We start from the raw sequence: 283863 nt of genomic DNA, 5'->3' as shown, positions 1-283863 counted from the left end.
CCACTAAAAGAGAGATAAACCGAGTCTAGAACCCAAAGTCGGATACATATTTAGGCCAGCATTGCTTGAAATTGTGGACGTTTTTCCTGATTCCAGCTTGATCAAAAGGTTCAATCAACTAACAAACTTTAGTTCCGATGGGTACCGCCCCTTGCCAACTTGGGCAAGAGGGAGGGATTCGATTCCATAGGTATCGAACCTCCCTTTTTTCTTAAGTTTGCTCATGTAATAATCAAGCAAGCTCTTGTGAAGCACAACACAAAGGCAAACCCAAGCTACTCGCTGACAGTCATTTATAGATGTCACATATGAGATGGTTAATGGTGTTGGGGGAAAAACCCCAAGTCATACATCCACGGAGGCGCTCAGCCAAAGAGCGCCGACCGGAAAGCTGCTCGGTCAGAGAGTGCCGACCAGAGAGCTGCTCGGCCGAAGAGCGCCAGCCGGAAAGTTGCTCGGCCAAAGAGTGCCGAACGGAGAGCTGCTCGGCCAAAGATCGCCGACCAGAAAGCTGCTCGGCCAAAGGATGCCGACCAGGAAGGCGCTCGACTAGAAGGCGCCGACCAGAGTGCGCGCCAAGAGGTGCCTAACCAAAATAAGCTGCTCGGTTAGAAAGTGCCGACCAAAGACAGCGCCGAGGCGCTCTGCTAGAAGGTGCTCGCCTAAAGGGCGCCGACCAGGAGTACTCAAAGCAGCCCCGCCACAGGGCGCCCCATTGGGCGATCAGCTCGGCTCGGCACCCTTGTCGAGCCGATGCCTTAACCAAATGTTCAACCTCCGCCTAAAGTCCAAGGGACTTGACAACTCCTACGGCTTGCGACCTGCCACTATCTCCAAGCCATCAAGGCATAAGATCTCCTCAGGCGTTCGGCACGACCTGCCATTAATGCATGAGACTCCCTCAAGTCTCCGATGCACTCAGGCATTTAATGAACACGGCCCAAGACGATCTCCGGATCACTGAACCATCAGAACGTATGGCTCTCCCTGACCGCCGGTTCATTCGGTAATAAATGCACTTACCATCCACGGACCCCAGGCCCACCGCAGCCGGCGGTTCAACCACTCCAACAGGTCCGATCGACCGTGACAACTCCCTGATTCCGGTCTGATCCGGTCCCGTTCTCCATTACGCCATTAATGGGCCACATGGTGCCCAATTATTACAAAACAGGACAAACCTCCTGTCACCTCCCAGGTAACAAAAATCCTCCCATAAAAGGAAACCTGGAGGGAAAAGGGGGAGAGGACCAAAAACCAGAGAAAAAACCCGGAGCTGGAGTGAACCCTCCTAGACCGGGGGAAAAAGGAAGAAAACAGCACAGACACAATTGAACACAGGATTCTCTTTGTCTTCTCCACATACTCTCTCCCCTGCTCTCTCCACATACTTGCCCCCTCTGACTTAGGCATCGGAGGGCCGGCGCCGGGGAGCCCGGCCACCGGTTTTCTTTGCAGGACTCGCACACCCCCCCGCAGCGGAGGACGCAGCCAGCCGGCGCACCGCCGTCCGCCCCCTGCAGCAGCGGAGCTCCTCCTTCCCCGGCTTCACGGTGGCCCCCGGGTCCAATTTCCAGCAACAGTTGGCGCTAGAGGAAGGGCCCGAGTTCGCTACCATGAAGCTAAGAAGCAAAGGGGCTTCCAACGCCTCTCGACGTCCTCCACCAAGCCCAGAATGTTCCGTTCGGAACTCACCACCCCCGGTTGAGCCAGCACCTCAAGTTCAACCGGAACAATTTGATGCCCTGGTGCAGCAAGTGCAGGCGTTGGCTACCGCCGTCCAAAGTTTGCAACCCAGGGGTATCCCAGCAGCACCGCCTCCCCCGGCTCCAGTTCAACCGGAGCCCCCTACAAGCGGGCTTCCTCTTCGAGGTCAGGACTTTCAAGTCCAGGCCTCCCTCTGGAGAGAGCACCCAGTCAGAAATCACAGAGGCTGGCCACAGCCTTCAGAAGCTGAGTCGGTTCCAGGGCAACCTGCACCCGGAGGAACCGCTGTAGCGATCCTCCAGAATGATGAACTCGACAAGAAGGTCGAAAGGCTGGAGCGCCAAATCCAGGCACTCCACGGGAGAAAATCGGGACGTAACGGCGACTTCGAGTTCAATACGAAGTCGCCCTTCTCCCAGGAGATTGAAGATGAACCGGTTCCCCTCCGGTTCAAGATGCCCCAGGTGGAGCCTTACAACGGCAAGGCAGATCCCTTTGACCACCTGGAGAGTTACCGGGTCTTAATGGCCCTACAAGGAGCCTCGGAAGCCATGATGTGCAAGGCTTTCCCGGCGACACTCCGAGGACCAGCCCGGCTTTGGTTTACCGGGCTGAAGCCGAGTACTGTCTCTTCCTTTGAGCAGCTCGGCAGACAATTTGCTGGCAACTTTGCCGCCAGCCAGCCCCAGCGGCGGACATCTGACTCCCTCCTTGACATCAAACAAAAGGAGGGAGAATCCTTCAAGGAGTACTTGGACCGGTTCACCGCCGCAACATGGGAAGTCCGGGAGCTTGACCAGTCAATCGCCATGTCGGCGCTGAAGACTGGAGCCCGGTCCTACAGATTCCTCTTCTCGATTGAGAAGAATTTCCCAGCGGACCTTACAGAAATGTTCGCTCGAGCCCGGAAGTATGCCAAGGCTGAGGAAGCCGTGGCCGTCAGGCGGGGCGGGACCGAGCAGAACCCCAAGAAGAGGCGCCGTGAGGAACGCAGCCGACCCAGAAGCCCGTCTCCACGACGAGCTAAGAATCCGCCCCGCCCGAAAAGTCCACCCCGGTTGAGAGGACCGCCGCAGCAGAGGTCACTCCGCCCGAGGTTCCCACTGCAGGCCCGTGCACCTGAAGGGAGGTATGAAGAGTATACTCCCCTCAATGCTCCTCGGGCTGAAATCCTCATGGAGATTGAGAGTCGGGATTGCATCCGGCTCCCCCCTCCAAAGCTAGACACCAGAATCCGGCGTGATCTCCGGAAGTATTGCCGTTTTCACCGGGATCACGGCCATGATACCGAGGATTGTTATCAGCTCCGAAATGAGATCGAAGCACTCATTCGCCGAGGGGTGCTCGATCGGTTTGTACAAGGCCGGCGTGAAGGGAAGAAGCCAGCCGAAGGAGCAGCACAGCCTGAAGGTTCTAATGCCAACAGGCCCATCGCCGGCGTCATCAACACTATCCGAGGAGGGACCTCGGCTGGGGAAGCCTCATGGGAAGGAGCCTCCTCGAAGCGCCCGCGCACCTCTGAAGTCATCTCCTTCTCAGATGACGATCTAGAGGGAGTCGAAACTCCCCATGATGATGCCATGGTCATCTCCATGATCATAAATAAATTTGATGTAAAACGCATCCTGGTTGATAATGGAAGCTCGGCGAATGTTTTGTATTTTGATGTTTATTGTAAAATGGGGATGACAAAAGAACAGCTACGGAGGATGAATGCTCCGCTAGTTGGATTCACTGGGGATTCAGTCCCAGTAGAGGGCGAGATCGACCTTCTGGTCACAGCCGGGCTCGCCCCTCGTGAAAGTACCGTGGGTATGAGCTTCCTTGTGATACGCCTGCCCTCGGTTTACAACGCCATCCTTGGAAGGCCAGGACTCAACGCCCTCCGAGCAGCGGTCTCAACTCACCACCTGCTGATGCGATTCCCCACCAGCCAGGGAGTCGGTGAAGTCCGAGGGGACCAAATGGTGGCAAGGCGATGCTACCTAGCGACCCACGAGGCAAGACGACCAGCCGAGGTGCCCGCCCCAACGATTGACCAGCCCTCAACTGAAGTTATGGAGGCACGGGTCAACCCCCAGAAATAGCGGGTAGAGCCTGGTGAGTTGTTAATTCAAGTTCCCTTACGAGAGAACTTTTCCGAGCTAACCGTGCAGATCGGCTCTGGCCTTGGCGAAAACGAGAGGAGTCGCCTCGTCGACTTCCTACGGGACAATATGGACGTCTTCGCCTGGTCGCCTGTAGATATGCCGGGGATAGACCCGGAGGTCATGGTCCACCGACTTCAGGTGAAGCCGACCTGCAAGCCCGTGCGGCAAAAGAAGTGAGGCGCCGCCCCTGAACGACAACGAGCAGCAGCCGAGGAGGTCGGCAAGCTCCTTGAAGCCGGTTTCATCCGAGAGATATCCTACCCGGAATGGCTCGCCAATGTGGTCCTCGTCAAAAAAGCTAGCGGAAAGTGGCGTATGTGCGTGGACTACACCGACCTGAATAAAGCCTGCCCGAAGGACAGCTTTCCACTTCCCAGCATTGACCAGCTCGTGGACTCCACCTCGGGTCACGAGCTGCTGGCATTCATGGACGCCTTTTCCGGATATAACCAGATCCGCATGGCGCCAGAAGACGAGGAAAAGACAGCCTTCATCACCGACGGGGGAACCTACTGCTACAAAGTGATGCCATTCGGTCTAAAAAATGCCGGGGCGACTTATCAAAGGCTGGTCAGCCGGATCTTCAAAGACCAAATAGGCCGAAACATGGAGGTCTACGTGGATGGTATGCTGGTGAAAAGCAAGGCGGCGCAAGACCACATAGCCGACCTCAATGAAGCATTCTCCACACTCCGAAAGTACCAGATGAAGCTCAACCCAGCTAAATGTGTATTCGGGGTCACCTCCGGCAAATTCCTCGGCTTCATCATTACACAACGAGGAATCGAGGCCAATCCAGAGAAGATCCGAGCCCTCCAAAGGATGACGCCTCCCAGGACGGTCAAGGAGGTACAGCGGCTCACGGGCCGAGTGGCAGCCCTCGGGAGGTTTATCTCCCGCTCAGCCGAGCGCTGCCTTCCATTTTTTGCAGCCCTCAAGAAGCCGAAGAACTTTTTGTGGTCGGACGAGTGCCAGCAATCTTTTGAAGAGCTCAAGCACTTGCTGGCTTCCCCTCCCCTACTCACGAAGCCTCAACAGTGTGAGCTCCTCTACTTGTATTTAGCTGTCTCCCCTGTAGCAGTAAGCTCGGTCCTGGTCCGAGAGGAGGGGAAACTTCAGAAACCGGTGTATTACACCAGCCGGGTCTTAAGGGATGCTGAGACCCGATACTCCAAGCTTGAGAAGACCGCCTACGCTTTGGTCATCTCAGCTCGGAGGCTCCGACCCTACTTCCAAGCTCACACAGTGGCTGTGCTGACTGATCAGCCGATCAAGCAGATCCTGCAGAGATCAGATCGTGCGGGTCGGATCACTAAATGGGCCATTGAGCTCGGGGAATTCGACATTGAGTACCGGCCCAGACCGGCGATCAAAGCACAAGCACTCGCAGACTTCATAGCCGAGTGCACCATACCAGATGAGGTCGAGCCTGAACCTGAGCCACCGTTGGAACAGACCCCAAGTTTGACATGGACTCTACATGTCGATGGCTCTTCAAACTCGGGGGGTAGTGGAGCAGGATTTATTCTCACCAGCCCGGAGGGGGTGGTCGCCGAGCAGGCCCTGCGCCTCGAGTTTCCTGCTTCCAATAATATGGCGGAGTATGAAGCGCTCGTCGCCGGGCTTAAGCTAGCCAAAGAGCTAGGAGTGACGGACTTGAAGGCCTTCAGTGATTCTCAGCTCGTCGTCAACCAAATTGTGGGCGACTTCGAAGCTAGAGACCCGACCATGCAGAAGTATCTCCAGAAGGTACGGGATCTCGCCTCGACCTTGGACTCTTTCCACATTCAACATATTACCAGGTCGGAGAATCTCAGGGCCGACCAGCTATCAAAGCTGGCGTCCTCTCGCATGAGCGAGCTTCCCAAAGAGGCAGTCCTGGAATATCTCCAAAAGCCCAGCACAGACGAGCCCGAGCAGACCCTCTGCACCGAGCTCGAGCCAAGCTGGATGGATGAACTCATCAGCTATCTGCAAGACGAAACCCTCCCTGCTGATGTACGAGAGGCTCGCCGAATCAAGCGCCTCGCCACCCGATACATACTATACGAGGGAAAGCTCTATCGGAAATCCTTCACCTCTCCCCTTCTCAGATGCCTTCGCCCAACGGAAGCTAATTATGCCCTGCGCGAAGTCCACGAAGGAATTTGTGGAAACCATCTGGGAGGACGAGCCTTGGCCCATAAAATTCTGCGCCAAGGATATTATTGGCCGACACTCCAGAAGGATGCTATGGATTTCGTCCAAAGATGCGACCGGTGCCAAAGGAACGCCAATGTTCAGCGCCGGCCCTCGGCTCCTTTGACTTCTATCAGCTCCCCTTGGCCTTTTGCCCAGTGGGGAATTGACATCCTCGGGCCATTTCCTCTGGCCACCGGGCAAAGGAAGTTCCTGGTCGTCTCCATCGACTACTTCACTAAGTGGGTGGAAGCTGAGCCCCTCGCCCGGATCACCGAGCAGAAGATGCGGGATTTCGTTTGGAAATCCATCATTTGCAGATTTGGGCTCCCCCGCATCCTTATCTCTGACAACGGTCGCCAGTTCGACAACATCCATTTCAGAGAGTTCTGCTCCGAGCTTGGCATTGACCACCGCTTCACCTCGGTCGCGCATCCTCAGACGAACGGAGAAACCGAGGTAACAAATCGTACTATTTTGCAGGGTCTCAAAACCAGGCTCGACAAATCCAAAGGACAATGGGTCGAAGACCTATACAATGTCCTGTGGGCTTACCGGACTACGTTCCGCGTCCCCACCGGCGAGACTCCCTTCAACCTGACATATGGGACGGAGGCCGTCATTCCACTAGAGATTGGGCTCCCCTCTCCAAGAGTCGAGCACCACGATGCTAGCTCCAACTCTTCGCAGCTCAGAGGCAACCTCGACCTGATCGAGGAAACCAGGGAGGTCGCCCGAGTGCGTATGGCGAGGTACCAATAAAAGACAGCTCAGTACTACAACGCCAGGGTCAAAGTCAAATCTTTCAGACCAGAGGACCTTGTCCTAAGAAGAGTTGAAACCTCCCGACCAACTGAGCGAGGGAAGCTGGCCCCGAATTGGGAGGGACCATACCGAGTCACGCGCATTCGCCGACCCGGAACCTATCAATTGGAGTCTCTAAATGGGACTCCCATTCCGCGGAGCTGGAGCTCTGAAAATCTCCGCGTGTACCACCAGTAGAACCCTAAGGGGTCCCTCATTATTCAACCATTAAATTCCATTCTATGAATTTCACTCTATGAATTTCATTTCACGATAAACTGATGGTTTGCGGACTTATTCCAAGCTCACCAATTTTCTTGATTATCCCATGGCATCAGGTTTATTCTTCTTCCCTAACCACGGTTGGGATGCCCTGATACCTCGGGATGATGGAGTACCTGCGTGGACTCCCTGAAGATGTCCATGAGTTTATGGTGCGCTCTCCATCAGCGAGCTCGGCTCGTTCTCCTACCCTGGCCACGGTCAGGATGCCCCGAGACGTCGGGACGCCCCGGTTACCGGGAAGCTCGAGGCGTCGAGACATGAGTAGCGGTCCTCTCTGACCGGACGAGCTCGGCTCGTGCTCCATCGACTATTGAGTAGCGGTCCTCTCTGACCGGACGAGCTCGGCTCGTGCTCCATCGATTATTGAGTAGCGGTCCTCTCTGACCGGACGAGTTCGGCTCGTGCTCCATCGACTATTGAGTAGCGGTCCTCTCTGACCGGACGAGCTCGGCTCGTGCTCCATCGATTATTGAGTAGCGGTCCTCTCTGACCGGACGAGCTCGGCTCGTGCTCCATCGATTATTGAGTAGCGGTCCTCTCTGACCGGACGAGCTCGGCTCGTGCTCCATCGACTATTGAGTAGCGGTCCTCTCTGACCGGACGAGCTCGGCTCGTGCTCCATTAATTGAGTAGCGGTCCTCTCTGACCGGACGAGCTCGGCTCGTGCTCCATCGACTATTGAGTAGCGGTCCTCTCTGACCGGACGAGCTCGGCTCGTGCTCCATTAATTGAGTAGCGGTCCTCTCTGACCGGACGAGCTCGGCTCGTGCTCCATCGATTGTTGAATAGCGGTCCTCTGACCGAACGAGCTCGGCTCGTGCTCCTACCCCGACCCCGGCCGGGATGCCTCGAGACGTCGAGACGCCCCGGTTCATCGGGATGCCCCGATACGTTGGGATGTTGTCTTTATTGGCCAAACGAGCTCGGCTCATTCTTTACCAGCTTCAACCAACGAGCTCGGCTCGTTCCTTCATCGATGGATTTCTGTCGACGCCCTCCAAAAACGGAGTCCGAGCAGAGAAGCGTCTTCAGTCGCCTCGGCGCAAGGACGCATACGGTACCAGGTACCCATTTATTTAATGTTTTTACATTACCCATTATTGGATTTCTCTGCCGACGTCCTCGAAGAACGGAGTCCGAGCAGAGAAGCGTCTTCAGTCGCCTCGGCGCAAGGACGCATACGGTACAAGGTACCCATTTATTTAATATTTTTACATTACCCATTATTGGATTTCTCTGCCGACGTCCTCGAAGAACGGAGTCCGAGCAGAGAAGCGTCTTCAGTCGCCTCGGCGCAAGGACGCATACGGTACCAGGTACCCATTTATTTAATGTTTTTACATTACCCATTATTGGATTTCTCTGCCGACGTCCTCGAAGAACGGAGTCCAAGCAGAGAAGCGTCTTCAGTCGCCTCGGCGCAAGGACGCATACGGTACAAGGTACCCATTTATTTAATGTTTTTACATTACCCATTATTGGATTTCTCTGCCGACGTCCTCCAAAAACGGAGTCCGAGCAGAGAAGCGTCTTCAGTCGCCTCGGCGCAAGGACGCATACGGTACCAGGTACCCATTTATTTAATGTTTTTACATTACCCATTATTGGATTTCTCTGCCGACGTCCTCGAAGAACGGAGTCCGAGCAGAGAAGCGTCTTCAGTCGCCTCGGCGCAAGGACGCATACGGTACAAGGTACCCATTTATTTAATATTTTTACATTACCCATTATTGGATTTCTCTGCCGACGTCCTCCAAAAACGGAGTCCGAGCAGAGAAGCGTCTTCAGTCGTCTCGGCGCAAGGACGCATACGGTACCAGGTACCCATTTATTTAATGTTTTTACATTACCCATTATTGGATTTCTCTGCCGACGTCCTCGAAGAACGGAGTCCGAGCAGAGAAGCGTCTTCAGTCGCCTCGGCGCAAGGACGCATACGGTACAAGGTACCCATTTATTTAATATTTTTACATTACCCATTATTGGATTTCTCTGCCGACGTCCTCGAAGAACGGAGTCCGAGCAGAGAAGCGTCTTCAGTCGCCTCGGCGCAAGGACGCATACGGTACTAGGTACCCATTTATTTAATATTTTTACATTACCCATTATTGGATTTCTCTGCCGACGTCCTCGAAGAACGGAGTCCGAGCAGAGAAGCGTCTTCAGTCGCCTCGGCGCAAGGACGCATACGGTACAAGGTACCCATTTATTTAATGTTTTTACATTACCCATTATTGGATTTCTCTGCCGACGTCCTCGAAGAACGGAGTCCGAGCAGAGAAGCGTCTTCAGTCGCCTCGGCGCAAGGACGCATACGGTACCAGGTACCCATTTATTTAATGTTTTTACATTACCCATTATTGGATTTCTCTGCCGACGACCTCGAAGAACGGAGTCCGAGCAGAGAAGCGTCTTCAGTCGCCTCGGCGCAAGGACGCATACGGTACAAGGTACCCATTTATTTAATGTTTTTACATTACCCATTATTGGATTTCTCTGCCGACGTCCTCGAAGAACGGAGTCCGAGCAGAGAAGCGTCTTCAGTCGCCTCGGCGCAAGGACGCATACGGTACAAGGTACCCATTTATTTAATGTTTTTACATTACCCATTATTGGATTTCTCTGCCGACGTCCTCGAAGAACGGAGTCCGAGCAGAGAAGCGTCTTCAGTCGCCTCGGCGCAAGGACGCATACGGTACAAGGTACCCATTTATTTAATGTTTTTACATTACCCATTATTGGATTTCTCTGCCGACGTCCTCTAAGAACGGAGTCCGAGCAGAGAAGCGTCTTCAGTCGCCTCGGCGCAAGGACGCATACGGTACAAGGTACCCATTTATTTAATGTTTTTACATTACCCATTATTGGATTTCTCTGCCGACGTCCTCGAAGAACGGAGTCCGAGCAGAGAAGCGTCTTCAGTCGTCTCGGCGCAAGGACGCATACGGTACAAGGTACCCATTTATTTAATATTTTTACATTACCCATTATTGGATTTCTCTGCCGACGTCCTCGAAGAACGGAGTCCGAGCAGAGAAGCGTCTTCAGTCGCCTCGGCGCAAGGACGCATACGGTACAAGGTACCTATTTATTTAATGTTTTTACATTACCCATTATTGGATTTCTCGGCCGACGTCCTCGAAGAACGGAGTCCGAGCAGAGAAGCGTCTTCAGTCGCCTCGGCGCAAGGACGCATACGGTACAAGGTACCCATTTATTTAATGTTTTTACATTACCCATTATTGGATTTCTCTGCCGACGTCCTCGAAGAACGGAGTCCGAGCAGAGAAGCGTCTTCAGTCGCCTCGGCGCAAGGACGCATACGGTATAAGGTACCCATTTATTTAATGTTTTTACATTACCCATTATTGGATTTCTCTGCCGACGTCCTCGAAGAACGGAGTCCGAGCAGAGAAGCGTCTTCAGTCGCCTCGGCGCAAGGACGCATACGGTACAAGGTACCCATTTATTTAATGTTTTTACATTACCCATTATTGGATTTCTCTGCCGACGTCCTCGAAGAACGGAGTCCGAGCAGAGAAGCATCTTCAGTCGCCTCGGTGCAAGGACGCATACGGTACAAAGTACCTATTTATTTAATGTTTTTACATTACCCATTATTGGATTTCTCTGCCGACGTCCTCGAAGAACGGAGTCCGAGCAGAGAAGCGTCTTCAGTCGCCTCGGCGCAAGGACGCATACGGTACAAGGTACCCATTTATTTAATGTTTTTACATTACCCATTATTGGATTTCTCTGCCGACGTCCTCGAAGAACGGAGTCCGAGCAGAGAAGCGTCTTCAGTCGCCTCGGCGCAAGGACGCATACGGTACAAGGTACCTATTTATTTAATATTTTTACATTACCCATTATTGGATTTCCCTGCCGACGTCCTCGAAGAACGGAGTCCGAGCAGAGAAGCGTCTTCAGTCGCCTCGGCGCAAGGACGCATACGGTACAAGGTACCTATTTATTTAATGTTTTTACATTACCCATTATTGGATTTCTCTGCCGACGTCCTCGAAGAACGGAGTCCGAGCAGAGAAGCGTCTTCAGTCGCCTCGGCGCAAGGACGCATACGGTACAAGGTACCCATTTATTTAATGTTTTTACATTACCCATTATTGGATTTCTCTGCCGACGTCCTCGAAGAACGAAGTCCGAGCAGAGAAGCGTCTTCAGTCGCCTCGGCGCAAGGACGCATACGGTACCAGGTACCCATTTATTTAATGTTTTTACATTACCCATTATTGGATTTCTCTGCCGACGTCCTCGAAGAACGGAGTCCGAGCAGAGAAGCGTCTTCAGTCGCCTCGGCGCAAGGACGCATACGGTACAAGGTACCCATTTATTTAATGTTTTTACATTACCCATTATTGGATTTCTCTGCCGACGTCCTCCAAAAACGGAGTCCGAGCAGAGAAGCGTCTTCAGTCGCCTCGGCGCAAGGACGCATACGGTACCAGGTACCCATTTATTTAATGTTTTTACATTACCCATTATTGGATTTCTCTACCGACGTCCTCGAAGAACGGAGTCCGAGCAGAGAAGCGTCTTCAGTCGCCTCGGCGCAAGGACGCATACGGTACAAGGTACCCATTTATTTAATGTTTTTACATTACCCATTATTGGATTTCTCTGCCGACGTCCTCCAAAAATGGAGTCCGAGCAGAGAAGCGTCTTCAGTCGCCTCGGCGCAAGGACGCATACGGTACCAGGTACCCATTTATTTAATGTTTTTACATTACCCATTATTGGATTTCTCTGCCGACGTCCTCGAAGAACGGAGTCCGAGCAGAGAAGCGTCTTCAGTCGCCTCGGCGCAAGGACGCATACGGTACAAGGTACCCATTTATTTAATGTTTTTACATTACCCATTATTGGATTTCTCTGCCGACGTCCTCGAAGAACGGAGTCCGAGCAGAGAAGCGTCTTCAGTCGCCTCGGCGCAAGGACGCATACGGTACCAGGTACCCATTTATTTAATGTTTTTACATTACCCATTATTGGATTTCTCTGCCGACGTCCTCGAAGAACGGAGTCCGAGCAGAGAAGCGTCTTCAGTCGCCTCGGCGCAAGGACGCATACGGTACAAGGTACCCATTTATTTAATGTTTTTACATTACCCATTATTGGATTTCTCTGCCGACGTCCTCGAAGAACGGAGTCCGAGCAGAGAAGCGTCTTCAGTCGCCTCGGCGCAAGGACGCATACGGTACCAGGTACCCATTTATTTAATGTTTTTACATTACCCATTATTGGATTTCTCTGCCGACGTCCTCGAAGAACGGAGTCCGAGCAGAGAAGCGTCTTCAGTCGCCTCGGCGCAAGGACGCATACGGTACAAGGTACCCATTTATTTAATGTTTTTACATTACCCATTATTGGATTTCTCTGCCGACGTCCTCGAAGAACGGAGTCCGAGCAGAGAAGCGTCTTCAGTCGCCTCGGCGCAAGGACGCATACGGTACAAGGTACCCATTTATTTAATGTTTTTACATTACCCATTATTGGATTTCTCTGCCGACGTCCTCGAAGTACGGAGTCCGAGCAGAGAAGCGTCTTCAGTCGCCTCGGCGCAAGGACGCATACGGTACAAGGTACCCATTTATTTAATATTTTTACATTACCCATTATTGGATTTCTCTGCCGACGTCCTCGAAGAACGGAGTCCGAGCAGAGAAGCGTCTTCGGTCGCCTCGGCGCAAGGACGCATACGGTACAAGGTACCCATTTATTTAATGTTTTTACATTACCCATTATTGGATTTCTCTGCCGACGTCCTCGAAGAACGGAGTCCGAGCAGAGAAGCGTCTTCAGTCGTCTCGGCGCAAGGATGCATACGGTACAAGGTACCCATTTATTTAATATTTTTACATTACCCATTATTGGATTTCTCTACCGACGTCCTCGAAGAACGGAGTCCGAGCAGAGAAGCGTCTTCAGTCGCCTCGGCGCAAGGACGCATACGGTACAAGGTACCTATTTATTTAATGTTTTTACATTACCCATTATTGGATTTCTCTGCCGACGTCCTCGAAGAACGGAGTCCGAGCAGAGAAGCGTCTTCAGTCGCCTCGGCGCAAGGACGCATACGGTACAAGGTACCCATTTATTTAATGTTTTTACATTACCCATTATTGGATTTCTCTACCGACGTCCTCGAAGAACGGAGTCCGAGCAGAGAAGCGTCTTCAGTCGCCTCGGCGCAAGGACGCATACGGTACAAGGTACCCATTTATTTAATGTTTTTACATTACCCATTATTGGATTTCTCTGCCGACGTCCTCGAAGAACGGAGTCCGAGCAGAGAAGCGTCTTCAGTCGCCTCGGCGCAAGGACGCATACGGTACAAGGTACCCATTTATTTAATATTTTTACATTACCCATTATTGGATTTCTCTGCCGACGTCCTCGAAGAACGGAGTCCGAGCAGAGAAGCGTCTTCAGTCGCCTCGGCGCAAGGACGCATACGATACAAAGTACCTATTTATTTAATGTTTTTACATTACCCATTATTGGATTTCTCTGCCGACGTCCTCGAAGAACGGAGTCCGAGCAGAGAAGCGTCTTCGGTCGCCTCGGCGCAAGGACGCATACGGTACAAGGTACCCATTTATTTAATGTGTTTACATTACCCATTATTGGATTTCTCTGCCGACGTCCTCGAAGAACGGAGTCCGAGCAGAGAAGCGTCTTCAGTCGCCTCGGCGCAAGGACGCATACGGTACAAGGTACCTATTTATTTAATATTTTTACATTACCCATTATTGGATTTCTCTGCCGACGTCCTCGAAGAACGGAGTCCGAGCAGAGAAGCGTCTTCAGTCGCCTCGGCGCAAGGACGCATACGGTACAAGGTACCTATTTATTTAATGTTTTTACATTACCCATTATTGGATTTCTCTGCCGACGTCCTCGAAGAACGGAGTCCGAGCAGAGAAGCGTCTTCAGTCGCCTCGGCGCAAGGACGCATACGGTACAAGGTACCCATTTATTTAATGTTTTTACATTACCCATTATTGGATGCTCATGACACCGACACATTGTTGCAAGTCCGGTGAATCCCCGTCAAGGGCTGACGGGTATGCAGTCCATTTGTAAGAAAAGAATCCGGTTCGCCCCGGCAACCCGAGGCTCGGATTCGGAATTCGCCGCATTAAGAAGTCCCAAGTCCTAACGACCGCCCTAGGGCTTAGTCGAATTCTGGACTAGGCTCGGAAAAACGTTCCGAGCCCAAACCCTTGGTATAAGCACAAGCGTTGCTACACCATTAGTCGAAGAACCGAGCAATGGAGCTCGGCAAGCCAAACTCTAACTCAAAACCCTGTGGCGGGAAAAGCTCAGGCCCTAGAGCCCATATCCTCGGAACCTAAAACAGATCCGAGCAGAGAAACTTAAACTACAATAGACAAGTTTCCACACAAATGAATATTCATTTCAAAAAGCCCGGAGGCCTAGTACAAGAGCTCGGACCCGGCCTTAACAAAGTATAGAGGCCGCTCCGGCTTACAAAAAAGAAAAAGAAGATAGGAAAATGGGGAAAACTACACCAAGGGCTCAGGCCCGGCGACTTCAGGAACAGTTGGCTTTTCTGCGGCCGAGGCCCCCACGGTGGCTTTGGGAGCTGCCTCGGTGACCTCGAGAGCGATCTCGCCTTCTTCAGCTTGACCCTCCTGGTCGGTCCCGCCAGAGGTTGGAACCTCTACCTCCGCCTCCGCTTCTGGGTTTTCGACCCCAGCGCCTGGTTGAAGCAGGCTAAGGTCGAAATCTGGGAGAAGTCGCCGCAACTGATTGCGGAAGTCCTTGAAGCCCTGGATGAGACCATTGACGCCTTCCTCTTCCATCAAGTCGCGAAACTCTTCCGATTCGCGGAAGAGCTTGACGGCATCCTGGGCCTGCTCCCGGGCCTCCTTCTCTCGAGCCTCGTGGTAGGCGGCCTTCCGCTCCAAAATCTTTATTTTTCTTTCGCGATCCGCGAGCAGAGATTGCACGTCAAGTAGACGGATCTCGAGATCTCGGACCTTTATTCGAGCCTCCCCCACCTCCTGCTCGCGTATAGCGAGCGACGATTCGGCCTCCGTCCGGCGGGCCTCCGCGGCGCGCATAGTCAAAGAGTGCGCGCCCTTCTCCTCTTCAAGTTCGGCGACCAGAGTCCGAACCTCGTCTTCGGCCGCCCCTAGCTTCGCTTGAAGCACTTTCTGCTCGGCCTCAGACGCGAGGAACTTTGTTTCGGCCTCCTCGCGCCCCCTTTGATGCCTTCGGGCCCGGTCCCGATAGTCCTGGATGATGTGAATCATCGTCTCGGTCTCGTGGAGGCGCTGCAAGAGGGACATGTAAGAAACAGTTTTAAGCCGAAACACAAATTTGCACAGAGATAAAAGCTGACTTACTCGGATGGAAGAGCAAATAGCAGAGTCCATGAACTCGCCGTAGTTCATGGACCGAATTTTGGCCTGGTCGGCCGGGAGCAGCGCGACCCGAAGAACTTCGCGCGCCACTTGTGCATTATCGAGGGCCGAGTCGCCCTCGAAAACAGCCCATCCAGGAGCGTAAGGCACCCGCTCCTGAGGACCCGAAGAACCCGCCAGACCGGCCTCAGCTGGCCTGGGTGCGGCCGACCCCGTTGCTTCTTGGCTATTCCCCGGCTCAGAGCTGGGGAATTGGGGTCGAGTAGACGGCTGACCGGACCGCTGCGTGGTAGAGGTGGGGCGTGCGAGCGCCAGATCTGTTGAGATCCTCCCTCCCTGGTCGGAATTTGGAGCTTCCCGCCGACCAGTGACTTGCGAAATCGGCACCGGACACGGAAGTGCCATCGTGGCTCCGCCAGAGCCCACGCCCTCTCCCCGACCAGCCTCAGGGCGCACGGGGCGAGAAGCGCGCGCCTCAACTGTTGTGGTCGTCGAGGTCTTCGCCGAGGTCTTTGCTTTCTTCCTCGGCTCGGTCGGTTCTCCTGAGAGTTCGGCCGCCCTCTTCTGGAAGCGGGCGTAAAGGACTTCGCTCTTGGTCACCATTTTTGCGATGTCTGCAAAGATGAGCAAAATTAGAACATTAGAACAATAAGGAAATAAGAAGTTGCTGTAACTATCCTTACCCTGAGGACGTGCCGAGCTCAAGCCCACGTTCACCAGGGCGTCCTCGCTAATGAGGCCGTTCAGCAAAATCCCGTCCCTAAGGCTGCGGATGGTATCGAAGATCTCCTGCTCACGCGGAGAAAGCTGGGGGGGCCTGTTGATGGATTTAAGTTGGGCCGGCCTCCACCTGGGGTCAAACCCCCAGGACCGTTCAGAACCCAGGAAGAAGAATTTCTCCTTCCAACCATGAATGGATGAGGGGGCACCATGAAAAAGTGGCCGACCCACCCGGAGGGCGATGTAGAGCCACTCCCCGTCTCCCGGGTTCGACTTGAAAATAAAAAGTCGCCGGAAGACGTTGACAGAGGTAGGAATCCCCTGTAGTAAACACAGTGACAGGAAACCCATCACTGTCCTCCAAGCGTTTGGAGTGAGTTGCGCCGGAACCAACTGGCATACCGCCAGCAACTCATTCACAAAGCCGTGAAGAGGAAATCGGAGGCCGGCCCAGAGTGACTCCGAGTGCACTCCGATCCAGCCTACCGGAGGATCGGTTACCCGATCCCTTTGCCTGGCGGGTTCCAAACGGAACCCGTGAAGAGGGAAAAACCACTCTTCGGTCATCTCGACCTCCAGGACACTCATGGTGGACACTACTTCACTAGGCAAAGAACCCATTGCAAGAGAGGGAAGTCAAAAAGAAGGGGGACCTGGGGAAGATGCCGGAGAAAAAGGACTTCGGTCTGAGAAAAACTGGAAGAATAGGAAGCTGGAAGCAGAAAGCAATAGAAAGAGGACAGGGGGCCGGGGGAGAGTTTATATAGACCTCTTCAACGGCCCGGATCAGCGAAGAAAATGCTGCGTCCCGGTTAGATGATAACACGTGTCGGTCTAAAAGACAGAACGATGCATTTAATTAGGGCTAGTGCTTCGAACATCGAAGCGCCCCATCGGATCGTGCGGAAAGGCGTCCGCAATCGAAGATCGTGCGGCCCCATCATGAGCCCACGACGCGAGGACGCTTCGCAAAAAGTGTCCCAATAATGAGGCTTTTCGGGAAGGAAGAGACGCCGTCTATTAAAGGCACCTTGAAGCTTCCGATAATTCAAAACGCGCAGTAAATCGAAATTTTCGGAATTCGTAATGACCCAACTAAAGCTACTTCCCGCGCTCCAGCTGGTAGCCAACTGGAACTCGGAAGTCGGGGGGTAGTGTTGGGGGAAAAACCCCAAGTAATACATCCACGGAGGCGCTCAGCCAAAGAGCGCCGACCGGAAAGCTGCTCGGTCAGAGAGTGCCGACCAGAGAGCTGCTCGGCCGAAGAGCGCCAGCCGGAAAGCTGCTCGGCCAAAGAGCGCCGAACGGAGAGCTGCTCGGCCAAAGATCGCCGACCAGAAAGCTGCTCGGCCAAAGGATGCCGACCAGGAAGGCGCTCGACTAGAAGGCGCCGACCAGAGTGCGCGCCAAGAGGTGCCCAACCAAAATAAGCTGCTCGGTTAGAAAGTGCCGACCAAAGACAGCGCCGAGGCGCTCTGCTAGAAGGTGCTCGCCTAAAGGGCGCCGACCAGGAGTACTCAAAGCAGCCCCGCCACAGGGCGCCCCATTGGGCGATCAGCTCGGCTCGGCACCCTTGCCGAGCCGATGCCTTAACCAAATGTTCAACCTCCGCCTAAAGTCCAAGGGACTTGACAACTCCTACGGCTTGCGACCTGCCACTATCTCCAAGCCATCAAGACATAAGATCTCCTCAGGCGTTCGGCACGACCTGCCATTAATGCATGAGACTCCCTCAAGTCTCCGATGCACTCAGGCATTTAATGAACACGGCCCAAGACGATCTCCGGATCACTGAACCATCAGAACGTATGGCTCTCCCTGACCGCCGGTTCATTCGGTAATAAATGCACTTACCATCCACGGACCCCAGGCCCACCGCAGCCGGCGGTTCAACCACTCCAACAGGTCCGATCGACCGTGACAACTCCCTGATTCCGGTCTGATCCGGTCCCGTTCTCCATTACGCCATTAATGGGCCACATGGTGCCCAATTATTACAAAACAGGACAAACCTCCTGTCACCTCCCAGGTAACAAAAATCCTCCCATAAAAGGAAACCTGGAGGGAAAAGGGGGAGAGGACCAAAAACCAGAGAAAAAACCCGGAGCTGGAGTGAACCCTCCTAGACCGGGGGAAAAAGGAAGAAAACAGCACAGACACAATTGAACACAGGATTCTCTTTGTCTTCTCCACATACTCTCTCCCCTGCTCTCTCCACATACTTGCCCCCTCTGACTTAGGCATCGGAGGGCCGGCGCCGGGGAGCCCGGCCACCGGTTTTCTTTGCAGGACTCGCACACCCCCCCGCAGCGGAGGACGCAGCCAGCCGGCGCACCGCCGTCCGCCCCCTGCAGCAGCGGAGCTCCTCCTTCTCCGGCTTCACGGTGGCCCCCGGGTCCAATTTCCAGCAACAAATGGTGTTCTCTAAGAGCCACATTTAAGATAAGCACTGCTAACGGCCAGTCCCTTCCCAGCTTAGTTCCCTGTCCTACATGGACTGCTGTAATATGCTGTGGGTAAATATCTCCATGGTGCCATATAAGGTTATGGATGCCACATTGAAAGGAGAAATTATACTCTTACACCAGGTGCACCACAGGAGGATGGCAATCCGAGATGAGTGCATGACGAATGAGGCCTACAGGAATGAGATGAGGTGATTGGCATGGTGCACGTGGCGTAGGATATAATATTTCGAAGTGGCAAAAAATTTGAAACATCTTCTTGGTGACGTGGCTAGCAGGGCCTGGTTATTCTGGGCTGCAATTTATAACCCGCGTCCGAACAACAACTCGAACACTGCTATCTTAGCTCAGCCCATAAGCTTCATTCCCGTCCAAATCAATATTGTGATGCAACATCAACCGGGTTGCTTATGTATCCATCAGTGTCACACATAGTAATGATGACTTAATAGTGGTATTATTTTTTATTATGATTACTGAAACCATATGATAAATATGATCAATGTTTCTTGGGGTAACTTTACCAACTTTTAATTTTCCATGCCAAAGAGTCAAGCAGTTGTTATTGCATTTGTAGTTTTCAATTACACATAACTAATCAAGATCCCTTTCTCCAATTGCAATTCCAAATACAAGCAATTGAATTGCGTATGCTTGAATTATAGGCAGCCAAATGCTATCAAGCAGTAGTAAAGCTATTTTCAGTAGTAGTGAGTAAAGGGACTAGGACAATGATTGGCTGAGTGCAAGGACAACTAACATCAAAGAAATTATATTCTATACCACACACACCATATAGTTATACACCATGCAAAGTACCATATCTTCTTTCCATGGACATGGACTCATCTTGGTGATTGGCATGATGCACTATCATATTGGTGCATATGGTGTAAAGTATAATTTCTTCTAACATCACCAACTCTACTGCATTTGGCACCAATCTCCAACAGGTAAATCTTATCAGTTATAGGTCAACAAGTGGAATCATTTAGCTCTTTAGGAGTTAAAAATCATGTTAGGCAAATCCTTTGAGTGGGCTAAACCAACCATGTGATGTAATTTTAAGCTTTGCCCCCCCCCTTTTTTTTTTCGACGTCCTTGCGATGCTCGCTTGGACTGGTAGTGAGCTTGCCGGTAAAGCAGCTTTTGGGACCACGGAATACTTTTGCACTCGCCAAAGGCCAAGGTTCCCAGCTACTCGTTATTTATCACCACGTTTTTCACGTGTCACAAACATTTGTTTGGTTTGAAGTTTGGGACGTGATGCGAAACACCACGTTTTCCTTGTGGAGCTACCAAACAGTTGCGAATAATAATAAAACCGACAAAGCGCCCTCCAGCTTGCAAGCGAGATTTAAGAGTTACGTCATCTAGCTGGGCTTGGTTTGATCTACATCACACCAGCTCTGATCCTCCTCTGCACCATAGAATATTGCACAGCCCTCGATAGCTGTTATATCTGTTGCTGGAAATTGGACCCGGGGGCGGCCGCAAACCGAGGAGGAGGAGGAGCTCCGGCGGACACTGGCGGACGGCGATCCGTCGGCGAGCGGCGTCCTCCGGGAGACCTGCAAGAAGCCGGTGGCCGGGCTTTTCCGGCGCCGACCCTCCGATGCCTAAGTCAGAGGGGGGCTTAATTTTGGAGAAGAGAGAGGGACTGTATGTGAAGTCCGAAAAAAATCCCCTTGGAAGGAAGAAGCCTCCAGCCCCCTTTTTAGAGGGAGAAGCTCCCCTTTTATAGGGAGAGTGGCAGGGTTACCTGTGATGTGACTGGGCGAATTAATGGGTTACCGTCACGATTGGACGTGGGCGTGGAAGTAATGAGTTGCCGTGGATGGCCCGTTCCCATCATGGGAGGAGATGGCGTGCAGCCAGAGCTTGCTTGAGGCGCACAGTGCAGTACATTCTTGGGAATGATGAGACGTTGACAGTCGTAGCAGAGTATGGTTCCTGATTAATATGTCGTGGCGTGGCCGGCAAGTAAAACATGGTGCGGTAAGGCTGCTGCAGGGCATGGCCGCAGCATATAGATGACGAGGCCGGCCTTCTGAGGTCAGCTCGGCCTTCTGGTCTCGTCCTGCTGGTCTTAGCCTTCTGTGCTCGGCCTGCTGTGCTCGGCCTTCTGGTCTCGGCCTGCTGAGCTCGGCCTTCTGAGCTCGGCAGCCTTCTGGTCTCGGCCTGCTGAGCTCGGCCTTCCGAGCTCGGCAGTCTTCTGCTTTCGGCCTTCTGAGCTCGGCCTTCTGTGCTCGGTAGCATGGATGAGCTCGGCAGCCTTCTGAGCTCGGCTTGCATGAGCTCGGCTCGGCTTTCTGAGCTCGGCCTGCATGATGAGCTCGGCAGCCTTCTGAGCTCGGCTTGCATGAGCTCGGCTCGGCTTTGCTTTCTGAGCTCGGCCTGCATGATGAGCTCGGCCTGCATGGTGAGCTCGATCTTGCTGACGGATTTGGGTGCTATAATTGCATTTGTGGGGTGGTCCATTTTTCCCCCAACAATATCATATCCGATTATGAAGAGAGACGGCAATCAAACAGGGCACAACCTTACATGCCATGTGTTGCATGCGATACACAACACATCATTTTTTTTTATCGCTACTGGTCTCTATGATTGAATGATGTGGCAGCCATCGAGGGCTATTTGCAGCGCAATACATGTACTATAGAGGATTCTAACTCGGGCTTGAGCATGCAAATTGAACCTTGATCTAGTCAACATCAAAACGTGCATTTCTATATAGGTTATGCATCATTGTAACTATAAAACCTCATAATCAGCTTAGATAACTTATGTTTTAGCAATAAGTTATCAAAAATTAATTATATAAATTATTATAATTGTCTATAAGGGAAGATAACGTGTAAATTTACTTTCACATTTTGGCAAAGAGGATTTATTTGGAAGTGGCAAAAAAAAAAAAAAAAAGTGGGTTGGAGCTCCCTAATCTTGATTCAGACTATTTGAAGTTGATTGGGTTAGGAGAAGCCAAACCCAATGTCTAGGTCAACCGAATTAGGATTAAAAATATGTATGCTGACTAAAATTTAAAAATCTAGATATAAATGTAAAAGCTACCATGTGCCAAGCCTGCAATAGCATGCTGCTGTCGCTTTGAAGTCTTCAGAGAGAGATAGACACGGTCTTGTTCATTTTGACAGATATTCACTATCGGATACTATTGGATGGAGAAGATACAAGGACAAGTAAATTTAGAATTGCCAAGGAGATGCACCGATTGACAAACCCAGTTCCAACGTGCGGCTCTTGTCTTAAAAACTATAGCCTTACCAGCGACAGGGAAAAGAACAGGAAGGTGAGGTGTAGGACATGGTTCAGTTAGGGGGTGGGGGCTGATCTATATAGCATTCTAATCAGGGGGCAGCAGCTAGAAAGGTGAGGTACTAATTAAAAAAACTATACATAATTCGATTATCAATATAAAAAGTATTTTTTTTAAAAAAAAAAACGGCGAGTACGGATACATTCAATAAAGTTAGAAAACAAAAAATCACGAAGTGTCCGAGGCAGCTCCTTTCTCTGGCAAAAGTGTTGGTTTATCTTGGAGATATGGAAGAGAGATATCAGCTACATCTTGGAGATATGCTAAATTGTATTATACTTGAATTAGCAAGATAGTGAGTCATATGTTATGCTCTTTTGATGTAATGCTACACTTTAACACTCATATTAGGCATGTGGGACACGCTTGAGAAAAAATATGGGAGGCTATGACATATCCATTCTATTGAAAATTTAATTGATTATTTGTCGCTTGACAATTGCACTTTTGCATTATGGTGCCAACTAATTAAAGAAAAGAACACTAGAATGTTCCTCAACAAAAGCTTGATGGAAAAGGAAGAGGTATTGAAAAAAAATGTATTTTGGAGTTGCTGTGCTCTTCAAAAGATGACACAGTCACACAATCCTTTCTTTTTGTTTCTGGCTTATACATGTCTAACAAATTGCTATCTTCTTTGCTTTTTTATAAGTTTGTTTAGTTACAACTGACACATGCAGTTTTGATCTGACAGACTCTTTACAACTCATCCTTTTTATAATTACCAATTTTTTTAATAAAGTCTTGGGTGGTTTTTGCCTCCCTAAGTATCAAAAAAAAAAGAAGAAAAAAGAAAAAAGAAAAAGTCATTGGGTGTTGGAAGTGGGCACAATCCTACCCTCGCGACAATTCCAATCGGGCTTCCACTTATCCTAATTAAAATAACACACACACTCATGCCAGGAGGATGCAATTATTAAAAGATGAAAGTATTTTTAGAGATTATTTGAATCATTGGAGGTATGCTTGGTGCTTACTCAGGATTAATATGTTTTCTTTTACCATTTTAGAAAAGCTATAGCCCAGGGAGTAAAGGCAAATGGAAGAATGAAATGACTTCAAGATTAGTGATTGTGCCCTATGTTATAATAGTAGAAAAGAATATACTATTTGTATGTATGTATGTATGTATGTATGTATATTATTTGTATCAATTAGTAAGTATACCCTTTTGCTGATGCATCCTTTGACAATAGGAACCCAATCACACGGGCTTATTTGACAAAAGGTAAGAGTAAATGCTTCATTCCGATGCACTCAAGACGCGCGCAAGATGTATATTTCTTCTTCTTTTTAGAATGACGCTAGCGATCGCACATGCGCAATGCATACTTGAGGGAAGGAAAGAGAGAGAGGGATGGAGCAAGTGATAAAGTCTCTAATTTATTTAGGAGTTGAATAGTTTATTCTGTTTCGGAGTTGAGTCAGAGAAAAAGAGTCCAATTTATTTGCAGTAAGAGAGAGTCTAATTTGTGTGTTAGTTTTATATATGAGGCCTCTGAAAAGAAGGGATGGTACATTTTGGAGTCAACCACTGAAAGCTAGTGAGATATTTAAAAAAAATAAATAAATAAGAGAAGCAATCCCGGTATAAAAATGGATAGATGGATTCAAGAGAGAATATTTTTTGATTTTAAAATTATCTTTTTGATACATAATAAGATAATCTTGAACAACAAATTCAATTTGAACCAGTCTCTTTAATTTGTTTTATATAAGTTTTTTTTAAAAAAAAATTGAGGTTGATTTTGGTTTGAAAAAAATTTTTATTCGGCTTTAATTTAAGTTTTCAAAAAATCGATTTAAACTGATCGACCAACCTCTCTCTCTTTTTCTCTCTCTATATATATACAAACATTTGTTTTTAAAATGATTGGAGCTGACCCAACTCGACCCGATCCATATATATATATATATATATATATATATATATATATATATGTATACATATGTATATATATATATATGTATACATATGTATATATATATATATGTATACATATGTATATATATATGTATACATATGTATATATATATGTATACATATGTATATGTATGTATACATACATATATGTATACATATATATATATATGTATACATACATATATGTATACATATATATATATGTATACATACATATATGTATACATATATATATGTATACATACATATATGTATATATATATGTATATATATGTGTGTATATATGTATTATTTTAGTTTTTTTTGTGTTTTTATTTATATATAATAAAATTTTATATTTAGATTTAGTCTAACACATTGAACATCATCTGATAAACCAAACCGAATCAAATTTTTGAGATCAGTTTCAAGTAGTTTGGAATATATAATTGAGTTGATCCAGAATTGACCCGTTTTCAAAGAAGCATCACCTAAAGCTATATATTCCTATTGGGTTCCAGTGGGTTGATTGGTGGAGGCTAGATTTTTGCCACCCTTACCAATACCATAATGTGAAATCTAAAATATGACTCATTTGGCAGGCTTTGATCTAGCTTGAACTAACAAGATAGCAAGGCCTATGATATGCCTTTTATGCAAAGACTAAAGATGGGTTAGCATCCGGCATGTTTGATGCACTCAAGAAAAAAATACATGAAGGCTATGATATATTCATTTGATTAAAAATTTAATTCATAATTATCCATGTGACTGATAATATTACTCCTACCTTGAGGGTTCAATTGATTGAGTCGGGAAAAGTCACTAGATGTAGGAAGGCGGTTTGATCCCGCTTCCTCCTTAAGTTTGGTCAGGGTTCTATTTGTCTAGTTCAAACCCTAAAGAGTGCTGTAATAGGGCAAATTAAAAGAAGAATATCGGATGGTTGTAATGTTCTAATACAAAAATTCTATATGCTATTTATATAACTCTCCTAAATATTGAATTTTGCATGCATATCCTTCTAAAATTAATATTCGCATATATACCCTCGTAAAACACTTGTTTTTGTTATTTTACCTTTTTTTTATCCTTATTTTTTCACATATACCCACGCCATCTAACAGTTTCAAATTAAAATAACTAAAATATTCTTAATAAGTAGATGTGCAAAAAGAAACATTTATAAGGCGATCGCGATGAAAAACAAAAAAGTAATTTTAAATTTTTATTTTATTTTAAATTAAATTAAATATAGTTTTTATTAATGATATTAGAAAAACCATTATATTAAGGACATTTGTGCAAAAAATAATATTTTACAAGAGTACAAAAATAAATATAAATTTTAAAAAGATATTCAAGTAAATCGAAATTTTTAGAAAGATATCCATTGAAAAAAAACCCTATTAATGCATTTTTATTGGTCCATCTCTTAACGTTAACAACCCAATCCCGTGGGTATATTTGTCAAGAAGTTGAAAATAGTATACAGTGAAACACATACAATCGATTCTTTCCAGAAAGCTAATTGGTGGAGACTGGAGAATGAAGGCTGATGAGGTGCGGGTTTGAAGACTGTTGGCGTCACCCTATTGATTTTAAGGCGTAAAGCGTAAAGCCTATTGGCTGCATCCACCGGAGTTAATAGTAGGAAGGAAAGAAAGCAAAAATGACAGACATGTTCATCTAGTCTTTTTTTTTTTTTAACATTATTTCTATAGCTTGATGAGCATACGTTTTTTTTTTGATTTTTTTTTTTTTTGCATGAATATCCTCAAATTTTACATAAATACCTCCTCAAAATTGATATTTACATGTGTATCCTTATAAAATATTTGTTTTGCTATTCTATCATTTTTTATCCTTATTTTTTAATATGTACCTATATCATCTAATGCTGTTAAAACATTAACGTTTTCAAATTAAAATAATTAAAATATTCTTAATGAATAAATGTGCAAAAAAAAAAAATTGATCGCAATGAAGGTCAAAAAAATAATTTTAAAATTTTATTTTATTTTTAATAAAAATAAATATAGTTTTTATTAACCGTGTTAGAAGTAGACATTTGTGTAAAAATAGTATTTTATAAAGATAAAAAATAAATATAAATTTTAAGAAGAAATTTATACAAATTTGAATTTTTAGATGAATATTCGTGCAAAAAAAAAACTTTTTTTTTTTTAGCCGATGCATTTTTATTATTTTTTTAAAATGAGAGCATTCCCATAAAATATTTTTAAGTCTCAGGGCTTACTTGAGATATGCTCAAGAAGGAAAGCCGCCGAAAATGGACAGCTGCAGTGCGACCACTCTATCCAAAATTAATTCTATTATATACATAATTTGACAAATACGCTCCCGCATTTAGTAAGAGTGACAGTGGATAAGCACTCATTCTTTAATTAAGACAAACAAACATAGCAGAATGCCTCAGATTAATAAACCCCCCCGCCCCCGCTCCAAAAAAAGAACCGTTCCGTTACCAGTTATGCATAAATCCCAACCGCAAACCATATCATATCCAACGATCCACGGTTATTATGAATTCCTGTTACAATCGCCCGTTTTTTCTTTTTTTTAACGCCTTTAACCACCAGTAGTCCGTTACACGTACCGCACCCACACGTGTCCGGTTGCCAGCTGTATCTATCGAAGCAAACCGCGTCGGCCCACACAGCGGCGGCGTTCCCCTTTGCATCCCCATTTTTTTAATCGCCCCCCTGTTTGACCCCCGAAGAAACCATCAGTCCCCGTCTTTATATACCGCATTCTGACCCCTGGTTTGTTTTCAAGACTCGAATAGTATCGATCAAGAATTGGAGAGAGTGAGGAGGGGTTTGGTGGACTTACAGGCGGCGGCGATGGTGGAGGAGAGGATAAAGGGGCCGTGGGGACCGGAGGAGGACGAGGCGCTGCGGCGGCTGGTCGAGATTCACGGTCCACGGAACTGGTCGGCGATAAGCAAGGGGGTGCCGGGGCGGTCGGGGAAGTCGTGCCGTCTGCGGTGGTGCAACCAGCTGTCGCCGGAGGTGGAGCACCGCCCCTTCACGGCGGAGGAGGACGAGATCATCGTCAGGGCCCACCGCCGCTTCGGCAGCAAATGGGCCACCATCGCCCGCCTCCTCGCCGGCCGCACCGACAACGCGGTCAAGAACCACTGGAACGCCACCCTCAAGCGCCGCCTAGCCTCCCTCTCACCCGCCTCCAACGATGACGACGATCGGAATAAGCGATGCCGCAGCACGCCCTCCGGATCCGACGTCAGCGATTTCTCCGTCTCCCCCTCCCCGCCGCCGCCGCCGCCGCCGCCGCCCAGCGGGGACGACGATCCGATGACCGTGCTGTCGCTGGCATTGCCGGGACGTGGATCGGATTCCGGCGAGCAGCAGGCGGCGGGGCTAGGGGGGATTCGTCTGCCGGCGGAGATGGAGGGGGCGATGAGGGAGATGGTGAGGAGGGAGGTGAGGGGTTACATGGAGGGGAGGGGTTGTGGTGTGCCTGAGGGAACCGGAGTAATGGATCGGTTGATCTGTGAGGAGGTGAGGAGTTTCATGGCGGAGATGGGGAAGAGGCGGTATGATGTGCCCGTGGGTTGGCATCTCTGAGCTCAAGGAAGGTAGGTGTTGTTTCTCTCATTTTGCTATCACCGAGGGAAGTTTTCTGTGAATCAGGAATGGGCAAACCAAAAAAAGGAGCATAGTATAAGAGTAGGAACAGTGTTCTGTTTAATATTTTATGATTTCATATTACATTCAGAGTTCAATTAGTTCTTCTTTTTTTTTCTCATGTTCTGTTATTATTTTGCGTATGATGTGTGGAAAAAGAAATTTTGAATTTGGATAGAGTAAAAATATTGCCGTTTTATTGTGTCCGAATCGGTGTGGAGAGAAGGGCAAGGATTGGGTGATGATGGTAAAATATTTCTTGGGAAGTCCTGCAGGTTATATTCGGCCATGATTTATACCAAGAAATTGATTTGATGACACATGTATCTAGCGGACGTGGGCTATGATTTATTTGTCCCAACACCTGATCGAGGTCAGAAAATCATCAGAAAAAATAAGACGTAGAAATGGTTAATATAATCGAGCTTGTCTCGTGCTGATGAGCAGGCTGATGTCGATGTGTGTGGTTCTGACCTGAATATTATGCAGGTGACGTAATGGGTCGCGGCGAGCGAGAGTGAGAAAGAAAAACAAAAGAAAAAAAAAATCGAATTGGAATCCTGATCCAAATCAGTTTATTCGGTTTAATCTATGTTGGTTTTTTCTAAATTTTGTTTCATATCAGTTTAAGAAAGTTTTGAACAGAAAAGAAAATTCAGTTTATGATTTCTGTTTGAGTTTTTAGAAAACTAATTCAAATATAGAGTGAGGAAAAGTGGTTTAGTTTTTCTTATATATAAAATAAAATTTTATATTTAGATTTAATTCAGCCTATTAGCTTGATATAATACCAATCTGGCAAACCAAAGCAAATATTTTGTAATGATTTCAAGCAGTTTTTATAAATAGTCATTAGAAAACGATCGAAATAAAACCGACCCAGAAGCACTTCTAGACTAAGAAGTCAGATTTGTCTACGATGACTTGCTAGTAATAAAGTTTTATTCAGACTACCCAAGATCTTATAGATTATTTTCTTATTTTATATACAAAATTACATTTTATATCATCATGCAAGTTAGTTGGAATTTTTGATTTTTCCTTTTATGTTGACATGAAATTATAGACTTAGGCATCCTTTAATAGACTTAAATGGCCAGATTGTGCTGAAATCACATTAGAGTTGTGCCAAACCATCCTTTAATAGTGCCACAAACACACTAAACATTATCGAACCACTCTAAGTAGCAAGGATGGTGCCATGTCACTTAGTCATGGATGACAGAGCAGCACTAGAGTTGTATACAAAGACCTCAGAAATTTCAAGGTAGGTTAGATTGTATCTGTAGTTAAAAGAAGTATTCATACGGGTGAATTGAGCCATCCACACCTTGAATTTTTATTATGCCTTTATATTTGATATTCATGTCCTTGTGCATTTTTTTCATTATTATAATTGGTGTTGTTCTTGTTTTTTATTTTCTTTTTTTAATAGAAAGAGAAAATCCCCATCTTTTCTATTCTATAACCATCTATTTTTAAAAGCCGACTTTAATCGAAATCAAACACCGCCCCTCTGTCTAAGTGGATAGAAGGGGATACCATCCGTGCAATTGTTTTGTGACCTCAAGTTCCAAAACTATACTTGTACGCAAAAATTATGTACTTATGTAGGCTTTAAAAGCATATCTTCTTCTTTTGTAACTTGATATTTGATGGGTATACAAGCCATTAATTAGAAGATTCCCAATACCAACAACCAACACTGAAAAATCTACTAATTAGTCGCAACACTTTAAAGACCTTCTGCAGCACCACATATATTCATTACATTCAAGATTTAAAAATATGGTTATTATTTAGCTATCATTCTACTGTATGATAATTACATAGCATAAATAATGGCTGTTATTTTATGATTCTATTGCTTATTAAAATGAATACTCCAATTGTGCATTCCAGTTTGTAACCAAAAAGGTTCATTTCAGTAGGAAGAAATAACATTAATTCAACGAATAATAATTTAAGAAAAAAATTCATCATTTTTATCTTATTATTTGCTATTCAATACCTATTATCTCCAGTACAACAAAAAGGATTTTTTGCTGATTCATCCCCAAAATCTTGTATTCGTGTTATCAATTTTTACTTTTTTCAGCATTTGTATTTTAATGTCTGAAACCCTGTAATTTATTGCTTATAATGCATCCTTAGGTTAAGTAGATGGTAACAAAATATTCTAACAAACGGCGTTACGGTCACATTCTATAGATATTTTTGTCCCCAACCCTCATACTTTACTAATCCCTGAATCTTTATCTCTCTACCATTAGTCCTCTTGCGACCAAGTTTAAGCGAACAAGAAAAGGGTCAATCAAGCAAGAATTGGCTTGAGCCCACTTATTGCCTATATGTACATGTTCGAATGCAATCCATCCGTTCATTCTGCATCGGTCCATCTGATTTGAATTTTCTAGTGTAATTTTTGATCCAGTAATTATTGCCATTAATGTTAAATAGACGATAAGTGGTAACTCCATGATGAGCTTTAAAATCCAAGAAAAACAATAAATGGATAAAGAAAGGAAGAAAGAATCTGACTACATAACATATCTCCTTTCGTGTTCAATCTCAAAAGAATTAAAGAAAATGGGCCTGTGCAGTGGTGGAGGGGGGCACCCTTGCTTCGAGATATTTGGGTAATGGTGAGAGATGGATTGGCTTTTTAGGCCAAGCATATGTATAGAGAGGTCAATAGGATCGCAGACTGGATGGCTGCTTATGTGGCCTGCCACTTCGGGGGCATCCTGTAGATCGAAGAGGGAGAGTTGCCCCGGACACTTCGTGATTTGTAATATATCCGTACTCGTAATGTATGAAATCCCCGTTTTAGAAAAAAATAAAAAAAAAAGAAGCATACATAGAGAGATAGAGAGAGTGAGGAAACTTTGAAAGTCCAACTAGCAGCGAGAAAAAGACTGTCATTTCCCTTTTTAGACGGTTTTAGTAATTTTATGATAAAACTATCTTCGATCAATTTTCTTAGTTTAGTTTGATTTTATTTTCCTATGTGGGTTAGGGTCATAGCTAGACTTCACTTGAAGTTAAGAAAAGAACAAAATCTAATCGCGTTCTTAGAATTATAACAATATATTGTTTTCCTAGAATATCTTCAAATCAAGATCCACTAAAATCTATAGCAAAGGTAAAAAAATGAAACAAGATTTCCTATAATATGTTAGCATGTTATAATTGTTTATATTTTGTTGTCTTGCTGTTGTACGTCGTTTAGTTCATTAACTTAATGGATGGGTGGAGGGGTGAAATGAAGCCCAGGCCTGAATGAGTGGTTACATCAAATTTGGCACTTGGCTCAAATAAATTTCTAAAACTCAAGCTCCTTGCTAATGGCTCTATTACAAGAGTAAATGGTAGTTTGCAATTGTTGAAGGGGCTTTACAGTAGTTCTAAGATAACGATGGTTGTTTTACTCTGCTATAAATTTTACATTTAAATAGCCAACATGGTTGTTCATCCAATAGATAAATATTCGTATTTTATAGACAAATAGGTATAATAGTACAATTTGATCAGGCATGGTTGATCATAGTTGATCATGGGCTGGGCATCGGACCTAGACTATATTCATTTTTAGTCGGGCAGCAAGATGAGCCTGTTTTTCGTGCCTAAGCTTAGTCTGTGCGTAGCCCTAATGACCGAGCTATTACTGAACCTTGGTTTGGATGGTACAAGTCTTTACCGCTTTAGAGAAGGAGCGGGGGTTTGATTCCAAAATGCATCAAAAATCTCACTACAACCCCCAGTTATACGAAATATTGGTTCTGCCAGCAATAGCTCGGTTTGTCCAGGACCTGGGTTCCAGTCTAGATGGGGTGGTGGGCCCTCCTAGTCTAAAATTATTCAACGTTAGGCATTACATAAACAGGCATGTTTGTGAAGGAAGGAATTGGATTTTGAGCCCAAGTTACTTGCTAGTCGAGCAAGACCTTGCATGCAAAATACAAATTGCTTTGCATATGGCTTTATCAAATCATCCCGGCATATGATGTTTTAATTTGATGCTGTAAGAATCCGTGTGGGCTCTTAATTATTCACCGAGAAGATCTTGAATATTTGTACAAGACTAAAAAACCTAAATAATATCCTCCGATTAACTTTTTTTAAAGTGAGCTCTTAGGTTATACATGTACATAGTCATTTCTTTTTATTATTAATTTTTTATACAAAATCAAATAAAATGATTGAGTACTCTGTGTTTTCCTTTTTTTTTGAACGCCGATAACATCGTTTGGCCTTTGAGTTACTTGCTCCATGAAAATTTGGGTACTTGAATATGCCCCTACTCCAATGGATGATTCTTATGCCACATTGGATAATTTTAGAATAGGAGCATGGATAAGAAATGCATAACACAACCCCATTTGAACATAAGAAAAGAACAGGAGGAGGTTTCTGCAATCGCAACATACTCAAGAATAGTAGCATTCACAAAAAATTACAGGGTAGCTTCTAATTCTTATTGACCATTTCATGACCACTCGCAAGGGAAGAATAAATACAACTTAATGAAACTTGCCACCAAGTTCTTAGCTGAAAGAGATTTAGACCCTTCTATTGGTTTCTTCTGGGACCGTTTTGAGGATTATGTTCAGAGTTTGCTGCGAGCCACATCCACAACAAACCTATACCTGACATCGTTTCGCTCGAGCCTCTCTATTGCTTGGTTCACAGATTCCATCTTCACCATCTCAATCATGGATGTCAGCCCCTTCTCCTTACAAAACTCCAACATCTCCTGTGCCTCCTCCATACTCCCAATGAAAGTCCCAATGATAGATTTCCTTCCTGTCAAAATTAAGTCCCACCAAATTATTAGTTTAGTGCGAACTAAAACAACTAATGGAAGTTTACAAATTTTCTCAATTTGTTGAAAACTTCTCTCTCCTGCAAGATTACAAGGAAATGAAATGGTAGGCAAGGGAGAAAGAATGAGGATGACTTCTACCAAACTCATGAAATATTTGTAGTGTTCTATCTTTGCACTCCTAACTTCGTACTACTAGTACCTTCTCCCCTAGCTTCTGCATGGGGCTCGAAATGGCCGAGACTTTTTTGTAGGTGAGAGGTCGGAGATTGGATGCTCTCATAAGTTTTTTGGGGAGAAAATAGAAATCTTTGTTTTTATTTTTGTTCTATGAACACTTTTCAATGGTGAACGGTACCTTCATGATTTGACCTTTTGGGCCACAAAATTAAAGAGGAGGCAGGTTGATTTGTTAGCAACCAAAAACAGTGACTGGCCACCAGCAGCAGATGCCGTCAAGCTTGCCTTAATATATGTGCTGAATAACCTTTGAGATTGGCACACATAGCTAAATGAAATAGATACCAAAAGATGCTCGGCATGCATCTAGTGACAAGTTTGATGACATCCATGATAAAAAACAACTCACTTTTGCGGCCTGCTGACCCAGCATAATGCAGCTTGGATGATGTATGTTAAAATATTTGCAGAATAATAATAATAATAATAATAATAATAATAATAATATAGGTTGATATATAATCATGCTAACAAACAAAGTATTATAAGTGATACAGATTGTTATGTAATTTCTAAAATCACTCTAACAAGATCATGTTAACAATGAAAAATAATATAGGTTGTTATAAAATCACGTTAATAAAAAAAATATTATAGGTGATGCTGGTTGTTACGTGATCTCTAAAATTATGCTAACAATATATAAGCATAATGTAGTTGCACCAAAGCAGAAAAAATAGTCATTGCCCGGAGAAAATGGGGATACTGACCTAGCATGATCATAGGAGTCACAAACTGCATCGGCTGGTTGATGACTCCCATCATGATCAACTTGCCATCAACCTTGAGGAGAGGGAGGTAGGGTTCCAAAGGGTGGAACACCGGGATCGTGTCGATGATGTAGTCGAGAGTATCCACGGCGGCTGCCATCTGATCGGCGTCGGAGCTCACGAGGTAAGCGTCGGCGCCGAGGTGCTCCATGGCCTCCTCCCTCTTCTTGTCGGAGGAGCTGATGACGGTGACATGGTGGCCCATGGCCTTGGCAATCTTGACTCCCATGTGACCTACTCCTCCAAGGCCGAGGATCCCTCCCTTCAACCCTTCCTTCATTAAACCAAAACTCTTCAGGGGACTGTACACAGTCAAGCCTGCACACAGGAGTGGTGCTGCTTGTTCTGGTGCTAAACCGTCCGGTATTTTCACCACAAATCTGTTGTTCACCATAAAAGTCACCAATGATCTAAATCCAGGTCCTAGTTTCAACTTTTGACTGCAAAATATACATACATACATACATACATATATATATATATATATATATATATATATATATATAGAGAGAGAGAGAGAGAGAGAGAGAGAGAGAGAGAGAGATGACGTGGACACCCACTTTGGCTCACATCAGTCTCCACAGCTGGATTCTTTCGGTACGTGCCCTTCCAAGACTTTAATTTTGTGTGTACTCAAAAGCATTGTTCCAGTTATATTTGACGAAGTCAAGTCTTTGATTGTTGTTTTCAAAAAAATAGAATATTAGCTATTAACAGTAAAATAACGATTGATGTCATGATAATTTGTTATAGTCGGCTGCGTCAGCGTCCATATAATATAAAAAGCTTATTTGTCTAATTCTATTATAGCCATCAAAATGGCTTGAATGACATAACAAAGGCTAAACCCAATATTAGTTAACAAAGCAAAGAATGACATGACATTCAACTCAAATATGTGAATGAGAGAAAAGCTGATAGATGGAATTGGGATGGCATTTCGATACTCATTTGTTGTTTTCTTTTCAAATATATATTCACATATACATGCATATATGTACGTGTGTGTGTGTGTGTGTGTGTCAAGGTACATGCAAGTTTATAGAGTTTGCATTTGTAGAAGGCAGTAACATAATACCGGGGAGAAGGAGCATCTCTTGGACATAAGTTTCTTTTTAGTAAACAATTACTTACTTCTGATCAACAACCATGGCAGGAGCAAAGCCACCTTGGGTGGGCTTTCCATCAGTGTAGACGTCGTTGTATGACCAAATCCTCTTATTGCAGTACTGCTCTATGTTGGCCTTGCAAGGACCGCATGCTCGACAGCAGCCAACCACCACCCCGACCCCAACCGTGTCACCAACTCTAAACTTGCTCACCTTAGATCCCACCTCAGCCACTTCCCCAGCAACTTCATGTCTATTAAATTTTTCGAATAAACATAGATTAAAACATAAAGCAGGTAATCGCACAACAAACCATGCACGAAGGCAGCTGCAAACGTTTCATAAAAATAGATAGAACTTGGAAACAAATATGAAAAGATTCATGAAGCATCACGGTTGGAAGCTGTTTAGAGTGGTGTCAAGGTTGTGGTTCCTCGTAAGCAAAAGCTTTGGGGCACTAACCTTCGATTCTTAGGATTATTTTGATTGTTTTCATGTTGGTTTAGCATTAGCTGCTCGATATATAGAAAGAAGATTTTGGAGGAAAGAGATAGAAATAGATACCCAGGGACCATTGGATAATTGGACATGCCCAAGTGGTTCTTTGCTTGGTGGATATCAGTGTGGCAGATCCCACAGTACAACACCTTGATGAGCACATCCTCCGGGCCGGTTTCCCTGTTTTTGAGCCAATAACCAAAAAAATGAGGAGTTGCTATAGGATTTGGAAAGAATAGGGAGGCTGGAGAATGAATGAATTGTTGTTACCTTAGTGTATAGGTGTAAGGAGTCAAGACTCCTGAGGCATCTCTTGCTGCCCACCCTGTGATAACTCTGTTGTTGGACCCGGCACTTGCCATTTCCTGGAAAGAAGAAGAAGAAGAAGAAGAAGAAGAATAGAACAAAGGATGGGGTGGTGATTGTTCTGGGTTGCTCCTTCCTTTGCCTTGACGACGATGTCATTTATGTTGAGATGGAAAAAATGAAGCTAGAGGATAGAGGTGCTCACCAAAAACTTAAAAATTATAAGGCAAGTATGTCGGGTTGGTGGTGTTTGGTAGGTAGGGACGAAGTCAGAATGTATGCTGTTCCATATATTTCCCCATCTTTGTATGATTGTATCACCTTCTACATCATGTACATCGTGCCATGCATTAGTATGAATAGAGCAATGGCCAATTTGTAGAAATGGAGCACTTTACAAGGATTTTTATGTACATATAAAGAGGATGGGGAATAGTATATATGCAAGTATGAAAAATATTAGGAGCTAAACTGCACAAAAATTAATCTATAAATCAATAAAAATATAACATAAGGAAATGGCTTAATGATGGTCAAGCCAGATAAATTGGTGAAGATGATGGGGACTTGGTCAGCAATCAAGAATCCCATATGCTTTAGGTGCTTAAGTGATGTCATGACCCTCATATGAAAGAAAACTTGAGAGTAATTTGGTTCTGTTAAGAGCAAGTGGAAAAAGGAAATAGAGTTGGTGGCTAGTAAGACCTGATCAAAGAAAGCTATTGGTTCCATTAGACTAAATTATCTTAAGAGCTTGTCTTATTTTTTTCACTTCTACAATGTTTAGTGGTAAGAGAGAGTCTCAACTACCATATATTTGACTCACTCGATAATAATTTTAAAATGCTTGGAGTTTTATGCATCCAAACCATTCATAAAAAATAAAAAGATGAAGATAGGAACTGACCCCACAAATCCGGTGCGACTTCCCATCTTATATAGGTTCTAAAAGCAACTACAGATAAATTGCCTGCATCAAGTAAATCTATAAGAAATTTTAAAGGAGTGCATGCACTTTGTTTTGCATCTAATGATCCGCATGCCATCTGCACCAACTTACACCATATCTACTAGCTCTCCAAATTTTTTTGGCCCTAGCTTGATGTCTAGAAAATTGAGATTTACAAGCATGATCATCAATTGTTTTTAAATAGATTGTGTAATAAAAGGAAGAAAAGAGAAAATTGAAATAAATATAATCTGCACTAATTCAACATCTATATGTACAGCACAAGGAGTCTTTGCTATAGATTTTTTTTCATCTAATCTTTAGCTATGGTGGCCTGACTAGAGCCACCAACTGCTATATATTAATTGTATGATAACAGATCAACAACTCTTCCACAACAACTCCCTTTGGGAAAGTTTAGAAGTTTTGGATCATGCGACTTCCCAACAACCTTATAATAACGTCTTGCTCCCAAAAAATTTTGGCGCTTACCAAGTCAAATGACAAATTCCCATCAAAGAAGTCTTTCTGATATGGGACGCCTAAACTAAGCAGCTATTTAACTTTGGGTGCAAGCTTACAAGTCAGCAAGATTTATCATTTGCATGTAACATCAAATGTCTTACGAGTGACACGTACGTTTTCCTTTATTAAATCAAAGAATGGAATTATTTTTGTGATTCTTTTCAAATAATACAGATATATTAATGTTTTTCTTATTTTTCTAATCCGCAAGGCTGCAATTATACGTATTACAGCAGACAAAATTCCAATAATACGGATATCCCCTCAGTAACGAACATCTCACCCAACACTGTTATTTCTTTATTATAATGACAATGGTGGAAATTATTGGCCCAATTCAGTCTCGTTTCAGTTTTATTTTGCTAAACGTCAGGAGTCAGTAGTGGCTGCTCAAGCAGGTTGTATCCAAGTTGAGGAAAGCCTAACCTAATGCAATCAGTTCTCTATATTTCCCATGCTAAGACCATCTTTAGCTAAATTTAGATTTTAGTATAGTTGGGTTAGATATTGTGAATCGTGTAACATTGGGTTGGATAAGAATCCTAATGTAGTGGAAATGTTTGGGATATATTTATTGGATAGTATAATGTTGGGTTGAGGTATCAAGATATTCATTTTTCGGCTTCCCAATTTTCCATGCCATAGAACTGTAAATAAGGGATACGCTTATCCTTTTATTTCCAAATTCGATTACTGAGTTAGTAACTCCTAATGCTGCGGCTTCTACTAGTTTTTGTTATTGTTATTTCAGTGGTGAGCCCTAATTTTTGAAGAGCTAGCGACCGGGAAGAGGCAGGGACGCAAATGAGCTGAAACAAGCTGAGAAGCAGGCTCTTCAGGTTTTTTCTGTGTGTATGAATTTGAGGTTGTCTCAAGACCTCCCTCTCCCACCGCGGCAATGGCACAGCTCGCTAGTAAACTTCTGTGCTTGTTGCACTCTCTCCATGACGTGTTAGTTCTCTGCCGAGATTTCTTAAAACTTAATGCAAACACATTTCCCCGAAACGAAATCTTTTTCTACCAAATACGCCCTTGTAGTTAGCAAGCAATCATCTACAAATCTCATGGAAATGAAGTCCAAAAGGAATGAAACTACTCAAAAGCCAAAGATTTATTTTTTTAGGAAAAGCCGTAAATTTGACTAAATTAGTTTATGGTGCTTCGATCCTTTATACTTTTAGGCGGAAGACCGAGTAAGCCCCTCCGCAAAAATCGTGCGGCTTTGACACTCCGAATAGAAATTCTAACTTAACAAAGACTTGTATAACCGCTCCACCCACCTAAAAACAAATATATATACATATATATATATGTGTACATATATGTGTACGTGTACATATGTGTACATATATGTGTACGTGTACATATGTGTACATATGTGTACAGATACATATGTGTACATATATATATATATATATATATATATATATATATATATATATATATTATATGTATGCATAGAAGATGATGTCCATCTCCTATGTTTGAAAACCAATCAACTTTTTTGTTTAAGAAATATGTTCATCTTAACCAAAAAGTTTGTTACAAGTATGGGAAGTTTTTTTTGGCAAACTCTTGTTCTTTATAATATTTTGCGTGGCCCTTTCTCACGTTTATGCCATAAAATTGCACAACTCGAAACTTTTTTTTTCCTATTAAATAAAAGAAGCAGATTTGAGTTTCACCAGGAAATATTACCTCACAGATATCTATGAAACAAAATAAAAATGAAGATAAACAACTGTCTTGTATCAAGCAATATTATGTGGAACATACTTAACATAATCATAAAAGAATAATTATATGACAAACAGAACAGGAACAATTGGCACTCTATAAACGCATTAGCCTCTGCATCCGCCGAAAGACAAAAAGAAAAAAAGGAAAAAAAAAAAAAAAAACTCAATAGCCACTAATTTATTTACATGAGAAGTAACAGTCCAGGCGCCTGCAGGATCGGCCTCCCTATGTGACGAATCCTCATCAGAGTGGAGATTAGTGATGGGTATTTCTCAAGTTTCATGTCATCCTAACATTTATCCGCCAAATGTCAAAATTTCCAGCATATCGCTCACTTTTAACACTATCAGAGATAATGGGGGAAAACACAAGCAATTGTAACATTCTGCATGACTCACTTCTCCCAGCTACAGCTGTTAGACTGGTATATACTTGTGGAACAACATAGGCTGATGTACCATTAGCTTAAAGCTTCAATATTCCTCCATAATTCTCACTCACAGAAGCCTGATATTAGAAGTAACATCAGATGAAGTTAAATTTATCAAATTTGCTAAATGGAGCATCCACATGCCAAAAATCAGTTCAATAGAAAGGAAAAAAGGGGCAATATTTAGGAAATGCATTCAGCAACCACTAGACAAAATGTTGCAGAGTCTGTATTAAGCTAGATATCAAATTAAAACCAAAATAATGTCTAATAATGAACTGAAAAAGGCACGTAAAAACTAACGTTGCACAATAATGTTTATATATCACATAAGTTTTCCTGATTAGAAAAAAAAATCTCATTGAAAGTTTAAAATTTATGGCTTAATAATTTTCGCTAGCTCATATCAAATGTCTTTAAAAGAGATGATTCTATAGCCAGGAGCAGTAGGATATCAAGGAGGGTTTTAGGTCTATTTTCAGGAAAAAAATTCCCAATGATTACCACTGATTGGCTGAATCAGTTATTTGTTCAAGAGAATTTTAACTGAGGAAGGTTATACACTGAGATTAACAAAGTGCTCTGTCAACCAAAATGATACTCATCCAGATAGATTCTCTACATTGTATCCAGTTTGCTGGGATGCTAAACATTACTTCTGTCAAGATACTATAAGCATTTTGAGGGCTGGCAAGATTATCCAAGGAAATCAATTAGGTTTTTCTAGCTATGACATAAACCGCCTTAATTAAAAAATTGAGGACAATTACAGCACCACAGAACTATAAGATCAATGCTAAGGTGCTTGAAAATGGAATTCTGTAGATGCTATCAAAGTTATTACTGGGTATTGGACTGCAATATTGCAAGCAGAGGTATACGAACAATGTCTTTTTTGTCCATTAAGTGTACCAATTTGAGAGCTCCAAATGGCCATTCGAAAGACTGCTATATCTAGGCCCTCTCTCCAACACCCCTCCCCCTCCCCGCCGGCCCCAACACACACACAGACACACACACAAAAAAAAAATTGTGATTACAGAAGGAGAAGAAAGAAAAACGTACGTCCGAAAATTTTAACAAGTACTTGCAGAAAGTTGATCAGGTACCTGATACCAATTTTAATGTGCTCAGTTTCATCTCAAACATAGATTTCCTTTCCTCTTATTTCTTCTTTATTTTGCATGAGCTTGCAACAAGAAAAAAATTAAAAAAAGGAGATTATTGCTGCTATAATCTATCATGTGAGATGGTCATGATAGACTAAGAGGGAGAAGCACTTGATAGTTGGCTGAAAAAATCCAGAATAGATACAGGTGCTTGATCAAGATGAGGAACAGCTCCATTTACCATTTGACTTAGGAGATAACCTGTCAGCACAGAAGAGAACCCAAATCCGTTCAAGATTAGGGACAAGCATTTATATTACTTGGAACTCGGCTTGGTCAAAAATCAACATGAACAAAACTCAGTTTTCTGCTAGGTGTCATAAGTCCTGCTACCTGGGGATCACCTCTCTCTCTCTCTCTCTCTCTCTCTCTCTCTCTCTCTCTCTCTCTCTCTCTGTGTGTGTGTGTAGGTTGTTTTTCTAGGAAGTAACTGGTTCTACCATAGGGCCCTCCAAAATGTAGTCCACATTGCATCTCCAAAAGGCAGAGAGAAGAATATAGATACATCTAATAGCCAAGAGGTTTGCATCTACACAGTTTACGTCTTTTCCTATCTACTGGATAATTAATTTTATAGTGCTTGGTGGTCTTTTAAAACATCTAGGAAATTACTACAAAATCCATAAGCTGGGGCATAATTTGCAGACAAAAGTAACACAGCGAGTGAAACAAGGGTGCAACATTTCCTGACTGCAGATTTGAAACATGTCTCAGTAGGATAATTGGGCTAAAACTAGTATTGCACAGCACAAACATGTTGGTACAATTCTGATACATGTCCAAGAACCGTACCATATTATAAAGAAATTAAGTTTTTGGTGATTACAATATACTACCAATCAAATATAAAATTTTCTGGAATGTTTAAGAATTTCAAATGGAGGAAATACGACTTCATTAACTACAGTCTTCTTCATGGCAATAACTTACAAGGATTATACATGCTTTAGAAGTTCATTGTCCTTGTCCAATATGATTTCATTAATTTAAAATATACAGAGCTTTTATATTAATAAGCACCTGAAGCACTGACGTGATTCAAGGGCATGCATTGGCTAGTGGATGAGAACCAAGGGATCACTAAGAGAAACATAAATATCACAGAAATAGGAGACATGGGTGTAGTACAAAAAGGTACTGATTTCCACATTTCAAGGAGCATATGAATCTCATGGAGATTTCTGCAACAAGCATATGCAAACAGCTGGAGCTGCCAGGCAGTTTCTATTCTTGATAAAGATACAATACTTGGCAGCTTGAATCTTAGCTGGATTGTGAGCGGGTACAGGACCGTATCCATTTCATGACAGCACTAATGACTTGAATAAACCAAAAGTGATATCCATGTTGATCTCATAGGAACAAAATGAAAAGAAGAATGAAGCAATCAGGTAAAAACAACAAACAAAAATTTGATAGGAACAGGAACAATAGAGGCATGAAATATTATAGAAAGATGAGCATTGGCGCTCAGATGCTATGGATGCTATGTACCGATTTAAACGCACATGATAGCACCAGATCTGTCTGTAAAATCTAACCAATAAACAAACAATAACAAACCTTTAATTGATGACTAACTAAAGTAAAATAAAGAGGATATAGAATATAAATGCAGAAGGAAACGAGAAGTAATACACAGTAAGAGGAAAAGAAAAAAGGGAACTGAAAGACGAAGCAGGGATGGAGATGATGTAGGGACAGAGTCACCATAGCAGACTGTGCAGTCCCTTCTACCTATATAATGAACTTGGTTTTATTACTCTCATCAAGGCCAAGTGATATGTCAAAGGCTGTTATACCATAATGTCACATACAGGCTCCAAGAAAGGCCAAAAATGATATGCCAAGCAACAGATAGATGCAAAGAAGTGAAAAAGAGGCCTAATAGCATAGCAAACTAAAAACACCGTCATGAATACATCTAGAATCTTAACACCATTTGATAAAGTGTACTTAAACTCACTTTATACTACAATCATAGAAAGTTGAAACTTCTGAACAATACCTGAAGCAGAGGAAGTACATTACTGTATACTTCTAACAACAAATTCGACATTGAAGAACACCTGCATCAACCAATAACGTCTAATCAGAAGAGAGGGAAAACTTGATAGCTTTTTTAATATTAATAGGCATCAAATCAGGATGGGTTGGTTTGAACCAAGACAGCCCTGTCCCACTGGATTTAAAAGCTTAGTTTCAACCAGCCATATGAAAACAAGAAAAAGATGTTGACATAGGAAACTTAAAAAATTATATGAAGACAAGCAAAGGGAAACAGCTGATCATAGCTCCTGCCGGAGAAGATAGTTCAATAAAGAAAATCCAAGCATTGTAAATGATTCATACTCAGAGAAGTAATGATCACCGTGAATATACCTTTTCAGAAAACAAAAGCAATTGTAGAGCTCCTCAATATCTGATTCAATCTTTAAATTGACATATTGTGTAAGAAGTTCACACAAGCTGGAAAGTGTTTCATCCCACTCCTCACTGCACGATTCAGATGTTAAAGGAAGGAAAGAAAACATGGACTGGAAAGTGGAAGATAGAAGGCCATTTGCCCTGGATTTGGTATACAGTTCAGCAATAATGTTCAAAATCAAACAATTGCTAGTCTGGAACATCACAACCCATTTTGGAGGACTTTCTAACCAAAGATGGGTCTTCGGATATTCTAAATTCTGAACTCCTACATTGTTCGGGAATGCACGAACAAAACCAATAGGATCATTTCCCACAGAATTTACTGCTCTGTGTGCAGGAAGTGACTCAATAATATCAGCCTTCAAATCTTCAGGTAACTGTTCTAGAACCGAAGCATCTGCCTGAGTTAAAGAATTAGGCATCAAATCTATCAGATTTGTCGTTCTCATCTGTAAATCATCAGATCTTGAGCATGAAGCATGTGCTGACTGAACTTTGCAAGGTGTCCTTGTCATACTCTTCTAGAAATAGCCAATTCAATAATGTGTCATATATATGTATAATGAAAATATAGAAATTCTAAAACAGAAGAGACATACCCCTGCGGTAAATTCATTCGCTTCTGGATTTAAAACCTGGTGAAATTAAACAAAAGCAGAGATTATGATGGAATAAAGTATCACGTGATGGTAACCCATTAATAAGTTATGACCACCGATACAGCATACTGTGTACATTTTAATACATGCATTTTCAAACAAAACTAATGTACATTGTCTCTATCATCGTAAAAAATAACAAGTAGTTTCTGAAGATTGAATAACCAGCCAAAAATGCCTCTGTGGTGGCAGACACTAGTGACTAAATGCACAAAACGAAAAAGCAGAAATCCAGATCAAGATAGTTTCTTTGTAAAAAGAACATGCTAAATAAGTATCAAGATTTTACGAAAGTAAAATCCAGAAATTCCATAAAAATGAAAGTAGGTTCCAGCTAGAAACATATTAGGCAAAGTTTAAAGAAGACATGTTAAGAATTTTCTAACATTAAAACCCCACAAGAATTCTAGTCTAGAAAAAATTTTCATAGTGTGGCTTAATCACGTAACTTACAGAAATAGAATTAAGATTTAGCATAAATTCTGAAACTTAAAAAACACAATATAAAAGTTGAACAGATTCTAAATAGCTTCTATTGAGAGGTATCAATCATGATTACATCAAACAAAAAGTGATTATATGTACAATTATTAAATAATGTAAAATCCAAATAAAAAAATAAAGCAAAGTTGGAGTGAAACGAAGCTGGCAAAATACTTGAAGAGCTTTCAAATCTCAAATGGTTTAATCAGAAGAGATTTACAAATTCAATTGTCAGTAACCTAGATCAAGGACACAAGTTGCTACGCATGAACCAGGAAAAATAATTTGCCCTTCTTTCTCCGTAAAAAATGAGAGAGTTTTGATGCTAGATATATCATCCGGGATAAGCAACAAAGTGAGTACAGACCGCTGGAAACTGATCCAACATTGTTACAAAAAGCGGATAAGATAGGTGACATATTTGCAGAGTGAAATTAAATCCAATAATGTTTTTTTTAAAATGATATAAGGGGAAAAATTAAAGATAAAACAAAAATTTTACCTATATTAACAAACTATGCAATTCCATTAGGCCAAAGGACTGACCTTACTTTCAAATGCAAGATTAGACATGGAAACAGCAGGATAACATAATGGCTGTTTGCCTTCATTTCTTGCACTTGAATTCAGTTTTACAGGGTCAATATGTCCAACAGTCATGTCTCTGCTGGTATCACAATTTACTCTTTGATAACTTGCTGCCGAAATGGTATCATTTTCTTCTGCTGTGGATTTGGTAGACAAATGGGCATTTCCTCTGCCGTCCTCTTCATGTTTCTCCAAAAAAGCACATAACTCTCCCTTGTACATATCATTCATTTCTGAAATTATTTCCTGAGGGAGACTCTTTACAACATCTATATCAAGATAACATAATGGTGGCAATGTTGAAGTTCTATTTTCATGAGATCTAGAACTGCCAAGATTTATTTCTGATGGACAAGAACCTGTCCCATTAGTATAAATTGACTTCGAATGCTCATAATTTCTGCACTTTGATTGGCATTCCGCATCAGCCACCAATACCTCTGTGACAAAACAAAAATAATTTATCAACTGCCCTAGATCAGGAAGAAAAACCACACACATATAGTCGGCCTCGTGTACCGGCTCGAACCAGGCAATGTAGGGTATACCATACCGTACCAGTTCGGTATCTGCACCTAGTATGGGTGGTGTACTGACACTCAGTACGCCGAAAAAATTTCGTACCGTATCATACCATACTGACACAGTGCTAGTGTAGCACCATTACAGGATCCGATACCAAGACGACAAATCTTGGTCAGCTTACTCTCCCTTCGGAAGGATTGAGGCCTCAAACCTACCAACTCATTATCAACAATGTACATTCTAAATAGCGAATCATAAAAACTATCAATGGACCAAAAACCACGTCTTTTGGAAACCTCCTACCCATACATCAAATAAGCACAATCATCAATAGTTGTGATAGTGTATGTGTGGCAAACTATATCATAAGTCATGCAAATCAAAAAATCAACACCCTTGATCATGGTCTACATATCATAAAACATGTATGTACCAAAATTCAAAAGTTCCGGATGCTTCCTAACTATCAATCATGCAAAACATCATATCGAGCCATTAAAACAGTATATTTTTAGACCACTTGATGCATAGGCAAATGATCTCCAAAATAGATGATTTTTTGTTTCAAAATAGTTTTTTCTGATGTATGTAATAATCAATGTCCTCCTATATGAAGTGTCCATCAATGATTTTGGATGGTAGGATTGAGACCAAAGATAGCAGATGAACTCTATACACACATATAGGAAAACTCCAAATAAAAGAAGATGAAAAAGACAACAAAAATGACTGTAAAATTTTGAGCATATACTCGTATTAACATAAACAAAATCATTTATGTGAAATGACATGCTCCATGAGTTAAGTGACTGCCATTTACCTCCAGTGTCCTGTTTGACTGAAGAGGGGATTCTTTTGCATTGTGTTTTGATCTTTTCAGATGAAGATGTGAGCCATGATTCAAGTGTATTCTCCTCGTGCCCTTCAAAGGCAGTGAATCAGCAGTAACAAGAAGAGCAATTATTGACAAAATCAGCATAACAACCCACCCCCCAAAGAATAAAATAAAATAAAATAAATAATGTGTGCTTATTTGGACCAACTTTTTTTTCAATAAAAAGCAGGAAAATAAAAAAGGCACAGAACTAGCTCAAACCAATAGAATATGATGCGAAGTTTGAGCTTATTGATTTCTTGAACAAACAGCACCCAAGGCAAAACTAGACCAAATTAGCATGTGTGGCTTTTAATTTTCATGAGTAGTCTGCCCTCAATTTGCAGCACCTAAGAAATTGTTAGACCATAAAAGGCATAGTTTGGATTTCAATGTCAAAACCTGCACAGACCGAAAACTTATTTTAAGTACTCGAATTGGACATTGGATGAAGGAATTATCATTTTCATGAGAAGCTGCCATAGTTATTACATGTTATGATACTGCCATTGACACAGGACTTGAGTCTGAACTCTGAAGTCACAATATATACAGACATACATGCAAACATAAATACTTTGGAATTAAAGTCAGTCATAGAGGTTGCGTCCAGATATTAGGATTCTAAGGCTTCCTGGAGTCCAGAATCAATTGTTTATGACACTAGAGATGTTATAAAGCACCTTCTATCCAGGACAAATGAATCAAATATTATGATAGATTCCAACTGTTTTAGCAGAGGGCCAAACATCAATCAGCATTAATGGACTAGTAATATTTTTTTGTTTACCTAAAAAGGGCCAGAAAATTTCTCCAAGGGTTTACTCAAAACACCAAAACCAAAAGTTTCAGTTTCAGATTTTGGTTCCAACCAAAAAAATATTGGTTTTGAAGTTTTGGATAGAATGTGTTGTGGGGCCAAAATACATGCACATAAGCATATATGCATACAAGTTTGCATGCGCTCATGCATGTGTGTACACTCCAAACCAAAGTTTCAGTTTCAGCTTTAAGCCCCAACCTAGTACTGGTTCAGTTTTAGAGTTTTTAATGGAATGAGTTATGGGGCCAAAATGCGCACGTGCAAACACGAATGTGCATATACATATACACATACATGGATGGATTGATGGAATGAAGTTTGTAGCAGTTTCAGAGTTTTGGCTGGAATAAGTTATGGGATCAAAATGGGCACATTCACACGCGCATGTGCATATACATATACACATGGATGATGGATGAATGGATCCCACTATTACAGCTCTACCGAACTCTCAAACTAAGATCTAGCGCCAATGTTTATAACAAGAAAAGCAGATCGCATGCATACATGTGTGTGGACGTCTGTAGATGAATGTACGTAATGTGTCTGTGTGCAAGTGTGTTTGTTTTGGGAAGGAAGAGAGAGGGGGGGGAGGGGGGGGGGGGCGGTGTTTAACTAAACCCCATCCAAAACTGGCCCAAAATGTAGGGTTTGCATCTGAAAAATAGATTCAATAAGCTATCGGGTTAGGTTTGGGTCCTGAAATCAGATCTCTGCTCTCTCTGCTCTTACCGGCTCAGATTTGGATTCAGAACACACATACAAAAAAACAGTACCCAACCTTGTTCCACCAAATGCCAACTCGTGTCATATGCATTATGGTTAATAGATGTTGCTAAAAACTACACCTTTACAATATATTTGTCATGACTTAATAGTTCCATTGCTGTTGAGATTTTTCCCTTTTTTATGTCTTTTCATTGCGATGTTGCATGGATGCCTAGATAATAGAAGTAGCAGCTGAACGTACCCTCTTTTGAATGGAATATTTTAGCACTTCTCTAAATCATAATATTTTTTTGTCGTGATTTATAGTTTATAAGGTAATACCTGAGTGCATCATATAATTTGGAAAAATAGCTCACAGAGCAATCAAAAGACAATATGTTACATATGCCCACCGGCCCGTACCGGCCAGTTCAGCACGTACCGTACCGGTTCGGCCTCTGACCGGTACGGTACGGTATGCACGCCCACGAGCACTAGGAACCACGCGACTATAGGCAACAGACCGGTTAGGAACCGGTTCGAACTGGTACCAGTACGGCATACCTTGCATATGCCATTACTACCTTATGCTTGAAATAATAACCCCCACCCTTTTTAGGTCCAATATTAGGTACCTTATAGTGCTTTCAAACTAAAAAACTCAAGAAGTGTAACTAAAAAAACTAAAAGATATAAGTACTTGCGAGCTTGCAATTGGCATGAAACTTTAGCAAATGAAAGGAATCATTTGCGGAAGTTTACCACTAGTAAAACAAAAGATTTCTTCATACCAAACAACTTGTCCTTTTTACCCAAGGAACTTACAAGTCACTATATAGTAGGAAAGGTATATTGAAGAATCATAATGCTAAAACAAATAAATGATCAATTGTGAATGATTATTGATTTAGAATAACTGTTGGAGCCTGATCAATAAGCTAAAGGCTATTTTCCCTTTGTGTAATGATTCAAAGAAAAAGATGGAGAAGGCTTGGTTACAAAATAGTTGAATATCATGAAAACAGCAATAGCTTTTAAGAAGTAACTAAGAAGAAAAGATGCTTGACATTTGCGGGCTAATAACAAGTTTTATCAAACTTCTAGGTTAGAGAACTGAACCAATATTGCAAGTTGGAACTGGAAATTCTGGATTCTCGACAATAATCACAAATTTTGATTCCCTGTTTAAGACAGGACAATCTCTATTCTTACTGTTATGATGTCCAAAGAATAGGGGCTAGCTTCATCGATACTGCTCTTGATAAATGTTTTCTATTTCTTATAGGATGCAATTACAACGGAGCTGAATAGACCATGAAACTCCAAAGAACATGCTGCGTCAATAATATCTCTTACCAGTCAATGTATATTGCCAAAAGAGGTCTTTAAAAGCAAATTTAAGCTTAATAAAATCTCAAAAGTTCTGTCATTCTGCTGAAAATTTGAAGTTGACAAATTTCTAGGCTTCTGAAAAGGTTAGACAAGAAGGACGGTCAATCGAACTCAATCCGGTCCAATCAGGACAAGGTCCAATGCTTCTTTTTTTATTATTCCAGTTCAAACTTTACGTACTGCTTCAATTTCATTCATTTTCTCATTTATTGGCCGGTGAGGCTATCGACTATTAATTGGGATCAACTAAAGGCAAAGGTGCATGTCCCCCTTTGTTGACCCACATTTTTCTTATCTATAAATGACAAAATAACAGGTGATAAGGTTCTGAGATTGCCTATAGTATCAAAAAGGAAAAGAATCGTTGAGACAGCTCCCTTGAGCTTATATTTCAGATTAAAACATAGCTACAGGATATGATATTAGAATGATTAGTCTAGAAGCTGCAAATATAGCAGATAGGCTTCCAAATATCCTCCTTTTCTGAAACTGTAAAAACACGATTATATCAAGAATTTGCAATAATATTTTGTAAACATATGATAAGATCAAAAAGCATTATACTTGCACAATACCTTGTCTTGATATGTCTACACTCTCAAGCTTTGATATTTGCAAGCCAATGCCACGAATTTCCTTGACATCTGAATGAGAAAATACTTAAGCAGTGCATATAAAACAGAAACAAAAAGCATAAGCCAACTACTTATATATGCATCATATTTTTCTCTTCAGCACATCAATGATCTGAAATAAATATATAATCATAGAGAGAAAGCAAGAAAGCCAAAGACAAGATACCAGCTCAAGCTAACAATGCTTTTGAAAGGAAAACTACAAATTAACTACAAGATAAAGAAAAACTCAAAGGTAGCAAATTCTGGTAGGTAATAGTTGAAACAAAAGAATTAAAAAAAGGAAGCTTAGGCATATGCTATAAAAGATGCCAAAGTAAGGCTAGCAAAGTGTATTATTATCATTCAAATTTATGTTCAGAGGTCACATTTAAAGTAGCCCAAAAAAACAAATTAGATTGCATACTTTGCAATAAAGCCATCACTCTTGCTTCAAAAAGTAGCCTGCGCAACTAACCCATGTAGTAATATTGAGCCATATTTTACAAGTATATGCTATACAATGCATTGACATGCTTTGGCCTACATATGCAAACATTTATTGAACATTTTTTCCTTGGAAAAATGCCACTTAGAATAGTGATAAATTATTATTATTACTAATAATGCTTTCTTATAATTTTAAATGAAAAGACTAGGTAGGTGAAATTTGATCAAGCATACTCGCAGTCAAAGATTGAGGAGCAAGCACCGGTGCCCACGGGCATGTGCACATGCTGATGCTAGGCATGTGGCTAGACCAGCCCTAACCAAGCTGTATTGTGCCGACCCAGCCAGGAACCAGCACAAAATGCGATCTAGTTCTGTGGCAGAACTAGACTGGTAACGACTGACACCAGCCGGCTCTCCTGCATCCTGTCAGATGTATGAGACAAACAGTCTCCCGACCATTTTTATCCTTTGTTCCCTCCTTGACTTCGGAGGGAGAGAGATTTGAGGGACAGAGTTAGCTAGTAAGGGGATCCCCCACCACTACATCCTGTTTCAAGCCACAAACAGATCTCCACTCTTCAACTACTTATCGTTTTTCATGCAGAAAGTGGCCCAAAATTAAAAAAAGAGGAAATTGTGCCAAAATTTTGTGGTTTGGCATGTTTCTTTATACATTGTATATCTTACCATGATCTATGCATTGGTGAAGAAAGCTTTTTTACCACTTATTGTTTCATTAAAAAATGTATTTTTGGGTAAAATGAAATTAAAAATAATTAGGATAGTCGAGAACAAAAAATAGCAGCATGCTGGGGGGGAGATGCATGCACTTGTTGTCTTTTTTAGCAGTTTTTACTTATATTTTGGGTGTGTTTAAGGCCACCAGAACCTAAGTGCTCATTTGATACTGCTCTGTGTTTTCAATTTTTTTCCAAAAATCAAGGAAGAAACTAGACTGAACAAATACATATGATGAAGATAAACCCTTTCTTTGTAAAGCCTTTAGAGCTTGTAGCGGCAGATACTTATTTCTTTCAAAAAAGTGAAAATAGAAGCAAACTTCAGTGCAAATGCTATCTCCAACAACAAGCTCAATGTGGTATTTCACTTAGTTCTAGGGAAACAAAAACACAAAAACAATAAACAATTCCAAACATGCCCTAGAAAATCATAAAAAATAATAAAATTATAAAATAAAAATTTGAATATGGGTGTAACAGTCACTGACTGACACAAACCAATATACTATGTGTCCGTAACATACCAACTCGGTACTTTGCTAGTACAGTGCCTGGTACTAATACTAACCTTGGTCAGCACACACCTAGCATGGCATGGCTGTTGTAGACCAACATGCTGCAGCACCTGCCAGGCCTCGTCAATCAAAACGGCTGTGACACCTTGGCCCAAGGACCATAAAACCGGTATTGGGAACCGTATTGGTACATTAACAATTTGGAACAGTTTGGTTGGCACAGCATAGTATGCACCCCATACCAACACAAACTTCCAATACTTGTTTTCTAAATCCCAACCATTGTAATGACCAAAACCAGGTGGTATGAGTCAGTATTGGATGGTATGGGCAGTTCCGTTCTTTCCAAATCTAAATGGACTGGTTTGGCTTATAGACTAAACCAAACCGCGATACCATAACGGTGCCTCACCAGTACAAGGTGGTATGAGCCAGTACGTAGACCTTGCCTTGGTCCTTGCTTACAGTAAATAAATTCCCTTCATATGTAGTATGAATAGCAGAATTTATTTTGCTAAACCCATAACTACACCTATTTCAATTGTCTGGGCTTCTATTTTATGGTTTCCAATCTAAAACCTATATCCTTCTTAAAGAAATTGCATCCGCTTCCAACTTCACCAAAGTCATGCATTAATTTTGAGACCTCGTATACCTCCAATCCAACCATGATAATGACCAAAACCAGGTGGTATGAGTCAGTATTGGATGGTATGGGCAGTTCCGTTCTTTCCAAATCTATATGGACTGGTTTGGCTTATAGACTAAACCAAACCGCGATACCATAATGGTGCCTCACCAGTACAAGGTGGTACGAGCCAGTATGTAGACCTTGCCTTGGTCCTTGCTTATAGTAAATAAATTCCCTTCATATGTAGTATGAATAGCAGAATTTATTTTGCTAAACCCATAACTACACCTATTTCAATTGTTTGGGCTTCTATTTTATGGTTTCCAATCAAAAACCTATATCCTTCTTAAAGAAATTGTATCCGCTTCCAACTTCACCAAAGTCATGCATTAATTTTGAGACCACATATACCTCCAATCCTCTATATAGTAGGGACATCCATGAAATTCAATATCATCAGTAAACCATCTTAATCAGCTCTTAAATTTGATTGCTTACTGTACTCAAGCTTGGATTCAACATTCATCACTTTCATTTTTCTAGTTTCACCGTATATAGAAGAAATATTTTCATTTTGCATCTCAGACTGGCAAGCCAATACAATATGAAGTTTTTAAACTACTTGTTTCATCTTTAAAGAAAACGGTGGATCATATCAAACATCAACCAGTGCGGAACTTGCTAGGATCTCTTAAATGTAACATGGAAACTAGATGCAATTCCACTATACATGGTCAACATATGCATCTATAGAACTACCCTTCTAATAGCCATTAATGCTTTTGCTAAAAAAAAGGCAATAATAAATACAACACAAGTTGGAAGATCTATAGAAAGATAAGATAGAGGAATCAAGCGAAATTTAGATTTAGGATCGCTCTGATTCTCTTCTGTAAAAAAAGGTTAATGTTTGAATCTGATAATGTTGTGAGAACCGATATTGATTTCAGAGCTGAATTTAAAAAAATTCCATGCAGGAATGCATCCACATCCCACGTCACATGAATCCTTCTTCTGGAGGCAAGTACTCATCAATTAGTGAAAATTCATAATCAACGGATAGTGGGGATGAGAAAAAAAGAACCCTAATTTTCATTGCAAAACATAGGGATGGCCCACTACCTGTGTGTACAGGTCATACTTAGCAAAACCCAGAAGCTCCATTTTAACTGTGGAAATACTTTGACTCGTTAAGCGGAATAAAAAATAATTTGGTGCAAAAAGAGATAAATTGGGAATTGAACTGTTCTACCATTTTATGAGAGCACATTTCCCAAGTTAAGAGGAAGAAGGGAGTAGCATTTTTTAAAATCCCCCTTTTGCCCCTCTGATCAACTTCTTTTTGGTACTCCACAGATGTTTGAAATAAACAAACAACCTATGGTACTCTGAATTCCTTCAAGCAGACAAAACTATAGACTCAAAACAATTTTTTCTTTGGGTTAAGGAGGAATAAGTACCTAAAAATTGCTTTTCAGATTTTCTGAAATACCAAAAATACCCCTCCCTCGTTCTGCCTCATTATGGTGCCAAAAAAGTTGTTCGGCAGAACAAATGTGGATAAGTGGACCTTATTCAAGCTTATACCAGATTATTCAGGAATGAAACAAAGCCTTAGTCTAGAGCAAAAAATAATTGTTTGGACTTTGGCGGGTAATGTAGAATAGACCAAAAAATAAAGGGCTTATTATGGTTTATGGTGTTTACTCTATTTGATGCAAGGACTATGCCAACACTCATAGCATAGGCTACTTGGCAAATAGGGTAGTTACCCAAAAGGTAAGACAGGTTCTTCCATGATTGCATAAGTTTATGTAAACAATAAGCAAGGTTTCCAAGCCTTACCTACCAAAAGTAGGTAGAGGTACAAGTGTGGGTGCAGACTCGGGTGTGAGTGCGGATGTGGGAAAGCACGTGCAGAACGAGTTTCCAAGGAGATTCTGAAGTCGTTGCAACACCCTATGCAGAAGATTTGTGTTACTAAGGTCCATGCCACCTAGCATGCACTAGCCTAGACCAGCACGAGGTATACATTTGCCAAGGTACCTGCAAAGAATAAAATGGGAATGGTGTCTAAACATAAAGCCCCACATTGAACTGCAATCTAGATGACTTGAACCAACACAAAAAAATTTAAAATGCTTCCTTGATATTTTAAGAATTTTATTGCTTTAAAGATAGACTAGGAGACTGTTTTGATGGCTATAGAAAGTTAAGAGGTGTCTCATATTTCATGTTATAACATAGTTATGGATATGAGATAGCTATAATATTATACCATAGTATGGTAGAAGTGATGTAGTTGCACCAAAGCTACACTATAGTTCTAATACTATAGTTTTAATACAGTTTTTATTATACTATAGTTTTTATATGGTTATATTAGTCATTACAAAATTACACAATAGTTAATACTATAGTTACTTTTCAGTCATAGATAAGCTATTATAATTCTATAGTTATAAAATATAAAGTGTCTGAAACTTGGCTTGAATATCAAACCATTTTGGTGTCCAGGTCGCAGATCAGCAAGTCAACCCCCAGTCAACCATGGGCCAACACATTCACCCATAAATTAATAAAACCTTCCCACTCCCCCTCTCTGAATTCGTTTGTTCTTTTTCTCACTTTTTTCCCAATCCCGAACCCTAACCAAGCCCTCTCCATCCACCATCCGTCCTTCCTTTGATCCATCCACCACCAATCCCTCCTTTGATCCAACCACCAATCCCTCCATTGCTCACCCAGTGATGACCCATCACGACCTCGGTAGCACTCAACCTCAAAAGTGGTGGCAACTTCAAACTCCCACATGGAGGGCAGTAGACTCTAAACCTACCTTCATAACATCCTCTCTCCCCCTCCACCAGAACAACCTCCTTTCCCCACCATCAACATTAGCAAGATCCGGATCAAGAATTAGCTAGTGAAGCAGACCCTCTAGCCAACATCCATCCCATTCCCTCATTGTTGGAGTCCTCCTGCTCGGTCATCGAATCGAGTGATTTAGCGAGGAGGCATTTCGAGTACTGACCAATTGATGAAAGGGAGGGAGGACTCCAAGTCGAGGGCAGACTTGATGGAGACCTAGGGAGGGAGGGAGGACTTGGGAGATTGGACTGGTATAATGTGGGCTGGCCAACCGATTTTAACGGCCAGAGTTCTACATCGCTACAGATTGGAGAGGAGACTAGAGAATGTGCCCTAAAAAAGCCCTTCTTTCGATATCTTAGAGTCGAGACTCGGAGAGGTTAAGAATCACGTCAAAACAACAAGTTGACCGAGTCAATAACCTGGGTTGGTGACTCACCTGAGCTTGAGGTTAAACCGACCCATGAAGACTTACAGGTTGTAGTTGCAGGTCGGGTGGGTCAATCCGGTAGACCTACCTAGTCTTAAAACATTGACTTTTGCTATAATTATATTATAGTTACCATAATTGGGATGTCATATTAGCTTAAACAACATGCTACACAGTATTTAACATGCATACATACTTTCATTATTGATTGTAGGACAATATATAGCTTCAAATTATCATGTAATGCACAAAACAATCTTAAAAAAAATAGAAATAAGTTTAAATAGCCAATTTAAGAAGGTAAAAATAAAAATGCTAATGCTCACGCATACCAAATCGTGACATTGCAACTAGCCTATGAATCGCAACATTCTGAGCCATTCTACGTGTTGACACAAGCTAAGCCAACCCCTAGCCAACCTTGGCATCACATATGATACCTAAATTCTTGGTTCCATGCACTCCCTCCCTTGCTTGAAGTTCCCATGCTAAAACTTGGATATCCATGTAGAAAGATTTGTCGCAAAATTGAGAGACAATCAGCATAAAGTCTCAAAACCAGCGTATGCCGAACCGGCCCGTACCGGAAGTTCCCATGCTAAAACTTGGATATCCATGTAGAAAGATTTGTCGCAAAATTGAGAGACAATCAGCATAAAGTCTCAAAACCAGCGTATGCCGAACCGGCCCGTACCGGCCGGTACGGGCCGGTACAAACCGGTCCGGCCAGCTACCGGTACGGCGGAGCCGTGGAAACCGGTACAGGCCAGTTTCTTGCCGGAGACGAAGAAGACGAGGAGAAAAAGAGAGCGCGGGGAAGAGAGGGAGGGAGCCCACCTTCGGCTGCCATCGGAGAGCCGCGGAGGGGCGTGGGAGGCCGGTGGGGGGCGGCGGAGCCCGACGGGGGACGGGGGAGCCCGCGGGGGCGCTGCGGAGGCCGCGGCCGCGTCCACTGTTTCGAAAGAAACAGGGGATGCGGCCGCGTTTTTTAATTTGGAGATTTTAAGTGAAGTCGGCAACCGATTTGCCTCCACGGGCTCCGCCGCCCCCCGCCGGCCTCCGCCGCCCCCCACCGGCCTCCGACGCTCCTCCGCGGCTCTCCGATGGCGGCCGAAGGTGGGCTCTCTCCCTCTCTTCCCCGCGCTCTCTCTGGTTCTCTTCTTCTTCCCCGGTTCCGGCGGAGAAGAGCTTCCCGATTCGTACCGCCCGGAGCACGGTACGAACCGGCCCGTACCGGTCCGGTAGGCAACCGGTACGCCTACCGGACCCGGTACGGCGGACCTTGCTCAAAACGTTGACATATCTTCTAATATTAAAGCCGGTCTCATACAAATTTTAAAAAAAAAGGCAAGGTTTGATAACTGGATGCAAGGATATATCACTAATTTGATATAATATGGATATTCGCCTTACTTAAAGCAAATGAAAAATCACAATTCTGAAAAAAAAATCCTCAGTGCTAGACATACCAATATGAAACGATGCAAAAATTTGTTTGGTTATCCTCTGAAGCGAAACCACATTATCAGTGGGAACAGGAATCTGCAAAAAAAGAGTAATGAGTCTAACAAGAATAAATAGCTTCTTTCCAAAAGAAAGCTCCATTGTGGTATAAATGTGTTCATAAGTGTGAAGTGTGCCGGTACATGCACAAAGACAAACTAATATGTTGTATTTACTAATATATAACAAATAAATTCATGCATATGATAGATTGCAAATGCGCTAAATCGCAACTCTTCTTGCTTTCTCTCTTCTCCCGAATTTCTGACACACTATATCAAATATAGCACACAAACAACATGCACGTACACAGTTGCACAAGTACACATGCATGAACAAAAAAAGAAGCAATAAAAAAGGGACAATTCCTTCATCAGTATTAACAATTACCGTCATGGACCGACTCATAGTTTCACAGTCCCCGCATCCCATGAACTTTATTGGTTCTTCAGCCCCTTTCTTCCGCTTTCTCACCTAAAGAAATGCATCAAAAAATATTTCGTGTTGACATGTATCATCTATCAGAAGTTAGAAATCCCTGAGCCTTTCTTGAGCACATCTATTTTGGTATAAAAATGCGAAAAAGTGATAGACAAAATTTGAAAGGAAGAATAATTTTGGCAAATACCTTCACAGTGATGGCGCGTCCTTGCACTCCACATCCCTGCAACCGCAGTGAGACCTCCTTGCAAAGATTCATAAGAAAATTTTCACACTGAAATAGCCAAAAGAAAAATTATAAAATGCAGAATATTAGTAAATATAAAAGAAATAAACTTAATATATATAGAAAAAATAATCTTTGGCTTCTGCAGAACACTCACATCTGTAAAGCCGTCGAACCTAACTCCCCAGTTTACTTCAGCACCAATAGACTTTGTTTCCTGTAAATGGCATGTATATGCATGAAAAGACAAGAAGCTGGTAAAAATAAATAAATATTATCAGACTGAAAAACGGCCACAAAAACAGAGAAGGAATGAAAGCACTATATCAATCAAAAATTTTCAGTAATAAATGAACTTCATACTTTTTAAGTAACTGGCAGCTATCAAAAAAAATGCAATGAGCCAAACATAGACCACGTAGAGCAACATTTGGACAATGTCCATTCATCACTGCTACACCAAGAGGGATAAAGGTTGATATATGTTAAAAGCTACAGATTTTTCAGACTAAATTTAGGACATAGCAAGCGATGAAGGCAATCCTAAAAGGATTAGGAGCAGGGAAAGAGTCAAGAATGCTCCATCAGATTTCTTTTTTTCTCCTTTTCATTTGAGGGGGAGTGGGGAAGAGAGAGAGGGGCAATGAAAACTTTCAGTTAATAAATATATAATTCACTAAATAAATTATAATAAATCCTAAAATATCATCTTGACAGCTAAGCAATTATCTTTAAATGTTCTTGTAAGATGCCCTTGTTGCTCGTGCTTAAAATAATAACTAGAAAGCCTTAAAATGGTAGCTTTCTTGAAATAGGATATATTTCTTATTGTGACACAAAAACAAAGAGTGAATGAGTGTATCTTAGAAGGGCCAGGTGATAAATGCATGGTTCTGAAATTTAGAAGGAATAATGAGAGATATACAGGCATTTCCCACCTGACCCACTTGAACGATGTTTGGGCAGGCTTAGGTTTAGATTTTTGACCTATTGGATCAGGCCAGGCTTAAAATCTCAGTCCTAAACAGGATTAAGTACCTGTATCCCTATATGGATATCATATTGACGTGTGTAATACCCTTACTTTTGACGTGCTGGCACATAGAATCATCCTGTACCAACATTGATACTTTAAACCTTGTTCCTAAATATAATAGTGTTTCGAGATGAACCTATGCTGAGAAAAAGATATACATGCTATATAACTCAATTTTAAAAAAAAAAACTTCATTAAAGTGATGTCTAGCATATTTTATCTACTCATCATGAAACCCTAAACCTGACATAACCCTGACCCCAAATGGCCTACCTCTAATTGATCTCTTCCCCTTTAACCCTCCTCCCAGATTCTTGCACTCTCCCTCTCTCACTCTTCTATTTCTTGTGCCTCCCATTGCCTCCATTCCTATTTTCTAGTACACATACATGTTGGCAACCAAGGGTGCAAATTACAACTCTCCTTGTCTCTTTCTATGCTCCAAGTGTGCTGAACTTGCATGCCTTATTACCCATCACTACTGTGTATCTTGTGGTCGCCACCTTCAGCTGCCATGTTGCCACACTGATTTTCCTTTTTTTTGGGGGGGGGATCACTATGAGATGACTAGTTGGGCCCAACCCCTAACAAAGATCTAACCCTCCCTTTGCCACTGGCCCAACCCTTTGCTCTCCCCCCTATCTTTGGTGTTCAACATAAATACCATGAAATCCCAAGTTTCTGTCTAGATTTGCTGAGATTCTTTGAGTCTGATATATTCTCATCAATTTATGCTTAGATTTCAAAAGTTAGCACAGCATTGGGTCAAGCTGGACTTCCGCCACATCTACTTCCTCAATACGGGTCCATAACTTGGCCTAAGACCAGCTCAACTTGATAGATGTTAAGTCTAAATTACAAAATTGTTGAAATCAATAAAATTTAGGTGTAACATGAAATGGGGCCGTAAGACCATCCCACCCGATCTGAGCACCTTTGATGGTTGATTGATAATGTAGATAAAGAGAAAGAGGAGAGAGGTGTACTAATATTAACATGGATGAGATAAGAAAAAGAGGAAGAGGTTGTAATGACATGGCCTCATCACCCCGAGAAAATTAGACTATTTAAAATCTTCAATATTGGAAGAGCTATTTAATCGATACAACCTCAATAAAAGACATCCATGACCATAATCTCACTAATATTTGGTGCTCCTACATCAAGGATGGACTGTAGAGCTGAGTGTTTCAACGGTTCACTAAGTATTCAAATTTGGAGATAACAGATTGAGATCAAAAATAGAAGAGATCTGAATTCATCAAATACACTGAGGGCCTCTTGTTATTGGACTCTTTGGGAACTTGTGAGGGGAGCAGCCAGTTTTAAACTTTGAAGGAGTTGGGCTGTGAAGGAATGGGAGTAAAGGAAGTTAAACCCACCCCTGATCTCTACTTGGCTCTGCAGTCTGCACCCAATCAGGAGTTTGGATGGAGAAGAAACGTGCTTAAAAGGTCTGCATAATCATAGCATGCATTTGAGACTTCAAAAACTAATAAAAATATACATGTAATATAGGTGAAGTTGTATAGATTATCATGCTAAGCAATCATAAAGATGCAATGTATGTGCATTTGTACATTGCCTAAATTCGAATGTCCAAATTAGTGTCAGGTAAAACTAGGTAACATAAGAGTAAAAAGTTAAGTGTTGAATTAGAAAGTCGCAACTAAATAACTTAAGTGATAAGAAATAGAGGCATATATAATGAAGCCAATAGGGCCAATTAGGAAGAGGGCTCAGGTTTTTACCGAAGGATCAGTAAAAATGAGAGCATGACCCCATTCATGCCAAGAAGTAAAAATGTGAAAGAAAAAGAAGGAGCAAAAAACCTAAGTTAAACAATGTATGGACTGTAAAGAATCTTGATCAGAACTGACAACGATAAATATCATAAATCAGACCACACAAAAGAAGCAACATTAATTTTAGATTATGGTTAACATTACAACCATGGTTCCCCGTACCAGTGCATATCATCTTGTATCGAGTGTACTATATCATACGAGCACCAAACCAAGTACCAGCATGGTACTGGCACAAGATCCGGCATCAAAATGGCGAACCTCAATTACAACAATCAGACTTAAATGATTGAGGGTGCTTTACAAAAGCATTCATCACTTTGACACATACTGCATTTGCACAAGGGTTGTTGCAGTTTTCTACAAACAGGCAGCAAGAATTATAAATAAACAAGTGAATAAAGAGACTGTAAACAACAAACTAATGCAAGACAACTATTTTGAAATAAGAACCTTCAACTTTTAGAAGCATCTTAATGATATAGTTGTTTTATTAGACACATAATATCAACGTAATGATATAAAGATACATATTTCATCTGATATAGCAATCAACTCAACTTCAAAAACTGTAGAAACTACTATTCTACAAGAAGAGAGATACCATCAGACTACTGGACAAAAATTTTCAACAGAGAAACCAAATTAAAGTATATAGAAGCGAATGAATTTCCATCAAAGATAAAAGTAAAGCATGCTGACTGGTAAAACAGAATACTTCACTATGCATATTCATCTAGTAGCACAGATGGTGCCACACAAAACATATAATGAGATCCTTCCAACAAACCTGAACAACTTCAACCATTCGGTTATCAATTCCTCGACAGTAATTCCACAGCATATCACCAATTTTTGTACCAAAGTCCTTGTGAAGGGCTTCCTACAAAAGATGAAATGTAGACAACTTATTTCTTTTAGAAAGAACACATATAGATGCAGACTCCAGATATAAGGAATTAAAAATTATACATATATAGTTGTGTGCAGAAAAGAAAAGAACAGTTAGAGAAAAAAAAAACTTTATTATCACAGTAACAACGATAGGCCATGTTTTTCGTTGGTTCATCAAATTAGATTCATATGGATTGAGATGAATGAAAGAATAAACGGCTTGTGCTCTTTTCTCCTTGAGCATATTGTATCTCCAAATTTGATGCCAGCTTAAATCTTTGAGTTTTAGGAATCACTCCTACCTTCGGCTATCAGCTCGATCAGAATCCTCTCCACATGGTATTCCGTACCATACCGAACCAGACGGTATCGGACGTACCGTACCATACCAGTTCGGTACCGATACCGGTACGGATAGCATACCGACCCTCGGTACGCCAAAAAAATCCGTACCGTACCGTACCAACACTATGCTAGTGTGGCACCGGTACGGGATTCGATACAGCGAACCATAGCGTACCGACCCTATGCCAGTGTGGTTCCACATCTACTTCTTAGATCTAGATGAAATCGATTCAAACCTCCCGACATTCGATCATCCAGAGCAAATAAGATTAATTGGCATCAAAATATCGATTTGAGATCATTATTTATCTCCACTGCTTAGTACTAAATGTAAATCATTAAAAAAACCTAACAAAATGAATAACAACTAGGATTTTTGAGCAATATATTAGTGAGTTTGAAATATAACTCCCCATGTCAAATTGGAGGTATGAAAACTCTAATAGGTAGATGAAAACTTTGAAGAGCTTACTGGTTTGACTAAGCAAAAGAAACACTTGCTCCTCCCATGGTCCGCCTCGCGGCAAAAGTCACATGTGTAGTGAAGGGTATCATTTTAAGCAAGGAGGTGAAGGATGCACTCTGAGTGAATAGAGTCAATGAAACTGAACATTAATCATTTAAAAGTCGAGAATCCTATAATCAAAGTCCAATCTATCGAAGATCTTGCCATTAACTTGAAAATGGAATATTTCATTTTAAATGAACGAATGAAGATCACGGAGAATCACCACTGAAAGAAGAATCCACGTTTATTAGATGATTGTAATAAAATGTTGGCAATATGATGATTTGTTCCTAACTTAAATCATTTGTTCACATAATCCGACAATTGATTAGCAATGACACAGGCTATTGTCATAAAAAACTACAGAAGCAATTCAATGGCCCAATTATGCAATGGTCCATGACTTGTCACCAAAGTTTGACTGGTCGGTGCAGACTGTGTAGTATGTACCCATTGTAATGTAATGTCAACCCCTGAGCTGTACAAGTAAAAATCAGTTTAGGGGCAGATCAAGGTCAATTCAGATCAAAACTGAGTTGAACTGGTCCAAAACTGAGCAATTACATCTGATACCACTTGGGATGGCTAAAACAACCCCTTTGAAAATGTTTTCCATTTGAAGGTGGGAACAACACGAGGTGGAAAAGAAAGACTGTCTAATGAATGATATTGAACTGCAGGCTTGAAGCTTGTTTTTTGATTTTGGGGCAAGAAAATCATTCTATGTAAATCCTTTCCCTCCTTTTTTTCCTTACTTTTTAAAAAAAATTGAGTTGAATTTTGTGCTTAGTTGAAAAATCAAGTGAAAATTTCTCCAAATGAGGATTAAATATTGTCTGATCATTGGATTCATGCATTAAGAGTATGAATCCGGGATCGAAATCAATGATTTCTGCAACCCTAAACCTACACCCAGAAATTCTGTAAGTTTGAAAATAACCCAAAAGAGGCCACATCAAGGGTGTGCTGGCCATATTTATAAACACCATCTATACCCCCTGTCGGCATGATCCTCAGCATAATGTGGACCATACCCACCCTAGTTGGAACGCCCTTGCACCCTTGATATTTCGAGCCTTGCTCATCAGCAACATAAGGTTGTAATGATATAAATGATGGAAAACAAAGCTAGATCTTACAAAGATGATGCAGTGACGAAATCTATGCAAAGCAAGCAATCTGCCTTAGAATAAGATATGCTGATAATTTAAGTACTTTCCTTTTAAATTTTTTTTTTTGATATTTTCTGCAGAGAATTGATGGCCAAGTCATAAAACATTCATGATTACTTGTGTATGGTAGATGGATAAAGTAAAAGATAAAGAGTGATATGGAAGGAGATAAACAAGAACCCATTTCTCCTAACCATGCATATGGTGTCACACAATGATGGATCTCTGAGAAGACTTCTTTTGGAGTAAGAAGAGAATACAGTTTTTAATTGACACAACAAACAGGCTAACATCTTCAGAAAACCAGATTAGATCTCATGATCCCACCAAGGACAGCTGCAAGTTTGCAACTAGATCACTCAGCAGTTCTTAAAGAGCAGAAACTTGAATAATATCTCAAAAATATATTGAATCATCCTGCTCATCTATAATCCACCTGGTTAGATGAGAAAGATGGTTTGCTACAAAGATGACTATTTTGATTGTAAAAGGTTTAATTTCTTTTACTAGTTAACAGCCGAATTGTGCATCAACTGGAGACATCCTTTCTTAACCAAACTGAAATTTAGGTGTACCAATCGCTAATTATAGCCACTAAGCCCAAAATTTTAATAATAATAATAACTGTTATCTTTAGTTCTTCACGTTAATTTTTCAAATTCAATTTTCAGCAATTTGCAATGTTAACAAATATCTAACGAGAAAGAGGACAAGAAAGAACTATCACTGGACAAAAAATAACACAGGGAAAGGGGGTCGAAAGGGCAGATGATCAACTACATACTATGATCAGATGAAGCACGAGACAAAATTGTGTATAAAAATCCATAAGAAAGTTTACAAAAAATAGGTGAAAAATAAACGGCAAACATGGCAAAGAAAGATCATGCATGTGTACTCATATGATCGATTAACTTCTGGATTTTCTCTAATCCTTATGACATCATGCAGTTGTAACATAGGAATCAAGTCGAACCAGAAGCCCAACAGCATTTCAATTAGAACATCCATCCATCCTAGTAGTTTAAGAACCACTCCACTTTTGAAAACATTCTTAATACTTATAGAATCTAGTGAAAGACTGGATATCATATGATTTGCAATCAATAAGTCAGCATTTCATGTCAAATAATAGATGACCAAAAATGTAATATAACAATTACGAAAATATTTCTCACACATGTAAGGAATTGCTTAAGAAATAACCCTCAAATGCAAAAAGATCATTGTTAGATAATGTAAAGAACCTTCGAAACCATGCGCAGCTGGCCACAAGTCTGAACTTGCCTGCTTTTCAGCTTCTCTTCTAGAGCATGCCCAATGCCTGGAAGTGCCTTGACAGGAAGACCGTTTAAATAGTCATCAACCTAAATCCAAGCAGTATGACCACATCATGTGAGAAAAGAGTCCACTGACCAAAGCGGATGTTATCTCACCTTGAAATAGTCAATACAAAATGGTAATCTATAATATGGCAACAAGCAGCAACCGGTGACACAAAACTAGAAATTAGATTAAACATTAACCATGGTCGCATAAGAACACTTAGATAAAAAAATTACATAAACATTGAAGGTAAGATAGAAAAAGGCTACTGCCAATTTAATCTTCAGATGCACAGATTGATGATGACAAAATATATGATGATTGTCGCACTATTAAAAAGTTCATCACAGCAATTCAAAAATTGACTGATTAGTTTTATTTACGTTAGCATAAAAATAAAACTAACACTTCAAATCCATGAACCATAATGACTATCGAATATACTAAAATTCAGTTTCCAAATGTTGGTAATATTGGCAGAGTTCATGGAGTTATGATTTAAGATAATTAGCACATGCAGAACTTGATTTATAGAGTCAAATACAATCATGTCCAAATAACATTAGTGAAAGAAGACATGGACCTGCAGCCTCCACGGATAACCACAACAGCTTTAGGATTAGAAATTCTGCCTCATCATCCATGGGATCAAGCCAATTTTGTCCCTTATGATATGCCAAGACTAGTTTGCCTAGGTTTTTGGTGTTCACCTACCATCAGATCACTCAAGCACCAGTGCTACAGAACATTTTACAACTTACTGAATTCTTGTAAGTAGAACAATTGCATAAAGTTCACTTTTTTCAATCTCATTGAGTTCTGAAGACCATGACATGTTCTTATTTGTCTTGCATAATTCCAAAGTTCTTCTGGTACTACTGGCTCAGGAGATACTCTTATTTATACCATTATACCCAAGGGCATTAAGAGGATAAGAAAACTGAAAACTATTTTCTCATTCTCAAAGCTATCTTCTCTAGTTTCCAAAAAAATGGAAACTATTTATTATTAAATAATGTGTTTGTCTGTAGAACATTGCAGGATACCAAAACATGATTGTTCACTAAGTGAACCAAATAAGCAAGAACAAGCCCCAGAAAAAACCGCCCAAGTTGGTTCTCACAATGAAAACATTAAGGACATAAGCATGCACAATCCTTATAACTTTATCATCTGAGAAATGGTTATTAAATTAAGAATACAAAAATTTCTGAAAAATTATGTGGCAAGATGACCATTCAAGTGATACACTTCAAATGCAAATGTCTGTGAGAAGTTTCAAAAGGCCAGGCAGATACCATAATATCAATATTCAAAGAGAAAATATGAATATATCAAACAAAAGGTTGAGTGCATTTATCAACACACATATAACAGAGCTGATGAATGGCAATCATATACCAAATATCCTTTCCTTGCAAATCATGCACCATCATATACTCCTTCATCTTGAATTAGCCGTATGCATTGCATGCACTGTGTTATATTTCCATGTTCGATGAATAACAGTTGTCAATCAAATAGTCTTTCCTTTTGAACCAACAATATCTACCACGCATGCTCTATGACGTTATATCATTCTATTGGATCATTTTATTGGACCTTTGAGAACTTAATTTTTAAATCAGTTTTGGCTAAGTCAAATGAGTTTCATTTTGGCAGTCTTGGTATTTTTTAATTATGGTTTCAGCATTATGTGCCAAAAAATAAAAAATGAACACAAGGACAAGTATAGAAAGTAGAGAAAAATAAACCAGGTATTTTGCATGTAACTTTGAAGTATGTTGTAAAGTTTTAAATCTTTGATAATGTTTCTACATTTTCATGCATTTTGTTTAGAAAACTGCAAGAAATTTTTTAAATATCAAATGCAAAAAACTGTCAAACTACACTATATATAAACCAATAATTTCTGTCCAGAAGCAATCTGGACCTTTGATCCTTATTGAGTTAATCTTAGATGTTCAAACTGCACTACCAAATTACATTCCTAACCCCCGGATTTAGTGTTTTAAGAACATGCCCATCCAGCTCCCCGGAAAATCTGAGCCTATGGAAAAAACTTGAAGATTCGGATTTGGATTGGCCGACCTTCAGATTGGCAACAATTCTAATCCTAGTGAGATAGGCATCAAGATCGCTAATTTTAGAATTGGTTATGCACTCAAACATTGGATCCTTCTACTCAAGACAATTGGATGAATTAAAATTTTGACCTGACAGTCTGATTCATAGTTAGAAACAAATAGTCCCATAACACAGACTTCTCAGGATCTGCAGTTTACTGAATTCAAACAGGCAATGCATAGGACAGTCCCTGGTTTGAGTTTCTAATTTGGATGGTTAAACTGAAAACCAATGAGTCAATTCACACCTCTACTTTTCCTTTTCTTTCTTTCCTCTCTCATTCTTCTTTTCAAGAAGCAACAAAGAACCAGCCCTCTTAACATCAGCATTTGTAGATCAAGAACCAAGGCGACCAACTATCTTTGATACATCATGTATTTAATTTTTTTCCCCTAGAACATTCTGTAACTTCAATTTTAAGAATGGGAAACATGTAATAGCTGCAATACGATAGAAGGTTGACTGAAAATTCTGGCTTTTTTAGAGATCTTTGACAAAAATTCTTTATTATATTTAGTTCATAAGCAATTTGTTATGTATGAAAGCATGGATTTCTGTTTTTTTCCTAATAAACAAATCGATAAGTTAAGTTTTCATTTTACGATAACTTTTTAACATAATAGCGAGGCTGAGGATCTTAGAAAATGAAAATTTATAATTGACTATAAAATATTTGAATTTGTTTGAAGATTATTTTATGATTCATTGATGATTATTATATAAAGCATTTCGATTTTAAGAATATAATTCGTTTTATTATCCTAACGATGTGGATCACTTTTAAAATTTATGAATCAATAGTTAATTTATCATGCAGGCAAAATCGTACCTTCTCAGATGGGATGAAACATTGACCATTTGGTTTAGCTGATCTGGTAGCCAGACGAGCCAGGAGTAAGTTTTCAGCAATCCCCGCACTTGCTGTACACCTTGTTGTCCCAGCAATCTCCATCCTAATCATTGATGCTATTTGCTCAGGATTATTATTTCCACATTCTGTAACATCTAGAAACGCTTCATCACAGCTTAGTGCCTGCATTTTTCCAGCAGATTACCAGCAAAAAAGCCAAAAATAATAATGAAAAATACTTACTTACATCTTAGCTTGCATATACAGAAGCAAAGCAACAGTGCTGGTCTAAAGCTTTGATAGAAAAGGTGGGATCGATGTTATGGTGACAGCTAGTTGGTAAGAAACATGTCAGACTACGAGATGGATATTCATAATGCTAAATAGGAATGGTTGCTGCATGAGGGTCCATAAAAACAACCCAAAGATATCTGGGATAAGGCTAGGTAGCCATGGTTATGGTTTATCTTAGCTTTCAAACACCTACATGTGATATCATGATTATTAAGACAACGCTTATAAGCCTTAGATGAGTAAATTAATTTGGAGTGGCATCACAAACCTGAACTTTGTTGCAATGCTTATGCAATATGCTATAAAACTGGTCAGCCACCTGCAGCAAATCAAAATAAGAGCATTAAAGCAAGCATAACAAAAAATATCTGATGATAATGCGGCTTCAATATAATGAAGAATATGTATTAGATGATGACAGCATCAAAATTGTTAAATCATTACCTCCTCATAGGCCTCAAAGTCGTAAGGAACAATGACAAGGTGAGGACAGCGAGCCTTGGCATCTCTCACAAACATCCCAGCTCTCACACCTGAAAGCCAACACATACATTACATGGGCATCATAATCCATGATGGTTGAAGTCATATCTCTAGCAAGTAATTTGGCAACAAATTAGGCACCATAGTCTCGCGCAGGATAATTTGCAGAGGATATTTCTGCTGTTCCTTTGGGATTGTCTGAATGGCATACCGCTACAGGCTTGTCAATCAACTCAGGATAGTTTCTAATGATCACCGACACAAAGAAACAGTCCTATAAAAAAAGGAAGGGGATGTTTCAGGATAAAAGCGAAATAGCTCAAGACATCACTAGGCACAATAACATCAGAGGTAAGAATCCAAAACAAATTTCAAAAACCTAATATTAGTCAATATACAAGTTATGTATGAAATGTCCCAAAAGTGATAAAAAGCAGATTACCATGTCTATATGGATAATAGCATGTTTCTGCATGTCAGAGTTAATATTAGCTTTGCCGCCTTTAACTTCACTCAGCATATTGGAAAAGCGTTTGCGATACCGATTCCTCCAGGTTCCCATAAAATGCAGCCTAGAGTTCTGCAGCACCAAATGCTTAAGCTGAAACTACTCAACAATCGCTGCAGTTATATGACAAAATTCAGAGATTAATTGCAAACACATTACGCATGCAAACAGTGTCATGCATTCACAAACCCATGCATACATACGCACAGGCATACACTCGCATGCATGCATGCATGCACAGGCACATGCAGATACACAAGGTAGATCTATAATGCAAAAAGAATAGAAAAGGAAACTTTTACACCCAATGTTGAATTCGGAGTGGCAGATATAAAATGAAACCATTGAATATGATCTATTAAAATGTCTCCGAACAAAGCATTATAAGTTTTAGAAACTACTTGCCCATATGCATGCCTGCATGCATGAGTGTTTGCTTGTGCCTCAATGACAAGCCTTAAATAACCATATAATTATCAGCTAAAATTGTAAAACCAACAAGCTTCAACCCATCTCCCATAAGTTGACTTAAGAGATCAAAGTATGGTCCAAAAGGTTTAAGATATTTTACAATTAAATCTAAACTTGACCTCAACCCACAAAATGGATGCCAAATTCCAAACCAAGACAATTTTGGGAAAGACAAGAACCTGTCACAAAACCTAGAAAGCTAATTAGCGAGTAAAGAACTATCCTATCGGTCACCAACATAGTCTAAGCTCATAAAACTGGGTATGAAGCCAGCAAGATTTTGCTAGCCCCAGAAAGCATCTAGACAAAGAGGGGAACAAGCAGGTATAACATAGGGAATTGCATTTATATTTTGAGGATCAAAGTGCAAAAGGGATAAATCAAAACACAATTCCTAGTCAAAATTGTCAAATGTTCAAGGCACACTAAGATGCCAAGCCTAGCCACAAGGCACACATCTTGGTATAAAGAGGTGCAAAAATATAAACAAAAATAATAACGAATACATAATATTAAACATATTTAATATTATCAATTAATCAAGACAAATGAATACAGTTCAGATTTATGCATATACGAAGGGATATGGTCTGTCAAGGAGAAGGCAATGGGATGATCAGTTCTGTCCCCTATTTCTGACAGACAGAAACATAGCAGCAGCAGCAGCAACTGCAGAAGTTGTCAAGGCACATTGCCACGATACAAGGCATGAAGTGGCGCCTTGGGCATGCCTTTGACAACATTGCCCAATCAGTATTATCAGCTAAATGTAAAGAAAGCCCTGAGCTTTGCTATTGAGTTGTTGAACTCTGAAAGCACTGGATTAGTTCATTATAACCAAAATAAGAACTTCTAAAGCTATAGGACATTTATGACATCAAATACCTAAGGAACAGAGGCGAACACATGGAATTGCAACTAATCCGCCGAGAAAGTAATTGTTCCATGCTGTTTTCTGAACAAATCATGGAAATGTGATCACAACTCGGTCGTTGGAGGAGAGCATGTAAGGCCTGAATCTAAGCTTGCTTACACAGAAACTGCCACAATTTCTACGCCCTAGATTCTGAAGCTTTAAACATTTTTGACAAGCAATTGACATGCTTATCAAAGAATGGTTAAAGGATACACATGTACAGGCAGTTATATTCTGAGGACAAGTCTCAAAAATTGAAATAATCATCTTGGCATGGATGCATCTTATTAAGGCACACAAGTGATACGGAGAAAAAGATGAAATGTTTTAAAATCAAACATATTGTTGATTGGCTAGCTCATCTAGCTAGTAATAATTTAAAGCTTGTTTGGCAAGAGTTTATTGGGATCACTGCTTCCTTGAGATCTCCCCTCAAGGGAACTCCTCTCTCTAATGTTTCGAACTTTGAATAATGGAGAATTGGAAAAGAAAAAGGAACGAAAAACAAAGATGAAAGTACTCTTTTTAGAGGAATAAAAATTAAGTACTTGAGAAATAGAGAACCCTTAGAAAGACACTGCAAGTCCTATATAGTTGTCATATTCCATTCAATCCCTAACCATCCATCAACAGATTTTATAATATGCACTAAGCATAAACTAACATTTTGTTAAAAGGCTAGAACGAGCATACATAAGTTATTGAATTCTAAGGACAAAGGAATTGATCAGCAATTGGATGGACCGTTTAAAGCTAACCTAATCTTAGATCCACAAAAATGATCAACATCTCAAACTATACAATATATTGGCAGTTTCTTCCACATCTTGACTCAATCTCAACTGATCAGTATCTAAAACTATACAAAATATTGGCAGTTTCTTCCACATCTTACCTCAATCTTAACCGATCAACATCTCAAACTATACAAAATATTGACAGTTTTTTCCATATCTTATTATATGGTAAGACATGGTCAGTGGTAAATTGTTGGGTTGAAAATTTTCCTAAATAATCAATTTCTTTTGCTACTTAGATCGAATCAAAAGCAATAAGCCAATAATTCAGCAGTGGGCAGGTGGAACTTCTGCCTACTGCTGTAACTGTTTACCATATATTAGCCAACCTCAACTTTTATCATGCATAAGAGCATTTAGATCATGGCCTTCCAAATTTTTCAGTATATTAAGTTAAAAAATATTAATGAGTCAAGGAACAAATTCAAAAGATCCTGGTAATGCTAGACTACAATTCTATCTTGTATGCACCACAAACAGAAATTAGTGTCTCTCATATAGACACTGGAAAACATATCTTTACATGTCTGAGTACGTTGATCACATCAGTAAACAAAAAACTCATTTTACGAGGTTAAAAAGATGATATTCAAAAGTTTAACCTAGCTCAGACAGTCAGACTGCAGCCCTAGTGCATGCCTTCTTACTCATAACTTCTTCATATATAACTGCAGGACCAGCTTTATCAATGCATTGCTAACATATTTCAAAATTAAGCAGAATTTATTGGAAAGATTGAAGTAAATGTTAAAGTAGTATTCAATGTCCAGACAAGTATAGCCTGATCTACAATATGAAAAATAATGCAACCTCCTACTTCTAGGAATCTGGAATTTGACATAAACAAATATCATTCACCTCTCTGCAAAATATTGAGCAGCTTACAGATATCTACTCAACATTGGTTAGCACGAATATTTCATCATTAAAATTCAGTTCTCAGGAAAAATGACTGCACCTCTCTATTAGATTTTAATTAATATTTGTACCACATGGCCAGTAAGAACTGATTTGTCATTCACATGCCACAAGATTCGCAGAGCAGCTACCACACTATAAGGTGAAGCTCTGGATATTTCTCAAAGGCCCCTCTTTTACAGTTCAAGATGTCTCTGATTATGATGAGCAAATTAATTAAGTTATCCGAGATGACAGATTTGAAATTAGATAAGTCTGATACACAGCAGAGGCAGGGAAGTAGTAGAAAATATCAGGAAAGTTCAACACTACTTTAACAGAGGATTGCCAAACCATATAGACGCATATGTCACCACCTAGAACATATGAATGAATGTCCCATCAATGCAATCCATGTTGAAATTAGGACTATGAGTCTATGAAAGCATTGACGAAGAAACAGAGGCATCTCTATTATGAGAGCGAATTATCAAAAATAATATCTAGGAAAAGCAGAAATAAAAAGACAATAATCATATAAGAAGAAATATTACTTTTATCATATTACCCTGAAATAATTCTCAACAAAATTTGGATCTGTGAGAGTTGAGTGTGATTGATTGGAAGCTCTTGCACATTTTATATCTGAAGCTTCCTTACAATTTTTGCTATACATGCAACTGCTACTATCCATGTACGAAGGTCTATGCACACTTGTATCAGATGCTTGGACAACACTGTGCTCATCTTCCAGATCAGTAAATTTTGCCTCTGTACTTATCTCTTCACAGCTTTTGTCATGCACATTGCTACCTAGCGTTCTACATTCGGAAACTTGGTCCTCTGCAGATAATACTGTGTCCTTAGGTCCCTCGTCCTTCGATAATGAGCCTTCAGCATCAAATTTCACATTCTGATTTACAGGAGTTTCAGCATTTTTCAAACTCAGGATGCCTTTGTGAGAAAAGAAAGAAGAAAGCTTCTGTTGTTTAGAGGTTTTATTCACAAGCTCCTCTAGTTGGTAAGGAACCCCTTAAAAGAAGAGAGAAAAGTCATTAGCCAAAACATAGTGAAACTAATTTTGAATCATCTCAGGGTGAGACATGGTATTTTAAATCGTATGGCAAAAAGATCTAATAGCACATGTACTCCAGCTTAACGTCCTTACTCATGCACTAACACATCCACACGCCCAACAAAATTGCATTGTCTGCATAATAGATGCAGCGGGTTCTGGATACATACACCAAACTCATATGTACTAAACCTAATCATATGCAATGGTAATAACCATTTTCAGGTTGCTAACATGCTTGAACCACATATCCACATAAACATAATAATGCAACACCGACAGCATTATGTAATATGGATCTCAAAAAGAACATATACCATCATAAGCAAGATTATAGACATGACCATGGGCTGGTGGTATCAATTCAATCTTAGTATCATGTTCCCCGGACCGAGCATATAAATATTCAGGTCCTTCCTATTTCTATCCATGAAGAAAATGGAAAAAATTGGAAGCCACTAAAGGCAAGTGACTACCCTCGTCACAAGATTTGGAAAAAGAAAAAAAAAATACTAGAACTCATGACCATGAACATACACTGCAAAATGCCAAAAACAAATACAAAACGATGACCTCAACATGTCTTAGAAAAAAATGAATAGCCCCAATCTTTTCGCTTAAATGATCTCAGAGATAGATATAGAGAGAGAATCAAATGTAGAGCTGCATGGCAAGAGATACTTAAGAGATGGATGCATTTTAAAGAGGATTAAAAAATATTTACAACTCAAAAGTTTATTAGCTGCCACACAATCCATCACCCATGCAGGTTTCACAACAGGGAGACCTCGGCTAAATGCCCTGAAATTAAAAAATTATAAGTTAAGCATCAAGAAAGGAAATGAACAACATGAAGCAGATTTAACCATCAGAGTTCTTAATACCTGAAGTTCCTCATTTTACTATCAGGAAGGTGACTGCAAATGATATGAGTCACTGTATGCGTTGAGAAGTAATTCTCAAACCGCCCACCATGGTTCAGCATATATGCCTTTAGTTCCTGACAACCAGTAACCCCAATCAAAGTCAGTGCCCGGTCTCCAAATAGTGCCGAACAAACTATTACGTGCATTTATTAGAAATTACTAGAATTACAAACCCCACCCCACCCACCCCCCAGCCCCACCCAAAAAAAAAGAAGAAGAAGATTTGACGGGTCAGTGGTGGTGAGTCAAGGAGTGTTGTGGTTTTAAGTGGACAAAATGTGATATTATTTACGTATAATTATAAGTGGTCACTGCAGATCTGCAATTGTTGTACAAATGATAGCCATTGCTGGAGGCCATATAGGCATGCTACCTGCTACGAATGAAAGGAGGCTTTGTTTCTGGGTATTCTTCATTATCTGAAGAGCTAGAAGGTTATGATTCACCTTGAATCGAATAAAAATTGAGATTACTTTATCCTCGCATGGGATCAAATTAAACTGCACGTTTAAAGAAAACGGAAAGGGGAGAAGGAAAGACCTGACTGGAGGGAACAGTGAATCCATCGACGAAAATAGAAACCCCATGGAAGATGCCCTTCTTCCCATCACCGGAATCTTGAAGGGATGAAGTGGAGGCCGCCGAATCGAATTGTTCTCGCAGCTTCTTATTCTTCTCCACCATATAACTGTCGCAAAAATCATCCACAACGGAAAGATGACGACGGAGAAAAAGAAAGAGAGATTGTACCAAAAAAAAACAGAAAGAGAGAGAGAGAGACCATGGAAGTTTGGAACAAGAGAGAGGGATTAGGAGAAGGGAAGGCACCTTCCGAAATCGGCGAAGGGGGAATTTTTGGGGCGGAGAGAGTTCCGAGGGTTTCTGACTCGGGGAAAAGGGCCGGAGGAGTCGGACATGGTTTTCCTCTTTTTGGCGTTGCCGGAGGCCGACGAGGAGGAGGAGGCGGCGGTGTGAGAGGGAGATTCGAAGGCCATGGTGAGAATTTGGGGGCGGGGGAGAGGCCGAGAGGGGAACGGGATCGCCTTCCCGAAGAAGGAACAAGAAGGACAAGAAAAAAGAGCGGGCAAAAGCATCGAAGAGGATTTTGGAAAGTTTTCGTTCCCGTACCCAATACTTAATAAACCGACCTACCGACTTCGCTTACCCGGCTTGTCCAGAACATTTTTCGTTCCCGTACCAATTTAAGGCTGCAAATGGGTCGGGTCGACCCGAGACCCGATCCGGCCCGACCCATGTGGACCCGACCCGATCCGAATTTTAGGACCCGTGGGTCCGGGTCGGGTCCTAAAATTAGACCCGAATTATTTTATGGGTCGGGTCTGGGTTTACCGAACGGACCCGACCCGACCCGAATAGACCCGAAGAGAAAAAGAGAGGGGAAAAAAAAGCAAAAGAGAGTTTTTTTTTTCTTTTTTTTTTGTATGGGTCGTGGTATTATTGATCCGTCTGGATCCTCTCTCGATCTATTATATTGTTGATACCTCAGGTGTCTCGGTAGCTTGCTTTTTTTTTTCCTTCTATTTTTTTGTTTCTGTTTTTTTTTAACTTTTGCAGGGGTGAAGTGTGGGAACACTCAACTGAATATGGGTCATGTGCCAGTTTTCTGCAATGGAATTGGATTTTGGAAGAAGGTCTGGGATTTTTTTAGTCTTCGTGAGAGGGGAGCTGGGAGACACCAAGTTCCGTCCAATCAGTCATATGGACAAAAAATAGTGCGATATGAAATTTGGCTTGTAGACCGACTTACTTAGTAAGTCCGGGGCCATTATTCTGGCTGGAGGTCAATTGCAAGTCTTTCAAGTCATGGGTCACCCAGCACCTCATAATTATGATGTGACTAAATTAGATTTGTCCAAATTATTTCCTAAAAGCATAAAAAAATTGGACCCGCTTCGGACCCGAACCCGACCCGACTCGGACCCGGACCCGATCCGGACCCGACACGGACCCGACCCGACCCGACCCGATCTTCAACCGGGTCGGGTCTGGGTCCAAAATTAGGACCCGAACAAAAAATCGGGTCGGATCGGGGTCACCCAGGACCCGACCCGACCCATTTGCACCCCTACGTACCATAGAAACTATTTATTTATATATATTTTTTACATGTATATCTCCTAAATATACCAAATTATATACATATTTTCATAAAATTATTATTTATACTTATATTATATATATATATATATATATATACTTATATCATTTAATATCGTTAAAAAATAAACGGCTTAAAATTAAAATGACTGAAATATCTTTATGGGTAGATATGCAACAAAAAAAAGTTGTAAGGGTATACATGTAAATAGCAACTTTACACGGATATTCATACAATTTCTCATATTTAGAAGGATATATATTCAAAAAATCTATTAAAAAATTAAAACTCGGTTGAAATTTATCAAGTCTTTTATGGTTCACTTGAATCGATAAGTTAAAAAAAAATCGAGTCACATTATCAATCTTTTTTAAGAGCTTGGCTTAGCCAAGTTGAAATATTAGGTGATCATTTTGGTAGTGCTATTCTCAATTTAAATCGGTCCATGGCTCAAGTTGATTACATCTATGGAGCCAAGGTGGTCTTAACCTTAAACATCGGTCCATGGCTCAGATTAAATCGATAGTACACATAATATAGTCCGATCTGGGTTCTAAGCGGGTTGCGCTAATATGACCATGCGCAGGTATCTCTCATGTGCTTTTTAGGGAATTGCTCATTTTTCATGATTGCGGCCTCACGACTGCACATATAGATGAGTCTTAATAAAGAAGCTAGCAAGGAAGCTTATGCCTCTTGGGTTTGAACTCATTAAGAGTTATACAAACAAACTCATCCTACCGCTTGCTTTTATGAGCACTAGCGCCATAGGGATAAGGAAAACATAAAAGAGTACTTCTCTTAGTCACATTCTGATTTGTTCCTACCCATTGAACCTTTTAAGGTTGGGTTCCCACCTTGTTGATCTATCTTTATGGGCTAAGCCCCATCCCCCTCGATGACTCTAGAACTACTGTTCTAGACAAACCTTTTGTAAGCTGATCAGCCAAATTATTTTCTGATTTTACAAAATTTAAAGCAATAACGTTATTTTTCAATTTATATCTTAATGATTTATGACGCACTTTTAAGTGCTTGTTCATTTTTACATTGGCATTTTCTTGGTTGCACTTATCTATTTCATATTTATAGTCACAATGTAAGAAAATATGTGGTAAAGGTAACTCATCTACAGAAAGGTCTATATGTAGATCTCTGAGCTACTTAGCCTCCGTGCTAGTGGTGTCTAAAGCTATCAGTTCAGACTCCATTGTACTCCTAGATATCAAGGTTTGTTTGGTTGATTTCCAAGACACAGCAGCACCTCCTAGGAGAAAGATATATCCTGTGATGGATTTAACATCTAAGGTATTACTGATCCAGTTGGCATCACTATAGTCTTCTAGAACAGTAAGAAATCCACTAAAGTGCAAACTATATGATTTGGTACCCTTAAGATACCTAAGAATCCTCTCTAATGTTGTCCAATGATCTCTATTTGGATTAGTAGTATATCAACTAAATCTATATACAGCATATACTATGTCTAGCTTGGTGTAGTTTGCAAGAAATCCTAGTGAGCCTATGATTTGAGCACATAGGCTTTGAAGGATAGGAATTCCTAAGTTCTTCTTGAGGTATGTAGAGGGATCAAAGGGAGTTGAGACAGGCTGACAATCGGAATAATTAAATTTATTGAGAATCTTGTCTACATAATGACTTTGAGATAACTCAATTTTATTTGCACTTCTAATTATTTTGGTATTTAAAATTAAGTCAGCTTGTCCCAAGTCTTTCATATCAAACTTATGTCTTAAGAATTACTTTACTTCATCAACTATCTGAAGATCTGTCCCAAAGATCAGTATGTCGTCTACATAAAGGCACAAGATCACAAATTTATTTCCAACTCTCTTATGGTATACACCTTCGTCTGTACTATTGATTTCAAATCCAAATGTTAGTATGATTTCATCAAATTTCAAGTGTCATTGCTTGGGTGCTTGTTTAAGACCATAGAGAGATCTGACTAGTCTGCAAACTTTATTTTCTTAGCCTGAGATTATAAATCTCTCTAGCCGATCCATATAGATTTCTTCATTTAAGTCTCCATTTGGAAAAGCTGTTTTAACATCCATCTGATGAGTTACTAATCTATGGATGGAGGCTTATGCTATAAAGACCCTAATAGTCGTAATCCTAGCTACAGGTGCATAGACATCAAAGAATCTACCTCAGGTCTCTGAGTAAAACTCTTGGCAACTAATCTAGTCTTAAATTTATCTACAGAGTCATCAGGCCTAAGTTTCTTCTTAAAGATCCATTTGCACCCTATAGTTTTACAGCCAGAAGGAAGATCAGTCAATACCCATGTATTATTTTGAATAATTGACTGCATCTCATTATCTACAGCTTCTCTCCAAGCAGGTGAATCTAAGGATTTTATTGCATCCTCAAAAGTAATTAGAGAGTTCTCTATAAAAAAGGGATAGAAGTCATCTCCAAATGTTTTCTCTACTCTGCATCTCTTACTCCTCCTAGGTTCTGCTTCTGCGTCTATTTTTCTTGTCCTTATTCTACTAGAGCTACTAGCTATACCACTATCTACTCTAGTTCTAAGTGAAAAAATGTCTTCAAAATATGTTGCATCTCTAGTTTCTATGATAGTATTGTTACTAATATCACTTTTTTCTGAATTAATCACCAGAAATCTATTGGCATTACTATTGGCTGCATATCCTATGAATATGGCATCCATTATTTTAGGCCCTATTTTCTTTCTCTTAAAATTAGGTATTTTCACTTTTGTCAAGCACCCCCACACTTTCAAATAGCTAAGATTGGGTTTTTTATGTTTCCTAATTTCATATGGGGTTAGATCATTATTTGTGGAGAAAATCCTATTGAGGATATAACAAGCTGAAACTAGAACTTCGCCCCACAAATTCTATGGTACTCCTGAGTTTATAAGCATGAAGTTAACCATATCTATTAAAGTCTTATTCTTTCTTTCCGCTACTCCATTTGATTGGGGAGAATAGGAAGCCGTCACTTCATGAATGATTTCATGATCTTCACAAAATTGAGTTATATCATTAGATGTATATTCACCTCCCCGATCTGATCTAAGGATTTTAATTTTCTTTTTCTTTTGGTTCTCAGCTACGATCTTAAAAATCTTAAATTTGCTGAGCACCTCATCTTTGGTTTTAATTAGGTAGATGTAACAGAACTTGGATAGGTCATCTATAAAGGTCACAAAGTATCTGTTACCTACCCTAGAAGTTCTACCAAAGTCACAAACATCACTAATCTATGAATGCAATGATAGTCTATCTTAACAGGTGTCCTAGAGGGTGTACTGGTGGCGGCAGAAGGTTTAGTGTGGGAGGAGGATGAATTCCAGTTTGGGTTTTGGCGAGTATTATATCGTGAAGTAGTTAGGTTGGACTCGTTATCAACTTCACTGGTGCTCTCACCTATGGCTGTGATCAACCCTAATGTGGTGAGCCAGAACCGCATTTGGTTCTGCCACCTCGTAAAATTATGCTCATCAAATTTTTTAGGTTTAGCACTAAGATGGTCACTAATGTTTGAGGCCATAGGTTCAAGGTTATAGAAAAGAGTCAGAAACCTAATTGTAGCCAAAAAGTTTATGTCAATAGATTGCACTAATATTTATATTGAACTTTGGATGTCTAATTGATATATCCAAAAACTAATAGCCAGATCGGTTCCAAATTGGTGGTGGAGCACTAGGCTCACTTAAGTACCAGCCTTTCTTAGGCACGTATGCTTTTTTGACAAGCTTTTCTTTAACACTATTAGTTAGTGGATATAGTCACTAGAAATCACACAAATTCAATTTTTAGAAAAGCCTAAGTGCAAACTGAAATTTGTTATTATGGATTAACCAATTTTCAGATTTTTCATTTGAATTTTCCGAGTCAGTAATAATTGATTACTAATTTAGTGCTAGCAAAACAATTATTGTAATTGAGATCTAATATAACAATTCAATGAATTATAAGATTTATTACCTTATTAGAATAATTGATTACTAATTTTGTGCTAGAAAATCAATTATTGTAATTGAGATTTAATTTGTCAATTCAATGAATTATATATTAGAATGATTTATTACCTTATTAGAATAATTGATTACAAATTTTGTGCCAGCAAATCAATTATTATAATTGAGATTTAAAATGTCAATTCAATAAATTATAATATTTATTATCTTATTAGAATCATTGATTACTAATTTTGTGATAGCAAATCAATTATTATAATTGAGATCTAAAATATCAATTCAATGAATTATAAAATTTATTACCTTATTAGAATAATTAATTACTAATTTTGTGGTAGCAAATCAATTATTTTAATTGAGATCTAAAATGTCAATTCAATGAATTATAAAATTTATTATCTTAGTAGAATAATTGATTATTAATTTTGTGGTAGCAAATCAATTATTGTAATTGAGATTTAATTTATCAATTCAATGAATTATATATTAGAATGATTTATTACCTTATTAGAATAATTGATTGAGATCTAATAAGTCAATTCAATGAATTAATTATTACGTATTAACCAATTTCGAAATTTTCCATTTGAATAGGATCTGAAAATTACTCCTTGAGGAGTCCAAATGGAGGTATGATAAACCTCTTGGAGGTTAAACAAATTATTATCTTTTTAGAATGATTTACTGAATTATATATTACTAACAAAAAAAATAAAAATAAACCAAGCACTTCTTTGGATTGTTAGCAATATATCATCTAACTAAGCAAATAAATCTATAATTACAATTAACAGAAATTCTTAAAAGAAATAATATATATATATATATATTATTCGGTTTCAAAATAAATCTATTTGATCACAAAAGAAATCTATTCTAGCATAAAATAAATCTATTCATTAAATAAATTTAAATCACAAAACTGCGAATCCAACAGATCTACTAATATTAAATTTAAAATAAAAGTTAGAAGAAATAGCCTTATTGAAGGCAGGTCGAAGCGCGTAGACACTGTCCCAAAGATGTGTTTGCCCCCACGTACGGGTATCCCGGCAATCCTCCTCAGAGATACGACGACCCTAAGCTTCTTCTTCGGTACGTCTTGGAAGAAGCTAAATCGAATCCGATCGGACTTGCAAATCCAACGAAGAATGAAACAACAAAAAATAAAATAAACTAAAAATTATTGCAAAAATAAAAATCAGAAGTGGCTAAGAGAAAGAACTTTTCTTCAGAATTTTTTTGATATTTTTTTCTAATTTTTCGTGTCCCGAATAGGATGAAATTGTGGGGTATATATAGGGTTTTAATGCAGAGACATATGAGTCCTTTTGCAGACGCGTTTGCGCCTTCCGCGGATGCGTCGAGGGTAATTAAACGGGCGTTGGCTCACGTAATTCCCAGCAGCAAACACACACGCAGCCCAAAAAGCTGCATACACATTTAATTTTTTCAACAACATAGCTATAGAGGATGGCAGAGAAGAAGGACGAGGACATATCCTATGCGAGGCGGGTGCTCGGTGCTGAGCGGGTGCACCTCGAGGGGGATTCATCTATAATGCTCGATTGGATCCGAGGTGCGGACATGTATGTAGATGGTCATCCTCTTATTCGTTTGAGACTCGCAGGTTGGTTATGGAGATGGATGAGTTCGGGGCAGCACATGTCTTCTGAGAGGTGAACAGGGCAGCAGACTGGGTCACCTCTTATATTGCACGGCATTCCGGAGAGCTACTTTGGACATCCATAGTAGAGCTTTTGTCCTTATTGTACTTTTTACTTTCTTCTAACTTGGCAGAATGTATTTACGCTAGAGCTATATGAATTGCTGTTTTCAAAAAAAAAAAGGACGAAAACAAAAAGGTATTAGAAGACGTGTAAGATTAGTAAATGCGACCTAGTCTAAGGAAAGATATGTAAAGATATTACTAGAATTTTTTAGTCTTGCACGAGTATGTAAGATCTATCTAGTATCTGATATGGGACTAAACACATACTAATACGAGTTCTAACACATCTCTATCTAACTTTTTGATAGTTTCATCGAGCTAAAAATCTAAATTCATTTAAATATATTTATAAATAACACGATTGGCTCATGATGGGCTAAAAATAGATATCCTTCGTTCCACATGAATTCATCCTAGACCGGGTCTGCCCAAAGCCCAACCCATTGGGCTGCAAAGATTGAGACATTGGCCAAGAGGGCCACCAAGGTGGTAGCATAGATGAAACAAGGCTTTGTTTTCACCGGTGTGGTCCAGATTCGAAACGCGCGGGAGTTGATTAAATATAAGAACCGGATGCTCCCCGCTTAGACGCACACAGTGGAAGCGCTTCTAGTGAAACCCCCCAGGGGCGGAAGCGGGTAGAGGCCGAGCTCAAGGAGGCACCCCAGAAGGAGGATATCATCAAGGCAATGGACCCGCAGATCGCCGCCCTCAGCAACGAAATCGTCGAGAAAGTTCCTCCCACTGCATGACAAGCTGCTGGTTTAACTCCTCTCTCATCCTGCTTATTTATTAGCTGTTCTTCTTTTTCCCTGTCCGGTCGGTCTTGTGCATTTTGTACACCCTCTTGCTGTGTTCAATTCGAAGTCAATTGTAATGAGATTTTGAAGAAAGGGAAGCAAGAAAGAACAACCAATTCGAGTCATATTACTAATACTCAATAAGCAAGCCTTAATCCCACACTAGTGGGGCCGTCATGGCCGGAGATTAAAGATCAAAATGATTTCCGCTCTGACAAGATTAAAGATTAAAGTTATGTAAATAGTGAAAACTGGAAAAAAGAAAGGAAGAAAAACTTTGACAAGATTAAAGATCAAAATGATTCTGCTTCAAGCCTTCAAATGACATGGATCACTTCCCAAACAATGAGATGGAAAGAATATATTTGTGCAAATGGCTGGCATCGGCAACTTTTAAACAAAAGTTGTCCGACAGTCGGGCCCAAAACAATATGAAGTGATGCCCGAAATCCAGCACATCATTTGCATCAATGTCAAAAGAGAGAGACCTCTAAACCTTTTGGATTTTGTTGTTGGGAAATCGAAGTCTTGGCCAACATACTCACATACAATGATACAACTCCTTCACCTTGCTACGATAATTGGTTGGATCAAGAGGTAGGCCAAAGGTCAGTGCGCACCTTTCTGTACAATATATTTGGAGTCTGGTGAGATGGAGCATCTCCTTTGCTGCGAGGTATATCGATCATAGAGTTAATAAGGCTGCAGACTGAGTAGCATCCTTCATGCTCACTACTTGGATTATATGCTTTGAACCAACTTGACATTTGCTCTAGGAGTCTTCTAGGATACAATATTTTTTTTATTTTATTTTTTTGATGAATTTATACTAGAAGCCTAGAATAGTGTAAATTTTTCATCTTAGCCAAAAAAAAAAAAAAATCACCTTCACCTTGACGTGGCGGCTGGGCCAGCACAAACACACAACGCATCCATAAGCAGGGTCAAAACACTTGTTCGACCTACTTGATAGCAACTACTCAACTGCTCCCGCTAGTATTCTTTGCATCATATCTTTTTATGTTTGAACTTAGAAAATTCTTATGCTTCCAATATCTTAAAAATTTAGTAAAACTTAACCGGCAGTTCCCATGTTGGCCATACTTCAATTATTCATTAGTTGTTGAAATCACCATTTTTTCTAAAAGTTTAAGCTGATAGAATGAGATAGATTTATTTATATATTTTATGATACTATATTGAAATCACTACTTTTATACTTGAAATTTCTCCTGATGATTGAGTTCTCGGGTCTCATGTAGATCAATAGATGAGAGAGCTAAATATTTGGAGTATGCATGCTTCAAACCAAAAGAAAAATCTATCTAATGAAAAGAAAAGACAATTGATTTGTTGAGTGCACCAAAAGAAAAATCTCAAACCACCTAATTTTATCTCGGTTGGATGGTGAGCACCTGCATCCCCAACCGAGCGCTTGCACTTGTGGGAGGTCCTTGTCCTCACCCTAAGACTGAATTCTTTATACTATGTTTTTTTCAGGAAGTTCATATTATCGAATGGATATTATTTCGAAGAAAACTTTTAGATATGTTTTTATATCAGAAAAACATCAAATATGAATTGAAAGATTACCCGAATGTTACTCGATGAATACAAAACAATATCAATATGGATGCTGGGATACCAAAATCTAATATGCTGATGCATATTGATCATATTAGTGCATATGGATGGCATGTGAGGACTCATGCATGCATATTTTTAGTTCCAGAAAGATTGTTTCCTGGGAAGCTCTTCATTATCCATACCAAGTAAAAAAATTCAAATAATATCTTCTGACTAAGCCTTTTCTGGATAAGATCCTAGATTATTATAAAAGATATCAGAGCAAATCTGTCCATGATCTTTGTAGACTGAAAGATGATGCAGTATGAAATCATAAGCCAATTATGATATTTGTGATTAAATTTTAGGATTTGATGGAGTTAGACGGTTAACTTAGCGAGGATATTAGAACTCAAATGAGAAAAGTATGTGAGAACTTGTCTAGGGTATATTTAGTACCAGATTAATTATGTACTTAAAAGATCTTGGATATTTGTATAAGGCCAAAAAATTCAAATAATATTATAAATTAAGCAAGATTTTAGGTCATTATAAATTACTAAATTCTCTATTTTGATGAGTATACTTTCAATAAAAAATGATGTGAATTTTGTTACTGGTATTTAAAGCAAATCCCCCCCCTCCCCCTTTTTCCTTTTCTCCTTCTGTTTCACTAGTCTTAACAAGTCTGACCCACATATGGGAGGATGATCATGTGCTCAATAAATAAAGCTGGGCCATGAAACCAATTGGTATGGAGAGACGCTGTATTCTTGTAGCCTGGAACAAAAAAAGATTCAGAAAATTTTACAAGCACTTATTTCTCAAAAAAAAACAACAGAGAGAGAGAAAGAAACGCAAACAATTGCTTTTGGACCCGGCACCTACTTAAACCTAAACGTGATCTCAGATGCTGATTGGTGTGCCTAACATGATGAAGTCAAGCGAGACACAGTAACATCACATGCATGCATCCATGATCATACATCTATCACTAGCAGAATCTCAAGCATGTACCATAGCTATATACGTGCTAGTGTGAACTTGAAATTAAAGGTGACAAATTGCCTTTGGCCCCCTATAATTAAAATAGTTCCCTCATGGGGTCCAGCCTAAGTCTCTTTGAAAATGTTGGGTCTTGAGTAAACTAAAGCAAACCGTCAACATTGTAAGTTTCCTCTCAAGTTGGTGGTGTCACGAGGAAATACATTGTTATTCCATGGGACTAAGGTGGCGTTTATCTCTCTAATATTTCAAGTAGTAGGATTCCAGCGTTGCATGCACGGTACGCAGAGCGCTTGCGGGCCACATGTGAATCAATCACTTGGCAATTGTTTTGGATTTGAGTACACTAAAATAATTGTCTTGCGAGCAATATTGTTGCATCTATTTATAAGGGTGACTGGCTTTAATTGAATCAAATTTGACCTAGGTCGGCCAATTCAATCAAAATTGGTTATGTGTTCGTGCGTTCTTAAACCAAATCTCATCCAAAAACTAACCATCTAAGTCATGGATTTGATTGGGCTGAACTATGTATCGTTGATTGAAGGGGATCAAATAGTGAACTACATTTTCAATCTCCCTCTATTTTATAGCTTAACTACTCAAGGAAGAAGAGAAAAAATGGCCAAAATTTGGTGAAGCTAGGACTGGAAAATACATCATTAATAACAAGTCCCAAAGACTTTCTCCGCCACACTAACTACCAGTCAGAGATGGATACATTCAGACTCTATCATTGGATCACCTATCATACCGATCTAAAACCATTTCGGACTCCATCATTCATCCATCTATACAAATCTTAGGGTGATCGGTGATGATTCATCGTAAAACATGATCGATATTTTTTGGATTAATTTGTAAATAGTGATAGAAAGAAAAAAAAACTATATATCATTTCGACAAAAATATTAGATGTGATTTGTAAAATTTCTTATTATAGTGTTGGAAGATTCTTTATGAGTATTAGATAATCAACTCAGGCTATTAGCATCTGCTTCCTAATATTTTACCACCACTGGGTGATAACCCTTGTCGGTTTGTTTTGAACTGGAAACTCCTTGGGGGCTTAAATGGTGCTGTGGGTCCACATTCTAGAACCCCGGTCGTGCGAACCTAACCTTTCCACGTGCGCCTGTAATATGGATGGCTGTGATTATTGTCGTCCTGCACTCCTCTCCTACTCCTCACGTTCCGAGCTGCGTTTTTTTTTCCTAAAATAGATATGTAAGACAGTATGAGTACGAATACATTCAATAAAATTAAAAAATAATAAATTTTAAAGTACGTAAAATAACTCTTTCTCCACAGCCTACACAGTGCTTTCAAAGTAATTGGCCACAGTGGTGACCGCGGAGCTTCGGGCGGCCTGGGAGGGTGTCTCCTATGCGAGGCGGGTTCTAGATGCGGGTCGCATCCTTCTCGAGGGAGACTCGACCACGGTGATCCGGTGAATCCGGAAAGGAGGGTGCTCAGTTGAGGACCGACCACTGCTCCACGATATCCGCAGAGCTTTGGGGGAAGTTGTCTCCTACCAAGTCTCGCACGTATATCGGGAGGCGAACGGTGCGGCAGATTGGGTTGCTTCCTTCGCGGCTCATCACTCGGAATGCTTTTTTTGGATAGACCACGCGGCTGTGCCTACGCCTCTGCGCAGCATTTTGTTTTCTGATTTTGTTGGCCATCTTCACACTCGTCATGTGTGAGTCGCTGATGTACCCAAAAAAAAAAAAAAAAAAAAAAATTGACCACATAAGCAGCAACCGAGTCTACGGCTCTGTTGGCTTTTCCAGCCGCTTCTTTGAGCCATGGTCGAGAGCGTCGCATTCCGAGTTAGCACCGACAACTTGGTGACCAATGTTGCGTGAGGGACAGCAGCCCGTGTTGTGTTGTGCCTTGGAGCCAACATTTTTTTTTTTTTTTTCTAATGGAGGAAGTGACGTTTCCTTGGTGCCAAATGAGTGCAAATTTTGGTGGTCAAGAGTGAGTGCAATTTAATCCTTCAAGCTCCAACCCCAGGATAACAAATGGATAAAAAATATATGGTTTATTTAGATAGGAATTTCTGCACAAGCTAGGGATCCAACGTTGATGGTTTGACTTATGATCATCATCATGATGCAGCTTGTCTCTTCATGTATGGTGTCATGGATGCAATGGGTTGGTCAATGTTTATTAATAGGAGATCCACAATATGTTTAGAAATTTTTTAAGGGTAGCTGGATATGCGCAAGTCTTCAAATTATCAATTGAAGCAAAGAAATAGTCGAAAATTATTGCCAATTTATCTAGACAAGTTTTTTTTTTGAAGCAGCATAGGTTTGTAAGAAAGCCAACATTGCTTGATTGGGTCTACCAGGGATATATTGTACTCTAATTTTTATAGATGTATCTATATAAGAATTATATAATACATCAAAGTTATAAAAAAAAAGAAAAAGAAAAAGAAAAAGAGATGTATCTTTAATTTTAGGGGACACCTAAAATCTAGATCACGGATTGAAGAAGGGCTGGTGCTGCCAGTCCCAAATTGAGACAAATATTTTCACATGTTTCAGTAAATGCATTTGATCATTTCTTTCTTTGCTTACAATTCTGGGCTGAAACTGGGCAGCCTTTTAGTTGTGAGTTGGACGATTCATTTTTTCTCCTATCAGAAAATATGAGTGCTAGTGTTTGAAAATTTTTGAATGGAGATACGTGGCACTAATTGCATTTGATTCCCAGTAGTGATAGCTTTTTTCTAATATCTCAGGGATGTGGCCTAATAGGAACATAAGCTGAAGATTTAAAAGGACTAAATTTGGAACTAGACATACATCTACAAAAAAAAAGAATCCCTACATGCATCATAAGAAAGAATACAGATATTATCGCAACAAAAAAAAAAAACAAATACAAATTCAGGTGATCTTATATCCTCTTTTTTTGGCACCCTATGATGGAAAATCCAATTATAGAAGAAAAATGGGTGGCAGATGCAATGTCACTCATGACTCAAGATATACTACTAAAAGCTTGTTTGTCCAATATCCTGGACAGCTGTCATTAATCCTTCTTTGTATCCGTTACCTAGCACAATAAATAGGATTGATATCCATATCAGGATGTGGCTATCTAAACCCATATTATTGTTAAGTTATAATGCATACCTAAAAATACGACCTAATAATTAGAATACTCCTCCCTGGTCATCACTCCAAAGAAGTATTAGGATAACATTTCAGCTCATATTGTGAACTCATATTAGTCGAACTGCAATTTAAAAAAATAAAATAAAATAAATCACAAAAGTTCTTCATAGGTGAATTATATTTATATTCAATATTTTTTAAAAAATTATAATTACTTTTTTAACATTTATTTTGATTTTATATTTATTTAAATCTATTTGTTCAGCTTTCTAAAGAGAGAAACACCCACAATTGAGCTTGAAACCATGTATCCACCATCTTTCTACATCTCTTGGAATCCGAAAAAGTTAGGAAGGCGTGTGCGGTAGCCTTCGTTTAATTTATAATTTAACATAATGTTGTCAAATTATTAATTTTAATTGAGATTTAAATGCTATATCAGATTTTTTTAAAAATAATTAAATAATTTTAAGTGATATACTCACCATTACCCCGAAAATGCATGTATTCTCTCTTCTTTTTTAAATATAAATATAATAAAAATAAAATTTAGTGAATTTTTTATGATTTGCTTAATAAAATTATGGTCTAATAATTTTGTACGTATGTCTCCCCCGCCCAATCTTCCACTTGCCTTTGGTAACCGCCACATGATTGCATCTTTATCTGGGCCCCACGGAGATAAAAAGTGGTCTCCTGTTTTCCGTGCACCAGGTCCCTGTCCCACCTTTATTTAAAAAAAAGGAAAAGAGCCATTTAGAAAGCCAAGAAAACAAGCCTCAAAAGATCCAACTCAAAAGGCCAGGTGTATGTGAGAGAGAGAGAGGAATTCAAAACAGAAAAAACCAAAGCGATTTAAACTGGGCTGTTGCTATGTTTCATCATTTGGATTCCCTCCGCACTTTGGTCTCTTGATATCCTCAACTGGTTTTGGAGATTTCCTAAATTTTCTTGCTGTCTTTTTTATCGGCGGGGGGCGGAGACATGAAGAGGCCACCATCACCTCTTCTACTTCCATGCATTCTGGTCTGCTCCTCCTTGCTCTTCCCAGCTGTAACCCATGGCAGAGGCTCCCCCATGCTCTCTCCCTTCATCTCTCCCCTTCACTCTCCTCAAATCCAACCCATTTCTGTACCTCCTTCATCTCTGGCACCATCTCCTATAGGGAATAATCTAGCAGGTGCTCGCTGATCTCTCTGTTTTTTCGCTGTTTTCTTTTGGGGGATTCAAAATTTCTAAGCTTTCCACACTATCACATCTTGTGAATCTTTGCCTGTTTTTAGTGTATTTTTTTTAAAAATTTCTTGAAGTTTTGGCATCATTTTGAACATGTCTTTTTGGGTAGCATGTTTGGCTGGTTTAGGGGAGAAAGGCCGCTCCTTTTTATTTTAATCCTGTGGAGCGTTGCAAAGATGGCTTTTTGATTCCATGGCTGCTCCACGAGCAACTTCTCTTTTAAGGCTAAAGAATGCCAGCAAGTTTAAGGGAAAAAAAGGCTGCTTGTTTTTTCTCTAAATCCAGTGTTTTTAGATCGTACTATTTCAAAGATCGCAGCTTTTTGGAAGCCATCAGGAAGGAACAGTTTTTCCCCCTTTGATCATCTTCTTAACTGTTTTTTTTTTTTTTTTTTTTTCATAATGACTTGTTTTGCATTTTGTTTTGATTTTCTTTTTCTTTGAAGCTCTATATTTTCTCGAGTGATCCAAGATTTGTTTTTTTAAAGATGAAAATAGAATAATCACATACTTCGGAAACAACAGCACTTTTTTTCCTTCTTTCTCGGAGCATTGCTGAAGTCCATCTATCATGTGATCTTCTGAATGCAGGGATGCAGATCATAGTACGTCACAACCATTTGCACAAAGAATTGATTATTGCAATCGTTCTGGCCTCTGTTGCCGTGGCTGCGATCATTGTATCAACATGTTGGGCCTGTCTCTTTTGGCGAAGAAATCGCCAAACTCTCGATTCAAAGAATATTCAAAGTTCAGGTTTATTCTCTTCTTGCCTTTCATTTGGATCTGCCGTCATGATTCTCCAAATTGTGCTTTTATGTTTCATTCGAACTTAACATGTCAAAAATATTAAACATTGTAGATGGTGCTAGAGGGCTCACACTAGGTCCAATCTTGAGCAAGTTTAATTCGTTGAAGATGACTGGCAAGAAAGGATTGTGGGCTATGGTTGAGTATTCATTGCTAGAATCGTCAACTAATAAATTCAGTGAGAGCAATATCTTGGGAGAAGGAGGATTTGGCTGTGTATATAAAGCTTGCTTTGATGGGGGACTTCTTGCTGCAGTGAAGAAATTGGATGGTGGTGGCCAGGATTGTGAAAGAGAGTTTGAGGTGAGATCTGTAGATCCAAGTCATGCTTGTTTCTGTCTTCCCTGTGATTAATGTCATCGCGTTCAAGTTTTCCCTTTTCTTATGATCAGAATGAGCTGGATTTGCTCGGAAGAATCCGGCATCCAAATATAGTTTCCCTTTTGGGTTACTGTATTCATGGAGAAACAAGGCTTCTTGTTTATGACTTGATGCAAAATGGATCTCTGGAAACACAGTTGCATGGTATTCTTGTACTTATCTTTCCCTTCTAGCGAAATGAAGCAAGAAAGCTTGAATTTTGGCTTATTTTCTCTTTTTACTACTTTTGTAGGGCCATCTCATGGGTCAGCTTTAACTTGGCACATTCGCATGAAAATTGCACTTGATACAGCAAGGTTTATATGTTAAATGACTTTCACTTGTCCGGTTATGGTTTTTAGTTTTTAGTTTTAACAGTTATTTAGCTACTACAGTTGCCTCTTTTGCTGTTATAACTTTGATGCAACACAGAGGGTTGGAATATCTCCACGAGCACTGCAATCCACCTGTGATTCATAGAGATCTAAAATCATCCAATATACTTCTAGATTCAGAGTTTAATGCCAAGGTATCTGCAAATATTTTTTGTCTTTTTATCGTTTTCAAATCAATGTTCTCCTCTTCCTTGGTTAGAAAGTCAAGTTCTCATTCTCTTTTCTTGAATTGCCTTTGGGTCCAGATTTCAGATTTTGGCCTTGCTGTGACTGGTGGAAACCATAACAAAGGCAGTGTCAAGCTTTCGGGCACTCTGGGTTATGTGGCTCCCGAGTACTTATTAGATGGTATACTAGATCCCTCTTATCCTGTTTCTCTCTCTCTCCTCCGACCAATCTGAATTTAAATTGTTATATATATATATGCAGCGCAGCTGGTTTTCTTTGGATTAAAGTCACATGTTTTATGCATTGCTGAATTTTCAGGCAAGCTTACTGAGAAAAGTGATGTTTATGCATTTGGAGTAGTTCTGCTAGAGCTTCTGATGGGAAGGAAACCGGTTGAAAAAATGGCACCATCTCAATGCCAATCTATTGTCACATGGGTATTGGGTTTAATGTTGCCTATCCCCAATTTTCAATTGGACCATTAAGTGTATCCGATCTCAAATATGAACGTAGCAATTTTTTGACATAGATTTTCTTGTCTGTAGGCCATGCCCCAGCTCACGGACAGAACAAAGCTTCCAAACATAGTGGACCCGGTGATTAGGAATACAATGGATTTGAAACACTTATACCAGGTTTGTTATCTGAACCTAGTCTTATTTATCTATGTAAGTACAAACTTCGGTCCTTGCCAACCAGAACGATCACGTCATTGTGCAGGTTGCTGCCGTTGCCGTGCTGTGTGTCCAGCCAGAACCAAGTTATAGGCCATTGATAACTGATGTACTTCACTCGCTCGTTCCTCTGGTGCCCACAGAACTTGGAGGGACATTGAGAATTGCAGAGCCATCTCCTCGTGCAAGCCATAAGTCTTCTTCTCACTAAGCATACACGTGGGTGACATACTTGATGAGTGTTGCAAGCCTGCAAGGAGTACCGAGGTCTACAATTATTGACGCGTAGGTTAATTTACTCATATCTGCCCCATTTCTTGCCTACAATATGGCCCTAGTCATTTGCAGCCACTTCTTCCATTTTCCATTTTGGTTCACTAAATGGGGGCTGGTTCACTTGAAGGAAAAATCTCATTCCCTCCATCACTGTTGTAAAGATCAACTCAGGTTGCTTTTTTGCACTTGGGAAGAAAATTTGCTTGTACAGATATGAGTTAGTCTGACATCATTTTGCAGATAATTTTGAAGAAACTTAACTTCTTCACTTGGAGTTCTTAATTCTGAAGTTCATGAGAAATAATTTTCAATTAAAACATGTGAAACTCCTGGTATTAATGGACAACCACTCAGTGAGCTTTTTGACCTAAGTGCTGTCCAAAAAAATTCACCTGAACTCTACTTCCTGTGCTCCTGTGTTTAGTCTAATCTTTGTTTTGTTCGATTTTATATTAGCAGAATCTCTTGATATCATAATAAGTAATCAGCTTTTTGTTTTTTGGATCTATATGGCTGCACTCCTGTGAAATAAAGAATGAGTTCAATCTGCTTGGTTAGTGACAGACATTGTGAAATGAATGACACTGCTAGGTGTTAGTTCTGAACTCCACCAGCCGCTACTCATTGACTCACCCTCAAAACCTGGAAACTGAAGTATCACAACAGCTTTGTTAAAAAATTGCTGGTTTTTTATAAACGGATGCTTTCCTGGTGGATAGACAGAATTGGACTTTTGTAGCGTATTCCAAAACCATTCTAAGGTTCCATATTTCTAGATTGTTCTGAGACTCATCATGCCTAGGCACCAGCATGACTTATCAGTTTTGAACTGAATTAATTTGATACTCGTGATCTATCAAATTTGTAATTGACTTGTAAAATATGAAGCAAAGGAAGTTTGAAAGATATTGTTCTTCCAGTATAAAAAACGAAATGTAAGTGTATTCTCAGATGTTATGCTAGTTCTATACCTTTTAACCTCAATAGCGTGCTTTAGCAAGAAGTACCTGCTGCTGCAAATTTGCAGCAACTAAGTGACCTCACTAGGTCATTGCTTAGGTACTGCATGCTATCAGAAGTTATTTTACAAAATTAACTGGATATCTAGAAGTCCTGAATTTTGAAAAGAGATTTTGATGGCTATGAGAGGAATTATGGACTTCATCTTATTGGTCGGCATACAAGTCTTTGGGAGGCAAGGTTTTGAATCTCCGTAGGATGGGGGTGTCCCGGCTGTCCCATCCTGTTCCTATGAGAAAACAGGAGCGGGACAGGGTCGAGACTTGAAACCTATCCATGCAGGAAGAGAAAAAGAAAGAGGAAAGAAAGACAAGAAGGAAATATGAAGAAAAGGGAGAAGTGAAAGAAGAAGAAAAAGGGAAGAAAGAAAGGGAGAAGAAAAAGAAAGAAAGAAAGGGAAGAAGGAAGAAAGGAAGGAGAAAGAAGAAGAAAAAGGAAAAAAGAAATAGAGGAAGGGATAAGAAAAAGAAAGAAAAAGGAGAGGAAAGAAAGGTAGGTAGAAGAAAAAAGAATGGAAGGAAGGAAAGAAAGAAAAGAAGAAGGGAGGAGGGATAGAGGATATTTATCGGGATGCATGACCACGATTACCACCGATGGGGCGAGACAGTAGGGCGCCCTGTTCATAGAGAAACCGGGATACCCCTATCCCACAGGATTTAAAACTTTGCGGGGGCAACCTCAAAGAGGCCTGCTTGAACTTGATGCTGAATTTCTAGCTATGGCAACTTGGCCAGGAGAAGGCCTGCTTGACATTCAGTAGAATTTTAGTGGCTAGTTAGGTTTTCTGTTAACCTAGACTGGCTTCTGGAAATATAATAAACTCATCTGGTAGCAACAGCAGATCTAAGCTCATTTTTGGCTTATCAATAGTTTTACCATGTATGGTCAAACATGTCTATGCGGTAATTGGAAAGTAAGTCTGTTGCTCCCATGGCTGTGATTTCTTGGCATACTCTTCAAGGTATCTGGGGAAGATTGTGGACATGAATCACGAACTCACAATGTTATACAGATTTCATTCTGTAAAAGGATTTCTGTAGAAGATGAAAGGAAGAGGTCCTCAAATGTTGACAAACTGCAGGATAGCTTTTGATTTCTTCTGAAGTTTCGAGGTTTCTACCTCAATCACATCCGTTCTTGCATATGTTGAATTATGTCACTTGATAAATATCATTACATTCTGTGCTAGATGTCCCTAATGTGCAGTGCCATTATAGTAAAATAGGTAAGGAGGATCTTCTCAAGGCCCTGAATTGAGAGCATACTTCTTGTTTTAGTTCACATTTTTTCAAAATTTACGTTCTTGGAGTTGTCTTTATATTACTCAGATCTCACACTATGCGCCAGAATTTTACATATCTCTTAAAGAACGTCAGGTGTACTTATGATGATCATAATAAAGAGTTGTCCACTGCTTCATTGACAATAAATTAAAGTGAAAATGATAATGTTTTGTCTGTTTTTTTTTGTGATGATAGTGTTTTATGTCAAAGTGAATTATGTGCAGAATGAGAACTGGAATAGATTCTGTTGTTGGTTCAAATTCCAATGCCAGCTTACATGTGCACAGTCATATTTCAAGAACTCAGTTAGTATTCTAGAATGCACTTATTTTAGATGTTTGAATAAATTCAGAGAGTTCATCTGAAATGCATTCTTTCGGGGCGATTATCTGTGAACTGATGTGACAATTGATAAATCAGAGGAGGGATGAATATATGAGTCTCTTAGTTGTAGAGAATGTCTGGAGACTATTCCAACAAATATTATCGAATGCACTTTTACTGGGAATACCATATGAAGTGAGAGATCCTGTTTAAGTTTTCCAGCCAATTTTTTCGGTTCAAGGAGGCAGAGCTTCAGACAAGAACAGAAAAAGAAAATTATAAAGCACAAAGAAAATTCTCTTGTGATGGTGCCAGTGACACTAAAAAATAATGATGATGACAACAGATGTAGCAATATTGCCTTCATCTTAAAGTTGAGCTATACAGGGTTTGTAGTTTATCAGTGAAAGTGGCAACATGGAACCAATTAACGTGGTATGTTTATAGAAGTTTTAATTAGGAGAGACTTTTGAAAGGCGTGGATGGAAGTCGGAGGATGCATGAGGAAAAACTTATTTTCGCTGTGCTACAGTCGTTGATGGCATTGGATGCAGAAGAAAGATTCATGGACTGAATCAGATGGGATATGGCTTTCTTGATATGTGTCTTTAATGGTGGCTATGTAGCTGATGCCCTAAAGTTAAGCACATATGTGTTTCGAGGAGTTACTAAATAGTCAGATTCTTAACTGTGGAAGCAATGTTTTTGGAGGACAGATGTTTGGTGCTAAAGACTAGCTCTATGGAACTCTTAGTAATTTCTCTCTGCAGCATGAATGTTTTGACTTGTTGATAAAAAGATGCTACTCTTTGGTTATTTTTGGATGCATTTTAATCCTTACATAAGAAGCTGAATGTTCTGCAATTTCACATAGCCTTTGGTAACATAGGTTGGGAGCTAAAATGATAGCTTAGAATAACTGGTCATTTCAGAACTTTCAATCAAAAGTCACCTCACAAATGGAGCAAAGGCAACATAATTTTTTTAAATGTTTCCTAGTTTATGATTAATTCTTTCTGCTTACATTTGGATGAGATATCTAGGTTTCCATCTCACCACCAGCAACTTCCCAACTTAGGTGGGTCCAAGGATACTACGTTGATACGTCCTTTTCTTCCGGATATCCAGCCATCAGTCATTTTGCTGTTAGGGCAGGTGCCAAGTTGGTGAGATGTGTAGAACAAGGCAACCCTAGACAGTAGAGAAAATGACACGCTTGATGGCTATGAATCATATGGTGGGTGGACTCAAATAAATACAATCACGGGAACGAAAGTAACTGTTTGATAAGGATGGTGTGTTGCATGCATGCATGAGGCCATGCGCTGTAGTATTTATTTATTTCATACGTTACCATATTGTGGGTAGTTGGTATATTTAATTTGATAGGAGGAAAATATAGCAGTAGAAGTAGCTTTCTCAGTGACTCAGCCACTGTGATTAGTTTGGTCCAAAAAGGCTTGAGCGGAGAGGGAGAGGTACATCCCTTACTTCGAGATATTTGGGATACGGTGAGTGATGGAGTGGTCTTTCAGGCTAGAGAGACCAACGGGGTAGCGGACTGGGTGGCGGCGTATTTGGCGTGCCACTCAGAAGACACCCTATGGGCAGGGAAGGGCGAATTTTCTAGAGCGTTGTGTGACTTTGTTTTTGCTGATTCTACTGGGTGTATTCATTCACGTAATATATGAAATACCCCTTTTTAGAAAAAAAAAAAAAGCTTTCTTTTGCAAGTTACATCGTCATCATGGGGAAAAATTAATAATTTATATTATGGATTTTTTTTCCAGTGTTACCATGAATTTGTCTACCGACAATGATTGTTTGAGTATCTGAGTTTGTTTTCGCCGATCAACCCCCATATCGATCCAGGTCACCTAGTTTGACTTGGATACAATTGAAGATGTCAGCTTACCAAATTGATAAAATCTTTGGTAGGTGTACCAATTGAATTGTAATCAGATCTCACCTTCACCAAGGTACCCTTGTTACTTAGTCCATTGTTGTTTATCAGAAGAAAAAAAAAAGATAAAATTGTTTTCCAAGGAGAGTGGTATAAATTCATTCTCGTTTATTCTCGAGACCATTGCAATGCATCTAGTTTAACCTTGTTTTATTGCTCATAAGAAAATGGAGCTTTATACATTGGAGAATGTTGTAAGGATGAGACTGGATCCTCCCACCAAGGTCAGTTAGATGACCCTTGAGGAATTCACTCGAGTCCGGGTTTCATATCAACCAGGACTGAAAAAGTAAATTAAATCTAATTTTTATTTATGTCGGAATCCTCTATGGTGCATATTTTGCATTATAAAGTGCTGCAAACAAGCTCTATTTCTGATCAATCTGAACTCCTCTTGCTTGCTTGCTTTATGATTCAAACTCCAAAAGAGTGCGTTGGTGAAGTTTTGAGCTTCACATCGCCTACTTACATGGAGGGACTGCAAGCTGCGGTGGCCTCTCAACCCCATATCTTGTCTCAATACAAGGGAAAGGGCAGTAAGTGCAAATGAATTCCTTACTAAATTTCTCCTGTCTAGGTAAATGAATATGTCCAATCCAATCTCTGATCACACTCCCCTGTTTCTAAATTTTGTAGCATCTCTCAACCCAGGCAGTAGTTTTTTTTTTTTTTTTTTGGTGTACCGGCATCCCATTACAAACCGTGAGAATGCCCTGAATAGTCAGAAAGCAAAACATGCTCTAGTGCCACCGGCACTCGCTCCAATCCCCTCCATAGCATGGCTCCAAAATGGTGTGCAGCGAATGAGGTGACCTAGTCCGCCGCACTGTTCGCCTTTCGAAAGACATGCGTGGCTCTGAAGGAGTCCAACTCTCCCACAAGATGGCAGATATCATAGACAAGAGGGTGCAGATCTGGCCTAACACGCCCACTCCGAATCCAGTCGATCACTGTAGTCGAATCTCTCTCAAGTAGGACCCGCCGAGCGCCCAGGTGCACTCTGGCCTGAACGAGGCCCTCCCATGCCGCTCGCAACTCTGCCACTGGGATAGACTCATCAAAGATACGCCGACCTCCAGCCGCAATCAATCTGCAGTCGTGGTCTCTGATCACATAGCCCACACCACATCTGCTACCGCCCTCTGAGATGCTACCATCAAAATTCACCTTGAGGAAACCAAGGGGTGGGGGCTCCCAAGATACCATCGGTATTGTCGCGTACCTAGACGCTGTAGGAAAAAAGGAACCCCAGATGTCCCTGTCGCCTCCAGGTGAACTCACAACTGCAGCGCTCACCAGCTCGTATGCATGTGCCAAGGCTTTGTCCACTACTGATCTTGAATAGAATCCTCTGCTCTCGAAGATTCTCGCATTTCTGTCTAGCCATATGTGATATGCCACATATGCCCATGCCACTCCCCTCTTTGCTATGTCAGATCTCCGAGCAGAGTCTCTCAGCTGTCTCAAAAATGTAAGTAAATCTATGCTGCTGGGTCAAAGTAATGTCCCAAACCTGAAGTAGCTTTAAACTTATTCGATATGAGACGTGGCACAACATATTTGAGGACTTCCACGGCTTTGTGAAGGAGACTTGGAACAGTGGATTAAGTTGAGGACTTCCACGGCATGCAGCAGTCCCTTGAGCAGTGTAATGGTGACAGATCAGGCGACCTGCAAGCCAGAAAAACTGCATGCCTAGCTGAAATACATGTAATGGATGTTATAGAAGAATCTACCCCGCTAGCTAGTGATCAGAGAGAGTCGAGAGAGGGCTAAAAATGAGTTACGCTTTCTGGCTAAGGCTGAGGAACATATTAACAACAAAGATCAAGTCATACATGGTTCAAAGGTGAGGGTTAATATACCTTTTTCAATTTGGCACCCAGTGTTGCTGCCGAAGAAAGATGATCCTCAGGGTCCTGGAGCTTTAGACCCATTAGACTCTTGAACGGGATTTGTAAGATTTTCACTAAAATTCCGGCAATAATAGACTTTTAACTGTGATTGATCACTTGGTGAGTAATGAGCAAACAGCTTTCATCACACACACACACACACACACACACACACACACACAGAGAGAGAGAGAGAGAGAGAGAGAGAGAGAGAGAGAGAGTAATTGCTGAATGGCAGCACAGGAAATCATCCATCAATGTCATAAATCAAAGGTTGAGAATGTTTGACCTCAAATTGGAATTTCCTAAAGGCTTATGATGCTCTGAACTGGAACTTCATTTTGGATTCTTTGGAAGCTAGGGGATTTGGTAGGATTTGGCCAGGGTGAATTTCTGCCACTCTACAGGGTGACTCTGATGTTTTAGTGAATGGGAGGTGTGAGGACTAGAGAACCCAAATACCTTCCGGCTAGCCATTTTGGATGAAATTTTAGATTGGTACAAATGGTATCAGAGCGAACTCAGTCCATAGCCTATGCGGACCAGAGGACACTGCAACACGCGTTAATGGAGGCTGACCACGGGCCTATCATTGTACATGTGATTATATTTGAATGGATTTGAATCCTTAGCCTGACGAGGACGACAGGACTTAAATAGAGGAAGTATATGAGGACTCGTGCGAGCGTGTGTTTAGTCTCCCATCGGTTATTCGTCGAGAAAATCTTAGGTACTTATACAGGACTAAGAAACCCAAATAATACCTTTCAGCTAGTCTTTTTGGGGGAGGTCCTCGGTTGTTACAGGAGAAGTAGAAGCATGCTCTTTAGTAGAGGTCTCAAATAAGGTGATCCGGCTTTGTAATCTGTCATGGCGGTTGATGCTCTAGACAAAATTCTTAATAAAGTACAGGACCTGAGGAGATGAAAGTGAAGGGTTCTAGCACGCTATAATGGGCAGCGGAAGTTAGGAATTTTAAAAATTTCTTGATAAAGTTCCTTAACATAAAACCCTTATAAGCCAAGATCACCTTAATGGAAGCAATCAAATAATATAATATAAATGCAAAAATAGAAGAATACCTCTAACGCTAATCCAATGTGCAGAATTTTCACTAGGTGCCCAAGTGTTCACCCTCCAATGTTGATCCACACGAAAACTTGATTTAAGTCTTAAGCTCCAAAGACTTTGATACTTAATGCAGAATTCTTCTAAAGAACTCTAATGGCTTGCTTTCCTTTCTTTCTATTTTTCTTTAACCTTCTAAAATCACTTCTAATCCTTTTGTCCTAAAGAAGACCATCTTGTCTTGGCTTAGGACACACTAGAAGCAATGCTAGAAAGAAAGAAACTAATATAAGAAAGAAAGAAGAGAGGAGTGGGGTGGAGTTGGAATGATGAAACCCATGAAGTGCTAGCCTATTTATAATAGGTGTAGGGATGCATCTCCAAGGGATGCATCCCATCCACACATCCTCTCATGAAAGGGCATCATCTAAAGGGCCATATCAAATAAGAGGAGATGCAGATCAAGTGAGGAGGTGTATCAAATGATATGTCCTTTCATGTGGTGCCATATTTTGACCAAGTCAACATCACATGCTAATCACATGTCCATCACGCCTCACCTCTTGATCTTTCATGATGATGATCTAAGGGCTCCAATGCAAGGCGCCATTCACTTGACCCATTATGTCTTCATCCAATGGTGGGATTAAGATCCAATGGTCAATTATGATAGCCATCATCTAACCCAATCCAATTGGGTTAAACCAACTCTCCATTATGTCTTCATCCAATGGTAGATCAAGATCTAACGGTCTAGATTGAATGATTTATTAAATCTAATCCAATTAGACTCAAACCAAGCCAATTAGGTGCCAACTCTTGGCTAACCCATATTAGAACATGATCTAATCAAATTAGATCAATTAAGAATCGGATTCGAATCCAATTCGAATCAAGAGCTAAGGGTTTGTAACACCTGCTAGGATGTCTATCTTGCAAACATGATCTAATCCAATTAGACCCTTAATAAGTTTTCTTGTGTGTGACCCATTGGGTTCCATACTTAGCCAGCAATAGGTGTGAGTGCGAGTTGACCCAACTTGATTAGAACTCTTCTAATCGATTTAAGTCTAAACTGCGCGAACCCGAACTTAACAATTAGAATCCTTTCTAATTGGTGATCGATTAAACTCTTTAATTCGATCAAACCTATAAGATAAGATTGACGTCTAGCAACGTGTCATGTCTATCCGAAAAATATGGAATTTGGTTGAAATACCAAAAATACCCTTCAGTGGCAAGTTACCGTGCAATTCAATCCTTTAAACAAACTGCATCCCGAATATGTATATGAGTATGAATATATGTCAAACTCAATTTCATATTCATATATTTTTCAATCTTCTAATGATAATTCAAATAATGAAATATTAGAAACTCTTTCTAATTTTCATTGTGCTTTGATCAAAGGCTTCCTGAATTATCATATGATTAGAATAAATAGAATGCGATCTTCTCTTACTAGAAGTGATTAATTTCTTGTTGACCTACTCATAACCTTCGTACACAATCCACCATATCCAGAAAACCTCGTACATAACTTATTGTCATGAATGAGTGGAAACCAAAATATGGATTTATGTGCACAAGATACTATGGTGATCTCAGGTCAAAGGATCAGTTGCACAACTCCCACTAAGAAAATCATCTTTTGACATGTAAGTAAAACTTCATAAGATTTCTCTTTGTAGGTCAATTCAGTGAACTCATTTCTCTAATGAGCACCCACATCTTTGTATTAGTATCTTCACACAAGTGATTGTGAGATCAATCACCCTCTGCATCGAGCATACATAAGATGTGCCAGTCTTTCCGGTAAACATTGATCCCCGACTCAATGTACCAATGAGCGAGAATATTTAAGATTAGGGTTTTAGGATTTTAGGTCTCACTAGTATGATCTCATCATAGCCTCAAAATCATTGCCTTAATCTAAGGGGTTCATCACAAATATAATCAACAGCATATGATGAAACACAATGCCTTTATTTATATTAAATGTCATGTACATGATTTGGAAAATCAAAAGAAAATCCTTCACAATACATATTGCGATTGGCTTGTAGGGCATCTACTCTTTCAGAAAGTGCAGTTAAAAGCCTCCAATACGCAAATGATATAGCAACATTCTGTAAGGGGAAGAGAATGTAATTGGCCGCTTCGAATTTGTTCTCAATGCATAATACTTCTTGCTTGCAAAAGGATCAATTTCTACAACCTATAAAGTTTTGAGATAAGAGGGCGGGCATCGGTGCAACAGTAAAATTGAGACATTATGAACTAGACGTTAGAACATTATATTCACCAACACGAGGAGAATAGAGTCAGCAAACATGTGAGGTAACATATATAGGGATAAAGCAAGAAGGATATTGAATCGTTCTCTGGCTGACCCCATTCTGGATCATATTATCCAGATTACTAGCTCCACCTCTAATCCTTCCTACACATCTGCTTTCTCTCAAAGCTCTGTTATTTCTCGGACGGCCATGTTTGTGCTTCTGTTCATCTTGCCCATGCGTAACCATCTTTCACCTCAGAAAGATATAACGCACTCGTAGCTGGATCCCATATAATTTCTCAGTTGCCTAAAAGTTGCCACTGAAAATGCAGCATTTTCGATTTATTTTCTTCTTGATTCGGTTAAACTCCAGTTCTAAGCCCATGGGCCAAATGGAGCGTAGGTATGTGTCCTGATATAGAAACATGACGTATAAGAAAATAGCACATGAGGAGATCATGCATGGCACTCCATAGATCATTGATTTGAGGCATCCTTGAGTTGGTAGAAATGATTGGCTTCCATTTGCTATGAGTAAAGCTCCAAGCTAACCATGGAAAATCTTTCTTTATCAAAGAATATAGATCTGGATAATTGTATTGTAGATTGGTCTCCTTCCTTTGTTCTTGTCTGGGAAAAGATTTGGACTTAAAAGGCGAATCTTTTGTAGGATGTCTAACAGCTGATCAATAGAAAAGATCAATTATCTTACGAGTTTTGAAATAATTAAAAGAAATTATTTCTGAAAATAAAAGATGCGAGGGTATCAAACTGTGTGTGCATGGCTTGCGTTGGTGAAGATCAGAAGACACGTCAAAGGGATAAAAGATGCAATATTAAGATCTTATGAAAGAGTTCAGAAGACTTTAGAGTTTATAAGTATTCAAACACATTGAACACAAGTCGGTCTTCTTATGCATGTGTGCATGTCATATTTGTACATGCATAGCCAACATGCATGTATAAACAATAGAAGCTAAGAATTAATATAGTGGCAAATGAGTCAGGTCAGATTACCTATGATGGAATTGTCAATCTAAACTTAACTCATTGATTAAATAGGTCAAAAATCAAAACCAAATAAATTCTAACTTTTTTATGAAACAAGTAATGCAATCCGACATAATTTATTAGCGAATGAGTTAATTAGATTAAACATATTAAACAGATCTTAAATAAATTAAATAATTTTTAAATAGATTATGTGGATATTAAATATGCTAATTATTAAATTGTCCATTGATTTGGGAACCGATCTAACTATTAAATAGATCAAAATAGATTACATAAGCCAGGATTTTAAATCTGAATTTGGTCTCCTTCATAAATAGGTTAGGTCGAACCCATATGATTCGGACCTATCCATGCCAAACGCAAGCTTCTAGGAACCAAAACAGGGGAGGCGGAAGCGGTCAAAAGTAGGGTTGACGCACGGTTGGAAATCCGGCCGCGATTCTGGCCGGCACAGGTGGCCCAGTGAAGGGCGAGGTCGGGCGAGGTGGCGGCGATGGTACCTGGCTCCGGCGAGGCTCCGATGGGGGCGAAATTGCGAGGAACACGGACGCCAATAGGCAAAGAAATCAATGGCAAAACCGGAAAAATGATAGCAAAATCGGCGGTGATTTGTGACAAGTCTTGGAGCGGGGTTTAGGGCAGCCTCATACGGGGTGGCAGGCTCTCTACATAGCTATCGCAGCTAGGGTTTCTAAGCTGATTCAGGCAGACCTCGATTTTTGGGCTCATCTTGGACTGCGTGTTGCCGGCCTCGGCGGCGAAGTGGTGGTAGAGGTAGGACTTGGGGCGGCTCTGTGGGCGGGCGAGGCCGGTGTCGCAGAGCAAGGCGAGGGCGGACTGGGCGTTGGCGTGGCCGGCGGAGACGACGGCCTCGAGGTCGGAGGCTGCGGAATCCATGGCGGCGGGGTCGCAGGAGGAGGCGACGGAGATCATGGCGCGGACGCCGAGAGGCAGAGGGCCTTGCAAGAGGAGGGCTCGAGGATCGGCGCCAAAAGCCGGGGCGTGGTCGTTGTTCGAAGCGGAGGCGGGCCCGGGGTCGCTGAACTCGTCCCATTCGGGGGAGTCATCGGCGTAGTGTTCGGAGTCCAAGAAGTCCTTGAGGCATTGCGGACTCTTGGAGGACCGGTGAGTGGTGGGGGTACGCGCATGACCGGCTTCAACCGGTTGCCTGTGGATAAATCAAAGCCGTCTACACTAAATCGGACGGCCGGGGATACGCAGAGGTAACCTTACAGAGTACTGCGGCAAAATGGCGATACTAGTAGTATCCCGTTTCACGTTCGTCATTTCAGACAAAACCCAACCTGCTCCTACCCGTCAGCCGCTGACGGCTTTTTTTATTTTCCTACATAATTTTTATGCGGAGCATCTCCACCCTTTCACTTTTTAATCCGACGGCCGACGTTACATTTCCATAGAAATAACTATGCGCAGCTAACTTGATAGGCGGCATTACTCCATTGACCGACCCCTCTGTCTTCCCGAGTAAATTCGCTTACTTAAGCCGGAAGCGATTCTAAAGAATCTCTGGCGACGAAAACGAAAGCGTACGGTTTTCGCTCCTTTTTCTTCTTTAGATTGGTACTAGAAGCGTGCGCCCACGTCCTCCTAGTCCTTTTTCTTCTTTATATTCCCTCCTCTCCTTCGTTCTTTCGTGCTCCCCTGTTTTTCTTGGAGGAGAAGAATTGTCGGAAGCGTCGCCATGGACGGGAGATCGGAAGCTCCTCCTCAAGTCAAAGATCCGAGAACCATCGCAAGAGAGTAAGCCATTTCACTCCGATGCCCACTGGATTTTCCCGCGATCATCTCTCTCGATTCTTTTTTTTCCGTGAATATTTAGGCCTTTTCCTGTTTTCTTGATCTTTTAGGGTCTTTCTGTGGATTTGTGTCCTCTTCTTCTGGTTTTATTGATTTCATCGGGGGTTTTAATGGGTTTATGGATTTTTTTTTATTGATTTCTAGGTACCAGTTGGAGCTATGCAAGAAGGCTGTGGAGGAGAACATCATTGTGTATCTGGGGACGGGGTGCGGGAAGACCCACATCGCGGTGCTGCTCATGTACGAGCTCGGACATCTCCTCAGGAAGCCGAGCAAGGATGTATGCGTGTTTCTTGCTCCAACCGTCCCCCTCGTTCGGCAGGTGTGTGCTTTTTTGTGCATTATTGGTCATTTGGTTGACAGCTTTTATTCTTTTAGTCATGGGAACGCCAGTTCCCTCTGAATAACTCTGAGGATTTGCTAGTAGTTGTCGTGTTTGTGTTATGATGGTTTTGCGAATTTTTGACGTTTTCTATAGAGGTGTTAGTTTCTGATACTGTTGATTGGAACTTATTATCCATCGCAACATACTCAGAGTTGATGGCGTTGAGATATTAGTTGTTGGAACTTTGGTATTCTTGAAACCGTACTGAAAACTCTGTTAGTCTGTTTTCCATGTGTACATGTAATGCCATAAAGTTTTTTATTAGCATGTTATTGGGATATATATCTGACTCAAATACACACCAGATACTTGGATACTTATGAAGTTCTTAGGTAGCCACTTTTAAAGATTGGAAGAGCTTTGAACTTGTCCAACCATGAGTGAGTTGAACTCTTCCAAGTTCCAACAATGAGTTTGACTCTTTGATTTGATCTTCGAAGGGGGTAGTTGTTTTTTTAAGATTTGTTAAGGGTGTAGGTATCAAAACAACTTCGCAAAATACTATTTTGCCAATATCCTTAAGTTTGTTGGAAAGTTTGAAGGAGTACATGTATATTGAACAATCTTAACAACCAATATCTTTTTTTCTTTTTAATGGTTAAATAGATAATATTTAAAGGTATAAATATATAATTTACTTAAACTTATATATAATATACATTTAAATTTTTATGTTTAAAGGTAAAATATATGTTATTAATTCTTGAGTATATGGAAATATAAGCTAGGTTTCAATTGTCACATGCCATGATAGTGCTAGCCTTGATCGCTGGTACATCCCATGTTCCATAACATCTTGACACATGGCACAAAGTGGCACGGAGTTCAGTTGTTTAGCATGCCTAGATAAGCTATCTAAGTTTTCATCTTCCGGTTTATAGCAAGTCCATCCTCCTTCTAGGTACTTTAAATATTGTTTTCTGGAAACAAATATTATCCTATTATCTATAATCATCCTAGTTTTGCTTGCTGATTGCTTCCTTATGTGCAGTACATTACTTGGAGTGTTTTGTAACTTCCAATGCCACCATGAAAAAGTCATGATTCATAAAAATCTACTAGTTATTACTGAAAGAAAGCAACAGAATGTAGCATGTATAAAACCAATAATTAGAGTGTCCCATATCAATCAGGGGTTGGGTTGACGCAACATGCATATCATTCATATCGTGTCAACACTTGGGATCACTGGCTTTGAAGCATCCGAGTTTTTAAAAAGATTCACAATGGGCAGACTATAATATTATCCTTCATGGAACTTTCTTAAAAATAGAGCCATTTTAATTGCTTTATATTGTTTGTACACCTGGTTTAAACAAATAAATATAAATTTTCATTGATCTATAAAAAAATGAGGATGAGATTCGTCGTAGAAATATGATATATCATTAGTTTAACTTGTGCATTGTACAACTTTGTAATGTTTCATAAAATTAGCTTTACATTACATTTTGACACACATCAAGAGAAAATAATGTTGAAATTTGGTATAAAACTACGAGGGAATAAGAAGCAACATTTGTGTATAAGCACATATTTCAAGTGTTATACATGTGCTATTGGTGCAATACATTTGACTTGGGTGTGATGGTTTCAAAACATGGAAACAACCTCTCTAACGCAGGGGAAAGGCTGCATACATCCGACCCTCTCTAAACCTCGTAGTGGTGGGAGCCTAATGCATTGGGGGGTGCCCTTTTTTTCATTTACTATTGGTGCAATGGGATGCTTGAATACTAATAGTATTATGGGAAGCTTATATTACATGGATGAATTTTTAACCTATAGTCTGGTATATAAAAATTATTTGTTATCATTATTTGGCTTGATTATAGATCAAGGCTTCAAATCCTTGTATTTAGAAAAGTGAACAGGGAAGAGTCGTAGACCATCTAGAGTTGAAACAGAGGTTATTCAAGATGGATAGTTACGTATTTAAAGCAATAAATTAGGTTACGATCCTGTACCACAAAGAATGGGCTTGTGCCAATGTGTAGCAAAGTGATGCGCATCAACACAGGCTAATATGTGCATCAAAACAAGCTTGTGCACATGTTACAGTGGAGGTATGTACTACGCTATGTTGATGACTTGCAAAAATAGCATGCATCATTGACACAATTTAGTATAACCGGGCACTTTAGTCCTTTGGGTCTAACTTTAGACTGAATTTTTGTGAACCATACTTGATTCCTAAAACTACTTCTATTAGGCATAATTAGCTCAGGAGGGGTTTATTTGTGTCTGTCCAGTTTTCTAAACTTGGACCATAGCTGGTTGGAAAATTAGTTCTTTTTTCCTCTTTTGGACTCAAGACTTGACCCATGACTTCATTGAGGTCCACCTGGTAAATTTGGAAGGAACAACATCCAAGCTTGGACACCAGAAGAACTATTGTATAAGTACATGATCATGCCAATTTGATGATGCCTAATTTATTACCTTATGGATCTGTTATTGTTCTTCATAACCATGTACAATCAACTTAATCATCTTCTTCAGAAACTGATCGTATATTTTAATCTCCATATTATATTACTTGAATATGTGATTGAACATAACTTGATGAATTGGTCCATAGAGAAATTTTAAAATGTTTGGTTTTTTGGTTGGAGGTGCAATCTTGATACTATATGTAGAACAATAAGAGCATATCATTCAACTTAATACAATTTAAGCTTAACCAGCATGGATATTTTTGGGAAAGCTAACATCATATTTTTTTTTTTTTTGTAGCAAGCCGTGGTCATTGAGAACTCCACTGACTTTAAAGTTCGATGCTACTATGGTGGCCTCAGGCATTTGAAGGATCATGATGAATGGAATAGGGCAATAGACCAATGCGAAGTAAGCTGATGTTATGTCACTATTTTTATTTTTCCTTTCTCTCAAAATTAGAGCCCAATATATTTATTTTTATGTTAAGTGCTTCTTATATAGATGATCACTCGGAGATGGCTCTCATCATTAAAAGATGAGCTTGAATATAAATCATACCAAAATCTTTTATTGTTGCATCAACTATGAATAGAAAAATAATTTTTAAAATCACTGATTTGGATTTCTTTACCAACATCTATATTTGGATGATGGGTTTTCATGAGCTTCATACTATGTGCTATGTTAAGGTGATTATTATTTAAACAAATTATGACGTCTGGTAGATTGATAGCTTACATTTTTATTAGTGTTAGTTGATGCATGAACATTTTTGTTGTGAAATTACTTGCTTCATATTTGCTGTATCAGAAGGATTCACATTGGATATAATTTAAACATGTTGTTGAACCAGAGTGAGAGTATTCGTTGTCTTAGTTACCTAAAATCTTAAAGTACAAGGGTCTGGTGGCACAATAGCTTGGAGGATATGAGTTCTTGCAATATACCATTAAAATAAAATGATTTAACAAATTATGTGAGGACCAATGTGCTACCATGTGAGACCACTCTAACTAGATTACATAGTTATTAGTTTTGGATTTTTACAGTAGGGAGCAAGAAGAAAAAAAATGTGGTCCAAGATGCTTTGGACTAGATTGGTGGACTCTAGAGTTCCAACATGGGAACATTTAATGACAATCAATGGAGGATAGTGGAGGAAGGTAATTGACATATACAAATATAAAATATTGTGTGGTGTTGAATAATAAGTGATATTAAATGATGAGCCATAGGACCTAACATATACTTTTTATTTCTCCAGTTAAAAAACACTAAAGTAATTATATATTAATGTAATTCATTTTTAGGCGTAGGATATTACTTATTGGTTATACTTGAATGAATATCCTGGAAAACTATTATTATCCAATGTTGGAGGTGGGTTAGCTTATGTGATAAACAAATTTACTAGGTAAACAGCTCATAGGATTGATTGCTGCAACGCCTTGAATGTTTGATTTTGTAAAAATGCCATTGGACTTAATCATGCCTCAACATACTTTCCATAAACTTAGTCCTAGAGACATCAGGCCTTCTTTGCGTGTCTAATAGTCTATGGTTCCAAAGCTTTTGTTCCTCATTTTTGTAGATAGAGCTCAAAGATATATGTAAATCATCCAAGTGGGTTCATGAATACTTGGCTCAACTCGATGTGGACTTATCGATGTTTTTTGCCCCCTAAATGTTAATGCTTGTTTTTTAGCAAAGAAGGCAAGATCAAGCTCCATTTTAGGGCTAGGCTGATAAGCTATTTAAAAACAAAGGTTGGCGAGCTTGCAAAAATGGAAGCTTAGGCTTAACTTGATACCGAGCTTGAGCTTCAATCTAGCTTGAACACATTGCTTACGACCGAGCTTGACCAGCCCAAAGTTTGGCTCGACTCAGTTTATAGGAGCGCTAAGTTGTCTTCTCTAGTTTTAGCTGCAATTGATCTACATAACGCTTCCATAATGAATTTGCCACTATGTCATGTTATTTATGCTTTACGAACTTGTCAATCCTATGCTCTGATTTGCCTTTCGGAGTTCTTTAATGGTTAAGGAATATTTGTATATGGTTCATACTGCATAGTTTTTAACTAAAGCGGTCACATTATGTCTTTTCTAGTTAACATTTTTGTTGCCCAAGGAGACAACCCAAGAGGGGGGGGGGGGTGAATTGGGTTTTGATTAAATATTGACCAATTAAAAATTAGGTGAGTGATTAACTAAATCTATTGCAAGTGGATTAGTTAGATCACTAGATGCAATGAGTGAAGAGAAAGAAAGAGACAGACCAATACAAACACAGAGAGGTTTATAGTGGTTCGGAGCCAACACTTGCTCCTACGTCCACTCCCCAAGCCGCACTTGGGAGTTTCCTATAATCCCTAGGATTACAGCCGGTTGTTTTGCAAGCTCACAACCAAACTTGTTGTTTTCACGAGATCACAACGAACTCGGTCGGTTTTGACAGGCTCACCGACTAGAACCAAACGATTATTTTCCCGGGGTGACAATCAAACCTAGTTGGTTTTTTCCGGTTGACCAACCACAACCTTACATCGTTGGTTTTATCTTTGGCTCACCAACAAACCTTACAATCCTTGATTCAATCCCCTGATTGAATCAAGTACAAAAACCAAGAGTTTAAAGTTCACAAGGAGCTTCTGAAAAGCAAATATGAAACAATATAAACAAGATTGAGTTAGAAGCCCTCAAACAAATTTGAGATGAGAAAGTGGGGCTTCTCGATTTCTGAGTCTCCTCTTGAATGAGTCGGAGGATGGGGAACAGTCGGTAGAGCTTTGAATGCGAAGGAAGCCTTTTTGGTTTGAGTTGAATGCACACTTCCACCTTTTGCTTGGATTCGCTCTTAAGATGCTTTTGGTGGTTGAAAACCTTTAATGCTCAAATGGAATAATTCTCTTGTTGTCTACTACTGTTCACTCTAGCTATTTATGTGATCCCCTTTGAAAAATAGCCGTTAGAGAGTTGCACAATCGGATAATGTATCCGTTGGGATCGGAGTCGACTCGCGCGATCTGGGATCGATTCGGCTATTACTGGAGTCGACTCGCGCTATACTAGAGACGACTCGGCCACTGCTCCAAATTTGAATTAAAGTGCATGCCTTGTCCTGGAGTCGACTCCCCAACAGCTGGAGACGACTAGGGCACTTAGGGGTCGGCTCATTCTCAGGAATCCAGAGAACCCATTTTCTACTTTTCTTCCTCGAGTCGACTCGGGTTAACTTGGAAACAAGTCAGCTCGGCTGACTTGAGAGGCGACTCGAGATCTTCGGAAGACATCTCGCTCTCAGAGATCGAAAAATTGATTCTCCGTCGTTTTGAACTAATCTGCCTCGGAGTCGACTCGGGCCTTGCTGGAGTCGACTCGACTAACTTGGGAGTCAACTTTGGAACACCTGGAGTCGACTCGTTCACAGGATCTCCGAAACTGACTCTCTGCCGTTTTCACTGTCTTCTTCTGGGAGTCGACTCGAGACCATCTGGAGTCGACTCTCCAAGCACCGGGGTTGACTCGCAACCTTTTGGAGTCGACTCGTTCTCAGGGTCGAAAATCCAACGTTCTGTCTTTCTATCTGTTCTCAGTGGAGTCGACTCGGGACTATCTGAAGTCGACTCGCCAAGCACCATAGTCGACTCGCAATCTCTTGGAGTCAACTCGTTCTCAGGGTCGAAAATCCATCGTTCCGTCTTTCTGTCTGTTCTCAGTCGGAGTCGACTAGAGCTTGTGCCAGAAACTTCAAGTATCCTGGGGTCGACTCGTGATGCAGACTTTGGTTCAAATAGAGTTCAATACTTAATCAAAATAGTCTGAACCAAAGCTCAAGGCACTTAGACAGAAATTCATAAAGATTTACCTGAAACACTAGATTGAATTCATTAGAACAACATAGACATACTCAAATGCTTTGAGCTCATCAAAATCAATTAGGGAATACTCAATCACTCCACAATCTCCCCCTTTTTGATGATGACAAAACATTGAGTATTTGTAAAGTGAATTACTCATTCAAGGAATGATTCAAGGTAAAGTTTTGAAATGAATTAAAATGTTTAGTCATTTAGTATATCCAAAATTGAAAGGTATGAGTCAGTAAACTCTGAAATTAAAGCTCCTCCTTTCATTTGGAATTATATAAGCCTTCAAATCATGCAATCAATTGTTTGGCTTATTTGTCTTTAATGAGTTTGCTTTCTTAGAATTTCAGATTCTCCTCCTCAACATGTGCATTCAATTTTGTTTGAACTTTGTTCAAGTTTTCTGGATTTTCTTTTAGTGTTCTAAACTTGAACTTAGGTTCCTAATTATAGAAGGGAAAATCTGACGATTTTGCTTAAATGTTTTCTTGTTTAGTGATTCCCTTTACTTACAATATATCATATTTTCTCCCCCTTTTTGTCATCGTAGCAAAAAGGTGAAGTATCAAGGAGTCAAAACATACAAGAAGCATAGTAAATGAGACAAAAGGATATGCTTTTTCATTCACTGTAAATTTGAATACATAAAAGATGTTCTGAAAGTACATCTACAGTAAAGAGATACATAGTGTTAAAAACATAAAATGCATACAATCAACATAAAATACACTATGCAGCTAATACAAAATCATCCTCTAGGGGAGGGAGGACGAGGGCGAGCACTTCTCTGCGCAGTACGTCGTCCACGCTGATTTGGCTGAGTAGAAGACAACGGCCAAGATGATGATGGTCGTGCCTGAGTGGCAAATAAAGTCGAGCTCGGCTTCGATGATGGTACCATCTCTTATAGCATCGGTATATCTAGTATGGTATCCGGTTCTGCATACCAAGGGTTGGTACGCTCCCTGTACCGTATACCGCTTCAGTACCAGTACATGTCAGTACTCATCGATATTGGTCGATACGACAAACCTTGGTTATAACAGTATTCTAAACTTGCGAGGTCTAAAACAAATTGTTTTCTTTTCCTTTTCGCTAAAGAAAAGAATGCTATCTTGCATGTGAAGTTGTAGACTGCCATAGATGTCTGCAATGGTAAAGATGATATCTGAGAATTTCTATTTTTTTTTCCGCAAAAATAATATATATATTTTTTCAGGGAGGGGTGGGGCATAGTGGGGTCTTAAATTTCATTTAGTGTTACCATTCAAACAGACATGTTTAATCAACGTTGTGTTCATGTGAAAAAAGTGGCTACAGCCAATCTCGACATGGTGCATGTTATTTTATGGCTGCATATTATAGGCAGATAGGGAGAGAATTGTAATTTTGCTTTGTTTTACATCTACATTTTTTAGTCATCTTTAAAATGTTTTTCAATTTTTATCTTTACAATCTCAGTCATTTTTTACATGGAATCTAAATTAAATAATTAAATATTTTAATTAGTAGCTTAGCTGGATAAAGTAGGTGAAAAGATAATCTAGTGATGAACTCCATGGCACCTTTCTGGGGCGTCTATATGCACACAATGTTCTCTGGATGTTCCTGCGGAAGCTCAAATATTGACATTCGACCCTACTTTGTAAAAAATCTGCAATAATCATGAGTGTTAATTAGTAAAGAAAAGATCATCATTATGAGTGATGCCTTCTCTCTGCTTTAGATAATGATGACAGAGCAGTGAAGTGGAGGTATCCTTTATGAACAACTAATGGCTAACTAGTTCAACTTCCATACGCTTGTGTCTTATGAGCTTAATGATATGCCCGACCTCCAAATACAGTTTACATATTTATAATTTGGTAAAATGGCAGTTATCTATTTCTAATTGACAGAGGGATTTTAAATTTTCTTTAAATTGCTTTGCAACAGAAAATCCAATGTACTGACGCACACACATACCAAAAAAAAAAAAAAGAATCATAAAGATCTTCGTGTGAATCACATGAGTCACACCAATCTTTTTCAATGAAGAATTTGAGTTTTAAGTATGAATGTCTTGGTTATTGGAACCTAACCAACCTAATGATCTATTGGTTACATTATCATAAGTATAACCATTATGTTTAATCCCAACCATTTGGGATCGGCTTTGTGGATCCTTATTCACGAACAATTTCTTTTTAGGGCAACTTTTGAAACCTAATATCTGTTGATTGTGGAAAGTTATAAAACTCACTTATTATTGTTTATTTTTTGAGTGGAAGGAAAATTATTTGGGTAGTTTGATGATTTGATGTGTTACAAATAGAAACCACTGATTATGATATGATTGTGTGTTCAGACCCCCTCCCCTTCGGCACCAAAAAAAAAGAAAAATTATAATTTGGTATGACCATTTTGTGGTAACTGACATATCTATGCTTTCTTCACTACAGGTGCTTGTTATGACCCCACAATTATTGCTGCACAATTTGCGACATTGTTTCATCAAGATGGACCGAATTGCACTTTTAATTTTTGACGAGTGTCATCATGCACAAGCAAAAAAAAAGCATCCATATGCACAAATAATGAAGGTGTTTGTACTATTAATGGACAACTATTTTATGCACCAGAATATCTAGATTATAACATTTTCCTTCGATGATTCTCTAGGAGTTCTACAAGACTGACACTGTCAAATCTCCTCGTATTTTTGGCATGACTGCATCTCCAATCATTGGAAAAGGTAATTGGACTACGTATACATGTCTAAGTCTTTGATGTTTCTTTTTCTTTGTTTTAATGTTTTTATTGGTGCATCTCACTCTTAGTTATTAGGAAGGCCTTTTACTAGCCTATATGATATTTTGAAATGAAATCATTTTTCTGATATATTGTTATTAAGGTCTTCCGTACCACCTAGTATGGGGCATATCGTACCACGAGAAAATCGGTACGAAACACACATTCAAGTCAGTACAAGATCCGTAATCGGGTACGCCCTGTACTGAAAGAAAACCAGTACAAAACATACATTCAAGTCAGTACAAGATCCGTACCACCTGTACCGAGGCATACCATGGTGCGTACCGGTCCATACTGAGTCAAAAATTGAGAAAATGAGTAAGAGAGCTAGGCACAGAAGTGTACCGTATGGTACTGAACTGATAAGATGCCGATACGGTATCCGGTACCGAAATTGCGGACCTTGATTGTTATCATTTGTAAACCAATCCTTTTCCGTTTATAATTATGATGTTAAGGTGCAATTTCCATTTGTTATTTTTAGAGCCTGCAAATCCTAGTGTTAAGAAATCTTGCCTAAACTGGCCATCTATGATTCAGCAGTTCTACCTTGAGGGTCAGGTTTCAATTTGACAAGCTTTTTGCAAGCACCACAGTTTTAAGGATAAAGAGAGTCTTCTAATACAGCAATCAGTTCTTTCAGAATATTTCAATCATTTGGAAAGTTGGAGGATTCAGACGGAGAAATTTCCTTAAGATTGACCTTAACCTGCAGATCTGATCACTTTTATATCTTGGTTCAGTTTTGTGGACTGAATTAGAGTCTGAACTCTGAAGAGTTTTGAGTTTTTTTGGCTGACGTAGTTAACTATTGTAATTTGGTGTTCAATTCCTAATCAAGCTTTGTCAGTAAGGGAGGTGCTAATATAGTTGGAACATGATTGGAAGTTTCAGCAAACTTCAAAGGCAGAAATGTTTTGCTTTCATCTAGATTTTGTAAGTTTCAAGAAGTTTTGTAATTTGTATTGCAGTGTAACTAAAAAAAAAGGTAAATTTTAATATAGTTTAGACCTATGCAAGAGCTTAAATCTCATAACCATAATGATTATAACGTGTTCAATTTTCGTCAAATAACAAAATGATATATAGCACTTAAATTTTCTTCAAAAAAAGGATATTGTAGTGATCTGAAATATGAGTTTTGAAAATTTAAATCATTATTCTTTAGGTGCTTTAGAATTAAGGTAACAACACCATACACCCAAGAGGCTGGATATGACACAGCAAACTTTTATACAATGTCTAAAGTTTTCAAAACTAGAGTTGGAACTTCTGGATTTGCTGAAACTAGTGAATTTGAAGGTCGCTAAATTTGGAACAAAGTTTGTACCAAGATTCGCAGGACCGATTGTACCGGCGTACCGGTGAGCACCGGCACTGGTACGGTTCCGGTTCGGTACCGGCTTGGAACCGGTACCGAGTGGCCGCGTGCGCGGAAATTAAAAAAAAAAAAAAAAACAAAACGCGTCCGCGCGCGTCCCACAGAGTGGCATTTAATGCCCCCACGCGGGCTGCCAGCCCGTGTGGGCACGGTGCCCCGCGCGGGGAACCGCGCTCGGGCGCGTTTCCTACGCGGGGAAACGCGCGCGGTCGCGCGCTCCGCTCGCGCGTCCGCGCGCGTTTCCCAATTAAAAAAAATGCATCCGCGCGCGTCCGCGGACGCGTCAAATGCCCCAGTTTGGGTCGGAATCGTTTTATACCCCTGTATCGGTCCAGGTACAGAACCAATCGATTCTGACCCAGTTTGGGTCGGAACCGTTTTATACCCCTGTACCGGTCCGGTACGGGCTGAACCGACCGGTACAGGTTGGTTCAGCAGACCATGGTTTGTACCTTGATTTGGAAGATTAATTGGCCGAAGAGATGTGTAGGCTATCACAGCAATTTAAGATATTGATGAAGAACCTCATAGAAATTGTTGGACTTGGAATTAGTAGACAATGAGAGAACATGGTAAGGTTACCAGGACAGGTGAATAATCCTGAGTGATGGCTGTTTTTATGGATGTAGGGCTGCTTGGAAACTAGCCAATATTGCTAATAGTTAATGTGCATTGAGGTATGCTTGGATCGGAACCATCACAGAGTACCCAACATGACTCTTTTGTACTTGTGACATCGCATAAAAAACTTGCGCAGACACTTATCTGTGTGAATGATCAACACATTTGCATGCGAATTTATATTCTTGTGAATGTTTTTGACTTCTCTGCATTTAAAAGCAAACCATAAATTTGAAAGGAAAAAAACTATTAAACCCATTCTTAGAATAAACATGTGTTGTGAATCTGCAGGATCAAATTATTTAATGAGCTAGTATTACATCATGTATTGGGAAAAAAGAGAGAAGCAAGGGCAGTCCTTGTGGCTGGTAACGGATCAGTTATTGGTCAAATAGTCATATAGTAGATTATATCCATAGTCATATCCATTTCTAGTTAGTGAATACATATATCTATAGGACTACCAAAATATATTTATAGCTCTTCTAAATTAATATTGATATAGACTGGTCTTTTAGTCAGTTTTGTTTTTTTGAAATATAAAAAGATAGGAGTCAAATATGATTTCTACATTCTCTGTAAGCAAAATAATTGTTATAAAATCAAATATTCACAATATCCATCTGTGTTTCAAACATACACAAATGTGTTAAATAAAAACATAAATATAATGGGATAAATAAGTAAATTTATTAGAAATCTCAGTCTTTGAAACTAGAAGTGAATCTAAGATATACCATTAGGATATTTTGTGTGGCTAAATATAAATATGTATTTATGTATCTATAGGATGCAATTATAATACAAATATGGTGTAAAGAGAGGAATTTAGATGCCCATAACAAAACTCATCATGAAGGATTAAAAATTGCAAACCTAGACTTTTTGATGTGATCTGCAAGGTTTATAATGTTTTGTGGAAATCACAAAATCACATATGTTAGAGACCAGTTGGTGATGCATTAAGTCACCCAAAGTCAATGACTCAACGCACATTATCCTGCCACTGTAACTATATAAGAGAGCTCTTGATGCATAGGCAAGGCCGCAAGAGGCTTTCGACAGCTTTTGTACATAGGCACTCTATGCCTTGCAGACCACATAAAACAGATTAGATTTGCATTTCTCAATCTTCAACATTGAATTTTCTCCTTTGAAGCCTATGTCCCATTTTGTTTTCGTTTCCGAATAATCATTATTATCTGTTTGTATGTGATGTCAGGAAAAATATAAGCCTAGTTGGTTGGCACCTCATCCCTAAGGCTTGTCCTCCATGAGGTGTAGGGTTCAAACTCTGACCATTTCTCCGAAAAATATCAGGAAAATATAAAAAAAATCAAATTTAGCCAGGTCTATATAGATATACACGTCCATGTCCAAGAAGAGGATATGGTCAGATGATAACTAATCTGTTTTTGGCCCCACAGCTATATTGAATAGTTAATGGTTTTTAAGAAACACAAAAGGTCATGATTTACTTTCATGTGGAATATTGTTTAAATGGTCTTAGAAGCATGAAATATCACAAGTACTATTATAAACCATTTAAACAAATATGTCATTCATTAGGATGCTCTGGATCTAGATGGTGCAACTAGTACTAAATGGATTATTGTGTACTGGTATTTGCTAAATTTTTAAATTTTTCTTAATTACAAACCAAGGAATTGCATAGGAGTTTTTTTTATTAAGAACATATGTGAGAAATATCCAAGTTTCTTGATGAATAAGTTCATCATCAATGACTTACCAATAAGTGTTATAAAAGGTTTGCGCCTTTGCGGTATTCGGGAAGTCAAGGAACTGCATAATGCATGGGCTGCATATGCAGTTTGTGTATTTTCACTATATGAAAATAAATAGAATATTTTGAGTGAAAAAAAATAACAATAGTCAATATTTCTTGGATAATTAGTATCAAAAGTAACAACAGTAATAACTGAAAATTGGTGCCTATTATTCATACTTAATGCTAATATTGGTAGTCATAACATAATTGAAACCCACATCTGCCGTAACCATTAGTTTGAACTTTGAACATGCTTTATCCACATAGGCCCACATAAGTAGGACACATATTTGGCCGCATGATTGCATGTGCAGTCACAAAATGCTAATTAAGCCAAAGATGTGGCCCCATATTGCTAGGTAGGCTGCCTTTTTAGTCCATATAAATGTGGTATTTTCAAGGGAACAAATGTGCAGCCTTGTGCACCATATTTTTTTGCTTGCTTAATGATCTCACTATATTCTTTTCCCCCTTTAACAGAATCACTCATAAAATTAGTTTAAATGTAATAGGCTGTACCGATACTTAAGGTGTCAAAAAAGTGGATGTTGAACAATTACATTTTGAGGGATATATCTTACTTGAATAGGAAAACATGGCACATGCTGGATGCCCTAGGAGTTGACACATGATGATGGTGCTTTCATGTCATGATATAAAGAACTTTCTACGAACATTGCAGTGCCCAGTCAGAGCATGCAGTCCCTACAATACATATTTAGCCGGCTGCTTATTGGCACTAAATAGGATTTCTTTTTTAATGTGATCTGGCTATATATGTGTTGCTTTGGTACTGATTGATTTGGATTTTAGAATGATATGTTATGGTACATAATTATACTGCAGTTTCCCATTTAAAACCTACATCTGACCATCCTAACATTCTTTGTTTCCCCTTGGCCATGTAGGCTGCTCCCTTAATGTTTTTCATCATGCTTGACTTGAATGATGAGATTGGTTCATAATTTAGCATTGACAATCCAAATTCTTCATCGTGTTTGAGAATGAAAGACAATATAGCTGTTCATGTATGAATGTATTCTTAGAGCTACAATTCAACTTTCTCGATCATTGAAATATTCAGACATATGATAGTTGGTTCCTGGTTATCTTATTGTCATTGTCCATTTTAATGGTCAGCTTGACTTGAAACAAGCTATTTTTAACACACTTTAGGTGCCATCGTTTTATCTTCTCCTGAAGAAAAATGAAGGGGGAAAAATGAATGGAGAGAGAGAAATCATTTGCAAGGTCCTTCATGAATCACCATAAGAGCATTGATCTGAGACCATGATGATAATAAGGTTTGCCTAGCTATAGGTGCCAGATTCCAAGCTAATACAAAACTAAAAGAGAGAAAAAAAGGTAAAGAGAGACAAGGGTAAAACATAAGGACAATCCTATGTACTGACTGGTTCATATTTTTTTTTTTTTTTTTGCATCTTCGATGAGTATCATAAGGACAAATTTTTTGTGTATCTGGTACTAAGTGATTTATCATGTATGTGTAAGAACAAATACTCTCCTTAACTTCCATGAGACTGTTTTTTTCCATTTAGATAGCTTGGCCAAATTTGTGATTGGATTTTGTTAATATTTCATGTAAATTTCCAAGTATATAGATGTTAGGCCATTTATCCTGTATAAATCAATGTGTTTGTCTATAAAGAAAGCACACATTCATGGGCTGAACAAAGTGGAGGTTAAAATGTTGTGTAGGTGCATGGTAAACTTGGGAAGGCCAAGGGCAGGTATAGGAAGCTTCAGAATCTCACCAATAGGGTGTTCTTATTGTTTTGTGTAAATTGCTTAAGGATATGAATGTATGGCCAGGTATGCCATATAAATCACAATGCTTGGCAATAAAGGAAGTGCACATGCAAGGGTTGAACAAAGTTGAGAATAAAATATTGAGGCAGATGCATGATAATTTGGAATACTAAGGTTAATAGTGAGGAGATTAAAGGAAGGCTTTAGAAAGCCTACCAAATAGAAGGTAAATTTCAGATGGTTTGACCCTGTTAAACAAATCATTGAGAAGGCGGCACCTAATAGGAGAGGGATGTAGTTGCAAGTCAAAGCAAAAGGGTGGAGCTCTAGGCCTAAGATCACATGAATTGATGTGGTGTATAGTAATATGATTATGAAGAGGCTTCTTTTTTCATAGTGGACTTTGCCACTGGTATAAGTGAATGAATCTGTTTTTGGAATCCTTATGTTTTGAGTTGTTCTTTTTATCTGATGACATCTTAGCAGGACTAGGTTTTTGTTGCTTATGTTGTTATTCAAGTTATAACATACGAGAACTACAGTGTTTTTTTGTTACTTGTGGTCATCTACAGTTTCTCTCTATTTTTTCTAGGAAAGTTATATATTATACTTTTTTAATTTTTGTATATACAACCTTTAGGCATGCTTGTTATTTTATTGGGAAGAATTCTGAAAATGAATTCATTTCTGAAGCTCAAATTAAAAGCATTGTCAAATAGCTTGGTCTTATATGTTGTTATTTTGTAATTTTCCACTCACCACTAATGAATATGTGATAGGAGAAGGTTTGAATGCTGACTGGTAATGAAGATTGTGTCTCATCCAGAACAATTTCCTTTTTCCAGTTATCTTCATTTTTATCTTTTGTCCTGCCTAAAATGGAAGTGCTTGTTATTTTCTAAATATATGAGCCTTTTTAGATGTCTTCTCTTGCATTTAAACATCTAAGCAATTTCCAGGTGGGTCCAGTCAATCGAACTGTACCAAATACATCAACAGTCTTGAAATATTACTTGATGCCAAGGTATGTTCAGAATACCACCATAAATTGAGATAGGATTTGGACAAAGTTTTCTTTGCTTATTTCTTTCTTTCGTCCCATAATAGTTTGCCACTTTGCCTCATTTTCTCCCTTGATTTTATAGGTGTGCTCTGTTGAGGATACTCTAGAACTTCAAAAGGTAGTTGGTTCTCCGAATATAAAGGTTTACTTCTACGATCCCGTTGATCATAGTGCTTCTAGCCTTATAAGAACTTCCAGGAAAAAGCTTGAGGAGTTAAAACTCCAGGTGAATTTTTAAGTATGCATGTTCATGAAGTAACTTCTTTTTGTTCAAAGTAGGCATCACTTATTTTTATATCTTTGTGTTGTGAGTAGTGTATCTCAATGATAAGAGAGAAGGTACATGATTTCAACAATCTCCAGAAGAATATAAAGGGTCTTTGCAGGTTGCATGATAATTTGGTTTTCTGTTTGGAAAACATTGGTCTTTGTGGGGCAAGACAAGTGAGTTTATTTATTTACTCTCAACACTGCCTATGAGTTATGTTTTACAACTTGCAGTACATCAGAGTTTCTTTTGTACTTTTAAAATTCATGTCTTTTCATGTTCATTTTTTATGTATCAGAGATGATTTTGTATAGTTGTTCAATGTGTTTATATTTGTGGATTGTGGTATTCTCATGAGTTATCAAACTTAAGCTATCAAAATTGTCACATTTCTACAGTGTACACTTCTGGTTTTAGAGTACAAGTCCATCATCTTGGGTTTTGACTTTGAGATTCAAAGCCTTATTTTGAATGATACAACTACCTACCACATGTTTCCAGTAGGATCATGATAAAACTCTCTCTTCCACCATGCCCATGAGTCACCTTGTGGTATTTTTAATGACCATTTTTTGTTGGATGGTTTTTCCAACAAAAAAAAAAATTTATGGGTTTTTCAATTATTTGTTTGACAAAGAAGTGCATCGTTGGTCTTCAATAAACCATTGACCCTTGGAAAATCAAACATTTCTTTTGGGCATCCGTAGATACTATCTTGAGGGGTGTTCTTTAGTCTTCAATGTCTAGAGCAAGGTTCGACAATTGGTATTGGACTCCATACCAGTACCATGCTGATACAACGCATGTATGCTTAGTATAGTTGGTGCGGGCACCAGTACCAGATTACCCATCACTCGGATTTACAATTGCCGCAGGACGATGGTCCAGCCAGTTTCATTGTGGTTAGAGTGATTTTATTTTGATAGCCTTTTGGGCTTATTTAGGTATTTTGTCATGTGATAGCTTTTGGGCTTATTTAGGCAATTTGTTATTTGATAGCCTTTGGGCTTATTTAGGTATTTTGTTATCTTTGAGGGTCTTTGTGAGATTAGCTTCTCTGTAGGGTTTTTTTTTGCATTTTGGGTCTTATATATATATATGTTGGACCATACATTTGTATGGGTATTGAGGATGATAGTGTTATTTTGATGATTAACAAGCAATTATCTAGAGCATGCTATAAGTTAAATTGATACTTCATTTATAAGTTCATTACTCTCAGTATATTTGTTTAATTGAAAATGGATAAATGGCATTGTTCATTTGGATGAATCTAACCTTGAGAATGCAGCAAAGTGTGGTTTGAGTCGACCCATAGGTTGATTGGGTCGACCCCGGCACATCAAGAAGTCATCTGGCACACTCCTGCAAAAATGGCACAAATGAACAGTGAGTTGGGTCGACCCAAGGTAAGCATGAGTCGACCCAACCTCCAAAGAACCTCAAAACACAACAGAAGAATGCTCTCTGGATTTACTGAGAGGGTCGACCCAAACAGTGGTTGAGTCGACCCAAGCTTGAGTCGACCCAAACCCTGAGAGGGTCGACCCAAAGGCAAGACAGAAAGACAGAAAGAAAATGGTTCTCTGGAATTACTGAGAGGGTCGACCCAAGAAGAAGTTGAGTCGACCCAAGTGAACTTTGAGTCGACCCAAAGAATGGTTGGGTCGACCCATGGGAAGGAAGGCTGAAATTAAGGTTTCTGTGGTTTCTGAGAGGGTCGACCCAAGGAATGTTTGAGTCGACCCAAGTGAAGGTTGGGTCGACCCAAGGACAGGTTGAGCCGACCCAAACACGGGCTGAACAGTAACGGCTAGTTCTGCAGATGTACTTTTTGTCCTTCCCAAGGTCAGTAACGGCTAGTTTTTGAATTCTAACCATTGGGGCTTGACCAAAGAAGGTGGGAAGCTATTTAAAGGGGCACTATTCATCAGAGAGAACAACTTTTGAGTTGAATATCAAAGAGTACCCAAGAATACAAAAGTGCCCTAATCTTCTTCATCAAGAGCTTCATTCAAGAATCAAAGAAAGGGATTGAGCAGATTCAAAGAGGCATCAAGAGCTCCATCCCCTTTAAAGAGTGAAGCATCCTTGACAAAGAAGAGCAAAGCGACTTCAAAGCGATAAATACTTTCTAACTCTTCCTTGTAGCTTATATTGTTTCATATGCTCATTTAGGAGTTTGAATCTTTCCTTTTGTTAATTAAACACTTTGTAAAGGTTCGTTGGTGAGCCCGCAAAACCAACAAAGGTTTTTGGTGAACCCGGAAAACCAAAGTGTAAAGGCTAGTTGGTGAGCCCGCAAAACCAACAAAGGTTTTTGGTGAACCCGGAAAACCAAAGTGTATAGGTTCGTTGGTGAGCCCGTAAAACCAACAAAGGTTTTTGGATTGTGAGCCCGGAAAACAATCCAACTGTAATCCGCGAGATTATAGTGAATTCCCAAGGGGACGCTTGGGGAGTAGACGTAGGTGCTAAGGAGAGCACCGAACCACTATATATTGTTGTGTTTGTGTTGTGCTTGTGTTTTCATTTACTCTTGCATCATCTTCTACTCTTGCGTTAGTTTAACTCACTCAAATAGCTTAAGAAAGCATCCACCGCACTTAATTAAGAAAACGTTTAAAGCATTAAAATTTAGAAGAAACCAATTCACCCCCCCCTCTTGGCTTGTCACCTTGGGCAACAAGTGGTATCAGAGCAAGGTGCTCTAATAGTGCTCATTGATCTAACAATCAAGAGTTAAAGATCATGACAACCCAAGTGGGATGTGCAATGAGTGAGGGGCAATCCACAAATAGACCACCTCTATTTAATGGCACAAACTACACATATTGGAAAGCTAGAATGAGGATATTCATTCAAGCTTCGGACTATGAACTGTGGCAAATCATCACTAGAGGACCTCACATACCCACACTTAACATAGATGGCACTATCATACCCAAACCAGAAATGGATTGGAATGAAAGTGATAGAAGATTAGCACAGTTAAATGCAAAAGCTGTAAATACACTTTACTGCTCTTTAGATGTAAATGAATTTAATAGAATATCCACTTGCACCACCGCCAAAGAAATTTGGGATAGACTTGAGGTCACACATGAAGGGACCAATCAAGTTAAGGAGTCCAAGATAAACATATTAGTACACAAGTATGAACTGTTTAAAATGGAATCTACTGAGTCCATAACTGATATGTTTACTCGTTTTACTGATATTATAAATGGGCTTAAAAGTTTAGGAAAGTCTTATTCTAACTCTGATTTGGTGCGTAAAATTCTCAGGTCTCTACCAAGAAATTGGGAGGCCAAGGTAACCGCTATTCAAGAGGCAAAGGACCTCAACACACTGCAGTTAGAGGAGCTCCTAGGATCTCTCATGACCCATGAGTTGACAATGAGGCAAAATTCAGAAGATGAGGTCAAGAGAAGAAAACCCATTGCCCTAAAGACTACCACCCCTAGACAACAAACTGAATCGGAAGATTCAGATGATGATGAAGATATTGATGAAGAAGGGATGGCAGTGCTTGGGAGAAAATTCAGAAGATTCATGAGAGGTAAGAATAAGTTCCATAAAAAGAAACCCTTTCTTAAAGGTAACTCAAGCAAAGAAAAGGTTAAGGATAAGGAAAAAGAAAAGGAGACTCCCATTTGCTATGAGTGTAACAAACCCGGGCATTATAAGATAGATTGCCCAGATTTGAAGAGGATGGCAAGAAAGTTGAAAAAGAAGAATTTTATGGCCGATTGGAGTGAAAGTGAGGAATCAAGTTCGGAGGACGAAGATCATCAAGACACGGCCCAAATATGTCATATGGCCAATGACGATGAGGTAGATTCTGAACTTGACTGTGATTTTACTGTTGATGAATTGCATGATGCATTCTTAGAACTCATGGAAGAACATAAGAAAGTAATTAATAAAAATAAAGCTCTAAAAGAAGAAAATCAATCTCTCATTAAAGATAAGATAAAACTGTCTCATAACTATGAAACATTAAGTAGGAAACTTGAAAATGAAACCAAAAATCTAATTGCTGAAAATGTCAAGCTAAAAGAAGATGCTGAAAAATATAAGTCTTTGGTAGATAGATTTACTCTTAGTTCTACCAAATTAAACTTGATTCTTGATAGCCAAAAAGCTGTATATGATAAGGCCGGTTTAGGGTATAGAACAAATAGGAAACAAAAACTCTTAAAGAATATTTTTGTAAAAGCAAAAAGGGAAATTATTACTTGTTATTGTTGTAATAAGATAGGACATAGAGCATATGAATGTAATTTTAGAAAGTCTAGTCAAAACAGATCAAGTAATAATCAAAAGATAAAATTCAAGAAAGTTTGGGTTCCAAAAGGAACATGGAGTACTAACCCTAAAGGACCCAACTTAGCTTGGGTACCTAAAGGTTCTTCTTGATATTGATTGCAGGTGTGTCTTGCAGCTGATAAAATGGAAAAACGATGGTATCTAGATAGTGGCTGTTCAAGACACATGACCGGTGACGAAGATCAATTTGTCACCTTGGAACCAAAGAAAGGTGGAGTAGTGACCTATGGAGACAATGGTAAAGGGTATATCATTGGAAAGGGTAAAATTTTCATTGCTCCATCTATTTTTATAGAAAATGTTTTATTAGTTAAGGGTTTGAAACATAACCTTCTTAGCATAAGTCAATTTTGTGATAAAGGATTTAAAGTTACATTTGAAGCATCTGTATGCATAATCACAAATCCTAAAGATAATAGCATTGTACTTGTAGGACAAAGGCAAAGGAATATTTACTTAGTAGATCTTCATGAGTTAGGCAAGAAAAATGGTTTATGCTTAATTACTAATGAAGAAAAGAAAATTGAAACTAGTTGGCTTTGGCATCGAAGATTAGGACATGCTAGTATGGAATTAATATCAAAACTAGTTAAGAAGGAATTAATAAAGGATGTGCCAAAATTAATTTTTGAAAAGGACAAAATATGTGGACCATGTTCATTGGGAAAACAAACTAAGTCATCTTTCAAATCGAAAAACGTAGTATCAACAACTAGACCATTTGAACTCATACACATGGATTTATTTGGACCTACTAGAACTACAAGTCTAGGAGGAAAGAAATATGGACTAGTTATTGTTGATGATTTTTCAAGGTATACATGGGTTTCATTTTTGGCACATAAGAATGAAGCATTCTCAGAATTTTTGAAACTATATAATAAAATCATAAATAAAAAGAAACTCACCTTAGTAGCCATTCGAAGTGATCATGGTACTGAATTTGAAAATCAACACTTCGAGGAATTTTGCACTAAAAATGGAATATCACATCAATTTTCAGCACCTAGAACGCCTCAACAAAATGGGGTTGTTGAAAGGAAAAATAGGACATTGGCAGAAATGGCACGCACAATGTTGTGCGAGTCAAATCTTCCAAAGTACTTTTGGGCTGAAGCTATAAACACCTCTTGCCATATTCTAAATCGAGTTTTAATACGACCTATAGCTAAGAAAACTCCTTATGAACTTTGGAAGAATAAGAAACCAACTGCAAAATATTTTAAAGTGTTTGGATGTAGATGTTTTATCTTAAATAATGGCAAGGAGGACTTAAGTAAATTTGATGCCAAGTCAGATGAAGGTATCTTCTTAGGATACTCCACATCTAGCAAGGCATACAGAGTATTCAACAAAAGAACCTTAGTAGTAGAAGAGTCAGTCAATATTATATTTGATGAGTCTGATAGTGAGTCTGCTAGAAAACAAAATACTATTGATGATGATACAGGAATTATCGACTTTGAAAAGTTGAAAATTGATAACGTGCCAAATCAAGATAAGGGAGATGATTGCGTGCCACCACAACCCCAAGACGTGCCAAAAGAATGGAGGTATGCACATGGACATCCTAAAGATTTAATCATTGGTGATCCATCTCAAGGGGTAAGAACTCGATCATCTCTTAGAAATTTAAATGATTATCTTGCTTTTGTTTCACAATTAGAACCTAAAACTTATGAAGAGGCTGAAAAAGATACTAACTGGATAAATGCCATGCAAGAGGAATTAAATCAATTTAAAAGAAGTAATGTATGGACATTAACTGAAAGACCAAAGCATAATTCAGTAATTGGAACAAAATGGGTATTTAGAAATAAATTAGATGAAAATGGATTAGTTATAAGGAATAAGGCTAGACTTGTAGCTAAGGGATACAATCAAGAAGAAGGAATAGATTTTGATGAGACATTTGCTTCTGTAGCTAGATTAGAGGCTATTAGATTGCTTCTGGCATTTGCATGTTTCATGGATTTTAAATTATATCAAATGGATGTGAAGAGTGCATTCTTAAATGGTATTATTGAGGAGGAAGTATATGTAGAACAACCTCCAGGATTTGAAAATCATGAATTGCCAAATCATGTGTTTAAACTACATAAGGCATTATATGGATTAAAGCAAGCACCTAGGGCTTGGTATGATCGACTAAGTAAATTTCTGCTTGAAAATGATTTTTGTAGAGGAAATGTAGATAAAACTTTATTCATCAAAAGAAAGGACAAAAATCTATTAGTGGTGCAAATATATGTAGATGACATAATCTTTGGTGCCACTAATGATACTCTATGCAAAGAATTCGCTGATTTAATGCATGGAGAATTTGAGATGAGTTTGATGGGAGAACTAAGCTTCTTTCTAGGATTACAAATCAAACAAACCAAAGAAGGCATTTTCATTCATCAAACTAAGTATACAAAGGAAATACTGAAGAAGTTTGGGAATGAAAATCATAAGGGAATTGGCACTCCAATGAATCCTACTAGTAAGCTAGACAAAGATGAAAAAGGAAAAAGTGTTGATACTAAGCTCTATAGAGGACTAATTGGATCCTTGCTCTATCTTACTGCTAGTAGACCCGACATTGTATTTAGTGTAGGGATATGTGCTAGATACCAATCGGATCCTAAGGAGTCACATTTAAGTGCTGTTAAGAGAATCCTTAGATACTTAAGAGGAACCACCACCATTGGATTATGGTACTCGAGAGACTCCTGTCTAGATTTGCTTGCATATTCAGATGCTGACTTTGCTGGATGCAAGTTAGATAGGAAGAGCACAAGTGGCACATGTCAATTCTTAGGAAATAACTTAGTATCATGGTTTAGTAAGAAGCAGAACTCAGTGGCATTGTCCACAGCTGAAGCTGAATACATAGCTGCTGGTAGTTGTTGTGCTCAAGTATTATGGCTCAAGCAACAACTAGAGGACTATGGAGTCAAACTAGATAATATTCCTATTAAGTGTGATAATACTAGTGCTATCAATCTCACTAAAAATCCAGTTCAGCACTCTAAAGCCAAACACATAGAAATAAGGTACCATTTTATTAGGGATCATGTGCAAAATGGAAATGTATGTATTGAGCATATATGCACGGAAAAACAATTGGCCGACATATTTACCAAACCATTGAGTGAAGATAGATTCTGTATGCTCAGGAGGGAATTAGGCATATGTGATCCTTTTTATTAAAGAAATATAAAAGGGAGATAGTAGTCTCATGATACATTCCTCTAATTTCAAAAATCCCATGAAACATGAGTCAAATTTGTTATCTATAGATTTCTTACTCATGTATCATTGTTCCATAAAGAGTTTATAAGGATTGGAAGCAAGGAAAACTTTTTAGAAGCAAAAAGGAAGAGAAAAGAAAATTTCTGCACTTGGGTCGACCCAAGAAAAATCTTGAGTCGACCCAACGTCGGGACCCCACTGTTAAAAGGGGGCCCGAGAGCACATCTAGGGCACTATTTGGCCTTTGTCTTCTTCCGAAAAACCTACTCCCCACTCTCCAATCTCCACTAAACTCCTCCAAACAGTAGATTTCCTAAAGATCTTGGAGAAATGAGACCCAAACGAGCCGTGGCCAAGAGATCCGGAAGAGTGACTCGGATCCAACGGGAGGAAAGGCAACCTACCGAGCCATCTCCCGTGTCTCCAAGACGTGAGGCACGTGCGGAGGTCCCTCCTCCTCCTTCCCCCTCAGTGATCCTTGCAAGATTTGCGGGGAGGCCGGTTACTACCGGGAGAAGGATCCATTCGGAGTTTTTCAATCAAGAAGGGTTTCGGATTTGGGAATGGATCCAAAGACAAGGTTGGGAGTATCTTTGCTCCCTAGATGTGGTCATCTACCCCGGGTTGGTACAAGAGTTCTATGCCTTCCTCAAGATTGGTATGGGAGGGCTTGTTTCAGAAGTTAGAGGGGTTCGAATCAGAGTATCCGAGGAGAGCTTGAGTGAGCTACTTCATCTACCCTGCATAGGAGCCACTCCGGAAAGGCCAGAAAACAAAATGAGAGCTCTACAATTGATTATGGAAAATGAGAACTTCGATTTCTCCACAAAGGTAATAGCTAGTTCTCTTTCCGCAGAAATGAGATTACTGCTCAATATGATCAATAGGATTTTGTTTCCAAAGACCGGGAGATTCGATCTCATCACTGAGCGAGATCTAGCAGTGATGGAGTGTATGATTCGAGGGATGCCCCTAAATCTTCCGGCTATGATATTGAGACAGATGAGGAAGGTAATGTGCAGCAACAGGGTATCACTACCTTATGGTATGATACTCACCTTGATATTTAGACAGCACGGTTTACCTCTCGAGGAGGAGGCATCCAAGAGTCTGCATCACACTGACACGTACACTGCACGGACACTTATACGCATGGGATATGAGAAAGTGAACGGGCAGTGGATTCACACAGGTGCAGGCATTCAGGGTGAGGCACCAGAGGGAGATGCACCAGAGGATGAGGATGAGGAGCATATGGATCATCCTACTGCACCCTCCGAGGCTGGACCATCGTCATCCGTTCCTCCGACAGATACGGATGACTTCTGGAGCAGGATGACTGAGCTCATGTCAGCTCAGGCGAGGACTATCACTGACGGGCTGACGAGCCGATTGGACGCCCGGTTGGATGTCATGTCTGCTGAGATCAGTGATCTGAGGCAGCAGATTGGAGCACTCCGGAGAGAGAGAGAGACACATGGACCATCTGTGCCACAGGCTGCTGAGTCAGAGATATCGGCACAGAGTCATCCAGCTCGTCGTGCTCCACGCCAGACACAGTCTCACCAGGCTCGACCTCCCCTCGCCACGTATGCTAGGAGGATGAGGACTAGATCCCAGCCATTAGATTCCCCCTAGGCTGATCTTAGCGTCTATGTTTAGAGCCTAGGCTAGATATCTAGGTCTCACATGTATCTTGCTTTTCTCCTATGTATCTTGTTTTTATCTTATGTATCTTTAAATCTTGATTAAGGAACATTGTATTTGTCTTTGTTTTTGACATGAATGTATGAAAATGTTCCTATTTTGATCAATGAAGTTTGAAGTTTATTATTTATTGCATCTTTTCCCATATATATTTTTTTTTTGATGATAACAAAAAGGGGGAGAAGAAAAGAAAGAGTATTTAAGAAAAGAAAGAGTATTAAGAAAAGAAAGAGTATTCAATTTAAGTAAAGAAAGAGTATTTTATTTAAGAAGTAAAGAAAGAGTATTAATTTTGGGAGAAGTAAAGAAATATAACAAAAAGGGGAGAAATAAAGATAAAAGTTATGTAAAGAAAAGAGAAATAAATGGGCAAACAAATTGAAAATCATATAAGAAAGCTTATACATCTAAGGGGGAGCAATTTGTAACAATGAAATTGACTAAATCAAAAATTTCCATCAAAATTCAGAATTTGGCACGCACCTCTCGCACCCCGATACATAGCCTGAAACTCATATTATCTCAAATTCTTGAAGTTTCATCGCTAATGAATTATAAATGAAAGGGGGAGCAATTCAAAGAGTCAAATTGGCAATATTTAAATGATATAGGGGGAGATTTCACAAGTATATATGAAAAGCTGAAATTCAGCAGTTTAATCCCTTTTATAAACTGATTTTAAAGACAAGTATCAATAGGCTTATACTCTTTATTTTGTAATCATCAAAAAGGGGGAGATTGAGGATGATAGTGTTATTTTGATGATTAACAAACAATTATCTAGAGCATGCTATAAGTTAAATTGATACTTCATTTATAAGTTCATTACTCTCAGTATATTTGTTTAATTGAAAATGGATAAATGGCATTGTTCATTTGGATGAATCTAACCTTGAGAATGCAGCAAAGTGTGGTTTGAGTCGACCCATAGGTTGATTGGGTCGACCCCGGCACATCAAGAAGTCATCTGGCACACTCCTGCAAAAATGGCACAAATGAACAGTGAGTTGGGTCGACCCAAGGTAAGCATGAGTCGACCCAACCTCCAAAGAACCTCAAAACACAACAGAAGAATGCTCTCTGGATTTACTGAGAGGGTCGACCCACACAGTGGTTGAGTCGACCCAATCTTGAGTCGACCCAAACCCTGAGAGGGTCGACCCAAAGGCAAGACAGAAAGACAGAAAGAAAATGGTTCTCTGGAATTACTGAGAGGGTCGACCCAAGAAGAAGTTGAGTCGACCCAAGTGAACTTTGAGTCGACCCAAAGAATGGTTGGGTCGACCCATGGGAAGGAAGGCTGAAATTGAGGTTTCTGTGGTTTCTGAGAGGGTCGACCCAAGGAATGTTTGAGTCGACCCAAGTGAAGGTTGGGTCGACCCAAGGACAGGTTGAGCCGACCCAAACACGGGCTGAACAGTAACGGCTAGTTCTGCAGATGTACTTTTTGTCCTTCCCAAGGTCAGTAACGGCTAGTTTTTGAATTCTAACCATTGGGGCTTGACCAAAGAAGGTGGGAAGCTATTTAAAGGGGCACTATTCATCAGAGAGAACAACTTTTGAGTTGAATATCAAAGAGTACCCAAGAATACAAAAGTGCCCTAATCTTCTTCATCAAGAGCTTCATTCAAGAATCAAAGAAAGGGATTGAGCAGATTCAAAGAGGCATCAAGAGCTCCATCCCCTTTAAAGAGTGAAGCATCCTTGACAAAGAAGAGCAAAGCGACTTCAAAGCGATAAATACTTTCTAACTCTTTCTTGTAGCTTATATTGTTTCATATGCTCATTTAGGAGTTTGAATCTTTCCTTTTGTTAATTAAACACTTTGTAAAGGTTCGTTGGTGAGCCCGCAAAACCAACAAAGGTTTTTGGTGAACCCGGAAAACCAAAGTGTAAAGGTTAGTTGGTGAGCCCGCAAAACCAACAAAGGTTTTTGGTGAACCCGGAAAACCAAAGTGTATAGGTTCGTTGGTGAGCCCGTAAAACCAACAAAGGTTTTTGGATTGTGAGCCCGGAAAACAATCCAACTGTAATCCGCGAGATTATAGTGAATTCCCAAGGGGACGCTTGGGGAGTGGACGTAGGTGCTAAGGAGAGCACCGAACCACTATATATTGTTGTGTTTGTGTTGTGCTTGTGTTTTCATTTACTCTTGCATCATCTTCTACTCTTGCGTTAGTTTAACTCACTCAAATAGCTTAAGAAAGCATCCACCGCACTTAATTAAGAAAACGTTTAAAGCATCAAAATTTAGAAGAAACCAATTCACCCCCCCCTCTTGGCTTGTCACCTTGGGCAACAGGTATGCTATGAATAAAAATTTGGTTCCCTTTCTTTAGCTTTGGTGTGAAACCCTGGGCACGGGCTAAGCCTAGTTCTTTTTCTCTCTCCTTCCTCCTCTCTCCTTCTCTCTTCTCCTTTCCCTCCCTGCGGTCCGGCATCAGTAGTGGTCAGTTCAGCATATCAAGACTTGGTATGCCTTCCATACTGAGTCTTAGTTCGTACGACATTGTACGGTACACTTAGCATGGGGCGGTACGTATCGGTATAGCGAACCTTGACCTAAACTATTAAGCCTTTAGTCTCTAGGATTTAATATTAGTGTTATTTTCACCTTCTTTGCTTTTTTCCACATTTTAACTCTATTTGCGCATGTTTAAATTGTAAACTTTGACAATGTATGATGATGGATGTGCGTGTTTTTGTTGCATAGTTTTTTATGGGGTAATTATTTTCTATACAGATAGTACAGGTATAATTTTGTCTTGTGATGGGATATGTAACCATGGTGCATGTTTTATTTCCTTAGTGACAGAATCTGCGGGCATTTCATACAGTCCGAGTACGGATACACCCAATAAAGTTAGAAAACAATAAATCTCGGAGTGCTTTGGGCAACTCCCCCTCTCCGACCCACAGGGTACCCTCGGAGTGACAAGCCACAGAAAAAGCCACCCAATTCGCGGTTCCGTCAGCCTCTCTGAATAGATGAATGGCTTGAAAGGCCACACCATCACTCACCATAGCCCAAATATCCCGAAGCAGGAGGTGTCCCCCTCCACTACCATCGGGGCCACCCTAGATCCAGCTGATCACGGTGGCCGAGTCATCCTCTAATATAACCGAGTTGGCCTGTAGCACTTGGAAACTTGTTCATGCACATACTTTATTAAAATTTTTTTTAAGAAACCCAATTTCCTGCACCCATTCTCTAGTTTGCTCTTGCACTTGCACCCCCTTCTGGTGACTAAGGTTATTTCATCTCTAATATGTAAAAGTAATTGGGAGTTAGTTGTCATTGATATTTCATCTCTAATATGTAAAAGTATTTGAAGTAATTGGGAGTTAGTTGTCATTGATATTGATTTATGTACATGTTAACAACCCCTAGGATGAAGAGTGAAGAGTACTGAAGACCATAACATTTGAAATATTGGTTGAGTCTTGAGTTTCTCAACTTGTCATGATCATGGTAACAGACATGAATAAAAATGTTTAGAGAATGGAAATTATGAATTTTAACATCACTGTTAATCTGAGATCAATTAATTCAAGTCTGTTTCTTTGCAGTTTTTTCCTTGCTTTTCATATTATGATCTCCAAAGCAAACCTTCTGAGCTTAATAATTTAATTTTTATATTTTCGTTCAAGTAATGATGACTAGTAAAGTGAAAGAAAGGTGCACTCTCTTGATGTGGGGAATCATCACTCTGTTTGGTACATGACGTTATGACACTTCCTTTAGTTGTTTGTATGGTGAAATTCTAATTTACTACAAATATTATGTGAATGACTTCTAAGTCTTTTATATATTTCAAGGAATTGCAGAGGTATGTTTTGATGCGCAGACATGTATACCCCTGCCAACATACCATGTGCCTATCTGCGTCGTCTCTACCTGCCTTTGCATGCCTTCAGTTAATGTTTTATAGGATCTGATGTATCTTCCCAAGTTTAGGTGAATTTTTTTTCTTGATTAATGTGTTGAAGGCTGTAGCCGCTGATGGGATTGATGCAATAGAGAGCGAGGCAGACAACAATAACAATGACAAGTGCCTTTCAGACCAATATTTAAGCAAGGCAATCTCTGTTTTAAGTGGTGAGTTATTATATAGTATGCTTTATGGTAAGCATTTTTAGTTGTTGCAGTATAATGATTTAGTGAAATGTATCACATTTGTTTTTTTCCCTCGCATTATATTGCTTGTTCAATTTAAGTGATTGAATATTTTCTCTACACGAAGTTTGCAAGATTGCATGACATGCATTCTTTAGTATATCTGGCTTCATTTTACAAGCGTTTTTAAATATAACAAAAGGTAATATTAGAGTCAACGGAAAAAAGCTTATCAACCACTATCTCTAGAATTGGTTGCAGTCCTTTTTTGCTTGTCTTTATCATATTAATGAATTTAAAATGTTGTATTACATCATATCCTCACCTCATATGAAGAAGGGATTTACGTATTCTGTGTGTACACACATGCATGGCTATGTGTGTCTAACTAGCAAACATGCATGCAAAATGAACATAAAGCATATAAAAGAAAAAAAGTGGTGTTTTATGATCAAATGGTTGCCAAAAACTCACTGCCCATTAGAGAATGTGGTGTTAAGATCCAATCAGATAGAAGTTAGAGAGCAAGAGCTGATTGGACAAGATCCATACTTTATGGGGAGACAATTTAGGGAGAGAATAATTTCTGTTTTTTTTTTTGGTTGGAGAGGGGGGTGGGTGGGGGTGTGTTGGCCCGCAGGGTATTGCAATCCCAAACCCCGCGCCAAGGTTCAGTCGAGGGAGTTGTTGATGATGGTTGCGGGATCGTTTTTAGGGCGGGTAACGCGCTATTTCTTGCTGCCTTTGGAACCTTGCCTATGCTACTCCAATGATGGTGCTCGGCCAAGAAAAAGAATCAAGATGTGGGGGATGAAAAGATGACCAAGGTCTGCCGTACCAGTAGACTACTGGACCGGTATGGTTCGGTTTGTACTAGAACTAGTTTGGTATGAATTGGTAAGTATTTTTTTTCTATCTTTCGGTTTTCACGTCCGCGCGCGGACGCGTGGGATAAATGCCACAGAGTGGCATTAATGAGCCCGCGTGGGCGCGCTGCCCCACACGGGCTGGTGAATCGTGCGGGCCAGGGAATTGTGCGGGCAAGAGAAACGCCCGCGCGATGCTTAATTGTGCGGGGAATCGTGCGTGGGCGCGGTTCCCCAGTGCGCGGGCCCGCTGGATAAATGCCATAGAGTGGCATCATTAAATGCCACTCTGTGGCATTAATAAGCCCGCGTGCGCGCGTTGCCTCGTGCGGGTTGGGGAAGCGCGCGAGCGGGGTAAACGCTCGTGCGGCGCTTCACAGCGCGGGGAACCGTGCCCGCGCGTGATTCCCCAGTGCACGGAACCGTGTGGGGCGGGGTTTTGAGGACCCCCGCAAGCCACGCCTCAAGAGGAGCAACGACAATGCGTCAACCGAAGGCGAAAGTAGCCATGCCAACCAAGGAGGGCCATCGGACCACGAGGAGGCCAACGGAGGGTCAAGCTAAGGCCAACTACTTTGCTTGGAAAGCCTTAGCCAAGCCTTTTCATTCGACCAAGCACATCCATGGTCGGCCGAGGCCATGCCCGTGCCGCACACACCGCGCCCATACATGCCAAGCCTCGGCCGAGCATGCCCAACCTTGGCTGAGCCAACTGTGTGCCCAAGCCTCGGCCAAGCATGCCCAACCTTGGCCGAGCCCGCTGCGCGCGCAGCCCCGGCAAAACCATGCCGTAGCCAAGTCCTGCCGCTGCCAACCTCACCTGCTACAGTGTGGCGAGGTTCGGCCATAAGAACCTCGCCAGCTACAGTGATCACGCGCCAGCCAGCCTGCTGGTGAGGTCCCTTCAAATTTTGCCCTTATTGGCGGCCAAACCATGGAAGACTTGCATCAACAAGGAGCCAAGGCGGAGGCCAAGTCAAGCCCAACCTCGCCAAGTGCCCACTTGGTGTCAATTATGGTTAGCCAATTTTCCTTGTTTAAGTGCCAAGCCAAACCTCATGTTCGGCTTGGCGCTAATCATTCAGATCGTTTGGCACTCAGCTCGGCCAGAAGACCGAGCGCGCATGAAGGCAACAGGCGCGCGACCACCAGACCGCGCGCCCACGCATGGAGCAGGAGCACAACTAGCAGACCGAGTGCACATACCAGGTTCAGGCGCGCAGTCAATAGACCGAGCGCGCGCACAAGGACCAGGCGCGTGGCCAGCAGACCGCACGCCCATGCCTGGAAGAGGCGCGCAGCAAGCAGCCCCCGCGCGCGCGGTCAGGGCGCCTCAGGCCCCGGCCTTGGTGCCATCATGGCAGGCCGGCGCGCGCACACGTGCCAAGGAGCGGGAGTGCGTGTTTAGGACCCCCGCAAGCCACGCCGCAAGAGGAGCAACAATTGCACACCAACTGAGGGCCAAAGTAGCCATGCCAACCAAAGAGGGCCATCGGACCACAAGGAGGCCAACGGGGGGTCAAGCCAAGGCCAACTACTTTGCTTGGAAAGCCTTGGCCAAGCCCCTTCATGCGGCCGAGCACGCCCAACCTCGGCCAAGCCAAACATGTGCCCATGCATGCCCAAGCCTTGGCCAAGCATGCCCAACCTTGGCCGAACCCGCCGCGCGCACCGCCCCGCCAAAGCCAAGCCGCAGCCAAATCCTGCCGCAGCCAACCTCGCTTGCTACAGTGCGGCGAGGTTCTTGGCCAAGAACCTCGCCAGCTACAGTGCCCACGCACAGCCAGGCCGCCAGCAGCCAGCTACAGTGCGGCGAGGTTCGGCAGGACGAACCTCGCCTGCTACAGTGCCCGCGCCCAGCCGCGCCCGCGCGCCCAGGCCCGCGCCCAGCCGCGCGCGCGTGCCTGCCCGCCAGCGCGCCCAGCAGGCCGACCGCCCGCGGCCGCCCGCGCGCCAGCCCGCGCGCCAGCCTACGCGCCCGCCCGCGCGCCCGCGCCCGCCCGCGCGCTCGCGCCCAGCCGACCGCGCCCGCCCGTGCGCCAGCGCCCACGCGCGCCCGCCAGCCTGGCGCGCGCCCAGTCCCAGTCCCGCCCGGACTGGGACACGCCCAGCCGGGACGCGCGACCCGGTCAACCGGGACACGCGTCCCGTGCGTCCGGTCCGCGGAACCCATGCAGATCCCACCCTCCATCCCTTTCCATCCAATGGCCAAAAAGCAAGCCAAAGTTCAGCCGTGGGAGGGCCCTTCTTGGGTGATCTTTAGCCACCTCATGCCAATCAACGGTGGAAAAGCCTTGGATCCATGTGATGACAAAGTGCCATGTTTTGTCTAGGGCTTAGGCTATAAAAAGAGATGTAAAAGACCATTGAAAGGCATCAAGAGTTCATCTAGAGTCATGTTGTTATGTCGGCCGTAAGGCTTGGGCGGCGTTTGTGCCGAATTCGGTCTTAGATCTTGTGTTCTAGGACTTGGGCTAGTGGTAGATCCATCAATCTCCACTAGATTGGGCTAGGAAGGGATCTCTTCAATCTCTTTCTAGATTTCTTTTGCTTTCTTTATTATTGTTCTTCGTTATTCAAGTTAGTGGAATATAAACCAAGTTTGCTTTCATTGTTGATCCTCTTCTTGAGTTATTCCACCGGGCGTTGCCTACAATCGGTCCATCATCATCGTTTTCAAAGGCACACGCGAGGAGCGCAAGGAAAGGGGCTTGGTGAGGGGCTTTAGACCGTGAGCCCCCATCAATTTGGTGCTTTCATTGAGAGATCCTTTCAAGGAGGTAACGCTTGAATACCAATCTTCCAGATCTGAATTTACGTTGCATATTCTGTTTGATCTAAAGTTAAAATTCAGATCATAGTTGTTGGGGAAGTTCATAGAAATTCTGCATCCTATATTGGGCTTGAATTTGTATTCGATTGGGGGATGATTAATTTCTGTTTTTATTATTGTAAAACCCCTGTCGGAGGCTGATTGAGTGGTGTACACGTCAGGTGGGTTGGTTCATCCATTGGGTGACAACCGCAGGAGGATTGGGGACTGGTTGGTGAAGTTTCTGTGTTGCAGAAAAATTCTGCAACTAGGTGTTTGCTTGGGGTGTTAAGAACAGGGTTCTGAAGCTTTGATTTTGAGTTTTGGTGGAGAGTTTCAGAGCTTATTATTCACTGTAATAGGCATCCTCACGTGTTGATTTGGTTCTGTTTTGAGGGAGATATTGGCGGCTGAAGTCAGTAGACTGCTGCAGAAACTTTCTGCAACCCAGAAATTTTTTGTGCAGCAAGTTTTGGAGATCGTTGAGTTCGGATTTTTGGGAGTTTGAGGGGCTGTTGTCTCAAGGTTTTAGAGTCCTAAAACAGAGGGTTAAAAGGAGGAGTCCCCCCATTATGATAACCAAGATAGGAGGTTAGAAGCCCTTGAAGTTAGTTCGGCCAATCTTAACCGGGCATTGGAAACTTTGTCCAATACTATGGCCGCAAATATGGCTGAAATAAGGAGGGAAAACAATGCCAACATGGAGAGGTTGGAAAGGAGGATGCTAGAAAGGGAAAATAAGAAGGTGCAAGAAGAAGTGCCTAGGTCGCATGCCGCACGGCAGGGCCGGGCAAGGTATGAGAGCGATGCCATTAGTGTTCAGGGTACACATCATGCAGATCATGGCATTAGGCACCATGGGCGATTGGGAGGAAGGATAGAAGCCGAAGGCTTAGTGTTTGAGAGGTGGCTTGATGATGAGCGGGTTAGTAATGGCCATAACAATCGTGATGAGGCCGATAGTGAACCCGAAGATCGCCCCTTCCATGCTCAAAGGCCTCATGGCCGAAGAGAACCCATGGCAAGGAGAGGAAGAAACATGCGGGGTAATGACTTTGGAGATGATGACTATAGGGGTCCACGGCCTAGAGAAGAAGGGCTTAGGAAACCCAAAATTGACTTCCCAAAGTTTGGTGGAGGAGACCCGTATGAGTGGCTTGACAAGGCGGATCAGTACTTCGACGTTTATGACATCCCACGGGCTGATCGGGTGACCTTAGCCAGTTTCCACTTAGAGGGTAGGGCTAGCCGATGGTGGAGGTGGATTCGGGCCTTGTATGAGAAAGAAGGGAGAAGGTTGGGGTGGACGGCCTTTATGGACAAATTCATGAAACAATGGGGACCATCCCCCGTTGTTAATCACCATGGTCAACTTGCAAAACTTAAACAGGAAGGCAAAGTCCAGACCTACATCGATGAGTTCCGGCAATTGCAAACTATGGTCAGCGGATGGTCCGACGAAGCCTTGCTTGGTACCTTCATCGACGGCCTCAAACCATGGCTAGCCAAGGAGATCAAACTCAAACAACCAACGCGGCTACAAGAGGCGATGCGCATGGCGGAGATCTTAGACCAAAGCTACAACCCGGAACGACGTCCAACCAAGGATGGTGCCATCAGCAAGCTCACCAAACCACAACCATCCAAGGTAAATTTCAGATCCAAAGAGATAACTTCAATAGGTTCCAAAAATCAGCAAAGGGAGGTAAAGAAATTGTCACGTGATGAGCTGCAAGATTACATAAAAAAGGGTCTATGTTTCAAGTGCGGTGAAAAGTGGAGCCGGGAGCATCGTTGTAAGACCGGCCAAGTCTACGTCCTTGATGCAAGCAGCGACGAAGAGCCCACTGCATCTGAAAATTTAGATAGCAGCAGCGAGGAGGAAGATCACCCCGAAGAGACCGAACCATGTGCAGAAAATCAGCATGCCGAATTGTCACTCAATGCACTTTGCGGCGCACCAAAACCCTCCACAATGAGGCTCATGGCTTGGATCGGCAAGCATGAAGTCTCTTTGTTAGTGGACAGCGGCTCTTCTCACAATTTCATCAACGCAGCAATCGTACGAAAGGTTGGACTCAAAGGTACATCGGTCTCACCGTTTGAAGTCAAAATTGCTAGTGGTGAAAAATTACTATGTGCTGAAATTGTTAATAATGTAAAGATGAATGTACAAGGGGTGAGAGTTAAAGCCGACCTACATATACTTCAATTAGTCGGCTTAGACATTGTCTTGGGAAATGCATGGTTACGTAGTCTAGGCCGGGTGGTGACCGACTTCGACGCAATGACCATGGAGTTTAAACTCGGTGGCAGAAAGAGGACATGGACGGCCTTGAGCAGCAAGGAAGTACGGCCTTGCGAGGCCAACATGATAGAAAAACTTTGCAAAGGAGGGGCTAGCTGCTTTGCCGTTGTTATGGCTAGCCCGAACCAAGAAGGTCCTCTCCAAGATGATGCAGAAATTCAGCAGCAGCAGCAAGCACTTGAGGGGCTGCCACCACCAATCTGGAGGGTGTTAGAGGCTCATCAAAGTGTCCTCCAGAAGCCTACTTCCCTCCCGCCACAACGAGACTTTGATCATCCAATTCGGATGAAAGATGAGGCTGCTGCAGTCAATGTTCCACCATACAGGTACGCACACTTTCAAAAGGGGGAAATTGAGTGTCAAGTTGATGAAATGCTTAGCCAGGGGCTGATCCGACATAGCTCGAGTCCCTTCTCCTCACCTGTTCTATTGGTGAGAAAGAAGGATGGCTCATGGAGGTTCTGCACCGACTACCGAGCTCTTAACGAAGCAACCATCAAAGACTGTTTTCCGATCCCTACGGTGGACGAGATGCTCGATGAATTGCATGGTGCCAAGTTCTTCACCAAATTGGACTTACGAGCCGGCTACCATCAAATCAGGATGAAAGAGGAGGATGTGCACAAGACGGCCTTCAGGACACATTCCGGCCACTACGAGTACTTGGTGATGCCATTCGGTCTATGCAATGCGCCATCAACATTCCAAGCGGCCATGAACGAAATTTTCAGACCCTACTTGCGAAGGTTTGTCTTAGTATTTTTTGATGACATCTTGATATATTCCAGATCCATGGACGAGCACCTTGAGCACTTGGAGATTGTTCTACACACCTTGGAGGAGCACCACTTTCACATCAAGCCTTCAAAGTGTGCATTCGCACAAGTGGAGCTCGAGTATTTGGGCCACATAATTTCAGCTGAAGGAGTTCGTGTGGATCAGCGAAAAATTCAGGCCATGCTCGATTGGCCATGGCCGAAGGACATCACGGCCCTAAGAGGATTTTTGGGGCTAACAGGCTACTACCGACGATTCGTAAAGGATTATGGGCTGATTGCAAAGCCACTGACCACCATGCTGAAGAAAGGAGGTTTCATGTGGACCATTCAAGCACGCAAGGCATTTAAAGACCTCAAGGAAGCTATGACACAAACACCGGTACTTGCCTTGCCCGACTTTTCCAAACCGTTCGAGGTCTACACCGACGCTAGTGGCGAAGGTATAGGTGCTGTTTTGGTGCAGGAACGACGACTCTTGGCCTTCATTTCCAAAGCATTAGGGCCAAGAAAGAAAGCTTGGAGCACCTACGCAAGAGAATTGTTGGCGGTTGTACATGCGGTGAAGGTTTGGAGGCCATACCTTCTCGGCCGACGCTTCACCATCATCACGGACCAGCAAGCACTTCGCCATCTACTTCAACAGAAGATAGTGACTCCCGAACAGCAAAAATTTCTTGTCAAGTTGCTGGGTTTTGAGTACGACATCATCTATCAACCCGGCAAAGAAAACAAAGTGGCTGACGCGTTGTCGCGAAGGGAGAACAACCAGATGTTGTGGGTGGCTGAAGACATGAATGAGCCACAGAATTTTGCAGCAATCAGCGGCGTTGATTGGAGGATTTGGGACCGAGTTCGTGAGGCATCAAAGCTTGACGCCCGAGCACAAGAAATCCAAGAGAAACTAGATGCAGCGGCTACGGGTGTTGCAGAATTTAAGGTACGCGATGGTCTGATTTTTTACAAGGGAAATGTCTATGTCTCCGACGTCCCCGACTTGAGAAGAAACATCTTAGACCACTTCCACAACAGCAAGGAAGGTGGCCATTCAGGTTGGCTTCGCACCTATCTTCGTGTGAAGCACTTTTTCTATTGGGAAGGGTTGAAGCGCGACGTCAAAACCTTGGTGGCCGAGTGCGAGACATGCCAGAAGACCAAATACGATCCACGGGCACCCACCGGACTGCTGCAACCACTTCCCATCCCAAACATGATATGGGAGGATCTGACCATGGACTTCATCGAGGGTCTACCAGCAAGCAAGGGCTACGAAGTGATCCTAGTGGTGGTTGATCGGCTAAGTAAGTATGCACACTTCATACCTCTTAAACATCCTTACACAGCCAAGTCAGCTGCACATGCATTCGTGGAGACCATTGTTTGACTCCATGGAGTACCAAGGAGCATCGTCACCGACCGAGATCGAGTCTTCATGAGTATTTTCTGGAAGGAGCTGTTCACCTTGCAAGGAAGCAAACTGAAAGCCAGTTCCTCTTACCACCCACAGACGGACGGACAAACAGAGATAGTCAACAGGACCTTGGGGCAATACTTGCGCTGCTTCTGCCATGAGCAACAATCACGGTGGGAAGCTTTCATACCCTGGGCTGAATTTTGGTATAATACTTCCTACCACTCATCCATTAAATTGAGTCCTTTTGAACTTGTGTATGGGAGGCCCCCTCCACTATTGACTACATATGAGAGGGGCACAGCCCGAAGTGAGGAAGTTGAACAAGAATTATTGGCAAGAGACGAAGTCCTAGCAAATGTAAAAAGAGAGCTTCGGAAGGCACAAGAAAGAATGAAAAGGTACTACGACCAAGGTCGCCGAGAAGTTGTCTTCAACCCTGGCCAGTTTGTCTACCTAAAGCTGAAGCCCTACCAACAGAAATCATTAAAAGACAAGTTCAGCCACAAGCTATCTCAAAAATTTTACGGACCGTTCAGAATCATAGAACGCATCGGAGAGGTCGCCTACCGACTGGAGTTACCCTCCTCATCTCATCTGCATCCAGTCTTCCATGTGTCGTTGCTCAAAGAGAAGGTTGGTGACCCGACATTAGTTGCACCGGACCTACCCACATTTAATGAAGAGGGTCGACTGCTTCTACAACCAGTTGAAGCTCTCAAGTACCGCATATGGAGACGAGGCCGAGAACGACGCAAAATCTGGCAAGTCTTGATTCAGTGGGGCGGCTTGCCCAAGGAAGATGCTACGTGGGAGGACTATGACGAGGTCTCTCAGAGGTACCCTAACTTCATCCTTGAGGGCAAGGATGTTCTTCAAGGGAGGAGGAATGTTGAGGACCCCCGCAAGCCACGCCGCAAGAGGAGCAACAATCGCACACCAAGGGCCAAAGTAGCCATGCCAACCAAAGAGGGCCATCGGACCACAAGGAGGCCAACGGGGGGTCAAGCCAAGGCCAACTACTTTGCTTGGAAAGCCTTGGCCAAGCCCCTTCATGCGGCCGAGCACGCCCAACCTCGGCCAAGCCAAACATGTGCCCATGCATGCCCAAGCCTTGGCCAAGCATGCCCAACCTTGGCCGAACCCGCCGCGCGCACCGCCCCGCCAAAGCCAAGCCGCAGCCAAATCCTGCCGCAGCCAACCTCGCTTGCTACAGTGCGGCGAGGTTCTTGGCCAAGAACCTCGCCAGCTACAGTGCCCACGCACAGCCAGGCCGCCAGCAGCCAGCTACAGTGCGGCGAGGTTCGGCAGGACGAAGCTCGCCTGCTATAGTGCTCGCGCCCAGGCCCGCGCACGCCCAGGCCCCTGCGCGCCCAGGCCCGCGCCCAGCCGCGCGCGCGCGCCTGCCCGCCAGCGCGCCCAGCAGGCCGACCGCCCGTGGCCGCCCGCGCGCCCGCCCGCGCGCCCGCGCCCGCCCGCGCGCCCGCGCCCGCCCGCGCGCCCGCCCGCGCCCGCCCGCCTGCGCCAGCGCCCAGCCGACCGCGCCCGCCCGTGCGCCAGCGCCCACGCGCGCGCCCGTGCGCGCCCGCCAGCCTGGCGCGCGCCCAGTCCCAGTCCCGCCCGGACTGGGACACGCCCAGCCGGGACGCGCGACCCGGTCAACCGGGACACGCGTCCCGTGCGTCCGGTCCGCGGAACCCATGCAGATCCCACCATCCATCCCTTTCCATCCAATGGCCAAAAAGCAAGCCAAAGTTCAGCCGCGGGAGGGCCCTTCTTGGGTGATCTTTAGCCATCCATCTCATGCCAATCAACGGTGGAAAAGCCTTGGATCCATGTGAAGACAAAGTGCCATGTTTTGTCTGGGGCTTAGGCTATAAAAAGAGATGTAAAAGACCATTGAAAGGCATCAAGAGTTCATCTAGAGTCATGTTGTTATGTCGGCCGTAAGGCTTGGGCGGCGTTTGTGCCGAATTCGGTCTTAGATCTTGTGTTCTAGGACTTGGGCTAGTGGTAGATCCATCAATCTCCACTAGATTGGGCTAGGAAGGGATCTCTTCAATCTCTTTCTAGATTTCTTTTGCTTTCTTTATTATTGTTCTTCGTTATTCAAGTTAGTGGAATATAAACCAAGTTTGCTTTCATTGTTGATCCTCTTCTTGAGTTATTCCACCGGGCGTTGCCTACAATCGGTCCATCATCATCGTTTTCAAAGGCACACGCGAGGAGCGCAAGGAAAGGGGCTTGGTGAGGGGCTTTGGACCGTGAGCCCCCATCAGTGCGGCCCGCTCGACCAGGCGTGCCCCTTTGTCCAGCGCTCCAGCGCCCAGACGCCTAGCGCCCAAGTCCCCGGTGCCCAAGTGTCCAGCGCCAGCTAACAGTAGGAAACCTCTGGCCAAGGCCACAGCCAATCTGCAGGCCACAGCCACAGCCAAGGCAATGCCAAGAACTACAAGCCAAACCAAACAACAACCAAATGGCAACCATGCCATCTCCTCAGCCATCCCAAGAGCAAGGTTTGCAGCGGTTACCAACAAGTTATCCAGCCATGAAGAAGATAAAACTGCAGCAACACATGGCATTCTCCCATGCAATGTAAAGGCCTATATAAAGGCCTAAGTGAGGAGAGTTTAGGGGTCTTTTATCAGCCTTTGTATTAGCCACTTTTAAGTGTGTTCGGCCACATAGGCTTGGGTAGGCATAGTGCCTAATTCGGTCGGTCCTAAGGGACTTGGGCTAAGGTTGGGTTAATCAACCCTCCTTAGATTAGGCTAAGATTGGGACGCCATTCCCTCCTTAGATTATTTGTAATTCCTCTCTATTAGTGGAATCAAAAGCAACCAATTGCTGTCTTCTTCACTTCATTGAGTTGTCTTCAATTGTCGAGATTGCCTAAGGTTCCAAGGAAGGATTCATCCTCCATTCTTAGCCAAGTAGAACTTGAAATTAGGAGTCATAAGTGCCATCGTTCCAAATCAGCCGGTGTTACTTAATTCGGTCAAGGCACAACATCAAAGGGCCAACGCTAAAGGAGCAAAGGGCCAACGCCAAAGGAGCAAAGGGGAACACATCGGTGTGGTTGGCGAATGATCGACGCTAGACCCCACCACCCGCCAGCTAGCCTGCGCGCACCAGCCTGCTACAGTGCGGCGAGGTTCGACCGCAAGAACCTAGCCGGCTACAGTGCCTGCACGCCCAGTCGTGCATCCAGCAGCACGCCCGGGTCCGCCCCACGCCTGCGCGCCAGCCGGCAGCCGCGCGCCCAAGTCCTAGCCGGGACGAGCGACCCGATCAATTGGGACATGCATCCCGTGCGCTTAGGCCGCACGCCCAGCCCCAGTTCCTCCCGGACTGGGACTTTCCCAGCTCAATCGGGACGCATCTCGGCCATCCGGGACACGCTTCCCGTGCGCCCAGTCCGCGGGACCCGAGCATCTTAGCCCTCCATTGCCCACCCTTCAACGGCTAAAGACCAAGTCAACACCAGCTGCGGGAGGACCTCTTCTTGGGTGATTTTCAGCCATTGATCTCATGCCAATCGATGGTGGAAAGGCCTTGGATCCGTGGGAAGACAATTTGCCATATTTATCCAAGGCGGGTTATTTAGTTTTGTTTAGGGCTTAGCCTATAAATAGAGTTGTAGTCCGGGAGGGACTAGGGCTGGGTGCGCGGCCTGTGGGACGCGGGTCCCGGTTGACCGGGTCGGGAGGGATTGGGACTTGGGCGTGCGGGGGCACTGTAGCTGGTGAGGTTCGGTCGGCCGAACCTCGCTTAACTGTAGTAGGCGGGCTGACTGGCACAGGCGGGCTAGCTAGCTAGCGGTTACTGTAGCTGGTGAGGTTTTTGCAGCTGAATCTCGCCGCACTGTAGCAGGCGAGGTTGGCCGCGACAGAACTTGGCTGCGGCAAGGCTTCTGGCGGGGCTCTGCGCGCGGCGGGCTCTACCAAGGTTGGACGTGCTCAGCCGAGGCTTGGGCGCGCGGTTGGCTCGGCTAGGTTGGGCGTGCTCAGCCGAGGCTTAGCATGCATGGGCGCGGTGTGTGCGGCACGAGCATGGTCTCGGCCGACCATGAATGTGTTTGGCCGAATGAAGGGGCTTGGCCAAGGCTTTCCAAGCAAAGTAGTTGGCCTTGGCCAAGGCTTTCCAAGCAAAGTAGTTGGCCGACCATGAATGTGTTTGGCCGAATGAAGGGCCTTGGCTTGACCCTCCGTTGTCCTCCTCATGGTCCGATGTCCTCTTTGGTTGGTGTGGCCGCTTTGGCCTTCGGTTGGCATATGGTCCTCTCCCGGCTTGGCGCTTCCTCGGTGTTGCTTGCGTGGGCTCTCAACACGTGCGCCTTCTGCGCAGCGCAGAGGCTCGCGCACTGCTGGGTGTGTGCACGGGGGTCCGCGCACGGTTGTGTCCGTGCGGGCGTGCGGTTGGCCAGGCGTTGGTGTGGTTGTGGCTGAGGGCCCCGAACCTCGCGCAGGCGCTGGGCAAGGCCTACGCGGGGCTGAGCCGACGGCTGGTGAGGTTCGCCAAGGCTTGGGCAAACCTCCATGCAATGTATTTGGCCCAAGTCTTGGCCTTGGCCGAGGTTGGCCTCGGCCGATCCTTTTGGAATTTGGCCCAGCGGGTTGGGGGTCTCATCAAGGTGTCCAAAATGGCGTTTGATGGAGAGCAAGGTCTTCATTTTTTTGTCAAAATTGATCCATTTAGTTGAAATTGATTGAATTCAGCCAAGAGTATCGAAATTGGTCCCTAACTTATGATCCATATGGGCGGAAATTTAATTTCGGTCCATGTGTCAATGATTTTGGTCAGTTTCATTTGAAATTGACTGAAACTAGCTATATATATATATATATATTTAAAAAGCTTCTTATTGTTGCTTGTTATCATATTGCAGTGTTGTCATTTCTTTATTTATTTAGTCATATAGACTATATGATAGCAATTTTTGTGGCTTTCTTTCTTTTTGTTGAGTTAAAGAGAGCATGCTTAATAATGATCAAAGTTTTCACTGATAGCTTACCAATTCAAGTCGGGGCGATTACATTATACCCCATACTAACACTTGGTATGTTGTTGGAGGCAAGATAATGCTATTGTGTCAGTATTGTATCACATTGAGCCCTTGTATCATACCAATACCTTTTTGGTCGGTATGATTTGCTTGGTACTAGACCAAGGTACGCGGTACCGACAATACCGACGTACCGGTGGGCATCGGTACCGGTACGGTGCCGAATCAAACCGAGCCGAACCGGTACTGTACCGATGGGGCTAAAAACCAAAAAAAAATTGGAGCCGGTACGGACTGGTCGGTTCGGGCCGGTACCGGTTCGGTACGGGCCGGTACCGAGTCGGTACGGGCCGGTACGCGTCGGTACCGGTCGGCCCGACGCGTACCGGCCCGTACGGACCGGTACGGTTCAGTACCGAAATATGTAGCTGTACCGTACCGGTAGGGTTCGGTACCGGTATGTACCAGCCGGTACCGGCCCGTACCGACCGGTACGGCAGACCATGTACTAGACAGTATGGGTTGGTATAGAAAATCTTGGTACTGGTAATCTTTGACGGACCTAGGCTCCTCAAATGGCTTTTAATATAGTACTCTACAAAGGTTATTTTAAACAACTATGTCCAATATATTTCACAAAAATAAGTTTCTTTATGCAAAAGAAATGTAGTATTCCATAACTATGTGCATTTTATTGAACAACCTCTTAACTCCAAATATATGAGAATGCCTAAATTCAGTATATTGGTGAGTGCTACTAAATTTGAAGAAAAAAGTGAATGTTCTTGGCACCAAAAAGTGTTCAAAATTGTTAAACATAACAAATTTTCGAATAATTGAAATTCAGGTAAAGAATATGTGTTCATAGTACATGATGATTTCACTTATCTATAGTATTAAATTCTGCTTATGATTGTCGTAACTACACAAAGAAAGAATCTATAATATATAATACTTATAAATTTTCTTGACTTCTTTATTTTCTTTTTTAATTATTTTTTTGATTTTTGATTGAAACTCTGAATCTCATAGTGAAACTTTCAAAATTACCGGAACTATGGAAACACCATAGAGCCAGCCAAAGGCTAAATCAAAACCAAAAGAAAATTTTCAAACCTTGAGGTGGTGAGATTGTACTCCATAACCTTTGGATAGATATAGAGGGAGAGCCATAATGACACCATTTTAGTTGACCAAACCTTGAGGAAGATGGTTGGGTTTAGGACTTCTCCCGCATTCTAGTTTTACTCTTGGATGTGACTTTTGCAAAGTAAAGGCTTAACAAAGATTAAAGTACCAGAAAAGCCACAGTAAAGTTTGGTCTAGATGGCTAGGATCAAGGATTTCTTCCTCTTGCATATGGGACTTTGTGATAGGGCTGAAAACAGATCAGTTACAAATCGGATATTGATATATTCATTATTTATATTTTTCAACGAATATGGATACGGATACAGATAATAAACATATATCAAAATTAATATCCATATTTCTTCGAAACGGATATGGATACAAATCAAATATTAAGCATATCCATATTTGTTATAAACGGATATGGCTACGAATCGGATATTTAACATATCCATATTTTTTATCCGAATATGGATATAAATCAAATACTTTTTTTGGATATTAATCAAATTTGAGCAAAATTCAATGATAAAAACTAGCAATAAAGACATGATCCTAAAAGAAAGATTCAATTAAAAAAAATATAATTTTGACAAGCATTTATCAATAATAAAAACAAACAATTTCATAAAGGATATACCCCCTAAAGTTGCTCGTCACCGAAGTCGATGGGATCTATGGCGCCTCTAAGGCATCTCACGGCTGTCACTGGTTTGCAATTGCCAGGTGGAAACTAGAAAGTGGACAGGATCTTTGAAATCCTAGTTGCTTGAAGACAACGAACGAAGAGTAGAGGGACGAAATGGATGAACAAGAGGTTTGAGCCTTTCAGGCAAGGTCCGCCGTACCGGTACCGGTCGGCGTACCGGTGGCCGGCCGGACCGGTACGGTACCGGTCCGGTCCGGTACGTACCGGCTGGTACCGGTCCCGTACCGGCCGGTACGCGGTGGTTTCAAAAACCACAGCGCGCGGCGCTGTGGTTCTAAAAAAAAAAAAAAAAAATCGTACCGGTGCGAACCGGCCGGTTCGCACCGGTACGAGGTGCGTACCGGCCGGTACGGGCTCCGAACCGGCCGGTACGCACCCGTACCGGCCGGTTCGGATAAAAAACTGGAAATACCGGTTTTTAATCCGTTCCGGTACCGGTCCACGGCCGGACCGGTACGTACCGGCCCGTACCGGCCGGTACGGACCGGTACGGCATTCCATGCTTTCAGGCGTGCTAGGTGATTCGAAGGATTTTATTGGAATCGGTTATTTCTTATTCGGGTTGCTATCTTAAGTGACGGTCATCTGATATTTGAATTCCTTTTAGTTTAGGTTTGGTTAATCACTTAATTACTTTCCGGATTTAATTGAACTTAAACTTCTTTTCACTTATCCTTGTTATACGGATATCTAGATTCGGATCCAAATCTTGGAAAATTAGGTGTATCCGCATCTGTATTCGTATCCGGGAGATTTTTGAATTGACTATCTGGATCTGTATCTATATCCGATCGGATTGAAAAAATACTATCCAAATCTGATCCGAATCGGATACGGAAACGGATACGGTCGGATATAATCTGACTTGCTTTCTGCCCTAGTTTGTGAAGCTTTTTTTTTTCTCTAATTGGATGTTTTAACACACACCTGGGGAAAGAAAAAAAAGGTCATTGTCTTGTGGATGGTAATAGTTTTATTTATTTAGATTGAACTGTAGGGTGCACTATATAGATAATCAGTTATTGATATTCCATTCAATCTCTAGCACATCTGACAAGAAATTGTTCTTCTGATTTGTAGATTATACAGAGGGCAGCTCCATTACTTTAGAGACTCTAGAAGAACCATTTTTCTCAAAAAAGTTATTAGCTCTCATTGAAATTCTGTCATGTAACAGGTTAGTCTGATTTTTTTTAATCAATTTTATGGATTGTAGGTGTACTTCAAATAGATATTTTTTGTATTTTGCATTCTTGCTCGGATATTGTGGTATTGCATGCCAACGCATTGCGATCTTGGCACTGGTATGGAATATGACATGTGCGCCAATGCTTGGGCCATACTGGCAGGCAAAGCATGCATTCCACACAAAGTAGCATGCAGCCATATTTCACTTTAATACATGTTTCACCATCATATGCTTTGTAATAAAATTGTTAATTTTTTATTTTAATTTTGTAGTTTGTGCATGTTTATGTACATGTGTGCATGGTTATGCGCATCTGCATGCATGAGTGTTCATTTATCTGTGCGGCTGCATCATAGGCCATCAAAATTAAGAATCATCACCAGAAATCAACCACAGCGGACTTTCCTAGTACTGAATAAAAAGATTACAAAATGGATAGTTTTTAGTTTTGAGATATTTGGTTTGATTCTATTTATGTTTGATATCCTGATTTCTTGGATGTTGGTTCTGTGTACTAGGATCTGTAGATTATCATGAACAGATTAGATCTTTGACAAGAAACCCATTTATATTATTATGAAAACCAACTATCTTGTAACTGCAGAATGGTTAGATTTCTTTGTGTCCAGAGTTATATTGTTTTTATGATTTTTAAATTTTATATCATGATCACAGGTAGTTATTTTATATGACAAAATCAGTTTGGATGACAAATTCATGTATGATTGAAAAAGACTTATGAGTTCAAAAGTTCCCCATAGTTAGAGACAAACTTTTGCACATGATGTATGTGCATGTATATATAAAAACATGTGCGCATGTGTACACAACATTTGCATGCATGTGAACGTGTATGTATGTATGTGCAAGTATGTATGTATGGTGTGACACTGTGTCCGAATCAATGAGTTATGCTTGAAATTATATATTCCTTACTCATGTTTCTGTGCATATACTTTGTTTCACGTATAAAAATATGTTTCAAGAAAAAATCCAATGTTTATCAAGATTGCAACTCCAGCTTTTATGAGAGTACTTTAACATATACAAGTTATGTATACTTGTGGCAAATACTAAGTTACAAGCTTTAAGGATCAATTAAAAAACCCTAATTTAAAGTCTGCTTAGAACATATACAAATGCAAGTATTATTCCCCAAACTAATGGGGTAATAGCTAAGATGAAACAATCTCCAAGTCACCACAATCTTATAAGCTTCTTACTATATGCAAATGCTTTTGATCCTAATGATGAAGAAATTACTTCTCCTAAACAGACTTTGTTTTTCGGATTTTCCCTCTTAAGTGAGCTCTCTAGTGCTTCCATACTTGTCACATATTTAAGATGCCTTCCTAACTCTATAAGCTGTGAAAGAGAAAGCATGAGGTTTTTGGTTTGCAAAAGTTTTCTATGACAGTTCTTTCTTTATTAATTAATCTAGAATTGGTGCACTTAAAGAAGTATTATTCATGATTGATTTAGAACTTTGTAAGCTGGAAATAGCTTGGGATGCTCCACACCAAGGTACACCGACTGGTACCGGTCGGCGTATCGGTGGAGACCCGAACCGGTTCGGCTTGTTCGGTCGGGTTTTGGCTACGACACCATTTTTTTGGGGGAGTTTTCTCTCTTTTGGATCTTTTTCTATGAAATGAAGTCAAATTTGATGTTTTTTTGTTGGTTTTTTTATTTTTTTCATGATTTTTTGATTTTTATGTTGAGTTTTGAGGTTTAAGCTAGATGATGCATCTTATTACTTCGAAATGATGCAAGTCATAAAATGAAGAACATAAAATATCTTCAAATTAAGATACAATCAAGTACATACATTTAAAGCACTCTCGGATATCTAAAATCGGGTTGAGTGGCGATGCTTCTCGTAAATATCCGGACCATCGGCATAATAAGGAGGTAGATCAACCTACCCTTCTAACCAAGTGGCGTTGTAGTCTTATATGTTCAATCCTTGAGGAATGTACGCCGGGTTATAAGAACTCTCGGATCTCTTGCTGAAGTTCTGGCTCTGAGAGATATTCTCTTGCTAATAATATGGCTGTGGAAGGGCCCATCCAAAAATGCCGGCAACAAAATCGACCCATGAGACCCTTCGAGCTGTGTAGGATAGTAGCCACTATGGTATGCTTAATCGGCCTGTACCGGCCGGTTCAGCCTGTACTGGACCGGTCTGGAACAGAGGTGGAAAACAGTTACGAATGGCATACCAGTGTGCACCGGTACAAGGTCGAACTGGATCGGTTCCGTCCTGTTCGGCTAAGACTCGGTGCGAACCAGCACGGAGTTCAGTCCATTGCGGCATTTAATGCCACTGTAGCATTGTAGCTGTGCTACAGTGATATTAAATGCCACTGTCATAGCTACCATGCAAGTATAGTATCATTAAAGTGCAGCTACAGTATCATTACACTGGCATTTAATGCCACTGGAACAGCGAAGTGCATCTACAATATCATTACAGTGCAGCTACAATATCATTACAGTGGCATTTAATGCTAATGTAACAGCTACAATACCATTACGGTGCAACTACAGTTTCATTATAGTGCTGCTACAGTGTCATTACGGTGCAACTATAGTTTTATTATAGTGCAGCTACAATATCATTACAGTGGCATTTAATGCCACTATAGCTATGCTGTGGCATTTTTGCATGTGCATGTGCTTGCCGCAGCCCAAAAAATGGTGGCATAGTTGAAACCCGGCCGAACCAATTCGCCATCGGTACGCCGACCGGTACAGTTTCAGCATACCTTAGTAGCCACTGGAAGATGATTTTGACGCACCACATGCGAGGTTATCTGCAGCTTCATCTTGTCCTCCTGAATGACTGTGAGGAGCTCGTCTTCTATATACAATGGTATCCTCGCGGGCTCTATCAGATGGCCTACCGTAGTCCCTATCCTGTGTAGCATGCGTAAATTGAAACTCACCGGTATATCGAAGACCCGCCTCCGGTTGTGTCTTATAAATAATATCATACTGTCCTCCACTTTCTTTATGGCTAGCAGATCCATCACCACTACAATTTTCATCTCTGCTGCTTCAGGTCTTCTCCTCGACACTCTCCATTAGGGCCCTTTGTTTTTCTTTTTTCGTTTGTTGAGCAGGTGCCTTCTTACCCTTGTGCCCCTTTCTGCCTGGCTACCATACCCTCCTGATCGAGTCGACTGGGTACCGTAGCGTCCTCGTCTGAGCATCTCTCGATCATCTCTCTGAAAGGATGTGTCGTACCAGTCATGTGATGACTAGCTCTCCTCTGGTTGTGGCTGATCAGCCGTGGGAGTGCATGGAATATTGCGCTCAGCCTATTGCTCTGGATCGACCCTAGCCTCACTGGCTATGAAGCCGGATGGTCGTGGAGGCAATCCTGGCTCGTCAAGCTCGAGCTCCTGCTGCTGGCCCACAAGCCAGCCGAGCATAGGATCATCGTCATCATCTGTGAAAGCCTTATTGATCGGATCTGCATACTTGAGGTCCACTTCTTCTTGAATGCATTTTAGCTTCAATCGCAGATTGCAATGCATATAAATAAAGTTGTTGAGGCGCTTTTGTGTCAAACGGTTTCTTTGATTGCCGTGGATGAGGGCAAAGGTGGACCAGTTGCGCTCACAGTCACTCGAGGAGACCGTCTGGGAGAAGATTCGGATAGCTATCCGCTTAAAATTTTTTGCGGACCTGCCAAAATGAATCCACCATTGAGCTGCAAAAATTGAAAAAAATTGCATATATGATGGTGCCATATTAGTAACCATGTAACGCTAAGTGAATGTCTTTCTGATGTGTAACGTACCTGGATTCATAGTTGTCTTGCTCACGACAACTGCTTGCTTTTCAAAGCTATTGCTGCCCTCTCTAAATAATTTGGTCTGTGAAAAAGAAGCATGCTGTACTATGTTAACAATAGAAGTTGCCGGTATACTTACACATGCTAATAAATCATAGTTACCTCTTCTAGACATGACGTCGCGACTTCTGGATCAAGCTCCATCTTGTAAATGACATTACGCAGAGCCTCCGGAAGTTCGTCATCCATACCAATTCCAGCTTCAGGTAGTATGTTGCACATAGACGAGACCGTCTTAATAAAATTATGCAAGTACATGTACATCATCCATAGATCTACAACGTATAAAAAAATCAAGCCCAAATCGAAAAATTTGGCATGATCTCCTTTTTTTATTTGCAATTTTTGACCTCGTTTTTCTAAGCACCTTAAAAAAATATTGAAGAAAAAAGGTAGGAGAAATAAACCATACTTTAATTAGCCTTTGCTAGATTTTTTTGAAAGGAGAACAACGTTCTCTCACCTCAATTTTTTTTCACGCCGTCTCTGCTAGTTCACTCCGGATCCGCCTCCCCTTCCTCTGCTGGTTTCTAGCGATGCTTCCTTGCTAGTCGGCTTTTATAGTCCGATGATGCTCGGTATTTGATCGGACAGCGCACACGCTGTTGGGCCGAATTCAAAAAGCGCTGCGCGCTGTGGTCAAAAAGGCCACAGCGCACGGCCTTTAAAACAGAAAAGCAAATCGGTGCGAATTGGACCGGTTCGCACCGGTATAAGGATGTACGATGTACCAGTGCAAACTTGTCTGGTTGACACCGGTACGAAGTCGGAACCATTTTCTACGGCTGTACCGGACCGATTAGGGTACGGGCTAAACGGCCGGTACGGGCCGGTTCAGCATACCATGCTCTATACTCCCATGATTTAGTAGCTTATTCACAGCTAGGCTTGTATTTTATGAGAACAACATGTATACTAATTTTTGTGGGCACCATCTTGCTCTCCTTCTCTTTGTTCTAAAAGGCAATGCACCGTGTGCACTGCAGCAGTCATGACTCATAAGCTAAGATAAGTTTATGAACAAGTAAGGTTTGTGCATATTATTGTTTTTTCAAGATCAAAAAGCACATTCTAGACTTTTCATGCACCTATGCCTTTCTTGTAGGTTTATAATTTCTACAATAATCTTGAGATCAAATCACATTTAGACTTTAGATAGGTTAGCTGTTGTGGCAAACTCTCTAACAATATGGCAGCATTTTTGATCTTCATATGCTAATTAAGATCACGTAAAATTTCAAGTCTATTTTCAATCCAACTTCTATGAATCCATCAGTCATCATATATTTATGTGACATTCTTGCAAATAAGTGGAGCTGATCTGTGGACTTTGAAAATATATAGTTTCATGTCCATATTTACTTGAGCAGGAAATTTTATATAGCTCATTTTAGAATCTCATCAAGTTAAAGAAAGAATTTGTGTTTTCTTTTTTGCAGTTCTGAGTAATATATTTTTAGAGTGTCAACATATGCTTTCTTTTCTTGACAGGCTACAAGAAAACATGAAATGTATAGTTTTTGTGAAGAGAATTATGGTTGCAAGATCATTAGCATATATCCTCAGGAACATAAAGCCTCTTCATTATTGGAAATGTGAGTTCCTCGTGGGATGTCACTCTGGATTGAAAAGCATGTCACGGAAGAAATTGAATGCCATTGTTGAAAAATTTTCTTCTGGTGAGGTACTGTCATGACACCCTGTTGGGAATGTTTTGTAATAATTCCATTACTACTTAAAAACTAAACTATCCAAAGATGCACCATTATATGACTTCCATCATATTGAATGTTCTTTCAAGTTTGTCTAGAATAGCATATGCTGGGTGGTAGCTAATTTTCTTTTCTGTAACATTTTCATCTTTGAGTTATTTTTCTGGCAGAACATTTTTGAATTACCCATTGAACTGGAAGATTTGTATCACTCTGAAGTGAAGAATATATATCATGAAGATGACGAAGTTAACTTTGGAATCTTTGGCTGTGATGACATTTTTATATCATTATGTTAATGATATAAACCATGTCACTGTATACTTTTATTTTCATTGTATGGATGTTATGGTTAAATGATAGGAACATTGGACATGAAATTTTTGTTGTTCTGATGATTTTTGATAGACTTATGCTAAGATAAATAACCGGGAAAGTTTTCTGTAATATTGGAGTAATCTATTTTTCAATTGGTCAACTTACTATTTTTCATGGGACCGGTACCGGATCAGCGTGAAATCCGGTACCGGTAATTTATTGTTGAAGAACCGGTACGGGACCGGTTCGAACCGGTACGCCACCGGTTCGGATCGGTACGCCACCGGTTCGGACCGGTACGCCACCGGTACAGACCGATACGGGACCGGTTTCGTATCGGTCCGGGACGCCACCGGTACGCCGACCGGTACCGGTACGGCGGACCTTGCTATTTTTAATATGACGAAGATGCCGCTTTGGATTCTCTGTTGATTTAGTCAGGGCTCTGATTTTTTGGCCAGTGATTCAGAAAAATATGTTGAGGCTTAACAAAGACCTCTCAGGTGTTGTGTGTGTAGTCAATTTAATAAATGCAATATAAAAAACAAGCAGAGGGAACCTATAATCGAACTCCACAAATAAGTGAATAACACTGAGTGTGCTTGATTGTACAAGAATGCCTTCCTGATCTGCTTGGAAGGATTTCTTATTTCATTTTGTTGATGTGCCAGGTGAATCTCCTAGTTGCTACTAATGTAGCTGAAGAAGGACTTGATATTCAAACCTGCTGCCTTGTAGTGCGGTTTGATCTGCCGGAAACTGTAGCCAGCTTCATACAGTCCAGAGGACGCGCTCGGATGATAACATCTGAATATGTATTTCTGGTGGAGAGGTGCTCTCTTTATGTAAAAGTTGTCTGAATGCTCGAGAACTTGAATTTCTATACGTTTTTTGTTTTAAAATGAAAGTATTGACCAGATCATCTTCAATCCATTATTTCTGTTCTCAGAGGAAACCAGCATGAAGAGAAACTACTGGATGATTTTATGTCTGGGGAGGATATTATGAATAAAGAAATTGGTTGCAGGACATCTGGTGAGACCTTTGATTATTTGGAGGATGGTAGATATAAAGTTAGCAGCACTGGTGCCTCCATCAGTACTGCCTGCAGCGTTTCCCTTCTTCATCATTATTGTGCCAAGCTACCTCGTGATATGTATGTAGCTGCTCAGTCTTTTTTTTTTTGTGGCTTCATTACCTTGTGAACGTAAATTCCATGTCCATGCATCCCTCTCAGTGTGACTTATAAAATTTATGTTTCTGCTGTAGATATTTCACTCCTGCACCAGAGTTCTTCTACATAGATGACATAAATGGGACTATTTGCAGAATAATTCTTCCACCAAATGCTCCTATTCGTCAGGTTGAAAGTTTGCCCTATCCTTCGAAGGATGAAGCTAAGAGAAACGCATGCCTTCAAGCATGTAAGGAGCTTCATGAACGAGGTGCTTTAACTGATTATCTTTTGCCAGGTCTAGGTGATGATAAGAAGAAAGAATCAACAATGCATCATTCCGAGTGTGTCAGTAGTGAAGGTTCACTTGTTTGTTTCACTTAGTTGTCAAGATTTTAGTACTATACAGGTGTTCAATACATCAGTTATTTATTTATTTATTTTTCTTGTGTTCTCCAGATGATAATCTAAGAGAAGAACTTCATGAGATGCTAGTTCCTGCTGCTCTTAAAATATCGTGGAATAATCTTGATAATGACATAAATCTGTTTTCTTATTATATTAGATTTGTTCCTATCCCGGAGGATAGACAATATCGGATGTTTGGTCTTTTTGTTAAAGCTCCTCTCCCTAAAGAAGCTGAATCATTGGAAGTTGATTTGCATCTTGCTCATGGTAGAATTGTTAAGACAGGGTTTAAACCTTTAGGGATGTTAACATTCAACAAAGAGGAGGTGAAAAATCTTTAGACTTAGTCAACAATCTCATTCTATTATGCATCCTGCTTCACATGTAGATCTTGTCTAACATTATTAAAGAATTTTTGCAGATAAAGCTAGCAGAAAATTTCCAGGAAATGTTCCTCAAGGTCATCCTTGACCGGTCAGACTTCTTTTCTGACTTTGTTCCTTTGGGAACGTATGATGCATCTCAACATAGCTCATCAATCTTTTATCTCTTGCTTCCAGTCAAGCAACAAAGATATGGGGAAAACATGACTGTTGATTGGACAACTATTAGTTGTTGCTTGTCATCACCGGTCTTTGGCCCTATAACAAATTTGTGTGAGAAGGGTCCCTGTCCCATGAATAATACTTTAGAGCTACTTAATGGTCCAATCAACAAATGTGATGTCTTGAACAGCTTAGTTTGCACTCCCCACAACAATCTGTTTTTCTTTGTTGATGACATTCTTCATGAAACAAATGCCAGCAGCCAACATGGGGGTACAAAAACTATGAGCCATGCAGAATACTACGAGAACAGGTATATGAGTACCATGCTTCCTATATATGCAGTCATGTAGATTTGGATGTACAAATTTAGATGCATGCGTGATTTTATTCAAAGACCCACTGTGCTTTTTGCGTTTAGGAACTTAGCTATCTTGGTAATTAGATGGTTCTATTTTGGGAGAGGAGGTAGAGAATTGTATTAGTAATATAGTTGAGGTACAAGACATTTTTATCTATGGGAATGTTGGATAATGCAAAAACCTAATCAAAGGGTCATAATATCAAACTCAAGAACTTGAAATTATGTATATGAAAGGGGAAAAGCAAGATAACCATTAATTTATGCTCAGGTATTTCACACACACTAACCCTAAAAGATTGTTGACAATATAAAAAAAATGTACGTATATTTAGAAAAGATTACAAACTTTCGTAGTTTTATTAATTCGATCATATCATGTGTTGGTAAATAGAAATTAGTTGACTCTGGGTTGTTCATATTTTCTGAACTTGTTTTTATGTAATTATAAAAGTAGGTAAGAGTCCTATTTTAAGTAGGTTTGGCGTGCAAGAATCGTACTTTAGATCGATTTTGGTTTGGTCCATTGATAGGCCATAAAGTCACTAGGATTTGCTGGTTTGCTATTTAAGCGTCTCTCTATCAATGTTTGAAATGTTAAGTATTGGAGATACTGTAACGACTAACGACCAAGAATGGGCACTCACCATACCAAGGATTATACCAACAAAAGGGATCGATGAGTATGCATGGAAACACTCCAAACACCCTTGATGTGGTCTTTTGCAGCCTTAAGACTCTAGTTTTGGTTTTTGTTCTCTCTATTTATGTTTTCTTGTCTAAATATTATGATTTTGCAGGAAATAATATAGGAGTATTGAGTTCAATGCCCTTGTCATGGTTTTTTGTTGTGTTGAAGTCAGTAACATGCATACATATCATATAATGTCGCATAGTCTGCAATCTGAGATACATTTAAAAGATATATATGTTAAAATTAGCAATTAAAATGCAAGTAAAGAATGGAAAGAATATATTTATAACATCATCTAACAATAATAGCTACTTCTACCCACAATCATTCAAATGAGCACTGTGATCATCAATAATCACATACTTGGCATTAGCTTACTTGTCCATATTTTTTTAAACCAATTTTAAATTTTTCCAAAGTTTTTAGTCATTTGCTTTATTTTTTTGGTGTAGCAATTTAAGCTCTCTTTTTTTAGTGATTTTAGTTTTAACATTATGTTTATACTCTTTTTTTTGGTGTAGCAATTTAACATATTTCTTAATTAACTAAAATAGATAATTAATTTAAAATTTATGACAATTTTTGGCCTTGGCTGAGTGGAACCAGAGCACACTCCAATTATTTTGATTGTTGATCAAACTTTGGTAGAATTTGTGCATGACTGTTGCCAAAATAGTTGTAGATTGGTCGATTCTGTGTGAAAGCCCTTGTAGCAGCTTGTCCCTTATTCGGTTATTCCTCTTCTTTCCGCCTTAAAATGGTGGAAAACAAGAGAGGATTACCTTTTAATCCACTTCTTGAGCATTAGCGAGGTGTATTGCTTGGTTTGAGAGCGGTCCGAAGTCAGTTCAAGGAAAACCACTCTTGATTCATCCGCCATTTGTTCTGGTGGTTCGGAGGTGGTTCAGATAGTTTTTGTTTAGAGTGAGCCTCCATATGCCAAAAGGAACCTCCTTGTACCAAGAAAGCTTTGCTATGGCATGTATTAAGAGGTACACTCTAAAGTCTAAACTGCTCAGTATTTCAAACCTTGCTTTCTATATAAAGTTATGTGAGTTTATGAAATTTGCATTTTCAAGAAAGAAATTGTGTATGGTGTAGATCCTGTTACTTAATTTTTAGAATCGTAGTTTACTTTTAGAAGAAGTCATGAAGTTTATATGAAGATCTACTAGGGTTGGATCAAAAAATAATTATACATGTTTTCAGAGGATGAAAGGATTTCTTTATGCCAGTTTTGGCCCTTCTCATCTCCTTCCTTCTATTCTCTCTTTTTCATGTCTATTCTTTTACCTTTGGTTTGTTTAATCTATTATCTAAAATTTAATTATATATCAACAACAAAGCCTTCCGTTTAGCCTAAATGTTTTCAGAACCTCATTGCATCGAACCGGCCTGTTCTGGTCCGAAAAAGACCAATTCTGGCCCGTAGGAGCCGGAACCAAATTGAAATGGTGAACCGGTCCGGTTTTGCACTGGGTCGGCTCGGTACTGTTTGAACTGGGCGATTCAGCAGACCTTGGCCACAACAATTACTAGATTCATATTGTGTATGGAACTTGCTACTTTCTGATTATCTAATAGATGAAACATGTGTTTTTGTGCATTGGTGCTCGTGTGTTTATTTTCATGGTACGTTCAAGGTTAAAATATACTTGGGAATGTAATGAGAATATGAAATAAGTTTATATTTATAGCTAATTTATTGGTTCCATTTGTACACTAGATTTTAGATAGCAGCAAATTACAACAAGTCTTTCTCAAAACCTATTATGCATGTATTTTGGGGTAACCCTGTGGCCAGAATGTTTCATAGATCTTGTACTTACTAAAGCGGGTTAGTTTAGTTAACATATCAAGGTCTGGAATAGGATTAGAATGTATTATGCTTATTTTGTCTAAGGATCTTGCTTGCTTCTACTGGTCTTTCATTGTGAAACTTAATATAGGAAAGACTAATTGTGAATTTCAATTTCGATACAATAGTGAATGAAAACTTAAGACTAATCGTACATTGTTGGTGCTGCACGTTTTCCTTTTTTCTTTTTTTGGGAGAGAAAGTAACATACCTCCATTTTCTGCATTATATTGGCATCAGATTTCAGATTGACCCTTTTAACTATAGTTAATTTTCACTATTTTTTTACAATAATAGTAAATTTTGTAGTACAGTCACAAATTGCCAACAATTTGTACTTGCGAAATGGGTAGAGTTTATTATCCTAGCTGATCAAGTGTCTGTTGCATAGAGAAGGAGAGGAATCCTTAGGTATTCATGATTCAGGTCATGGTTGTGCAAGATAAAAAACTGCACGAATGCAAAAATGTTGGAAACATAAAGGCTGTCTTGATTATGGGAGATGCAAAACATAAAGGAATGATAATTCTGCAATCAATCCATCTCATGTTTACACCAATGATTTGGTTCTCTAAGACATCTCTGGTTATGAAGATGTCAATAAGATGAAACTTCTAAACTATTTTGCTGTCAAGACCATCAAGCGGATAAATCAATTTGTGCTATTACTTCAGGATGAGCTTCTCTTGGATTGCGGGCGAGTTGTTTTAGCTGAATGGATTGGCATATGCACCTGGATGGATATTCTCTAAATCAAATTGAACAAGTGTTAAGCCAATTAAGTGGCCTTCTTTTCGATAATTCTTATGTAGGAGCTACACGTCATATTGATCTATTGGACTGCTTAATTGTAAAACAGATTAGCTTGACTGCACTTTCTAGGAAAACATGTGCTACCATCCATTATTTCAAAACTATCACAATTCACAAGTAATCACAGGATAATTCTTAAAAAATAGGTGCCTGCCATGAAACTAGAAATGCCAACAGGTTGGTTGCGAAATCTACCTTGTTGGGGAATCCTCAAAAATTTCTATTAAGTTGGAAATTCTTGATGAAGGAGAATATGAAAGAATATATAAGCAGTTCCATTCAGCTTTGAGACAAATATAAATGTAAGAGACTAAGAGTCATATATATATATATATATATATATATATATATATATTTGTGTGCATATCATACACACACATAAAAAGAGAAAGAGGCAGCCTCTTTTTGATGTTCCATTCAATGGAAATAAATTTGGAGGAACATTTTGAGACCCAAACATTAAGTAGCTATGATTTTTTGTTTCTTGTATGTCTTGGTTTGTTGAAATCTTAGTCTTAAAGATATATAAGCCTTCCTAGAAAGTATGGAAGTTCGATAAGGGTGGTGTATTGTGTTTTTGTGTAATGTTTGATTGTGAATTCTTTTTCTTTTTCTATGTATATGTATATTATGTTTTCATTTGTTTTTTGGGTAGTTTTGTTTACATGCTAGTTATGTAAATCGGGGTATTTTTAAAGTTGATGGGATGACAAATGTTACTTTTAGTGTATTTTAAATCCTTTGTGTAAGTGATCTGATTTGGTGTTATCCTCCATAGCTGATGTTGTCTTGAGGGAATAAGCTTGGATGTTATTGTTGCTCATAGATACAATGGATAGACCACCTAACAGGCGCATTTAATGCATAAAGAGAGAAACTGTGGTGTTTTTGCCGTACAGGCTAATGTTTATGATGGTGTCCTTGGGTCATTGGATTATGAGATTCTTTGTATCTTTTATATTGTTTAAATTGCTCACTATTGTAAATCCTTTTTTTCTTTTTTCTTTTTTTAAATTCGCTTCTAATGTTTCTACTATTCTTGTAGCATTAGAGTAGTCTGAATATTGTCTAATACTGCTATGGCTGTTAATATCAGGTTTCGTATTAGGCTATCGTACTTAGAACAACCATTTTTGAAGGCCAAACAACTCTTTTCGTTGCGTAACTTACTCCATAATCGATTACAAGAGAGTACAGGTAACAATCACCTTGAGGCATGTTGTTCATTATTATTTACTAGTTTCATTTTATTTGTAGCCTTTTGTTTCTGCAGTTTGCATAGAAAGTACCATCCCATCATATTTTCTTCCATATGTTGAGTGCTTCTCAATATTTAGCTTCAACTACTCCTGAAACTGTTAAATTATGGATTCTATTGATAAAGTATGATAAATACTTCCTTTGAAATATTTTTGGTGCTCTCAGCTTTGACACCTGTATAGCATCTATGATATGGGTGCCCTTGGCCGATTCAGGTGTACCATATTGACTTTGGAATGGTACCATAACAATGTTGAGGCTCGGTACACCCTTGTACCAACACATAGTACAACTGCCATCTTGACTGAAAGTGTACCATTTGTTGTATGGAACTATTCTTTAGAGATTGCTTTTATACTTCGTACTTGTTCAATTCTGGCAACATCAATATTTGTTTGTAGCAGGGATTGTTGTGCTGGAATCGGGTCCTGGACCGGTTGCACGATGGCACGTGTCGATACGTTCCCATGCCGTTCTGTGTCAAGCCCGTAGGGGGAGAACGGGAGAGAGGATAAGAGAGAGAGAAGGGGGAGAGAGGAGGGTGGCGGAAGGCCGAGGAGCTGTGTGGAAGGGGCGGAGGAGGGGCTCCGCCTTTGGATTTTCTGTTTCATTCGAAATAGGGGTTCTAGAGGGGGCCTCTTGTAATTTTCGAAATTTTTAAGTGAAGTCGGCAAGCCCCTCTGAGGCTCCCTCCGAGATCCCTGTCTTCGAAACAGGAAAATTGGAGGCGGAGCCCCTCCTCAGCCCCTCCGCGCGGCTCCACGGCCCTCCACGACCCTCCCTCTCTCTTCCTTTTTCTCCTCTCCATCGCTCCCCTGCTTTCTCTCTTTTCCTCTCTTCTCCTTCTCCTTCTCCCCTTTCGTCGCCGGTTTTTTGTTTTGGTCGCGGGAACCGTTCTAGTTCGCCGCCAATACAACTTGGTATGCTCTAAACCAGGCGGTTCGGGATGGTTCCGCCGACCATGGTTTGTAGGGATTGTTTCATTAGCTCGGTATCCTTATCAAAAACACACCAACGTGCGAAACTTATCTGCAGTTTGCTATTAGTTTGAGGGGTGCTAGGGCTGCCATTATATCATGTATCTTGTATACAAATATTGTGGCACTAAGCATGAAAGGTGAGTCTATTGGATCTTAGTGGTTGTAATTTGCAAAAACTAAAATGCCTAATAGTCCAAAAATCAAATGCTTTTCAGCTTATATGGTCTGTAATCTGTGCATCGAGTAGTTAAAATCAAACAATTTTGACCTGTAGATACAGTTATCTGATTTATGATTTAACTGAACACGTAATTGTTTATACTTTATATGCATATTGATCATGGTTGATGAGCGTAGCTTTTGTGCTCAATGGTAACAGTTAGGTACATCCAACAAATTTATCTTTTGGTTTTAGGCTATCGGCAATTACAATTTTGCTACTTATTTCAGTCGTCAACTGGGTCTTTGCCTGGCATGGGTGTTGAACCAGTCCTAGTGATTCCTGTAAGAATATATTTCTAAATCAACTTTTTTGACTGCATATAAAAGTTTCATACATGGAAATTGTGAATTGGTTGTGATTGAGGCCTATCCAGTCTATGCTTACTTCTAGTCTTCTTATTACTCGATTTGTGATTCCCACCCCCACCCCCCCTTTTCTAATGGTTTCATATAAATGCCTACATTTTCTTTTGTTTGCAAAAGCAGAGGCCCGTGAGATGGTGGAGCACTTTGTGGAGTTACCTGCAGAACTATGTTCATTAAAAATAGTTGGTTTTTCAAAAGATATTGGCAGTTCTTTGTCTTTATTGCCTTCTTTGATGCATCGTCTGGAAAACTTACTGGTGGCTATTGAGTTGAAGGAGGTATTTCTAGCATCTTTCCCAGAAGCCTCTGAAGTTCGAGCTGACTGTGTAAAGCCTTCTTTTCCATTTGTTAATATTGGTTTTGCACTACTACTTTGTATATTTTTAATTTGATGAGTAAATTATTTTAGTCTTTTATAATGTTTTTGGTTGTATGCACTTCAAAGCCTCATTTTCTGAACCCGACAAACTTTTTTAGATTCTTGAAGCGCTCACTACAGAGAAATGCTTGGAGCGCCTTTCTCTCGAGAGATTTGAAGTTCTTGGCGATGCTTTCTTAAAGTATGTAGTGGGTCGTCACAGTTTTCTTTCATATGAAGGCCTAGATGAAGGCCAATTGACCAGGAGGCGTTCTAGTATTGTGAACAATTTGAATCTTTATGATCTAGCAATTAGAAAAAATTTACAGGTATAGTTACTTCCTATAGAATATTTCATAATTTTCATTCATATCCTGTAAAGTCAGTATCTTCTCTAAATAATATATATGCTCAAATTTTTTTTGCTATAGTAATGCACAGCTGCTTTCGCTTTTGTTTTCCAATGTCATCATCTAGAATGGAAGTGAAGGTTCTGAAAGGATTATAGTGACATCTTAATAATGTCTATAACTGCTGTACTATTCCTCCCTTCCTTTTTGAGCTCATCAGAATTTTGTCATGCTTTTTTTTCATTTTAAAGTCTTAAAGTATAATCCCATATTACTTCCAAACTGCACTAAGTTAATCCTCTTCTGCCCTGGCTTATAATGATAATTTGATAATGATTCAAATATGCTTGTAGTCCTCACAAACACATAATATGCTTTGAATTCTCTTTTACATTGTGGTTCTGATAAATATTATTGGAAACCAAGCTCCAAAGAATCACATATCGTGCCTTTATCAGTTAGAGCACAACATGATTTACATATGTTGCTATATGGTGATGACACTTGACAAGCGTGGTAAACCTTTTTGTTTTCTTTCATATATATGGATTAGTTTCAATAGCTTTAGTTTGATGAGTAGATGACAAGTATAAGCTTCTGATATACAAGCATGATTCTATATAAACCTGTCAAACACTAGCAATATTGTTAAATATTAAAAAGGTACTTTTTTATGGAAATGCATAGGGTATATTCTTAATGGAGATGGTACTCACAGAGTTAACAAACTTACCATTTCCAAACGTTAGGCCCATCAAAATCACTTATATCAATATGATGATCTACATCACAGCCTATTGATTGATATGCTATATTGTGGTTTGTTGTTGACTAATATTACGTCGATACATTTTGTTAATGATAAATAGGTTGTGTATGGTGCAGCAATGCCTCAATATGTTCCATATCATGTGGTATGGTTTGGTAATTCCTACTAGCACACATTAACAACTTAAACTGGAACTTTTAATGTTATGAAACCTACCTGAAGTACAAATAACAGCTTCATCTGAAACTTTGTTATTGGACCTATAGACCTAAAAGTGCAGATTGTAACTAATATTATCTGTTGAATGATATAAACAATGACATAAATGTAAAATTGTGCATCTCCAGTTTAAAAAAAAATGGATACACATAAGACTATGAACTGGGATAAAACCTAATAACCTATCCAGTTCTTCAAATGATGATGATTAATGATGATGATTGGGGATCTAGAATAGGTCAACATCATTATATACTCCTTTAGTTTTGTAGCAGGAAAATAAACTCTAAATGACAATTGAGAAGTTTCCTTAATCCATGTTAATTACACATTTTCTCCAACCAAAACTTAAAGAGAGCTTGCAGCTAGGGTATGCATTAAGAAGACGGATAAGAAATCAGTGTGATGTAGATTATTTATTGGAAGGAATAAAATAATGGAACCAAATGGAATAAACCTTTTCCCTATATGCTTGACTATACAAATCCAACTAACTGTTATTAATGTCAGAAGAACTGGATAAAAGATGTGGGGATTTGTGAGCCATTTTATTCTAGAAAATTTATGAATATTTTTTACTCTTTACTTCAAAATGCTGTGTTTGCAGTTTTTATTTTCATACAAAGAGACTTGGTAGTTAGAGGTAACTACCAGGTTTTTTTTGCTCTGCTTGATCTCATTTGATTTGCATGTATAATAGAGAATTTACAACTATAAACAAGCATCATAAAATAATTAATGAATCATTTCTTTATGCAAAAATGTTATTTAGCATATCTTGACTACTGAATCATTTCTTAATCTCATTGGAGAATTAACAAAATCAGACATTTCTGAATATCTAAATGTACCTCTGGGTCACCTTATTAAAAGAATTCATACTATTCTAGACATGGTTTTAAATACTAGCATTGAACCCTGCATCATTTTTCCATTAGAATAGTACGATACTGATATTGACGGTATGTATTGAAACTAACAGCTTCAAAAATATGAAAACTGTTGGCATGCACTAGTACGGTTGGTATAGTACCATCTGTGTGCCAATACGGACCAATATCGACGAGTACTGCTGGTGCATACTGGTACACAGGGTTTGGGCATCTTGGCAACCATATTGGTGCTAGTTTCACATCAGAATGGTGTGGTGCTGGTCGTATTGCCCTGTTCCGCCACACATGGTAAAGTTGTTGAAAGTTATTGTTATGCTTTATGATTACGTGAAAGTTATTGTTACGCCACACATGGTACTGAAGGCCCCGTAGGTTTCTTTATGCTCTACTTTTTTTTTGTTCTGAACTCGCACCCATGTATTTTAGGATATCATTTTAGTGAAGTTTTTGTTACTGATTGGGTAATTTTATGTCATTATTTTTTAATTCTTATGCATTGTTGTCAATATTTATGAGGTATTTCTTGCTGTTAGGTTTACATACTTGCATTTTACCTTCTTTAAAAGCATGCTATAGGCATTCTTTCTTGTACAGTGTGTAGTTTTAGATTATTGCAGATCTTAGATGCTGGTGTTATGAAATCTATAATTTTGAAAAAGCAACCTTTAGGTTTTCATATAAGGATGCTATGCTGCATCAAGATTTGCCAAAAGTTGGATTTCCATCCGTATCTTGAAACTTGTCCTTTTTTTATTTTCAGGTGTACATACGTGATGAATTGTTTGATCCAGCTCAGTTCTTTGCACCAGGCCGTCCATGTACAGTTGTGTGTAATGTGGACACAGAATCAACAATACATCAACGGGGAACTAATACTAAGACAGATGGAGCAGAAGCCACTAATGTGAAATGCACCAAATCCCATCATTGGCTGCACAGGAAAACCATTGCAGATGTTGTGGAAGCTCTTGTTGGAGCATTTCTTGTTGAGAGTGGATTTAAAGCTGCAATTGCATTTCTTCGGTGGATCGGGATTCAAGTCGATTTTGAAGTTTCATATGTTTATAGAGCTTGTGAACTAAGCAAGAGCAATATGTCGCTCATTGATGATACAAATGTTGCTAAGCTTGAGCAATTGTTAGGTCATACATTTCAGTACAAGGGCCTTCTTATGCAAGCATTTGTCCATCCTTCTTATAATAAGCACTCGGGAGGATGCTACCAGGTTAGTATTTCTAGTGAGAAACATATTCGATGTTGTCATATGAAAATTAATGTGTAATTTTTCTGGGTAATTTATTTTAAAAAGGCTGCAAACATGGCAAACTCACAATGATAGTTCTTGTTGTGCCTTTCTGCTTTCTAACCAGAAGTTGGAGTTTCTCGGAGATGCTGTCTTGGAGTACTTGATAACGTCGTATCTCTATTCTGCTTATCCAGATCTGAAGCCAGGTCAAATAACTGACTTAAGATCGATAACTGTCAACAATAACTCCTTTGCACATGTAGCGGTGTGGCAATCTTTGCATAAATATCTTATAAAAGATTCAAACAGTCTCACTGAGGCAGTCACCAAATTTGAGAGTTTTATTCAGTTACCTGAATCAGAAAGGGACTTGCTTGAGGAACCAGCATGTCCAAAGGTTTTTCCCTTTTTCTTGGAGATTTTATGTTTATTTATAGTCAGTCTGAGTTTTTTTTTCTTTTATTGCTATTTATGTAGTATCGATATCTTATAAAAAAGATTTTTCAAACAAAAAATCTTGCAAAACCTGAATGATTTTAACAACTATGCATTATATGGAAGCAACCTGTATGTAATATAATTAGACATGCCAGAAATGTTTCCTCCTGTCTTTTTCTTAGTCCCTTTTTTCCCCCCAACTTTCTTCTATGTTAATTCAGCGTTTAGATTATCTGATTCTCCAATCAGAACTATCTCAGTCAGATGAAAATACATTTAGGTAGTCGTACCAGCTATAGGGGAGAACCTAGAGGAACATGTTACCTGAAATGCTATCCAATTCTCTATATGCTATACCTTGGATCTTATAAGGATTCTTTAGAAATGGGAGGGCCTTAATATGATTGCAAAGGAACTTATACGAAGTTGTTCTTGAAACTGATTCGAATCTATTGCAAAAATTCTGGAAGATGCATTAGGAGAAAGATACAAGAAATAGTTTGAAATGTTTTTAGCTTCCATATCTGCATGATTTTTTGCATAAATTTTGTGATTTCTAGCTATTTGTATATTGGATGACCTTAATTAAATAATGGCTATAATAGAATAATCATGGCAAAAAATTAAACTTGACTTCCAGCATGACTTATTGATTTGGGTCATTTTGGATTGATGTCAACTGAGCCAAATCAGAAATGGTTGTCTTTTAAATTTTAAAAAGCATTTGGGGAACAAATACATTGTAAGAAATAAAGATGTTTATTCTTATGGCTAACTCTCCTTTTTCTAAGGAAAACATTTTGAAAATTGGGAAGGTTGAAATAAAAAATTTGATACATATGATTGTTGTACAAACTGTTTAATCGATTAAAGATGATTAATTCCCACAATAAATTTTTGTTTTTAGATTTCTTTTTGTAAAGAAAGATTAGAATCCTATTAGGTGGAAGATGAATACTAATGACATGGACTTTTAGTAATTTTCTGTGCAAATCATGGCTTCATTTTTTTGATGTAAAAGACTAAATGTTTGAAAAGGTGGTTGCGGTATCTGGCTGGTCAAGGGACCGCATACCACATGTTTTGCAGGTTGCATATGCGGCTGCATGTGATTAGTATTTTTAAGTATTTTAAATAAATAAAATTTATTAAGTGCAGTAATAGAAGGTAGGCCTTGAAGCAATGGTAAGATTGCTCCATGGTGACCTAGATGTTATGGGTTTGATCCACAGAAATTGCCTCACCGCATGCTGGGAGGCTGCATATATTTGACCCTCCTTAAATCCATCAGTGGAGGGAGCTTCATACTTTGGGATGCCCTTTTATATTATGTATAATGATTGCATATTTTTATAAATAATAGTAGTATTCCTCATAATAATGTTTGGCAATTAGTTTATATTACTTAGTACTTAATTTTTAATCGCAATAACTATAGCATAATCGAAATATTGACATTTTAGTATATTTCACTGTGCTTGAAACCAATGTGTAACCCAACTGTTTCACATGGGCCTACATAAGAGTGTTCACATATGTGGTCACACAATGATAAGGGTTTGTATATGCCATCATACAAAGATAAGCAGCCCATAGTTGCCATTAGCGAATGCCAATCCTACCATCTTTTTGGCTCATAGGCAATTTGGCTGTAATGCTTCTTTCAGATGCATATTTTTCTAAAGAGTTTTCATTATTTTTGACTTTGTTTTTTTATTTATTTGAGAAACTAATCACTATTTTTTTACTGAAACCACTAAAACTACAGTAAGAAACACCCAAACATTTATTTCATTTTGAGTTGAAGCTAAGATCAGACCTCTAGACTTTATCTTAAATCTTATCCAGCGAGTGGGATTGGATATCAATCCCATACAAAGAGGAAAAGGATAGATGCTGAATAATTTGTCAGTCCAATCTGTTTTTGCATATTATATTAAAAAGACATTTGATAGATGTGTCGAGATACAAATGCTAAAGAGACTAATGAAGGGAATGCAAGACACCTAAAATGCTTATATGTTGAAAGCCATTACATGGGAGATCTCGAGATGAACTAGTTAACAACCTATTTATTTTAGAATGATAATTTTTAAAAGTTGTAACACCGCAATATTTTAGTATTTTTATACTAGGATCTTGTTTAAAGCCATCAAGAAGGTCTACAATAGTTGGTTATCGATCTACACATTTTAGATATGGTAAAATTTGAAAGTATGTAGTATGCTACGAGCATTACTAAGATTAAAGTTATCAAAACACCTAGATATGGCCTCGGGCGAAGAGCCAAATGCTATTTTTAGGAGTATGTATTCATTCTCCCCCTCTTGCTCTTTATCTCTAAGGATAAAAAAGATAAAAGGTAAATCAACTAAGAATGGGAGTGTGTTTGCCCACAAATAAAAAATTAAAAGAAAAATAGAAACATCTCATGCATACTCTTGAATCAACATGTCTATCAGCAGTGTTATAGACTTGGCTATACTCGAGTAGATCTCTACTTAGATCTGATCAGGTCTAGATCAGATGATGGGGATCCCACATCGATGATCCGAGCCGTTGGATGTGGTCTACTATTTCTAAATTGCTTCCACAAAAAATCATGTTAGTTGGAGACCTCTAGCATTTGCATCAAGTGGTGAAAAATTTGGACAGTCTAAACACGAACAATGCATGTTTTTTTTTTTTGACCACTTGATGCCTAGGCTAGGGGGTCTCCAAATCACTTAATTTTTATTGTGTAAGCAGTTGAGGGATAGTAGATCACATCCAACGGCTTGGTAAGGCACCTATCGTCTGATCTAAACCTGACTGAATCTAAGTGGTGATCCACTCGAGTGTAGCCAAGTCCATCTCTCTCACTCTTTATATATATATATGTGTGTGTATGTGTGTGTTTATGTATATGTATATATATATGTATATGTATATGTATGTATCTATACGTATATATGAAGACTTAAAAAAGCCAGTCCCAAGGCAAATTTCTTAGCCTGGTTGTTGATCGAAAAAAAAACAAAGAAAGCAAAACTGAAAGTTTCTGCATGACCTACCATGACCGGACTTCTAATCTAACACAAGCTGAAAGATCAATTCCATGGTATTTATAAGTCAGATGACTAATGAAAAAGTCACGTGAGAACGTAGAAGTCATGTCAATTTAATAAGCTACATTACCGAAGTTAATAATTGATCCATCCTAATGAACCGTGAAAATCAATGTGAAAGTAACATATAAATTAGAAATTGAAATTAAGTGTGCGATTAGACCTTTATTGTTTAGTTGGACTCCTCTTAGAGTTCCTTCCCTGTAGCTGTACCTCTCTAAGACCTTGAAAGAGGCCCCTGTTCTATTTCTGTCTTCTTTCTATATTTGTATCACTTTCTCTTGAGCACATGCTTTTTCTAAGTCACCAATTAGAAGATTCTTGTTCTCATCATGGTCGCCAACACTGGGACCTCGTCCAGTTGAACCCTGTTGAATTATTCTAGTCCTAGTTTGGCACTGCAGAACAATCTTTATTCAACTTAGGCCCATTTGGCAAAAGTAGAGATAATAGATAATGTGCAGATCTTTGTATTTTGTGTGGATTGGGCAGGTTCAGTGGCGACGTGTTACCTAGATCATTCAATTTATCCAAAATTCCCTAGATCTGACATTTAGAAACGGACAGAGGTATGGCACTTGGATCTGGCTCTATAAGAAGAAATCTTTAGATATTAAAAGGATCCGATGCTTGGACACATTCCTGCACCTGACATATGAATCTGAGTCCATGCTTATGAACGGAAACGAGACGGAGGAATGAAGAGCATTTTTGATGCAAGTTCGAATTTGTGATAAGTACAAATGGAAATGAATTGATAAAAACATTCCTGGAAAAAAATTGTATCACTTCCACTTAAGGAGTCTTGTATAGACTATAAAAATTGATCCAATTTCTACCTATTATTATGATATTATGATCAGATTGGGTACCAAAAAAATAAATGGTTTCAGGATGAAATCTGCTCTTTATGAATGAGATAAGGTGGCAACCAATGATTGCTGAATCGAACCGAACCGGCCGGTTCCGCTCGAACTGAGCCGACCGGTCGGAGACCGGGTCAGTTCTCTAATAGAAAATGATTCTGGCCCCCTAGGAGCCGGAACCTAATTGGATGTGACTGGAATCGACTAGAACTGGCCGAAACCTGCTGGAACTAGACGGTTCTGTCCGGTTCAACGAACCTTGGTGGCAACCATTATATTTACCTACCAAGTTTCCACACCTTCTGAAAGGACTTGATATCAGCATGTGGCTGTAATTTTAAGGAATCAACTTTTTTTTTTTTGCTTGTTGTTTGGGAACAAGGGATCTATTGCAAATTTATTGTTTGTTGGCATTCATGTACCAAAACTTGCATTACATGCTCAAAGCTGAGCAATAATACCTTGTTTAAGATAGTATGTAGAACACTCATGGTATTGTTTTCCTGCAGCATATGATCTTTTCCTTCACACACTTTTATAGTTCCACCCTTGCCATTTTTATATTCATGAGGTCCAATCTTTATTGTTCATCTTAGGAAGTATGGAATTAATTGTATAACATGTTAAATTCTAGCCATTTTTCTGTCATCTGGCTCTTTGTTTTTAGGTTACACATGTACTCTGCATTGATCAGTCCTCATTTCGTCCTGTTATTTCTGATAGATTTTGGCTCCTTTAATCCTAAATATGTGGATAGATTATATTAATAAACAAATATTAAGTGAGTATGTATTTAAGCTGAAGTAATCATTTGCATCAGACTGTTCAGGCATGGATCCACAGGAGCAGTTGTTTCCCAAACTTGTCACTTTTCTATACTATGCTTTTTCCTGGTTTTGCTTTAACATCTTCATTCTTTTATCTGTCCTAAAACTATTTTATGCTTTCTATGTGGACAGTGGACTAATGGATTATTTCTGCTCTGTACCATAACAACACAGGTACTTGGTGACATCATTGAATCTTGTGTAGGTGCTGTACTTTTGGATACAGGATTCAATTTAAAGCATGTTTGGAGGTTAATGCTCACATTCTTGGAACCGGTCTTAAGTTTTTCTAGCTTACAGCTTAACTCTGTTAGAGAACTCCGAGAACTCTGTCAATATTATGATTTTGAGTTGAGACTTCCAGATCCAATGAAAATAAAAGAAGGCTATCTTGTCAAAGTAGAAGTGGATGCAAAAGGTAACCCTTTGACTTGCACTGCAACTAACCAAAACTCGAAAGCTGCCAGAAGAATGGCTGCACAAGAAGCACTTTCTAAACTGAAGGTAAGCCTATTGGAGCTGTCCAGCCTTCCGGTTTTGTTAATTTTATGTAAAACTGATATCCCTATTGATATCCCTATACTTGTCATTAGAATCTTGACTATGTGAAGCTGCTAGATGTTTGAACTCTTAGGACTGTTGAAGCTGCTATAGTCTATCAATCTTGTTCTAGTTGTCAGTCTTCCACATTACTTCAACAAGTCATCATCTAACAACTTTAAGCAATTATATTGTTCTCTAAATTCTGTAAACATGCCCAATTGCTCTTATGATCAAACCTGAGCATATATAACTGAGCAAGTATACCTACTTGCGACTTCCTGACATGACAGTGACTGGATGTTGCTTTTAAAATCTCATATTAAGGCAAAACATTTGATGCCTACATATTTAGGGAGAAAGGAAACAATTATATAGGAGATCCATGTAAGTCTGGGAAGATGCAATTTGAAGTTGCAAGACTTGATAATCCCACACTCATCTTGCATAGAAGGTACTGCAGGGACAAAAATCACATGTTTTGCTGATATTTGTCAATGTGGATTCTAGAAGTGCTGACATTCATATACGACTCTTTTGTTGCGTATTCAAGCAGAAATCCGATCTCGGCTGGGGAATCTCCTGATTGTATAATTGTCTCTTATAACAGATTGTTCTTATGACTCTGAAATTGTTTAAATATTTTTACAAAATTAGGGCATCTCGAGTTGTGATCTTCTATAGTTTAGGGCAGAATTGGAGAGATCCAATCTCTCGATCACAGCCGCCTGTGTTTTGTGTAATGGCTGTGTCTAAGAGGCTTCATCAGTGTCATCCACCTCTCAACTCTCTCTCTCTCTCTCTCCTGCAAACAGTAGTTCCTATCTCTCTCCTGGAAAGAATAGTTCCTAAGGTGGAAGCCATTATCATGCTCGAAACCTCCTTATTAGTTAAAAATATACTTCTACTGCTAATCACTGAAAGAGAACACCATATATTCTACTGGCTACAGTGATCTTTAATCAGATCTCAGCTCCTCTTCAAGTGCACTTTATGTGTCCATATCGATCTGCTTGCTTCAAATGATAAATAAAGTCAAATCCCAGTAGAAAAATCTTATGAGCACCATTGATGTTAAAGATTTATGTGTTTACTGATTTGAGTGCAGATCATCAAAGAAAATTCATAGTCAATGTTGCAGCAATCAAATTATAGCGAGTCATGAGATAAATCGATGAATGTGGATGCCATCTATAAAGCCCTGACAATGAAGAAAAGAACTCATGAAACAAAAGAGCAACTCATCAAATACAATCCTATAGGTGAATTGCAACCCAGCTTACTCTGTCTACGACCTTTACAAGTTTTCATTTCCGATTTCCTAATTCACTGCACTAACTGTCAACTAACAACCCTACAAAGGTTGCAAGGTTTCCGATTGGTTTTGCCATAAACTGCCAATACAGTATAATAGAATATTCCTGAAATAGGTTATAGACCATCATCTATGACTGTCAACACCCTTTCTTTATCTGACTTCAAAATCCTTGTGTTTGCTCCCTTTAACTTGAATCAGTTTTGCACCGAAGAATCCTGGCTTGACATTTTCTATTTGCTTCCAACTGGGTTGTCATTGTAATATGTAATTGTCATAAAAAATTCTCAATAATATGTTTCCGAATTTAGCTTCTTTTGTGAATAAATTAAATATGACTTGTGGCATGATGTGGACTTTGAATCATGAGACAGCATGTCTCTCGAGTTTGATTCTTTCTCTATTCACAGAAGCCTGATCCTGAACTATTATTTAAATGTCAAAAGAAAACTTTTTTTGGATTTTGTTGGCCGCATCCACACCCGTAGGGTGTGAGCCGCTGTTGTACCAAAAAAAAAAAAAAAAAACTTCTGTAAGCTGAAATGTCAAATTTATGTTCACTGATTCGTTTTGGGATGACCTGCTGTAACAATTGATGTGAATGTGCAGGCTCTTGGTTACAAGCACAAAAGGAAGTCACTGGAGGAAATTGTGCAGTCAACTCGGAAGAAGAAAGCAGAACTTATAGGCTTTAATGAAGAGCCCATGGTAATAGAGAATGCTGGTTCCATTCCACTGGGGAAGTTACAAATTCAGGAGTTAGAAGAGACTCCACCTATATTTGATCTCCAAGAGGCAGGAGAGTCTTCTTCATTTTCCATTAACAAATCTTCCATTCCGTCAAGAGCAGAAGGAAGACCTAAGGCTGAGAACAGTGAAGCTTGTCACAGAAACAAAAGCCAACATGATCCAATGAGAGTGCATCATGTTTGGACCGATGGAGCAGCTGAGAATCAGAGGGAGATCAATGGTATATTACATGGATTGTAGTAGTGTTGGAATTTTTCTTTTTTTCCCCACTGGAACATGCTGAATATGTGTATAGCGTTAATGTAGAAAACTATCTTTATTAATGTTAAATTTTATCCTGTAGGTGCTTTGGGTCGCAAAATGAAGTCAAGGCTGCTTGAGATCTGTGTTGCCAACTGTTGGAGACGTCCTTCATTTGAGTGCTGCAAAGATGAAGGACCAAGCCACCAAAGGATGTAAGCTCCATAGTAATTCTTGCAGTCATTTCCTAATAAAGCTGCTCTTCTCTTTTCTATATAATATATGATAGCTTTCAGAATGGATAGACTATTTTTTTCTGAAAAAAAGCTGCTCATTTCTTTTTATTATTCTGCACATTCCGGAGTCCAATCCTGCCATAGAAGAGAGAATTTTTTATTATTCTGATAAGATCTGGAACCCTTTTGAACATTGCCACCATCATCAGTCATCTTTCGCTTCCTTGTCTTAGAAGCAGATTCTCACTGGTTCATCAGATCCTCAGCTATCTTGGGAGCTCCACCCTTGCTCTCGCAATGACTCCCCCTCAAAAACACCCTTAATTAGTTTTTTGGACTCTCTCTTAATTGCATTTTGATTCCATTGAGGATAATATTTAATTATGCCTTTTTCAATTAGAAAGTCAGGCTATAAAGGACAACTTGCAAGATAAGGCTGATCACAAAGGCTTCTGTCCTTATACTAGTGTTTTAATGTCCCTCTCTCTCTCTGTGTGCGCGCGCGTGTGTGTGTATGTGAATTTTGGATCCATTTGGAATATACTCTGTAGAGCCTCTGTTGTCAAATTTACCATTGGGTATCCACTGTTGTTGTTGGGTTTCCTCTATTTTCTCTACCATGACTTGATTCAGTTTTTGGCTGTGCTAGAAGACATATCTGACTGCCTCTACAATCAATGTGTGTGTGTGTGTGTGTGAAGTTAGAATCCTTTAGAAAGATATTCTCTAGAGCCAGTGATGTCAAATTTAGCGTTGGGCATCTACTGTTGGCGTTGGGTTTCTGTCATTTTTCCTGTCTGATTAAGTTTTTTACAGCAGTGCTGGAACATATATCTGACTGCCTCTACAAATCAATCAGTCACTGATCTGAAACTGTGCAGGTTCACTTACAAGGTTACTGTCGAAGTTGAAGGAGTTACCCCAACACGCCTGGAGTGTTTTGGTGAAGCAAAGCCACGAAAGAGAGCCGCAGAAGATCATGCTGCAGAAGGGGCCTTGTGGTGTCTCCAGCAACTTGGATATGTAAATAAGCCCTAAGTATTGTCATTATGCTTAACATTTACCATCATTTTCACAATCATTTTGTTCTTCCCTTGTTCTTGGAGCAAAAATATGACTAGACTAACACACAGCCCATCCAACCATGAATATGCAGCTTTTCAGCTCCAGTTTTCATATCATTGTTGTACATAATGCCAACCATAGATGAGATGAGGCTCTTTTTGTGCCTTATGTATATTAAAATACAGCAGGGTTTGCCAGAATTTAAAACAACTTTTCAAGAGCTATGTGTACAAAAAAAAAGTTCCTTTTAAGAGTACTCATTTGTAGCACACTAAAAGTGTAATTTTGGAGGTTGCCCTTTTGGATATGCTTGTTCTGCGAGTGCAAATGTTTGAGCTCTGTTAAATGACATAGGAATGGAAGTCATTAGAATGCATGTACTATATTTTTGTGAAACAGCTGCAAGCTGGCTACCGACCCTTCTTATGCTGCTAGATATTCTGTTCTAGTTCTACCACGAACCAAAATACCTGTTTCTCAAAGCTTCCTACACGGTTAAAGCTGAACAATAAAAGACTAGAAAAGTGAGCATTAACAAGTAGAATGATGCGGTAGCCATGCTATCAGCCGTCTGACGGAATAGATGTCGTCTTGGGAGAAACCAGCTAATCTCAAGAATTTGAGGCTAAAATTTTCAATCAACTCAAAAATTTGCCATACTATTTGAGCTAATCTGAAAAATATTTGTTCGGCAACCACTTAATCTGAAAAATTTTCAACCACCTCTATTTCTAATTTAATCATGAGGATTATTCTGGATGTTTTTGGAGAAAAAGAGGACATGTTACATAATTTCTGAAATCTGAAATATCAAATTTATATTCACTGATTGTATATCTTTCGTTTTGGGATGACCTGCTGTAACAATTGATGTGAATGTGCAGGCTCTTGGTTACAAGCACAAAAGTAAGTCACTGGAGGAAATTGTGCAGTCAACTCGGAAGAAGAAAGCAGAACTTATAGGCTTTAATGAAGAGCCCATAGTAATACAGAATGCTGATTCCATTCCACTGGGGAAGTTACAAATTCAGGAGTTAGAAGAGACTCCACCTATATTTGATCTCCAAGAGGCAGGAGAGTCTTCTTCATTTTCCATTAACAAATCTTCCATTCCATCAAGAGCAGAAGGAAGACCTAAGGCTGAGAACAGTGAAGCTTGTCACAGAAGCAAAGGCCAACATGATCCAGTGAGAGCGCATCATGTTTGGACCGATGGAGCAGCTGATAATCAGAGGGAGATCGATGGTATATTACATGGATTGTAGTAGTGTTGGAATTTTTCTTTTTTCCCCACTGGAACATGCTGAATACGTGTATAGCATTAATGTAGAAAACTATCTTTGTTAATGTTAAATTTTATCCTGTAGGTGCTTTGGGTCGCAAAATGAAGTCAAGGCTGCTTGAGATCTGTGCTGCCAACTATTGGAGACGTCCTTCATTTGAGTGCTGCAAAGATGAAGGACCAGGCCACCAAAGGATGTAAGCTCCATAGTAATTCTTGCAGTCATTTCCTAATAAAGCTGCTCTTCTCTTCTCTATATAATATATGATAGCTTTCAGAATGGATAGACTCTTTTTTTCTGAAAAAAAGCTGCTCATTTGTAGTTATTATTCTGCACATTCTGGAGTCCAATCCTGCCATAGAAGAGAGAATTTTTTATTATGCTGATAAGATCTGGTACCCTTTTGAACGTTGCCACCATCATCAGCCTTCTTTCGCTTCCTTGTCTTAGAAGCAGATTCTCACTGGTTCATCAGATCCTCAGCTATCTTGGGAGCCCCACCCTAGCTCTCGCAATAACTCCCCCTCAAAAGCACCCTTAATTAGTTTTTTGGACTCTCTCTTAATTGCATTTTGATTCCATTGAGGATAATATTAATTATGCCTTTTTCAATTAGAAAGTGACAACTTGCAAGAAAAGGCTGATCACTAAAGCTTCTGTCCTTATACTGGTGTGTTAATGTCCCTCCCTCTCTCTCTCTCTCTCTCTCTCTCTCTCTCTCTGTGCGTGCGTGTATGTGAATTTTGGATCCATTAGGAATATATTCTGTAGAGCCTCTGTTGTCAAATTTAGCATTGGGTATCCACTGTTGATGTTGGGTTTCCTCTATTTTCTCTACCATGACTTGATTCAGTTTTTGGCTGTGTGCTAGAAGACATCTGACTGCCTCTACAATCAGTGTGTGTGTGTGTGTGTGAAGTTAGAATCCTTTAGAAAGATATTCTCTAGAGCCAGTGATGTCAAATTTAGCGTTGGGCATCTCCTGTTGGCGTTGGGTTTCTGTCATTTTTCCTGTCTATAGTTTTTTACAGCAGTGCTGGAACATATATCTGACTGCCTCTACAAATCAATCAGCCACTGATCTGAAACTGTGCAGGTTCACTTACAAGGTTACTGTCGAAGTTGAAGGAGTTACCCCAACACGCCTGGAGTGTTTTGGTGAAGCAAAGCCACGAAAGAGAGCCGCAGAAGATCATGCTGCAGAAGGCGCCTTGTGGTGTCTCCAGCAACTTGGATATGTAAATAAGCCCTAAGTCTTGTCATTTTTGTTAACATTTACCATCATTTTCACAATCATTTTGTTCTTCCCTTGTTCTTGGAGCAAAAATATGACTAGACTAACACACAGCCCAACTAACCATGAATATGCAGCTTTTCAGCTCCAGTTTCCATATCATTGTTGTACATAATGCCAACCATAGATGAGATGAGGCTCTTTTTGTGCCTTTTATGTATATTAAAATACAGCAGGGTTCGCCATAATTTAAAACAACTTGTCAAGAGCTACGTGTACAAAAAAAAGATCCTTTTAAGAGTATTCATTTGTAGTACACTAAAACTGTAATTTTGGAGGTTGCCCTTTTAGATATGCTTGTTCTGCGAGGGCAAATGTTTGAGCTCTGTTAAATGTCCTAGGAATGGAAGTCATTAGAATGCATGTACTATATTTCTGTGAAACAACTGCAAGCTGGCTGCCGACTCTTCTTATGCTGCTAGATGGTTCTGTTCTAGTTGCACCACGAACGAAAATACCTGTTTCTCAAAGCTTCCTACACGCTTAAAGCTGAACAATAAAAGAGTGAGCATTATCAAATAGAATGATGCTATCAGCCATCTGACGGAATGGATGTCGTCTAAAGAGAAACCAGCTAATCTCGAGAATTTGAGGCTAAAATTTGCAATCAACTCAAAAATTTGCCATACTATTTGAGCTAATCTGAAAAATATTTGTTGGGCAACCACTTAATCTGAAAAATTTTCAACCACCTCTATTTCTAATTTAATCATGAGGATTATTCTAGATGTTTTTGGAGAAAATAGAGGACATGTTGTATAATTTCAGGAAAACCAAGATCCCCGCCATGATCTGTCCATTACCTTCTTGAAATAATCGTAATCATGCTAGGTAGGCTACACTGGACGACTAATAGAGAGGAATAGGTGTATGATGGCCTTATGACAGAAGATATTGGGATATTAAGAAGAGTTGGAAAAACTTAGGAGACTAACTTCTAGCTTATTTTCTGGTTATTCTTTCTTTTAAATATGATAAACCCATTCATCAATGATGGTTACATCAATGTGAAATTTGTGATTACCAAACATCAAATGTCAAAAGATTAGCTTTTAGTCAAGATTTTAAATGGATCTTTTTTTAAAAAAAATATAATCAGCACCAAACATCCTGAAAGATCAAGGCACGAGCAATAATAGGACGTTACCAAACAAAATGAATTTTCTAATGTAATCCAACAGTCCTTGCCAGATAAAAGCTTAATTTATCATGTCCCAGTCACCTGATTAGAGACAATATGTTTTGAGTTGATTTGAACATAAGAGCTAATTTGAACAGAAGAGGTGTCGTGTCAGCTGAGTACAGTCCCTTTGAAACATAAGAGAGCTAATTTGAACAGAAGAGATGTCAGCTGAGTACGGTCCCAGGACCCAAAAGTTACCCTTGTTAACCAGATTCTGATGCCCTAAACGCAACCAGAACATATTCAATTAACATAAGCTAAGAGAAGAATTTTATCTGTTACAATATGCATAAGCCTTTCAACTCACATTCCAGCAGATTTCTACTGGAACTAACAAAATAGTCATCAGGTCAAACAGCACCACTTTTAACAGTTAAACCCCATCTTCATTTTACGACTTGGAAATGAGAGTACAAACAGTGGACTGGCTCTTTTGCTTGAACAGGCCCCAGATAAGCATTTATGATCCCGTCCAGAGGTATATCTTACCACCAGCAGTGGCACAGGCCAGAGACCCCCGTTTACATGAATGTGCAGCAAACCGGCAGGGTATCGAAGTCATGTGCTCGCTTTCCAGAGGTGTGGTCGTTTTCTCTTTGATTGAGATAACATCGACGGCCCTTCTCATGTTACCTAAAAACAAATAGGAGTCATCCCATCCCCAGATTGCTCTGAAACAGAAGAAAATCCGTCAGCTATTATAGTGATGTACGAATAGCAGTTAAGAGAGTGACACAAAAAGGCCAGCATATCCAAGTGCAGAGTTAAGCAAGTTCTAACTTAATGATGGATCAATCATAAGTCAAATCTATATGACTAAGGCTCCATTTGGGGGAGCTTTTGGAGGGCCAAAAAGTACTTTTTGTCTCTCAAAAAATACTTTTAAATGAATTAGGAATATTTGGTAAAAATTTTGGAAAGCTATTTTAGCTTTTTGCAAGAATCTCTATTTTGGAGCTTTCTGAAAAATCATTTTTTAGCTCGGTCGGAAAGCCATTTTTTTGACCAAAATATCCGTGATAAAATATAATTACACAAAATTTCCCTTTAATAATTGTTTAACCAATTTTATCATCTAGCTAGAAAATTTGTTATATTATAAAAAATTAATTTATGCTAGTAATTATAATATTTTATATCCTTATTATTGTATTATACTATAAATATAATACTATATTATATTATATCATAATACATTGATATGCTATGTTAAATAATTTAATAATATATTAAATTATTATGCTATAGTATACAATATTATGTTACTATATTATTATATTATTATATTACATTACAATAATATTATACTATATCATATATTTATGTATTAATAAATTTATCATACCAAAAGTATTTTCTCAGTTTATTTACCAAATATATGTTAAAGTGGCACAACACTTTAGAAATGTAGTTACCAAACAGCAAACAACCTTTTATAAAAGCTCTACTTCCAAAAGCTCTACTTCTAAGAGCTCTACTACCAACAGCTCTTCTAAATGGGGCCTAACAAACTACGACATAGACGCTGTGAATGAAGATTAAGATGTTCAACCCCTAAGAGGAGGTTCAAACAAATTCTACAAATGCTGTAGCCTTGTTAGCTCAATCATCAACAACCGACCCAAATGTGTGCACGCATGTGCATCGTTGTGCATCTGCGCAGTGCATGCTTGAATGCAACCTGGCTTCAAAAATTTTCACTAAGATCAAGACAGATATATAAAGCATTATTGCAAATAGACTGAGAATTTCCCATACTTGGATGTCTCCTATATCGTCAGTTAAACCCATTTCAATTTAGAGATATTGTTGCGCTCTATGAAGAATTTCATTCTTTTAGAATTTTAAATTAATATGGAATAAAATGAACACTCGTTCTGCTTAGTACATTAACATTTGCCATCCTAAATATCAAGCATAAAGTTGTTTTGCCCAGAGACTTTATTCTATATACAAGGATCCTCTAGTGGACACTAAAGTGGCGGGTACAAACAGAAAGAACACTTATTCAAGACAGTCGAGGCATCTTACAAGATCCTGCCACACAAGCCTTAGACATGATAAACGCAACTGCCACTTATAGTAAGTTAAACATATGTATGTGTCTGCATAAGCATGCGCTTGTGCGCACATGTATGCATACAACTAAACCCAGGAAGAACATAACACCAACTATGTTGGTACCAGAATGGTGAAATGATGAGAGTTACACTAGATTGAAACCCAATCACTAAAAGAAGCACAAACAAAGGGATCTTCCTGATTTGATGACTGAAAAATAAGGATTCCCAAAGCCTGCCCCAAAATCCAAATAGTTGAGGACAAACTCGACAGTTATTGTTGATTACCAAATTTTAGGCAGGTCACTGCTTCTGAAGTTTTCCTTCATTAAATTTATACATTAAAGATCAGTATAAAGGAAATAAACAAAAGTAATATGCCATATAATCACAGAACTATTAACCCACTAGGTTTGACCCAAAAGTGCCTAAATAAAATGAACCTATTCTCCCTAAACCAATAGAACCATAGTATCCTGAAGTCATTTGTTTGATTTGCAGACTGGAAGTTCAAGATAGATTTGAGAACCATCTCCAGGAGCCATATGATACTAAACGACCATCATAATGGTAAAATCTACCGAGGAACTTGTCTTCAGTAAGCTCTACAGTCACTTATTGGTGTTGGAGCCTATAAGCAATCCCACGAATAAAAATCATATCAATAATTTTAGAGATTATGTAAATAGCCATACCTGAATGATGATAACCATCTACCGGTCTGATTGTTATGTCTAATCAGTGTTAGATCATCGAAGTTGTTGCCACCCAGAATTCCAACACTATCATCAATACTGCATAAAAGCATCAGTGAGCAACCATAACAACAAAGGAAGAACTGGAAGGCAAAAAATGTTAAGCATGATTTCTTGGGACATATTACATTCATTTTTAAGTGAAACTCACTGGTATCATCTAGGAGAAGGCACAATGTACCAATGTACAAAATTAAAATTATAAATTTGTGACATGAACAAGAGATCAAGAAATAACTAATATTTGCAGCTAAATTAAAAGCAGAGCTTAGATCTAGTGTAAAATATGATAGCAATTTCTGATTAATATGTGGGCCATTGATGTTATACACAAAGTAGGATCTTTTTTCTGAGAAAACATAAATAGAAGAATAAGAAAATTAAAGGAATAATAACACTTTTATAATTAAAAGTTTCCAAGATATACGTGCCTAGCAAGTAACAGGAGATGATATCAGAACTGCTAACATAAATAGCAATCATTCAAAAAGAATAACATTACACTCAACAATACTGTGGATCATTTTCTAATTAATGAAAGCCCAAATTATTATGGGACATCTGGTATATAGTCACAAGCATCCATGATTATCTATTGCTATCTTGCAACAAACAAAGGAATAAAGAAATATTGCTATAGATGAGCATGGATAATTGATGCAGAAAAATATATGATAACATATTATCTACTCCTGTCTCAGATAAACATATCTATGATTTAACAATAAAATCTAGAGGTATTTAACTAACCAGGCATATCGATTCTCAGCCACCTGCCGCCAGAAACAATCATATTGAAAAATATACTACAGATTTTAAGCATTCTAACAATTTCCAAAACCAATGCAGGATAAAACTTACCTTGTTGTTGCAAGGAAGCTCCCACTGGGTGAGAAATATGCAGAATGAACAGCTCTGCGATGCTGAACATTCTTCAAGCTTTCTGGTCTATCATTCTTTATACTTCTCAAGTCCCATATGCAGGCCATCCCATCTGTTGAACTTGTAGCTACCAAGTTTGAATTTTCTGGATGAAAGTCTATTGTATTAATCCGTTGCTCATGCAAATCCCAAGAACTTGAGACTTTCCCCACCCTCTGATCCCACATCTTCAGCTCCCCTGATCCCTCACCAAGATACAAGTAGTTATTATCATTAGGCTGTGGACATATTGAGTAAATAGGAGCATCACTGGAATAGATCATATTGAAAGTTTCCTTCCCGATGTCCATCAAACGAATGAATCCATCATAGCCGCAGGTAAAAACCTGCATAAGGAAGCCACAAGCATTTAACCATTTCATTTTACAAATGTGATTTACCTACTGCATTGTGTGTATATCTGTGTGCATGTGTGTGTGTGTGTGTGTGTGAGAGAGAGAGAGAGAGAGAGATTGAGTTACACAACATGCAGTTTATGAATAACCAATTTACACCAAAATTCATGAAGACATTTTGACTCAGCTTGCTATATAAAATTAAGGCATTCACTTCAAATCCCTTTTTTTGGCATTGTATGTGTTTCATTTCCTGTTGAAAAGTAATAACTAGTATAAGCCAGCCTCTTTGGCTTATTCCAATCAACAAAATTTCATAAATATATACAATGGGTACATCTTGAAGCTCTTTCCTCCTCCTCTCCACACCCCCCCCCCTCTCCCCCACCAGCAGTTTTTTTTTTTTTTTGGTAGAACCAGATTTATTGCATCAATCTAGTGAAAATACAACCGTGTGAATCAGCAAATAAAATATACAAAAAAATTGAAGGAAGGTCCGATGCAGCAGTCCAGAAAGTAGTTCCCATATCCTTTCCCCTTTATACAAACAATAGTATCATTCAAAACAGCATATTAGGCATGTATAAAAATTGTGATAACGTGGTTTCTTTTAGCTATATATTCCCATTCCATGTCACGAGGTTTTCCAGAGGTCCTGAACTCCTAACAATTAAATCTCGCTTTCAGGATGAAATGTCTTAACCTAATGCCAAGCAGAATTCGTGCAGATCCACGCTAGCTAGAGTATTCCTGCAATTGACAGTATCCAACAACTGCGAAACGACCCATCATGGTAATATATTAAGAAAGTTAACCAGCTTGTGCACTGTAGATGACTTTAAAAGGGGGAAATCTCTAAAGATGAGAAATCTGTCTCCACGTGATGAAAATGATCGATCAAAACATAGAAATTTTGCACCTCTTTGAACTGTTAAACACTTATATCTATCGATATCTTGAGGAAGAATTAAGAGGCTGTACCTTTGTTGGGGAGAAGGGATGGATCGAAATCCCCGAAACAGGAGCCGAATGAGGAGCGTAAACATAGACACCATCTCCATCCCCTTCCCCATAATCCACATCCCAAAAGCCAACATGCCCTAGTTTGTTGCCGACGGCAATCACCGTCCGATCTCCGAAGGGGAAGAATTTTACAGTCAATATCCGTTCAGACAGAACCTTACCAACATTCTCCGGCCTCAGGACCAGGGACGACCTCGGATCGAACGGCCCTCCCTCCTTCCCAAGATCCGAACTTGGCCTGCCGGAGGCCCCCAAGATAACGTCTTTAAAGCCGAGATCGGACGAACCGGGCCCCTGGAAGAAGACCTCGCGGGCGAGGAGCGGGCCGCGCCTGGCGGCGGCGACATCGGACGCCGGAGGGGATGGAGCGACGTCGGAGGGTTCGGGGTGGGGGGATTGGTCTGGAGGGAGGCCGCGGGTACGGAGAGAGCGGCGGATGACGATGGGGGGTTGGGGGGAGGGGCGGGATTTCTTGCGGTCGGGGGAGGGTTTAGGGGTTTTGGAGGAGGGGCGCTTGAGGGAGGCCGAGAGGTCGGCGGCCTTCCGCTGGAGCAGGAGGGAGGCCATCATCTCGCTGTTCCGGCGGATGTTCTCCAGCCTCCGGCGCTCGTAATCGTTTTGGGCTCCAGACGCCATGGATGAAGAGGACCGAGAGAGAGAGAGAGAGAGCGAGAGGTAATGGGGAAGCGAGGTCGGTTGGGCGAGGCTTCGAGAGGACGGCGGGAAGAATATATAATGGCGGGAAATGCAGGAGGTCGCCACGTTGGATGAAACTTTCGAGTCAGTTTGCTGTCCAATTGGCGGCAAACGAGACCAACGTTCAAAATCTAAATATCGACCGTGCTTTCCAAGTTGGAATTTTATTTTAACCCTTCATCAAACGTTTAAGTGGGAATAAAGAGCACACCCGCGCATACAGTGTTACTGACCTAATCTCTTATATTGTGTAGTTGACCCAATAAATAATGGATAGCTGATAACTGGATGAAGCAAACATCCTAAGAGATGCAGTGAATTCAGTGAAGGTGATTAGTCTCATGAAGTTCTAGTGCACTAAACTCAGTAAAGGATTAGTCTCATGAAGTAACAGGGCTAGAAGACACCACTGACAAAATCTTTCAAGACAGTACTAGTTTGTCACATTAGCAAGGAAGAACAATTTTGCTTACTATGCAGCAAATTTGGATCGTCATACGCAGTGCAGACAAAATATGGTCAGGGCAAATTTTAGGTGAACTATATAGCAAGTTTAGACATGGCTAGGATGGTCATGAATAGCCTATTCATCTATGTTTGTTACTGCCACCACTGAGTGGAAAGAATTGAGAAGAGGGGGGGGGGGGGGGGGGGGGGGGTGTGGAACGGAAAAGATACAACTTTCTTTTCAGAATAAAAAAAAAAAGAGGGCAAAACTGAGGACAAGAATCTTGAATAAGCTTTCAAATATGTTTTTGCATGAAGATCATATACATACTAGCAAAACCTCTCTTGTACACAGCAAGATATCGGGAAAAAAAATGATATCGATAAAAGGAATACACAGCATTTTTTTATATTAATTTAGCCAATTTCAAGCTTGCATTTTTTTTCCTTCAATCACCTTTGGTATGCAAAGCAAGTCAAGCCCAATCTGATTCCTTTGGTTAATCGTCTTCCAAAATTGCTGCTTACGACATCCATTCTTTATAAATTCCTTCCTCGGAACAAAATTTAAGATGGAAAACAAAGAAAAATTAATCCAAAAACATTATCTCCTCTTTCGATCCTTCTTTTAGTACCTAGTAAATCTTCCTTAAACTGTATAATGCTGTTGGATTGTCTCAATGTCTAGTCCCTTGAGTTTCACTACTGACTCGACATGTCCCTTCAGTGTGTGAAGCTCCCTAAGCCTGCAAGAAAACATTTCTCGTATATTATACACTTTACCTTCATGTCTTCCTCAAACCCATACCACTAAGGAATATAACATCCATGGACATATAATTTGACATTTCGAAGAAAAAAAATTTAGGGGTTGAGAAAGAATTCAGAAAATTATATAGATTTTTGTTTAAAAAAGGGAAAAAAATAAAAAGGAAAGATGTAATCCTGGTATATGAAAAACAGCATGTAGGATAGAGATAATGACAAAGATATATGATGTCATCAGTCTAAGTTGTATCATGAATAAGTGTCATGTCCTTTCTGAATAATTTGAAAAAAATATAAAATATGAATGGTTATGAATAACTTGCAGGCCTTATGAATAACTGATAGTGCTTGAATTATTCTTAGAAGTAATGATAGTGCTTCCTAACTTCATATGAATTACCTGGCAACTTCAGCCCGCCTCTTTGCCTGCTCAGCAATCTCAGATAACTCTCTGTAGTTGTTATTCTTCTCATTAAAGAGACTGCCTGAATTCTCTGGTGGGTGCAGACCATGCAGGGTTCGCTGAGCTAGTGCCCATTGTGCCTCCCGTTCTCCCTTCCCATAATCTGGCTTGTTAGTGAATGCAGTCTGCGATACCAATCCAGTTTCAATCAGCAACAAAAATTAATCGATGTAGCCTCCACATTAATCTTATCCTTTGATAATTGATGCGAGAAAAAGAAGAGAGGAGAAGGACTACCTTGTTCTGGAAAAGGTTGTCCCAAGCCTGACCACTCAAGGAATAGCGAATAATAAACTTGAGGATGTCAAGAGGGACAAAGGTGATGATGCTGTAGAGCCATATGACTCCTGCCCATCCCCATCCAATCCCACGGATTTGTGCGAAGGCCCAGTTTGCATATACCGCAACGACTGTAGCCACCTACGAATGCCATGAGTGTGATCACTGAGGGTTCTATATAACACGCTATTAATGTCAGAATGTTAGATTTGCCCTATCTTGATCCTTTTAACCCTTCTCTTGGAATAGGGGAGCTTGCAAAGAAAACCTAAGATAACATAGAGAGATGTTTAAATAAAGGATTTGGAGAAACTAGCAATAGCAGGGGATGCGTTCTTTAACCGCATGAATGACAGGAATGATTTATAAAGCCTACTTCACTTTACTGGAAGAATGATCATTCATTATTTCTACCCTACAGTTATTACTATTGTTTGCAGAGAATGAATTCATAGGATGACGAGAGGATGCTTACCAACTGGGCAACCGCAAAAGCACCAACAAGCAAGAGACCAGGGCGCTCGACAAAGCACCAGCTCCTTGCCCGGGTGACGAAGATAAGCGCTTGGCTTATTATACTCACTTGAAGGTACAGAGCCGCTGTAAGCTGGCCGATGTTGTCTCTAATCGACCTCACTTTGAAGGCATTCTGAGTAGGGTACAAGTTGCATACATAAGTTTCATATGAAGTTTGCCGTAGTTGATAAAATACAAAGGTAAATGCTGGCAATTACTACTCACGGAGAAGAGGTCGGTCTCTTGTGCAATCCAGAAGAAGAGAACCGTCATGAGGGCCATATAGGTGCCAAGAATGATCCCGGTGGCGAAGATCTCACGAAGCTTCCAAGAGTCAGGGACCGGGGAGGGCTTGACACGGTCCTTGGAGATGGTCATGATAGTGCCATCATTTAGGATGGCAATGACAAGAACCATGAAGGGTGAGAAATCGAACTGCCATATGAGGGCAACGAGTAGGAAGCCAAGAACAATACGAATAGTGATGGAGACTGCATAAATGGTGTAGTTCTTCATGCGCTGGAAGATGGCACGGCTGGTCAGTACTGCACTAACAATCACACTGAGACCAGGCTCTGTCAGCACAATGTCAGATGCACCGCGAGCTGCGTCAGTGGCATCTGCAACTGCAATGCCAATGTCAGCCTTCTTCAGGGCAGGCGCATCATTCACACCATCACCTGTCATGCCGCAGATGTGCTTCCGGTCCTGCAGCCGCTTCACAATCTCATACTTATGTTCTGCAATAATTCAAAGAATGTCAAATTCTGTTAGCCTGTGTTGTTAGGAAGATTCTTCTTATTAACGTAACTGCAATTGCTGCATGTTTCTACCTGGGAAGACACCGGCAAACCCATCAGCCTTCTCGATGAGCTCATCAATGGGGATGCCACCAGTGATGTCATCCTTCTTCTCTACGAGAAGGCTGGAGGAGGGGTACATGTTGGTCCCCATGCCGAGCCTTCTCCCAGTCTCCTTCGCAATCGCCAGTTGGTCACCAGTGATCATCTTCACATTGACCCCAAGGTTAAGTGCTCGGCGGATGGTCTCTGCACTATCATGCCTCGGCGGATCGAAGAGAGGGAGGAGGCCAATGAATTGCCATGGTCGACCAAGGCTCTCCTTGTTTGCCTCAGGCACCTCCTGCTTTGCTACCCCCAGAGACCGGAGGCCGCGGTCAGCGAACTTGTCGATGATGATGTGGACCTTTTTCTTGGCATCCTCTCTCATGTTGCAGAGTTCAATAATCTGAGCAAATGAATAAGGAAATATCAATCATGGGATGGCAACCAGATGTGTGACTATAAAACCGATGAACCTAACAACTAGCGGTCTTAGTGTGTATGTACCTGTTCAGGGGCACCTTTGCTGATCCGGTGCCACTTACCAGCAGAGTCAATGTAGGTGATTGCTGTGCGCTTGTCCACTGGATTGAAGGGAAGGAAATGCACCTCCTGGATCCCAGCTCTAGCCTGTGTACACGCATAAAGCATAGAAGTGCATGAAGGTTGGAAAGATTAACACTAATAAGTGATGCTTAAAATTCTTGGAGAGGTTGCTGCCAGAAACAAAACGATTTGAACCATAATGGCATTCAGGATCTTCTGAGCTTAGATCTTTGCTCTGTACCAACCCCACATTGATGCAGAAAGGTTGGATGATGATAATGTTGATTGATAATTACAATATAGATGCTTGTGGCTTACCTCCTTAGGGTCAGATAGCATTCCAACAACAGAGGCATCAATTGCATCCTGGTTTTCAACCCTGGAGGCCCTTGCAGCATATAGGACCACAATATCCTTGTCAATGTCTTTCACAAAAATCTGCGACACAACAATAATAAAGCAGCAGTGAAGATGACTTAGATCTTAAGCTTTGAGAGAATTCAATCACTATAGGCAGGTGCCTTGATCCTCTATGTAACATATGGATATTTATTAGATGAAAAATTTAAACATGGCATCTTGAGAGAGATGAGCACGACAGAGATGAGAAAGATGAGGTGTTACGTAATTAATGCAACGTAAAATGGAATTTTATGGTAAATAGATATTCGACCTTTGGTATGTGTTCAGAGACAAAACATATGACATATAATAAGTGATGCAGTGTTTGTTTGGTTCAACCATGAGAGGTGAGAAAAAAAGGTAAATGAGAAGCAGCATGTAAGATGCATTAGTTCAGGTTGATTTGGTGGCAACTTGATATAGATAATTTCAGCCTGGCCCTATCTATGGTGAGGGAATACGAAAAAGCAAACTAAAACCTAAAGTAAGATGGAGACTCTGCAAGAAAGAACCTGCACCAACATGAGGCATATCCCTTGATCCACAATCAAGTCCCAAAAAGATTTTTCAAGATGGAAAAGAAAGCATACCAAATAGATTGAATTAGGCTTGTTAGTTATCATCGCAAGTCCAGTCATGCAGTATCGTACCTCAATCATGTTCTTGTCTACAGTGAGCTTGTTGAGGGTGAGAGTCCCAGTCTTGTCACTACACAGCACGTCCATCCCCGCCATCTCCTCAATTGCTGTCATCCTCTTTGTAATGGCCCCTTGCTCGGATAGCCGGTGTGACCCGATTGCCATGGTGACTGACAGCACCGTGGGCATAGCAATTGGTATCCCACCAATGAGGAGCACCAGAAGGTTGTCAATCCCATCCCGATACCTTCGGTGCTGAATCGGGTACATGACAATGATCTCCACCAGCATCCCCACTCCGATCGAACAGATGCAGAAATTACCAATCGCCGTGAGAACCTAAACAAAGCAGCATGAATTCAATCAAACCCGCGTGCAGCTAATAAGGAGATATGAGGATGAGGAGGAGGAAGAAGAGGAGAAGCTTAGGCTTCGAGACCTTCTGAAAGTGGCCCACATTGTTGGTGCTATCGACAAGGTGGGCTGCCTTGCCAAAGAAGGTGTGGACGCCGGTGGCAATGACGACAGCCTCAATCTCACCCTGCTTGCAGGTGGAGCCTGAGAAGATCTCATCACCTGGGTTCTTGGTCACAGGGAGGGACTCTCCGGTGAGAGCCGATTGATCAATCTTGAGAGGATCGCCATCCAGGAGGCGTGCATCTGCTGGGATGATGTCGCCAAGCTTGATGCTGATAATGTCTCCCGGCACAAGCATCGCCGCCTCTTCCTCCAACCACCTCCCATCTCTCAACACCTTCAACCGAGCGACGGCCGATCCAATTAAGCAGCATAAACTAGGTAGTGGAAGCACATAAAAGATATATGATGATGCCATTGTTCACCTTGGTCTTTGGGGCAAGGCCAGCCATGAGGGCGGCGGCGGCATTGCCGGCATTGTTCTCCTCGATAAAGCTGATGGTGGAGTTGATGATGAGGAGGACAACAATACCAACGAAGTCTTGCCAGTCGGGCGGTTTACCCTGCGGATTCATGACAAGCATTCGTAACATACCTTCGTAGTTCCTTCAATAAATGAAATCGAACAGCAGATGGAACTTCATATATATACCCCTCCATTGGCAAGAGCGATGGCCATGATGGCAGCACTCTCCATGACCCACGAGAGTGGGTTCCACATGAAGCCCAAGAACTTGAGGAATTTGCTCTCCTGTTACAGCGACCAACGGGAAAAGAGAGCTTATATAAAATCTAGCTATTCCCCCCATTGAATTAAAAAGCATTGGATTGAGTATGATTTGAGTAAAAGACCTTTTTCTCCTCGAGCTTGTTGGGTCCAAAGATCTTGAGACGCTGCTCCCCATCCGCAGTGGTGAGCCCGTCCCTGGAGCATTTCAGCTGCTCGAAGACTTCGTTGACCGGAATCCGCTCCTAAAGGAGAGAAACGAAGAATTCAATGGTCAGTTTATGAGAGATCGACGTGCCTGAGCAATGAGAGATTGGAAGATCGACCAAGAGATAAAATGATCAACTCACAAGATCGACATTCTCATTTTTGATCTCTTCCAATGAGATGCCAGCCATTAAGGGAGAAGGCGGTGGTCGAATTAAAAGGGAAAACAAAAAAGAAAGCGGAGAAGGGAGAGGAGGAGCCCGTGCTTTTGTTCTCTCTTCTCTTTGCTGGCTCGGATGAGACCTTCACGGAGGAGGAGAATAAGGGGAAGAGAAGGGTGAGGAAGAGGGAGTTGGTTCGTTCTTCTCTTGATTCAGGGGGGAGGTGCGCTCAACCCGGTCCGTTACCTTGGAGCGGCGGAAGCGGGTGACGTCGTGGACTGGAGGCCCAGAATTCCGGGTTGGTGTGGAGGAGACGAGTGCCGATTCCTACGGGTATAGTCAAATAGCTGAGCTCCTCCTAACCGCCAAATAAAAACGGGTTTCCCTTCCTATGATGCCAAGGAGCTGCTTCGGCAATTCGGCTGCCGTGTTTAGTTTCTGGTCCCCCATGGAAAATCTCTCTTGGTTTTGACTTGCCGCATCTGCATTTCATGGTTATTAGTTACTAGAGTTTTCTACTCGACCACGTGCCATGCATTTGAGAAATGTTCTTTTCCTGGGTTAAAACGTGAGAAGCTGCACATTCTTTGTTTTATTTCAAGTCATTTCCTCTATATTTCGAAGATGAGAAGCTTTTTGTTTTCTAACTTTGTTGGCCCCGTCCTGTAAGCCGCCATTGTACTGAATATATATATATATATATATATATATATATATATATATATATATATATATATATATATATATATATATATATATATATATATTTGCATTGTATTTAAAGTAGTAGGCTCCCATCTTACACATTATATATCTACACATACTCATAAATTTCACATAAAACTCATGGGGAAAACGAGTGAGACAGAGAAAAAAAATACATGCAGCTGCTTCATTATATAGAAGTGTTTTTACATAAAACAAGAGCATAGAATTAAGGCTCTTAATTAGGGATGGCCGCGGTAACCCTATCAGACCCAGATTTTAAAAGTATTTTTTTTTATTGGATGGTTTAATTCTTTGATGAATTGTAAGAGAAAACAATATATTTTTATATTTTTTGATAATTTGTTTCCAACCTTACTATTTTTTCCAATTTTGGTGCTCATATGCATATTGGTTTAGGTCAACGATGATCACTTATTGTAACGAGGCTGATGATTTGGCTGTATTTATTCAGAAGAATTTTTTTTTTCATATGATCACTTAGTTAATAACTGAGTTGCTGAGTCATTACAACCAGATCAGGGAGGTCAGGTTGGATTAATTTAGGGTTATTCTAGTGTTATCTCAAGTTCTAAACAGGATAAACATAAATTTATCTTACGTTGAAACTCCAGTTCCAAAGACCTTCAACATTTTACAGCGTTCTAATTTGCCAACAACGGGATGCCTGTATAATATATGAGATGATCATGGCAACACCAGCAAGACAAATCAAGACATACTTAAGTGATATTTCTGAAGCTCACAGTAAAATAATGCACAAGATATCAGGAAATACTCTTATAATTGAACCTCGACATATTTGCCGTATTATGTAATAAATACCACATATGAATGTGTTAATTACACAGATAATGTTCCTCAACACGATTCACCATCCATGCAATCTTAACCCATTGGAATTGGAGAAAGCAAAGGGGGGGAACAATGACAAAGAAGAGATAAAATATGAAAGACGGTATAAGTAACTTCTTGATAAAATCCAGATTCCAAAAATCATCAACAGTTCCCCAAAAGACATGAAGCAGAGCATTTTCTCCAAGCATTAATTCATCTAATAAAATCCACAGGCCCTACATTGATGGATAGATTAGCCCCCACATTATAAACCACCTAATAGTTGATTATAAAGGACCCTGTAAATACTCCACTAAAATGAAATTTTACTCTGTTATGCCCTTTTCAGAGGCAGGGCCAAAGTCCGACGAAAGCAGAGAAAATGGTATCATCTACCACAAATTAACTGAGCCTGCAAAACAATAAGAAGCACCTACAAAGACATTAACACAGAAGAACAATTTCCAGTTCTAAATCCGCATCTTCTGAAAACATATTGATTCTTTTGTAATGTAACCTGAATGTGGGTTCAGAAGTCCAACAAATAACCCACATGATAAAGTTAATAGGTGTTATTGCCATAAACAATGGCTAAATTGGTTTATGAAATTGGAATTACCAAGCAAAAGAAGATCAATGGGGGGTAACATCCCGTGAACCTCGAGTAATGAGTACCTTTACAAATCAAGGTTTTCTCAAAAGATCAGCTCACACGTACATGTCATACAGTTTCCACTGTAAAGACAATAAAAAAAAAGTCTTAATGGTACTGCAATTGCAAAGTGAATACAAAACGAATTATTTGACCAAATCAACCATGCACCATCCCCTCTCTCCTCATACAAAAACATTCATGGAAGACATACAGCTTGGAAACATATATCAACTTCCAACCCAAGAAAACAGAACTCTTCATATAATCCTTTGTTAAAATCAGATCAGCAGTCTTTAATTTTTAGTCGAATTTTGATTCATGATTCTCAGGGTTTTTTCCTCAAAAATTCATTTCTTTTTTTTATATCATTAATGACACTCTAAGGGATGACCATGACTAGATACACTATATTGGTAAAAATCGATGTCTTACGCCAGGCAGCTTTTGGAATAACTGAATAAGTTCATTGATCACATAGTTTTTTCTCTAATTGGCGTTAGTACATTTCACTGAAACAAAAAAAAACAACTGTAGAAAAGATGATTGATCCAATATACATTTTGGACAGGGTGAAACCAAATCATACTTGAACTATTCCCCGTCAGGATGTAAGAATAAAACTTCCTAATAGACAATAAAACCTCAACTCAGCTTGTGAACATTACGAGTCAAAATAGGCCCCATAAAAGTATGGTTGCCACACAATGTTTCAAACCTAACTGCTTAATTTTTGGACTCTAGATAACAGATATGGCCACTTTCAACAATTCATTTTTATGTTAGAACAGTCTAGCGAACAAGATCTTATCCATAAATCATATCTGAGGATTCCCTTTTCAAGTGCTTCCAATTTTATATCAGCAACTATTCAGATTTGTCCTTGACTGTAAGTCACATCTGATCAATCAAAAACAAATAACAGTAAATACACTCATGTAAAATCATAAATGTCCATTGTTAACTCCTATCTGGAATTCTGAAGAAAAATAAGGGTGAAAAGACAACCCACTGGGGTTGTTTGATCGTCTGCGGCTTCTTGGAAGAGATGAAACCTATTTTTCTGTAAGACAGATTCTACGAAAAACAGACTTTTCATGCAACTCATTCTTCCAGTTTTATGACTTGCCTGAATATATGAAATTAGTTATATTGAAAACATAGCCAAGCAAGTGTTTCGTAATTTTAAGCTTTGCATAAATCTAGCTAGTAAAACCTGACAATTAAATGCCCCCTTGGTGCAGGATAACCTGGCTGATATTTAAGCTGATTTCTCTTTCTTTGTTCTGAATCAAAATAAAAAGGTCCACTGTCCTGTCAAAATGAGAACTACTGCTTGCTTAAATATGCTTGCAGTTTGATGAATATGACCTCTTACTATGTTGGTGTTCCAACACCTATAGTAAGAGATGTTCACCCTTAACTTCTTCACCAGCCCCACCCCCACCCCCACCCCCTCAAAAAAAAAAAGAGAACAAAAAACACATGATGATCTCAGCTACGAGTATCCACATTTCTCATCATTCTTTTGCATGATAAATGGAAGTTATCAAATATGCTTGATTTCAAAAATTCATTTTTAAGTTAGAATAGTCTATTGAAAGTACATAAATAATGATGAGAATTCAATTTTCAAATGCTTTCCCCCTAATGTCATTTATCAAATCTATGACTTCATTTCCCTAATTGATAAACAATTTCATATCAGCAACTACTCAGATTTTGCCTTGACCATGAATCACATCTGATCAGTCAAAACATATATCACAGGTAGATAATCCATATCCTAAATATCCATTGTGAACTAATTTCTGGAAACATGGAGGAAAAAATGTGTGACACTTAAAGACTGCTGGGTTGTCAGTGCAGTTTCTTAAAACAGACAACCATTAAACCTGATTTCTGTAAAGCATATCTAATAAAAAAAAGGGAGCAAATTCGTTTTTCCTCAAACTCATTTTTCAGGTTGTTCTATGACTCGTTTAAATTTACAAAATCAGTTATGTAGAAAACATGGCTAAACAAGCATTTCTATAAAACCATTTCATTTTAACTTTTCCATAAATCTATCGAGTAAAACCTGACAACTAAAGAGCCCATTAGTGCAGGATAAACCATTTGAAATTTGAGTAAGCCAATTGAAAATTGAGTGTCTTTTTAGTACTTTACTCTCAACAAAAAATAAAAAGCTCAAATAATCTGTTAAAATTCAAACCTATTGTTACTCACTCAAACATGCTTTTAGTTCGAGTAATACAACATTTTAGTCATATTATGTCATTTTCTTTTGCACATTCTAGAATACTTCAATGAACAGAAGAAGCTCGTAGTCAATAATGCATCACAAAATTGGCAGAATCTTAATATGCACTAAGAACTGGCAGAGATTAGAAAATTACCAATGACAAAGTGAGCATATGAAGATATCTAAAAACAATAAGAGGGCAACTGATCACATTATACTTTGTATTAAACCTAGACACCACTGTATGGATGCTATCCCTCACCACATAATTACAAGTGGACATTCTTTTCACGGTTAATCAAACTAGTGTTATATCTAATTTTGTGCAACACAAAGTAGACCCAGATCCCTTTACTATACAGCCCAGCAACTGGTGATCCTTTTGCCATTACAAAATAACAGACAAGAAGAAAGCATAGGAAGTATCAAAATAATCCATAAACGAACAGACAAGACAAGACCATAAACAATACAAGCAAAAATATCTACAAACTGATCCAGCACCCATCAATGAGGAGTATCAAAACGCAGAAAAAATAAGAACAAAAAGCGCATATGTTGTGAATCACTGAATCAGATTACCATCCTCTTTCATGAAGAATAACCCAACACCTAAATTAGAAAAAAATTAAACGTTTAACATCCTTTCTCAAGATAATGATGCCTAATCATCAGCATCAGAACATAAAAGCCAAGCTTGGCAGAGCCAAATCCAATCCTAACATCTCAAAATATTCCCGTCTTATCCAAGGTTCATTTCGCAGTTAACATGTCTCTCACTGAACGAAATTAAGCAACATAGAAGCCTTATCTCCAAACAAGAGATGAGCACAACATAGGGTATCCTTAAAATCCTAGCTTCGTGCGGCGCCAGTGCCTGCGCTTGGCGTTGTACCTGAGATAGACGGAAAAAAAAAAAAGAAACAACTTTAAAATAACCGGCGCAACAGGTGAACAAGATTCATCAAGAAAATCATCAAAGAATCAAATTAGAAGAGGAGAGGAGGAGAAAGAGGAGCACCTAATGGTGTTGTCCGTCCTCATGCGGATCCAGTGGGGGATGGGGCGGTTCTGCCTCATCTTCTTCGCCAGCTTCTTCTTGATCCTGAAGGTCTTGTGCGACGGCTACCAAAAAGAAGAATAGAAGATAAGAAGATTACGCGAGGGATCGGACCGAAGGAGGCGAAACGATGGCAAGCAGGAGAGAAGAAGAGGGATAGGAGCATACCATCCTGGCTGCTGGCTTTGAGCTCGACGGCAGCGGCGGAAACCCTAAGCGCACGGAGAAACCCGGCAATGGGGATTTCAGCTATTTATAGGTAGGAAGGAAGAGAAGGGATCGCCGCTTGGAAAACCTGGAGATCACGAGGTCAGCTGGGAATGGGCTGGGTGGGTTAGGTCAAGCCAAAACGGCTTAATGGTCACAGCCCATCAATTGGGTTGGGTCTCCTTGGGCTTACCTATTGGGCTATGTAAATCACTAAATCTAGAGTAAATTATAAAAACCCTCTCAAAATTTACTTTTATTATACTTGCATCCAATAATTTGTAAAACCTGCACTTATACCAAGTTAAATTAACAGCATTAGTGAAACCATTTATCTTATGTGGAAAGTTAAATTTTTCTTTGAGCGGGGAAAAGGATGCATATATTTCTTGTGTCCTAGGACGGATGTTATATCTCTTAAGATTATTTTGAGTTCTATTTAGGATTAATGGTTTAGCCAACATTTTATTAAGTTACGGTTAAAATGATGGATAAAAATAAACCTCAGGAAAAACATAAGTTTTTCAAACTATTGAGTCTAATTATAATTTACTCCTAATCTTAAAAAAAATTTATAATTTATTTATAAATCTAATATTAAAAAAGTGAGTTTGTCATAAAAATAAAAATATGTATAGAGAAAGAGGGGGGGCACAATGAGTTGATGGTCTTTGAGTAGAGGCCACAATTAGGTTTTGGATCCGAGTAATTGGTTCAATAAATTATTTGATTGGGTATAGATTTAGTCAAGCACACAAACTTTCTTCCACTTATATAGCACGCGTCAAAGTCTAGTTTCTCTATACAATGTGAAATACTATAAATTAATCATCCTTTAGCTTTTCCTTTTGGGTTTCAAAATAAAAAGATAATAATATATATAGTCCTTATAATTATGTCAATTTCTTTAACTACCCCAAACTTTGACGGGTAAGCCACATGAATTCGACTCTTCTCTTATGAAAAAAAATAGAAATATCTTATTTGCTAGATAAAAAATACGATGATTCTTCATTAAAAAGATCAAACAATTATAGCCATCCATTCTCTTCCACATACATGCTTTTCTATGAAATCTCTATCATCATACGTGTGTTTCTTCACATAAAACATGTTTAAATTTTATCTTGTCATTTCCTTATGCTAACTAGAAGATAACTTCTAATTCTAATTCCCTATTAGGGCGTCTGGAAAATGGTGGATTCACTTGATCCTAGAAGATCCTAGTTCCTTAAGATAAAAAAAAATCTTCAGCAACCAAAACTAAGCAGTTGGCTACCTTATTTCTAGGATTTTTGTGTTGTGGGAAAGCTGTAATTTGGCGAGGAAAAAATTTCCCTACATGGCTTTTTGATCCTGCACTCATAAAAATCCCTTATCCATGTCACATTATCATTGTAAATGCAAGAAGTGATGATGCACAAGTCATTGGTATAACAAATGAGAGATTAATGATCTCCTTCCTCTTCCTCTAGTGTACTTCTATCTGTGTACTTTCACGTCACCTCATGACTAAGACTTGAAATTAGTCTAGCAAATACTCATCAACAACCAATATCTTGATACACAATTACTTTCGATGTCTACTTTGAGCATGTATGTTTAGATTCAAATTGGATTTGGCTTTAGGTTCGGATTTAGCATATATAATTTGGTTAAGGTGCGGATAATCAGCCAATTTAAATATTTATAGCCCAACCTTTGGATCCATCATTTTGTTTATACTGTTCTCATCGAAGGAGATTGCATCAAAATTTAATTCTCTACAAGATTGAATTGATTCTATCTCAATCCCATCCTTTTGTTAACCAACATGGTATCATGTAGCCTCTTCTTTTGTCTCTAGCTAAAATTTCATACCTATAATCCTCAAAAATATTTAAATATCCCTGTCTATGCTCAAGTTTGTCCATAGCATGGATGTATATATATACATATTTCAGCCATTGAGAGTTGCAATTCCAAGATCCTTGAGAAGACAGGATCCAAATTTAGATATCCAGTACAACCACCATTTGATTGTCATGAACAGACTCTTTTCCAGATATTTTTACGCCTTTTTGTTTGCTGGATAAAGGGAAATGTGCCAGGGAATGACTAATCTTTTCCCTTTATTCCATTCCATCTCACCAAATGCTACTACTTCATGCTAGAATAAATAAGTTAGTGCATGGATACCGACAAAATTTCTAGGAAAATTTTTTGCTCACTTAACCCTCCAAAACAGATTATATTCTGAAAAAAAAGTAAAATAGACTTATTATATATCATTTATCCATTCATATATATAAATCTTACTAGGTAAAATGATGTATACGAATTCAATCAGTCATGTATATTGGATAAAGACAGTGTTTGGTTTGGGAAACAGAAAGATTTAATTGGGAAAAGTTATATGCATCATAAGAGTTATAAAATAAGTTATTCACATTTTTGTTCTGCTATATTATCTAAAATAACCTTTGGTTGAGGATGCCTTTGTCAATAAAATTAAAGAGGAGGAAGGCATGGATAATGGATTTACACTAGAAATAGCTCATGATGTCTTTCACTTGGAATAATTATGCTTGGCATAAGCGTATTTGGCCGGCATAAATTACTTATGGTTGTCTTCTAAAAGTTGTGTGCAATTAAATTCCCATAACTCCCTTATTCTTGAACCAAAAACTGCCCAAGTGGTATGAACGTCATGCTGGTTTGGCCCAAAAATATGAAAAAAGAAAAATAAAGGGCAAAGCCTGCAGTATTAAAATGCTAGCTCAAAAATATGGACAAATACTTTAGCCTTTGCAGTGTTGGAGGTGATGTTAGCTCAGAAACATGGTCATCATGTTAAGGAAAAGGGCGTAGGTAAATCAACAAAATTATGGCTGTTATTTTCAAACCTAAAATCTCATATGAGTATAAAAAATAAATCATGAAAGAAGGAATCTTTTACTGAAGATTAGCTCAGGAGCTATTAAGGCTTTGACAAAGGAAAGCAGATAAATCAAAAGTTTGATATCTGAAAGGAACTAGAAGGGCTCTTTACAAACATTTATCCCCATATTAACAATCATCAATGACTCAAGTGGAAGCTGTGTCAATTTTATTGATCATCCATTACTGTATATGTCAAATATGTATTAGTAACTAACAGTATCCTTGTTTTTGTAACAAAAGAAAGGCATACAGTTTGTTAGAGAGAGAGAGAGAGAGGAGGAGGAGGAGGAGGAGGAGGATATTCCTAAGTTATGGTACAAAAGCACATTAGAGAAGCCTTGTTCTAGTATCTTTAATGTCAATTGGTTAATAATAAAAGCACATTAGAGAAGTAAAATTAAATAAAGAGTTGATGATCAAGGCAATAGATATCCAGCATGTACGAAGACCGGTAAAGAACAAAGCTCAGTTACAACTTGTCTTGGAGAATTTACAAAAGTCAACGATGATGATAAGAATTAAGTAATTAAAAATTTTGCAAAACTCATCGTTCTGAAGGTTTTCTGCTTGTTACGAAGCATGCTAGTAGTCTTAACAGCTTGAATTGCTGCAATATAATAAGCAAACATAGAAGACTTTCCTAATTCCTGGGCAAGAAACTAATTCTTTGACATGATTGATAATCCTCCGTGGTCTCCATCACCAAACATACGCTGGGCTTCTCCTTTATACTGAGTGCATGAAAGGGATAAGGAAATACTCGGCATAAAATAGCTGCAGAAGCAAAGTGGCAAAAGCCATTAGTACACAATCTGAAATTAACAAAGTCAAGGTGTTTGGCAGGCTTCTTAACATACAACAGACAGAGAATAGAAAGCAAGCACCATGATTTCATGCATAATTAGTTTTGTAACTATCTCCAAGATGTCCCTGACCATGTGGTTGCTTAGTGTTAGCAGTTTGCGCATAAAGTCTGGCTTGTTGCCCATATGGTTATTAAAATTCAGTTTTGTTTCCCCAACATGTTTCTCTCAGTCTTGATCTTATTGAATTGAACAGTATTTTTACCCAAAGTATACTGTTTATATAATTGTTCCTGGGAAAATAACAGAGTGTTATGTCACCTATCAAACAAATTGGGCTCTTTCTGGTATTTCTTCTTGTCTGTGAATTTTGTGGAGGGTTTACTAGTGATCACCAGCCAAGGAGCTATACAATCTAAAATTCTGTGGCATTCCTATGAAATCATAACAGCATATCATTCTCTTGTTATCCTAAGAACATTTGGTCCAAAAAAGAGTCTCCAATGTATCAAGCTTTCTCCTCGGTAACTTAGGCCCTGTTTGGGGGAGCTTTTGGAGGGCCAAAAAGCACTTTCTGGCCCTCCAAAAGTACTTTTAGTTAAAAAATGGTGTTTGGTAAAATTTTCAGAAATCTGTTTCAGTTTTTGCGGAAAGCTGAAAACAGCTTTTAGGGAGAAGCTCCAATTTGGAGCTTTCCGAAAATGTTGTTTTCAGTTTTGTCGGAAAGCTCTATTTTTGACCAAAATACCCCCATTTTAAAAATAAATTTCCTCCCCAAAACCTCATCTCACCGCCTGTTTCTCTCCCACCCACGCCTCCACCCCACCACCCACCACCCCGCTGCGGCGCCTCCCTCCCTCACCACCGCAGCCCCTCCCTCCCCCTCCCTCTCCCCCGCCACCGCAGCCCCTCCCTCCCCCTCCCTCTCCCCCATCACCACACCCCCTCCCTCTCCCCCGCCGCTGCAGTGCCTCCCTCTCCCTCGTCGCCGCACCCCCTCCCTCTCTCCCGTCGCTGCAGTGCCGCACCCACGCGGGAGGAGAACCCTTCCCAGGGGGGCCAACCGCGGCCGCCGAGACTGCCGCAGGCGCCACCGGCCATGGCCCGCCCCCCTCCCGCGGCCGTCACGGCCGCCGCGGCCTGGCCCCCTTCCGGCATTGCCAACCGCGCGGGAGGAGAAGAACAGAGAAGGGGGGAGAGGAAGGAAGGAGAAGAAGAGAAGAAAAAAGAAAAGAAAAAGAAAAGGAAAAAAGAAGAAGAAAAGGAAAGAAAAAAAGAGACGAAAAAAAATAAAATAAAATAAAATAAAATAAAAGAATAAATAAATGCATAAATAAATATTTATATAAATGAATGAATGAATAAATAAGATAATAAATAAATACATTTCAATGAATAAATATTTATATCATAATACATTAATATGTTATTTTAAATAATTTAATATTATGTTATATTATGAGAAATTAATTAATACTAATAATTATAATATTTTATATCTTTATTATTGTATTATACTATAAATATAATATATATTACATTATATCATAATATATTAATATGTTATGTTAAATAATTTTAAATTATGTTATATTATAGAAAATTAATTTACTCTAATAATTATATTACCATTATGCTATGCTATGCAATGTCATATTACTATATTATAATAATAATATTTTATATTACAGTAATATTATACTATATCTTATATTATGTATTAATATATGTTATATTTTATTATGCTCTATTGTATAATACTATGCAATGTCTTTTATGGAAATTTTATCATATAAAAGTATTTTCTCAGTTTGTTTACCAAAAATATGTTAAAGTGCCACAACACTTTAAAAATATAGTTACCAAACGGCAAATAGCTTTTTGTAACAGCTCTACTTCAAACAACTTTACTTCCAACAGCTCTACTGCCAACAGGGCCTTAGTCATCAGATTAACATTTCAGATACATTGCAAATTCTCTTAGAGAATCTGTCAATTGGGAGACATTTTCAAAACCATATGTCATTCCGATTTCTGAAATGTCTGCTCTTATAGAAATCTTGTATTATATGTAAGAACTTATATACAAACCTTGCCTTATATGTAAAATATCCAATCTGCTAGTCGTGCCTGCTATATTTAGATATCCCAGTAATTATGTAACAAATTTGTTATAATAATTTTCTTTTTCTTTTTTTTTTTCCTCTGAGAACACAGTGGTCATCTGCCACCACTGATTCGAGCCTGAGACCCCTCATTTAGATAGAAGAGTTCTAACCAGCTGAGTTAACAGCGGTTGGCATAATGACTGTTTATTTGTGCAACTGATGCAATTAAAGCATTTCATTGGATGATTGGAACAACTAAATTATTTACCTTCCAAATGAACATGTAGAATGATGTTATGGATGCCTTGTCCTGAAGATCAATAGATTGTGCCCGAAACCAAAGAATGGAAGCAAGTAAGCCATGGCCGAGCACCTGAACTCAGGAAAAAAAAAAATCAATTTTGATATCAAGCATCATGCTGGATTTCCATTGCAATAATTTCGGCATTTTCTATTCATCTGCCTCTAAATTCAATCCAGCAATCATTAAGGAAATAGATAACCCACAATTACAATCTTCTCATATATGGTTGAAGCAGAAGCTCCCACCAACATGGCTGTAGCATATGCAGTTAACAACAACTTGATGCAAAACCAAAACACCTGGTTTTAGAAGCAAAAGTACCTCAGATCACTGTCCAATATGTATAAAATCAATATCAAGGTTGATCAAGGACATGAGCATTGTTTCCACTCACTTTTTCTGGGCCCAGGCGAACGCTGAAGGACTGGATGCCAAAATATCTGTCTCCATCAACATCAGGTATATCCTGGCAATGGCCATTTTAGTTTGCAACAGATATTAAAATGGTCTGACGACCTATATCTCAGATTTTTTTTTTTTAGTTTCCAACATGCTAATCAATTGGGGAAAAAGCTTTCTTCAAACAACAAAAAGGCCAGAATTGGCCAGAACGCAGACCTTGCAACGAACCTTGATGATCAGCTTGTGAGCATGGAAATTTATCTTCTTATATATAAATTAAGCTAAAGCATTCAGGAATGGCCCTCCAAGGTTGCCATACACTAGGTAAGAGCCGAGAAGACAGAGGAAGGTGCAGTTTGATAAAAAGAACCACTTTGATTTAATGTTATCCATTTTCTGATCCTAGCAAATTAGGGATGAATTTTATTTCATGATAAAGGACTGAAAGGATAGTCTAAGGTTGATTCCTCAGGACACATATTTATCTTCTTATTATTCTATGCCTCATTAATAAGGTCCGACTCAAAAACTTGAGTTGATAGGTGGATGCATCCATTAGTACTCAAACACCACAAGGGTCCCTACCACTTCCAATATGGGAATCCTCAAGACTCACTACCTTATATTAAGTTCTGCCCTTAACCATTTATTCTCTCTCTGATAAAATATTTGTCTCAATGGATCTCCTTGCTTTGCCTTTTAGATATTATTACTCTTTCAATCTAGTAGATGCATACGCAGATATAAAATTTCTCTCATGTGATCTGGAGTCATCTATCTGGAGTAGTAATCAGTATAGATAGTTCCAACCAAGGAATGATAACCGATCATAATCTCAACTTTATTCCTACAAAGGGTAGCATTTACTACTTTAACCAACCATGAGAACTGCTCGAACTCAAGGACGCCAACTCAATACTCTTATTTCCAAACATGAAATTATAGAAAACTAAAGCTTAAAATCCCATTATATATGTCCATAACTTTTTTAAAGCATGGAGTGGTCCAGCACTTTACCTTGAACAGAGCAATAACAGCTGAGAAGAAACACATGAAAGCTGTTGCAAATATCACTGATTTTGTCAACACTATTGGTCTTCCTAATACATATCTCTGTTGAATAAATCATAGGTCATTATTTCATAAAATGAAGAAATAAACCAAATACATAATATGGTTGTATTTGATATAGAATAACGTATATGTGTAGAGAGCATTGAGATGCCAAATAATTATCTTAATACCTGCATGTGAATGAAAAAAGCCAACTGGACTACGATGGCCCTCACACACAGGATGCAAGATGCAGCAAGAAAGGCGTGCTGTTTCCATCTAAGCCAGGGAATCTGAAATAACAAGATGAAAAGAATGCTGATTTATGAATGGTGAGCAGTTGAAATCGGCATCATAGCATAAACAAATGGCAGTTATAAACTGTTGCAGCAGAAAAAGCAACTGCAAAACTAAAACAGACAACTTCTCTTCTCTGATTCATACTATAAGTTGCATTAATAACTCATGAACTATAATAAGGTCATTACAAGCAGTAACTGTTAAATTCTGTTGTGGGTAGTGACAATTGTATCTGGTCATGACAACCATTAGTAACAAATAAGAAGAGCAAGCATCAAAAAATTGCTATTTCCCACCTTATCTGTCCATCCCTTATAGATCTTAATTAAATAGTTCTGGGATTTCATGCATATTTTATAGCATAATTTTTGTAAGCATCTCTACAGTGATATATAAAGAATGATCAACTAAAACAGGACATATTTCTGCTTGCACATATACAACATATGCATAATGCATGTGTATAAGCATGGATAAAAGGATGGTGATGCCAATTAATGGTAGAATAATTGTATTTCTTTTCCTTAGTATTTAGGTGCAAAAATGCATGGAATGGTTCTTCAACTTAGGCAAGCAAAAAATGTTGTCAAGCAACCGACTTCTTAATGTCTAACTTAGCTTTTTTTAAACATTCAAAAACTTTTTAAAATGGAAACACAGTAATTTTATCAATTAAATTGAAGGCCAAAAAGGAGAAAGGAAGAGGCAGGGAGAGAGAAAACCAGTGCCAGAAATTTATCTTGCAACAGAAGATAAAGTAGACATGTGTACACATAATTTTTAGGTACTAGCAATTTGAGGTTCATAAATCATGGAGCCATCTATTAATCTTTAGAAATGAGGAGAATTTTTTCTTCTGGTAAATTTTATAGTTGACTTATAAAATCAGAGAGTGTGCAGAGAGGTCTTACATTGATAGAATATGCACTTCCAAGAAAACAGCTGATGAGCAAGGCACCTAATAGGGGAGGGGACTTGGACCTCAACCCCATTGTAAAGCTCTGTTGAAAAAATAATGGATTAGAAATGATGTCATATCCAAAAACTAGATAAAGTTCTGCTACAGAGGAAAAGAATGCATCAAAATCTACTACAATAGTTAATGCAGATATATTATTATCTGATACAACTTCAAGCAAGCTACTCCTGTTCTTGAACTTCAACCCAACAGATTCTATGCCTCAAAAAGGGGGAAAGCAAAATCAAAGTGTATGTCAGAAACATATACCACGATAGCAGCGGCAAATACCAGCGCAATTCCTGTTCCCAAAGAGAACTCGCCTGAAGCAAGTGGCAGCCAAGGTTTGTTAACCTGTTAAAAAGCAGGTAGCCCACATTAAAGAGCAATCTTGATGCAATGTTTGGATTAGATTGAACAGAATGGTTAATCGTAATAATGGGCACAGTTCTACATCCATCAGTTGCACCACAATTAATGAAAGACGATAAGGTAACTCTGAAATGATTGCAATACCATATCATTAAAAATATGCTGCAAACCTTATCTATTTCTATGTCAAATAGCTGGTTCAGGCCCACAACATAGATGTTCATGCATACAGCTGGAACCAATGCCTGGACCAACAAACATATAAAACAAGAAAAGTGAGAGAAAAAAGAGATCGGTTTCCTTTGCTGTTGTTGAACTCCATTACATGCTTTACGTTACCTTCAATAGCCCCATCAGGTATGTTGGAGAAAGATCAGCAATACTCTGTACTGGAAGAAGAGAGACTGATACTATACCTATGATCTGATGATCAAAAAGTATTATCTTTACTGCCTCTTGAGATCTTAATCAGTAAAATCACAAAGGACAGTTAATAAAGAACAGAAAATGACTATAACTTACGGTGCCTATTACTGTGTGGGGACGAGAAAACTGATAGAAAGCATCTAACTTCTTAGAAACAGCAGCCCATAGACCTTCTGACTGATTAGCCGTAGGTTCAGGTACATATGCATGCTCAGAAGCAGCAGAAACACAACCTTTTGTAAGTAGTCTATAATGGATTGACGGCCTCTCTTTATGCTTTAGATCATAGACTATATTTTTGAATTTATGGAATTTATATCTGAAAGGACATTTGTCATAAAATATGTTCAATACAATTACACTGAAGCACTACACTTGAAATGTTGTAAGATATGTACAAAGTTCAAATTACTCAACATCATGAAATAATTAAGTCGAACAAGTAGGAATGCAACTAGGAGAACAAGTTGGAACAATTATCGAATCTTCTATCCTTTTCTTTTTGAGTCAACTATGAATGTCATTTTCCATGAATTCAGCTAGTATGATGACATAAGATATGCAAGACTAATAAGGTTCTTTGAGGTAGTATAAGTTATAAGACAAATTTTAACACAAGGAGTAGCTTCCACCCCAAAGAAAGTCAGTCTTATGCAGTGTAACATGTGACAAGCTAAGGGGCTCTAGGATCAATCCATAATTAATGCAAATTTAGAAGAACAAGAAGGCAACAATACATGATCAAGCAACCTATAAATTGAGCTTAACAAATGTTTGTGGAAAGAAGAACTTGGATTGAACTAACTCAAATTCCTTCAATTTGGTGGATCTCCTCTCTCTCTCTCTCTCTCTCTCTCTCTCGCTCAACTTTTCTTAAGTTCCTTTGCTCCATCAAATAATCTACTTTGATACATTATTGTTGCTTGTGTTTAAGCAAATTATAAAATGCTTGTTTCTTAATATTGTAAATTCTCAGATAATATTGCATTATCAGATAATACTGCGTTAGAAAATCTAGCAGACAAAACAAACTTTAAACATGTAGTTTTTATTCAATATTGAACTTTAAAAATCTTTGTTCTTCACCAAAGTGTTTGCCAGTTATATGGGCTTCAAAGTTTCATGAAGAGCTAAAACCATGTTACATCATCTAAACTCACAATTAACAAACTTCAAGTCCTATATGGATTCAGCAGGCAGCATGCCACATACCTATGCACAAATATTGACTTTCTATGCTAAAAAGTAATTAAATAAGTGAGTTATCATAACATTTTGTCTATGAACAAAACCAATTTCTAGATTTGTTATTGACCATGTATGATTGGAACCATTCATGAGAAAAGATACGAAGCAGTACAACAATCATGTGCAGAAATTTGAAACCCGAGGCAAGGAGTAAACAAAGAAAACCATACCAAGTCTTGAATGAAAAATGGAGAGCGTAGGAGCCATTACTTGAATACCGATGCTGATTAACTTGCAGGAAGTCACAGATGTCTTAAACTAGATCGTCATGGAGCATCATAACTTAAGATTGCTCTGCGCTTGTGGTCTTATGTGCAAATTTGAACTTGACTGATTAATACATTACATGGATGATCTGACCTTCTATCATAGAAGGACAAGATGACTTATCAAACAAAAGGCCATGTCGAATTAAGTAGCATTTCTGAAAGTTATATGCAACCATTTTTTGCCGTTCTGCTTTAAGTAGACCCACCAAGCGCCTTTATAGGTATCGTAAGGTCCAGCCTTGATTGTGTTTTACTGGACTAGTACAAGATACCTTGATCAGGTACCTCCTAAACTCCAAGACCGAGCAACAGAAGTGCGCAGAACCAACATTCCATTACTAATCTACAAACTATGCCTAACTGCAAATCATGTTAAATCTGTACCTTGTTGTTGTCCATTCAAACCTTTTTTAAAAAAATGATGAAATTGCACTATCTTGCCCGAAAGAGAAAGATGAGACAATACTAATTGCTATAACACAAATTTCATAGACTTAATTAATCCAGAACTTCAATTGGGCATTGCCCTAGCGGTGCATCCCCCAATACATGGACAGGGGTAGAAATAATACATACAGATCTCCCTCTCCTTTTTGTTAAAAAAGCAGGGCTTAACCATAATTTGACCCAAAATTGACCGTGCAATTAAATGCACATGTTCTATGCATCCGATGGATCAAAAATATATTAATACCATCCAAACCCTAATGCATCTAAATTGACAAAAACTATGAGATGACTAGCCTGGTCAATGATTCAAACAAGTCCCAATCAAGATAATAACGATACCTCCCCAACCCCCCGGCAAAAAAAAAGGGCGGATCCAACCTGACTTATTTCCATATGAATCATAGGATCAGTATCTGTTCAAGATTTAGACTGATCATCCAAAAGGATGCACTCCGGATCATGCTTCACAAAGACCCACACCCACCCATTCATGGGCAGCCCTGGAGTACTATAATCATGTTTAATTCCACATTGATCACCAATATTATCTACTTATCAATCAAATGATGAGGAAGAAAATTAACATCAAACACAAATATGAATTTATTCCTACAAAGTGATTCTACTGGATTAAAATTAGTAGACGACTTGCTTGCCTTGTTCCTTGGACTTCCAAGTTCTCTATTTTCCAAATCCGACCTGCACATTACGAATACAAGTATCAAAACAAGCACAATGGCCTCATTCAATTTTGTGCTTTTAGTAGTGAAAATTTTCAAACTTAGGCTTTCGATCCTGACCACGTTACATATACTAATATGAAATAACACATGATCTCTCACTCTCTTACTTACCTCTTCCTTCATTACCCCTTATGGGCCCTCTTCCTCTTGTCCCATCTACACCATAAAACAATAAAAAAATGTGCATACGTCTCCTTCAGCATTTTTTTTTAATCAACAAATAAGTAGGGTATAGCAGTGAAGGATTACAAAAGGAACAGTGCGAGAAGAACACAACTAACTAAATGACTTGCCTCTTAGCGGGAAACAACACTTCGTAAGACGGGCGACTGAAACAGCCTGGTTGGGCAGCATTTCTAGAGATAGAAGAAGAAGAAGAAGAAGAAGAAGAAGAAGAAGAAGAAGAAGAACAGAGGAGGAGCACGGCAAGGAGAGGGGAGAACTACAGCGCATTGGAATGCAAATAGTTATAAATATAGAGAGAGAGACGTCTAGTTTAAAATAGAAGGAGGTGATACGTAGGTCAGCAAATTATTTGCTTCCAAATAAATACAAAGACTTTATATGTCACAACTCGCCATATTTGATCACCTGGCAGCCGAGCCTCGTGCATGTCGACCTTGTTGCGCCTGTCAGCCGGACTTGCCTTTCCAAACGCCATTTGGACGGATTCGCATGAAAAGCCATGGCCAGAAAATCGATAAACTCTGTTTTCCTCCTTAATTTTTCAATTTTTTATTTTCTAATTTTTATTAATGTTTTTATTTATATTTATTCTCAAATGGTTTATGTTGCTGGAAATTGGATCCGGGGGCTACCGCGAAACCGGGGAAGGAGGAGCTTCGCCGCAGGGACGGTGGTCGGCGGCGCGCCGACTGGTGACGTCCTCCTGGAGGGGTGTAAGTCCTGCAAAAAGCCGGTGGCCGGGCTCCCCGGCGCCGGCCCTCCGATGCTTAAGTCAGAGGGGGGCAGATATGTGGAGAGAGCAAGGAAGAGAGTATATGGAGAAGACAGCAGGAATATTTGGATAAGATGAAGAAGATGAAGAGGATGATATCCTCCATTGTGTTTGTGCTGTTTGCTTCTTTCCACCCGGTCCAGGAGGGTTCTCTCCGGGGTCCCCATCCTTTTCCCCCCAGGTTTCCTTTTATAGAAGGATTTTTGTTACCTGGGAGGTGATAGGAGGTTTGTCCTCTTTTGTAATAATTGGGCACGATTTGGCCCATTAATGGCGTAGTGGAGAACGGGACCGAATCGGACCGGAATCAGAGAGTTGTCACGGTTGATCGGACCTGTTGGAGTGGTTGAACCGCCGGCTGTGGTGGGCCTGGGGTCCGTGGATGGTAAGTGTATTTATTACCGAATGAACCGGCGGTCAGGGAGAGCCATACGCTCTGATGGTTCAGTGATCCGGAGATCGTCTTGGGCCGTGCTCATTAAATGACTGGGTGCATCGGAGACTTGAGGGAGTCTCATGCATTAATGGCAGGTCGTGCCGAATACCTGCAGAGATCTTATGCCTTGATGGCTTAGAGATAGTGGCAGGCTATAATAGAGTCGCGTGTATAACCGCCGGACCTTTCGAGAAAGCTTGGCGGGGAGGAGTATTAGTTAAGGCATCGGCTCGGCAAGGGTGCCGAGCCGAGCTGGTCGCCCAGAGGGGCGCCCTGTGGCGGGGTTGCTTCGAGTACTCCTGGTCGGCGCCCTTTGGGCGAGCACCTTCTAGCCGAGCGCCTCTATTTGGCGCTCTCTCTAGTCAGCGCTTTCTAGTTGAGCGCTTCTCTGGTCGGCGTCCGCTGGTCGGCTCTTCCTATCCGAGCATCTCTACTTGGTTATTTTGATTGGGTGCCTCTTGGCGCTCTCTACGGTCGGCGCCCTTTAGTCGAGCGCCTTCCTGGTCGGCATTCTTTGGCCGAGCATCCTCCTGGTCGGCGCTCTTTGGCCGAGCGCCTCCGTGGCGGTATGACTTGGGGTTTTTCCCCCAACAGTTTAAATATTCTGATTTATCGAAAAAGATAAAATATTTTGTGCTTGATAGCAGAGTCTTGCTTCCCTCCATCTAGATGTATAGATTTGATATGATTTATAATTTTGAACCACCCAAACTAATTATTTTTTAGCTCATACATGTTTATGATATCTGGATTGTAATTAACAATGAGAATCCAAAATTTATTCGCACCATCACTCAATTTCTCTAGATGGGAGTAGGTCCTTTTTAAAAAGTAATTTAGTCCCATCTGCTAGAGCTTGAAGAATTCCTAACGGACCAGCATATTCAGGCCCAATACGTTGTTGTATCGTTGCAGATATTTCTCTTTCTAACCACACAATTACTAGTATCTCTATTATGATTCCAAATATAAGGGTAAAAATGGATACAAATATCCATATGAGTCCATAGATTTCTTTTATGGATTCCAATGTAGAAAAAGAATTGATAGCTTGTACTTCTATCGTATCAATTATCATTTTAACGATCAACTTCTCCCATAATGATATCTATACTATCTAGTATTGTCATGATATCAGCCAATTTTATTCTTTGAACTAGCTGAGGAAGAATTTGCAAATTGATGAAACCGGGTGGAGATGGAATCCTATTTTGCCAAATAATTGCTAGTCTTATCTTTTTAATGCTAGATCAACTTCTCATTGTTGTTGCTCAATCTAAGAGGATTTTCAAGGATTGTTTTGGCTTCATGTGGCTTGAACTGCTTGCTCTGTTCCTTTCACTTACCATGAGTAAGATGCTTTCAAGAGTGAAGAATGTGACAATACAAAATTTCTCAATATATGCATACATATATATATATATGTGCATACATATATACATGCATAGATACATACTTATATTGATGTGTATATAGATTCAAGAGTTAGCCGCAACCAATCTAGTTGGCACCCTCTTCTAGTATATATACCTTGCAGCTTGTATCATATTCAAGAAAAAAAAAAGGAAAAACTGCCAGATATAGCATTACAATGTATATTACTATTTTATCCCCATGAGGATTCTTGTGTATATACTTTTCAAAAGTTTAGCTCCTGAAATGTAAAAGCTACATATTTTTGGTTGTTATGAAACTTCATTTTCTAAATAAATGAAGTTTGGCTAAATATTCTTCCTCTCATGTTTCTTTTTTGATGATAACTTTCTCTCATGTTTCACACATGAACATATCTAATCTTACTTTAATTAGGTTAACATTTAAAATGTCCATTGACTACTTTACCCTTAACTAACTATAGTTATTTTTTAAAAGCATGCATTTATATTTAAAGATGGACAATTCCTCATTAATATCCCATGCCTATTTTTGAAACATTGTTCATATTTTCTCCATGCATTTATATTCTTAATTGTTCACAAAAATTTAGAAAATTTATTATGACTTTCCACTTGTATTTTTTACTTTCTAGAGTTGTTAATTTGGTCATACTAGGTTGCAAGTGGATTGGATTGAAGCAGGAACCGATCTAAAATTAATTTGATGCAACCTAAACTGTTGTTATTTGGATAGGCTTGGATTCAAAAATATAATCCATCTTTAAAATATGAACTGCGTTTCGATTACTACATTCCTAATCCAAACCTGAATCAACCTCCTCCAATATTTTTATTAACAAACAAGAGCATAGCAATTAAGCATTACAAAAGGAGTAGTGCGAGAAGAACACAACTATCTAAATGACATGCCTGTTAATCAACACCCAGTAAAATAGGAGACTGAAACAACCTAGGTGGACATCATTTCTAGAGAGAAGAGAAGAAAAAGGAGAAGAACAAAGGAGGATCACAGTGAGGAGAGGGGAGAAGAAAGTCTCGGTTTGGCCCAAAAAAGGAAAATGGGCTCGGTTTTGGGTTTGCTTGCTGGATAACCATATAAAGAAGGCGAGGGGCTTACCAAGGGTGGTGGCAAACCACTGGAGCTCGGCCGAAGACAGTTGGTTTCGGTGGTTTTGTGGCGGTGATGCTCGGAACGAAGGAAGAAAAGAAGAACAGGGCAATCGAAGAAGCTAGAGAGAAAGAGAAGATCTCAGGCGATGGCGGTCGATCATGGCGACATGACAACCACCGAAGATTAGGGAGAAGAAGGGAGGGAGGCTCGAGAGTGATCAATTGCCGAAAAAGAGAGAATTTAAAGGTAGTCTTTTGGAAAGATGAACTCCGCTTAACGGAAAGATAAGCATGGTGCACCGCAAATCTGGTGGCAGTTAGGAGTGGCCCAAACAGTCAAGCAGCTGCTCCTTGTCGGACACCTAGAGTCCCCACCGGCCATGGTTATTGTGACCTTATCGACTCAATGGAAGGGGGGAACAAAGGATCGCGATCGCATCCTCTACTTCAGCTCCCTTCTTTTCGAATTACATATGGAAGCTTTTATTCAAACAGCTCAAGTTCGATCCTGTCTGCATCTTATCTAAAATTACCTCTCAGTTAAGCATTTTGATTTCCAGTGGAATTGAAAATATCCAATAACAATTTGAACCAAAACCTCTGTGCTTGAAAGAGTAGAAGATTTTGAGAATTTGCTCTAGTACTCTCATTACCCTGTATATTTCTGTCATCCCAGATTGGATGAAAACAACTGCACTGGGAGGCTGTCAGGTAGTCAGAAGAGTCGATCACTCCCCAATCAAAATAGTCTTAGTTTATTGCCTCTCTAGAATTAATTTGGTCTTATGTTGATGGAAATCACATAGGTTAAGATTTCAACTTTGATTCCCATAACCTATTTCCACTGCCAGTGCCTAGTTTAAATCTAATGCACGTATCACTTCTCTCTACCTCACTTATCCCAAATTGGCCCAGCCTACTAGTTTCTCAGAGCAAATATCCCACAGCTATAACTATTTTCTCCTACCAATGCTTCCAACTTAGTTTTCTTAGCTTGATCACCAGCACCACGATCGGTCCATGGTTAGCCCTCATTAACCCGTGCTGTAGTGTTCCTAGTTCACATAGGTTATAGGTCGGATCTGCTCCGATACTATTTGTCATAAACCCAAAAAGTCTAGCCAAAAGATGTTATTTGGGTTCATTAGTCTTGCAGAAGTACTGAAGATCTACTCAGTGCAGAGCCGATGTAGAACTAAGCACATGTCTGCACATGTCCTCACAAATCTAGTTTTTCCTAGTTACCTAATAAGTAACCTCTCATCTTGTTTGGCTTATCTTGCTCTATAAGTGCTTAAATAATAATTATTTGTAGATTTGAATTATTTTCTATGGAAAGCCTTTCAAAGGCATTCTATTCGCCATATTGAGCCATGGGATGAGGGAAGCTGGCAATGCCTCTCCATGGATGCATTGATGCCTCAATGCTCCAATGCTACACTCCGTTTGCGCTCCATCTCGTTGCTTGTGACCAAAATGATGGGTTCCTTTCTTTTTGTGGTCTTAGTAGACTCGATCTGCCAACCAGAGCCAAATGATTTTTATATTTTTCTTGACTCAAATCTTCTCCCACTTGATGGGATTTCCATACCCGTTCTCGACCAAATCTTCTCTCGTATGGAGTGAAACTGAATCTGTTTGCTTCCTTCAAGATGTTGACACCGAGGAAAGGAAGCCATAGAGAGCCAAGCAAAAGAATTTTCAGTCCAGGCAAAACTAAAAGTTTCAAGCATGTCTTGAAATTTCCATGAAAAGAACAAGCATTTAATGCAATTTTCTATGCAAACTAGAGGATCTACAGTACCTGCTGAAGCATGGTTCTTAGACTTGAATGCCAACTACTACTTGGACTTCTCTCTGTGGACAGCAACAAGCTCCATGGTCTTAAAAGAGTGTTACTATTCTTTGCATCAAAGCATGTTGGGTCCCACAAAATCTATTTCCACATCCATTACATCATGCAAATCTTCAATCGTCGCCCGTGGACCTAATCTGCCACCAACATGCTGTAATAAATTGAAGTATTAGATTACTCTATCTAATAAAAAAAATAAAGAACACCACATAATTAAGTGCACTCGGATTGCTTCTCTTTGGATCCTATTCATTTCGGAGGGAATCCAAGAGACTTCAATAAGAAAGTTGGCTAATGTGTCATTGGATGCAAACCTGCAAAAAAAAAAAAAAAATGCTGCGTGGATTGTCACCGGAAGAAAGGCTTCTCATATATTTTCTGAATTTTCTTTTCACGGCATCCAGTTCCTTCTGGGTGGGGTTGCATTAAGAAGCTTATGTAAAGCTCTGTTATCACAGCCACTTCATATAATATTTGGTGTGGCACGCAAACAGGCAATTGTGAGCGATAAGAAGCACTCATCCACATCACTGGCCTTTTTTTTTTGGCTGTGCAGGTGGATGACTGACATGGATCTTATCCATCATTTGGATTTTTTGACTGTGTGAATTCACTAAAATACAACAAAGAATGGTTGAAACTTGAAAACAAAGGATCAACAACTATAGTGCTTCCAACTTTTTCTTTTTAATTTTTTCATGTACCCATTGAAGGCATCGGCCAAAGTAGACATGAAACTTCCCTCGCTGAGTCTAGATATGATGTGAAGGGAAAGTTTGAGTAAGTTCGCAATTCGCACTTGGGAAATTGTCAACCCCTCCCCACACCTTCAAGTCCATGCTCTTACCTGGCTTGAAAGCAAAGACTCCTTGTTTTCCCTCAGTTCTTGTACTTGTCTTTGGCCTTCCTCCGAGCTTTTATGACCTGACATTGACCTAGAGACCAATAGCAACCACACTCGAAAAGAAAACAGATGCTAAAATGTTTTGCGCCTTTGATCTCACAATAAGCTTTCTCTCAATTCTTTGACAATTACACACAGAGCGGTCATCAAAGTCCAAACCGCGACAAACTATACTTAATTTCAGCTGGACCTCATCTGCCCCCCATCTGTAGTCGAACCGCCTAGCATTGCCTGTCAACTACCGCATTAACTTGGGAGAAATTATATTCTGGACTAGATGCATCACACAGTGAAGATCCGTGCGGACATGTATTTAATCCTACGTCAGTTATTCGCTAGATAGATTTTAGATACTTATACAAGATTAAAAAATCTAAATAATACCTTCCGGCTAGCTATTTTGGGTGAGGTCTTGGGTTGTGACAAATGTATTAAAGTGGACCCAGCCCATAGCCTATGTGGACTATGGAACACTGCAGCACGAATTCATTGGGGCTGACCATAAGCCGATCGTGGTGTTTGTGATTAGATTTGAATAGATTTGAACTCTTAGCCAGACGTGAGGACCCGTGCGGGCGTGTGTTTAGTTCCACAGCGGTTATTCGCTGGATAGATCTTGAGTACTTATACAAGATGAAGGAACCCAAATAATACTTTCCGACTAGCCATTTTGGGTGAGGTCCTGAGTTATGACAGTCATAGTCATGCATGCCGATAATCACAGCCTTTCGTTTCTATAGCGGTACATCGAGATGAGCGCTTGATGAAGAAAGCTTATAAAAACTAACTGCTATGATTGGCCTGAACAAAATTGTCATGCAAGCGTGTAACACGTGTGCTAACCTATCTCGGCATTTTCCTGCAGGCCCGTTGGTTCCCCTGCCGACTTCTGGAATAAAAATTATGGCGTAGTGCTCTACAGAATCCCCGCAATTACGGGCATATGCATATTGTCTTTCCTTTGTACGTGCACATGTTTTTAGTGAACACATCTCTATCATATCCCCAAGGAGGAAAAAAAAAAAGGGAAACGGAGAGGTATAAGACCAATAAGAGGATCAATGTAACTTTATATGTGTTCCCAGTAAATCATCATGCGCACATAATGGGTTAAAACAACCTAGAAACAAGGGGTACAAAAACAAAAATCAAGTGGGGAATGAATTTATCAAACAATTTCAAATAATATTGAAATTAAGATTTAGAAAAAAAATATATAATAAGATTCAGAAATTAAGATGTAGTTCCTACTGGTTTGTTGATTTAAGAAAGAGAACAAGTCTCTTGTCATCAACAAGTTGAAAAAACTTCATGGTAATTATACTTACAGAGATCATTGCTTGCGTAAGTCGCGCGCGAGAGAGAGAGAGAGAGAGAGAGAGAGAGAGAGTCAAGATCACATGCAATTTCGTGCTATAAGCCAGTCTATATTTCATGATGATGTTCCTAAGTAAAATGTATTTTTTAAAAAAAGTAAGGGATGTCATACATATTGCCATAACTACACATGCATCCAAAGGAAAATTTAATATATGAGTTGAGTAAACATAAAAGAGATATAAATTTAGGCGAATATTAGATGTAGAAATAGCTCTTCGATGGTTAGCATGAAGTTTCTATTGAAAAATATTGGTTATCAGGTAATACAAGTTCTTAATTATCGAAGAATTAACTTGACCAAGCAAAAGTTATTAGATACTTGACTATTATTTTATATAAATTATTGATCAACAGAAGGTATATAGAATACAGAAGGTACATAGATAAATGCAATAAATTCACATTCTTTTATGATTGCTAACCTGGTCTCAGAATGACCAACGAAAGGTAAAGGGACATCCAATTCAACATCAAGAACTCACCATTTACTCATAAATCAAAAGTCAATTGATGGATAAAAAGGGAGAAAACCAATGGAAAGAGAAGCCAAACTCCATACGAGTTCCATGTCTTGAATTCTCGGCGGCGTGTATTTTGTACTGTAGAGGACTGTATAGTTTTGGATAGCTAGCTACCAAATAATTCATCTTGAAAATGGATGGATGTTGATTAACATGGATTGCTACGTATTTGCGACCAAATATACCATGTTTGATTCTACAGATAAATAGCAACCGTCAATTCCAAAAATGGATGATGTAGCAGCTATCCATAGATGTATTACTTTTTAGCAGTCCAAAATATGCACCGCAGAGGATCCCAACCTTGCAAGGGGACTCTTTGTAATTAAGCTACTCTTTGTAATTAAGCTACCAAGTACTAAAGAAATACTCTAGAGCTTGAGAGACAAGTCAAGCTGGGGCAGCTCGTCCTGTCTAACGTTCAAATGATTGACACCGGCTGCGCCACCGGCACCACCAGTCCACCGGAAACCTCCAACCGCCGGTCCTGCTGACTCATCGAACCTCGCCGCCGGGGCTCTGGCGGCACCATAAAAATCCTCGGTTAACAGCCTTCCAATCGCCGGCTGGCGGCTGACGATCGATGGAGGCCTCGACCACGCCCCTTGCCTCCCATAGAGCAATCCGGCCGCGGCCATCGATGTCGTCGTCGTCATCGTCGTCGTCGTCCCGATGTACGGCTTGTGGACCATGGAGTGCATCTGGATGCCGAGAGGGCTCCCGGGGTACGACCCGTGGAGGGGCAGCGACGCCATGCTCGGCGGGAAGCGGTAGTGGGGTCCTCCTCCTCCGCCTCCGCCGCCGCCGCCGCGGCCTGCATGGTCGCCGACGAACCCTCCCTGGAGGTTGCCGGCAACGCGCTTGGCGAGGGTGCGCTCGCGCTTGTGCGCGTTCTGGTGGCCGCCGAGCGCCTGCGAGCTGTAGAACTTCCTCTGGCAGTAGTTGCACGAGAACACTTTTGGCTCCGACGTACTCTTCAGCACCGCCGCCGGCTGCTCAGCCTCCACCGAGCTACCAAATGATTCCAAAAGATTAAGCTCGAGCACTGGCGGCACCGGCGTCGATCCCTCCCCATCATCCTTATCATCGGATTCCAAATCCACCAACATGATCTCTTGTCTCTCTCCATCTCCTTCTTCTTCCTTCTCCTCTCTCCCTTTCTCTTCCTCCATGTTGCTGTGGTTCGACATGAGGCTGGCTTGCATGGGAGATAGATGTGTTTGCCCCTTGGAGATCCCTCCTCTGTTTATAAGAAGAGGGGGAGAAGGCATGAGATGGCAAGGATCTTATTGCTATCAACCGAGATGATTCGCGTGGTTTCGCATAAATCAGGAGGACAAAGAATGGTGGCAAGGGAGGCTCTTACAAGGAAACTTGCACAGCTTTTAATCTCTTAGCTAGTTTTCTCCCTTCTCTCTTTCTCTCTTCTTTCTCTCCTCGTTACCACTTTCCTTGTGTACCAAATTATATGGATCTTTGGAACAAGGAAACTAGGAAAGTCACCACAATATATGTGTCTAAGGTGACATTTATCTTAGTATATGTTATGCTAGTAGATGAGATTGGCTGTGATTTATGTGGGGTTTCAAGTCTTACCATAATGTAAGAAAGGTTGGACTGACTCGGTCCCATGCTGTCCAACTACTACGCACGTGCCAGTTCTTGGTGGGGGCCTTCATATATGGAGATAGATATGGCGAGGATTTACTGGGTGATGGTTTGCTGTTTTGGGGCCCGAGAAATCTTGGGTTGGGATCCGCTCACGTAAATGGTTGCTGGTTTTGGCTTATTTTGGCCACGAGCACATTTTATTCGTTGCATACAGTGAAGGTGTCCGCGTGGTCGTTAAGTGCGAAAACTTTGTGGAGTCAAGTGGTATGAAAGGTATGTTTGAGATACGGGATCAAGTCTGTATTTATTGGAAAAATACATCTGATATATGACATATATCGTTAATAAAGACTGTATTTATTGGGAAAAAATTAATGCTTCTGAATCTCTTAAATCCTGAGTCTTTATATTGTGCTAAGAAAAAAAAAAGAGTAAAATTTAGAGTTTATTTGAATTTGCAGCCGGTTGTTGGGTTGGTTTGAATTTGAGTTTAGTCGGATCGAGGTAAAATATTTAATTTGGTCGCATATCTTAGCGTGTATAACTCCTAAATGGGTTAAATTAATATTTTGAATCACATTAGTTTGATCAAATCCTTATCGGTAGATCTAGATTTTGAGCCTAGGTTAGAATCTATTTGGTTTTGGTACGTGTTGAAATCGAACTACTATGCTTTCTAATCAATCACCGAAACACTTTTGTGCAGAAAAATTAAAAAAATAAATCTCATGTTTAGTTATTGATATGCTCAAAAGATGCATGATCTTGATAGTAGGTGTTGGCGGTGTCGACAAGTTATATATCACCTTATAAGAAATATACATGTCACAAGTATTACTCTTTTTTTCCTGCTTAATTATATGTGCAATTCATGTAGCTAATTAGATGCCATACAGTCACCATACTTTTTTAGTATTCGAGAACATAGTGCCATTATTATTACTACTACTATTATTATTTGACAAAAGATAATGCCACAGCTGTGCCTTGGTGCATCTGAACTAAGTCATCTAATATATAACAAGATCCTATGTATAAATATCTTGGTCTTACTGCATAATTGAAGTAATAGTATGAAGTTTCAAGGTGTTAATTCCCTTCCATCTTTCAGAATAGTGAATGAACAACTTCTGCTGACTTCCCAACTCACATCCTCTTGGTACCATGAGGGATCCACATTTAATTGTGGACCATAGTTTAATTATTCATGATGTGATTTGTCTCTACAGGTATGTATTTTGAACTGTGACATTGCGAAAGCATGAACATATTAGAACAGCACCCTTTAGAGTCAATTCAGTAATGTTTCACGTTTATTTATACTTGTGGAATGATAAATGAACTATCTTTTCTAACATTTACACATGAATCCAGAGATAATTCGTCATTAAAATGCTGTTACAACAATGATGATGAGAGTTCATTTATTTATTCAATTCTATACTCTGTTTTTATCAATTCTATTCTTACCAATCCATAATTTCCATTGATTTCGCACATTAGGAAATTTTGGATTAGCTAACATGCTAACTTAACCTTTCTCATTAAAAATAATGCATAGGATTGGTCTAAACTTACCAAAAAATGTGATTATAAAAAAAAAAAACACACACACAATACATTGTTTTTAAGCAGTAGAAATGAAAATACCATCACTCAATTTATTGATAATTAACTCTTCCTCAAGTTTGTGCTATATTATATATCAAGAAATTCCTTTAAGAGGAAGGCATGAGAGAGTCCACAAAGAAACCCTTAAGTGAGAATCTTATGAGGATGCATACACATGAGAGCACATGAAGAACAATGAGAGAGAATATTAATTATTGCCTTTGAATTAACATGAAAACCTATTTGGCAGAAAACAAATTAAAATACCTAAACAAGAGAATGAAAAGAAAAGCTAAACTTTCTTGACCAAAAAAAAGAAGGAAAAGTAATTTTTTAGTTAACATAATCTTCTATTATTGATGACCTCTGTCTCAGCCTATAAGAATGAGCATGTATGCATGCATACATGGGCACTGCACCACAGATAGAATTAATGATTGAGGCCAGAATGCATTAAGCCGCCCGGTTTGAACAAACTAGAATGCATTCTCACAGCATCCAATGGCTTACTGAAACTCTAAGATAAGCCTGCCAATAAGAGCAATCCAGGTGGCAAGACAGGATCTTGCTGCTTGTCACAACCAAGAGGCCGGCATATGGCCGACAGTAGGTAGGAAATCTAGTGTGGAGTTCCACCCCATCAAGTGATGTCCTACAGTAACTAGATCCTCTGGATTGGTTGGCTTATTACCATGGCTATATGAAGCAACTTTTTCCCCTCCCCCCTTCTTTGAGATGAGGTTCTTTTCAACTGTCATCACATACTGAGGTCCATCACAGCACCCTTTTTAACAAGCCCCACTCCAAAGGATGGTGTAATGAGCCAACAAAATCCTAACTTTTAGCTGTCAACATGCAAGAAGATCCATTGCTGGGAGATTGTCTCTTTGGGTTAGGCCACGTATTCCATTGGGAGATCAATGTCCACATCGGCCACCATGAATTGCTAGCTAGTGGGAGAAAAGGAACAAAAAAAGGTGATGAAAGTGGGAATGCAAAGGTTCCAATCAGCAGATATGAATGATAAAGGGATCAACAATACCAACTGAAAACAAGTCCAAAGACTAATTCCACTAGTCACCATCATGAAGAACAGTTGGGTATTAAGATGATAAGATCGAAATCTTGAGAACAGAATTTTTCTTTAAAGAAAGAGAAAAGAAAAAAAAAGAAGATGTACTTAGGAAGTCAATTCCTATGCTCTTTCAACCAGTTGTTGGCTCCCACGTATCTGAAGAGGGAAAATGGAGATGTTGGATGGGTTTAAATCAGATCAAATGCGATGCTTTTGATTAACATGAGTAAAGTTTAGTCAAAACAAGCATGCTTTGGTGCTGGTTCTTTTAGAGGTCCTGAGTTAGCAACATCTTGCTTTCTAGAATAACTATCCTATAGGCTCTTGTAGTGAGTGGTTCAACACATTCAGTGCAAAAAGAAGAAATCATTAAAAAATATGGGATGATTCCAGGAAATTAGGTGAGAACTACAGGTCTTCTTTGATGGTGTCTCTGGTTTTTCTCCTTTTGCATTATTTTCTCATTTTGCCATGAAGGATTTGATTTCTGCTTCTTGGACCCATCTTAGGGGTGGCAAGCTAACTAGCTAAGGCAAATGAGTAAACTTTAAAATAAATGCTAGAAATGGATGCAGATGTAAATATAAGTAGATAAACAAAACTCTTAAACTTATTTTAAGTTTATTAGAATAGAAAAAAAAAATCAAAATTTTGATCTGTCATGCAGATTAGGAGCAAAAATCAATGGTTCTACCAATAATTCAATGATTATTTTTTATTGTTGCACAAGATTTTTTTTTCTTTTAATTATGTTGACGTAAATAAGAATCCATTTTTTTGTTGCCACACTTCTTTTATTTGTTTCTCAAATAGAGAGGGACAGAGGAGGTGGGTGAGAGCTTGGTTCACCATTTGAAAGTTTGCTGCCTCTACCAATTGGATAGCATTTTGTGACTGGACGCTTTTTCTAACCCTTTTTAAGGACTGGACTATCCTTCATAAAGTCCCAATACAATCAAAAGGAAAAAAGAAGAAAGAGAAAATATTTAAGAAGACTTGCATATTCAAAGTCTTGAAAGATTTAAGAATCTCTAGAATTTAATTTAGAATATGCTCTAGAATTGTAATATCATATGAAAGATTGGACTCCAACAATACCAACCAATTTTTCCATAATCCAATGGAAACTCAATGATGTGCTTTCCTTGCTGTTCCAGGGGTTCTCCCTTAGATACATGCATTTCACTTACCCAGTACTACTTTGATATAAATAGAGATTAATTTAAGTTTATTAAAATCACAATAACAAGATTATTTTTTTCAATTGCTGTCATGATGTTATGATACACATCTACATCAGCAAAAATAATGGGAGGAGATTTAACTTATATACAAGTGCGAGGATCAAACAATACCTAATCACAAATCTACCATCTCTTGGGGGCAACAAAGAACTGGGAGGCAATTATGTAGAGAAGAAACATGATCCTACTTCAGTTTGGGCTAATATGCTGGTAGCCCCTTTGTTCATTGATGTGTTACCAGACATAAAATATATTATGATGAGCTCGGGGTACGTACGACACTCTCATTACTTTAATGTATAACCTATACCTACTAAACTAATATCTGTCATAATTTATTATATATGAACTAAAACTTAATCCAGTTTGCAATTACATAAGAATTTGATAATATTCAGACCATTGCAGAAGCCAGATATAGAAATGACATGAAGTGACATTGAAAATGTTAACAGTGCTATCACACATGGTAGGGTAATATTATATTGCTTGGTGCAAACATAAGGAAAATATTATGCAGAGTATGTTCAGGCTATGAGACACAAAATGGCTGATGTAAAAAACTCTTCCAGTAAATCCTTTTCTAGGCTAGAACTTCTGACTTTGCAAGCGAGCTCCAACAAGACAAAACAAACAAAAGGACGATCATCGTTAGAATTCTAGGCCATCAATAATTTATTTTCTTTCCACTGAGCTGCTTTCATCAACTAAAAGCAAATTAGATAAACTTGGAGATCTGGATTAAATAAGATATGATTATGATTGTATCAACAAGAAGAAGATATGAAAGCTCAGAAAACAAGCACTTAATGTAATAAAGATGCCGAAACTTATTCATAAAGTAACTAAGATCTACGTGGAGAAAAAGCCATATTGCTACCAAATGACTACATAGTAAACTGAATGACCATATAATAATGTGTTGATCCCGTCTCCAGTACTGACCCATTCTAGTATCATATTTGGAAAAATCGCAGAGTTATCATATAGTTTAGCTCAGCTGATAACTTTCTTCGTGTCTTGTTCTAGTTGAAGTAGGTTTATATAAGCAGCTCATTTAGATCGAGAAACATGAATTTGGTCTCAACCTATGAAAACTTGGCCTTTGATAATTTGGTGTTACACTTGCATTTCCCCATCACCATCACATAGTTCAGTCCTCTGCATTTGGATTCAATCAGCATGAGAATGGTCCTTTTCCAGTTTTTTAATCACGGAAAAAATTCAATGTGTAATATAAATGAACCATGAAGAAGTCAATATGTTTCCATCATAACATTTCCTTAAATCACATGTTTATATCCATCAATCAACCAGTCAATCTCTTGAACAATGATGCAAAGCTTGGATGGAGTTAGCTTGAGCCACAGCTGTTCTCTTGATAAGGCCTGCATCTGTGACCCAGCCTACCATGGATGTTTCTTTCGACAAATCAACATCCATGAAGTAGATAAAGGTCATTTTAAGCTTGGCACTGAAATTAAGACACCATATTTTGACAGGGTTACATGTTAATCCTACTTGAGTTCAACCTGGAAGCATAGCCATAAATTTTGGTGTTCAGCAACAATTCAACAAGGATAAAGGATTGAAAATTCAGGAAAAATACAGAGAATTTGCCAAAAGAGGAAAAATCTGGACATATAATTTAAGATCCTAAAGATGTGATATTGTTCGTATGCCAAGGCACCTATTTATGGAGAAAAAAGCACAGGAGAACTTGTGAATTATTGGACAATTCTTGAATAGTCTGAATAATATAATTGCTCAAAAATAGCATTCAACACATTAAAAAATTCAGAAAATAATTTAGGAAGTTTTCAATAGTTCAAGAAATATTGTCGCTATGGCCACTAATGCTCGGAGGTAAGGTTTGCCGTCTTGGTACCGGACCCCATATCGGTGCCATACTAGCATACTATCAGTACAGTATGGTATGGAATTTTTTTTGACGTATCAAGCATCGGTACGCCATCCATAGTGGATACCGGTACCAAACTGGTATGTTACGGTACGTCTGTCTGATTCAGATCGGTACGACGTATCTTGCTCGGAGAACATTACAGTTAAGACAAGATGTAGATATGAAGAACAGCAGCTTCTGACTCTTGGGAAGAGAAGGTGCAGGTCTTAATCACTATGTCAACAATCATGCTTAGAGTCATTTCCTCATCCTATCAAGAGCAAGATATGACTTGACCTAGTCCTAACCTTTCACATCTCCACCAATAGATAAGAGTAACCTCATTCTCCCAGTCAAAGCATACGAGGAATTATAAGTCAAAAGAGAGATCTGTTAGGTACCAGAGATGGTAGTAATAATTGGAGTATGTCCGGGATAAGAACTTTTTTTTCTTGTATACCAAATCCAAACAATCTAAGGACTAATACACCGGTACTTCATTGGGAGAATAAGAAAATATGAGAATTACCATCATTCTTTTCATGCTCACTCATGATACCTTGTTAAAGGGTATATATAGCATGTTGCAGTCCTTAATCTTTATCTTCGCAAAAATTTCGATTCTTTTTTTCCTTTTTTTTGAATAGAAGGGAAAGGAAACCATTTAATTTATAATAGAAAAGAACCTTCCACTGGCCCATAAAGGAACACAAGAAGACTTATACAACCAGAAAAGAAGCAACCACAACCCATCCGCTTTCCTAGAATTACAAAAGATGAACCAGTCATTGAACAGGTATGAACATTGAACAAGGGTCCTTTCTACAGAAGCATTCTTCTTCAAAAGTATATGGGCACTCTTTTCCTTCCAAAAGACCCCAGGAGACTGCAATCACCAGTTGATCCTAAGTTACTCTTAGATGCAGTAGAGTCCTGTTCCTTGCCACTGCATCAGTCATGAAAGAATGCTAGCTGCATTCCCTTCCTTGCCTAGCATCTCCTTCAGTTTGCTCCCAACTGCCCTGGAAAAGGGCAACAACAAGTGACGCTCTCACAATGATCACTTATTTGAACAACAACAACAACAAGAACAGCAAGTTCATACCATAAAAAATGGACCGAAGACAACACAATGGTTCGACAAGTTGAAGGGGAATGGTCCTTATGTACTGGCTATCAGAGCTCATCCTTGTCAGGAATCATGCATGGACCTTAATCTCATCTAAGCGAGCTATATATTCCCTGATTGATTTGTCATAAACACTGAGCCATCCTCAAAGCCTGTGCAGATAATCAAGTATTTTGATAGAAGATTGTGAGTCAGTTGCTGCATCTGTCTCAGAATGGATTCTTAGGGAATAAGATGTTACATGGATTGGCACATTCAGTTGGGAGACAAGAATAATGGAGGCGAAGGGGTCAACTGATGCAGGCTTCTAAAGACCCGCGACAAGGACTTGCACACTAAAAACCAAATCTAGAGGGTAGATACATTCGAGTCTGTTTGAGAATTGGATTTTAATACTTCTTTGGTCTGCCATGAATAAGAAATTGTCTGAAGACAAGGTCTTTGATCAAGTCGCAAGCATTTATTCAAGTCCCGGATGCTCGACTTGGCAATTATAGCTAATATTAATGCAAGAGGTATTAAAGCTTATCAAGTCAACAGTCCTCAAACTAACTGATCCAAAATGTGGAGATACAATGGAGGATACCGGGATACCAAACACAATACAACAGACCCATGGAAACATTCAACTTGGAGGAATGATCACTGTGCTTTACTGTATGATCTCCCAAGTCTGTGCAACGCTTTTAGAAGAGCTCTAATGCTGGCTGAAATGACAAGCTATAGCTTGAATAAACTTCTCTGGTTATACTGTTATTTCACATTAAATAGATGGTAGCATCAGAATTTCTAACAAAGAGATGATACTTACTGTTGCTGGAAATTGGACCCGGGGGCTGCCACGAAGCCAGGACAGGGGGAGAAGGAGCTCCGCTACCGGAAGGGCGGACGGCGGCGCGCCGGCCGGTGACGTCCTCCTGGAGGGGTGTAAGTCCTGCAAAAAGCTGGTGGCCGGGCTCTCCGGCGCCGGCCCTCCGATGCTTAAGTCAGAGGGGGCCAAGTATGTGGAGAGAGCAGGGAAGAGAGTATATGGAGAAGACAGCAAGAACATTTGGATAAGATAAAGAAGACGAAGAGGATGATGTCCTCAATTGCGTCTGTGCTTCCCGGCGGGTTCAGTCTCGGGGATCTGTTTCCGCTTTTGTTCTCCTCCCCCCCTTTGGTTCTCCCAGGTTCCCTTTTATAGGAGGGGATTACGTTACCTGGGAGGTAACCGGGGGATTTGTCCCTGTCTGTAATAATTGGGCACGATTTGGCCCATTTATGGCGTAGTGGAGAACGGGACCGGATCAGACCGGAATCAGGGAGTTGTCACGGTCGATCGGACCTGTTGGAGTGGTTGAACCGCCGGCTGTGGTGGGCCTGGGGTCCGTGGATGGTAAGTGCATTTATTACCGAATGAACCGGCGGTCAGGGAGAGCCATACGTTCTGATGGTTCAGTGATCCGGAGATCGTCTTGGGCCGTGTTCATTAAATGACTGAGTGCATCGGAGACTTGAGAGAGTCTCGTGCATTAATGGCAGGTCGTGCCGAATACCTGCGAAGATCTTATGCCTTGATGGCTTGGAGATAGTGGCAGGTTATAGTGGAGTTGTCAGGTCCCTTAGAGGGTTAGGTGGAAATTGGATATTTGGCTAAGGCATGGGCTCGGCCTGCTGTGCTCGGCCTTCTGGTCTCGGCCTTCTGGTCTCGGCTCTCTGGTCTCGGCCCTCTGGTCTCGGCCCTCTGGTCTCGGCCTTCTGGTCTCGGCCTTCTGGTCTCGGCTCTCTGGTCTATGAGCTCGAGAGCGGAAGAGCCCGATCACTTAGGATGAGCTTGAGAGCGGAAGAGCTCGAGAGCGGAAGAGCCCGATCACTTAGGATGAGCTCGAGAGCGGAAGAGCCCGATCACTTAGGGTGAGCTCGAGCTTGCTGATGGATTTGGGTGCTATAATTATATTTGTGGGGTGGTCCATTTTTCCACCAACACTACCCCCCGACTTCCGAGTCCGAGCTGCTTTTTGGCTCGGGCGAAGGAAGTAGTTCAGTCATCGATCGTCCTGGTGCTGTGAGCGTTCTTACACCAAGGCGACTGAAGACGCTTTTTCTGCTCGGAGTCCGTTCTTTGGGGACGTCGGCAGAGAAGAATCCAAGTAAAGATAAATAAGAATGTAAAAACATTAAATGAATGGGTACCTTGTACCGTGTGCGTCCTTGCGCCGAGGCGACTGAAGACGCTTCTCTGCTCGGACTCCGTTCTTTGGGGACGTCGGCAGAGAAAAGTCCAAGAATAAAATAATGTAAAGACATTAAATGAATGGGTACCTTGTACCGTGTGCGTCCTGGCGCCGAGGCGACTGAAGACGCTTCTCTGCTCGGACTCCGTTCTTGGAGGGCGTCGACAGAGAAATAGATAAAATGATGTAGAAACATTAAATACATGGGTACCTTGTACCGTGTGCGTCCTGGCGCCGAGGCGACTGAAGACGCTTCTCTGCTCGGACTCCGTTTTTGGAGGGCGTCGACAGAGAAATCCAAGAATAGGTAATGAACCGAGCTCGTTGGTTGAAGTCGATGGAGAACGAGCCGAGCTCGTCCGGTCAGAGAGGACCGCTACTCATCTCGACGTCTCGAGCTTCCCTATAGCCGGGGCATCCCGACGTCTCGGGGCATCCCGACGGATCGGGGCATCCCGACGTCTCGGGGCATCCTGACCGTGGTCAGGGTAGGAGCACGAGCCGAGCTCGTCCGGTCAGAGAGGACCGCTAACTCATAGCCGATGGAGCACGAGCCGAGCTCGTCCGGTCAGAGAGGACCGCTAACTCATATTCGGGGAGCACGAGCCGAGCTCGACGGTGGAAGCCGATGGAGCACGAGCCGAGCTCGTCCGGTCAGAGAGGACCGCTAACTCATAGCCGATGGAGCACGAGCCGAGCTCGTCCGGTCAGAGAGGACCGCTAACTCATATCCCGACATCTCGGGCGTCCCTATAGCCGGGGCATCCCGACGTCTCGGGTCATCCCGACGGATCGAGGCATCCCGACGTCTCGGGGCATCCTGACCGTGGTCAGGGTAGGAGCACGAGCCAAGCTCGTTGGCTAACCTGAAAATAGATAAAATATTGAATTTATTTGAAGCCAAAGTGGCGTCCTGTACCTTTTGGAGATATTTTGATAGCTCTCGAGCTTCGAGGTCCCTCAGGACTTGGTTCGGCACCGGCCTTCTTTGGCTTGATTTTTTAGGTGTTTTGCGCTCGGGTTTCTGAGCTCGGTCTGCATGAGCTCGACGGGGGCTTCAGTGATGGCGACGCTCTGAAAGGGGAGCAATGTCGCGGGCGCCGTCCCAAGGACTTACGCCCGTAAGGAGGGAGTACATGCTGGTTTCTTGCTTGCTGCCGGAAGACAGAAGACTTGGAAGGATAATGGGATTTAATGGGGCTGTACCCTTTGTCACAGAGGCTTACAATCCCATTTTAAAGCTCCATAACTTTCCTTCTCCAGACCTCAGCTTTTATTTCTCTTTCCCCCCAACTCGTTGACGTGAGACTTGGACTACTACTTCTCACTGGTTGCCCCCACATACGTCGTTGCAGCGGGAGCCATGCTTGATTCGAGATGGCTCGGGAGTCAGGAGAAAGTTTCTTCCTCTGCTTCACATGATTCCGTGGAGGCGGCACAGGAGGGGCCTCCACTTGTTGCAGGCTTTGGGCTGCAAATAGCTAGCGCTTGGACTTGCTGCACAAGCGCATCGAAGTGCTCGAGTTGGACTTGTGGAACTTGATCTACCGGAGATCTTGATGGTGAATTTTGGACTGAGCGTTTGGGACTTGGAGCATGATACTCGAAGGGGAAACCCGCTTGTAGGGGGCTCCGGTTGAACTGGAGCTGGAGGAGGCGGTGCCATTGGGATGCCCCTGGGTTGCAGGCTTTGGACAGCGGTAGCCAGGGCCTGCACTTGTTGTACCAGGGCATCGAACTGCTCCGGCCGAACTTGATGAACTGACTCGGTCGGAGGTGATGAGTTTCGGACGGAACGCTCCGGACTGGGTGGAGGACGTCGAGAGGCGTTGGAGGCCCCTTTGCTCCTTAGCTTCATGGCAGCGAACTCGGGCCCTTCCTCTAGCGCCATCTGTTGCTGGAAATTGGACCCGGGGGCCGCCGCGAAACCAGGGGAGGAGGAGCTCCGCTGCCGGGAGGGCGGACGGCGGTGCGCCGGCCGACTGCGTCCTCCGCGGGGATGAGAGAGCGGAGAAGAGTGCGTCCTGGCCTGTCCTGCAAAAAAGCCGGTGGCCGGGCTCTCCGGCGCCGGCCCTCCGATGCTTAAGTTAGAGAGGGAATATGTGGAGAGAGCAGGCCGGAGAGTATTTGGATAAGATCAGGAAAAAATGAAGAGGATCGTCCCCTCCCTTGTGTCTATGCTGTTTACTTCTTTCTATCCGGTCCAGGAGGGTTCTCTTTCTCTCTCTCTTTCTCTCTCTGGGGCCCCCTTTCCTTTCCCTCCAGGTTTTCTTTTATAGAAGGATTTTTGTTACCTGGGAGGTGACAGGAGGTTTGTCCTCTTGTGTAATTATTGGGCACGATTCGGCCCATTAATGGCGTAGTGGAGAACGGGACCGGATCAGACCGTAATCAGGGAGTTGTCACGGTCGATCGGACCTGTTGGAGTGGTTGAACCGCCGGCTGTGGTGGGCCTGGGGTCCGTGGATGGTAAGTGCATTTATTACCGAATGAACCGGCGGTCAGGGAGAGCCATACGTTCTGATGGTTCAGTGATCCGGAGATCGTCTTGGGCCGTGTTCATTAAATGACTGAGTGCATCGGAGACTTGAGAGAGTCTCGTGCATTAATGGCAGGTCGTGCCGAATACCTGCGAAGATCTTATGCCTTGATGGCTTGGAGATAGTGGCAGGTTATAGTGGAGTTGTCAGGTCCCTTAGAGGGTTAGGTGGAAATTGGATATTTGGCTAAGGCATGGGCTCGGCCTTCTGGTCTCGGCCTTCTGGTCTCGGCTCTCTGGTCTCGGCCTTCTGGTCTCGGCTCTCTGGTCTCGGCCTTCTGGTCTCGGCTCTCTGGTCTCGGCCTTCTGGTCTCGGCCTTCTGGTCTATGAGCTCGAGAGCGGAAGAGCCCGATCACTTAGGATGAGCTTGAGAGCGGAAGAGCTTGAGAGCGGAAGAGCCCGATCACTTAGGATAAGCTCGAGAGCGGAAGAGCCCGATCACTTAGGATGAGCTCGAGAGCGGAAGAGCTCGATCACTTAGGGTGAGCTCGAGCTTGCTGATGGATTTGGGTGCTATAATTATATTTGTGGGGTGGTCCATTTTTCCACCAACACTTGCTTTACAGATACTGCTCAGTCTTCTCACTTTACTGGCAAATTGGCAATAAAATTCCCTGTGCATCAACATACGCAGACCTCAAGCTGCTGGCTTATGAACACTGCACATTTACCAAAGTACGGTTCCTCTTGTCTGAGTCTCCAAGGTCTCGTCCATTAATAGCTATTTGTTTGGCAGTGCAGACACTGCACACAACAACCAACAGGACTTCAAACCACCACTCGCCAAAACTTTTGAATCCTTCAACAGGGGCAACCTAAGAATCTTGAGCCAACCACAAAAGATGTAATGTGACGACAGCAGTGGTTGGGAGCATAGATGGCTGGGGAGGTGAGCTGAAGTAGACATTCTGTTAGTTTCCACAAGTAAAACACCATAGATAAATCCTAGACTTCAAATTCAGAACAATGATCACTGGGGGATAATTAAATGAATAGCCTTGAGTATATTCATTTAGACCACTAAGATCCTGGTTCTGACCATGTCAATGGGCAGGGCGCCTGCTTGGATCAGTCACGCAATCCAGTTCGTCAAGGACTTTGAGGTTGTTGAGCAGTAATACAATGTAAAATCACAAGAAATTGTCTCATTAAATATATAAAGACATATGCATTATGAAGCAGTAATATAAGTCCACTGATCATAGGCATGTGTGCAGGTATGGTCTTGAACATAGCATCATACATGTTACACATCAGGGAAAAGAAAGCACAGCTGTATAATGTTCAACAAATTATTTGACTGGGAGATACCAGATGCCAGATAATCCTCTGACTCAGAGGAACAAATTTTACCATCTCATTCAGCTGGTTTAAATGGAGTAGCTGCCCCTATTAATAGTTGGAGGGCAGCAAAAAGGAAGCTTTTAGATGCCCCTGGCTTACATAAGGGTTGAATGGTAGGAGGTGCAAGTGAATATTTGGTGGCGTAAAAGAATGCCATTTCTCTGAATAAAAGAACACATTTGCTTTGGGATGCTGAATTTGCTACATTTATGGTCAATTAATCATGCGTTTCATCTCAACTAGTGGTAAATTTCCTGAAATTACATTTGTTAGTTCACAGTGGCCTATCATGAAGTGGATCTGCATCTCTCCATGCAAATGTGGGTCAACCATCTTTTTATTTGTGCAAGCTCCATGGCACCCATTCTGGTGATGCAGGCTGCAAAACTCATTTTTATGAATACCAGTCCAACTCTGATAATTTGCTGCCAGATATGAATTGGAGAATCTGTCAAGTTAAACATCTCACAGAAATGCAACTGACAAATTCCATGTCCCATGTGTTTATTAAGAGGTAGCATGTATTATGTTGTCAAGATCAACTTGCTGGAGAGCTGTTGCCTGGTTTGTCACCATGGGGTTCATCAGATGCAGGCTCGGAGATCTGGTCATTAGATTGGGTACTTGTCGCGACAGATGTCGTGAGCTGACAAATACGCAAGAGATGAACATAAGGAAATATCTTAAAGCAAGTTCAAGTATCTTCAATTCATCTTATTCGTACAATGGCTTTATGTTGTCACAAAAACAATAACCATGCATGTTAGAAGCAACGATAACATAGCGAAAACTTGAAACGTTAAATCAAAACTGGCTGAATAGATTTCAGGATCTTTAATCTGTAAGGCTGTGTTCGGTTCAGGAATTGGAAATGGCAAAAGTTCTGCCATGCCATGAGCTATTCTAATTTTCAGTTTGGCTACAATTTTGAAACAACTTTTGGATGAGGACTTTTCTGCGCATAAAAAAACAAAAGTAGGTACAAAAGATGCCTTTCTGCAAAGAAATAGCTTATGACAGCTTCCATTTGGAATGGTTCTACTTGGCATCAGCAAGTTTAACTGGTATAACCATTCCTTGGTTAGGCCTGCTTTCAAAAATTGTTTCACAGGCATAAGGCTTATGCCTGCTTTATGCCCAAAGCAAATGCAGCCTTTTGTCAATTTTTTATCTTAAGAAACAAAATGAAAAACTATTTTTTTCCAAAAACGATTCATATAATTTTCCTTGCAACCAAACATACCAAATATACCCTAAAGAGAACAGAAAATTAAAGAAGAGAGAAATTGTTGTTCTTCCTTACTGACTTTGAAGGCATATAATCCAACAGTATCAGGACTCTTAAGTTGCTCGAGCTGCTTCTTTCCCCGTCGCAGCAAATACTCAATGTAAAGGAAATTCTTGCGATCAACATTCTTTGCATTATGGCGGAACTCATCTGAGATTTTTGACTCAATTCTACAACGCTCTTCTGGGGTCTTCAAACGTGCCACTCGAAGAAAGCTTCTGTATAGCCCCAAGACCTGCTTTTGCATGCCAGACAACTTTGAATGGGAAGACATTGCATCTCTTTAACTGTCTCTTTCTATTGTTACTGAAGAACTGAAGATACTTCGTCGTATACTCCCCAGCTTATTTCTTTCAGACTCTTCATAAATAACAGAAGAAGAAAAAATATTTTTACAAACAACAATCACAAAAATATTTGTACTGTATTATGCTGTAAGCACTTCATAGGATAAGAATTAAGGTTAATGTCATGGACTGCAAATAGATACACCCTGCAACTTCTTCATGGACATCAAACAATAAAGGTGATTTGAAGGCAACTAGCATGTTATGAAGACCAATCCACTAAGCAGCTAATGCAGCCACAGGCCACTTTATATCAATCTATAGCCAACTGAAGCATTTTATGCTACATGTTGTAGTGTTAATATGCGCCACAAGCAGCTTCAGCTTTGTACAAATCAAGTTTAAGGTTACAATGAGATAGAGCTACTTCAAAGTGAACACTAGGATGAAAAAATCGTTTCTCTTCCCCATGGATACTCTCCAGAATGCTTCATTTTGTACTATACCATCATCCACATACACTACATGTTGGCAATCATGCAACGAGGGACTTATCCTAAGATACCACAACACTGAGCTATCATCTGGCAGTTTTCACTAGGTTTTTCTGAAGACAACCTTCATGCCTAAGATTTCTTAAAAAGAAAGCTTGAGGCTCAGACTACCTAGCATCTAGATGCAGGCCCGTTGAAAAAGGCCTTGAGGCTTGTGGATGATGCTACATATATAAAGAAGCTGACATTGGTAGGGGCACAAATGATCCAAGCCGTGCCGAGTAGCAGGCTGCTCAAGCTCGAACTGAGCTTGACTTCAGCTGTTCAAGCTTGGCAAGTGTAAGTTTTGAGCTGAGCTTTTATTGAGCTGAACCGAGCTTCCCTATTGTTTCAGCAACCAGCTCATGTTCTGTTTGAACTCAGCTCATTTTCTAACTAAGCCAAACCTGGATCCAGCCGATCATGAGCTGCTCATGAGCATCTCAGATCGTTTGCAGCCTCATACATAGTGTGTTTGCTTTGCACCTATTTTTATGCCTTCTAGAGGAGGAAGACACATCAGGCTTTAGTTAATTCCATAAATGTGGAAGGAAAGAAATTGATCTTTTTATTTTTTTTTCATCTGATTTTATGCATGTGAGTTCAGATGCTAAGCTCTACATAGACGCTGATATTGAATCACAGAATTATTTTTCATATTTGTTTGAAAATTTATCACCATCTGGAGCATGCAATGATAGAACCTTACAAAAGTTTAATGGAGTCATGAAAGTGAAACACAAAGCTCATTCATTGCCTTCATTTTCTTCAATAGATTTTCTTTTTCTTAAATTTATAATTAGCTACCTATACAAGGAAATATCCATGAAATGTATGCCATATGATTCAAGTCTTATACCTCGCCTCAGGAGTCTGTTTAGCATATGGCTTTTGCCCTCTTTTATATCATGTAAGTCAATAAGTTAGCTAGGTGGATTACATCCAGGGGCAAGATATTCATGTCCTTAACCTATTTTATTTCCATATGTCTTACCTCGTTTGCCTATTGTGGTGCTTCCTTAGGGTTAAAGGATAGGTCCCTTGATCTAGCCTCATGACATGAATCCTAAGCACATGGAAAGATAAGAGTGATCAACAAGAATTTGCTACAAGGTGTCAAATTTATCTGGTAAAAGCACGGTTAATAAAAATTAAATGGGCCAATTAATTGACATGATACGACTAGTGTAATAAGAAGTATGTTAACATGTTAGAGAACATGGACATAATATAAGTCACAAGCAACAAGAACCATGGATAAAATTATAATTTTGATAGTAATTCCTGATAATATGCTGCTTAAGGTCTGGTGTACAAAACCCTACAACCACATACCGATCATATCATACTACACCAGTAAGGTAGCAGTCCAATGCTGAGGTTCGGTTGGTATAGGAGCTGAACTAGTCCGAACCAGTACATACTGGATCATACCATGCGGAACCACCTCATATAGCCCATTTTTGGGCGGCATTATGGCTAGGAGTGAGAAAAAGTTTCCAAAGCATATCTCGGTACACGGCGAGTCTAGTATTGTACCAACCTTATTGTGCCAAACCGGTAACATACCGATATGACTCTTGATACCATTGTAAAGAATATAGAGTAGTATGAGATCCAATAAAGTACAAGTCAAGGTGCATGTCTATAGTAGAAGAAGATTGACATAAGAATTGAAGAGTCCAATTTAGGCCAAGAATGAAAGAAAAAAATGACAAAAGGGAGGGGCATCCAATAGACATTTGCCTTCTTTTGTTATATAAACTAGTTTGTAAGCATGTGTTGCATATGGAGTTGGTTACATGTTCGGAGTACATCTAAGGCACTTGATTACAAGATGGCAAACATGCATTCATATGCAACTGAAGGTAAAATTATCCAAAATTAGCAAACTTTGAGAAAGTAGGGTGAAAAGTCTTTAAGATGAAGGGTGAAATATGCTTCAAATAACACCAAAAGCAGTAGCAAATAAAAATGCTTGGCAAAGGAACACTCACAGCTATTTATGAAATTCAAGCTTTGGAATCACACATTTGCCTATTGGATGTTTATTTATACCTCAATTTAAAATAGTGATGACCAAAATGCCCGGGCACCAAGCATTTCATTGTGTAATGAGATCACTCCTTCCTCTATAAAATTAGTCAAGTAAATCTTAACTTTATGAGAATCTTAGATATCATCGAGAACACTCTTGTCTTTCTTAAAAGACATGGAAGACATCCATAATCAGCATATTTTCTAAAAATCAAGTAGCCATTAGACATGCAGCAAGTACACCCACACTAGTATAGAACTTCTAGTCTCAGACAAGAGAGAATAATTGCATCCCCGAGCAAAGATGGAGATGACACATTTGCCAATGCCTTGGAACCAACCAATCTCTTTGGAAAGATGGTGCACAAAGAATGAAACATACCTAAAACAAAGCCAATTAAATTTCTTTAACATGGGAAAGTAGTCGGACAGAAAAGTGCTGAGAACAAACAAGATAAGACAAACAGTTCAGCATGGAAGATGTTTGAGTGCTTAAATTGGCTCCATGTTGAGGCGGCTGTCAAGAGAGAAAATGGAAAGAGAAGAGGAAATTGTAGTAATGCATGCCCCAGACAAATCGTTTCAATAGCTTAGCAGAGGGGTGTTTGAGTGCTTGAATTGTAAGGCCTTCTAGTGGTTGAGGAGAAGAAGATGGAAATAAGGAGAGGAGGGAATCATGAGATGGGAACACCTGCTTGAATGAATCAATCTACCTAAACTCAGAAAATGAAGTAAATGGAACCCAAGCAGGTGGCCAGATCAATCCATCAAACCAAAAGTATGCGAGAAATATTTATCTTGTTGCCACACAACCTTTTCTTCAAGGGTTATAGACAGACCAAAGGCTGATTCTCTTGTTCCAATCCTGATTTTGGATGAAAGTTGGCTATTTCCTACCTACAAAAATCTAGTTTTTGGACTTACAAGGTTTCAAATGCAAAGGGATAAGACTGCATAATGGGTTTTTACTAGAAGTTAATAATAATAAGGTTACTGGCCTTCTGCTCCCTCTTCTACCACATTTCTTCTTTGGCTTTTGGTTTTCAATCAAGGACAAGGGAAAAATGCATCCTCATATTGATTTTCAGCAAGTAGGTTACAAGAATTCATTTTCTTAGAATAAATTCACATTTGAAATTTAATTTAAACAAGGGCATCACGCAGAGATCAAACCATGGATCTCTCAGAACAGAGAAATTAAAATGACATGTTATAAATAAGAAGTCTAATTCTTGATGCATTTATTCACGAGGTCAAATGGCTAAGAATAGTAAATAAGGTATAAGATTAACACCTTAGTTGCACCTCTAAATGCTACATACAAGTCTCACTCTTAGTTATGTGAAGCAGAAGTGGACTCAGGTGATGCAGAGGAAACATAGAAGTTGTAAAAAATATTCAAAACAAGTTCCTACTAAACAGGCATAGTTGCAAAAGTCCTAGATGGGTGCCGCACCTTAAGTATAAGCCTCTCTATAAAGACCTTATATCATATAGCCATATGGATGAACTCAAGGCTTTTCTTAGATAACTTGTGGTGAGGCATTTGGTTAGGTGAGAGTGTGAGACCGCATAAACCTTAATCCAAAATGGATGACAGTTCACATGACAAGTTAAATAAGAGTTTCACAGAAATGAAGATCGTCCAAGTGGCAATGAGATGAGCTATTTAATATCGCATTCCAGTGAAGGGTTTGCAAAGATAATTGTGAATTATGACGAAGGATTCCTGATGGAGTGGTTTGCAGAGCATGATAGCAACTAAAATATGTTTGACAAAACGAAAGCAAAATAAAATTAAAAACAAACAATGTCCAAACCTATATAATTGCATTCAAATTGAAAGCAATTAACTCAGAAATAGGGAACCTAGATAAATCCATACACCAGCATCACCACATTTAATATATCAAACTAATTTTTTATGCGGCCAGCGTTCACCCCTAGGGGGAAATACAAAATCACAGCATAACATATTAACCTATCCAATGCCGATAAATTTGTAGATCAACAATCCCTTCACTATTCGTGATTAGGGGATAATAGTGGAACGCTGTAGCCAATGTTTACAAGGTTCAGCCCACGGCATGAGCAAAAGGCGTCCAGAGCCATTTTGTAAGTCCTCGAGAATTTTCACAATATCAAGAAAAAGAATAAAATGAAGGAAAAATTTAGAATACCAAGCACAAAGCCACAGGAATTAGATTATAAAGAAACTCACAACACCAAACTCGGAAATCGATTCGCAAAAACCTAAAACCAAACTAATCCAGCACGCAGCCTGCGGACAAAGTAATGATTGCAGATATTAAATCCCAAAACCCGAAACCATTCATGGAATCTTTGTTGAGTCTGTATCAGCAATCGCAAAAGAAACAAAGGAAAATTCTAAACTAAATCAAATCAATAACAACGAGAAGATAAAAAGAATACCTTGACAGATCGGCCTTACAAAAGCCAGAGAGCGCCAAACAGGAAAGAAGGTAAAGGTATCAAAAAAAATCAAAATCTATTCCTGTTACAGAGAATATTAGAATGTCCCGAGACTCAAGAGCTGGTTCAGTAGAAAAGAGGGACGAACGAGAGAGGCCGGCCCAAGGCCGAAAGAGCGGCCTTTTATTTGGGTTCGGTTCCCGACTTCGTACAAGTTCTAGTCCTATGCGGTGCCTGTTTTTTTTTTTTCTCTCCCGGCCCCTACTCGACTCCCATCTCATCAGAAGAATGTTCGATGCGAACAGAAATGACCGTGTGTTGGGCACCCCGGCCGATTTTATGCCGTGCATATTTCGCACGGAAAATTTCTTCATGGGCCGGTACAAATCCAAGGCGCAATTTCTAGGGCACATGTACAGCGGATAACAGGCACCCATCATTGATCCTGAATTGTCTAAATACAATATAACAATCACATTTCATTTGATCTTCTTGAATTGTTCAAATACAACTTGGTAACAAACCTAGTTCATCTAGTAATTAGATGTTTTGCACCTCGAACGAGAAATTACACCTTTCATCAGGCACACCGTATCGGTGGTGCACCAATCAGCCGTAGATCCCATTCATCATCATGCATCTCATCTTGGATTGCGAAATCCCTTCTCCAAATCTTGAATTGTTTGAGTGCACCATCTTGTGTAGGAGGAATTACTAGATGGACCGGACCCATCCAAATCTTGAAGCATGTGTAAGTGGATAATAAGATGAATTCTCACCTTTATTTTGATCTTGAATTGTTTAAAAACAAGAAGGGTAATGCGGCGAGTGACTATTGAATTGGTCCGCTAGGTCTAGTCCATCCAATAATTTCTCATCAGTTATATGAGAATCTCAGAGCGCGTAACATGATGAGGGAAACCCAAGGTAACGTAAAATTTCATCCGGAAGGATGAAAAAGAAGTAGGACCGCAAAATGGACTGGGTTGGATCGAGTATTTGTGCAGCATGAAGATAAGGTCCATGCGATCAAAAACGGATTATATAATTGAATTAGAGTTAGGTCAGATAATTACAAAGTAAAGACATTTTTACTGGAACTATGGCTTTATGTTGGTCCATCAATTATCATTTTTTGAAGAGTTTTTTGCATGAATACCTCCTAAATATCGGATTTTGCATGAATACCTTTTCAAAATTGATATTTTCATATATACCCTAGTAAAATACTTGTTTTGCCATTCTACCTTTTTTTTTTTTTTGTTTTTACATATGTACCCATTCTATCTAACGACGTTAAAAAATTAACAGTTTCAAATTAAAATGACTGAAATATCTTTAATGGATAGACATGCAAATAGATTGCGATCCCAATAGTAGAAAAAGAAGGAACCTTTTCGATTTCTACGCAACTCACTCGTGATTGGAAGCACATTTCCTTGTCAGGAAATGAAATCAGGGAAAATAAGAAGTGAGTACAATACAGTCTCCATCGCCAATGACTCATGTTGGTATCCCAAACACAGGGAATACCACAGCCCATTGCACAGCAGACAAATCTCTCAAGCCCCCCCACCTCCGTTCCTCCAGCACTATTCTCTCGTCTTTCCTCCCAGGCTTGTTGCTGTTTAGTCATGTTTCTTCCCACCAGCCAAAATGCGGGAAATCTGCAAGCCTCTGCTGAATGCTTGGTTGAAAAGCAGCCTTGTTTGGAACTCCGAAACAAATGGGAACCATGCCAACACAGCCACTGGTGCAAAGATCACAGGACCCATCACATAATCGTATGCCCTAGCAAATGGTTTGACTGAGCCCCACAACCCAAGGGTCTTTATAATCGGCTTGCATGCCTGTGATATCTGCATCGGAGATTCCAGGATGAAATTTTGAAATTTGTTGCAAAGCTCTTCCGTAAATTTTTTTTTTTTTTAAAAAAAATCTCCAGACGCACCGCAATAATTTGTTAAATTATGCTATATGAAGGCTTCTATTTGGGACCTCATGGTACTCACTCCTAGGTAAGGACCGAAAAATATATTACAAAAAAGAAAGAAAGAAAGAAAGAAAGAAGACCGACCTGAACTTTCCACTTGTAAATGCATGAAGTGAACCTTTTTTAAAAGCAAAATAGTACCTGAAGCACTGCCCATCCTGTTGGCATGAAGGCAAGGATGCTGGTGGAAATGTCACCCACTGTCAGATTAAGAACAGCAAAGAGGATGACTAGTGCACCAATAAACCCAGCAAACAGGAATAGCTTGAGCAACCGGAACAGAAGTTGGAAGTCTGCGCTAAACTTCTTCCTGCCCACGGACTCCATCTGCAGAAAGACACTCATTTAGGGCAAAAGCAATATCAAATTTATGAATGAAAAACCCTCTACAGAAAAGTACCAACCTTCAGTATAATCATCACTGCAACTATCACCAACCAGGACAGGGCATACACCTGCTCACAAAAGAAATTAGGCCCTTCTTTTTGCTGGCATTCTGCTCAAACAGCAGCTGTAACCAAAACGGAATAAATAAATAAAAGGCTTGATACAAAAGGCGTGAAACTCACTAGAATGCTTTTGTTGCCATTGGTCACATTCAGGTGATAGACAATCCCATACTGGAAGAGGAAGAAGCGCATAGAAAGAATAATCTCCCAAAATCGCCCCAAGAATCCTGTGTACTGCAAGTGCTCTTGTTCTTCAACCCACCAGGACTCCCAGCTTTTATTTGGTGGTACACCAATGCCACCCCTGCTCCCTATCCATTTTGTCCAATCATCCCAGTCTTCCACTATCTTCTGCCACTCAAAACCAGATGGGTTGAAAATGAATGGTGCAAACAACCAACTTACCACAAGGAACCACATTGATGATGTGACTAGCGTATAGGTAATTGTGCCATTTGGCATTGTCCCATACAACTGGTAAACTATCAGCAGTATCATCAACTCCAGCCCTTTCACAAAGTGACTTCTAGAATACATCCTGTAATTCTCTGCAAACCTTTCATGCCGGACTACAAATCCTCGCCCAGTTGCTCTATATTTTGCACCACCATGCAAGACGGTTCTCCCAAAATAATGAGCCCTTGTTCCAAGAGAGAATGTGAAGAAAACTGCACAAAGCTGAAGCTGCATGACAACGAAATCAACAAGGGCAGTTCTGAATCCTCTTTCTAGTCCAATCTCCATTACCATCGGTAAAGCCATTAATAAGCCTAACTGAACTACGGATTGAGATGCCATGGCTGCCTCAAGGGATTTGTTGCCTCTCATCCTTGCTTGCTTCAAAAATGCCTCTTCCAATCCGCTTAATGATAGGTAAAGTTTTCCATACAAGTAGACATATAAGATAATGACAACCATCTGCATGTATTTAAGGTAAGAAAGTTGAACATTAGAAAATATAGTTGGCATTAAAAAAAAGAAGCAAAGCTACCTACAACTACATAATTGAACCGCTTTTGGGTAACCCATCCTACTTGTGCCAGTTTTTTTCTGCTCATATTTTTTTATGAGTAAAATAATAGATGTTCTATTTATGGTTACCATAATCTCATCTTTCAGTATGCCCTAATATTAAATTTGCTCCAGGGATTATTCTAGTTTGACAGGTAATGAAATAGAATGAGCTTACCAATGAGCTGAAGTAAAATCCCACGGTTGTAAAGTAACAAGACAGCATACGAAAAAAGTCAAAGCGATGGCCTAAACGATAGATATCTCTGCTAAGTACTTGTTCCCCGTTACCACAGGCAACTTTAGCTTCAAATAGTGTGATTTGATTAAGCCCTACATCACGACCTTTCCCAACTTGAATGTACTCATGATGGGTGACATTACCACGCCTTAGCATTGAGTTAAAACCTGGAAGAGTTTTATAAAACAATAGGGTTAAAACCTGGAAGAGGAAACAAATTACAAGATTTTAGACAGAAAGGAAATCTTTGCTGAAGTTCAGAATTTATGCATGAAATTACCGGCAAAAATGTCCTCACTCAGGTTGATTCCCCGAGATGCCTTGCTAATGCCACCACTGGTAATGTGGAAGATCCTATCAAACACATCTGGATGACCATAATGAAAACGAACCCTGGTCATACCGAAGAAAATTAAAACTATCAGGACAAATTTTGATAAATTTTGAAGGAGAAACAATTTTGAAGGTTCTACATTCTGCACGAGTAAAATACTCATATGGTCAGTCAGCAGTTCAACTTGCGCACCATGTAAGACCATACAGCATGCAGCAACAGCTAGTAATATTAATATGCCACATATAAATCATAGACTACAACATACCAAAGTTTTTTGAAGAGCAGGCATTATAACAATGAATATGGATAGATTGGCTGCATCCACAGGATATATTTCCAATCAAAAAAATCTACTTGACATGGAATTAATATTGTCTATGTGTACAGAAAAGCTTTAAACTTGTTTTTGAATAAATTAAACAGAAATTAGACATTAGAAGAATGAGCAGTTGCAGCCTCCTGACTAGCCTACCCTGTTTGGTAGATAACACTGAACATACCAAATTTGGGCAAGGCTACAACAACAAATTAGCTACAGTACCAAAAGGTCTGATTTTAAAGTACACTCATGGCACTGATTATGTGGCACCTCCAAAGAATGACAGATACATGCATGAGATAAACCAATTAGAAAGTATGTGCTAGCCCTTGTTACATAAGGAACGCTTACGTGGAATTACTTGTAATTGTTTTGTTAGAAGGTTAAATCCATCATTCTAAGTGCCTCGTACCAAGTTTATACTAGAATTATCTAAAATACATGATTTAAATTTGCATAGAATTTTTTAGAACAAATATATCATCTGACTGGCCATGAATATTATTAAACTTAATGAGGTAATGTATTGTGAGTACAAATATAATGAAACTCACTTCAATGGGTTTGCAAGGACTCTTTGGCCAATAGTCACAAACGTTGTTTCTTGATTTGACATAAACCATGCCAAGGATGACACGCTACAAAACAGATTTATTTCACATATTAGAGAACATAAACCAATCTTATTGTCCCAAATGCAAGAAATTGATTTATAGCTAGTGTGGGCGGAACCGAGCCAAACCGGCCGGTTCGGCAGTAGAAAGCGGTTCTGGCCCCTAGGGAGTCGGAGCCTGATTGCCTCTGGCCGAAACTGGCCAGAATCGAACGGAACCGGACGGTTCCATCCGGTTTGGCTCGGTTCGAACCGATATTGATCCGTACCGGACTCAGTACCGGTTTGGCGAACTTGTTTATGGCTACTGAAAATCATTCTTACCTTCCTGTAAAAATATGCTCCCGTACACCCAGAATAGTGGGTTGACGCACTCCATGATCTTCATTGAATTCTTCCAAAAGGTTACGCATTTTAAGAGCCTCTTCTAAGTAATTGTCCTATAGATGTTTTTATTAAGCAAAAAGCATAAGAATCATTAGTCATAGTGGCTCCAAGTCTGTTTCTAGAAAATTTAGACATATCTACATTACCTGGTTCATATCAATGGTCTGAAGAGCCTCTCCTCGAGTGAAGATAATAGCATGGTTCTGATTTTCTGGCTTTCCTTCACCGATCTTTGCAGATCCTGGCAACTTAATACGATATATTTCCTTTTAACAGGAAAAGACAGAACATTTAGTATAACTAGACTTAATTATTGCGACACTATAGTTTAAACTTCGAATGACAATTTTATAAACAAGAAAAGAGGGGAAAAACTTAAAGGATAATTACCTGGTCAAGATTATCAACAGCTTTTACTAGTACTGAATAATAGGCTTTCTGTACCATTCCACCTTGTGTTTCTTCAACCTCATCAATATATGCTACACGTAAAGAAGGATAGCTGTAGTAGAAGACCAGCAATTAGTTTCTACAGAAAAGAAAACTCATCTAAAATTGTAAATTTGCTACAGTTTATTGTTGTACAGTTCCCTTGTTTTTTAAAACAGAAAATGTGCTTCTGTCCCCTTTAATTTCATTTTATTATTGGTAACTTGTTATAAAAGTACCTAAAACACACAATTTTGGTTCAAATAAGCCAGATTTATACTCTAGTTTTCTGTAAATGTAAATTATTTTTCATTGATTGACCAAATGATACAGTTTAAGATCTTACTAGAATAATATTATATGAAAACGAATGAAACTAATAAATTAGGATCTACTCTGTTCAATATTCTTGCTTTACATACATAAAAACACAGATAAATTAAACATGACATGGAGTCAGTCATAGTGTCATACCATTTAGCATGCCACCGGTTGTATGTCAAATGGTGTCTAGATTCAAGAAAACACATCTTCCTTAACAAGATTCAATATGCCATTATATAAATTTGCATGATTTGTCTCAAACTAACTGTGAGATTTGACCTACAAGTCAGTAAGCACCAATCATGGGATTCAAGAGAAAGACAAAGTAACATTTGCAGTTTACAAAGGATTAATATAGAAAAGCTCAAGGTATGCAGAACCGGCCCATACTGGCCCGTTCAGCACATACCGAACCGGTACCGGTGCCAACCAGTCTGGCCCGTATCAGCAGATACGAGAGGTGTACCGGACGATTCTGTCCGATTCGGCTAGGAACCGGTGCTAACCGGTTCGCACCAATTCTAGTGCCACAGCATGCACGGTGTGATAAGACACCGGTTAGGTACCGATACGAGCTGCTACTGAACCGACACCAAACTAGTACCGGTTTGCCGATCCTTGCCTGGTACTAATATAGTAGCAAATGCCCCAGACAGGCCAGTACAATTTAGTGCTGAAAACCTTATTCTGTACTAAATGAAGTCAAGCAAAAATTGGTCAATAGTGTAGCTTGTGGAGTTAGGTAGTATCTTGTCTGGACAAGCTAAAAGTTCCATTTCCTGCTATTCTGGTTTTCATTTGTATGATGTCCTTATATCTCCTTCCAGGCAAAAAGGTAATCAAGTGAATAGTCATGCTTATGCTGTTTTATAAGTGGGCAACAGTCAATATCATTTAAACAAAAAAAAAAAGCTAGCAAGTGAAGGGTGAGAAACATGCATAAAACATGAATAAAACTGTGCCTATTATGAAAAGTATCTTAGTGAGATGTTCTTGTTCTTATATAGAATAGTTGTATTAGAGAGATGGGAAACACCAAAAGCTAGGTTCGTAGTACTGGAACTAGCACCCGTGCTAATAGGCCGGTGGTATGGTACGCTATGCCCTCATGCCGTGCCATTTCGGTGCAAATCAACAGAAAAACCGGCAAGAGAGGTGGAGAGGAAGAAGAGAGAGAGGAAGGGAGGGAGGGAGAGAACAAGAAAGTGTGGCGGAGAGAGAGAGAGAGGGCAGCGGTGAGCAGTGAGCGGCAGCCGCTGGAACAAGATCAAGGGATGGGAGAGAGAGGGCTTTGAAAGCCCTCTCTACTCCGTGCGTCGGAACCTTTTTTTCTATTTTTTTAAAGTGACGTTGGCAACCACTGCCGACTTTACTTTTTTTTCTTTTTTTGGAATTTTTGAAGTGAAGTTGGCAGCGTGTTTCACTTAAATCAAAAAAAGGGGTTGAAGCCCCTATTTTCTTTTGCCCCGGTTCTGATGCAAGGGGGAAAGAGGGCTTCAAAAGCCCTCTCTCCCCCCTCTCTCAGCCCTATTCTAGCAGCCGCCGCTCACTGCCGCCTTCTCCAACTCTCTCTCCCTCTCTCTCTCCCCCTCCCCCCCTCTCTCTTTTCCTCTCTTGCCTTCTCTCTCTCTCACCGCTTGCTAGTTTCTTGATTTTATTGCCGGAACCGTCCCGGTCCACCACCAATACGGCTCGATACGCCTCGAATCGGGCGGTTCAGGACAATTCTGTCTTCCTTAACCTAAAGTAATGAAGAAGAGAGAATTTGAAAATGGTTAAGGAACAAAAAAAAAAAGATGCATGAAATAGGAATACAAACAAAAGTAGGAATTAGATTTGCTTAATCATGAAATACTTGAAAAAAGTCATGTAAATTATGGCAAAGCTAGCCTCAATAATCATAGAATGTCACAACTACACAAAGCTTTCAAACTAAAGAGTAAGACTATATTAGCTAACTATGTATAAGACAACTAAAACAATCAATGTTTGTACTAATGAATAAAAAATTCCTATGGCAACATATTGCAGTACATAATTTAAATATAGACAACATGATATGAAATAGTATAACTGCAGATTTTTGCTGAGTATCTAAAAAAAAAAAGAGTGAATCCTGTAGATATCTCATCAAACAAGAAAAGAAATGAAAAAAAAAATCAAATGTTAAGAGTATAAGATTGAAAACATATAGGAGAAATTTATAGTCTAGATCAAGGTTCGCCGTACCGGTACCAGACCCTGTACCAGTGCCACGCTAGCATAGTGTCGGTATGGTATGGAACGGAGTTTTTTTGGCGTACCGAGGATCGGTACATCACCCGTACCGGCACCGAACTAGTATGGTACGCTTGGTACCATCCGGTTTGGTACGGTACGATATACCATGGTCTAGATGATATTAGGAGAAAGACATACTTAACCATCAAGTTCAGAATGTCTGTTGCGCGACGATCTCCAGACTGTTTTTGATTGCCATAATTTTGGCATGTCGCAACATATGTAAATTTCATGTCCGCAACAGCTTCAAGCTGAGCAGATAAAGACCTCTGACTCTTCTTTTCTTCCACAGCTGGATCAGCAACCACTTTATATCCTTCTAAAATCTCTACAAGTATCAAAGATGGTAAGATTAAATCTCAAGAGATGTATGTCTACTTCATCATAAAAATTTAATTAGGAATTATTACCTCTTTCAGAAGCCATGTCAAGAAAAGCCTGTAGCTTCAAAGCTCTTCGGTAGTACATCATTCCCCTAACTGCAGCGATGAAGGCACAGTGTAAAGTAGCTAAAAAATCATTAAAAACATTTTAAAATTATGAATATTCACACCAGTTCTGCAGAGTGTTTGCCCTCTTAAGGAGGCCCAATGACGAAGCTGCAAAACATTCTCCTCATTTCCCCAAACTTCGTTCTCTCTTTTACAACCGATTCTCTCCATGAAATTGTTCCATTCATCTAATATATTAATCAAAGTCTCCCAACAATAAAATCAATCAGAATAAAGAATTAATTGAAAATTTAATGTAGTGATATCAGTAATGATCTAACATATCCAAGCGAAAGAAAATTACAAAACCTGGAAAGATTTTTTGCAGGTAGAATATGATTGATACACCATCCTCATTCTCCAGTTCAAGATCACTTTTAGAATATACAGTCTCCTCACTATAGTATGGAGTCATAACACTGCAAATGTCATATTAACTTATTAGATGATGACTGCAAAAGAAAATTAACAAATATTGTCTTGCTCTTACCGCAGTGAAGTTCAAATGTTTAGCACAGAACCTGTATTGAACAATGGTTGATATGGTCACTGTATCGTGCACTAAATCTACATAGAGTATCAGCCGGTACTCTTTGACACAACCAATATGATCCTGGTGGCATATTTTGGCATCTTAAATTATTTTCTTTGCTCTTTTCTCTTATGTTTTATGTCTTAATTAAGTTTGGACTGTCGGCCAAAATAGATCAGTTTCAGCCAAGAAAAATCACAAACTGCTTGACATTTTTGCCTTTTGTTAGTTTTGGCAAAACTACCATCAAATCTTTCTTTAAGAAGTATGTTTAATGTTTTCTTAAACTCAACAATGTAATCACACATTTACCAAAGGCTCCTAATCTAATCTATGTTAATGTCATATAAGCTTTGTTACCATGATGGGTAAATGCAACCTTGACATGTCTTTAAGTTATAAATAACATAGTAATATGTAGAACTAAAGATGCATGCACATGTCCAGTAGCTTTTATTGTTTTGGAGAGTAATTTATGGAATTAATCTTATATCTGGTACGCTCATCTTATTAATTTAAACCTGATTATGCAATATTTGGTATTTTATACAGTATACTCGGTTTCCGTCTGAAAGCATTGAAATCCTAAATAACTGAAAACAAAATAAAATTATGGGCGATGGTTTGCTTTCATTTATTTATTTTTTATTTTTAGAAGAGTTTCTAATTTTTACCAGAACTCTGAAACTCGAAGCACAATGCTGAAACTATCAGATTTGTTAAAACCTGAAATCAAGGTTTGAAAACTTTTTTTGGTTTCGATTTGGGCCAGGCTCTTCAGTTTTGGAAGTTTCAGTCCAAGTATTGGAGTTTTGGTCAAAAAGAAAAATGAAAAAAAAAAGGAAAAAATCTAGGAAATGTTATTACACCTTATTTCTTTATATGTCAAACTTCGACAATTTAAGAGTGAAACTAACATTGTGAAATTCATCAAAACTTGCTAGTTGCTATTAAGAATAATAAAGTAATGATATGTTGAAAAAAAACAATTGTGTTTAGCATTTTATCCAAGAAAATAGACTCCAACATCTTATGTGCGAATACCAAGTCTTCCAATTAAATATACCCTATAATTAAGAAGATGAAAGCTTTAGGTTCAAGATCGTAAATCCACCAAATGCAGCCTTACCTCCGTGTTTAGAAGGATTGCTTCCGTGTTTCAAACCCATGACATCTAGTTCATGGTGGAGCACCCTCACCATTGTGCCAAGGCTCATCCTTTGCAAATGTATACAATAAAATATAAATTATAGTTGATTCATAATTTTTGTGTTTGGGGTTTGACACACATTAAAGTTAAGAAGATGGAGGTTCCTCGGTTCATAGACTAGTTGCATACACAAGTTCATCGTTATTCTTTTCAAATACTACCATTCTAATATACAACTTTGTGTATATATTGCATTGCTATATCATCTACATATGGAGATGCACTTCTTATGTGCACATGGGATGCACGCAACAAGGATGGCTCTAATCTCAACATTAAAAATTTATTTTTTTTGTTAGATGTAGATGTACTCCTATTTATTGCCAAACTTTCTTTCATTTATCTTAATATAAAGAAGGAAGCAAATAAGATAGTCCAACATTAGTTCATTTAGTAAACTGAATGTCCAATCAATTAAACATCCACTCAAGGTTGGAGGTACCTTCTCGAACCATCTGATTTGGAGTGTACCAAGCAGTACCGGAGGTGGACCGAGACCGCTATAGCCTTCATAATCAATTATATATATTTTTGAAATTTTTTAAGTGAAGTGAGCAGCAGCTGCCGACTTCACTTTTTTTTTGATTTTTTAAATTGAAGTAGACTGCTGGCTTCAATTAAAAAAATAAAAAAAAAATTAGTGACATCGGTAGCCGCTATTGACTTCAATTAAAAAATTTCAAAAAAAAAATGAGGAGGCTGAAGACCCTATGTCGTCTCGAAACAAGGTCTCCGCCCCTGTTCCGGCACCAAGGAGGAGAGAGGGCCCTCTCTCCGGCCCTCCCTCTCTCTCGCTCACCATAGTTATCTCCCTCCCTCCCTTTCTTTTCCTCTCTTTCCTTCTCCCTCTCTCCCTCTCTCTGCCTCTCTCACTCTCCACTGCCCTCTCCTGCTCTCTCCCTCCCCTCCCCTCTCTCTTTTTTCCTCTCTCTCCTTCTCCCTCTCTCCCTCCCTTGCTGGTTTTCCTTTATCGGTTCACACCGGAATGGCACAACATGGTACTGTCCCATCCCGTACCGCCAGCTTACCAGCACAGGTGTGGGTTCCAGTACTACGGACCTTCCATCCACTAAAAGTTTTCTTTATAGACTAATAGAGATAAGTGAATTGTGATATGCATATTTAAAATTTCCCATCGAAGTCAAATGTCAAACCAGTTAAATGTCCACTTACAAGTTAGCTTTATATAATAGTAGAGAGTACATTGTAGACCATGCATATTTCAGTGTTCTAATGGTGTAAAAATACCATAGCATTCTTTCCAAAGCTAGCTCCACAAGTTTGAATAGGATACATCCTTGATTGTAAACTATAGTAGGGTCTTTGAATAGGATCTAACTGAGCTATGAAAACCAATATGGAACTTGTAGTTCCTGTGTCTTGGAATGAACTTTTTTTCCCTTTGACTTCAATTTAAATTTCTCTTAAAGTTATAGAAATATCAAATCCACAGAGTTAACTACATCACCTTATGTATAATCGAATAGTACAATTACCATCAATAACCACTTTTAAGTTGTAGGGGGCTTCTATATATTCTGTTAAGGATGAATTGCGAAAATGAACAGAAGATTCGTTTAATTTTCTTTGTGCTGCATATTGGAAAATCCCCAATTAGCCAACCAGGGCTGCACATTTCTACAGCTTAGTACCGACATGCTCTCGGACTTCCACTACCATTGAGAATTTGAGATAATATAGATTATCAAACCTGAATGAGAGCATTTTGCGGACCCGAGGTGCAAGTGGCATGTCCATAAATAAAGAATTTGTGAAGAATGCGATTCTTCTGCAAGCCTCAAGGTTTGTAGGCACATTGACAGCAGACTCTCTTACCGTCAAGAGAAGGTACAGGCGTTTTATCTGCCATAAAGTTGCTTGTGAATTATTTGTTGTACTAACATAACATAATTGAAAATGTTTCCTCTGGTACGCACCTGTTCTTCCCATTGTGGTGTTGCTGGTGGAAAAAGTACAGCAGGTTTTGAGCCTGTACCAGCAAAAAGTTGTCTTCCAGGGAATGTATCTTTGTTGCCATGGCCGAGGTCAACCAACTCACTAGAATGGACGTTGCAAGACACCAAAAATAAAGCCTAAGTATACATAATCTCATATTTCAAATTGTTCAGGGATGCAAATATTATGTTCATATACCGAATCTCATTCACCATCATATCACGCGTAACGACTTCTAACATGTCTTGGAGCAATATTACGACGATATCATGCTTTGATGCATGACCTTCTTTCTGCAGCATTGAACTAAAACTATTAATAAAACCAATTAACAATACAAAACAATTAGCAGTTCCTTGACTAATAGAAGATTGTGAAACCCAATTGATCAGGAAAAGAAAAGGAAGCTGCAGAGGATTAAAAGATAAAGAGACTCACCAAGATCTCTACAAGCTCGACAAACTTTTTACATAGTGTTGGTAAAGGGCCCATTCTAAAATTGGTAAGGAATGTGTTTCGTGAAATGTCAGCTTCAATTTCCTTGAAGATAATACCAATGATCCTGTTACATCAGATATTCTCTTAGAAATACAAAAGTACATCAAGTAAAAGACAAAGAAAAAGAGAAATTCTTTTGTCGTAACTAATTTCCATTACAGTATATATCAGACTTCTTTTATCAAAAAAATGATGTATATGTAGGTAGATAAAAAAGGCATACTTTATTCAACTAATGAGAATACAAACCAAACTAAAAGGAATAAGCTTAGAGCAGTACGGGATGATAATTATCGACTCTGTCAGAACTTAGATTTTAGAATATATTTTGATCAGATAGAGAAAACAAAACTGACATCAGAATAATATCCTTATAAGCTGAGCAGTATAGATTTTTTATCTTGACATCCAGCAAGAGAAAAAATCATATAAACTATGCATTGATACAAAAAGAAATGCAAAAAACCTTTTTTCATTTTCACCAACTATTAGAAGGTCAAGGACAAGTTTTAAAGATTCATAACACTCAAGCACAGCACATTTCATATACTCATCAGCACAGATACGTCTCCAGAGGTCCAAATCCCTTGATCGAAATTGGGCTGCCATATCCAATGCGATTGAAATCTATACAGACATCAGGAATTAGTGGTTGGAATGATTTAGAAAGAAAAGGAAGGGCACATAGACAAATGTTGATAGGGACCTTGCCAGCAAGCAAAAAAAGTGGCCACTGTATTATGTCTAGGCTAGGATCTGACATATAAGGAACCAGCAACAGATCCAGTTCCCTAAGTTACCAAAAAATACCATTTCAGCTTTTGCAGAACAGTGTTATGAAAGGCAGGACAGAAAACACTAGAAAAATCAGTTGAATGTCGTACCTATCACTAATAAGGTCTTCCTCACGAAAACTACATATCACTTCATTCCATAACTGAGCAAACTTTGCAGCCTCGGTTCTCTTGCTTGGTGCAACCTGAAATACTTGGAGTCATGCACAGAATAACACAAAATGACACAAAACAACATTGTTAAAACTTAAAAGCATACTCATATCTTATGGTGATAGGATCCAACCTCTGCAAAGCGCTTTGAAAACGAAAATTTCTTGTCTCGCATCTTCTCAGAAGGTACCAAATATGCATTGAAGGCACCAGGTAAAGAGTGGAATCGTGATCTCAGCATGCCAAGTGTCCGTATCTACGGAGAACAGGAAATGATGCAAACACTAAATAATCTGCCAAGATAGCCAAATCAAAATCACAGTTCTAAAGTATATATTTTGCTGATACAGTACTAGCTATAATTTGGGATATGAGTTAGATTAGGTCCTTGCCCACTATAGATCTAATTACAGAATCATTAACCTAGATGTGATCCTTACTTTTGTACTTACCATACATGTATCTCTGTTACTCTACATCAAGTTTGTCTGCATGGTGCAATTATACTGCAACCTCACTATTTAAGTAAAGAAAGAAGGCATTCAGTAGCATAATCCATTATGAGGTAACTAATGCTGTTGAGAACTTTAGAAACCCTGTCCCTAGGATATAATGCCAAAATGATAAGCTCACTTGGGCTTTGCACTACCCGAGTAGCTTATGACTTAAAAAGACCAAACTCGAATATGTAAAATATGAAAGAAGAGAACAAGACACGAACCGGCACGCCTTTTTTTTTTTTTTTTTGAAGTTCTCACTCTTTTCGAACTTTTTCTATTGATTTAAGTCTAATTTGATGTTTTTATGATGTTTTCTTGATTTTTTTTTAATATTTTTTGATGTTTCTATAATTCCGATTTAACCTAGATGATGTATCTTATTGCTTTAAAATGATACAAATAATAAAATGAACAACATAAAATATCCTCCAAGCAAAATACAATCAATTACATACTTTTAAAGTCCAACATACATACTGATATCTAAAATCAGATTGAGTGGCGATGCCTCTTGTAGATATCCGGATCATCAGTATAATCAGAAGGCACATCAACCCACCCCTGTAACCAAACGGTAGTATAGTGTTGTATGTTCATCCCATAAGGAACGCGCACCGGATTATAAGCACTCTCGGATCTCTCACTGAAGCTTTGGCTCTGAGAGGTATCCTCTGACTAATAATACGACTACGAAAGGGCCCATTTGAATATGTCAGCAACAAAATCTGATCTGTAAAATGCTCCGGCTTGCGTATGGTGGTGGCCATCGGAAGATATCTCAAATACACCATATCTATATCTGTATCCGTATGGGTCATAGGCTGTCTGTGGTTGCGAATATACGACTCGGAACCTAATACGTCTATGATCCTACTCCGCGTGCGAAGAATCTGCAGCTGCATCGTGTCCTCCTGAATAACCTCGAGGAGCCTGTCTCCTATATGCAATCATATCCTCACGGCCTCTACTAGATCATCCACCATGGTTCCTATCCTATGTAGCATGTGTAAACTGAGACTCACCGGTGTATTGAAGACCATCTTGTGTTTGTCTCGTAAACAATAGTCTCCTATCCACCACTCCCTCCATGACCAGCAGATTTATGACCACCAGAACTGTCATCGTTGCTGCTCCAGAACTCCTCAACACTCTCCATTGGGGCTGCAGGTGCTTTTTGTTTTCCTTTTTTAGTGTGCTGGATAGCTGCCTTCTTATTCTTTGTGCGCCTCTCTGCCTGGTTATGTCGTCCTCCTGACCGAGTCAACTGGGTAGCATAGTGGCCTCATCTAACCATCTCTCGATCATATCTCTGAGAGAATATCTCGGACAAGGAGTCATGTGGTGACTAGCTCCTCTGTGGTTGTGTCCGATTATTTGTAGGAATGCTTGGAATATTGTGCTTAGCCCACTGCCCTGCATCGACCCTAGTCTCGTTGGCTACGAAGCTGGTCAATCGTGGAGGCGATCCTGCCTCGTCAAGCCCTAGCTCTTGTTGCTGGCCTACAAGCCATCCTATCATAGGATCATCCTCATCATCAATGAAAGCACTATGGATCGAATCTATATACTTGAGCTTAGAGCTGATCAAAATTCGGGCTGGGCCGGGCTCTACAGCGAAAATTAGGCCCGATGGTCTTGCCCAGGCCCGGCCCGGTCCGACTGTCGAGCTTAAATTTTTGTCCAGGCCCGACCTAACTTTATAAATCTGGTTCTAGGCCCGTCTAGCCCGACCCGACCCGACAGGCCCGATTTTTTCTTTATTTGGAATCTGAAAATGGGCCAGAATGGCCCCACCAAGCCCGGCCCGATTTTTTTTGCTCGGGCCGCTTTTCCTGCCCAGGCTCGACCCATGGGCCTTTTTTTAATGCCCAAGTCCGAAAAATTTCGGGCCGAGCTGGACGGGCCAGAAGGCCCGTGATCAGCTCCACTTTCTTCTGAATGCACTTTAGTCTCAACCTTATACTGTAGTGAACCTATACAAGATCATTGAGGCGCTTTTGTATCACACCGTTCCTCAGCTTGCTGTGGGTGAGAACGAAAGTGGATCAGTTGCGCTCACAACCATTTGAGGAGACTGTCTAGAAGAGGATCCAGATAGCTACCCTTTTAAGATTTTTTTACAGACAGCCCAAAATGAATCCACCATTCAGCTGCAAAAATATTGAAGAAAAATAGATATAAGATAGTACAGATCCGATCCATAGTAACATATCAGGTAACCATTTAACGCCACGTAAATATCCTAATGTGTAATATACCTAGATTCATACTTGTTTTACTCACGACAGCTGCCCGCAGTCCAAAACTGTCGCTGCCCTCTCTAAATAATTTGGTCTGTGAAAAAGAACCGTGTTGTACTATGTTAATAATAAAAGATATCAATTAATTTACCTATATTCTTAAATTAAGTTACCTCTTCTAAATATAGGATCGCGATTTCTAGATCAGGCTCCATCTTGTAAATGACGTTATGCAGAGCGGCCTGAAGTTCGTAATCCATACCAATTCCAGTTATGTTGTACTAGAACCGAGGATTTAAGTAGTATGCTGCACATAGAGAAGACCGTCTTAGTAAAATTATACAAGTACAGGAGCAGTCTAATTTTCAATGTTCTTGCTTATCTGCTAGATGCAAGTCCCTACCTATTTGGTAGTTCCACCGCCGCTCAATGATGTCGATGTACTCCTAGGCATGGGCTGGATCTGCCTCAATGATCTGAGACTTTGCCCTCTCCATACATCTTGCTATCCATGGTCCAAAGCACTTCATACAATGGTCTGATAGCCTTTACTACCGTAGTGGCCCGTCACCAAATTTTCGATAGTGCTCCCTTCAATGCCGTGCTGGGCATATCTACAATTCTGCACTCGAGACTAACAAACTTCTAACATAGGGCTGCTTTCTTCTCAAAAAGGCTATCAAGTGCAACATAGTTGGTGAAAAATTGTGTAACTCCTGATCTCAAAATCTCTTTTTCTGCATATCTCCTCATTAGCGAAAGGATCCATGTATGATTATAAATATATCTGGTGATTGTTTGGGCTGTCTCCACTGTCTGCTGCACCCTATGAACCTTAGCAATGTCCATCAACATGAGGTCGATACAATGTGCAACACATGGGGTCCAGAAAATATGTGGTCGCCGCTCCAACAAGGCCTCCCCGACGGCCTTATATTGTGGCCCATTATTAGTGACGACTTGCATGACATTCTCTTCTCCTACCTGATCAATCACTTTCTTCATAAGTTTGAGGATGTACGCGACGTCGTGCACGTGATCAGAAGCATCAACCGACTTGTAAAAAAAGTCTTGGTATCGTAGTATGTCAGAAATTTGATGATACTCCGCCTGGTAGGACCGGTCCAACCACACACATCACAGTCAGCCTATGTGTGGGCCACTTGCTCTTGTAGGAGGCAATCCATTTCTCTATATCCTCCTTATTACTATCAAGAAGCTCACCGTAGATGTCCTTCGGGCCTACAATATCTACATCGAGACCGGCAACCTATATGGCAGACCTGTAGTACGTATTGTCTGTCACATTCAATGAGATGTGTCTAAAGTGGAATCAAGATCCAATAGCTCGCCACTTATCATTCTTCTTATCCTTCTTTAGCATTGAGTGACCCCCTGCTGCTTCCTCCTGCTGCTTTGAATCTCTACTAGAGAAGGCACGTGGATCTAAATCATGGATTGCTGCTCCTGGTGGAATCTCTCTGGATGACTTTTTTTTGCTATCAAAAGCCCTCAGTATAGATGCAATCCAGCCACCGCCTCTATTGATGGCTTGCCTGACTAAGGTGGTCCTTCTGAACTCTAGATTTGCCCTACTACTCGCAAAACCGGAGCCCAACTCATAATACGAGGGCCCAAATCGAGCCCTATACCTGATCACCTTATCATGCTGCCACTGATCATACAGGCTCGCCTGCATGGCAACCTGGTTTTGTCTCCTCGTCATCTGGAGAAGACAGCTTCTCTAATTTCCTGAAGTGATAGAAAGATGGCTCTGCCACTCGGCGGTCCACCTTCGCATTTTTATTAGTAGCACTTTCCTTCACTGCTCTGAAATCAGCAAAGAGCTTCTTCATTAGCTGCTGAACCTCTTGTGGGCATTTGCGACACATAGATACGTCGGGATAACCACCAGCTAAGTGCTGCTTCAATCTGGTTACCCCTTCCTAAAACTCTGTGTTGCACCAGTTGCGCTGCCAATGGTGCCGGCCAAATAGCATTTGCCCATGCTCTAAGCTAATATCACGCTCTGGGTCCTTTTTTCTTGATGGCTTCATTCCTGCTGGTTTATCAAGTACGCCAGTTTATCTCATACATAACCTTATCTTTTATTTTTTTTATTTTTTTATATTTTTAATAATTTTTATTTTTAAAAAATATTTATATATCATAATTTTAGAAAACTATGCTTTTTACATCAGAAATTACTTCTAAATTATGTAATACATACTACTAATTTTTTGTAATTTTTGGTATTAATTATTATTTTTTAAATTTAGAAATAATTTTTAAATATTAATATTTTAAAAATTAATTTTAACTTAGATCTATGTACAATCCAATAATGGATGCTATATATTTTTTTTAAACCCTCAGGCATGCATCAAATACTATTTATTTCTTAATTTTCTTCAAATTTAGGCCTAGGCTACTGTGCGCATGATCGCATCAAAATTTGATGAATGTACATCAAATTTTTATAGAGAGTAGCTTGCATGCCCCTAAATACATTTCTAATTTTATATTTTTTTATTTTTATTTATTTTTTAAAAAATTATCCTTTTTAATCCAAAAATAAATTTTTAATTTTTAAAAATGATATATAATCTGAAAATTAAAAATTTTTATGTCAACGTATACATCGTCCATAGATATTCAACATATAAAAAAATCAAACCCAAATCGAAAAATTTGGTATGATCTCCTCTTATTTTGTAATTTTTGAGCTATTTTTTCAAGCCCCGCCTTCCTAAAAAAAGGAAGGAGATAGGAAAGAGAAAGCACACCTTATTTAGCCTTGGCTCTGTATGGACTCACCATTGGAAAGGCCTTCTCGGGCCTTCCCAAACGCCGCTAAAGGGACTTTTAAAGCCCCCAACTATGCCACTGCGTGCCATAATGGCCGCACCAAGTCGATATCGAATCGATCAGAACCGATCGTTCCGGCTAGTTTTGACCAGAAAAGGATCGGTTCTGGCTGGTCCCTTTGTGGTTCCGGCCCCAATAGGTCGGTTCGGTACTGTTTGAACCGGAGGGTACATCCCAGTTCGGCAGACCATGCTTATTGGGCCTTCATTAAGGCCCAAATTTATGGCCAGCTCCCCTTCTGTCTCATGTCATCTCTCTTCTCCCCTTCTCTTTCTTTTCTCCCCTTTTCTTCTAAGATTCTATCTTTCATTCTTTTCTGATGTTCCCTTGACCTGAAATCTGTTACAATGTATCAGAACCAGGTTAGAACATATGTTTCGCTGCCTGAAAAAAAAAAGTGAGGATGAAAACCTAGCTGTAAATGAAGTACTCTGTCTGTAAGAGTGTTTCTTCTTGTAGTTTTTGGGATGTGTGTCAATCCCACTATCTGTTTGTAGCAGTGCCCTCAAACAAAGCACGTGATGATGTGGAAAGAGGATTGTTGAGGAGCTGATGGTGTTCAATTTCATGTCAGGCTCTGTCAAGGAGTAATTCTACATCTATCATGTCATCCCAGGATTGCTGGATGCCGGAAAGAGCCCACATTTTGTTCTTAATTGAGTGTATTATAGGATGCTGTTTGACAGATCTTTGATGTGAATTACTTGCATTGTAATTATTTGCAACATAATGCAGATCAGGCCAGTGGTATCTCAGTCCAGTGTCAGGTTTGAAATACTTGCACTGAATTACTTGCAATGGTTTGAATTACTTGCATTGTAATTCAGTTCAGGCTAGTTATTTATAACAGGGAATATTTAGTTTACTTTATTTACACCAGGGGTTATAATTTGATTGTAATTTAGCTCATAGTGTTTCTCTTTGTTTGAACAGGAGCAATCTCTAAATGTCATTGTAGGATAACAAATGTTCTTACAAGTGTTGATGCATAGTATTGTCCTTATAAAATTGGATTCATTACAATACAACTATGCTATAACATTGTGTGACTCTGATTTATAAATAGCACATAATTATGGCAAAACTATCACCAAAATGATGCCACCATTTCAATTCATTTCACTGGTACACTGTCCATTGACTTAACCTGAAAACAAGCCAGACATTTCCTTTTGTCAATTCAACATTTTCAAACAGCCTAATACTTATGCTAACCTAACATTTTGAATAATCTCACATGTCAAATAAACAAGGCTTGCAAACTTGGTACTGGATACTGTACCAGTACCCGACCGGTAGGTACACTCTATACCGGCTATCAATATGATACATACCCCTCAGTATTGACACTTGAAACAGAGGGTGTACCAAGTCTCAGAACCTATTGGCACGGTATGGTGTGGTAGGCCCCATACCGAATACTATAACCCAGCATCGCAAACTTTGCAAAGAACTAAAGAGATGCATTTCCCACTGCCTCCTCATATGAAGCTACTTAAAACAAGCCTTTGATAGTCATTCTGGCATCCCAATTCCCCTTATCACACTCCATTGCCAAGAGGCCACTGTGATCACCCAGGAAGCAAGAAAGAACAATGCAAAACACTTATTTCTGGCTTCGCAGACCCAATTTCATTCTCTAGCTTTCTGTTCTTCTAGATTACCTTGTTGATGAGTTCTACATGGAGAGGTTGGAGGATCATGTCACTTCAAAAAGCCACACTTTGTTTGTCTGCAGCCAAAATTGATATGAGGGAAGGAAAATCAATGGGGTTCAAGCAAGCACCTTACATCATCCATCATGCACCCACAGAAGTTTCGTCCAAGGTTAGCACTAGTCCAAAAGGTCCTCAATGGAGCTCTCTTTCCAAAGATAAAGTATAGGAAGGGGTTGAGCAGAGAAAGGTCGGAGCCTTGGCAGGGACTTTTGCCAAAACTTTGATATGATGGCATGATCTCTTTACTTTGGGTTGACTCTTTCTATCCCCTTCTATCTTTCTCAATCTAGTTCTGGACTTCTTCAAGGTTCCTCACTTTGGGACGAAGTCCTGGTTACTCACTTCAGGTTGAACACGACATAATTGGAGAAGAGGATCACATGAGGGGCATGTGGTTCACTTTCCTTTAAGCACCAAAATGACCCCCTCAGTAATTAGGGACTAGGGGAATTTTGTGAACAAGGGTGCCTATCAGCCATCACATGGTGGTCGCATGATAGGTTACACCCAACAACGCTTGAGGGTTGTGAATGATTGAATCATATTGCAACTAAAAAATAACATCCCATGTTAATTGAAAAACCATGTAAATTCTTTCTTAAGCAAACTGATTTTTGCATGGTTTATTTTGAATGATGCTCTTTATTGCTACTCTAATTTGATTTTTATATTTAGTTTGTATTACTCTTCTATATTTAATTTGTATCACCTATCTCGAAAGACATGACTCACATGAGCCATCAAGTTGACTTGGCTTGAGGAAACTTTTGGAGTAGGTATGTCAAGTCCGAGCATACAGTTTCCATGCTTGATCCAATTTCCAACCTATACCTTCTAAAAAGCAATTATTACTGATCATCCTTATATGAAGAATGACCTAACCAAGTTTCGCCAATCTAGGTACCAGACCCCATACCAAGACTCGATATGCCTTTGGTTTGGTACCAATATGATATGATATGCTCAGTACAGGGCATACAGCGAACGTTGGACCTAACTATATCCCGTATTATTTTCATCCAGTTATGTGGCTTTTCAGCAGTAGTTTGTGTAACACTGCTAAAGTAAATAACTTCTAAAGAGATTTTACTGCTTTCTACAAACAACCCATGGGCCTTAAGAAGATCACATCATGGGTGAGGGAGTAACTTAGACTAGGGCATGAATGATCACATCACTTGGTTTACTATTCGGATCCACAGCTTACTGCTTCTTGCCTCATGTACTTTCCAAGTCACAAAATTATAATATGGCACATCCTTTCTCCTCTTTCAGATTTGCCAGATGACTCATGCATGCAGAGAGCATGCAAGTTAGGAACCAGATGACAATTGTCTTTTATATGAAGAATGCTTCTAGTGTCAGATTACAGATTTAATGGACATTATGCTTCACACACAGAAAAATAAAAGCCTCAAGCTCACCTATTTTGTGAAAATTAAAAGGTGCGCAGATACTCTACTTATGGTAATATAATTACTTTCCAATCTCTCTTTACCTCACCGAGTCGTCCGAGTGCTCCAGAAACACCACCATACAAAGTAGAGAATACTGCATACCATATTTGAGTGTCCATAAAATAAACCTGCATAAATCTTGAGCAGCTCATATACATTTCTTCATTGAGGGTTGACATATTGCTTTCCCATCAAAACTAAAACAAAGATGATATACTATAACAATTCAATAGGTAGATGCAGTCATGAAATTACCAAGATCACAGGGGCCCAGAGTGAGATAGCAGCTCCAATGTTCTTTTGAGCTGTGTGGATAAGAAAATCAGTACCATTAATAATTCCTAATCTGAGAGAAGTTGAATCAACTTTAGAGAAAAAAGATACAGATACCATTAGGGAAAAATTCATGCCACGCATACTGAACATTATGAACATTAAGTATATCTTTTGTTGGCTTGACGAGAGGTTTTATCTGTAAGAACAAAAGACATTTAATAAGCAAAAAAAATATGAACACTGAATTTAGAACTGCTTAACATAATGATCTCTAATGGAGTGTATGCTCAAAACTCAAAAGGAGGAAAAACTACCTGGACATAATAGCTGAATGCAAATTTGGAACCCAACAGCAACATCCAGAACAAAGTATACCTAAAAAGAAAAGACGCCAATAGCAGAACCGAAAAGAGATTAAAAACTCATAATAACATTAAGAATTTAATTTCCCACAGAAACTCACTTGAAAAGGGCAAATTGACTTTCATGCATGCCCCGTCCAATATAAATTCGTGGCTGCAAATTAATAATGCATCAATGCATTTAGCAAATGCTATTGAGACATCTAAATATTTAGAGCAAAAAGGCAGAATTTAAAGAAGAAAAGAATTTAGAGAATGCAGAAGAAAAGACAATCATGATATCAATGGTATATGATGCAACAAAGGCAGAATTTAAGTTCATCTTAATTGTTTTGAATGGGGAATTGAGCTTAGTGTTCCCAGTAGTCACCCTTTGGCTTTTCTAGTTCTCCTCTTTCATTCTTTGTCTTTTTTAAAAATCCAACCGTGAAATATTTTTTTAAGCACCTAAGGAGGAATAGGCTATTATTGAACAAACCAATAAGTTCTGACAAAGATGGAAACTATCAGATCTCATATGCATCATCATAAAGGCAATAACTTATCCTTCACATTTTCCCCAGAAATTTGAATAATTTTTCTTCTATTCATAGGAGAAAAAGGCATTCTCTGCCCTTTCTCATCAATATCAGATTCTCAATAACACTGTCCAAAGAAAGCTAGGAGGCATCTGAAAGATTCAAAGTGATTTATAATATCGTTGTGCTTGTTCATGCATGTAGATGTGCATAGTTATATATGAAAATTGCGTTCTTTCCATATGACCCTTCCTATATAGACAAATTGCATAGAAGGACGACCTCTTCCTCTATGGATAGATTTCATAAAAAGATCTCTCTTTTACATATTTGCTGATCAAAACCTTCCTTTTCTTGGAAATTCCGCAATACATTAGCTATTATTAAGATTTTTTCAATTATAATAAAAACAAGCTTTGAGATGACGAGATGGTACCTGAGACCACCATAGAAGTAACCTGACGGTATGCCAATCCGACTTTTCTATCCATCCTCGAATCATTGGAAATATAAACAAAATTCCTGCTAGGAAATTTGGAAGCATGTATAGCATGACAGCCATGACATATAAAGGTCGTAAGCCTTTCACTTCAGGAAGCCACTTATCCAGATATTTCACTGGAATACTGATTTCTGGCCAGGATTGAATATAGAAAAGAGGAAGGGCTATGGTCCATGCAAGACTAACTAGTATCTTGAGAACATTTCTCAGTGCATCAGTAAATTTCCATCTACAGTAGCCTGGAAAGTTCAAAACAAGGTCCAAAACACCTACCAACAACATAGGACAAGAAAAATTTAATCCAAGCAGTCAGGTGTTTCAATGCCAGAAAGCGAAGATTACTAATTTAAAGAGCAAAGCAATTTGTATATTAAGTTCTGAAGTCTACCTACCAGAGCATTCTGCGTCAGCACATTAACCATATATCAAGCATTAGAAACATAGAATTTTCATGAGATTATGTCAAGCATGCAACAAAAAAAGAGGCTAATTTTTGTTTCTGGAAAAGAAATCTCCTGCAATGTTTATTAGAAAAATAATATACAGAAAACCAAATGGCGACTAACTTAATAATAGGTGAATTAAATCTGATTCAAATTAGTAGTTAAGCTACATAGTGTTTGATGACCAGATAAGTTGCATGAGTTGTTTCACTACATGGTGTCTGATGACTGGTAGGAGTAAATGGAAAGCATGTATTTGGTGACCAAGTCTCCACATAAAGCACCTAAAGTTGCATGATTATTTTGATAGAAAGCACAGTGCTAATCAAAACAGATAAGTCAGGAGATGTAGATTCAACACATTCAGGGTTAACTATTTCAGGATTAACTATTCCTGCAACTTATCTGGTCATCTATATCTCCTAATCATGCAACTCATTCAGGGATTTGTTTGATGCAACTTATCTCCTAATAGTCAAAGAACCACTTTCAAGCATGTATTTGGAAATAATTCAAAGGTTAACAATCCATGCAACTTATCTGGTCATGTATACCTTATCAACAGAGGAAGAGAGAGGGGGGGGAGGGAGAGGGAGGCATACCTTATCAGCGGCAATGATAGAACCCTAACCCTAGTTGCATCATCGTCGTTGCAAAACTCTAGCCCTAGTCAATCTCATCACCGTGGAGCCAAACTTGCACTGACATTGTTCTCACAAAGCATAGAGAGATGGGAAAGGGGAATGGAAGATTGGGAGAGGATAATCGAGAAGTAAGAAGAGCGAGCGTAAGGAGAATCGAGAGATTAGGAGAGAAGGAGAGAGGAATTGAGACCTTAGAACATCCATTATCCAACATAAATAAGATCTCTACAACTAAAACATTTACCTAAAGAATTTCTGGTGATATGAGCCTTATGTTGCATATGGTGATAGTTACTAGGGTATTTCAAGGTTTGTTCTAGTAAAAAAAAGTGTATTTCAATTCAATGGTCTAAATTCATCAGGATATTTGCACTCTTTTTCTTATAAGCGCTATAAGATCACAATATGATCATTGTATGGTCATTGAGTAGAAAGTTGATATTTTATTGTTGGAAAAATATTTTTGAAGTCTTCGGGTAGAGTTATCTACCAATTAGTAATTATTTATTTCATTGAAGGAACTCCACATCTTCTCTCATTTTTGAAATGGTACCAAGCAAGGACCGTCGAATTGTCCTGGATTGGATGGTTCGGGGCATATTGAAACAGACTGATTGTTTACCAGAATAGTTTGACCTGTCGATATGGTTTCCGAAAAGAACTCTTTTTGGTTAGAAACAGATTGATTGTTTACCAGAATAGTTTGACTGATTGTTCCTCTCCTTCTCTCTCAATTCTTCTCTCCCTCTCTCCTAATCTCTCGATTCTCCTTACCCTCGCTCACCTTATTTCTTGATTCTCCTATCCCGATCTTACATTGCCTCTTCCATCTCTCGATACTCTATGAGAACAATGTCAATGCAATGATGGCTCCACGATGATGACACTGACTAGGGCTAGAGTTTCACAATAACGATGATGCGTCTAGGGTTACGATACCATCATTGCTATCGATAAGGTATGCCTCCCCCCCTCTCCCTCTCCCTCTCTCTCCCACTCCCTCTCCCTTCTCTTGATTCCAATATGCCTCGGCTCGATACAATACATACCAAGATCTGCCGTACCGGCCGGTACGTACCGGTACCGTCCTGAACCGGTACCAGATCAGCGTGGAATCCGATACCGGAAGCTTATCGCTGAAGAACCGGTACAGTATCGGTACGGACCGGTACAGGCCGGTACGGGATCGGTATGCGGATCCCCAAAAATCGGCCATTCAACAGGACCGATACGGGGCCGGTACGGACCGGTACCGTCCCGGTACCGCCCACCACCGGTACGCCGACGATACCAGTACGGCGGACCTTGATACATACCAATAGCATACCAGAGCGGTTGTCGGATGGTAAGACCCCTAGTATTGGTTCGGCACTAGCAAATATTATTTAGTCTTTTTTCTCAAAAGATAAGGGGTATCAATGCTTAAATTTTTTCTTACGATAATTCTATGTAAAATCTTATATAACACAAAAATTGAAGTTTTAAATACAAAGAAAAACTTAAGCATATATTCCATGTTGAGTTTGCAATAAGATCTGCAATCTCGGTATCGGGTACTATAATGGTATGTTACTGATTCAGTAAAGTATGGATCAATATAGTATGGTATGCAACTCGTACTGAGATAAACCACGATCTCTTTCACTCACTTTTTAATTTTTATCAAGGCAATATCGGATGGTACAGGTTGGTATAGGCCCTTTACAAACCTAAATAGTGTTTTTGTGCCTGTTCTGACCTGGTACAGTATGGCATGCCCCGTATTAGGTGGTTCGAGGCGATACGACAAACATTGGTCTGTAAAGATATGCAAATACAGCTGGTACATTGTTTTTCTTGCTTGTATATACTGTTGAGTATATGGTTTGCATTACTCTACATGCCTTATGCAACTATATATAACAATAACAAATAAGCCAAATAAGATCAGGAAAATTCTATACAGGTTCATCAATTAATGACAATACGTAATTACATATTATTATTTTCCAGCAATTGTTTTGCTCATCTTGAAATCACTTAACATCAACCAGACAAGTTAGAAAATTGATAATTGTCAGAAAATGAACACCTAACCAAGATTTTGAATTTCAGGCACCTCCTAATCTTTCAATAGAATCGGACACCTTGCTGGCCCACCCTATCCCGGTGGCCGTCTCAGTCGAGCATACATCTCTCTCCCCTTCTTCCTTCCTTTCATTCTTTCTTTGTTTGTTTTTTTTTCCTTTTTTTTCTTTTCTTTTGTTTTCCTTCCTTTTCTTTTCTTCCCCTTTCGTTTATTTCCTTTTTCTTCATCTTTCTTTCCTTTCTATTTTTCCTTTCTTTTTTCTTTTCTCCCTTTCTTCCTATCCTCTTTCGTCTTCTTTCCATGCTTGGATGGGTTTTAGAGTCCCATCCCCACCCAAATTCCCATTTTCTCACAAGAATGGGACGGGACATCTGGGCATGATCATAGGGACACCAATCATCCCACCGGGGTTTAGAACCATGCACATAAGCATATCCAGAGGTTTAATACAAGGTTTCTTCCCATCTATGCCCTATGCTATCTCTTGAAAAATATCCAGGTGATTAACCTTAAATGGTGTCTAGAAAGAAAATATCTATTAGAATTCATTCTTCTATGATAGTTCAATAGTAAGGCATCATGGTGCAAGACCAAGAATGTATCCACATTTAGGTGTCGAACTATATATAAGTGCAGACAAAAGCACAACTAGGGCAGATGTAACAATCCAAAGTAAACATAGGAAGCCATCAGATAGTTATAGTTAATAGCACAGTATTGTTGATCGTTAAAAAATTGTTAGCAATGAAAAGAACAGAAAATGGTATATGCATTAGATACAACTAGAAGTTAAGCAAAGTGCTCATACACTGGAGAAGGTGTAAAAAGGCTGCTGTGATAAACACACTAGATATAGAATGTAGGGTATTCTTTTGAAAAGGTGAAGAATCACTCCAGGCGATGGTAACCATAGCCTGAAAACAGTTCAAATGTTAGACCATTTGTTAGAGCCAAAAATGGTCAAATATTCTTAAGTAAACAAAATTGTACCTGAAGTGCTAGTATAAGGCAGGTCCATAAACGATCAAAACTTCGAAAGATGTGCCAAAATGTTCTAGTCTCAGCAAAATTGATTTTACCAGTGCTTTTATCAGATTTTTTCTGAAACCGTTCTCCCCTCTGCTTGTCACTTGTAGCAGGATAACTGTATAAATCTACACATAAAAGGAGATAGTCACTACTAGTAAGAACATTTCATGTGATACCTGCACTATGGTCTTTGATTCATACGTTTGCTCAAAAAACTCACCATCAACTTGCATGGGCCAACCCAAAGAAAAGCAATCATCTGACCTGAACAATATACAGAAAAAAATCAACAGAAGCCTCAAGCTACTGTGTTTGGAAGTTTACTTGGTGATAAGTCAAACCCCTTACAGACCAGAAGTATTCATTTAGATCATCATAGTTGCACCAAACCGAATGGGTGGCTTTTCCATTTCTGCTTTTCTTGGCTTCCTAGGAATTCAATGTAGCCATTATTTCAATTAAACCTTTGACAGTGTCCCAATGTAATTGCATGCTTTCTTTAAATAAGTACCTTATCGATCACATGATACAATGGGGTGATAATCTTTTTCAAGAATGCCTCATCATCCCCACCATATGAAGGTCTGACGTTTTCGCCTGTGACAATGCTGACATTTCCAGCCAAGAGACCATGAAGTTCAAATGCCATCTGAAAGAATTTTGAAGCCTCCAATAAGGGCTAAACGGATAGATCCTTATGTGGAACAAGAGTATGTATAGATATTAGAGCAAAGAAAAAGAATCATAAGATCTTACATTATGGAAAATATAACACAGACATTCTGGCATAAAGCGAACATTAGCAGCTTCACCCCAGATTAGAAGATATAGACCCATGTAGAGGATCTTTCTCTGTTGTGCTTCTTGTTGACCTTGACAGAGCCTGAAGCAATAATTTATTCATAAAATAAAAATCAACCAAAGGCCTGAAGGAAGACTGACAAAGTGACAATAGTGCAAGTGTTGGTCCATCAGATCTTACCTTAAACTGTGCTTATGCCCCAAAAACCTGCACCATGTTTTGTAGTTTTTAAATAGTTTATTCATGACTGCATCAACAGCTCTATCATCCAGCTTCATTAGAAGAAAATGTTTGGCAGACATCGAAGTGTTAAGACGATGAAGCACAGTATCCATCAGAGTTGTGATTGAAAAGGAAGATAAAATTTATAATTAAATTGTTTACTTCAATATTACAGACCGCATACCATAAAAATAATTATCGAGACACTTCTCAAGAAATGGCTTCACGTTTGTGAACGTAGGATTCTAAGAAGACTAGAAATGAAATCATATTATGTTTAGCTTATAGCAAGGTTATAAATAGTGGTATGAACCCCCTATCATTTTTCTATTGGAATGATAAAGTACAGGCATGGTACAAGTATAGAGGAGATATACTGAAACTGATACATTCAAAACAAATGAAAAAAAAATCTCGTACACACCGGTGCGCATCAGTCCAAACTAATATGGCCAGTATGTACTGGAACACGGTTCTGGCATCCCAGCACCTATGTTGGTGCCAATTTCACACCAAAGCGGTAAGGTATTGGTCGTAACATCCTATTCTGATGGCTTCCGAGACCATGACTTAGAGTTTATTATTCTTGTTGCAGGATCAAAATGCTTGATGAAGTACAATTCTAGATCCTTCAGTTAAAACTTAGAAGATATTGACTAATCTTTGCTTGCTTGTCCCTAATGATACTGCAAACAACAACAGATGAATAACATTAGAAGTGTGATTATGAGAATAGTAGAACACTTTCAGGCAAACAACATATTTTTATCTTGAAGTTTAGTGTGCTACCTATTGGGAACAAAGTTGTCAGTTGCCATGATGAAGACAAGTTTTAGTTCCTAAGTTAAAAGATGACTGAGAAACCACTGCCTTTGCTGCTTATAAAGTGTGAACAACTATGCATCACCAAGGATTCATATCCCAAAACCAAAAGTTTTGACATCTCCTGCCACTACCTGCATCATTCTAAGAAGAAAATGGTACCCTAGCATCCGCAAGACACCGATTCTCTCTTGAACCAGAATGCCCTGACCATCTCGACCATCCTGGTTGCATCCCAACTCTTAGGACACACCAGGATGGTTGGCACAGTCTGGGCACAAATTTCTTATTTTTTCTTTTTATTTATATTGTTAATAATTGTTTATGGACTGTCCTAACCATAACTGTCTCATACTGGTGCCATATAATCCCAAGAGCAAACAGAGACACAGTTTGGCACTGAGATATGAACCCTCATGCAACACAAACTTTCAAAATTATTTAGAATAGTGATGGCCTAGATTTGCAGAAACCAAGTATGCAAATCAATCAACATGAGCAAAAAACTTCCATTATTAAATTCCCAGATGTGAACGAGAATAAAGACAAGATATAGCTCCACTGATAAAGGTTACAAATTGCCTAGCCTATGACTTGGCCAAAGAAAAATGCCACTTGAAAAAATTGCCTGAGTATCAACTAATTAATATTTTTTAGGTTAGTTTACCACTTTTGCCGGCTTAATAGGTTAATTAACTATACTGTGTAACAATAATAGTCAAGAGAATTCCTTAAAACCATCTTAAAGCTCTCTCTAGCTAAATATCATGAAAAAATTGCCCCTGCTTAGATTTCTCTCAGAATACAAAAATCAGATCATTAGTTCATGGTGAACTCATTAAAATCACGTGCAACAAAAGTGAATACAATATTGCCTTCGACTAAATTTTCGTTGTTTTGAATTGGGGATCATACTCGGCTACTTAGCAACCAGAGATTCTTAGTTCAATTCTTGGATGGTGCATCTCCAAAAATATGAACTTGGATAATTATAATACCGATGATTTTTCCACCCTTTCTCACCAAAAAAAATAAGAAAACACATTTCTGCCATCAGCAGTTGCACAATTGGCAGTCTGTTGGCCAAGGTAAGCTAAGAGAGAGGATCAACAACGCTTAAGCACTATGGTTATTTTTTTCATAATTATGAATCCTGTAATATTGATTTCTACCAAGGTCTCACTTATAGAATGATAATGGCAAATGTCTGTATCCAGTACTTCTTCTAACCTAACAATCGGAAAATCTACTGCTTTGACATTGATCTTATTAAACAAATCCTAGAAGACTCCTCTCAAGCTCTACATACATCAACTTCACATGAATCCATCATTCTCGTGTCTGTATCCTTTAGGAAAAAATCTGATCCCTTTTTTTCTTTTTTCTCTGTTAACTTTGCCAGACTACATAAAGCACACAATCAAGTAATACTGGAAGGCCAAAACATGAAAATCACTTCTTTTATTATTAGCATGATTTTCCTTGTGCTATTCTTCTAATCTTCAGTTGCTTTATGAAGCCAGTATTATCAGAACAAGTGACTATCTAGACAAAACTGTTTTGACATGCTCGCACAGATTGATGGTGGCTGCATGTCATCTTGGCATCACCTTTATGTAATTGTCCATCAACACAAACTAATGTGGGTTAATTACAAAGTTACTACATAAGTTCAGCATAAGCCAAATAAATAACTCCTAATAATTATACTAGTCATACGGATGATTATATAGTATTATGGTCATCTAACAGCTTACAAGTTACTAATCTGTAGGCTATGTCCCAGTAACTAGGCATTTGATGCAATAAACATAGTTTCTGCCTGGGTATTTTGGTCAACTTTTTCCATCGCATGACATTTTTGTCATTGATTGCCTCGTCAAACTCCTCATTCCAGACGAAGTTTCTGCTGCAAGCAAGAATCTGGGACCATTGTGAAATAAACGTTGGTTGGGTCTTTGAAAGTGAAACTTGTACAAAAATAAAGTTAATGTGAGTCAAGCTCAGGTTTTTCACCTTTTTGTGATAATATTAATCATTTTTGCTGGATTCTTTATGATTTGAAACATAGCTAGGAAGAATTAGCAAGATACAAAAATTGGCTGATGCAGAAGAAGCCTTTAAGTCACTTAGTACATCATATAGCTGCCAATTTAACTTCACATATTCATCTTTTGGAACAAACTATGGATTTTCCTATTAAAGAACTTTAGGCCTAAAGAAATCACCAAATTATGAGGTCATGTTATAAGATTTCACTGGTAACTACTTATCTAGGTTTGGCCCATATCTCAGTCCAAATGTTGCGCTCGACCATGAGGTAAGGTCAGTCTTAGCCCGTTGTGCCATGGCAATGCAAAATTTTTTAATTAACTAATCCAGTTATGCCTCACAATTATCTGCAAGATAAATTAAATAATCTTGAACTACAAAGAAATAGGAGATAATAATCCAGCTCATAATGAGGATAGTTGGTATTGAGGACATCTAATGAAACACGGAAGTATTGAAATCCGTTACCAAGCCATAAATCTTAGTGAAGGTTTAAAGGAGCCATCGGAAGATTACCTTATATGAAAGAGGAGGATTTTGTCTCTCTTTTTTTCAGATTCTAAAAGCATCAGAACCCACATATGTCTAGAAGATATAGGGCTCAAATGAATAGAATAATTTTACGAAGAAAGAAAATCACCTACTTTGTTAAGAAGTTCAGGCTTGGGCGTCAGTCTTATATGAACATTAGCAAGCAACAAGATTAAGTTCTCCCTTTGGTTCCTGACGTTATCTCTCTGATGAAAACAAGAGAGAGAGAGAGTGTGTGTTTTAGAGCAAACAAGAACAATGTAAAACTTCTTCAAGAAACAAGTATTCCAGAAAGAACTCTTTTTCATTAGAGAGTAGACCTGAAACCCAAACATCGCCCTCAACCAATCAAGAAGATCTAAGTCTCCTGGTTTCTGCCTTTGCTGCTCAAATGAAGTAGGCCAGCTCAAACCTCTTGTATTCCTCAGAGCAGACACAGCCGCTTTGATCTGTTAAAGTCAATATCATAAAAAATAAAATAAATTTGTTTAGTGCTTGGAAAAGGAGAACCTATCACGAAGATGGCTGAAGGATATAAAAAACCAATGGCAAGCAAGGGAGTCTGCAAGAGGCAGATAATTTGTAACATGTAATACCTCCTCAAATTGCATGATAGGCTGTGAAGCACCAGCAGCATCAAGGGGAAGAATGTTATATGGCATATAGATCTCATTCTTTTCTTCAACATCTTTAGCAGAAGCAATAATCTGCGCAACCACAAAGAACTAAATTTCACAAAACTTCCAGAAATCACCAGAAATAACTAAAACCATTGCACACAATCATTTAAGGTTTAAATTTTTCCATCATTACTTATGATGCCTGATACATAGCAAAGCAATATGAAGACAAGTTCATGCATTCAAAAGATGCTATTGACAAGCACTCTTTGTGACCAATACTGACAGTCAGAGTTCTAACCTCAGGTGCCACTTCTTCAACCTTTTCATTCTTATTGACTGCACAGAGCACTTCAAAAAGCACCCCAGCGGTCTGGTAAGCTTTCCCAAGCTGAGATCTATAAAGAAGAAATGGTCGCACAATAAAACATCTGATCAAAATAAAGAAACCCCAAGCATCATTAAGAGTGTTAGCATTGTCAGCCACACTTACCTATCGCCTTGTTCGCCTCTATCCAGAGCTCTGACATAATGTTCATAGTATTGCTGATAAAAGCTCTCAATCTCTCTGGCATCTGTTCTTTTTACCCTTTTAGCAAGCGTTGACGTATTTTCCTATAATACGAATTCAGATTAGGTTAATTCAGCCCAACTTTAAGGAACTTATGATTATTTCGTGATTGCCGCAAATACTGGTTGTAGAAAGTTCACGCTGCATACCGTAGTTCTTATTTTTCATATTTATTGAGTCTATCTAACGCAAATTCTTATGGTAAAGATACCTCGTCTATAACCAAAATAAAATGTTTCCAGCCATTAGAATGATATCAAAGAACCCTCTAAGTACATGAACAAAATCACCTCAAGATGCTTTATGCCAAATTTGCAGATTTCAACGTTAAGTACTCTAGAATTAACGCACATCAGACACGAAAGTTCTCGAGATTGCGATAAAGCAAGTTCTAGCAACACCTCTTAACCGGAAAATCTTTATACATAATACACATGAGGTTCTCTTAAATAACAGAACCGTAAAAAAATAAAATCCTAATTTTCTTAAAACAAGTTCACTTAGTAATATCGACAATGAAGAGTTACGGGAGAAATAATTTATATGCGGGCGGCAACAAGAAGAAGAGAAAACGACGAAGGATATCGGAAGCTTCTCAGATCGGAACGCCGAGCGCCAGACACTCGACACTCCTCAGTGGAACTCTAGGCGTCAGCTCACCGCGTTGGTGATCGGATCCCACCTCAAGAACCAGAACTTAGGAATGGAACCTTCCGTTCTACAAAATGACCAAAACACCCAGTGAAATTTTTAGTGGACCAGGTCCACCGGTGAGCTGGTGGAGCGGTCCAGGGCGTGCACAGAAATTTCTATGCGGAAGGTGGATACACCGTCCACTCTACCTTTGTAGATGATCTCGTCCGTCCAGTCGCAGCAGCCCTGCCAAACAATGTGGACTCCAGCAATGATCAAGAGGCCAGTGGACGGCAGATTTCATATCCGCACAAAAATTTCCATGCGGACACCCAGAAAATGCCTCTCCAACTGGGAAATAACTCAATCATGCATGCAAGCCGTCCGCGGACTAGAATGTATTTGGGGAAGACAGGGAGAGAAAAAGAGAGGGAGGAGTGCGAATATCATCATATAAATTACAAAAGGCAATAAAAATAATGCGGAATTAAAAGAAGATTTGCCAAACTGAAAAAAATAGAAAGGCGACATCCGCTGAACCAGACTTTTCCTTCTTCTAAAATTTCAGAAAATAAATTTTCTGAGAGGGAGAAAGAGAAGATGATGTTCTCACCCGCTCTAATCTTGTGAGGAGATTGGTCTTGAACTGCCGAACTCCACGTCCGCTCGAGTTCGGGTCGAGCCTGTAAGCCTTCTCAAACGCATAGTAACGACCTTCACGTACCAAAGAAGACGAAAAGACAAAACCAACAAAAAAGAACGCAATGAGCCAGATTTCATGAAGCCAAGAATCCAGAGAAAACGCGTAGCTCTTGGAAAGGGTACCCACAAAGATAGGCGACGCGAGGGCGTTCTTGCTCGATCTCGGCAGCGACGCGGAGGATGGGGACGATCCCAGCAAGCGACGGCGGCACCACCTCGTTGTAGAACACCTCCGTCGGGACCGTCGTCGTCGCCGCGTTCCGCGATGGCCGCCTCGTCAGCCCTTGCGACTCTGTCCCTGGACCTCTCGCCGCCGCCGCGGACGACGACGCCTCCATTCTCTCCGCCGCCGACGACGACGACGCCTCCATTCTCTCCGCCGCCGCCTCCTTTTTACTTCTTGAAACCTAATGCATGGATAGAAGCGATATCAAAAGATCAGCAGTGAGACACTATAAATGAAGAAAGATCGGTCCGAGAAGAGCTCCGGAAACCCTAACTCACCGGACTCTTGAATTCTTGGAAGCTTCACTGATGATCGACCTGCTCGCCTAGAGATTTCATCGAGAGATCATAGACAACTAAGATTATTCATTTGAGAGAAAAAGGATCTAATTATTCCTTTTAATATCAAATAAAGAAGGATAAATCGATGAGCTCCACCTTGGAGACGATTCTTGAGCAGGAGCTGAGACCGAGAGAGAGAGAGAGAGAGAGAGAGAGAGAGGTGGGGGTTGGGGGGTGAGGAAATGGACAAGAGAGGGGTAAAATAGGGGAGGGGCAAATGAAGGGGGGCAACCTGGGTTAAAAAGAGAAGAGAGTAACGTCGGTGGTCCCCGTCCCACGATCGGGACACGTGTCTCGCGTCGAGTAGCGGGGTGTAACAAAATTCGCGGCAGGGGCCCAAAAGGGTGAATCAAGGTACGAGGACGCGATGCCAGATGGCACCAGCTGGCCGTTTGTGCCCTTATTTTAGTGCAACGAATAAAGAGGTTCATCTGATGGAGTGAATCCGCACCGTTGAAAGCTGAAACACCTAGCGGATTTCCTGCCGTGGGTGTTTATTGCTGTTGAGGAATATTAATTAAAAGTTTTTTTCTTTTTTTGCATGAATATTTTTTAAAAAATTTAAATTTGCATAAAATTTCTTTTATTATATTTATTTTTTATCCTTGTAAAACACTATTTTTGCACAAATATCCCTAATATAACGGTTCTTCTAATACCATTAATAAAAACCATATTTATTTTAATTAAAAATAAAGTAAAATTATGAAATTACTTTTTTGTCCTCTATCGCGATTGCCTTATAAATATTTTTGTACATCTATCAATTAAGGATATTTTAGTCATTTTAATTTGAAATCGTTCATTTTTTAACGGCATTAGATGGCGTAGGTATATATGCAAAAATAAGGATAAAAAAATAGTAGAATAGAAAAACAAATATTTTACGAGGGTATACATGTAAATATTAATTTAGAAGAATATTTATGCAAAATTTGATATTTAGGAGGGTATTCATGCCAAAAAAAAAACTCTAATTTAAAATAGGTTTTTTTTGTATAAAACACACAATGAGTGATCGCACTGTGATGTATTGAATTAGTCATGAGTATACAAATCCACTTCTTTGAACCAAAGCTAGGGCTTTGTTGCCACCGTGATAGGATCCTGAAAACAACTAGTATTTGTACTAGGATCTTTTGTTCATGATATTTTACATGATGATGCATGCATTTAAGGTTAGAAAGAATTATATCTTATTGATGATTATGGAGTTGATTTTTATAATATCAAGAGAGAGACCATGAAGACATAGCTACGCTACCATGAGATACGATCTATGATAACATGAAGTCAACTATAGCCACCTATATAAACAAAAAAAAAAATATTCAACTTAAATAAAATATTAAAAAATCTAAAATTTCTAAATAATTAAATAAAGAAACAAATTATTGGTATAGAGTTTCTAAATCCCAAAAATACAAATGTTCAAATCCTATAATTTCAAAATTTACAAATTATCAATTACACCTATTATCAAAAGTTCTTGAAGTTTCAAGGTACTTGGACTCACCATCAATCCTTCTAAATTGCAGCAATAGTAGGTGGAATGCTTTGTATTTCTCCAACCAGCCTTTAACTTTCTATCCTATTTTGACGAGAAAACAAGAGAAATAGGAGTGTAATGGTTACTTACTTTTACCGATGACAAACTCAGATACAATGTTTACTAGTCCACACCTAATATGTCTAATTAATCTAAAATTAATATAGATCCAACTCGTTCACATTAACCATCAACATAAGAAATAAATAAATTATTGCTAATTCTCTAATTTTAAAGTTCTAATATTCGAATTATCCATAATTTTTCCGTTCTTCCTTAATAAAGGATTAGGATTTTACCTTGATTTTGAGATTAGAGCATAAAATCCTTTGCTAGCTTCTTCTTGTTTGGATGTTTGCATCTCCACATAAAATCAAGGCCGACTATGAAAGGAGATTTGCATTAAAAAAAGGACGAGGCCGGACAAGTGGCAATGCCTAGGGACCCAAGTTAGTCAAATCTAAGTGACTCAACTGGTAGATTGCGATTTAGAAATCTCATCAGTGCAAAGATTATATGACATGGATCATCAATGATGGATCTCATGGATGCTCGACAAAGGTTGGATGGAGATCTACACATGGGGTGGTCACAACTATCCCAATCCATGATCCTCTACGTAGGTCAACTTGGCTCCACAGTAAAGGAGTATAGGACTCTCCACTAGTCAAATCATGAAATACGAGCTAGGCTAGAATACAGATAGCTTAGTAAGGATTGACGATGGTCAATTCCAGTGGTGCATGACAAGGATCAGTGTGGGGGGGAGGGGCTTACATGTTGCTTGGCTGCCAAGAGGTCAAGACCCCTCTATCAAGGTCAACCTAGGTTACAGGGAAGAGATCCTTTGGAGTACACCCATCATCCAAAGAGAGAAAATGACACTTACTAGTAATATTTTGTAACGTTATACGAATATCTTATAATAATCAAATATACTAGAGCTGCATGCAAGTTTTAGGTTAATAATACACGCTTGCAAATCCAAAGGTGAAATAATGTATAATTTTATAATGTTGACCCATCATCCAAAAAGAGCAAATGACACTTACTAGTAATATTTGTAACATTATACGAATATCTCATAATAATCGGATATACTAGAGCTGCATGCAAGTTTTAGGTTAATAATGCACACTTGCAAATCCAAATGCAAAGTAATGTATAATTTTATAATGTCGACCAAATTAATATTTTGATTTTTTTTATAACTTTTGTGTGCAACACATGTGCCAAATAATTAGTATTATATATTCTTTCCTAGTATAATGCGAGCTCCTTGAAATGAGTCTTATATTGCTACGTTGGTGAAGTTATAATGTCTCACCCTATCTCTCTAAGCCATGCATGAATAATATTATAATTGAGTGATAACATTTCTTTCTTTCTCTATCTAATTTGCTGCTTTAGTTTTTTTTCCACATGGATTGGCCTATCCAGTGCCTCACACTATTTCTAAAGCAACAAGAATAACTATTCAGCAATTTTAATTGATGCAATCGCACATCAATTACTTCCTAAATAAAACACATGCATCATACATACATAAGATTTAATTAAAACTAACTCACAGTGTTAATGTTTGTTTTCAAGAAATTAATCATTGTATAATTACTATGCCCGACTTTGTGACTAGTATCTATTGCATCCATGTCAAGATTACTGCTACCAATCAATATGAATACAACAGTTTATAATTATTTTATTGCTTGATTTTATATTAAAACATACTTGACTTTATGAATTAGATGGATAATTGCTAATTAGATCCACCAGTTTCAAGTTTCAACACCCATTTCACACACTAAGTCTCTAAATCGACACATCTTGCACATATCATCATAGTTCATCCTCCTCGTAGATGCACGTAGGATTTCTTGGTGCTTTATAGCCTTTGAGATGTTTCCTTTCGTAGCTCAACTTAATCCATGCAATAAAATAATACATACATGCTGAGATGCATGTACACATGAATCTAAAATATAAAATAAATATTTTAAACATGAGAATAATAACTGCCGTAGCCTTTATAGAAAGCTTCAGCATTTAAAAATGAGGAAAAGGAAAAGGTTGGGCACTTTGAGAAAGTAATCAGTGATTTATTTAAGGCAGAAGCGATTGATAATAATCTTGCAAAGTGATGTACATGGATCTGACCCACCCCCTGATTAAAATGGAGCATGCAAAGCTGTGCAAGCAGTTTAAAGAAGCAAACTTTGGAGTAAAATATTCATGGAATTATATTCCATGAACAGTTTTGTGAGAGCACTGCATAAGTTAATAATTACATAAAAAGGATTGAAGCAATAAAAAAAAAGGTCCTGTGGGGAAAAATATGTGTATGACCATCCTGAGAACAATTTTTACTAGCCGTGCTATGGAAATGAGAAAAGTGGTTCAGGAGTTAGGATAGATCTGAGCATGTTTAACAATTAATTACCACTCTAAATGGAAACAATTATTCTACGACTGTGAACTTTAATGCTGCATTTTAAAATGGGAAATTATGGAAGGAAATCTTGAAATTATTAGAATTTAATTGTCAGTATCTGTTTAGATTCAGTGGAATTTATGTAGGTGCTGTGCGTTCTCTCTCATCTGAAGAACCCCGTGTCCTTCTTTATAGTACCCTTAAAGGGGGTAAGGTAATACCTTGTTGACTTCTTTTCTCTTCCTCTTTATCATATCAAAGTTTTCAATTTGTACCTTCAAAATGTTTTGATACTGTTATCTGTACTTGCATTTGGATATTTGATACTTGATTGTGCCTAAATGCTTTCATCTCTTACACCAAAATAATTTAGTGGGCCTTGAAAATTTAATAGGTGAGGCACATACCTGTAGCATCCAGTGGTTGGTCTTGAAAGGAACTCAATAAAACACCACAGAGCCAAGCCAAGAGGAAGCATCATTTAGAGCTTGGACTTGGTAAGACTTAGGTGGCGATGACATATAGGGGTCTTGGAAGAAATAAAGGCTAATGTTGTCAAAATAAGGTGAAGGGATTTCATTTGACTAAGTGCCATACATGACAACCTGCACATCTAATGTCATTTGTTCTTCTTGAGAATTTTACGGCATGAAAATGATATTATGAAAAAAATATGTAATAAAGACAAGCGTATAATATATTATCAACATCTATACAGCTTAAACACTAATTGGCCTAATCCAGGCAAATAAATTTTATAGCTTATATTAAGCTTGGCATGTTCTAATGGTGATCGGAGTTCGTTTGTGCTCTAGTGTCACCCTAAACCTCAGTTGTTGTGCAAGAGCTGGCTAAGAAGATATCTATAATAATATATTATCTAGTTAGGCATCTTTATCCTCCAATTAGTTTTCCCTCTCTTAGTTCATCATATACAGTGATAATATTTCTTTCTTCAATAGTATGTATGTTTTTTGAAGCAATAAATCTCAATAGCAAGCTCCATTTTATCCTACCCAATGTGCTACGGCCATTTCAATGTCTGCTTTTGGCCTTTCCCACTCTTTATGTGAATTTATAAGAGGCACCATCCTTTAACATCTACTATTAGGTTAAATCAATATATCGTCTAAATTTTAATTCTTACTCATGGGAGAGACAAGAGAAATACAATGCCCAAACTAGGAGTGCATATTCAAAAAAAAAAATAAAATAATAATTGTATTAGGAGATCATAGCCATCTATGCTACTTATCATGTGTGTTGTATGCATAAATTACAACAATGTAAGAATGAATAATCATGCACATAGCATTAATTATGATCTAGTTGAATGCAAGCTATGATTGGCATTCAAATAAAGATGACGATTGAGCTTGAAATTCAAAATGAGTTACTTAAAAATAATTGGCACAAATGGAATTCAAACATGTGAACTCCAACAAATTTGAGCTCCAACATCAATGTCAGTTATCCAATTAACTCTGAGAGCTTCGACTAATAGGGAATGAGTTAAGAATGCGTATTTTGCTTAGTAAGAAATCTTTCCCACTTTTGTCTGCTCAAACACTAGCAAATTTTTTTTAATCCATAAAAACAACTGTTTTAACTACCACTAATACCGA

General features: G+C 39.9%; 13 protein-coding genes and 1 non-coding gene across 30 annotated transcripts; 4 read left to right on the top strand and 10 right to left on the bottom strand.

Annotated features, from left to right (window-relative positions):
* Nucleotides 1-26755: 26755 nt before the first annotated feature.
* Nucleotides 26756-27842, top strand: LOC103711951 (transcription factor MYB77-like). Its single transcript, XM_008798286.5, has one exon. It carries the CDS (start codon nt 26831-26833, stop codon nt 27572-27574), a length of 744 nt encoding a protein of 247 aa, XP_008796508.2. The 5' UTR covers nt 26756-26830; the 3' UTR covers nt 27575-27842.
* A 4202-nt stretch (nt 27843-32044) lies between these two features.
* LOC103711965 (cinnamyl alcohol dehydrogenase 2-like) lies at nt 32045-35575 on the bottom strand. The gene is made up of 5 exons (XM_039119120.3): nt 35347-35575; nt 35143-35256; nt 34604-34831; nt 33410-33849; nt 32045-32440 (listed from the first exon to the last, which is right to left on the bottom strand). Exons 1-5 carry the CDS (start codon nt 35436-35438, stop codon nt 32244-32246), a joined length of 1071 nt encoding a protein of 356 aa, XP_038975048.2. The 5' UTR covers nt 35439-35575; the 3' UTR covers nt 32045-32243.
* Nucleotides 35576-38617: 3042 nt separating this feature from the next.
* REV1 (DNA-directed DNA polymerase) lies at nt 38618-74703 on the bottom strand. Of its 5 annotated transcripts, XR_005508410.3 has the most exons (24): nt 74360-74703; nt 74072-74219; nt 73490-73605; nt 73330-73406; nt 72099-72562; nt 68384-68521; nt 68083-68215; nt 67903-67991; nt 67727-67777; nt 67144-67347; nt 64109-64228; nt 60733-60825; nt 57259-57318; nt 57063-57149; nt 56825-56908; nt 56401-56473; nt 49253-49321; nt 45701-45802; nt 44314-44795; nt 43225-43260; nt 42578-43146; nt 42204-42264; nt 38995-39103; nt 38618-38885 (listed from the first exon to the last, which is right to left on the bottom strand). XR_005508410.3 is itself a non-coding variant. In XM_039119122.3 (23 exons), exons 1-23 carry the CDS (start codon nt 74623-74625, stop codon nt 39062-39064), a joined length of 3564 nt encoding a protein of 1187 aa, XP_038975050.2. In that variant the 5' UTR covers nt 74626-74703; the 3' UTR covers nt 38618-39061. The 5 variants fall into 5 exon arrangements, 3 of the variants coding, with proteins under 3 accessions (XP_038975050.2, XP_038975051.2, XP_088570755.2); XR_015974772.2 differs by having other exon boundaries at nt 38618-39103; nt 44270-44795; XM_039119122.3 differs by having other exon boundaries at nt 38618-39103.
* A 13888-nt stretch (nt 74704-88591) lies between these two features.
* Nucleotides 88592-92046, top strand: LOC120106206 (putative receptor-like protein kinase At1g80640). Of its 2 annotated transcripts, none has more exons than XM_039119127.3 (10): nt 88592-89040; nt 89687-89845; nt 89958-90208; nt 90298-90430; nt 90519-90582; nt 90698-90794; nt 90906-91008; nt 91147-91265; nt 91374-91463; nt 91549-92046. In XM_039119127.3, exons 1-10 carry the CDS (start codon nt 88845-88847, stop codon nt 91711-91713), a joined length of 1377 nt encoding a protein of 458 aa, XP_038975055.2. In that variant the 5' UTR covers nt 88592-88844; the 3' UTR covers nt 91714-92046. The 2 variants fall into 2 exon arrangements, with proteins under 2 accessions (XP_038975055.2, XP_038975054.2); XM_039119126.3 differs by having other exon boundaries at nt 88620-89040; nt 89687-89851.
* A 9168-nt stretch (nt 92047-101214) lies between these two features.
* Nucleotides 101215-180996, top strand: LOC103696391 (endoribonuclease Dicer homolog 4). 6 transcript variants are annotated; one of them, XR_015974679.2, is made up of 30 exons: nt 101216-103849; nt 104061-104387; nt 104589-104766; nt 107566-107676; nt 113578-113718; nt 113798-113870; nt 120450-120514; nt 120636-120779; nt 120869-120997; nt 134088-134196; nt 150313-150409; nt 155775-155967; nt 156985-157145; nt 157263-157469; nt 157583-157848; nt 157947-158221; nt 158317-158753; nt 163263-163363; nt 165115-165320; nt 165472-165681; nt 168344-168808; nt 168954-169226; nt 174242-174571; nt 176532-176892; nt 177016-177127; nt 178030-178171; nt 179098-179458; nt 179581-179692; nt 179819-180166; nt 180593-180996. XR_015974679.2 is itself a non-coding variant. In XM_039119128.3 (28 exons), exons 1-28 carry the CDS (start codon nt 104329-104331, stop codon nt 180747-180749), a joined length of 5475 nt encoding a protein of 1824 aa, XP_038975056.2. In that variant the 5' UTR covers nt 101217-104328; the 3' UTR covers nt 180750-180996. The 6 variants fall into 6 exon arrangements, 4 of the variants coding, with proteins under 4 accessions (XP_088570402.2, XP_038975056.2, XP_088570401.2 ...); XR_015974680.2 differs by lacking the exon at nt 179819-180166 and having other exon boundaries at nt 101216-104387; nt 178030-178186; XM_039119128.3 differs by lacking the exon at nt 179819-180166 and having other exon boundaries at nt 101217-104387.
* Nucleotides 137124-142914, top strand: LOC149750969 (uncharacterized). The gene has a single exon (XM_089928466.1). The coding sequence runs from the start codon at nt 138548-138550 to the stop codon at nt 142358-142360; it is 3813 nt and encodes a 1270-aa protein (XP_089784592.1). The 5' UTR covers nt 137124-138547; the 3' UTR covers nt 142361-142914.
* A 1016-nt stretch (nt 180997-182012) lies between the features above and the next one.
* DRS1 (DROUGHT SENSITIVE 1) lies at nt 182013-188379 on the bottom strand. The gene is made up of 4 exons (XM_017840431.5): nt 187047-188379; nt 185650-186056; nt 184729-184827; nt 182013-182644 (listed from the first exon to the last, which is right to left on the bottom strand). Exons 1-4 carry the CDS (start codon nt 187722-187724, stop codon nt 182434-182436), a joined length of 1395 nt encoding a protein of 464 aa, XP_017695920.3. The 5' UTR covers nt 187725-188379; the 3' UTR covers nt 182013-182433.
* A 122-nt stretch (nt 188380-188501) lies between these two features.
* LOC103696388 (ATPase 8, plasma membrane-type-like) lies at nt 188502-199063 on the bottom strand. 2 transcript variants are annotated; one of them, XM_088714278.2, is made up of 15 exons: nt 195525-199063; nt 194180-194679; nt 193955-194074; nt 193755-193853; nt 193528-193665; nt 193125-193439; nt 192698-193024; nt 191964-192083; nt 191607-191729; nt 191091-191505; nt 190483-190997; nt 190217-190390; nt 189700-189882; nt 189400-189587; nt 188502-188977 (listed from the first exon to the last, which is right to left on the bottom strand). In XM_088714278.2, the coding sequence occupies exons 2-15, from the start codon at nt 194225-194227 to the stop codon at nt 188881-188883; spliced, it is 2862 nt and encodes a 953-aa protein (XP_088570404.1). In that variant the 5' UTR covers nt 194228-194679; nt 195525-199063; the 3' UTR covers nt 188502-188880. The 2 variants fall into 2 exon arrangements, with proteins under 2 accessions (XP_088570404.1, XP_088570405.1); XM_088714279.2 differs by lacking the exons at nt 188502-188977; nt 189400-189587 and having other exon boundaries at nt 189875-190009.
* A 131-nt stretch (nt 199064-199194) lies between these two features.
* Nucleotides 199195-200040, bottom strand: LOC103696386 (large ribosomal subunit protein eL39). Its single transcript, XM_008777998.6, has 3 exons — nt 199886-200040; nt 199679-199782; nt 199195-199552 (listed from the first exon to the last, which is right to left on the bottom strand). Exons 1-3 carry the CDS (start codon nt 199886-199888, stop codon nt 199504-199506), a joined length of 156 nt encoding a protein of 51 aa, XP_008776220.1. The 5' UTR covers nt 199889-200040; the 3' UTR covers nt 199195-199503.
* Nucleotides 200041-203256: 3216 nt separating this feature from the next.
* On the bottom strand, nt 203257-212839 carry LOC103696389 (homogentisate geranylgeranyltransferase, chloroplastic-like). The gene is made up of 14 exons (XM_039119140.3): nt 212576-212839; nt 212394-212438; nt 212196-212238; nt 209669-209891; nt 209486-209569; nt 209317-209391; nt 209045-209128; nt 208728-208817; nt 207708-207809; nt 207481-207576; nt 206456-206527; nt 206265-206360; nt 206026-206130; nt 203257-203620 (listed from the first exon to the last, which is right to left on the bottom strand). The coding sequence occupies exons 1-14, from the start codon at nt 212733-212735 to the stop codon at nt 203573-203575; spliced, it is 1323 nt and encodes a 440-aa protein (XP_038975068.3). The 5' UTR covers nt 212736-212839; the 3' UTR covers nt 203257-203572.
* Nucleotides 212840-220682: 7843 nt separating this feature from the next.
* LOC103695882 (uncharacterized) lies at nt 220683-222700 on the bottom strand. Its single transcript, XM_008777319.6, has one exon. The coding sequence runs from the start codon at nt 222112-222114 to the stop codon at nt 221215-221217; it is 900 nt and encodes a 299-aa protein (XP_008775541.5). The 5' UTR covers nt 222115-222700; the 3' UTR covers nt 220683-221214.
* Nucleotides 222701-229934: 7234 nt separating this feature from the next.
* On the bottom strand, nt 229935-242274 carry LOC103695879 (LYR family of Fe/S cluster biogenesis protein). 6 transcript variants are annotated; one of them, XM_089928446.1, is made up of 4 exons: nt 242095-242274; nt 241842-241942; nt 236820-237164; nt 229935-235066 (listed from the first exon to the last, which is right to left on the bottom strand). In XM_089928446.1, the coding sequence occupies exons 3-4, from the start codon at nt 237076-237078 to the stop codon at nt 234894-234896; spliced, it is 432 nt and encodes a 143-aa protein (XP_089784572.1). In that variant the 5' UTR covers nt 237079-237164; nt 241842-241942; nt 242095-242274; the 3' UTR covers nt 229935-234893. The 6 variants fall into 6 exon arrangements, with proteins under 6 accessions (XP_089784572.1, XP_089784571.1, XP_089784570.1 ...); XM_089928445.1 differs by having other exon boundaries at nt 241883-241942; XM_089928444.1 differs by lacking the exon at nt 241842-241942 and having other exon boundaries at nt 242095-242273.
* Nucleotides 242275-243472: 1198 nt separating this feature from the next.
* Nucleotides 243473-277703, bottom strand: LOC103698126 (callose synthase 5-like). Its single transcript, XM_089928433.1, has 41 exons — nt 277603-277703; nt 276279-276400; nt 276087-276183; nt 275762-275872; nt 275486-275614; nt 275279-275371; nt 271719-271810; nt 271493-271619; nt 271248-271385; nt 271089-271165; nt 270957-271000; nt 270698-270861; nt 270516-270621; nt 266487-266821; nt 265634-265686; nt 265485-265545; nt 265285-265366; nt 265150-265199; nt 264936-265022; nt 256245-256367; nt 256049-256143; nt 255871-255955; nt 255631-255791; nt 255105-255228; nt 254865-254959; nt 254648-254768; nt 254422-254573; nt 251278-251387; nt 251031-251156; nt 250888-250956; nt 250616-250805; nt 247835-247946; nt 247591-247710; nt 247382-247497; nt 246999-247082; nt 246069-246181; nt 245726-245955; nt 244657-245454; nt 244492-244542; nt 244229-244414; nt 243473-243953 (listed from the first exon to the last, which is right to left on the bottom strand). Exons 4-41 carry the CDS (start codon nt 275825-275827, stop codon nt 243723-243725), a joined length of 5196 nt encoding a protein of 1731 aa, XP_089784559.1. The 5' UTR covers nt 275828-275872; nt 276087-276183; nt 276279-276400; nt 277603-277703; the 3' UTR covers nt 243473-243722.
* LOC113461142 (small nucleolar RNA J33) lies at nt 250878-250959 on the bottom strand. The gene has a single exon (XR_003383208.1). It is a non-coding gene; the product is annotated as a small nucleolar RNA J33 (small nucleolar RNA).
* Nucleotides 277704-283863: the final 6160 nt, after the last annotated feature.

This window comes from Phoenix dactylifera, chromosome 18 (genome assembly GCF_051530095.1).
Source record: "Phoenix dactylifera cultivar Ajwa chromosome 18, Ajwa_hap1_PhDact_Kaust_v1.1, whole genome shotgun sequence".
Classification (NCBI taxonomy): Eukaryota; Viridiplantae; Streptophyta; class Magnoliopsida; order Arecales; family Arecaceae; genus Phoenix; species Phoenix dactylifera.
Note: the sequence above shows the minus strand (reverse complement) of the source record. Positions and strands in the feature narration are given on the sequence as shown.

Coding starts and splice junctions, on each gene's coding strand:
- DRS1 (XM_017840431.5), bottom strand. CDS start 187,724: ATGGCGTCTGGAGCCCAAAACGATTACGAGCGCCGGAGGCTGGAGAAC. Junction 184,828..185,649: donor AGCTTCCTTGCAACAACAAG/GTAAGTTTTATC, acceptor GCTTTTATGCAG/TATTGATGATAGTGTTGGAA. Junction 182,645..184,728: donor AGATGGTTATCATCATTCAG/GTATGGCTATTT, acceptor CTTCTGTTTCAG/AGCAATCTGGGGATGGGATG.
- LOC103696391 (XM_039119128.3), top strand. CDS start 104,329: ATGGACGGGAGATCGGAAGCTCCTCCTCAAGTCAAAGATCCGAGAACC. Junction 104,388..104,588: donor CCGAGAACCATCGCAAGAGA/GTAAGCCATTTC, acceptor ATTGATTTCTAG/GTACCAGTTGGAGCTATGCA. Junction 169,227..174,241: donor AGGAACCAGCATGTCCAAAG/GTTTTTCCCTTT, acceptor ATAACAACACAG/GTACTTGGTGACATCATTGA.
- LOC103696388 (XM_088714278.2), bottom strand. CDS start 194,227: ATGGCTGGCATCTCATTGGAAGAGATCAAAAATGAGAATGTCGATCTT. Junction 192,084..192,697: donor TAGACAAGAACATGATTGAG/GTACGATACTGC, acceptor GTTGTGTCGCAG/ATTTTTGTGAAAGACATTGA. Junction 190,391..190,482: donor AAGAGACCGACCTCTTCTCC/GTGAGTAGTAAT, acceptor TACCCTACTCAG/AATGCCTTCAAAGTGAGGTC.
- LOC103695882 (XM_008777319.6), bottom strand. CDS start 222,114: ATGCCTTCTCCCCCTCTTCTTATAAACAGAGGAGGGATCTCCAAGGGG.
- LOC103696386 (XM_008777998.6), bottom strand. Junction 199,553..199,678: donor AGGACGGACAACACCATTAG/GTGCTCCTCTTT, acceptor CGTCTATCTCAG/GTACAACGCCAAGCGCAGGC.
- LOC103711965 (XM_039119120.3), bottom strand. CDS start 35,438: ATGGCAAGTGCCGGGTCCAACAACAGAGTTATCACAGGGTGGGCAGCA. Junction 33,850..34,603: donor GCCATGGTTGTTGATCAGAA/GTAAGTAATTGT, acceptor GGTGAACAACAG/ATTTGTGGTGAAAATACCGG. Junction 32,441..33,409: donor GACTCCTATGATCATGCTAG/GTCAGTATCCCC, acceptor TAATTTTGACAG/GAAGGAAATCTATCATTGGG.
- LOC103696389 (XM_039119140.3), bottom strand. CDS start 212,735: ATGCGCTGTAGTTCTCCCCTCTCCTTGCCGTGCTCCTCCTCTGTTCTT. Junction 212,439..212,575: donor GTGTTGTTTCCCGCTAAGAG/GCAAGTCATTTA, acceptor TTTATGGTGTAG/ATGGGACAAGAGGAAGAGGG. Junction 209,129..209,316: donor TTGACATAGAAATAGATAAG/GTTTGCAGCATA, acceptor GCTTTTTAACAG/GTTAACAAACCTTGGCTGCC.
- LOC149750969 (XM_089928466.1), top strand. CDS start 138,548: ATGGCCGCAAATATGGCTGAAATAAGGAGGGAAAACAATGCCAACATG.
- LOC103711951 (XM_008798286.5), top strand. CDS start 26,831: ATGGTGGAGGAGAGGATAAAGGGGCCGTGGGGACCGGAGGAGGACGAG.
- LOC120106206 (XM_039119126.3), top strand. CDS start 88,845: ATGAAGAGGCCACCATCACCTCTTCTACTTCCATGCATTCTGGTCTGC. Junction 90,795..90,905: donor ATTCAGAGTTTAATGCCAAG/GTATCTGCAAAT, acceptor CTTTGGGTCCAG/ATTTCAGATTTTGGCCTTGC. Junction 91,266..91,373: donor GCCAATCTATTGTCACATGG/GTATTGGGTTTA, acceptor TCTTGTCTGTAG/GCCATGCCCCAGCTCACGGA.
- LOC103698126 (XM_089928433.1), bottom strand. CDS start 275,827: ATGCCATATAACATTCTTCCCCTTGATGCTGCTGGTGCTTCACAGCCT. Junction 271,811..275,278: donor AGCCTGAACTTCTTAACAAA/GTAGGTGATTTT, acceptor CTTCTAATGAAG/CTGGATGATAGAGCTGTTGA. Junction 254,574..254,647: donor CACCACAATGGGAAGAACAG/GTGCGTACCAGA, acceptor ACTTTATGGCAG/ATAAAACGCCTGTACCTTCT.
- REV1 (XM_039119122.3), bottom strand. CDS start 74,625: ATGCTTTTGCCCGCTCTTTTTTCTTGTCCTTCTTGTTCCTTCTTCGGG. Junction 67,992..68,082: donor TTATCCTGCGCGAGACTATG/GTGCCTAATTTG, acceptor GTTGGCTTTCAG/GTGTGAGAGCTGGGATGTTT. Junction 56,474..56,824: donor CTATGAGTCGGTCCATGACG/GTAATTGTTAAT, acceptor CTTTTTTTGCAG/ATTCCTGTTCCCACTGATAA.
- LOC103695879 (XM_089928446.1), bottom strand. CDS start 237,078: ATGTCTTCCCATTCAAAGTTGTCTGGCATGCAAAAGCAGGTCTTGGGG. Junction 235,067..236,819: donor ATTATATGCCTTCAAAGTCA/GTAAGGAAGAAC, acceptor TGTCTACTTCAG/CTCACCTCCCCAGCCATCTA.